Source organism: Lygodium microphyllum, chromosome 29, assembly GCF_053477565.2.
Source record: "Lygodium microphyllum isolate KBCC chromosome 29, Lygodium_microphyllum_v1.1.10, whole genome shotgun sequence".
Taxonomy (NCBI): Eukaryota; Viridiplantae; Streptophyta; class Polypodiopsida; order Schizaeales; family Lygodiaceae; genus Lygodium; species Lygodium microphyllum.
The window spans coordinates 5,075,537-5,363,894 of NC_141163.1; positions in this window are offsets into that span (position 1 = coordinate 5,075,537).

Here is a 288,358-nt window from a genome sequence, read left to right on the forward strand (position 1 = left end):
TTCTTCTTAGAGTGCTTCATGAAAACCATGAAGGGCTTTGTGCAACAATGAGCTCGGCCACCAGAAGGTAGCATGGCCAAAGGTGGCTAGTGTTGGAGGCTAGTGCATATTTCGGAGTGGCTACCGACACTGGATTCAAACAATAGTATGTTATGGTCAGTTTTCTGTTATTTCCCTGTTTTTGGTTTTTGAGAAATGAGTATATGTTTTGTTTTAAGTGATGCAATAGTGTCGCAATGGATGTATTGAGGGAGGAAGATTGTTATTTTTTGTATTCAGTATGGGGGAGAGGTTCAGAACAGATTTATGTTAAAAGTAAGATGGGAGTAAATTAGGGGTTGATGATTGAGCCCTTCACACTGGCGATCCTGCGAATTGTTCCATTGGCAACGAGCAGTTAGGATTGGGAATGGAACAGGTGTTCTTCCTTCTAAATTGAAGAATACAGGCAATCATGGATCCTTGGCTGAAGGAGTTTGAGTAGTGGCACACTGACGAGGAGGAGCATGAAATATTTGCACAAACATTGTGCCAAGAGTTTCAGAATTGGACTACAACAGAAGAGGAGTTTGAAGTTTACAATCATGAATTTTTTACCACACATTTTCCTGATTTACCTCTAGATGTAATTTGAAAGATTAGAGAAGCGGTTTGTATAGAGCAAACAAAATAGGTGGCACCCTTTGGACTGGAGTACACAAGATGTGTCTTCAGAAAAGTCTGGTGTACACAGTATCTCTGGCAGTTTTGTGCACCTTATGGGTGGAGTTATACCCCTAGACTGGTCCGAGCGAGGAGAAGAAATTGGCGTGGAAATCATAGTCATTATTGTGACCATTGGGCACCTACATGACAGTGCTAACATATTCTGATGATAGACTTGATCCCTGTTTTATGTCAGTAGAGAAGTATAGAGGGGAAGGGTTTGGGACATACTATATCAGATTATAGGCTAAATTAGAACAGGAAGAGAAGTTGAAACAGAAGGAGCATCAAATATCAAATAGTGGCAGTCAGGTGGATATTTTGGATATAGGGTATTTGAGTGACCGGGAAGTGCAACAGATGAAGCTAGTCCCAGTCATGAAGTTAAAATAGATGGTTTTGCTAGTTTGCAAGTACTAGTAATAACAGGAGAGAAGGAAAGAAACATGAACATATTTTTGGGGGCATTAGCATGGTCCCAATCATAGCAACAGACTAGAAGGAAGTTGAGGTTTCAACCATTACCTAAACCACCAATTAAAAAACAGGTTGCCACAACTTTATAGCTAGCACAAATGGCACAACCCCCAAATCCAGCAAACGTCAAATTTACCAGTTTCAAGGGTGAGTCCAAAAAGGAAGACCCTGATGCCCATGTAGCTCAATTCAGCACAAAATGGGAGGCAAGTGGACTTGGAGCTTTGTATGGTGATGATGTGAAGAAGCAGCAATTTGATGCCACACTGGAGGATAAAGCCATGAATTGGTTCACACAGTATGGGGCAGCCCATTTCCTTGATACATAGGCATTGCAGACAGCTCTCATGTCCAGGTTTAGACAATGGAAAACACTAACAGATATTCTCAAAAAGTTGAAAACATTGAAACAGAAAAGACTTCTGGTGGAGGACTATGCACAACAATTCCTAGACTTAAATGCTAGGCTGGCACCACCTGAAAGACCAACAAATGAAATGCTAGGAGAGTACTTTTGCAATGGGCTAAGGGAAACTCTCAAAACATCAGTAGCTAGTACAGAGATCCCTAGTGGAGCAAGAGCCTTCAATGAATTAGTAGCAGTTGCCAGAAGGGCAGAGAAGAGACTGGGAACCACAAAACAGAGAAGGAAGAAGAAACATAGCAGAGATTTAGATTCAGATAAAGATACAGATTCAGACTCAGATACACGGTCTGAATCAGATTTAGAATCATAGGATGCTAGCTTTGATTCAAACTCTAAGGACTCAGATGAGGACATGATATCTAGAAGAAAGAGAAAGAGCAGCAGATAAAAATAGAAAAATAACAGTAAGGGAAACAAAGACAGGAAAGGAAAGGGCAAGACCAAAAATAAAGTCCAGGATCTGAACAAACAGATTGTTGCAACTTTAAAGAGCATGGGCATTTCCACTTCTACCAAAAAGGAGAAACCCTATTGTAATACCTGTCAAAAACAGGGGCACATTGATGCTAACTATTGATATAACCCTAACAATAGGGCAAACCCAAATCGGCAAGCACAGAGGGAAAATGCACCATCTGCTAATGTAGTGCAACCTGACAAGAATAGGGCAATGGATGGCCAGCAAAACAGATTTCAAGGAAGAAATAGTTGGGTACCACCCAATCAACAGGGACCTGATGATCCATGCAATTACTGTGCAGAGTTAGGTCACAGGCAAGGACCCAATTGCCCTTTGTGGTGTAAGCATAGAGAGGAGAGGGGTATTCCCATTATCAGATATAATAATCAGAGATCACCTGCACATGCACAGCAGAACACGCCACCACAAGCTAATGTAGTAATTGTGGAGGAAGGCAAACAGGTTCATGCAGCTGTTGTGTAGAGGCAACAGGAAGATGATTTGACTGTCTTGCATGTGCAGTGTGATTGTTCTAACTTTTTGCAACAACAAGAGATTTCTGACAAGTTAGCACCTATGTTGGTCATCACCAGATCTGGAGCACAGTATGTAGCTGATCCTGTTATTTCTCATAAAGAAATGAAAAACCCTCAATTTTGGGATAAGCAAAGACAAGTCAGACATGGATGTGTGAAGGAGATTCAGAGAATTCAGAAAACACACTCTGTTGAGAAACAGGTACATCAACCCTTTCTTGAAATACCACTGACAATAGAGGAGGAAATATATCAACGAGAGACAAAGGAAGCAGCATTGACAGAGGAAGTGCTGAGGAATACTACTGTGACAATGGACCAAATTCTGAATTTAGTTCTTGAATTTAAAAGACAAGTGTTGAAGAGTTTTAGTTATGAAGAAGAACATCAGTATGATCCTGAAGCTTGCCAAGTTGAACCTGAGGATGTGGACTATAAGGTGCCAAAAATTACTGTGTTTTTTCAAGAACAGGAAATCTCTAGAGCATTGCTGGATGGAGGTTCAAGTGTTAACATTTTACCTTACTTTTTATATTCAAAACTGAAGCTACCTGATTTGGAAGAAGCACCCTTTTAGTTGAAAATGGCATACCAGAGAAGGATCCAGCCTTTGGGAATACTCAGGAACCAGCATATCATGGTTTCAGGCTTAACTTTTCCTATTAATTTTGTGGTACTAAAAATGGATGAAGGGGACAGTCCATACCCCATTCTGTTGGGAAGGCCATGGCTAAAGCAGGTTAAAGTCAGGCAAGATTGGAGGGCAGCACAGATAACAATAAGGAAGGGAAAGAAGAAGGTACATATGAGTATGATACCAACTGCAACCTTGCCCAAAGAAGCTAGAGCATTATATGCACATGGTCTGAATATGGTCTAGGAAGTGGATGATGATGAGGAGGATGCTTTCCTCAAAGTGAATGAATCAGTGGTACCTGTTTTTGACATTGATGTTGTTAGAATCTTAGAACAGTTCAAGGAGAAGAAAGTTGCTGATGTTGTACCACAACAAAGTGGGGCTGTCCAGAAAACTCTTGAGGAAGAGGATATTCACATGAAATTAACAGAATAGGAGGAGAAAATGCATATCCAGCAGATTATTCAAGTAGAGAAAGCCTTTGAAGAATAGATGGCTAGGACAACAAGAGTATAGGAAGATGACCTGCAAGATCTAAATTTGGGTACTGATCAGAATCCTCAGATGGTAAAGGTCAGTGTTCATGCAGCATGACAATTTAAAACAGATTTGGGAGAACTTTTACAGGAATTCAGGGATATTTTTGCTTGGAGCTATACTGATATGAAGGGGGTAGATCCTTAGTTCTGTATGCATAGGATCAGTCTTAAGAAGGATGCAGTTCCTGTTATCTCACAAAGGTATAGGATGAACCCAAATTATGCTAAAGCTGTAAAGGAGGAATTGGACAAATGACTAAAAGTTGGCTTCATCTATCCTTTAGAGAAGGTGACATGTCTATCACCCATTGTGGTAGTACCTAAGAAGAATGGTAAACTAAGAATTTGTGTGGACTACAAGAAGTTGAATGCAGCCACTGTTACAGATCCTGTTCCTTCACCTTTTCAAGACACTTTGTTAGATACACTTGCAGGACATCAAATGTGTAGTTTTCTTGATGGGTTCAGCGGATATAATCAGATCCTCGTGATAGAGGAAGACAGGGATAAAATTGCTTTTGTAACAAAATGGGGGGTGTATGCCAGTGATATTATGGTTTTTGGCTTGAAGAATGCTCCCTCTACTTTTTAGAAATGGTACAGAAGGTCTTTGCACCATACCTTACCACATTCACGAGGGTTTTTCTTGATGATTTCAGTGTTTTTGGTAAAACAGATGATCACTTGTCTCAACTCATATTATGTTTTGAGAGATGCAGAATGGCTAGACTGAGTCTGAATCCAACCAAATGTGCCTTTGCAGTTAGAAGGGGGATTTTACTGGGTCACATCATATCAGAAGAAAGAATGCAGGTGAGTCCTAGAAAAGTAATGGCTATCCAAAAGGCTAAGGCACCTACTAACTTGAAGGAATTGAGTAGATTTGTGGGTCAAATTAAATGGCATAGCAGATTTCTGAAATATCTGTCTCATGTCTATATCCCATTAACAAAGCTGACCAAAAAAGATGTGAAGTACACTTGGATTGAAGAACAAGAGAAGGCATTCAAATTACTGAAGAAGATGTTGCAAGTGGCACCCATTATGTAGCCTCCTAACTGGAATTTACATTTTCATGTCTTTGGTGATGCTTTTGATATTGCTATGGGGGCTGTATTATTGCGGGAGAAATAGAAGGGATGGTTCAGGCCAGTGTATTATGCCAGCAAAGTCATGTCAGGAGCTGAGAGAAACCATTCTGTTACAGAAAGGGAATGTCTGGGAGTAATCTTTGGTTTAAAGAAATTCAGGCATTATTTGTTGGGCAATCGTATTATTATTCATGTTGATCATCAGGCTCTGATGTATTTGGTCAATAAACCTCAACCATCAGGGATATTAGCCAGATGGATATTGTTGCTGGAGGAGTTTGATTATTTAATTATTCATAGGCCTGGAAGAGAACACATTATTTCTAATTATTTGAGTAGATTGGATTCAGGATAAATTCTTGATGGAATTTCAGATGACTCACCTGATGCAGATTTATTTTAGATTCAGATAAAAGAAACAGATAATTGATATGATCTGATATGCTGAATTATTTGACTGAAGGAGTTTCTCCTAAGGGAATGACTAAGGATCACAGGAGGAAATTAGCATTGAAGAGTGCAACTTTTTCTGTTATTGGAGGCTGTTTATACAAAAGAGGAGTGGATCAGGTTATAAGAAGATGTGTTCCTGACAGTCAACAGGCAGGTGTTTTGATGCAAGCTCACACAGGAAATGCTAGAGGACATTTTTCAGGGGACATCACTAGCAGAAAGATTTTTCAGAGTGGATTGTGGTGGCCTACTGTAATCAGGGATTCTCACAAGTTTGCTAAATCTTGTGATAGATGTGGGAGAGATGGCTATCCAAGAAATCATAATAGAATGAAACAAAACCCTGTTTTACCTTTAGGACCTTTTGAGAAGTGGGGATTGGATTTTATGGGTCCATTTAAGCCAGCAGCTGAATTTTCAGGAAACAGGTATATTCTGGTTGCTACAAATTATTGTACCAAGTGGGTGGAGGCAGTTGCACTGAAGGACAACAAAGCCAGGAGTGTAGCCTTTTTCCTATATGATAACATCATGACCAGATTTGGTTGTCCTATAGAACTTGTGTCAGATCAAGGAGTTCATTTTTTAAACAAAGTGATAAAGGTTCTTACTGAAACACATATGATTAGCCACAAGATGTCTTCTGTTTATCATCCACGGGCTAATGGGTTGGTTGAAAGTAGTAATAAAATTCTGGTGAAGATGTTGAAAATGACTATTTCAAAAAACAGGAAAGATTGGGATCTGAAGTTGAATTTAGCGTTATGGGCATTTAGGATAGCATTTAAAGCGAGTACATGCCTTACAACATTCCGATTGGTTTATGGTTTAGAGGTTGTGGTACCTATGGAGTTTATAGTACCTTCTTTGAGGGTAGCTATTGAAAACAGATTGACACAGGAAGATTCACTTGATAGGAGACTGGAGCAGTTGATGGCTCTAGATGAGGAGAGATTTCACAATGCCTATGTAGCCACTGCTATTCAGAAGAGAAGGTCTGCATGGCTTAATCAGCATCTAAAAAATAAATTCTTCAAAAAAAGGGATTTGGTTTTGATGTACAACTCCAAGTTAGGGAAGCACCTAGGCAAGCTTAAATTGAGGTTTGCTGGACCCTATAGAGTATTTAAAGATTTAGGCCAAGGGACTTTTCAATTTGCTGATCTCAAGGGCAAAGTGCTGAATAAACCGGTAAACGGCTTCAAGCTTCTTTTTCGAAAAACCACAATCATCATTGTTGGAAAAACAAGGGATTTTGTGGGTTCAAGTCAACTATTTTGGGAAAATAGTAGCCACCAGGTGTGCCAGTGTTAAGGCATGGTAGGAAGTACACATTAGGGTCTTGTTATTAGTAGAGTTAATGTTTTTAAGCCTTTGTAAGGAATTAGATATCAAAGGGTGTGTGTCTTTTGTGAAAGAACACTTGTAAGGGGTTTTTTTGTCGATGTAAAAAATGTATCTGATGATAACTGTAAGCGGGAGAAGTCTGTGTTGTGGTAAGGAAAGCTTTATGGCCATGAATATCAGAACAAATTTTAGTGATTACACAATTTTATGTTATTTCCATGTTTTTGGTTTTTGAGAAATGAGTATCTATTTTGTTTTAAGTGATGCAATAGTGTCGCAATGGATGTATTGAGGGAGGAAGATTGTTATTTTTTGTATTTAGTATGGGGGAGAGGTTCAGAACAGATTTATGTTAAAAATAAGATGGGAGTAAATTAGGGGTTGATGATTGAGCCCTTAACACATCCTCAAACATAAAGCTAATCACAAAGCAAGCCACTAGAGTTGGAGAGAGAGTTTGTCTTTAGGTATTTGGTCACTTCCACATTCCACAAGGCTTATGGAGAATCATTCACCACTTAATCCATTGCATATGGTGTTTAGCAAAGCATAAGAATGTGTAAAAACTACACCTTTAATGAGCATATGTTGGCCTCCACTACTTCATGGTTTGCCTTTGAACAATAGCTATTATGCTTTATCCCAACCATTGCAAATGTCCATGTTACTCAAGAGCATCACCACTTTGCTCAAATAGCTCATCCTAAATTTCGTAGATGTAACACATAGTGACACAACAATAGAGCTTGATCCTGTTAGAAATGAGGGATCTAGAGCATGACATAACCGGAAGCTATGGAGGATGGAAGGAGAAGTGTAGACTCATGATGGAATGGACACTGTTTGTTACACAAGTGAATTAGGTTCCAAGATTGAGACTTGGACTCATAAACACAATCTTGTGTATGTGGACAATGACATTGACACTTTACTGAAATGAAAAGAGTACTATCATTGCTTTAAGAAAGGAAGCAAGTACAATGCTTTATAGGAAAGTAGGAAACTGCAGTAGGCACTATTGTGCATATGGGATAAGTTACCCTGCATATCCTTGACCCTGAGATTCCATACAAAGAGGCTGTTTGAGTGTGATTGCTGATTCTCAACACCCCTCCTCAATCACAACTAGGAAAGGCACAAAGTGTGTAGAGGCTGTAATGAGAACCACCTGCAAAGTGTGGGTATACCACAGACATGGCAAAACACCAGAGGCTGTTGCAGAAAAAGCTAAGTGTGGGTACCATAAACATGGTGGACATCCAGAGGCTGTAACAGGGGCCTCACAAAGTGTACAGGGACTGTAATGCCAAGTTACATAAGGAGTTTACAAAGCTTATGGCAGGAAGCATTAGGGTAAGGAAAATACAAGGCTATTAAAACAATCTATCAGAATTATGAGAGTACAAGGACTGATGAGTCTTGTCCTTCCGATCCTAGTGATCTTCATCTTCTTCTTCCTTTGCTTCATTTTCTTCTTCTTCTTTGACTGCGACTAGATAGGCCTTTTGAGATCTCTTTCTTGCGTGGCAGAACTTCTCGGTGTGTCCGGTCCTTTTGCAGAAGTCACAAAAGAGCTGATCTTTCTTGCCTTTGTACTTGTTGCCAACATATAATGCATGCTCATCTCTAGAGGTACTTGGTTCTTCCTTAGTTTTTAGCTTCTTTTCTTCTTCTAACAGTGATGCCTGGATATCAACAAGTTCAGGATTTGGCATGTTGATTAAAGTTGTTGATACGTTATTATATTCAGGAGGCAAGCTCTTAAGTAGAACACCGATGCAAACATCTTCATCCATTTTAATGTTGATTCCTGCAAGTTGGGTTAGGAGTCCTTCCATGTAATTAAGATGTGTGGCAAGTGATGTGCTGGACTTCATTTCAAGCCTGAAGAATTCAATTAGGAGACCATACTTTGATGATTTAGATTGTGCACCGAACAGGGTGTCAAGTCTTTTCCATGTATCCTGTGAGGTCTCACAGTTATCCACATGATGGATATAACTGTCGTCTAGCTCCAATTTGATAATGGCCTGGGCTCTGTCATCATTCTTTTGCCAAGTAGTTGCAAGGTCCGCGTCCCGCGGTTTCTTCTCTTTGCCATTTGTGATGGCCCAGAGACCCTTCTTCATCAGAATGAGCTTGATGCGGGTTTGCCAAGTGTGGAATCCGACTCCTTTGAATCGAGCATTTGGCGAGTCTTTGCCCATGTTGGATTTACGGGAACAGTAGCAAATCAACTTCAGACTTTATTAGATTTGAGCAACAGAAGAATTGATTGAGAGACACAAGTGCTAAAAAGCACTAACTGAGTGTCAATGAATACCAAATCTGCAAAAGTCTTTTTCTCCAAGTGATCTTCCCCTTCTTGATTTGATGCTGATGTCTTCAGATCTGAGTGACAGTACTTTAACGAACTTCAGAGAGTATTGCTCAGTGATTAAAATCACTGTTGATAACTTCAGTGAGAGAAACAGTGAAAAATGTCAAGATTTTGAAGCTTTTGGCTATGGCTGACTTTTAGGGTTTCTGAGGCAGCCCTGGTTTTTTTTTACAGATTGTGGGAGCTGTGGTTGACCATTTTCAAAACTTTTTCTATGAAAATGTAGCTCTCATGATGCTCTACCAAAGCCCCATAGCAATCGACCAGATCACGTCGCGTGCAGGTGGGCAGAATCGAAAATCAGAGACGGGCGCAGATTTCGGCCAGATCTGTCGATTTCTTCAATGCCGTCGTGTATGGACTCCAATGTCGTCGTGTATGGTGCCACGCTGCAGTGCCTTGAGGTGTAGAGCAATCCCCCAGAAGGAATCGAAAGCTGATTCAGCTTCTATGATGAGATTGGAGTGCTCAAAGGTGGGCAGGTCAAATCTGGCTATGGTGGACCAAAAAACAGAGATTAAGAATTTGAGCAATGCTGAGCTGTGGTTAGGGCAATGTTGAGTTCTGAGTTGACACAGAGGAGCTATGGAAGCATAGGAATACTTTCCCAGAAGGAGTCACAGCAAGATATGACCTGTGGACAGAGATCCAGGAGCTTGAAGCAGGCAGGGTGCAGGGTGGCTATGGCTGCCAAGCAGTCCAAGATGAGAATGAAGTTGAAGATGAAGTCATGTACCCAAGCTGAGCTACCTAGAGTTGAAGAGGGACTGAGAGAGAGCAGAGGAGAGCTTAGCCATGCTCAACCCGCTCTGATACCATGTTAGAAATGAGGGATCTAGAGCATGACATAACCGGAAGCTATGGAGGATGGAAGGAGAAGTGTAGACTCATGATGGAATGGACACTGTTTGTTACACAAGTGAATTAGGTTCCAAGATTGAGACTTGGACTCATAAACACAATCTTGTGTATGTGGACAATGACATTGACACTTTACTGAAATGAAAAGAGTACTATCATTGCTTTAAGAAAGGAAGCAAGTACAATGCTTTATAGGAAAGTAGGAAACTGCAGTAGGCACCATTGTGCATATGGGATAAGTTACCCTGCATATCCTTGACCCTGAGATTCCATACAAAGAGGCTGTTTGAGTGTGATTGCTGATTCTCAACAGATCCTATATCTACCCCCTCTTTACAGGGAGGGTTAATAGTATTTGAGTGCACCATGGTAGTTCTTCTTTCTCATTTAGATGTATATGAGATAGAGCTTCAAGCTTATATCAAACATGTCTCTCTTATATGAATTTTTTGATATGTTCTGGAGTCTATATCAATCATGGATTTATTGAGAGAAGGAGGGTGAGCTTGGCAAGATATTCAAACTGAGGTTGAGCATGCGTTCAAGCCCATATCAACCCTCTTTTTCTAGTTGATTTTGAGATCTCTCTTGGTATACATCAGCCCGCTCTTTTTAGCTAAGGAAGGTGGCATGATTATTTTCCCTCCCTATCTTGTTTAGGAAGGTGCTCAAGCTAGTCTCAAGCCTCTCTTTCTTAGGGAGATGCTTGGCATGATAAATTCATAGTTTCTTCTCTATCTTTGACGTGTTTAGAGATAGATCTTGAGCATGTGCTCAAGCATGTATCAAGTTTGTATAAACTCTTGCTTTATAGAGGGTGACCTTGACAATAAAGCTTCATGGATTCTCCATTGTCATTAAGATGCCTTTGACACAAAGCTTGAGAATATATGCAAGCATGTATCCACTATCTTTTTTTGGCAAGACTTTTGATATAACTTTGGAAAAGAGCTTGAGCATGCGGTCCCATGTCTTTCTTTCACAGGGGGAGGGGGAGGGGGAGGCAATTTTGCAAGATAGAGGGAAAGAGTGTGAGTAGGGGCTCAAGCCTATATAGATCCCCTTCACTTCTATATGTCATTGAGTTATCTTTAGGATAGAGCTTTAGAGAGTTAATATAGTCTAGAGCACATGCTCAAGCTTGCATCAACACTCTCTCCTACTATATGACTTTGAGATCTCTTGGGAAAAAGCTTGAACATGTACCCAAGCTTGTCTCAACTCCTTTTTAGATGAGGAAGGCCACATGATTGTTTTTCCTCTTTCTTCATTGAGACCATGGCAAGGTAGTTTCTTCTCCCCATTGAGACATTTATGAGATAAAGCTTGGGCACATGCTCAAGGTTGCATTAACACTCTCTATTTCATATGACTTTTTCAAATGTCTCTTAAATAGACCTTGACAATGTGGTGAAGCTTATCTCAACCCTCTTTTTCTTGGGGAGGATCTTGGGATAATAGATTTATAGCCTCTTCTCTATCTTTGAGGTGCTTTGAGATAGAACTTGAGCACATGCTCATGAATGTATTAACCCTATCATATTTTGATATGAGTTTATGGTGTCTAAAGGATTGAGCATACTCAAGCTCATATCAACTATCTCTTTTAGGCAAGACTATTGAGATAGCTCTCCAAACAAGATTTCAATCTTTTCTCAAACCTCTCTTTCTAGGGGAGGAAGACAGCGTGGTTGTGTCCCCTCTACATTCATTGAGGCCATGGCAAGGTAGTTTCTCATCCCATTTGATATGTCTATGAGACAAAGCTTGAGCATATGCTCAAGCTTGCATCAATACTCTCTATTTTATATGACTTTTTGAAATTTCTTTTAGATATAGCTTGATAATGTGCTCAAGCTTGGCATGATAGATTCATAGTCTCTTCTATCTTTGAGGTAATTTGGGATAAATCTTGAGCACGTGCTTAGGTGTGTATCAAACTTTTTTCAACTCTTTCTTGATAGGAGATGACCTTGGCAATATAGCTTCATGATTTATCCATTGTCGTTGAGATGCCTTTGAGATAGATCTTGAGCATATAAGCAAGCTTGTATCCACTATCTCTTTTTGGCAAGACTTTTGATATAACTTTGTTAAAAGAGCTTGAGTGTGTGGTCTAGTTTGTATCACCCCTCTCTTTCTTTTGAGGGAATGAAAAGGGGCAAGGCAACTTTGCAAGATAGAGGGACAAAGCATGAGCACGTGCTCAAGTCTATATAGACCCTCTCCACTGTTATGTGCCTTGCTCGGGTAAGTTACTCATGAATATATGTGTGCATCACGTGGGTTCAAAATAAGGACGTATTTTTAAAATACCATTTTTATACATTTTTTACATAAAAAAGGATGTAATATAAAGGGGTTATTTACAAATTGAATAGAAAATGGTTATGTTTTATTTAGAAAAAATTCACATATAAGGATATTTATAAGTAGGCTTCCAACACACGTGATGTAGAGGATATACATATAGTAACTTCCCCGAGGTGCTTTGAATTCTCTTTGGGAGAGAGCTTTAGAGGGTTGATATAAGCCAGAGCACATTCTCAAGTTTGTATCAACCCTCTCTCTCTCTCTCTCTCTCTCTCTCTCTCTCTCTCTCTCTCTTTGTGACTTTGAGATCTCTTGGGATAGAGCTTGAGCATGTATTATTGCCACGCGACCTACCTTATAGAACATGTAAGATACCACATGAGTTCAAAAGAAAGGGTATATCTACCAATGGGATTTTTAATTATAATTTATTTATTTTTGTAAGTTTAGTAAAGTAAAAGGGGCCACTTTAAGCCCTTATAAAATGTAAAGAAAGGGTATTTCTTAATATCCTTTGAATGCACACTATATAGATAATTTCATGTAGGTGGACCGTCTAACATGTACTCAAGCCTATCTTAGCTCTCTCTTTCTAGATCAAGAAGGCACCATGATTGTTTCCCGTCTTCTTTTATTGAGACCATGGCATGGTAGTTTATCCTTCCCCATTGAGATATCTATGAGGTAGAGCTTGAGTGCATACTCAAGCTTGCATTATCAATATCTATCTCATATGACTTTTAGATAGACCTAGACAATGTGGTTAATCTTGTCTCAACCCTCTCTTTCTTGGGGAGGAGCTTGTCATAATATATTTATAGCCTCTCCTCTATCTCTAAGAGGTGTTTTGAGATTGATCTTAAGCACATGCTGAGGTGTGTATCAACTCTCCTATATTTTGATATGGTTTTTAAGTGTCTTAGGGATAGAGCCTACTCAAGCTTGTATCACCTATTTATTTTTCACAAGACTTTGAGATAGCTCTAGAAAATAGCATATGTTCAAGTCCTCTCTTTCTAGGTGAGGATGAAGCCTAATTATTTTCCCTCTCCATTCATTGACACCATGGCAAGGTAGTTTGTAATCCCCCTTTTTGAGATGTCTATGAGATTGAGCTTGAGCACATGCTCAAGCTTGCATCAACCCTCTCTATTTGATATGAGCTTTTGAAATGTCTTTTAGGCATAACTTGGGAATGTGCTCAAGCAAGTCTCAACCCTCTCTTTCTTGGGGAGGAGCTTCACATGGTAGATTCATGCTCTCTTCTCTATCTTTAAGGTGATTTGAGATAGAGGCTAAGCACATGCTTAGGTGTGTATATATGAAGCTTCATGGTTTCTCCATTAACATTGAGATACCTTTGAGATAGAGCTTGAGCATATATGCAAGCTTGTATCTACTATCTCTTTATAGTAAGAATTTTGATATGACTTTAAAAAAGAGCTTGAGAATGTGATCCAATTTGTATCACCCATCTTTTATTTTAAAGGAAGGGCCACAGAGGATGGCAACTTTGCAAGATAGAGGGGCAAAGTATGAGCTAGTGGTCAAGCCTATATAGATGCTCTCCACTTCTATGAGTCTTTGTGTTCTTTTTGAAACATGACTTTTAGATCCCTTGGTCAGAGCTTAAGCATATGCTTAATTCTATCTCATCTCTCTCTCTCTAGAAGAGGAAGATTGCATGATTGTTTTCTCTCTCCCTTCATTGAGACCATGGCAAGGTAGTTTCTCCTTCCCCATTGACACATCTATTAGACAAAGATTGAGCACATGCTTAATCTTGCATTACCACTATCTATGTCATATGAATTTTTGAAATGTCTTTTAGATACACCTTGACTAATTATTTGAGGTGCTTTAAGATAGAGGTTGAGCATGTGCTCATGTATCAAGCTTGTATCAATTCTCACTTACACGGGATAACCTTGACAATATAGCTTTACGGTTTCTCCATTTTCATGGAGATGCCTTTGAGGTAGAGCTTGAGCATATATACATTGGGGGAAATATGAGGTCTTGAAAATGTCCTCTAAGGGGGTTTGACAAAAATATTTCCTCAAAAAATGGGGGTACCATATAAAAATTTCAAACAAACTCCAAACTTGTTGAAGATTGTATTTTTAGAACCTACTCTTTAAGAGCTTTCCTCTGATATATGGGTTGAGAAAGGTTTGGAAGTAAACCAATGAAGTTACATCAAAGAATCTATTTTGCTTAGGAATATTACTATAATAGAATCTTTTAAGAACAAGAGAGAATCTTTAAAGAATCTAACCTCATCCATCCTTGAAATTCCACCATGCTATCATTAGAAAGCTTGTGAAGAGTAGGTTCTAAAAATGCAATCTTTGAAAGTTTGAAGTTTATTTGCAAAAATTTTACTATGCTCCCATTTTTTGAGGGAATATTGTGGTCAAACTCCCTTAGAGGGCATTTTCAAGACCTCAAATTTTTCCTAATGCAAGCTTGTATCCACAATCTCTTTTTGGCAAGACTTTTAATATAACTTTGAAAGAGATCTTGAGCATATAATCTAGTTTGCATCACCTCTCTCTTTCTTTTGGGGGAAGGGGGACCAATGAGGCCAACATTACAAGGTAGATGAATAGAACATGAGCATGTTCTCAAGTCTATATAGACCCTCTCCACTTTTATGTGTCTTTGAGGTATCTATAGGACAAAGATTCAAAGAGTTGATATATGCTTAAGCACATGATCAAGCTTATATCAACCCTCTCTCTCTCTCTCTCTCTCTCTCTCTCTCTTTGCGGCTTTGGTACCCCTTAGAACAAAGCCTACACATGCCCTCAGGCCTATCTCAGCTCTCTCTTTCTAAAAGAGGAAGGCGACATTATTGTTTTTGCTCTCCCTATATTGATACCATGGCAAGGTAGGTTCTCCTCCTCCATTGATATGAGATTGATATGTCTATGAGAAAGAGCTTGAGCACATGCTTGTAACGTGTCCCCCTGTCCACTTGTAGGACACGTCTTGGCAGCCCATCTGGAAGAGAGTCTAGAAAGTGCCACCCGGCACTCACAAGGAATGTCACGGGGTTTGCGATCAAGGTCTTCCTGAGTTTGCCACAAAGCGGAAGCATCTGGCCATTCCCACTTAGGACTGACTTGAATCAGGGTTTTGCTAATAGTCAAGTTCCTAGGAGGTAGCTAGCGTCAAACCACTTTATGTAGAACACTAGGGTCAAAGAAGATTTATACTGCACTTGGTTCAAGGAGAATGGGAAACAAGAGGGATGCGAAGCTCGACCTCTCTGCCCGTAAGGCATAGTCCCATCCCCTTCCCCTAAAACAACATAAATCGGGACTCTAGCTCTATTGATTCTAGGTCATTGTTATCTTGCTGTCAATTCCTCTGAGAAAAGTTCCCGGCCAACCGGGACCACCCTTCCATAGGACGGACCTAGAGTCACGTCCACGGTACTTTCTCGGGTTGCTTTAGTTATCTAATTACCTACCATATTTAGTTTGACAAGCAAAAATAGCTTCCTTAATTAACCAAATTAATCACTGGTTCCTTCACGTAACTTAAGCACTGACACAGAAAAATAATGTCAAGCAAGTTCCTTTTTCAACATTTGATATTTATTTATCAGTATTTGGAATACATCAAATAATCCTGCCCGAAGATATCCCAACAATCCTCAAGGATCACTATTCAAAGTTTTTCACCCATTGACTAGTATGCGGGCCTCGAGATCCCATCTCGAGTCACGTCGGCCTCTTGTGCAGGATCCGGAGGCAAGGAATTTATGGCCAGAGCCTCCCTTGGCACCCAAGTGTCCTCCTACTCTAAGTAGTACCCACGAAGAGACCTCTCGTGACGGGTTCGGTCCACGTACCCGGCGCGGCTAACAACCCCCTTGGATAGGGTCAGGGAGATAGTCGGAGGTAACTGATACTGCCTCTCCCTCCAGGCTTTTAACCTAAAGCATTAGTTGTTTTTCCTGAATTAGCTCATTGAGCAAAGAAGTACAAAAAATGCACCTAAGCATACAATCACGAGCATTCCAGTGGTCGTTTGTACGGCCAATTGCCAAGGTGTGATTCCTTCTCCCCGAGTGACTCTCTCTTCACATCACATTTTTGGAGGGCTATCTTTGAGGCCATTGGGACTTAACTCTGTTTCAGTACAGCTTACCATCCCCAAACTGATGATCAAACAGAGCGAGTCAACCAAGTCATTGAGGATATGCTAAGGGGACACTACTGCTGTGAACCCAAAAAGTGGATTCAATATTTGCCACTGGTTCAGTTTGCCTATAATGCTTCCTACCAACAAAGCATTCAGATGACCCCTTTTCAAGCATTGTATGGGCACGATTGTCGTAGCTCTTTGAGCTTTTCAGATTCAACCTTAAGGGTTGAAGCTTCAAAGCGGATGCTGGAAGATATGGATGACCAAATCAAGTCAATAAGACAGGACATCCAAGCCGCCAAGGACAGACAGAAGGCTTATGCGGACTCGAAACGTCAAGATAGATCCTTCGTTGAAGGAGATATGGTCTTCATTCGAGTACGCCCAAAGAAGAGTTCCCTATCCTTGGGAGAATGCAAAAAGCTAAGTCCAAGGTATTGTGGACCCTACAAGATTGTCAAGTGCCTAGGGCCTAATGCTTACAGAATTCAACTCCCTGACAACCTGAAAGTTCATAATGTATTCCATATCAATCTATTGAAAAAGTATGTACCTAACCCTAGTCACTACTTGATGATCAGCAAATTGTAATGCCTAGCCAAGGAGTCTTTGAGCTACGGCCTAACAGGATCTTAGATGTTAGGGAGAGGCATTTGAGATCCATAACTTTGAGAGAAGACCTCATCCAGTGGAAAGATTATCTCGAAGAGGATGCCACTTGGATGGATGAAAGTATTCTCAACCAATAATACCCCCAGTTCTTCTCGAGATGAGGACATCTCGTTTCCCCCTAAGGGGGAGAGAATGTAATATTTCCGTAATGAAATTTTAAGCAACCCTAAACCCCGCACACCCCACACAAAAATGCGACCCAAAGTAATCTCCCGCATCGTAAAATGTTGCTGGCTAAGTGCTCTCTCCGTGCGAATTAATAAACTCCAGCTTCGTGTTGTGTATGGAAGACCGTGGCTTGAAACCTCAAGCCCACATGGGAACACCCTTCACGGGAAAGGCAAATGCTAATGATTAAATTTTGTGCAATTTTTTTTACTATTAATCCTCTCCCCTCAGCCGATGCATGGTGGGGAGAGGGAGTATGGAGGGGACCTTGAGTTATGTGGAGAGCATGGGGGAGGGAGGAGGCATGTAGAGCCACGTGTGTGGCTATCTCCCCCCCCTTTATCCTATATGACCCACCCCTTAAAGCTTGAGGGGGAGAGGGAGAAGAGGACATGCTATTGGTGCCGTGAAGAGCCGCCTCCTACCTGTTGCCATACTGCTACCGTCGTGCTGCTGCCGTGCCTTGCCATCCTCACCCATCATCATCATCATAATCTCCTTCATCGTCACCAGCACCACCCTCCTCATCATCACCTCCATCCTCATCTTCTCTCTCCACGGTCGTTTTCTGTCACTGAAGCATTAGAAGCTTCTTTGGAAGCTTCTAATTTAAGCCTCCATAAGCCTTGTTCTCTCGTGCCTTCCTTGGGAATTTTAAAACCAAGTCCCAAAGGCCTGTGTCCTACGCGGAAGGAGGAGATATCGGACAGAAGTAGATTCGATATGCGAAGTGACCCAAAGGAGAGTTGCTGGAATGAAATTACTGCGTCAAATGGCCCCCAAATAAAAGATGCGAGGTGCACACACAGGAGCTTCCAACCCGAGTTCACGTGTGGACAATGCTACGAGTCCTCATGCCCAGGTTCCAATTGTATTCTTGCATGAAAGGGATGTGTTAAGCATGATGGTTTTTAGGAAATTTAAATGCATTTATTCATTTGTTTCACAAGGTTTAGTGCATGCCGATTAATTGAAATTGCTCACACTCCCGTCGACAAGGGTAGTTGCAATATTCTTGAACATATAATGCATAACTTAGAAGATGATATCGTGCTAAGAGGGATAGAGCTTATGTCGCATGTTGCACTTATGATTTAGATTCATGGACGTGATTCGTATAGAGGATAATCTTAGACGCCCAGTGAATGTTGTCCAAAGAATTGCAATGCATGGAAAGGAAACTATGAGCTTTGCCAGTTGCATGCGAGGATGCTTGCATTTTAGGTCGGGTTAAGTGCTGAAGGAAGGATTAATTTAATGTTGGACTCATGGTATTCGCTCATGCATGGAGTCAAAATTTGAATGCATCTCCATCAAAAATATTAAAGCTTGAATTCAATGCATTAAATGAAGGGTTTATGGGCATAGTTCTTGATGTAAATCAGGGTTTATATGAGTTAGCCCTAAATTCTCAATCGTTATAGTTTAGGCAAGGAAAAGAAATGGACATTGTACATCTTATACTTGCATAGAAGGAAAAAGTTTATGAATCGCATATTTGCATGGAATGTTGTACCTTGAAATTATTTACATCTTTTTAGGAAAAGTATTTGCATCTCTAAGGAGAGACCACCTCTTGTGGCAAGACAATTAGATCGATTAGGTAAATCGCTTGTAATGGTGTAACCCAAATTATGATCACCTCAATGCGCTAGGTAGAGCTAAGCCACGATAAAATTCTGCCTAGTATTGCACTCGAGAAACCGACTTAATATTTCCAACCTCAAAGGTCCTACCCACATTCACGGAATGTTAGGGTTAGTTAAATGCCCATGCAAGAACGATCTAGGGTCCTCACCCTAAGGATCAATTGGCCAAATAGACATCAACAAGGAAGTTAGGAACCCTAAGGGCCAAGACGTTCTTGGCCTAGCAAGGTTAGGGTTGGGTCGGGTCAAGAGGACTCGCAAACCTTACACCTTGACCAAAGGTATTCTTGACCAAGGAATACCATGCGATGGGAGAAATGATCCCACAAGATAGGTGCGACACTTGTCTCGTGCAACAAGTTGCAACATTGCATGATTTTGTGTTAAATCACAAAATAGTATTGCCACTCCTTAGAACAAGGTTGGTGAGTTCTAAGTACAAGTCTAATTTTTCTAGAGGATGAGTAGACATCCTGCTACATCACCCTTCTGTGAGGCTGAGTTGTCAAGTTAGGGTAATTATGAATTGCCTAGCAAGCAATTGACCAATCACGTTAGGGTGACGAGATTGCCCAGGATTTACTATCTTAGTTTAAGGAACCTAAGGTGTTTGTTAATTTGGGTTAACACACTATAAACCCTAACCCAAGGATAAAAGGGTAAACAAGCAACGAAACCCTTGGGAATCTTGCCAAGTTGCAATTGATCCCGGATCGAATGTTGAATGCATTTGGAGAGAAGGAATTATACCTTAGCAGTTGTCCATACAAGCGACCATCGGAATGATTGTGATTGTATACTTAGGAGCACTGTTAGTTCTTCTTTTCTCAAGGAATTAATGTTGGAAAAATAATCAATGCTTCAGGTTGAAGGCCTGGAAGGAGAGGCAACATTAGTTATCCCCGACTGTCTGCTTGACCCTATCCTAGGGGGTTGTTAGCCGCGCCGGGTACGTGGACCGAACTTGCCACGAGAGATCTCTCCGTGGGTGCTACTTGGAGCAGGAGGACGCTTGGGTGCTAGGGGGGCTCTGGCCGTAAATCCCTTGCCTCCGGGTCCTGCACAATGTTGAAAATCAGCAATCACACTCAAACAGCCTCTTTGTATGGAGTCTCAGGGTCAAGGACATGCATGCTAACTTATCCCATATGCACAATGGTGCCTACTGCAGTTTCCTACTTTCCTATAAAGCATTGTACTTGCTTCCTTTCTTAATGCAATGATAGTACTCTTTTCATTTCAGTAAAGTGTCAATGTCATTGTCCACATACACAAGATTGTGTTTATGAGTCCAAGTCTCAATCTTGGAACCTAATTCACTTGTGTAACAAACAGTGTCCATTCCATCATGAGTCTACACTTCTCCTTCCATCCTCCATAGCTTCTAGTTATGTCATGCTCTAGATCCCGCATTTCTAACATGGTATCAGAGCCCAGTTGGGCATGGCATTGCTTCTCCAGCCTCTCTTGATTCTTTTGAACCTCCATCCAGCTCAGTGTCAGTGTATGACTTCTTTTCTTAACTCTACTCTCACTGAAGCTTCCATGGTAGCCATAGCCAGCAGCACCCTGTCAGATTGAACTGCTTATATCTCACTCCACAGGTCAAATCTCTTGGAGCTTCCTTCTGGAAAAGTATTCCCCAACTCATAAAGCTTCCCTGTATCACATCAATCTAGGACATTGGACCATCTGGAGCTCAGCATTGTGAAAATCCCCAATCTCTGTTCTGTGTCTGCCATAGCCAGACAGGACCTACCTTGCTTGGAGCTTCCATAACTCTTCAACCAGGCCATTTCAGCCCATGATTTCTTCTGGAGAGTTGTTTCTCTGCTCAAGGCGCTTCATCTTGGCACAATAATCAATGACATTGATGCTCCCTGGCTCCAGCATTGCAGAAATTCGACCTCGCTGTCCAGATCTGCGCCGATTCTGTTCGCGGCACCTGCGCTGTCAAAGAGATCGTGCAAGGGCTGTAGAACACGGGGTTCAAGATGCAACAAGAGAAGAGGCTAACAAGAAGATCTCAATTTTAGATGCCAAAGATCACTATATTGTTTGTCAAGTGAATCACAACAATGAAGCTGCTAACTACTCTTAACAAGTAATTGCAGTTATAAGCATAACGCCTTAAAAAAATAACCTAAGATCCCAAGAAGACTGGCAAGCTCAGTTGAAAGGAAGCACTCTGAGTAACAAAGCCACTTATGATTTCAATCACCATCTCGATAACTCCATGTGAGATTCAACTCAAGGAACAATTTGCTTTATAATGAAGAAAAGAAACCATGATCTTCCAAGGTTTCCACAGAAACGTGAGTAGATATCTGGATTTTCACAGGGGAAAACACCAATTGAGGAAAGTAAATCTGCTTCTCTGTCCATCATGAAGGTTTGTTTGTCTGATGACTACAAAACTTGAACATGAAAAGCGTGAACAGGCAATCAAGGTGTCCTTACAAGAAGGCAATATAATGACCAATAGCATAATGGGTAGTTACAAAACTCATGGAATCTCATATGTCTGATGCACAAATCTTATTCCAAATATCGGTCTCCTTCCATTTACAAGGAGGTTTGAATCCCAAAACCTGTCATCTGATGATAGACAGTATTACCGCTATGTAACTAGTTTGCATTCACTTACCGACATTAACCACCAGGCAGGTAATGTCCTGTGTCCCATGAGGAAGAAGCCAGTAGTACTGCACCCACAGGAATAACTCGGCTTAATGGCTATGGTCTAGCTATGGTGAGACCAAAGGTTGACAAAACTTGTGCAGCATTTCATTTCTTCGTCACGCAGCTGCTCGGCTGATGATTCAATCATGTAGCAAATTTAGTTGCTCCAGATAGATCTGCGGTCCTGAGGATCCTGGAATTGAAGACGAGCATCATGATGGGGCTGGAGAGGCAGTATTCATGCTGGGAATCATCAGCGAGGGCTGCCACAAGGACGAAGAGGCAGTAGCGGAGGAGCCACACTTTGTTTGTGAAGATGGCCTCTTGGGTTTGTTGTCTTTGATGTTGATGTTGATGTTGGTGTTGTCGCTCATTGCAGGCTTTCCTCTCTCGTTGTCGCCCATAGCCTCCTCGTCTCTATCTATCTTTCCCCCCCCCTTTCGTATTCAATCCAGCACTCTGTTCCTCCCAGTCATCGGCATAGCCCCTTCGTCTCTCCTCTTTTCCTGATCAGCTCGGCAAGCCGCATAGGCTAGGGGTTTTAAGCATTGTTCAGGACATTGTAACGGTGGATGCGCTTGCCGCGGTTGCTGCTGTGGGTTATCTTTGATGATGTCAAGGAGATGGCGGATTTCCCATTATGAAACTGCGTTGCTAACGCAACAGTAAAAATTATCCGTGCTTCGTTCTAGTCTTCCTCCCTCTGTCTCCACACAAGTCGTTAAACAAAACGTCCAACCTCTTCATAAGGAGATGCTACCTGGCAGCCTAGCTCCACCACTTCCTCTGTTTTTTTAGAAGCAGGGCATGCAGAGCCCGTCTTTTCCCTCCCTTTCGCCATTCGAATCCTCTTTTCCCCCCAATTAGTCTCCTTTTTCCCTTCCTTTTCTCCCTCTGATCCCTGCTTTTCGAAAATCTTCCCTCTATCTTTAGTTTCCTATCTTTCCGTTTGTGACTTCCTCTTTTCCCCAATTAGCATCTTCACACCAGCTCGACTCAAGTCTCCTACGTGCTGAGCCTTTTATGGTTACCCTAGTTTCAGCAGAACCCCATCCATGGGCAGTTGATCCAGAGGTGGGCAGAAATACTCGTACAGCACCACTGTATGCAGAAGCATGATCCACTCGTCACATTGCAGTTGCGGCTCTTGCAATATCTGAAAATACAGCTAAGGCATTCTTGTCAGTCAACCTTACGAGTTCACACTCCCCGCAAAAACGGAGAACAAATATACTAATATCTACGTCTCTCGGAAGGTCAAAGAGACCAACAACTAGCCTCGGATCCATATCCAGCACCGGATTAAAGACAGAAGCCTGTTGTTCCATATCTTTGGCGCCCATGTAAACAACACATTGTAACCCAAAACAAGCACACACTGTAACAGTGATAGCTTCATGCTTCTCATAGCACATTTCAATGCTTAGCCTCCTTTCCAACTACTGGATGTGGAGGGTTATTATCATTAGGTATTTTTGATGTAGCTGGAGAAGGAGAAGACAAAGTCCTAACATGTTCACCAGCATCAGTTGTGCTTTCCACTCAACCTTGCTCAACATAGGCTGAAAGCATCTCATCATATTTGTCACTTTTGTCTCCAACTCCTCCCCACTATACTTATACGCATTAAATAAATGTTATCACAACAACTAAGTATGTACAAAGTACCAAATCCCATGCATAACTTTTGGGTGGTTTAAACACTTCGAATGCGCAGCAATACGACAGCGCGCTGCATACTGACCACGATGTTGACAATCTCCATGGCGCTTTGGTAGCCCATGACATAAGCTTCCTAGATATGTAAAAAGTTTTGAAAATGATGCACTGTAGCTCCTGCAATCAGCAAAAAACCAGGCCCCTGTCTCAGAAACCCTAATTCCACCATAGCCAAAAGCTTCAAAATCTTGACATTTTTCACTGTTTCTCTCACTGAAGTTATCAACAGTGATTTTAATCACTGAGCAATACTCTCTGAAGTTTGTTAAAGTACTGTCACTCAGATCTGAAGGCATCAGCATCAAATCAAGAAGGGGAAGATCACTTGGAGTAAAAGACTTTTGCAGATTTGGTACTCATTAACACTCAGTTAGTGCTTTCTAGCACTTGTGTCTCTCAATCAATTCTTCTGTTGCTCAAATCTAATAAAGTCTGAAGTTGATTTGCTACTGTTCCCGTAAATCTAACATGGGCAAAGACTCGCCAAATGCTCGATTCAAAGGAGTCGGATTCCACACTTGGCAAACCCGCATCAAGCTCATCCTGATGAAGAAGGGTCTCTGGGCCATCACAAATGGCAAAGAGAAGAAACCGCGGGACGCGGACCTTGCAACTACTTGGCAAAAGAATGATGACAGAGCCCAGGCCATTATCAAATTGGAGCTAGATGACAGTTATATCCATCACGTGGATAACTGTGAGACCTCACAGGATACATGGAAAAGACTTGACACCCTGTTCGGTGCACAATCTAAATCATCAAAGTATGGTCTCCTAATTGAATTCTTCAGGCTTGAAATGAAGTCCAGCACATCACTTGCCACACATCTTAATTACATGGAAGGACTCCTAACCCAACTTGCAGGAATCAACATTAAAATGGATGAAGATGTTTGCATCGGTGTTCTACTTAAGAGCTTGCCTCCTGAATATAATAACGTATCAACAACTTTAATCAACATGCCAAATCCTGAACTTGTTGATATCCAGGCATCACTGTTAGAAGAAGAAAAGAAGCTAAAAACTAAAGAAGAACCAAGTACCTCTAGAGATGAGCATGCATTATATGTTGGCAACAGGTACAAAGGCAAGAAAGATCAGCTCTTTTGTGACTTTTGCAAAAGGACCGGACACACCGAGAAGTTCTGCCACACAAGAAAGAGATCCCAAAAGGCCTATCTAGTCGCAGTCAAAGAAGAATAAGAAAATGAAGCAAAGGAAGAAGAAGATGAAGATCACCAGGATCGGAAGGACAAGACTCATCAGTCCTTGTACTCTCATAATTCTGATAGATTGTTTTAATAGCCTTGTATTTTTCCTTGCCCTAATGCTTCCTGCCATAAGCTATGTAAACTCCTTATGTAACTTGGCATTACAGTCCCTGTACACTTTGTGAGGCCCCTGTTACAGCCTCTGGATGTCCACCATGTTTATGGTACCCACACTTAGCTTTTTTTGCGACAGCCTCTGGTGTTTTGCCATGTCTGTGGTATACCCACACTTTGCAGGTGGTTCTCATTACAGCCTCTACACACTTTGTGCCTTTCCTAGTTGTGATTGAGGAGGAGTGTTGAAAATCAGCAATCACACTCAAACAGCCTCTTTGTATGGAGTCTCAGGGTCAAGGACATGCAGGCTAACTTATCCCATATGCACAATGGTGCCTACTGCAGTTTCCTACTTTCCTATAAAGCATTGTACTTGCTTCCTTTCTTAATGCAATGATAGTACTCTTTTCATTTCAGTAAAGTGTCAATGTCATTGTCCACATACACAAGATTGTGTTTATGAGTCCAAGTCTCAATCTTGGAACCTAATTCACTTGTGTAACAAACAGTGTCCATTCCATCATGAGTCTACACTTCTCCTTCCATCCTCCATAGCTTCCGGTTATGTCATGCTCTAGATCCCGCATTTCTAACACACAAGAGGCCAACGTGACTCGAGATTGGATCTTGAGGCCCACATACTAGTCTACGGGCGGAAACTTGGAATAGCGATCACTGAGGATTGTTGGAATTGCCTTTGGGCGGATTATGGAATTGCCTTCGAGCGGATTATGGAATAGCTTTCGGGCTGGATTATATGATGTATTCCAAAGATTGATAAATAAAGATCAAATGTTGAAAAGGAACGTGTTTGACATTGTTTTTCTATGTTAGTGCCTAAGTTACATGAAGGAACCGGTGAATAATTGGCTAATTAAGGAAGCTATTTTTGCTTGTCAAACTAAATGTGGTAGGTAATTAGAAAACTAAAGCGACCCGAGGAAAGTGCAGTGGATTTGACCATGGGTCCATCCTACGGAAGGGTGGTCCCGGTTGGCCGAGAACTTTTCTCAACGGAATTGACAGCAAAGTAACGATGACCTAGAATCTAGAAAGCTAGAGTCCTGATTTATACTATTTTAGGAGAATGGAATGGGACTATGCCTTACGAGCGGAGAGGTCAAGCTTCGCATCCCTCTCATTTTCCATTCTCCTTGAACCAAGTGCAATATAGATCCATTTTGACTCTAATGTTTCTGCGTAAAGTAGTTCGTCTGGGACTCGACGCTAGTTATCTCCGAGGAACTTGACCATTAGGGAAACCCTGATTCAGGTCGATCCTAAGTGGGAATGGCTGGAATGCTTCTGCTTCGTGGCAGACTCGGGAAGACCTAGATCGCAAACCCCGTGACATTCCGTGGGAGTGCCGGGTGGCGCTTTCTAGACTCTCTTCGGGATGGGCTGCTAAGATGTGTCCTATAAGTGGACACGTTACATTAAGAAAGTGAGAAGCTTCTTAGGACTGACTGGATGGTATAGAATTTTCATAAAAAGAGTTTGAAGTTGTAAAACAAATGCAAGTTTTCTTGCACACTAGGTTGTGTGCTTATGCAGCAAGGTCATCCAATAGCCTATTTCTCAAGGAAACTAAAAATCCATGAGAGGAATTATGCCACCCATGATCTCGAGCTGTTAGCTGTGATCCATACTCTCAAATTGTGGCAACACTATCTGCTTGGAAGCAAGTTTACTTTGTTCATTGACCAGAAAAGTCTCAAATGGATCTTTACTTAACCAGACCTGAACATGAAGTAGCGTCAGTGGATTGAAGTCTTGCAAGAATTTGATTTTGAAATCAAGTTCAGACCTAGGAAAGAGAATGTGATTTCTGATGCATTAAGTTGTAAAGTTTTTTTGAAAGCACTTATCATGGAAGATCCATCTGAAGGAGAGACTTTAGCTACCATGATATCGATGCCTAGTAATCTAGTCATTGAGATAGCTAAAGAAGAAGCAGACAAGGATCCTAAGTATTAGTTAATGCTTATAGAAATCCTAGTTAAGGACACTGATCCTAAGCTCAGATTCAAATACCAAAATTTCACTGTGGATGATGGACTTGTCTATTCTAGGACAAGGCTCTGCATTCACCTTAGTCGTGCTGAAAAAGAAGATATTATGGGAAGCCCATGACTCCCCATTCTCAGGACACCCTGGCTATGCAAAAACTTTTAATGCAATTAGGAAGAGTTACTACTGGAAAGGGATGAAGCATGATGTACTTAGATATGTTACTGAATGCCTAAGTTGCCAATGGGTGAAAGCTGAGCGTGTCAAAATGCCAGGTAAGCTCCAGTCACTTGACATTCCACAGATGAAATGGGAGTTCATCAGTATGGATTTCGTAGTTGTCTTACCTTCTATTCAAGGAGGGTATAATTCAATCATGGTGATTGAGGATATGTTGACAAAGGTCACTCATCATTCCAATCAAGACCAACTACAAAGCTTCAGATATTTCACGATTGTTTGTGAAAGAAATCTTTAGGCTTCATGGATTGCCTAAATGGATCATTAGTGACCGCGACTCTCTGTTTACGTCACATTTCTGGAAAAGCCTATTTGAAGAAATTGGAATCCAACTTTGCTTTAGCATAGCTTACCATCTCTAAACTAATGGTCAAACAGAGTGGGTTAATTAGGTCATTGAAGATACACCGAGAGCTTACTGTTTCAGAGAACCGACAACGTGCATACATTATTTGCCCTTAGTAGAATTTTCCTACAATGCATCATATCACCAGAGTATTCAAATGACTCCATTTCAAGCATTGTATGGTCAAGATTGTTTGATGCCATTGAATTTCCTTGATCCAACCCTAAAGATTGAGACTTCTAAGAAAATGCTAGAAGACATGGATGATCAAGTCAAAACTATTAGACAAGACATCCAAGCTGCTAAAGATCACCAGAAAGCTTACGCTAATCGAGGACGGCAAGAGCACATCTTCCAAGAGGGAGATATGGTTTTTATCCATGTACGCCTAAAGAAGAGTTCTCTGTCATTGGGAAAGTTCAAAAAGTTAAGTTCAAGGTATTTTGGACCATACAAGGTTCTCAAATTCCTAGGTGATAATGCCTACAAACTGCAACTTCCTCATCATGTGAAAGTCCACAATGTATTTCACGTTAGTCTTCTGAAAGCTTATGCGGAAAATCAAGATCATATTCTTGATGACCAACAAATTGTAATGCCTGGTCAAGGAGCCCTTGAACTCTAGCCTGATAAGATCCTAGATGTAAAAGAGAAACCTCTTAGAAAGAGAACCATTAGTGAGTATCTTATCCAGTGGAAAGACTATCATGAGGAGGATGCTACTCGAATAGAAGAGGCAACTCTAGAAAAATAGTTTTCCCAGTTCTTTTCGAGATGAGGACATCTTGATTTATCTAAGGAGGAGAGGATGTAATATTCCCGCCATAACACTTCATAAAACAAATTGGGGCTTGAAATGTTATAAAAATTACTCATTGAGTTATCATATAAGTGACCGCATGTAATATCAAATCTTGCATTAAACCAATTCTGCAATCTGACATGAGAAGACGTCTCAATGAACCCAACCAACAAAAAAGCAAATACGCCTCGTAAATAATATTGCGATGGCTTGATCATAATATTTCTCGCATTATATTTTATTTAGCATTCCCGATTCCATTTAATGCATCAAAGATCGCATTGATTTTGCAACGGCAAGACAAATCGCAAAAGCCTTAATCGATAAACAAATAATGCGTAAGAGTGAGCATGATATTGAGTAAGTTAAGTATAAAAAAGTATGGCATGACTTTATAAACTAGATAAGTCATGAGGTAACTTGGCCAAAAACTACTAGATGAAGTCGTTTTGAAGGAAAAAAGACGTTTTTGACAAAATAGATAAAAAATCATGACGTTTTTGATACCTAGAGGGAGAGAAAGCATTTTAAAATCATCCCCATACCACCATCCAACAGGTAGGCAATCAAAAAACATTTTTTATCAAGCTTACTTAGCTCTTGACAAGTAGCCAAAAGAATGAGTGACTGCATACTTCCCCCTCATGGCTATAAATACAACCTCTCTCCTTCACAAAGAAAGCAAGAAGGAAGACCTCCTGATGATGGGAAATTTTCTCTACATCTCTTTTCCATTCTAGCTTGAGCCTTGAAGAAGGAAAATACCCCTATTCTATCTCATTTCCATTTTTTCTACCCCTTGTTATGCATTTCTTCTATACAGCCATATCGCTAAGCAAAACATTGGTGAAATTTTTCTAGATGACCACCAACTCTCCCTCAGTTACCATGTTAATTCCGCATGACATCCATGGTTCCACGAGATCGCAAAAATTCAAGAAGCCCATTTGAAGCAAAAGAAGCAAGAAACACGGTCGATGGAGAAAATGACGCGGCAGGAATTGGTGAAACCCCTATTACTACAAACTTGATAGAGGTAAGATCTTGTTGGTTTGGAAAAAAATAAATTTTTATAAGCTTATCACTATATTTGACTTTAAATTATTATAATTGTATTTTAAAGAAAATGCATATGAGACGTCACTTAGGAAAATGGCCTAAGTAATATAATAATAAACTATTCAATGAAAAGACTCTTTCACTTGAAAAAGAATTGATAAGAAATGAAAAAGGATTATATGCCTATCATGAAGTAAATATCATAATTATGGTTTATTTCGTGATATTTATTATTATTTCGTTAATGACGTGTGTGATTATAATAACAAAAAAAAGTAGAGGGTGTTAGGAAAGGAAATATTTTATAAAATTCCCCTGAAAGTGACTATCTCTATTTCATTTTGCTAACGATAAACAGATGCATATGAGTCTTATAATAATTTATAGAAAATCATTTAGATAATATCATGAAATAATCAATGCATTAAATCAACATAAAATTGTATAGGAAAATATATACTAGACACGCATAAATTAGGTGCGTAGTAATATAATTCGATGTCTAAAAGATGAAAGAAAAATTACACTTATGATTTTTATATTGCTTAGAATAAAGTTTTTAGAAAAAAATTAGCATTGCATTTATGACATAGCTAAATGAAAATTGATCTTCCTAGATAATGTTGAAAGTTCGACAAATGGTCGGACATCATCGATTAAACCATAGAATATGAGCAGAATAAAATAAAAATTATTTTCTTATTAAAAACACACACAATGTTAATATTAATGGTTATATTAGCGAGAGTGTCAATATCATGAGTTGACCCACATATGAATCAGCGAGAAAACCTTACATAAAACATCAAGAATGTTGAAGCAAAATATTGAGAAATTAAATAAATATTGAAAGTGTGTAAGACTTATTGGACATTGATAAGAATTTGTCCATACAAATTCTAATGTCTAAACAGACTTGTGTAAAGCATTTGAAATCTTGCTAAGTGTGGGTTAGGGCAGGGCAGCGCATGAATTGCCTGCCATAGGTATAAACACCCATATTATCTTTTAGGGTGAAAATAACTTGCGGATCCAAAAAAAAAAAGTTGCAAGTAGGAAGTGAAACCCTAAGAATAAGGTGGAACCTTAAAAGAGAAACCCTAGAATTAGGTGGGGCTGCTTTCTATGCTAAAAATACTTAGTGCTATTTATTTTTTTAATTTGTGCATGCATTAATGGTTGCACAAGAATGATTAATTGTGCTGGTAACAGTTAGATCTGATTGTAAATATATAATCAGGATAATAAGAGGAAAGATCACGCTATGTCTCCCCCATTGCTAGACCCCGAACCCTACTCCAAGGGGGATTGTTTTGCACTGCCACGAGGAGCTTTGGATTGGCCCCGATGGCGAGAGGTCGCTTGGTGAGGAATCCATTAGGGAGGAGGAGGTGGGAGTGCAAGGGGGCTCTAGCTGTAAATCTCTCAATCGCTCCTAGGAACTTCCTGACCCTCACGCAAATCAGGATGGGATCCTGGAGTCCCCGATACTAGTGAAGGGACGTAAATCTTAGAGGGTTTGCTTTCTTCTACACAGACAGAAGGGATTTTTCGATGAACGAAGGTTTTATCTTCTACATAGGTAGAAGGGAAAAAACATTGTAAATAACTTTTGCGAAATAATAAATAAATATGTTTTGCTAAAATATTATTTTTCTCTGTCTTTGTGTTTTGTCGTAAAATTACGCAAAGGAACCTATGATAACGGGTTAATTAACGAAGGTTCTTTTATATGTCATAACTTAATGCGATAGGTAATTAGAAAACTTAAGAAAACCATTTGTGAGAAGCAGGTGGGCGAGATCCCTGATGGATCGGTCCTACGGATGGGTGGTACTGGTAAGCTGGGAGCTTCTTTCAAGAGATTGAATGAAACGTTAATTAGGAGAAATTAGGTAGAGCCGAGCATTGACTTACCTAGGGTCGGGTCTTAAAACCTTGATTGATAATTATCTTAGGGGAAAGGTGCAGCAGCTGTGCCACTAGAACTCCGTTAAGGTTCCCTGAATTCTAACTAGTTGCTGGAAAAAAGCGTTGCACTCCATGAACCAAGGGTAACTACCATCACTCCAATCGGACAAGAAGCCCTTGTGGGACACCTATGATGGAGCTAGCTGATGCATCAAGACCTCAGTTGTCAAATTAGGACCCTGAGCTTGTAGGTTGATCCTCGTGGGGACGGCTGGTACCTTCCGTTATGGGGTGGACTCTAGGAAACCTAGATGATAGACCATGTGCATTCTCATGAGTGCTGGGCGAAGCCATCTAGGATAGTTCCCTGATGGACCACTAAAATGTGCTACTAGGGAACTATTAGGTAGGCACATGACACATGGTATCAGAGCATAATGGAAATTAAGAATATCTATGGTTTTTAAGACTAATTGTTCTAAGTAATAATCAGTGTGTTGATTGTTAAGCGATAAAATTTGGTAGAATAATGAAGCTTGGAACTAGTTCCTTGTTTTTCGAGCAATGTACATATCTAAGTTGAACTCCATGGATGATGAGAGGAGAAGAGAAATGGCGAGGATACTCGATCACCTATACGATCCATCCCTCGCGAATCACAAAAGAAGATGGTTCTGGGATGAGCGCTATTGTTACATCGAGTCCGATAGATTCTTCGACATGCAGACTAATCTAAAACGCCTTGAATGGATGGAAAATTTAAAAGTAGTTGGCATTTATCTTTTGTCTGTCTAGAAGGAATCCACTTATGATTACCAGTGATGATCGACAGATACGTCTAGACCGTTATGTTTATGACAAGGTACTGAAGGTAATCCCAGCCGATAGAATTATAATCCAAGGACATCGCATGTATCGAGATTACTGTATCCATGGTTTTTCAGATCTGCCATTTCCATAGTATAGGTTTCTGGACATAGACATCAATTGGCCTACTTTCTTCTACATGAATGTAACTAATATCCATCCCTGAAAAAGAAAGATATAATGATATCCTATTTTGGAAATTATACATAGCTATCCTATCGATGCTGATGTTGTATATCTACTTGTAAACATCTGCCATTTGTAAATATTCCTTATAAAAATCATAACATATAGCTACTGATTATAAAAGATATCATCCAGTAGGTTTTGTAAAAATATTGTTCTCTTTGGCCCATCATTGTTTTACAAAACTAGTAAGATATGTTAATGTGGAAACGAAGATGAAAAATTTAAAGCACTAAAATAATTTGTGAAACTTATGATAACCCAGGGTAATACAACTATCGCTAGTCTGATTGAAATTCAGGAGAAGAAGTATCTCCTTAAGCAGGTTAAGCCACCGGAATTCGATGGTAAGGGAAAAGACGTTGAAGCTGAAGCAAAGATTTGGATTGAGACCATGGAGGACTACTTTAGTGCCACGGGAACTAGCCCTGCTAATAATCAGGCTATGAACGCTAAGTTGAAATTGACCAGTGAGGCACGTTGTGGTGGAAACAGTGCTGTAAAGACCAGGGACTTGTTGAGATAGCTATCACCTAGGAAAAGTTGAAAGAAGTTGTGCGTGGTCAATATTTGCCACTAGCTTATTGCACGCTAAAAATGAATGAGTTCTTTCACTTAAGAAAGTTGGGAATGATCCTGGAGGCATATTACTCAAAGTTCATCTCACTGCTTAAATATGCGCCTTCCATGACTATTGCTCAACAGGTGTTTAAGTTTTGTCATGGATTGAATGCTCCTCTGAACACACACCTTGAATCTATGCAGCCAATTGATCTGTGCAAGATGCTTTGATTCGCGTAGCACCTCTTATGCAGGAAATTCAATCAAAGCCAATGAATAATAAGCTCTAGAATCAAAACAAAGGGACTTCACGGGGCTATGTTAAGCGAGCCCAAGGTCAACGTCCACTTGGTTAAGGAAACAGGGCCAAAACAAATGCAGTCGAGAACTTCATACCTATGGGAAGTAATTCAGGAGTACCTAGGTGTTTCCACTGTAATGAGCTAGGTCACTTTAAAAGATAGTGCCCAAAGCTTGGCCAAATTCCTCCCCAAGACAGTACAAATGTCAGAACCAAGATTTAATTGCAAAAGGAAAAGCATTTGCTATAATTCTTAAAGATCTTGAAGAAGAGGGAAACCCAACTATGGAAGCTAATATGGAGAGGGCATCAGTTTATGCCACCCTCCATAAGAAAGGCCCAAATCGCCAATTTTTGGTGATTCAAACACCAGTAGACTATGAGGGTAAGTCCTTTAAAATTCAGATTGACTGTGGAAGCACACACTCTTTCATGTCACCAAAGTGTGCCAAGAAATTAGGTATAGACACAATACCTACACCTAGGTTACTTATGGAACTTGCTAATGGAAAAGAAATCATGTTTACTCAGCAAACTTGCAAAGTGACATTTAGCCTATGAAGCAATCTCTCTAAAATGGGATTTAGAATCATGAATTTAGGGGCCTACGAATGTCTATTGGGTATGGACTGGTTAATCCCTAATGTCACACATGTTCAGTGCTGAAAAGGCTAGGTGACTTTTTAAAACCTAAAGCGGGAAACAATGATGACCCAAGGTGAGGTAGGAAAACCCAAAGTTCAACTAGCCAAATCATCTCACATAATAAACAGAAGTCGATCACGAGATTAGACTTGAACCAGGAGCCGCTCCAATTGCTAAGAGTCCATATAAAATGTCTATCCCTGAAGCAATCGAGCTGAAAGAGCAACTCAAGAAATTACTAGATTAAGGATTCATCAGACCTAGTAATTCGCCATGGGGAGACCCTAGTAGTGTTTCAAAATAAAAAGGACGGAACTCTCTACCTTTGCATTGATTACCGAGGTCTAAACTAGGTAACAATCAAGAATAAATATCCAATCCCAAGAATAGACGAGCTACTTGATAGGCTGCAAGGGGCAAGAATCTTTTCCAAGATTGATCTTCGATCTGGTTACTACCAAATAAGGATCAAGGAAGGAGATATCCCCAAAACTGCCTTCAATACCAGACATGGTCATTTTGAATTTCTTGTAATGTCTTTTGGTCTAACTAATGCCCTTGCTACATTTAATAGATTAATACAGGACATTTTTCGACCTTATCTTGATGAGTTTGTCCTAGTCTTCTTTGATGACATCCTAACATACTCCAAGAGAGACGAAGACCATGAGCTACAATTGCGCATTGTGTTGGACACCATGAGGATGCACAAGCTCTATACGAATAAAAAGAAGTGTGCCTTTTTCAAAAGACAGATGGAATATCTCGGATTCATAGTATCCGCTGAAGGAATCTCTGTAGATCCAGCCAAAGTTAGAGATGTTCAAGAGTGGCAACCTCCAATGATAGTTAAGGAAGTGAGAAGCTTCTTAGGACTGACTGGATGGTATAGAATTTTTATAAAAAATTATGCCCTAATAGCTGCACCACTCATTGATTTGCTGAAAAAGAAAACTGCTATAGTGTGGATGTCCATTGAGCAAACCAGTTTTGAGCAGCTCAAGAAACATTTGGTAACAACACCCATTTTAAAGCTACCTGACCTAAGTCAAGAGTTTAAAGTCGTAAAACAGATGCAAGTTTTCTTGCACTAGGTTGTGTGCTTATACAGCAACAGGGTCATCCAATAGCCTATTCCTCAAGGAAACTGAAAATCCATGAGAGAAATTACGCCACCCATGATCTCAAGCTGTTAGCTATGATCCATGCTCTCAAATTGTGGCAACACTATCTGCTTGGAAGCAAGTTTACTTTGGTCATTGACCAGAAAAGTCTCAAATGGATATTTACTTAACCAGACCTGGACATGAGGCAGCGTCAGTGGATTGAAGTCTTGCAAGAATTTGATTTTGAAATCAAGTTTAGACCTGGGAAAGAGAATGTGATTGCTGATGCATTAAGTCGTAAAGCTTTTTTGAAAGCACTTATCATGGAAGATCCATCTTAAGGAGAGACTTTAGCTACCATGATATCGATGCCTAGCAATCCAGTCATTGAGCTAGCTAAAGAAGAAGCAGATAAGGATCCTAAGTATTAGTTTAATGCTTATAGAAATCCTAGTTAAGGACACTGATCCTAAGCTCAAAGTCAAATACCAAAATTTCACTGTGGATTATGGACTTGTCTATTCCAGGACAAGGCTCTGCATTCCCCTTAGTCAAGCGCTGAAAAAGAAGATATTATGGGAAGCCCATGACTCCCCATTCTCAGGACACCCTGGCTATGCAAAAACTCTTAATGCAGTTAGGAAGAGTTACTACTGGAAAAGAATGAAGCATGATGTACTCAGATATGTTATTGAATGCCTAAGTTTCTAGCGGGTGAAAGCTGAGCGTGTCAAAATGCCAAGTAAGCTCCAACCACTTGACATTCCACAGATGAAATGGGAGTTCATCAGTACGGATTTCGTAGTTGGCTTACCTTCTGTTCAAGGAGGGTATAATTCAATCATGGTGATTGAGGATATGTTGACAAAGGTCACTCAGCATCCCAATCAAGACCAACTACAAAGCTTTAGATATTACACGATTGTTTGTGAAAGAAATCTTTCGATTTCATGGATTGCCTAAATGGATCATTAGTGACCGCGACTCTCTGTTTACGTCACATTTCTGGAAAAGCCTATTTGAAGAAATTGGAATCCAACTTTGCTTTAGCATAGCTTACCATCTCTAAACTAATGGTCAAACAGAGTGGGTTAATTAGGTCATTGAAGATACACCGAGAGCTTACTGTTTCAGAGAACCGACAACGTGCATACATTATTTGCCCTTAGTAGAATTTTCCTACAATGCATCATATCACCAGAGTATTCAAATGACTCCATTTCAAGCATTGTATGGTCAAGATTGTTTGATGCCATTGAATTTCTTTGATCCAACCCTAAAGTTTGGGGCTTCTAAGAAAATGCTAGAAGATATGGATGATTAAGTCAAAACTATCAGACAAGACATCCAAGCTGCCAAAGATGTAATATTCCCACCCGTGAATATTGACGTCCCGCACACGACGTAAACCTTGTGCAAAGGTTATCTCTTGCATTGAAATTATTGGCAGTGTAATGTGTGACCCGCACGCGTGAAATGGGGTCCTCCGCATTGGTAAACCAAAAACCGGGAGCTCAAAGCCGCAAGTCTCACAAAAACACCCTCTTGGGAGGGGCAATTTTAAATATTCAAGGCAAATTTTTTTAATTATTATCCCTTCCCCCAGCCGATGCATGGCTGGAGGAGAGGGAGTGTGGGGGAGGAATGGCCAAAGAGGAGAAGGTCAGTTTGCATGAGGAAGAGTCCTCCACGTGTGTGGAGGCCCCCTTTCCCCACCCCTCCCAAGACCTATATAAACACCCCCTAGCTAGAGGGTGCTGGGAGGTGCCGGACGTGAAGGGAGGTGCCGGATGTGAAGGGAGGGGCTGTTCGTGCTGGACGTAGGGTCGTCGTGTGAAGGAGGGGTCGCCGTGTGGAGGGCGGGTTGTGAGAAGGAGGAGGTCGCCGTCGTCAAGTGCCACGCTACCGCCCTAGTCCGCCAGTCCGCCAGTCCGCCAGCCGCCTGACTGCCACAGTCCGCCGCCGCCTGGATCACGACCCCCCCCCTCTGCCGACGTGGACACTGCTGCCAGAAGCTTCTTAGAAGCTTCTCTAGGAAGCTTCTAAGGGGGCTTCTCTAAGCCCCCTTCCCGTGGAGTCCCTTTATAGCCCATTTTACCTCGGGACTTTGAAGAGAGCCTTCTCACCAATCACCCAATAAGTCCATCCGAGACTTTGAAGAAGAGGAGGCTACAAAAACCCCTTCCCACCAGTCATCCGTGGGCCGGGATTTTGAAGAATAAGAGAGGAAGCCTATAAAGGCCCTTCCCACTAATCACCTACAAGGCTGGTCCTAGGATTTTTGGGAAGGAGAAGGACTCTAAAGCCTCCATTCTTGCAAGGCCAATTTGCAAGAGCCCTTTCCGCGAACATCCTCGTAAGGCCCCAATTGCTGAAACTCCATTCATAAAATCCCCATTTCCAAGAACCAAGCTCCAACCCCGCGAGGCCTTCCATAAGGCCAAATTCCGCAAGCTGGTATTCTCAAGGATCCACATTTCGAAAGGGATCTCCCGCGTACCAGGGAGAAAAGAGCAAGATCTTGAGGCTGCGTACCAGGGCGAGCAAATTCACCGATTGCGTAAGGGAAAAGGTAACCTGGAAGTCCGTAATTATGTCATAATGGCCCCTAAAAAGTCACAAGACGCGCCTGCGGAAGGATCTTCTCCTAGTATTTACGTGGATATTTCCCGGAGCCCACAAGTCCAGGTTTGATCTATTTGGATTCCACACAGAAGTATTGAATTAATCACGATAACTTCATGGATTAGGAAGCACTCATGCATGTCAAATGCAACTAGTCAAGTTAAATGCAATTGGAAAATGAATTGGCTATTTGAACATTTATTAGAAATAGCTTAAGATATGAAAATTGATCATTGGTACGTTCAATGGAGTTAATGAAAAGAGCATAAGGTGTCTATGCATTTGCAGGACCTTATTAGTAAGTTTCCTTTTGTGCATTCAAAAGTGACGAGCCTAGGACAACTGTTGCCTCATTACAAGGTTGAAATTGTTGAGGTACACCTTTTTACTAGGCATGGAAAGATTAATGGCATGCCACATTTTTAGATAAATCTTCCTTGTAATGATTCATGAGGAAAAGCTAACACCCATAAGATGTTATTCGAAAAGGAATAGAAGGGCACGAAAATGATCTATGGACTTGCAAGTGGCATGACTATTTGATGTAAGTCCTAGTAGGACCTAGGAAAGTTAGTGTCCAGATTATCATGCATTTTTACCTTACCAAGGAAGGATAGGGTTATTGTGAACCATGTGATGCGTAGAAGCAGTGAATCGCATGTTTACCCGTATTGGTGTAGTTGTAACTATTGTTCTCCATTAGATCTAGTTTATTACCTTTAGGAAAGGTTCATCCTTGTCGCAAGACAAGTATATTGAGTTGTCTAAGTCACCTAAACCTCAAGGGATTCATATGGGCATGGTTCAGTCAATATGATAAGTATCCCAAGTACTAACTAGGGTTTAGTGCGATAGGAATTCGACCTAGTTTTACACTTGTTGCCAAGTTAAAACCCACAAACCCAAAGATCTTACACACATTCACGAGATGTCGAATCAATTGGATGCTCATGCATAAAATGATCTAAGGTTTTATCCTAAGGATCACTCGTTTAAATGATGAAACTCCGACTGAGTTGGAAATTCCTAGGACCGTGGCCCAATATAATGGGTTGGGTAAGAAGACACCCTAAACCCTGCTACTCGGCTGGAGGTAATTCCGTGACCAAAAAACGCCATTCAATGGGTGAAATGATCCCGAGGAATAGATGCAACACATGTGCAAAAGGTTGCAACATCGTATAGACTTGAGATTTGTCCACAAGAGAGTTTTGTCATTTCTCGAAATGAGGTTGGCAAGTTATTGAAAGAATTTAACTTACAAGAGGATGAGTAATCATCCTGTTACTTCACCTTTCTTGAGGAATAATTGCCAAGAAAAAGGAGAGTTAGGTATTTGGCTGAAAGCAAATGACCAACCAATAAATTGAGGCGACATGGTCGCCAGGATTTACTATTACCTAAGGTATTTATTAAGTTGGGTTAACAGGGTATGGCCCTAACCCAAGGATAAAAGGGTGAACAAACAAACCCTTGGGGATCTTGCCAAGTCGCAATTTGATCCCAGGTCGAATGCTGGATGCATTCGGAGAGAATGATTCACTTTTTAACAGTTGGCCAAATAAAACGACCACTGGAATTGATTGTGCTTGTAATAGTTTAGAAAGCACTGTTTGCATTGTTTGCTCAAGGAACTAAAGGATGAAAAGATATCTAAAGCTTTAGGTTGAAGCCTGAAGGGAGAGGCAGCTTCAGTTACCCCCGACTGCCTGCCTGACCCTAACCAAGGGGGTTGTTAACCGCGCCGGGAACGTGGACCGAACCCGCCGTGAGAGGTCTCTCCGTTGAGTTCTACTTGGAGCAGGAGGACGCTTGGGTGCCAGGGGGGCTCTGGCCGTAAATCCCTCGCCTTCCGGGCCCTGCACAAGAGGCTAACGTGACTTGGGATTGGATCTCGAGGCCCGCATACTAGTCTACGGGCGGAAACTTGGAATAGTGATCCCTGGTGGATTACTGGATAGCCTTCGGGCGGATTATGAATACGCCTACGGGTGGGAACTCCTTGTATTTCAAAGATAAAAGGATAAAATGATAATAAAGAAGTTGTTTGGCATTGTTTTCTTTATATCCTGTGATAAGATTACGTGAAGGAACCAGTGCATAACAGGGTTAATCAAAGAAGCTGTTTGTTATATGTCAAACTAATGTGGTAGGTAATTACATAACTAAAACAAACTGAGGAAAGTGCGGAGGATGGACCATGGGTCCGTCCTATGGATGGGTGGTCCCGGTTAGCCAGGAACTTTTCTCAAAGTCTTCGATGAACAGAGGATGATCGTCATCACCGAAACAAGTAACGAGAACGATGACTTAGAATTAACTATTACCCGATTCACGCTGTTTTAGGGGAACGGAATGGGACTATGCCTTATGGCAGAGAGGTTGAGCCTTGCATCCCTCTCGTTTCCCATTCTCCTTGAACCAAGTGCAGCGTGAATCCGCTTCGGACCTGGCGTTTCTGCGTAAAGTAGTTCGCTCGGGTCTGACGCTAGTTGTTGCTAGCTAATGACCAAATAGGAAAACCCAAATTCAGGTCGATCCTAAGTGGGAACGGCCAGGATACTTCCGCTACGTGGCAGACGCGGGAAGACCTAGATCGCAAGTCCCGTAACATTCCATGGGAGTGCCGGGCGGAGCTTTCTAGACATCCTTCCCGATGGACTGCTAAGACGTGTCCGGAATGATTCTAGTGGACACGTTACAGTTGGTATCAGAGCAAACCAACAAAGGACTTGTTTTTAGGAAATTTTAATAAGAAGAAGTAAAGCAAATGTTGTGTCCCAAACATTTCCTTACTTTGAATACTGTATTGCAGAATTATGAAGCATGGAACAGGTTCTTAGTGTTCCGAGTCATGTTTATGACCGCGATGCATTCCACGAATTATCGACAAAGGGTTGAGATGATGAACATCCTAGACCGCATTTACAATCCATCACCTGTGTACATGGAACATAGATGGATGGGTGTTTCAGGGATCTATTACATAACTGCCTATCGACCTGCGTACCTTCAAATTAACTTGAAGAGAATCAAGTGGATGGAGGATTTGAAAATCGTGAAGCTGTTCGTCTTTGTTGAGGCTCACGTAAATGCGACCCTACAGATTGGAGGTCGAAGGGTTAACCAGAATAAGTATGTGTACGGAGAAGTGATTCAAAGAATCTCTGCCGACCGAATCAAGGTTTTGGGACGTCATGAGAAGAATGGATATCAAAGGAAAAGATACCCTAATCTTCCAATGAACTATCGATTCGTGAAGATCGATGACCCCAATCCGTACTACTACGCAGTTCCTGTAGCTGAATGCAACAACATCTTATTCTTCTCGAATTAATGTATTAACTTGTTCCATCGGCCCAAGAAATAATTATACCATGAAAGGGCTATGCTGATATGAATGGAATAAAACTTTTTCCCGATTGTCTTGACTATGAATATTGAAGTAAAGTGATTTGGTCACTTGGCTAAAGGAATACGGGGACGTAGTTTCTGAAGAGTTAACAGAACGCCCACTTCAAAGAGAAGTAGATCATGAGATCAAGCTAGTAATAGGAGCTGCGCCAATTGCGAAGAGACCCTATAGAATGTCTATATCGGAAGCAATTGAGTTGAAGGAACAACTCAAGCAGCTACTAGATTAGGGCTACATCCGTCCTAGCAGTTCACCATGGGAAGCACCAATACTGATCCAGAAAAAAGAAGATGGAACACTTCGGCTATGTATTGATTATTGTGGGTTGAATCAATCAACAGTCAAGAACAAGTATCCTATTCCTAGAATAGATGAGCTTCTTGACCGCCTTCAAGGTGCAAAGATCTTCTCCAAAATTGATCTCAGGTCAGGTTACTACCAAATCAGGATCAAGGATGAGGATATTCCAAAAACGGCCTTCAATACAAGATATGGGCACTTTGAATTCTTGGTTATGTCATTCGGGCTTACAAATGCACCTGCCACCTTCAATAGATTAATGCAGGATATTTTTAGACCATATCTTGATGACTTCGTGCTTGTCTTCTTCGATGACATTTTAGTCTATTCTAAACAGGAAGAAGATCATGAACCTCAACTATGGATTGTTTTGGAGACAATGAGGTTCCATAAGCTATATGAAAAAATGAAGAAGTGTGCATTCTTCAAACGTCAGATTGAATATCTAGGATTCATAGTATCATTAGAAGGAATATCAGTAGATCCAGCCAAAGTCAGAGATGTGCTTGAATGGCCAATACCAGTATCTGTCAAAGAGATACGTAGTTTTCTTGGCTTGACAGGATGGTATAGGATCTTTATCAAAAACTATGCTTTGATTGCAGCACCTCTTACCGACTTATTAAAGAAGCAGACTTCTATTACATGGTCAACTCCCGAGCAAAATAGCTTCGACCAATTGAAGCAATGTTTGGTATCAGCACCTATTCTGAAACTTCCTGATCTCAATAAGGAGTTCGAGGTAGTAACTGATGCCAGCATTCTTGCCTTGGGGTGTGTTCTTATGCAGGAAGGTCAACCAGTAGTATACTCTTCAAGGAAATTGAAGAGTCACGAAAAGAATTATGCCACGCATGATCTAGAGTTATTAGCTGTCATCCATGCTCTAAAGCTTTGGAGACACTACCTGTTGGGTAACAAGTTTACTCTAGTAACCGATCATAAGAGCCTCAAATGGATTTTTACCCAGAACGAGCTCAACATGAGGCAACGTCGATGGATTGAAGTATTGGAGGAATATGATTTTAAGATCAAGTACCGACTTGGAAAGGAGAATGTAGTTGTTGATGCACTCAATCGCAAGGCATTCCTTAATTCACTAATCTTGCAAAATCTATCAATAGCTAGATCTCTAGCTACAGAGGTGTCCATGCCAAACGACCTAATACTTGAGCTAGCTAGAGAGGAAGGATGCCATGATCTAGCCTATCAAAGGATGCTAAGGGAAGTCTCTATCAAGGACCAGGAACAAAAGTTAGAGGCTAAGTATCGTGAATTCTCTGTCAGTAGTGGAGCAAACCAGTTATTTAAATAGAAGATATTGTGCGAAGCTCATGATTTCACTTTCTCGGGACATCAAAGCTGTGAAGGATAGACAGAAGGCCTACACGGATTTGAAGTGTCAAGATAGAATATTTGAGGAAGGAGACATGGTCTTCATTCACGTATGCCCAAAGAAAAGTTCTCTATCCTTAGGAGATTGCAGAAAGCTAAGCCCAAGGTATTGTGGACGATACAAGATCCTCAAGTGCTTAAGACCTAATGTTTATAGACTGCAACTCCCTGAAAACCTAAAGGTTCATAATGTATTCCATAACCGTCTATTGAAGAATGAAGTATGTACCTAGCCCTAATCATGTACTTGATGACCAACAAATTGTAATGCCTAGTCAAGGAGTCCTTGAACTAAGGCCGGACAAGATTTTAGATGCTAGGGTGAGACAACTGAGATCCAGAACCTTGAGAGAATGCCTCGTCCAGTGGAAAGATTATCCCGAAGAGGATGCTACCTGGATGGAAGAAAACTCTCTCAAACTTCAATATCCCCAGTTTATCCCGAGATGAGGACATCTCGATTCTTCTAAGGGGGAGAGAATGTAATATTCCCACCCGTGAATATTGACGTCCCGCACACGACGTAAACCTTGTGCAAAGGTTATCTCTTGCATTGAAATTATTGGCAGTGTAATGTGTGACCCGCACGCGTGAAATGGGGTCCTCCGCATTGGTAAACCAAAAACCGGGAGCTCAAAACCGCAAGTCTCACAAAAACACCCTCTTGGGAGGGGCAATTTTAAATATTCAAGGCAAAATTTTTTAATTATTATCCCTTCCCCCAGCCGATGCATGGCTGGAGGAGAGGGAGTGTGGGGGAGGAATGGCCAAAGAGGAGAAGGTCAGTTTGCATGAGGAAGAGTCCTCCACGTGTGTGGAGGCCCCCTTTCCCCACCCCTCCCAAGACCTATATAAACACCCCCTAGCTAGAGGGTGCTGGGAGGTGCCGGACGTGAAGGGAGGTGCCGGACGTGAAGGGAGGGGCTGGTCGTGCTGGACGTAGGGTCGCCGTGTGAAGGAGGGGTCGCCGTGTGGAGGGCGGGCTGTGAGAAGGAGGAGGTCGCCGTCGTCAAGCGCCACGCTGCCGCCCCAGTCCGCCAGTCCGCCAGCCGCTTGACTGCCACAGTCCGCCGCCGCCTGGATCACGACCCCCCCCTTTGCCGATGTGGACACTGCTGCCAGAAGCTTCTTAGAAGCTTCTCTAGGAAGCTTCTAAGGGGGCTTCTCTAAGCCCCCTTCCCGTGGAGTCCCTTTATAGCCCATTTTACCCCGGGACTTTGAAGAGAAGAAAGCTACGAGCCTTCTCACCAATCACCCAATAAGTCCATCCGAGACTTTGAAGAAGAGGAGGCTACAAAAACCCCTTCCCACCAGTCATCCGTGGGCCGGGATTTTGAAGAATAAGAGAGGAAGCCTATAAAGGCCCTTCCCACTAATCACCTACAAGGCCGGTCCTAGGATTTTTGGGAAGGAGAAGAAGGACTCTAAAGCCTCCATTCTTGCAAGGCCAATTTGCAAGAGCCCTTTCCGCGAACATCCTCGTAAGGCCCCAATTGCTGAAACTCCATTCATAAAATCCCCATTTCCAAGAACCAAGCTCCAACCCCGCGAGGCCTTCCATAAGGCCAAATTCCGCAAGCTGGTATTCTCAAGGATCCACATTTCGAAAGGGATCTCCCGCGTACCAGGGAGAAAAGAGCAAGATCTTGAGGCTGCGTACCAGGGCGAGCAAATTCACCGATTGCGTAAGGGAAAAGGTAACCTGGAAGTCCGTAATTATGTCATAATGGCCCCTAAAAAGTCACAAGACGCGCCTGCGGAAGGATCTTCTCCTAGTATTTACGTGGATATTTCCCGGAGCCCACAAGTCCAGGTTTGATCTATTTGGATTCCACACAGAAGTATTGAATTAATCACGATAACTTCATGGATTAGGAAGCACTCATGCATGTCAAATGCAACTAGTCAAGTTAAATGCAATTGGAAAATGAATTGGCTATTTGAACATTTATTAGAAATAGCTTAAGATATGAAAATTGATCATTGGTACGTTCAATGGAGTTAATGAAAAGAGCATAAGGTGTCTATGCATTTGCAGGACCTTATTAGTAAGTTTCCTTTTGTGCATTCAAAAGTGACGAGCCTAGGACAACTGTTGCCTCATTACAAGGTTGAAATTGTTGAGGTACACCTTTTTACTAGGCATGGAAAGATTAATGGCATGCCACATTTTTAGATAAATCTTCCTTGTAATGATTCATGAGGAAAAGCTAACACCCATAAGATGTTATTCGAAAAGGAATAGAAGGGCATGAAAATGATCTATGGACTTGCAAGTGGCATGACTATTTGATGTAAGTCCTAGTAGGACCTAGGAAAGTTAGTGTCCAGATTATCATGCATTTTTACCTTACCAAGGAAGGATAGGGTTATTGTGAACCATGTGATGCGTAGAAGCAGTGAATCGCATGTTTACCCGTATTGGTGTAGTTGTAACTATTGTTCTCCATTAGATCTAGTTTATTACCTTTAGGAAAGGTTCATCCTTGTCGCAAGACAAGTATATTGAGTTGTCTAAGTCACCTAAACCTCAAGGGATTCATATGGGCATGGTTCAGTCGATATGATAAGTATCCCAAGTACTAACTAGGGTTTAGTGCGATAGGAATTCGACCTAGTTTTACACTTGTTGCCAAGTTAAAACCCGCAAACCCAAAGATCTTACACACATTCACGAGATGTCGAATCAATTGGATGCTCATGCATAAAATGATCTAAGGTTTTATCCTAAGGATCACTCGTTTAAATGATGAAACTCCGACTGAGTTGGAAATTCCTAGGACCGTGGCCCAATATAATGGGTTGGGTAAGAAGACACCCTAAACCCTGCTACTCGGCTGGAGGTAATTCCGTGACCAAAAAACGCCATTCAATGGGTGAAATGATCCCGAGGAATAGATGCAACACATGTGCAAAAGGTTGCAACATCGTATAGACTTGAGATTTGTCCACAAGAGAGTTTTGTCATTTCTCGAAATGAGGTTGGCAAGTTATTGAAAGAATTTAACTTACAAGAGGATGAGTAATCATCCTGTTACTTCACCTTTCTTGAGGAATAATTGCCAAGAAAAAGGAGAGTTAGGTATTTGGCTGAAAGCAAATGACCAACCAATAAATTGAGGCGACATGGTCGCCAGGATTTACTATTACCTAAGGTATTGATTAAGTTGGGTTAACAGGGTATGGCCCTAACCCAAGGATAAAAGGGTGAACAAACAAACCCTTGGGGATCTTGCCAAGTCGCAATTTGATCCCAGGTCGAATGCTGGATGCATTCGGAGAGAATGATTCACTTTTTAACAGTTGGCCAAATAAAACGACCACTAGAATTGATTGTGCTTGTAATAGTTTAGAAAGCACTGTTTGCATTGTTTGCTCAAGGAACTAAAGGATGAAAAGATATCTAAAGCTTTAGGTTGAAGCCTGAAGGGAGAGGCAGCTTCAGTTACCCCCGACTGCCTGCCTGACCCTAACCAAGGGGGTTGTTAACCGCGCCGGGAACGTGGACCGAACCCGCCGTGAGAGGTCTCTCCGTTGAGTTCTACTTGGAGCAGGAGGACGCTTGGGTGCCAGGGGGGGCTCTGGCCGTAAATCCCTCGCCTTCCGGGCCCTGCACAAGAGGCTAACGTGACTCGGGATTGGATCTCGAGGCCCGCATACTAGTCTACGGGTGGAAACTTGGAATAGTGATCCCTGGTGGATTACTGGATAGCCTTCGGGCGGATTATGAATACGCCTACGGGTGGGAAATCCTTGTATTTCAAAGATAAAAGGATAAAATGATAATAAAGAAGTTGTTTGGCATTGTTTTCTTTATGTCCTGTGATAAGATTACGTGAAGGAACCAGTGCATAACAGGGTTAATCAAAGAAGCTGTTTGTTATATGTCAAACTAATGTGGTAGGTAATTACATAACTAAAACAAACTGAGGAAAGTGCGGAGGATGGACCATGGGTCCGTCCTATGGATGGGTGGTCCCGGTTAGCCGGGAACTTTTCTCAAAGTCTTCGATGAACAGAGGATGATCGTCATCACCGAAACAAGTAACGAGAACGATGACTTAGAATTAACTATTACCCGATTCACGCTGTTTTAGGGGAACGGAATGGGACTATGCCTTATGGCAGAGAGGTCGAGCCTTGCATCCCTCTCGTTTCCCATTCTCCTTGAACCAAGTGCAGCGTGAATCCGCTTTGGACCTGGCGTTTCTGCGTAAAGTAGTTCGCTCGGGTCTGACGCTAGTTGTTGCTAGCTAATGACCAAATAGGAAAACCCAAATTCAGGTCGATCCTAAGTGGGAACGGCCAGGATACTTCCGCTACGTGGCAGACGCGGGAAGACCTAGATCGCAAGTCCCGTAACATTCCATGGGAGTGCCGGGCGGAGCTTTCTAGACATCCTTCCCGATGGACTGCTAAGACGTGTCCGGAATGATTCTAGTGGACACGTTACAAAAGATCACCAGAAAGCTTACGCTAATCTAGGATAGGAAGAGCGCATCTTCCAAGAGGGAGACATGGTTTTCATCCATGTACGCCTAAATAAGAGTTCTCTGTCATTGGGAAAGTTCAAAAAGTTAAGTCTAAGGTATTTTGGACCATATAAGGTTCTCAAATTCCTAGGAGCTAATGTCTACAAATTGCAACTTCCTGATCATGTGAAAGTCCACAATGTATTTCACGTTAGTCTTTTGAAAGCTTGTGTGGCAAATCAAGATCATATTCTTGATGACCAACAAATTATAATGCCTAGTCAAGGAGCCCTTGAACTCTAGCATGATAAGATCCTAGATGTAAAAGAGAAACCTCTTAGAAAGAGAACCATTAGAGAGTATCTTATCCAGTGGAAAGACCTGAGGAGGATGCTACTTGGATTGAAGAGACAGCTCTAGAAAAACAGTTTTCCCAGTTCTTTTCGAGATGAGGACATCTTGATTTCTCTAAGAAAGAGAGGATGTAATATTCTAGCCATAACACTTCATAAAAAAAATTGGGACTTAAAATATTTTAAAAATTACTCATTGAGTTATCATATAAGTGACCGCATGTAATATCAAATCTTGCATTAAACCAATTCTACAATCTAACACGAGAAGACGCCTCAATGAACCCAACCAACAAAAAAGCAAATACGCCTCATAAATAATATTACGACGGCTTGATTATAATATTTCCTGCATTATATTTGATTTAGCATTCCTGATTCCATTCAATGTATCAAAGATCGCATTGATTTTGCAACAGCAAGTCAAATCGCAAAAGCCTTAATTGGTAAACAAATAATGCACAAGAATGAGCATGATATTGAGTAAGTTAAGTATCAAAGAGTATGGCATGACTTTATAAACTAGATAAGACTACTAGATGAAATCGTTTTGAAGGAAAAAAGACGTTTTTGAAAAAAAAGGCAAAAAATCTTGACGTTTTTTATGCCCATTTGAAGCAAAAGAAGCAAGAAACGCGGTTGATGGAGAAAATGATGCGGTAGGAATTGGCGAAACCCCCATTACTACAAACTTGATAGAGGTAATATCTCCTCGGTTTGAAAAAAAATATTTTTTTATAAGCTTATCGCATTTTGAGAAAATTGTATATGAACTGTTGCTTAGGAAAATGGCCTAAGTAATATAATAATAAACTATTCAATGAAAAGATTCTTTCACTTGAAAAAGAATTATATGCCTATCATGAAGAAAATATCGTAATTATAGTTTATTTCGTGATATTTATTGTTATTTTATTAATGACGCATGTGATTATAATAACTAAAAAAAGGTAGACGGTGTTAGGTAAGGGAATATTTTATAAATTTTTCTTGAAAATTACTATATCTATTTCATTTTGCTAATGATAAATAGATGCATATGAGTCTTATAATAATTTATAGAAAATCATTTAGATAATATCATGAAATAATCAATGCATTATATCAATATAAAATTATATAAAAAAATATATACTAGATACACATAAATTAGGTGCGTAGTAATATAATTTGATGTCTAAAATATGAAAGAAAAATTATAGTTATGATTTTTATTTTACTTAGAATAAAGTTTTGAGAAAAACAATTAGCATTGCATTTATGACATAGCTAAATGAAAATTGATCTTCCTAGATAATATTGAAAGTTCGAAAAATGGTCAGACATAATCGATTAAACCATAGAATATGAGCATAATAAAATAAAATATATTTTCTTATTAAAAACACACACAATAATAATATTAATGGTTATATTAGCGAGAGCGTCAATATCATGAGTCAATCCACATATGAATCAACCAGAAAACCTTACCTAAAATATCGAGAATGTTGAAGCAAAAAAAACTATGAAATACTTGATAATCCTGAAACTATCAGTATCAGGAAATTAAATAAATATCAAAAGTCTGTAAGACTTATTGGACATTGATAAGAATTTGACGATACAAATTCTAATGTCTAAACAGACTTGGAAAAGCATTTGAAATGCTGCTAAGTGTGGGTTAGGGTAGGGCAGTGCATGAATTGCCTGCCATAGGTATAAATGCCCATATTATCTTTTAGGGCGAAAATATCAAGTTTTCATAAGGATAAAATAAACTTTAGATTCGTGAAATAACTTGCGGATCCTGAAAAAAAAAGTTGCAAGTAGGAAGTGAAACCCTAAGAATAAGGTGGGACCTTAAAAGAGAAACCCTAGAATTAGGTGGGGCTGCTTCCTATGCTAAAAACACTTGGTGCTGTTTCTTTTTTTTAAAAATTTGTGTATGAATTGATGTTTGCACAAGAATGATTAGTTGTGCTTATAACAGTTAGATTTGATTGTAAATATATAATTAGGAAAATAAGAGAAAAGATCGCACTATGCCTTCTGCACTGCTAGACGCGGAACCCTACTCCAAAGAGGATTGTTTTGTACCACCATGAGGAGCTTTGGATTGGCCGCGATGCGAGAGGTCGCTTGGTGAGGAATCCATTAGGCAGGAGGAGGTGGGAGTGCCAGGGGCTCTGGCCGTAAATCTCTCGATCGCTCCTAGGAACTGCTTGACCCTCACGCAAATTAGGATGGGATCATGGAGTCCCTGGTACTAGTGAAGGGACGAAAATCTTGGAGGGTTTGCTTTCTTCTATACCGACAGAAGGGATTTTTCGATGAATTGAGGTTTTATCTTTTGCATAGGTAGAAGGGAAAAAGCATTGTAAAAAACTTTTGCGAAATAATAAATAAATATGTTTTGCTAGAAGATTGTTTTTCTCTGTCTTTGTGTTGTGTCGTAAAATTATGCAAAGGAACCTATGATAACGGGCTAATTAACAAAGCTAATTTTATATTTTATAACTTAATGTGATAGGTAATTAGAAAACTAAAGAAAACCATTTGTGGGAAGCGGGTGGGCGAGATCCCTGATGGATCCGTCCTAGGGATGGGTGGTAACAGTAAGCTAGGAGCTTCTTTCAAGAGATTGAATGAATCGTTAATGAGGAGAAATTAGGTAGAGCCGAGCATTGACTTACCTAGGGTCGGGTCTTAAAACATTGATCAATAATTATCTTCAGGAAAAGGTGTAGCGACTGTGCCAGAACTCCGTTAAGGTTCCCTGAATCCTAACTAGTTGCTGGAAAAAAGCGTTGCACTCCATGAACCAAGGGTAACTATGATCACTCCAGTAGGACAAGAAGCCCTTGTGGGACACCTCCGATGGAGCTAGCTGATGCATTAAGACCTCAATTGTCAGATTAGGACCTTGAGCTTGCAGGTTGATCCTCGTGGGGACGGCAGGTACCTTTCGTTATGGGGTGGAATCTAGGAAACCTAGGCGATAGACCTTGTGCAGTCTTGCGAGTGCGGGGCGAAGCCATCTAGGATAGTTCCCCGATGGACCACTAAAACATGCTACTAGGGAATTCTTAGGTAGGCACGTGACATGCTTGCAACCTAAGTGACTACTATGATCTTTGGGAATATATTCTTCACATTGGAATTCCAACTTTGCTATTCTCAAGTCACCATTGTAATCGAATTAAAAAATTATCTCTTCTGCTTGATAGGATATTCCACAATTACATATTTCTCTACTTTGGGATCCAATTCATTACACAACTCATTAGAAGTATGCACATAAGAAATATATCTAAATACTTTTAAGCGAAATAAATTTAGATTTTACTTATATACTTCTCCTTGGGTGTCATACCATGTACAACAACTGTAGGTATCATATTCATAATGTATACAAGAATAGCATTCAAGTATTAATGCTTGAGCCACCTCTACAATATACTATTTTTTCTATTTAGCAACTCCATTTTGCTATAGAGTGTACCTAGATGTAAACTATCTTTGAATACCATTTTTCTACAAAAATAAAAAAACCCATTGGAGAAATACTCTTCCCTTTCATTGGAGCTTAGGCATGTAACATGTAACTCTAGCTCCAAATCTTTAAATTAATTAAAGTGAGTAAATACCTCACATTTCTCACACATAAAATAAACCCATACTTTTAAAATATAATCATCAACAAAAGAAACATAATTCTTGAACCACTCATAGTTGCAATCTTTGTAGGACTCCACATATCAAAATGTATCAACTCAAGTGGCTTCTCGCACACATGCTTTTCATGCAGAAATGCATGCCTTGGTTACTTTCCAAACTGACATGCTATACATACTTTATGCATCTCATCAACTCTAAACATTGATAAGCTATCCATAATCTGTTTTGAATCCATATATTTTAAATATTATATATTTATATGACCAATCTACTTATGCCAAATTTCAATATCAGTCACAATACTTGAACCTTGTGCAAACATAATACCATCCATTTTGAGGTAGATTTACATCAACAGTAACAAATTGCCAATATGCTTATCTTTTGCAATTAGCTTCTTGTAATCATTTTCATGGTCCTCTATGTAACAATCATACGATATACATTGAACCTTCAACCCCTATTCGGCCATCTGACAAAAAAGAATCAATTTCTTAGTTATATTTAGTACATGCAACATATTAACTATGTTATTTTACCGTCATGCATACTCTTTTCCAAAATCAGTGATAGGATGGGTTGTTTCATTTCTTGTCTCCACATAGCCTCCTAGAGAATCTGGTCTATGTATCTCTCCTCTAAACCACTCTCCACATTAAGTCATGTGGTTAGAGATGCCTAAGTCTACATAGCATACATCATTCTTAGCTTAGATGAACCATCAATAGTCATAGTATTCATCAAAACACTGCATAATAAAAAGCTACTCACTTATATTATCATTATTTTTGCAAGAGGAAGCATAATTTACTTGCTGTTTTTTTCCATTTCAAATTTCAGCTTTCTTTTTGAAACAATTACTAAAGATCACTAGAATTTTGATGGTATTTGTTAAAACTTGCACTTGCCTTCATTGCCTCCCTCTTCCTTGAGACTATCCTCTCCCTATTTTTGTTACAACTATATATATCATCTCTCACTTAACTTGGGTCTCACCTATATATACTAACTCTACATCAATATGAATCATTCTTTGGGAGCATGTCTTGTGTATCTCTCTCGTACTCTCTCTCTCTCTCAACATGGTATCAGAGCTATGGATGCGTAGCAACAACAAGGAAGATAAGTTGTTTCATTGTTTATACTTGATTGAATTCTTTGCACAAGTGATGATTTGATACATGAACTTGTTCAAATTAGAAGTATTAGTTAATTTTGTCTTTAAAAACAAAACCAGGTCCAGGTGTGTAGCTCTCGTCGTGCTCTCAAATCTTGTCAAAACCACTTGTCAATCGGAGTTCTGGATCATAATTTATGACAGTTCAGGATTCAAGACAACAATTCTGCTCGAATCTGCGATTCTTTATTTAAAACTGTAATTCTAATTACAGTTCGTTAATCCCCAATTACAGTTTGTTAATTGCTCGTCTTCGTTAATGATGTTGATTATGACAAGCAAACATCTTGCTAATTTTAGCAATGTTCTATTATCGTTCACATTCTTTGCTTGATCGAAATAGTATTTTTCTTATATGCATCATCTCGTCTTGCACGTTACGCCTCTCTATTTCAGGCTTTCTTTTTAGTCACTCAATACTTTTCGTCGTTCTTACGTGCATATCCCTATTTTGATTGTCATGCGTCTCAACTACGCTCATCTTGATCATGGTTTGCAGATTCTACGATCTCATCTTATTTGTTTTCTCTCGACATACAGGCATGGCCAATTGCATAATTGTTAACGGATATCCGTCTGGCCAACGTTCGGTTCCCTTCTTCCAAGGACAAGGCTTTCCTGGGTGGAAAGCAAAGATGATGCTAATTCTTGAAGGTGACGAATTATTTGATATTGTTTTGGGCAACCTGTCTTGCCCAGTTCAACCTATTGATGTGATGAATAACAATTCTGTGATTACTGATGGTCCATTATTTGAACAATGGAAAATTGATCATACTGATTGGATTCGTCGTGACAAAGCGGCTCGTCGTTATATATTGTTTGCACTTCCTGACTCACTTATGTTGGATGTCTTTCATCTGGAAACCTCTCATGCTATTTGGGAGTATCTTATCTCAACGTTTGAGAAGAAATCGGTCACCGAAATTTTATATCTCCAAACTTGTTTGAAGAATCTTCAATATAAGGTTGGTACTTCTATGCACTCTCATATCGAGGCTTTTAAAGACATTATCAATCAGCTTGGTGCTGCCGGCACTCCTGTTGCTAAAAATCAGATTGTTACTCAACTTCTTCATACCATCAAAGATCCTTTCTATGACAATATCATCACTACTTTGTCTAACAAGGATGATATCCACTTTGACAAAGCATGTATATCTCTTATTGAATATTCTCAACGTCATGAGCATCATTTGGAAAAATCTGATGCTGTTTTGGTCACTCGCAAACAAAGGGATTTTGATGCTACTTTTGTTGCTCGCAAGCGTCGTGCTTCACGTTTTCAGCAAGGTGGACACCCTAATCAAGGTAGTAAATCTTCTCGTCTTGCTTATCCTAACAAACATTGTTCTTATTGTGATAAGGAAGGCCATGTGGCTTCTGATTGTTGGGCACGTCAATATGATGAGGAGCATGGAGTTACTACAAAGCAATCTCGCTCGTCCAAAAGTTTTCCTCCTTGTGATTATTGTGCACATACAGATCATCCATCTCATCGTTGTTATAAACGCAGATATGATGAAGAACATTCTCGAGCTTACATTGTTCAACAAACTACAACTGATGATGATCATACTCATCAGGAGCTCAATTTTGTCCATCATGATATCTCTCCAGAAAAGGTACTTCATGTTCATGATGGTTCTCTATTCATCGTTGATTCAGGTGCCATTGGAAACATGACATACCAATCGCAGTGGCTTCACAATTATCATTATCTTCCTATCAAGAAGTTTTTTTATCTTGCGGATGATACGACTTGTCAAGTTAAAGGAGTGGGTGATTTATATCTAGGGACTGTTTCATCCACCAAAATATTAAGAGGAGTTCTTCATGTTCCAGATTTGCAAAGAAATCTTCTTTCTGTTTCTCGTCTAGTTGATCTTGGTTTGTTTGTTGGCTTTGATCATAATCAATGTCGTATAGAGAAAGATGGGCATACTATAGCAGTGGCTCCTCGACATGGTAATCTATTTGAGCTATCATTGAACGATGCAATTGCAAATGTTGTTACTGCCCCTGGAGATGCCGATTGCAAATTATGGCATCAACGATTTGCACACTTCGATTTTGCCAAAATTCTTGATCTTCATCGTCATGGTCTTGTGCAATGTATGGATCTTAAATCTCATCCACGTATGGGAATATGTGAGTACTGTGCACTTGGAAAACACCATCGTTCACCTTTCCACACTTCTATTTCATCACATTCCTGTGCTCTCTTGGATTTGGATCATACTGATATTTACGGTCCTTTTCCTGCCTCAAAGTCTCAATATCGATATTTTATAACTTTCATTGATGATTTCTCACGGTACACACATGTCTATCTTCTTCGACATAAGTCTGAGGCTTTATATATATTTAAACAATACAAGATAAGTGTGGAGCTTCAAACTGGATTTTCTATAAAGATGCTTCGCAGTGACAATGGCGGTGAATATGTATCCAATCTATTTGATGACTTTTGTAAGGATCAAGGTATTCATCATGAGTTTACAGTTCCTTATTCTCCTCAGCAAAATGGTGTTGCTGAGCAAAAAAATCACACTATTCTTAATGCTATATGTTGCATGCTTATACACTCTGGTTTGTCTCGAAAGTTTTGGACTGAAGCACTTCTAACAGTCATTTTTATTCAAAATCATCTTCCAACTACTGCACCTGCTGGTAAAATTCCTATAACAATCTGGATAGGGAAGACACCTTCAGTATCTCACTTTCGCGCATTTGGTTGCATTGCTTATATTCATGTGCCCAAGGACACTCGACATACTTTGGATCCTCCAGGTTTGAAGGTTATTTTTATCGGTTATTCAGATCATTCCAAAGGTTACAAATTTTATGATCCTTCTACTCAAAAGGTTATCATTAGTCGTGATGCTATATTTGATGAGAAGACTATGGGTGGCACATGGTCGTTAGATGTTTTAGATGATACACAGTCTTTGCTTAGTGCATTTCCTTACTTGCTTTGTGATTCTACTAATTCTGATGATCATAAACCTCCTTCACCTCCAAAGAAGATTGATGAAAATTTGGAGATCTATGTCGATCTTCCTATTGAGATAGAGCATGGATTCTATTCTATTAAATATGATGTCTTTGATGATGCTATGTCTGTCCAAGAGAATCCAATATCGTATATGGAAGCTATCAATTCGTCTCAAAGGGATCAATGGCAAGAAGCTATGCAAGCTGATACGATTCTTTAATCTCCAAAGGTACATGGATTCTTACTGAACTCCCCCCAAATCGTGTTCCTATCAAATGTAAATGGGTTTATAAAACCAAGACCAAAGTTGATGTTCAAAGAAAGACTTGTTGCAAAAGGTTACTCACAGATTGCAGGAGTAGATTATCAAGAAACATTTTCTCCCGTTGTGCGCTCGACAACTGTTCATATGATTTTGGCTTTTGCAACACTATTTGATCTAGAAATTCACCAAATGGATGTTAAAACGGCTTTTCTCAATGGAGATCTTGAAGAAGAAATCTATATGGAGCAACTTGAAGGTTTTATGATTGCAGGAAAGGAGCATCTTGTATGCCAGCTTCATCGTGCATTATATGGATTGAAGCAAGCCTCTCGTGCTTGGTATATTAAGATTGATCAGTTCCTCACATCTAAAGGTTTTGTTGCATGTTTTGCTGACCCAAATCTTTACATCAAAAGGGAGGACAAATATTTTATTATTCTTGCTCTATATGTTGATGATACTATTCTTGTGTCAAATAATATTGCTTTCTTGGATGCTATGAAGAAGCTTTTATCGACTGCATTTGAAATGGTGGATCTTGGTGAGATACATTCTTGTTTGGGTATTCAAGTTCAACGACACCGACAACAAGACATTCTTCTTCTTCGCCAGACAAAGTTTATTAATGATATTGTTAAGAAGTTTGGGTTGACAAATGCGCACTCTGCCAACACTCCCATTCTTTCAAGCTCTACCAAGGGTATATCTACAACACGCAATGAAGAATCAACCATTCATCATCCTTTTGCTAATCTTGTTGGTTGTCTTCAATTTATTGGTTTAAACACAAGACCAGATATTTTATTTGCAGCTAATTTTTTGGGACAGTATCTTTCTTCCCCTTCCACTATTCATTGGAGTGCTACAAAACGTATTCTTAAGTACCTCAAGGGTACTAAGGAATTTGGTCTTATTTATCGTCATTGAGAGGATTCTTCTTTATCTTCTTCAACTTCTCTTGACCTTATTGGATATACAGATGCTGATTGGGCAAGTTCACACTTATCCATGAGGTCTACAAGTGGAAATTGTTTCTTTGTAAATGGATGTTTGGTTTCTTGGTCCAGCAAGAAACAACGATGTGTTGCGGTTTCTACAACTGAGGCCGAATATGTTGCTGCATCATTAGCAGCTCGCGAGCTAGTTTGGCTTCGACAACTACTTGCAGATTTGGGACATCCTTCATCATCTAGTACACCTCTTTGATGCGATAACCAAAGTGCTATTAGTCTTACCAAAGACTATATACAACGTAGTAAATCAAAGCACATTGCTATTCATTATCATTATGTTCGACATGAAGTCAAGAAAGGTTCCATTATGGTGGAGCATTGTCCCAATGATCAAATGGTTTGCAGACATCTTCACAAAATCTCTTAGTGAAGCTCGCTTTAGTTCATTAAGACATGCACTTGGTATTGTTCCAAGTTCTTGTCTCACTGATTGAGGCATGTATCATTGTATTCAAGAAAACTTTATAGTAAATCATTTTTGTATCGTAGGTATGTGTAGGGGGTCGGGTTTTTCCCTTGTTCTCCCCAAGGGTTTTTTCACTTGTAGCCAGAGACCTTTGTTTGAGTGGGGATGTTACAAATATATATATCATCTCTCACTTAACTTGGGTCTCACCTATATATACTAACTCTACATCAATATGAATCATTCTTTGGGAGCATGTCTTGTGTATCTCTCTCGTACTCTCTCTCTCTCTCAACAATTTTAATGTATACCATAACCCATGGTCACCATCTTGGCTTTAGCCCCTGGGGAGTACACTTATAAGAATCATCTATATAATGTGTGTTCAAAGGATATTAAGAAATATAATTTCTTTACATGTTATAAGTCTTAAAATAACCCCTTTTACTTTACTAAACTTATAGATATTTTTAAATTGTATTTAGAACATCCCTTTTGTAGAAATCTTGTAAATTTTACTAAATGTAATACCCTTTCTTTTGAACTCACATGGTACTATCTTTTATATTCTATAAGGCGGATCCCTAGGGCTTTAGCCAATGACCTCTACCTGTACTAGTAGAGTAAAATATATGTTCAGACTTTCTCTTATTTTAATAAGAATAGAAATCTAAGCCAATGTTCTTCTTCGCAAGTATTAGCATGGAAATCAAATCTGTAAAGTCAAAGATATCATCCTTAGTATTTATAGATGACCTAAAGCTCTTGTATTCATCTCCATGTCTATCTAAACATGTCACACAATATCATTATCATTTTCTACATTGATATATCCAAGAGTTTCTACAATACTCTTGATCTTTAATGCATAGTCATTGATGGAATACTTTTCTCTTTTAACTATATTTAGCTTTGACTCGACTTGTAGCCTTTTGGTATTTGTGCTTACTCAAATAACCTTGCCAGATTCTTTTTAGCAATAGTGGGGTTTCAAATTCTTGCAAATAGCCTACCATATTATTTGTGACACTTTTAGATAGCCAATACATCACTTTACTCTATGTCTGCTCCCAACTCTTTTTAGCTTTTATCTTTGTAGTAACATTTTGCTGAGGGACTTTAGGTACCACTACCATGTCTCTTCAATGTAGTTCCAAATTCCTTTGCCCTTCAAAAATTTTTCCATCCTCAACTTCCATTCATGATAATTATTATTATAATGCTTCTTACTAAAATTTGGTTGAAATTGTTAGATATTTTGAGAAGTCAAGCAATCTTTAAAAACCTGCAATTTGTAACCAAGCGCATACTAGGTGCACCACAACCAAAACATGTAGCCTTTTTCACTAACTACAGATTCAACGATGTTGACGATTTATAGATAGAGAGGTGATAGATTTCAAATCTATCACCTCTCTATCTATAAATAGTCAACATCGTTGAATCAGTAGTATATCAAAAACTATTTTTAGTGCTCTTCGAGCTCATCAAGGTTTCATTGTAATTAGAGATTGTATCCTCACCAACCTTAGGATCCTCATATGGCTATACTATAACACAAATCAAAGAAGATGGAAAAGCTTCTTACCTATTGCTACTTACTTTTATACTATGTTACCTTCACATTAGTCTTTGATTGAGCTCTGTGTAGCTATGGCACTGCTTTGATATAAGGTAAATAGATAAGAGGAAGAAAGATGAAGCAATCATGAGCGTACACACATAATGGAGACCTGAGCACATAGAAAAGTAGGGCTAAAATATTCTTTTTCTTCTTTATTCTTCTTTCATACAAAAGAAATTAGTATATAACATGATAAAATACTAATATAAAAGTGCTAAAATACATGTTCATGTGGTCACTAATTGTAAGCTTGCTAAAGATAGATGAGATGACACAATGAATGTCCCATAACTAAGAATGGATTATGTAGGTGCAATCTAGCTATAGAATCACTGGCATATCCTCCATGTTAGTCACCTAGCATGCCACTAAGTAAAGTCCTACCATATCATCAAGGTGTGCAGTGGATGCCAATTCATGTGGAGTTGATACTCATTTTTTGTCGACATGGAATACTACATTCCACTCCAAGACCTTGCATACATTGTTAGCTAAATAGTGAGAAGAGTTCCAAACTAGACATGAGAGAATAAAGAGTATTTAAGAAGTTGGATCAAGGTTAAGGAGAAACTTCTTTGTAAAGATGGGTTGGATTACAAAAAGATTCATACTTACATGATCACAAATTCAAATTTATTTGAAAAGCTTCAGTGATATGACAAGCTCATTCATTTATTATTATTTTGGTGATACGTCAAAAACACTCTTAGGAATAAATGATTTTATGAATCATAATTTTCTCTTTTTCAAAGAATTTTATAAAATAAAATTGATATGTATAGAGTTTGCTAAGGTGAAAGGGTAGACTCTCTTTCATACAAGCACATCTAACCCTTAGAATAGACAATTACTACCACTTGGTGGCTAAGAGGTGTATATATGAAAATGACATAGTCTTTTTTTCTCGATGAACTCTACATGTATCTTCAACTCTCTTCTATTAATTTTTTTGAAGAGAGAAAAGATGTCATTCATAAATTTATTTATTCTTGAGAGCTTATTCAATGCATCACTAGAATAATTATAAATAGATGGGCCTAGTAATGTCTCTCAAAATTTCTAAACTACATGTCATGAGTTCATGATTATCTAAGATCTATTTTAATACTATTCTCAATGATACCAACAATTCATAATATCTCAAATATGGAGACAAAGAAGAGGCAATGAAAAATGGGTAAGTACCTCCATAAAGTATTGATAAAAAAATAATTAAACAAAAAAACATATAAGCAATATAGCAATCCATATGTGAATGCTATTACTTGTCAATTCAACATACATTACTCATTTTTTAGAAAATGTAAAAATATTGTAATATTTTTTTCACTTTTAATGAATACATAATGTATGTGATATAAAATAATTATAAAAAAGGTTAGTAAACACATAATAATGATTTGAACATTAATAGCAAGATAAGACTCTATACATTGATAGTTTCTATACTACACAAACATGTATAGACACATATGCATATATTGTGTATCTATACTTATATTCTTAATTCAGATAAGTAATGAATCAATAATTTAGACATATAACTTACAATCAATGACCATAACATTAAATCACATGTTTATACTAATGATAAGAAGATTTTAATGAACTAATTTAACCAAATTAGGGATAATATAGTCCAAGTAGCCTCTAACAATAATTAACATTGCCCAAGCTAGGATGCTAACCCACTAAAAAAAAGTTCACATATGTTTACTTGCTATTGCCTTACCAAAAGCTTTATATCTAGGATACCTATGGCCCTTGAAAAGGCAAAATATCTAAGATATAACTTTGTGATTGCCTCAATGTTTATTTAAAACAAGAGCCAAGGCTAACAAATAATTAAGGATTACATATTGCTCTCACTAGAGTAAGTAACTCGATCTTATTCACCCATATTTAATTATCCCTATATAAAGAATAGAACCTAGCTCATTGAAGGATTCTCAAAACGATCCACTCAATACATGAGACACTCTTGGGGTTATTGTGTAAGAGAGTTCTTTACCCAAGAAGGATGCACTCTCGCAAGAGACTCGCCTCAAAGCTAGAAAAATAAGAAGTGCAGTCAAGGTCCTCTATATATAGTGCATCTTCCAGGGGTTTAAGCCTGCTAGGTTTTCTCCATACCTAGCGAGTCCACTAAGCTACCGATTCACAACCCAGCAAGCCTATGAGATACAAAAACTTTCTTTGGATTAACTAGCATAGCAAAGTTTACTCAGTTAATGTTATTGATATAAAGTCATAGAGTTAATGACATGTTATTATTATGATATCACAAAAATATAATCAGTCGGATCCCTAGTTGGCTATAGTAAAACCTCAATCAAGATCTTTCTAAGAATATGAATTGGTAGATATCTTAGCTTGTTATGAAACATTCCTTGATATACAATAAATTTTATCTGTTGCATGTAACCACCACTTATCGCTTCTAATGAACTGGTTGCCCATCAAGGAGGACATGGCAAATATTTGATAACCTTGATTGAGGTATGTACTATTTTTTTAAAAAAAATTTAAAGACCTTGATCAAGGTGTATAATATTATTTCTTATATATGTTGAGACCTTGATTAAGGTATATTATTATTTATTATATAACTCATGACTTTGATTGATATATATTTATCCTCGATCGAGGGATATAAAACCTCCAGCGAGGTATGTAATATAATTTATAACAGTTATTAAGACCTTGATCAAGATGTATAATATAATTTCAAATCATTGTTATGGCCTCAATCAAGGTCAATATGAGTGATGGTGTTGCATCATGATGATCTTCATTTTCATGCATATATGGTAGTGAATTGACCATGAACATAGTCTTTACCATTTACATGGGAGTACATTTCTATGTTATCTCACTAATGCGGAAGAACTTTTCCACATCTTCTCTTTTACATGATTGCCACATACCTTGATTGAGGTTGCTAGTGTGGCATGTCCATGGGAGCACACTCAAGGTAGTTGTCCAATTCATGAACTAACATGAAATATGCAAATACCATGATTGAGGTGTGGCTCAAGCATGTCCAAAGGAATAGGATTTTGACATATGTAAGCTATGATCTGTCTCTTAGCACCTTGTGTCTTGTCAAGCACCTTGAGGTATGGCTCAGGGATGCCCAAAGGAATAGATTTTCTGACATATGTAAGCCATTCTCTCATTCAATTATAGCTTGTGTCCTAAAAACATAAAGATGGTCCAAAGTCAAGACCTTTTCCTTGCTACCATCCATGCAAGTCTGTATATAGGGTGTAGGGGAGTGTGTATGGGGGTGAAGCATGTTAGGTATATACATTATTTATTTAGGGTGTGTGTATAAATGGTGGGGAGGGTATATGTGGGTGGAAGGGAGGTGCAAGAGTGTGGGAATGAGGGAGTGTGTGTGAATTTGGACCAAGTATATGTTTGTATGCAAAGGGGGTGTGTCTATTTTTGAGAATGAGTAGACATATTTGCAGTGTGGTCTTGTCGCATATGCGAACCTGCCTATGCCCTATATTGTGACTTGTACTCGTGGCTATATGACTAGTTTGCGACCTAATGACTACTATGCTCTTTGTGCCTAAGTACTGATTTTCCGAATTTGGTGACCTTGCATGACTAGTTGCATGGAGGCTTAATGAGGGTTGATATGGTTGATCAACACAAGGCGACAAAGTACACCATGTTCAAAGACAAGACTAGATGACTCAAATAGTGGCATGTGTGGGTAGAAAGCTCGGGAAAGTTGCTATATGTATATCATCTACATCACGTGCATTCAAGGCCTATTTATAAATATCCTTATCTGTGAATTTTTTGTGAATAAAATATAACCCTTTTCTATTCAATCTATAGATAACACCTTTATATTATACCATTTCGTATATAAAAAATGTATAAAAATGGTATTATAAAAATACCTTATTTTGAACCCATGTGATGCACACATATATTTATGAGTAACTTACCAGAGGTAGAAGGGAGGTGTAAGAGGGCAGGAACGAGTGAGTGTAGGTGAGTTTGGACCAAGTATATGTTCATATGTGAAGGCGGGTGTTTGTTTTTGAGAATGAGTGGAGGTGTTTGCAATTTAGCCTTGTCGCATACGTGAACATGCCCTATGCCCTATATTGTGACTTGTACTTGTAGTGGGAGCTCACACTCAACTGCCAAGACCCATGGACCACTTATTGTTCAAGTGTTTCAAGCAAGATCTAATGGCTATCTCTCACCTAGCTAACGCGCTTGCGATCCTACGGGTGTAGTGAGCTTACCTTAATGCCCGAATGAGTGGCCTCCTCCCTCAAGCACTTTGATAGCTCCATGATCTTAGATGCAAACTCAAGCAACCTCAAGCCTCTTCCCTCAAGCTCCATCCTCCATGGCCGCATGTGAGACAAGAGAAAAGAAGAGAAGAGAAGAGAAGAAGAGAGGAGAAGATTGAGAGCTTCTCCTCCCCGGTCCCTTACCCTCACACACTCACTCCCTCACACTCTCACACTCCCTAACTCAACACAAGCAAGAAGGAGAGAAGAAGAGAGGAAGAAGAAGCCACTTTAGTCACACACCAAATAATGAGCTTCTCATTTACTTTTTGAGTTTATATATAAGTCCTAAATCCCTTAGGCACCTATCCCCTTTTTTACATGACTGGGCATATTGTCAAGGTCCTGTTTCCCCATTCCCTTCTAGTTGCCTTATCCCTTCACCTATGCTCATCTAGATTTTACAATTTGTACAAGAGGGAGCACGGTGTTCTTTTACAAAATTTTGGTGATGCCTTTGCCTTTTAAAATGCACCTTTAACTTTGACTTGACTATTTGCGCTTTTAGCCTTTTCTCTCTTATTCATTTGTCGGGCTGCCTTATGCATTATTCTAAAATTTTGAGTTTTATTTTTCTATCTTGCATCAGGGTTGACATTACCCCCTCCTAGTTGAGTGCCAATCCCATGGCACTTACGGGTCCTTGTTGATTAGGGCATGATGATTTGAAGGGTGGTCATGTGATTTGATGATGGCAGGGCCTCCGATGTTGCTAGTTGGTAGCATTCAAATGTATCTACAAAGAGAAGAAAAGTGCATTGCCTAGGGGGTGTGTCTACCTTACTGTGTGGTGCATTGTGCTTCTGCTAGTGGAACTGGGAGTTGGGTCAATGTTGTCCCAAACTTGAGGACCTAGTTCGTACGGGAGGGAGATGCGGTGGGTGCAGCTTAGGGAGACAAGTCTAACCATAGGTGAGGGTGACCTCCCCAGGTATGTCCTACCCTTGATGTGTCCTAAGTGTGAAGTGGGGAATGAAAATGGGCTAAGGGGTTACGACTGATTGAAGCCATTGGATGCACCTAACTTGAGGACCCCTAGTAGGTGCAATGACTGCGGCACTCATAAGTTTCTTAATTTTTCTTGTGATTTTCTTCTTTGTTCTCTTGTTCTTTACTTTTTCTCTTTTCTCTTTCTTTTGCTGTATTTCTTCTTATTTTTTCTCTTTTTCTTTTTTTGATCATAACAACAAGGAGCTAATCTTCATCGTCATGGTCATGAGAGGGAGAAGTGGGGGGTTTAAGAAGAGACTTACTAAGAAAGATTTTCCCTTGCATATATCCTTTTAGGCTCATTCGAACATTGATAGGAGTTGTGGACAAAAATGGGTGGTTGCAGCTAGAGAAGCGATTGTCGTTCATGTCCTCTAAGAGGGCTATGCAAAAAGATGGTAAGAGGGAAGTATGCATCATTAGCATGGCCGTTGCACAGCTATCTATGCCAGCATTGATTTAAAAAAATAGTGGCGACAAGTAGTATTCTTACGGGTGCCTTAATAATACTTTAAGGAGCCTAAGGTAATTACAAGTTGTGACAGGAAAGTGGGGTTCGGGCAAGAGCTGAATTCAATGAGAAAATTTTCAATAGAGGCATATAAGTCATGCTCAGAAAAGGTGAGTGCTTCCTCTGGCTTAGTGGAACTGGCATTATAGATTTTTGGAAAGTCATATCAGCCATGGACATCTGGATTGAATTCCATTCCTATCCTTCTAGGATATGGCATATAAGTGGGGTTATTCCTCTCAAAGGGTAGGGTGTTGCAAAACAACATCCATGCATCCATGTTTCCATCCCAGATTTGCCTTCTCTACCTTGGATGGCACTCATAGCCTTTTATTGTTCTAGGCACCTCAATGACCTTGTTTTCCCAGTAGTCATTAGGAGCCTCTATTCCCTATAAGGTAGGATTCTTCTCTCTTTCGGCAACCCACATGTCTCCCCGCCTTCTTCTTCCTACATTAATCACCTCTTCCACCACCTTGGTTGATAGCACTTTGCTCAATGTAGTGGGGAATCAAAAATTAAAGTCAAAGGGTTCGCGACCATTCTCCTTCTGCTCCCATACTATGAGCTCTACATTCCAGTCTACTGGGAAACAATATTCTCTTGGAGGGATGGGCACTTTTGGGGCCACTACTGGTTGATCTCGTAGACTCCTCTGTGCCTAGTCTAGTTTGTTCATTCTCCTCTTTTGATCTCTGCCTTCCTTTCTGTAGTGGTGTCTACCTCTTGCTGTACTTCTGGCCGTGGAGAGGGAGGTTATGGGACTAACTCCTTGTCTTTTTGCCCCATTTCAAAGCTTGTTCTTGCTTCTTTAGTGAGCCTTTGCATCTCCTCTCCCATGTGTTCTTATGGCCTCCTTCCTTGAGCCCTAGAGAGTCCACTTCTTGGACCGTCAAGCCTGCCTTTAGCAAGTAGTTTCTTTGATCCTATAGGCTCTGGCTAGTTCTTGCTGCTTGTGGTTGGATGTGTAGCATGTGTCTTAGAGCCCTGTGGGTGATCTTTAGCTTTCTCCTTAGTGACTCAATGGCCTCCTCTTTTGATTGTGTGGTGTCCAAGAGAGTATTGAGAAGGCGCGTTGTTAGGCTTCCAAGCTTATTTATGCGACCTCTGCCCTGTTTTCTACTAACACCTTATCACCTTTTGCAAGGGCTAGTCAGCTCGCTAAGTCTCTTACTCTTCTTTCAATCCTACCCACCCATTCATTTGCTCTTATTTTCATCTCTTCTAAGCTTTCATTATGCATTTGAGCTAAGGCCCTTATTCTCTACTCTTGTTCCTCGATTTCTCTTTCTAGTCTCTTTTTCTCTTCTAGTTCTACAACCACCCTCTTCTCCAAATTTTCCATATTTTCTTGATATCTTTGGGCCCTCTCTTTTTCTCTAGCTGTGAACTCCTCCATGGCATTCTAGACTCTTTTCATCTGTCCTTACAACTCTTCTTGTTGTAGGATCAAGAGCTTATACTCCCTTTGAAGTCCCACTAGCTCCCGATTCTCATCTTCAAGCCTCTTTCAGTAGCTTTCCTCTTACTCTTCCTTAGCCCTAAGCTTTGCCTTTAGCTCACTTATTTCTCTTTGATAACCGATCACTTGGTAGGTTCTCTCAAGCTATAAGGCCACTAGTACGATATTCTCCACTTCTAACTTGGCGACAACAATCTTCTTTTCCTCCTTCACTCTTTCTAACTGTGAAAGGAGTTCTTTGAAATAATCATCATAATTCATAGACGACGATAGTGCTATAGGGATAGTCATTGTGGATGCTTCTACCTTCTGTCTCTTGGGATCTTGTCTTGACTCCACATCTACAGAGTTGTCGGTCTCTTTGTTCATGTCACTGGGGTTCCTCCACTTGCATCTTGAGCTATGTCTTTATTGACCACCAAGAACTGGACCCACGCCATAGGGTCATTGGCATCTACTATAGTTGAAGTGCTTTCAGTGGGTGCAGAGAGATTGGGGTGGTAGGCACTAGGACATGTGGAATAGGATCAATCAAACCCTTGCATTTTGCTAATTGGGGGTGGCAAGATTTCTAGCACTTGGGAACTTGTCCTCGAGCCTTCTTCTCTATGTGGGCTCATGGCATCCAACTCCTCCTCTCTAGAGGGATTCTATTGACATGTGGATGGCCCTGGCTATGTCCTCTTCTCCTCTCCTTCTAAGCTCCTTAGCCTCTTCATTTGCCTTTCTCTTTCTCTCTTCTTTTCCCTTCTTGGATTCCCCTTGGGCCTTGAGAGGTAGTCAACTTTTTCTTTCTTCCTTCTCTCTTCTTCCACCTTCCTTTGGGGGGTTTTCTTCTTGGACTTTTTGGCCCCTAGACCATGTTTCATGTTCTCCTTCTTTGTCACTCACACTTCTCTGATTGGACTATTCTTGCTCTTGGTGGGCATGTGACCTATCTCATGTCTCATCAGCTCCTTCATCACCTTCTTGTGCTTCCCCCAATGCCTCCATAATGATGGCAGTCAAGACCCCACCAAATCCAATGGCCTTAGATGACGACTTCTTTCTTGCCTTGGAGGCCGAGGACTCTCCACTTGCGAATCTTCCACATGTAGTTAGTGCCTTTGATGAGGTCTCAATTGTCTTCTACAAAGCCGTTAAAGTTCACTTCATCTATAGATTTGGCTACAATGCTTTCTAGTATCGGCACATTGATCTTGCTCATCAGTGCGTTGTACCTTTGGATGGAAAACAAGGCATGCAGCATCTTGGCTTATAGTAGGACTTATGGGTCGATGATATCAGTTAAGTTGATGCCATCATTAGTGTGGACCAGCACTTTGACTCTTCCCAACATGTTGTATACGTCCCTTTTCGATCGTCTTTCAAGTTTTTCGACCAGGCCCAAGGCTCTCTCCACCAGCTTTGAGGTTAGCTCAACTTCTACTTAGTGGATGGCCTCTCCTTGCCGCACAATCATGGTGCCATGGTTCCTGTTGAAAGTATGGAGAAACTCCGCACACTTTTCATAATCCATAGCTTTCCTGACTTTCTCTAGGTACTTCTACAAATTGCATTGATTCACAATCTACTTTATGGCCTGCTCTTCCATGACTACATCTACCAAATTTAGGATGTGCCTAAACTTGAATTGGTTGTAGGTCCTCGTGTCCATTGAGAGGCCATACTTTTCTTTCTCTTTCTTTAAGAAAGGTTTTCTCATGTCCTGCCATTTTAGCTGCGTGTCATGAAGCCAGGGCTCACCATTGGTGTTCTTTATATAATTTTTTGTAGAAAGACACGTATGAAATGGAAAAAATGCTTATGAAAAATTGAAATGCTTAAATACAGAAAGGAAAATTTCCTTCAAACAGTCCATGCATTCCTCCAAAAATTTATGACACTTTTCGTCAATCATAAGTGGATTTGTATCCATTCTTTTCTAATTTTGGATGTTGATTGAGGTTTAGGGTTTGTTTTTATGTTCCACACCCTCCCTTGGAAAGGAGAATAATCCTTCCTAGGATTAGAGGTTGAAGGGTTAAGGCCATTCAACGCATGCTCATGGTGTTTTATGTTCACATGAGCCAAGCATAGAAGTTCACATTGTACTTCATGTGAGCATAGTGGTCCATGTTGACAAATCGGATGCTTACGTGGGTGAGGTAAGCGAGGACATCTGTCATTAGGAAGTCACCAAAGTCTATTTGACTAGCAATGTGTAACTCTTCCTCCTCAACATGCGTTCCAAATAGGGGTGGGTCATGATGTGCTCTTCGAGGGGCCAGTTACATAAGTTGAGTCATACTTTGAGGTTTTGATGGCATGTCTCATACCATTTTTGCAAGAAAGAGGAGTTGTTGTTGATAGTAAGCTATTTCAACTCTTCAATTTCCTGGTCTATGGTTGCCATGCTCTTGTCATATGAGGTGACCGTGCTCTTGTCATATGAGGTGATGAGTCGGAGTTCGTGCTCTTCAATTTCCTGGTCTGCTCTTGTCATATGAGGTGATGAGTTGGAGTTCGTGTGCTTGCTCACGGGAAATATCAGTGGAAATCAACTCCTCAGCTACCTAGGGAGCCTTAACATATATGAATTTTGATTCTTTCTAAGAGCAAGGCAGTGTACGTACCTTCGTGGCCAAAGTCTCTTCTAAAAGGTCTAGGTCTAGTTAGTCATAGATTTTAGCAAGTGTAGTAAATGTAGCATCCAAGCGTCAAAGGCAAGTAACCAAGTCATCTCTCCATATTGTCAGCTAAGTCCAAGGCTAAGGTAAGAATTGATCGCCACTCATAAGAGGGTTTTGGGCCTATGGGAGGTTGAGGTTTGATTGGGCTAGATAGGTTTGCAGTTGAGGTTGGCGTTTTTGGTTGCTTTTGAGGGAGTGGGGCACTCACTTGTGCATTAGGCACATGGGTTGCAATGTAGATGTTGTGCTGCTAGATGCTTGTGAGGCCTTAGGGACACTAGAAATGCTAGGTTGAGGTGGTTTGGAGACATCAAGCTGCAGTTTTGGTCGATAGACTTGTTGAGGATTCGCAAGAATAATGGGTTTGGGCTCTATGGGCTTCACAACTTGAGTTGTTTGGGATTTTGATTTATGATCTATCTTGCGGGCTTGTGTGGGAAAGCTCAAGGGTTGCACTTGAGTAGTGCGCTTGGCAGTCTTGGATTTGGGCACCCATATCCAACTATTGCCCTCATAATAGCCTTGTGCTTGCAATAAGATCTTGAGGACCTAGCATGGCTTGACCATTCATTGATGCCTATAGTTTCTTTTCTGTCTCCTAGGTTTCAAGAGTGAATTCTTAGCCTTGTGAGGTCATGTTTGGTTGCTTCTTGGTAGCGATCCTTGCTGTTTAGGCACCCAATTGAACTTGGGTTCATGTGATTTGGCTTTTGCCTCCGTGGTTTGCTGATGTTGAGGCTTGGTGGGTTGTAACAAGTCACGACCCCCTCCTTAGACTTGGTGGTGGGTTTCTCTACTGGTGGCTTCGCATGCTTTGATGGAGCCACATTGTACTTGCTGAAAGTTATCAAGATGCATACATTGCCGATGGCAAGGTGAATGCGGTGTGACTCGTAGTGGACATTGAAATAATGGGCCTATTTTTTAAAGGTGCATCCTAGCACTGATTCCTTACTGACATCTTTTGTGTTTAGTACCACAAAAAGATTATGGACATGCTCTCAGACTCGATAGAGGATGCGACTTTGCACTTTCCCAAAAGTGCATGTGCTATGCATCTAGGAGGTATTGTCTGATACCCTTTACCATTTTATGCTTCATGCAAATTGTGAATGTCCATGTGCTCAAACAATTAAAAAAATAAGCATTTGTGCACATGTGGAAAACATCTCTTTCAATGATTTTGACTATCGCTCATATGCGGCGTTGCATGAACCTAGCACCGAGGAGCCCTCGTGCTACTAGGTTCTTAATTTTTAATTATCGACCAACATAAATGGTATGCATAAAAACCAGCAAGCTTTTCATAATTTCATTCAGCATTTAAACACCTTTTATACACTCTACCCCCTCACCCGTTTAGGTTGTGCATTATTGATCGATTTAGGGTTCATTTTCCACTTTTTTTTTTGTATAAAGACAATAAACACTCACTAAAACATAAAGGCAGGGCTGAACTGGGGTTAAACCTCATACTTGAGACCCCCCATACATACACAAACATGAATCTTATTTTCCCTTAATTTTCGGCACTCAAAATCCATTTTTCCCTTATTTTTACCCATTTTTCCTATTTTTCTTATATTTTTCGTAATATTAAATAAATGAAAATACAAAATGAGTTATGGGCTGTGGCCCTTAGGTTCATTTGCAGTAAAAACACAAATTTAGTTGGTGTGTCTTATTATATTTTCCATTTATATATCAAAAACACCCAATTTCTCCATATTTCACGTGTTTTTACAGGTTTTACACCATTAATTTCAATCATAACACTTATGATTTTCTAATTTTCTGAGCATAAACTGATCAAATTCATAGCAAGCAACATCATAATGCATAATTATCCCATGGGAACAAATATTCATGAAGAAAATTACATAAAACATCAATTTCCTTTGTAAAAATGAGATTATCGTTCTTTGCGGGTTGCAGGTTTTTATTTGCCATATCTCGGGACTGATTTCCAGCAGCCATTAATGCTCATGACAGTCCACAATCAGCAATCTTCATTCCTCTTGAACCACGGAGCAATCCGGTCTTCATTCGACAAGCATCTGTCATCCATTCTTCTTCTTCTTCTTCACCACATGAATCTGCCCTTAAAGGAGAGAGAGGGAGGAGAGAGAAAGACTGAAATCAGAGATTTCCATTGAGGCCACCATTTGACGGGCGAAGACAGGTGATAAGACTATCCAAGAGAGGGAAGATCAGCCCCATGATCGATTGTATGGGTTGCTTTCAGCCTACATACTCCATCTCCATCATGAGAGGGCGCAAAAAATGGCCGCCATGTTGCTCCACGTTTTTTCTTCATCCCTCATTCTCTCTCCACGTTTTTTGCTTCATAAGGTGCATAAAATTTAAGGGGGGGGGGGGGTTTCAAACTCAAAAGGCATGTCCAATTTTGGACTCCCAAGTATCCACCTTTTCATATCTTGACCATTTTGTGGCCATTTCCCCGTCCGGACTCCGAATTGAGCTCTGAGAAATCTTGGGCGTCCGGCTCGGCATCCCGCATTGGCTGGTAACTCTTGTCAATCTGCACGCTAGGCTGATAAATTATGAAAAATCAACAAGTGTCGCTCGGGCGCCTTTAAAGCACTTTGACGCTTAAAATTGTTCTAGATCGAGCCGCTGCCTTCGACGTTGAATATTTTTCCCTTGATATTCATAATTTTTAGCTATTTTTAAGCACTTCTTGGCATCAAAATTCCACTCTCAATTAATGTCTCATGAGTAGAAGGATTGTAGCACTTGTATGCTTTCCTATCTTGTGCATACCCAATAAATATGGCATTTTCTGCCTTTGGATCAAGCTTCTTCCTCTTTTATCTGGAACATGTACATATGCTAAGCAAGATGGCTAATGTTTTACTTTATCCCATAAAGCCTCTCATGAGGAGTCACCTCATGTGTCCCTACTGTTGTTGGCTTTATCCCATAAAGCCTCTCATGAGGAGTCACCTCATGTGTCCCTACTGTTGTTGTATGATTCATGACATACACTACAGTCATTACAGCCTCTGCCCAATATGCATTTGGTAGGCTTTTCTCATTCAACATGGCTCTTGCTGACTCCATGATCACCCTGTTTTTCCTTTCTACCACACCATTTTATTGTGGTATGTACCTACATGTCAATTTCCTTTTAATCCCATGGGTTGCTAAGAAGTGATCAAAGTCTTTAGAGACATATTCTCCACCACTACTAGATCTCAAGCATAAGATGTAGCAAGCCAATTATTTCTCCACATGTCTCTTGAAGTCCTAAAAAGCATCATCTATGAATGGCACATAGTAACATGATCCCCCAAGAGAAGCAATTTGTGAGGGTCCCCATACATCAGAATGTACAAGCTGTAATGGTCTAGTAGTAGTGCTTACATGCCTCATAAATGCAAGCCTTGATTGCTTCCCAAATTGACAAGACTGACATACATGTCCCAATTCCACATACTTGAACTTAGGGATTCCAAGTACAACTTGCTTATGCTGCATATTTTTCAGCTTTTGAACATTTACATGACCAATCCTTTTATGCCTTATCTCAATGACCCTTATTGTAGCATTGTCATGTGAGTACATAGTAGCATTAAATGCTAGAATTTTTGTATGCAATGTAAACATCCTGCCATTTCTTTTGTTTTTAGAAATGAGTTTGCATCCTTGACCATACTCTTCAGTGTAGCATCCATCTCTATTGAATCTAACTTGTAGATTCTATTCAGCCATTTGTCCCACAGAAAGCAAGTTTTTGGTTATGAAGGGTACATGTAACACATCATAGAGACTCTTTTTCCTATCACTATGCATCATCAAGGGAACAGTACATGTATGCATAATGTCATGATGCGTATCATCCCTTGTGCAAACATATCCATGAGCACCTTCTACCAATGTTTCAAACCACTCTCAATGAGGAGTCATGTGGTTAGATGCCCCTGAGTCTATATACCATACTTCATCCGCTTTGCCTTGTGTAGGCAACTCTTTCGTCACATGTTACATAGCAAACAACATGCCATCCTCCTACATACCACTAGAAGAAGCATATTTACCATGTTTCTTCCCTCTTGCTCTCTGATTTGTTATGCTTCTTGTAGCAATCCTTAACTACATGCCTGTATTTGCCACAATAATGTCAATCCTTATTTGCGTTTGATTGATGTCCATGACTCATTTGAGGCTACTGCCAAGTGCCTCTTCCTCTAGCTAAATAACCCCCTCTTCCATGAGCATTTGAGACACCTCTATTTGCTTGAGGCTGCCTATTTTGCCATTTAGTAGCTTGTTGTCCACGAGCTCGATATGCATTTCTAGCACCTCTTCCTATAAATTTTGATCTTCCTTTTCCACTTCTACCCCTTTGATTGGAGTAGAAGACATTGTCTCTGCTGTTTTTAGACCCACTGGAACTTGTATTGAGTCCAAGTTTCACTTCTTCATGCAATAGAAGTGCTATAAGTTCATCAAAGTCAGGCTGCTCTTGACGTACTAAAATGGAAGTGTCAAACTGCTTATATTCCTGTCCAAGTCCATGGAGGGTAGTAGCCACCAAATCATCATCCTCAACTTCAGCTCTAATTGAGCCTAGTTGTTCTGCAATGGTTCTAATCTCACTGACATAGTCTTCAATAGACCTTCCATTCGTGGATATGTGGCTGAATTTTTGCTTTAGTTGTGTCTTTCTTGCATGAGTGTGGAACACATAATGACAACCAATGCAAGACCTTGCTGGCCTTTTCCAACCATGTTCTATGTGCCTTTAGTTGATCCAGTGTTGGAGGTCTATCCTCCAGTAGCTTGGGCTCATCTTCAAAACATGTGACTAGGTTCCAATAGCCTCTTCCAATTAAAAAATTAGACATCCTAAATTTCCATAAAACACCAAGTATCTGAGTGATAGTGTCCTTCTCTCCTGTGTTTGCCATTTCAAAGTCTTCAGCTTTGCAAAACCTATCAATTTCTCAAAATGCTAGCAAGCAATATACTTCAATGACCTGTAGTGTGAATATGCACATGTCTATCACTGATCATTTAGTGCCACACTACTAACATTTGTGATGAGTACCCTTGAACTCCATAAAGACATTCAATTTCAAAAAATGCACAGATTTCAACTTATATGATTGCATAAGATCCAATACATGCAGGAAATAGACCCTCAAAAATCCTTCAACTCTTCACTTAGACACAATGATATTCTGTCATCATAGAATTATCAACATGACCATGAGTGCTTTACTCCAAATTGCTGATTTCACCATGCATACACCTGCTGATAAAAAACTGTTGCAGAGATAGTTTTTACAAGCAACAAACACCAAACTCAAATTCAGAGTTCAATTGCCACCCAGAGCTGCCACGAAAACCTACAATTCTTTCTTGCACTACATGGAAGCCCTTCCACATATTGCCTAGGCTGTCTATAGTAGTCATAGAGCACCCATGAGGGTAAGGCAAATTAAGACTGAGCCTTTCCTGGAAATCAAGCTCAGCCTAAATGCGCACACACTTTGCTGGCGTTAAAAACTAGCTAGCCCTTCAGGTCATTGGCAATATGGATTTTTTATTGCCAACAATTCACTCAAGTTACTTTCCAGCATTTCATTCTCTCAGAATTTTCTTTTGATACCCTCTCAGTGGCATAACAAAGAAGACAATCTATCAATATCCCCTATATAAATAAGCAAGGTCTATGTGTTTCTATTGACTGTGAAAGGCAGTGTAAAGTCCCAAATGAGACAAGATCCCTGGGAGGGATTCGTGAATATGATTGGCTCTCCTTTGATCCCTCTTCTAGCCTTGCCCCTTTCCATGCACAAGCCATCTTTGACATCCGATGCCCACACTTCTCAAGGTTCAGCCCCTGGTCCAGGCTCTGATACCATATTATAAAACAAGAGAGAGATGGACAAAGGCACAGGCAAGTTGGGTAGTAGACATGCTCCCTTCTCAATTTATTCCATCAACACACAGTAAAGTCAATTGTCTATACAATACATACACAAAGCAAGTAACCTAGTTCTGACCATGGTTAAGTTAATATGACTTAACCTTATTCAACTAAGGTAGAACACTATCAAAAGACTATGAGCTTGAATCTCAATAGAACTTACTTACCTCCACATGATAGTCACTCCTAGTAGGTGTGTGCTTTATTGTTCTTTGTGTTGGGGGTAAAGGCACCTCTACCTAGCTGCCCATGTATTACTACACTGACAGTACTTGCCACTGCACACTGTAGGTGGTGTGCATCCATCACGGTCACTTTATTCTTTATTCTTTTAGTGACAGTTTAAATAAATGAGGGCCTAGTTACACATTGTGACTGTTGGAGTTCCCATTTGGTCTCTCTCTCTCTTGCTCTTGCTCTCCCGCCATAGCTTTCCCATGCAAGATTCGATCCTTCTCACCTTTCAATTGGTATCAGAGCATGGTTGCTTGAGCATTCTGACTTGTTTCATGACTCCTTCAGCTTCCTATCGATTACCTACACTCATTGTGTCTCCTTCCCAGTAGCCATAGCCAACTCTCTCGAGCTCCCATCACTCCTCAGCTTCCCGAGCACCTACCCAACCCATTTGGGCACCCTCAGGGAATTCCCTTAGAGGTATTAGAGCTCTCTTTTGTTGTTTTACTTCAGTCCATGAGTCTTGTGAAGCAAGGCAGCCATGTCCTCTTGCTTCTTGTGATGCCTACTCTCTACCCGTGACTTTGCCCTTCAAGAGGGAACTCTTGGGGATCCTTAACTACTCATCCAACCTTGCCTTGACCTTTCCAAGCCCTTCCACATGCCCTAGATTAGTTTGGGCCAGCTTGAAGACTTTCAAAAAATTCATTTTTTACTTTGGCCTTCCCTTGGTGTAACGTGTCCATTTGTTATCTTCAAGACACGTCTTAGCAGTCCATCAGAAAGGATGTTCAGAAAGCTCTGCCCGGCACTCCTATGGAATGTTACGGGGTTTGCGATCCAGGACTTCCCGCGTCTGCCACGTAGCGGAAGTATTCTGACCGTTCCCACTTAGGACCAACCTGAATTAGTGTTTTCCCTATTGGTCATTTCCTAATGGCAACTAGCATCGAACCCGAGCGAACTATGCCAAGTCCGAAGCGGATTCCCACTGCACTTGGTTCAAGGAGAATGGAAAACGAGAGGGATGTGAAGCTCAACCTCTCTGCCATAAGGCATAGTCCCATTCCATTCCCCTAAAACAGCGTAAATCGGGATCGGATATAAACTCTAGGTCAACTCTCTTGTTGTTCGTGTTCTTTGAACGATCTTCTTGCTGTCCATCTTAATTGAGAAAAGTTCTTGGCCAACTGGGACCACCCATCCGTAGGATGGACCTATGGTCACATCCACCGCACTTTTCTCAGGTTGTTTTAGTTATTTAATTACCTAATATATTTACTTGGACATGTATCAATCAGCTTCCTTAATTAGCACGTTGTTAGGCACTGGTTCCTTCACATAATCATAGCACTTGACATAGAAAAACAATGTCAAACAAGTTCCTTTTTAACAGCTTATCATATTTATCTTTGAAATACATAAAATCCAGCCCATAGGCTTATCCACAATCTGCTCGAAGGCTATCTAGCAATCCACAGGGATCACTAATCCAAGATTCTGCCCGTAGACTAGTATGCGGGCCTCAAGATCCAATCCCGAGTCACGTTAGCCTTTTGTGTAGGGCCCGGAAAGCAAGGGATTTACGGCCAGAGCCCCCCCTCGCACCCAAGCGTCCTCCTGCTCCAAGTAGCGCTCAATGGAGAGACCTCTTGTGACGGGTTCGGTCCACCTTCCCTGCGCGGTTAACAACCCCCTTGGTTAGGGTCAGGCAGGCAATCCGGGGTAACTGAAGCTGCCTCTCCCTTCACGCCTTCATCCTGAAGCATTAGATGTCCATTTATCCTTTAGTTATTTGATCAAACAAAGCAAAACAGTGCTCTTAAATCTGTAACAAGCACAATCATTTCCATTGGTCGTTATTGTTGGCCAACTGCTAAGGAGTGAATCCTTCTTTCCGAATGCATCCAGCACTCGATCCAGGATTAATTTCGACTTGGCAAGGTTCCCTATATCCTGCGTTAGGGCATACCCTATTAACCCAACTTGATCAATACCTTAAGTTCATATGTTACTCCAATTTATTGGTTGGTCTTTTGCTTCCAAGCAATTATATTTACCCAAGAAAGATACTATATTAGGACGATTATTCATCCTCTTGCAAGATAACTTGCATAAGAAATTGCCAACATCATTTTTGAGGAATTGGCCATTCCCTTGTGATCAAATCACAAGATCATGAGACTCTACCACTTGTTGCACAAGTGTCGCATCAACTATGGGACTATTTACCCATCGAATGGAGTCACAAAATAATCTGTTCCTGATGGCATTAGGCCGACTTGTCAGTCCTAGGGTTTCGAGTTTCATCTTTTTAGCGAGAGATTCTTAGGAAAACCCTAGATCTTTTCTCGCAAGTATGTCCTACATTCAGTGAATATAGGCAAGTATTTAGGGTATAGGAGTTTTAGTTTTGGTAATATGTGCGACTAGGTAAATGTCTTCACCGTGGTAATCCTACTGAGTTCCTTGGGATACGTTGCATTGAATCAACCCTTTTCTAAACGATTACTCTGCGGTTTTAGGTGTTTAGGTTTATGCCAATTTAACCGTTCTATTCTTGAAGGTAATTACTCTATCATTTCCATAACCGCATGACTTATTATCTACGCATAAGTTGATTTTCAAACCCTAGCTTTCCAGTTTAAGATCAAGCATAGGTTAGGTTATAGCCTAACTCCAATTAACCATTCTATATCATGCAAACAAGATTCATGCTAAAATATGCAGCCTTTTACTACTTTCATTTTCGAATGAATTTGTCATGTGCAAAATTTACACACCCTTCCGTTAAATTTAATTTTTAGACCACTTGCCTAGTTAAATCTTCTTCATGTAGTCCTAGCAATTTCCTACGTTTGATAATAACCTTCTTTAAGAATAATTTCAAAAAAAGATATTCAATAATGCAATATGTGGTTTATTCCTTTCATGCTTAATCGGAGTGTACTTTCATAATTCCGTTTTGTAAATATGGACATTAACCTAATTTCAATTCATTGCAATGCACAAAAACTACTTGCTAGAAATGCATATCAATCTTCTGCTCACTTTATTTTGTTCGTTTTATTGAAAATACTAATGACCGAACTCTTCCGTTGTGAGCTAATTCTTTTAAATGAACCAAAGTATTTAAGATGAAAAATGCATCCTATCTCCAAAAGTCATTCATGCCTGATTGAATTATAACAACGTAAAATAAAAATTAGGAAGAAAAACCTGGACTTGTGGTGAGATGTCCACATGGATGTTAGGAGACGATCCTCCTGTAGCTCTGCCTTGTGCTTTCTTAGGAGCCATTGTGAATGCGGCCTTTCCGTCTTGGATGCAGATTTATGACCTTGGTCGTCTCCTTTGCATGCGTAGCTCCCCTTTGTGACAGCTTGCATCGTCCTTCGGAAATGGTTTTTTAGAAGGTTTCCTCCTTGAATTTGAGTGGGAATTTCCTGTGGAAAGGGTCTTTAAACCTCGGCTTAAAGTGGGCAAAAGGGCTTGATTTCAACGGGGTAACTGGGCTTTTAGACCCCACTTGAGAGGGCAATACGAAGGCTCACAAAAAAGGGCTTTGGATCCCGGGGGAGAAAAAAAAAATCTTGGTGGAAAAGAAAGGGGGAAAAAGGGTGTATAAGACCTTCAAGAGGGTTATTTTGTGTGAGAAGGGGAAAGGCCTTAAAGAGCCCCTAGGAGGAAATTTTTGTATGGGGGTGGAAAAAGGGCTTAAGGATGCCACATGAAGGCCCTTCAAGGAAGCCCATAAGGAAGGGGGCTTCCTAAGGGACTTTTAGAAGCTTCTCAGAAGCTTCTGAGAGCTTCTGTCCACTTCCACGTGGAGGGCAAGGCAGGAAAATTCCGACGGCGGTTCCGTGGGCCAGCTGGCAGATGGTTGGTGGCAGGGCGGACTCTCACGACCCTCCTCTTCCTCCTTCACGGCAACAGCTCAGTGTCTCCACTCCTCGCTTCCCCATGGCAGACTGACAGCATCACTCCACGGCAGCCCCTCCTCTCTGGTTATACCCCATACCCTTTATATAGGTGAGGGGAGGGGGTTCCTTCCTCCCCCATGCATCAATATGCATGGCCTCCCCCTTGCGAGCTCCAACAAGGAGCTTAGCGGCTCATGCTATTCCCTTCTCCTCCAGCACGACGACAGTCGGCTGGAGGAGAGAGGGATAATCAATAAAAAAGTTTGCTATTATCCTAACTTTTTAGCCTCCTAAGAGGAGATTCGTATGCAGAATACGTGGTTTAGATTCGTGAATGTTACACTTGGCATTCATTGGCAGCTTGAAAACACTTCATTTGGCAGTTGGGAACACCCCCTCGATGCTCGACACTGGTGGTTATCATTGGCATTGATTTGTGGATTGATTTACCTTAGTCTAGGACTATTTTCCATAGTCTGCATGTAGCCACAAACAATGTTACATCTGCACTTTCTGTTTATGCTTGATTGTTATTGACATTGGTTGCTCGGTTGGTTCCGAATGCGCCCCGAATGCTAGAAGAACGTATGTCTATGATGTGAGATGCTTCTGGGGCTGAATTTACTTAGTCATTGAGTGTTTTACATAGTCCATAGGCAGCCCAAAATAGGTCAGCCCTCTATCATTACACTTTATGCTCATGCTACATAGTCATTTGATGTCCGATTTTGCCTGGTTGGTGCCTATGCATATGGGAAAGTATGCCTATGGTTTGTCTATGGTTTTGAGCTTGAATTGAAGAGCCACTATTTTCTCAATTTTGGAAATTTATTTGCTGTTGGAATATTTAGGGCTAAAGTTTATTTGCTTATGTTTGGATATGCATCTTGGATTCGAGCTATGTCTTGGATGTATACATTGATGTAGTGACTCTCGGGGGGGGATTGACATAGAGATTGGATTTTCTCTCGAATCATTGGTTGAGATTGAGCTCACTTCACATAGCATTGGGATATTCATCTCTGATGTACGTATGGCATGTACTTTGCTTATGTTTGACCGGTCTTGACATGCTTGGCCTATACCACTACTACATGGCTGTTACATTGTTTGGAGTTGGATGCTATCGAGCCTTGCTTTGGCTTGACATTTGATTGCCCAAAGCTTACTTTGGCTATTTCTCAACTTGCTAGAGTTACAGTTTGGATGTACTTGATGTCTATGACTGCTATATATGGATGCTACACAGCCTATATGCTCATGAGGTCTTATTGATGCTTGATCTTGGATCTTCTAGCACTGGTGCTATCATATGTCCTTGTTGAAATTCTTTTGCTTGATATTTAAGGCTTTTGTGCCAGTGGGAGCATCTTGATATGCTTGATAGACATTGATTAGGTGGTTTATGTTACTTGAGCATTCAAATATTTGAGACTAGGATCTTCACTTGGATGTTGCATGGTTGATATGCCATGGTCCTCACAGATGTACTTGGGCTCATTCGAGCTTGCACTCCCTAAGCATACACCTCTTTGTGTCAAGTATTGCTAGTGTTGTGTACACTTTGCCCTATTACATAAGGGGTGTGCCAGCTTATTGGCAGATTCATTTGACATGCTTGGGTGTTTGCTCAATGTCCATATGACTGTCACATGCTGATTTATGCTCCCTTGATGTTGGTTGTGCCTTGACAGTTAGTGGTGGTTGACTTGGTGCATTCATTTTTCCTACAGTTTTCTCTCATTATACATGGCTGTAATTTATTATAGCAAGCAGCTATGCATGGACTGACATGGAATTTTCATGTTAACACAAAATTAATGAATTTGAGAATCTCCCAACTCCCATTTTTTGAATACTAAAAAGGTGGTACCCAGATAACATTCCCATAAGTTTATCAAAACTATATGATGTGACTTATCATTGGAAAGTTCTTGAAAAATAGAATCTCTTGAGCTATAGAGCGCTTGATTTGGAGTTATGTTGTTCAAGTTATGACAAATCCAAAAATTTGACCATGTATCTCAAACTTATGGGAAATTCCCATATTCTCCAATATAGTGTTTGTTGAATCATCATGATTTTATGTACTTTTGATGGTACTTAGGGGTAGCATCGTTAGCTATTAGTTCGTGGTCATTTTGCCTTGGTTTTGGTGGTATTTGGCTATTTACATAAAAAAACAGCAAGTAGTTTTGCAATGCCTGCACCGTTTTGGATTGCAATATAGCATCTTCTTCCATTGATAGTACTATCTTCAACATCACTAAGATTGATGGTATGAATTATGCCTACTAGAAGAGCCAAGTTTGGCAGGTATTGTTGCAGAAATTGCAAATAAAGCCACTAAGGATGCGTAGCGAGCATCCTGAAACTATGACTAATGACAAATGGGATGAGATTAATGAGTTATGCAAGTCCACCCTCATCTTGTCTCTCACTGAATAGGTGCATTACAATGTGGTTGAGGAAGCACAGAGTGCTTGGTAGCTTTGGGATAAAATTAAGAACCTCTATGACAAGAAAAGTCTAGCAAGTCTGTTCTATTGGCTGAAGCAACTTATGGACCTACACATGAAGGAGAATATGACAATGTTTGCTCATTTGAGCCAATTCCATGCTATTATCAACAACTTGACTTTGCAGGGAACTACCTTTAATGATGAGGTTACTCCATTGTTTTTGATTGGGACTCTGAGTGAGTCATGGGATGTATTCCACACTGTTTTATGTGTTCTTACTACTATTTTGAACTTGTCTGATGTAGAGAGTGCTCTTTTATAGGAAGAGATCAACTGTAAGAACTTGGATGCCTCTCATGTGTCGCATGATTTGACTGTTAGAGGCAGAGATGGTAATGGAAAGAATGACCGTGGGTATAGGCGTGGTAGAGACTCACATAAGTCTAGGTCTAAGTCGCGTGGTAAGTCGCGTAGCAAGTCTTGTGGGAGAAATGCTAATGTGATATGTCATCATTGTGGCAAGAAAGGTCATATACGCCCACAGTGTCATGAGTTGCGCAATGAGAAGTGCAAAGAGAAGGGGAAAGAAAAAAACATGAAAAGTCCTTTGATCGCAGCATTATGCTTGCGAAATCCAATGTGAAAATTGAGGAGATAAATGTCATGCAGACTGATGACTCTGATGGGGAGTATATACCTATAGCTAGTTCTTGAGATGCTACACCATTGACTGAGGTTCACTCTATGTATGCGCAGTGCTAGCTTTTGGATTCGGGTGCTTCATTTCATGTTACACCATACTGTGAGTGGTTCCATTCCTACCGCACTATCTCTGGTTCAGTTTGCTTGGGTGATGATAGATCACTTGCTATTGTTAGCATTGGGGATGTAAGGTTGCAGTTCTCTACCGGTAGTACTTTTCTATTATAAGATGTACATCATGTACCTGTGCTTACATGCAGTCTTATGTCTGCAGAGTAGCTTGATGATGCTAGGTTTCATGTTACATTTGGGGATTCTATGTGGAAGATCAGCGGTGGGCAGACTTGTACTTGCTTGAGATGCCAAGGCTAGTAGCCTCTATCCTCTTGTAGTTGATGGGTCCTCTCTTGACCATGTGTTTGGAGTCACTTCCATCCCACATGTATCTCTTTGACATGCTCGTTTGGGCCATATGTCCTTGAAGGGAATGAAAATGCTTTCTGGTCTTTGCAGTACTTACTGCCCCTTGACTATTCATGTTTTGATTCATGTGAGCATTGTCTTCATGGTAGACAGACTAGGAATATGCACAAGAAGTTTGGTCGGACACGCATGGGTGAGCCCTTGACATTGGTATATTCAGATGTTTGTGGGCCCATGCGTTGTCAGTCTATGGGTGGTGCAAAGTATTTTGTGATGTTCATTGATGATTTTTCGCATAAAGTTTGGGCTTATCCCATTAAGCTTAAGTCAGATGTCTTGACTGTGTTTCAGAGATGGCTTGCATTGGTTGAGAACCAGACTAGGCATAGACTGAAATGCCTTAGGATTGAAAATGGGGGAGAATATGTGTCATGTGCCTTTGAGTAGCTATATGACAAGATATTAAGCATTAGTTGACTGCCCCCTATACTCCACCCCAGAATGGTTTGGCTGAGTGGATGAATAGAACCATCCAGGAGCGCGTACATAGTATGCTTAGCCATGTAGGCCTACCATAAAGCTTTTGGGCTGAGGCACTCAGTACAAGTGTGCATATCATAAATATATCACCTTCCAATGGTTTGTATTTCTAGGTTGTAGAGGAGATATTGATTGGGAAACCTTCGTCTTCTGCGTATCTATGTGTCTTTGTATGTGATGCATTCTGTCATGTGCCTAAGAACAAGTGTAGTAAGCTAGATCCTAAGAGTGCTAAATGCATTTTCCTTGGCTATGGAGATGTAGGTGAAATGGGTTACTGTCTCTGAGATCCGCATGTGCCGAAAGTCATTCATAGCCATGATGTAGTCTTCCATGAAGATAAGATGCATAGGAAACTTGAGAAGGTAGTCAAGATATGCAAGGTTATATTCCAGGAGGAGTCCTGTGCTCCAGTACAATGTGCACATCTGGATGGTTAGACAGTAGCAGTTGGTACACATGGCCAGGGTGTTGGACAGGATGCTAGACATGTAGCAGAGCTTGCAGTGAGAGTCTACTACAGCTAGATGTCCACCTGATCGATTTGAAACCTCGATGCATTATCTCTTGGTTACAGATGCAGGAGAGCCTCTCACCTATGATGAGGCTATGCATAGGGGTGACAATCACTTCTGGGAGAGGGCTATGTAGTATGATATGGACTCCCTGCATAAGAATATGACTTGGTATTTGGTTTCCTTGCTAGCTGTCAAGAAGGATCTTCCATGCAAGTGGGTGTACAAGCTGAAAAGTACCCCTGGACACTCCAAGCTAGCATACAAGGCTAGATTGGTAGAAAAGGGTATTAAGCAAGAGCATGGTGTTGACTTTAAGGAGGTCTTCTCTCCTATGGTTAAGATGACCAACCTGTGCTTAGTCTTTGCTTTGGTTGCATAGCTTGACTTGGACTTCTATTAGATGGATGTCAAGACAATATTTTTACATGGGGATTTGCATGATGAGATTTATGTGGAGCAACCTAAGGGCTTTGTGGAGCCTAGTGGGAGGACCTAGTGTGTAGGTTGAAGAAAAGTCTTTATGGCTTGAACCTAGGGAGTGCTATCGTAAGTTTGATGCCTTTATGCAGTCACAAGGCTACAACAGAAGTACTATGGATCCGTATCATTACATGAAGACAGCCCGTGATGGCTCATTGCTTATTTTGGTACTTTATGTGGATGATATGCTGATATCAGGGAAAGCTCATGATGAGATGGATGCTCTTAAATCTCAGATAAAGAAGAGCTTTAAGGAGATGAAGGATTTGGGACATGCCTCTTCCATTCTTGGTATGTGCATTAAGCGCGGCAGGCATTACAGACTACTTTACCTCTCATAAAGGGAGTACATTCATAAAGTCCTTGAATGTTTTCGCATGTAGGATGTTAAGCCTACTGGTTGTCCATTACCTTCTTATGTGAAGGTTACACAGGCTGATTGTCCACAGAAAAATGAGCAAAGGACTGAGATGGCCAAGATCCCTTATGCATCAACTATGGGCAGTTTGATGCATGCCATGATAGCCACTCGTCGAGATATTATCTTTGTAGTTGGTGTTGTGGAACACTATATGGCTACACCTCGTAAGAAACATCGGGATGCCGTGAAGGGTATCATGAGATAACTGAAGGACATAGCAGATATGTATATTTGCTATGGCAGCCAGGATACAAGAGTTGTGGGGTACACAGACTCCGATTATGTAGGACATGTAGATAGTAGGAAGTCCACTTTTGGCTTTGTATTCATCTATATTGGAGGTGTTGTCTGTTGGATGTCCAGGATTCAGAAGTGTACAACTCTCTCTACCACTGAGGCCGAGTATGTTGCAGCCACCACTGAGGCTTGCAAGGAGGCCATATGGTTGGGCCGTTTGGTTCATGACCTTGGGATTGATTCTATACCTACGTTGCATTTGGATTTTATGAGTGCTATTCAGCTAGCCAAGAATCCGGTCTTCCATGCGAGGATGAAACACATTGAGGTGAAGCATCACTTCATACATGGGGTCATGGAGGACAAGTGTGTTGATCTTGTGAAGATCTCCATAACAAAAATCTTATAGATCTGCTCATGAAAAGCCTCACTACTGAGTGCTTTGCCTTCCTCAAGAGATTGATGAGCATTGGATGAGATGACGTTTTTCCTCATCATGTTGTACATGTGTACATTGTATTGTCTTTTCTTTTTCTTTTCACTCCTCACTATGGCAGATTTTCCTTTAAGTGGGAGATTTTTGGGGGTAAAGGTGCCTTTGCCTAGCTGCGCATGTATTACTACACTGACAGTACCCACCACTGCACACTGCAGGTGGTAGGCACTCGTCACCATCACTTTATTCTTTATTCTTTTAGTGACAGTTTGAATAAAGGAAGGCCTAGTCACATATTGTGACTGTTGGAGTTCCCATTTGGTCTCTCACTCTCTTGGTCTTGCTCTCCCATCATAGCTCTCCCATGCAAGCTTCGATCATTCTCACCTTTCACTTTGTACATGCACATTTGCATATTTATGTGTATTATATGTGCACTTGTGAGAACTTTCACTTGCAAGATCAAATCTTCATTAGAGGCGCACATACACCCATACTAAGAAAGAGAAAGGGTCATAATGAACCAAGGCTCCATTGCAAGTCTACATAGAGAGGATATCTTATCTCACTCTTAGTAAGCCACCATTGCCAAACTATGCTACTTTAATGACTTGGACTTGCTCTTTAGCATTGTTTTTCTCTACTCTCCTTACAAGTACTTCATAATCATGGAGGTCACACTTCAATTGAAAATCCTGACATTCTCCTAGGTCAAATATTTCATTTTGCATATTCCCTATGTGTCCATGTGCTTTCCTAATGTTTCCAACACTCTCTCTAGTCATGGTCACACTTGCCATGCCATTTGTACATCACAAATATAATATTTAAAAGATTGGTAATTACCTTGGTCTAGACAAGAATGCAATATGCAAACATCAAAGTAAAGAAGCCAACAATGTACATGTCGATTGCTCCAAAAGATAGCAAGAGATAGGGTCTCGAACATAGATGATGCGGTAGGCTAAGCTGTTAATACAACTGAGTCACTTTGAGAGGGAGGTTGTAGAAAGATCGGATGAGGAGTGTGCCTCATAGAATAGTTGTCCATGAAAGACCTTTGCACTCAAGAATAATTTATCATAGCAGTGATGGGTAGGAAAATAATCACCCAATAGCAATACAGTACTCTCTCTAGGTCACAAGTAGAGAAGGTGAAGAATCATCCTCAAGACTTACCTATTTGTTTCATTTTCCATGTAATGCACATCACATGGCCATTCACCATAGCAAAGGTCCTTTTAATGATATTGACATGATAGAAAAGTAGTTAGATAGCCAGCCTTTCTAAACATCCTTTATGTAGCCCCATTTAGAGCACATGAACAAGAACCTTTTGATTGTCCACTAAGGGATGAAGGCATATCAAGGATAAGCATACACATTTTTCAGTTAGCAGAGCTAAATGCATGCAATTAGTGCTTGATTGAACAAGAAATCAGAACTTTAAGGACTTATTAATATTAGCTCTTGAAAGAAAGAAGAGGAGTACATGGGGGATAAGCAAGTCCCTAATGTTTGAAAGGATCAATGTTGTGATGTGGTAAGCTATGGTCTATTGTATTGGTTTCCAAATTTTCTTTTCTAGTAGTAATTGTAAAATTGTAAATCTTACAATTATTTCCTTAGGATTCAAAACCAAATGTGTTGCTCATTCAAGTGGCACATGTCTATATGTTCCTGATTACCTCAAATACAAGTATGCAACACTCTTTCATGATCTGGAGTAAGATGAAGAAATTCCTTGTCTATTAGAAGTTTAAATTGGAGTATTGTTCGAAAGTTACATTATATATCTTGGAAAGTTTTGTGAAAATCTCAATCATCCATGAAATAGGTTTCTATTGCTATGGATGCTTCGTTTTTTTTTTCTTTTGTGAGATTTCTATTTTCATGCCATATCCTTCTTTCTTCTATGCACATGACTTTTCAGGTTGTTGATGTGCATGGGCTCGCAACTCCACAAACGTTTTTTGTAGCATGGTAATCAACATCTACTCAAGATCCTAGGTTGAGCAAAGGAAGCCCATGATTCTCTACTCAATAAGCACCGCTAGCCTAGGAAAAGCATGCTTGTTTACTTAAATTTTTGATATTTTACTAGAAGCAATAATTGTTAAAGATTGTGTGGGTTATCTCACATTTTGGTATTCAAGTTCTGGATAACTTAGTTGTGTTTATAGGGTAACTTCTTTACCTTATTGAGTAGAGAATCATGGGCTTCCTTTGCTCAACGTAGGATCTTGAGTAGCTATCCCTTTTGAGGAGAGAATCATGGGCTTCCTTTGCTCAACCTAAGATCTTGAGTAGGTATTCCTTTTTGACGCCCATCACATCTACCAATTTCGTCTCCAAGTACATGCATTATGATTTTCCTATTTGATATAGGCACAATAAGTCTCTCTACATGTTGGAAAATAATTTGGATTTTTTCAATTATTTTTTATTTAATGCAGTTTTTCACTTGTGTTGAAACTATCATGTGTTTATAGAGAATTCTTTTGAGAAAGCTAGCGTTGATAACTTGAGAGCTACAACTTTGAATAAGTAATTGGAAAATAACATATTTTTAGCTCCAAAAAATTGGGGTTTTGATGAAATAGAATAGCAAAGAACAAACTTTTGGATTTTAAAGACTAGAATAGCTTAAACCTTTTCAAGTCTATCCACAAACTCTTGCATGGGATGAAAATCTTAAAGTCTTATCCTCATATGAGAATTTCAATTGGTCCAAAGAAAACTATAGCAATTTATAGAGAATGATAGATTTTTGAAGCTTTGTTTTAACTCTAAGGACTTGAGTCTATCTTGATTATCCAAAGTGGACATTTGTTGCTGGATTTTTGAGAAAAAGTATGCAAAGTCTCTTTTACGACTTTTGCATTACTTATTATACTATGGAATTTTATTTATGAAGTAGACATCATTTGAAGATTTAATCAACCTATTTCCAAGATAAGTCAAGCCTTGACTCAATTCTTTCTTTTAAATAGAAAGTTAGAAGGCGCAAGATAGCTAGCTAGGTGAGAGAAAGGATACTACAACTAGGCCCAACCTTCATTAAGCTAGGTAAACTATTATCAAAAAGATCAAATGCTGAATTTATGGAGGAGCTTGCAAAGCTATATGCACATTGTCATCTCATTATGAAGTTTTTTCCATGTCACTATATGTTGTTGTATGCTAGTTTTCAACTTTTTTGAGGAACATATCATTAATTCATTTCACTATCTTTATTTGTAGGATCATGTCTCGACTTTCTCCTCTAAAAAAGCTAAGACATTAGTTGAGAGAATCAGTGGATTCACTTTTTCTGGTCTTTGAGAAGCAACCAATAGCACCACTAGCCTGGGACAAGTATGCTTGTTTCCTTAAATTTTTCATGTTCTACCAGAAGCAATAATTGTTAAAGATTGTATGGTTTATCTCACATTTTCGTATTCAAGTTCTTGATAACTTGCTTGATTTTGTAGCTTAAAGACTTTGAGAATCTTAAGGGATTCTTTGTGATGATCCCATAGGATGCATTATTTTTCCACTCTTGTGGCTTTATTGAATGAGGGGGCATAAAGGACATTACCCAATGCTTCTATGAGGATGTGCACCTCCCTATGTATCTAATCCGATGAAAAGGGAAGGTAATCGACATTGGGAAATCATGTTGGAGTATATCCTATAGGAAAAATTTAGTAGCCCAATGAGTTGCATAGACAAGGTTATCTTTGTGACCCACAATGCTAGCTAGGATCTAGTCATGTTCTTGCTTAGCTAGGAAGAAACCCCTTCCAAAGAGTTTGAAATGCTACAGTAGAGCTTGCCCTTGGTAGCTCTAATCAAACCATAACTCAAACTCATATTCACTTGGTGGTTTTCCCATGAAGTAATTGAAGAGACTACGATGAGCATGATAAACATGTGAAACTTTGAAGCTTGTCAAATGAGTGTTTGAGCACACACTTCTTGCCATTTTCTACCAACCATTACTTGCATCTCTCATTATGAACTTGTAGATGACCTCGCGCATAGCCTTCTCAAGTTCCACATGATTGACAACACTTGCATGCAAGGCTTTGGTGTAGTTAAGGTCCATTTCCTTATTGAAGCTCTTGATCACCTTTTGTTCTCCCTCCCCATCTACAATGCAATGCCATTTTTCGTAGTTGCTTTGCCCATATTTGATTTACCTTAAGAGTATTACATTTCCTTCGAGCATTGAATAGGCACTCATATACCTGACACATGAGCTACCATTCTTTCAAAAGGGCGACCTCAGTGACACTTTTCTAATGTGGCATATCAAGGAGCTACAATTCAAATGAGAGAAAAGCCAAGTGGTAGGATAAATCGCTTTCATATTGGCAAGACACATATGTTTTGATGACACAAAGGAGAGGTTGGCTAGGGTAAGGGGGCTAGTATATGTCACACAACTTGCCCCCCTTTGATCTTAGCCATTAAGTGAGCCCTTCACTTCCTAGAAGCCACTATCTAGAAAAAATTTGAGGTGCTCCATGCCCCTTTTAATGAAGATTGGAGCTCTCCAATCGATTCAAGTTCATAAAAAATTGCCCACAAAAGGAAGACAAACCTGCACCAGTAAAGAGACATGATGTGTGGCAATTCAGGATTGGAAAGTGCTCATCCTCCTCCAATGAATGATTTCCTTTTTGTTCTTTAACTAGGACACAAAAGTGTAAAATGTAGGTGGCTACTTGATATAAGTGGTGAATCTTCTTATGTGTGCCAATGTTTGAAGCCTTAGTGAGATTGCACCATTTCAAAATTGTAGGGATTTTTGGTGTTCACTAGGTTTATATTTGTTGAGTATTATTATGCTTCTCATGCATTAAGTAGTGAAAAATATCATTTCTTTTAGTGAATGGAGCTTCAAATTTGTCTTATTAGTTAAAAAATGCAGATCTAGAGGTATTATGGGTATTATAGTAGGTTTGTTATTCACACTCCTCTCGTCCTTCCTTGTGGTGGACAACAATGGGGGTAGCAATGGTGATGGTCGATCACACACACACACACACACACACACACACACACACACACAGCTTTGAGCTCTCTTCCTCTCTCCATCTCTCTTTTGTTGATTTCATTTTGTTGCACTAAAAATGTCGTGCTCAGGCTTTCACCCCTAATTTTTTTCCAAAAAATTGTTGTTAATAGTGTCACTTTTTGGGACATTATTAGCAACACCACCAATTTACATCGAAAATGACTATCGGTATATCTTTGTGTCCTTGTAGTGTTCCTTAAACTACTTGATTAGCCTCCTAGATGGAGTGTATCGGAAAAAAATTTCAAGGATTCTTTCCTATCCCCTCAATTCCATCCCCATACTTTGCCAAATCGGGCGGACCTTTCATGGCAAGAAGGTGATAGTGTAGTTATTGACTAGCATTGGGTAACAACTTCCATTGTTGCGAATGCTCGAGAAAGTCCTAGAAGACATACTCTAACAAAAAAATGAAGATGGAAACTATACAAACTAAACTTTATCTATTAAGCCTTCCTTATTATAATTTGCCATATCCCACACGCACGATGTTGAAAAGGAATTCCAAGCTATTACACATATCCTCCGCACGCAACAATCTACTCAAAACTATTTTCATAATACTAACCATAGTCCACAAAAACCTTTCATTTGTTCAACCTTCCTCTTTACAAGTTGCCATATCCCATGCACACAATGTTAACAAGGAATTTCAGGCTATTGCACATATCCTTTGCACACAACAATCTACTCAAAACTATTTGCATAATACTAACCATAATCCACAAAAACCTTTCATTTGTTTTCGTTCAAATGTTTGCTCCATCTCCTCATTTACTTGATTCCACACCTAGAGGCCTTATGGATCCACCAGTTGGAGCATCCAAGGCAGATTTTCAAAATACAAATCTCAATGTACAATATATGAAGCTTAAATTGACTTGATATTGTTGTGGTTGTCCAAGCTATCTTCATATAAATTGGCAAGTTAAATTCCCAACAATAATAACCGCAATACCAATAATACGAGTACCAACAACAACATTTCTTAATTACACAACATAGAAGAAGTGCCAAACTATGCTCCTGATTGGGTCACTAAATCTCTTCAACAAGAGGTAAAAATTAAATGTAAGAAAGGTATGCATGTTTCTCCTCATGCTTTACCAAAGATGTGAGGCACTGTTCAAGGTTATGATGTAGTTACCTTGCATTATGACAATGGCTAATGTGATTTTATTTCTTAGAAACTAGTTAGAAGACTATATTTGAAAACCACTCCATCATTGTATAAGGTAAAATTTAAGATATAATGATACCCACGAAGTTAAAGGTCTCAAAATAATTATGGGTTCTTATAAAGAAAAACATAAAATTTTTACGACTCCTTTACAATCTTTTAATATTATTCGAGGCATGCCTTTTTGCCGTTAGTATAACCCAAATATTGACTACTATATCCATTCAATAACCTTTGAGTTTCATGGAGAGTGTATCACTTTGCATGGCAATACTAACTTAGAGTTATTGCCCTTGATTTCACATACCTAGACTAAGCATACCCTAAGGAAGTAAAGAAAATTGTGCATGATTTATGTCATTGAGATTGAAAATCCTGAGACTGCACTTCTGATACCATCACATAATCATTTTTGGGCTACATATAAGAAATGTTTTGTTAATGACTATCCACCTCAAGTGCCACCATCTCCAAGTGAGTTAGACCACAACATAGAACTATTTCTAGGAATTTCACCACCACATAAGGCACCTTATAGATACAACCCACTGCACTAGAAGAAAATTCAATGCAAGTCACTAAACTTCTAGATAAAGGCATCATCTATCCTAGCTTATCACCCTTTGGATCACATGTACTTCTCATAGAAAAGACATATTGCATATACATTGACTATAAAGTACTTAACAAAGTCATTGTCAAAAAACGATATTCTATACTCTATGTTCATGATTTGCTAGATAAGTCAATCTGTAGCAAAATTGATTTAAAATTGTGATACCATCAAATTAAAATGGACATTGTTGACATAGTTAAAATTGCTTTTCAAATACAATTTAGGCATTATGAGTTTGTTGTTATACCTTTCGATTTAATGAACGCATGTGCAACTTTTGCTTGGCCTATGAATAATGTTTTATTAATTATCATTTTGTTATTGAGTATTTCAATGATATTTTCGTTTTTAGTAAATCAAATAGCAAATATAAAGAATATTTAAAAGTGTTTTTCATTTTAATGAAAGCTAATCACTTTTATTCTAACCTTGCAAAAAGCTTATTATTTTAAGGCCAAATTAAATATCTAGGTCATATTCTTTCTACCCAAGGTACCAGTGTACTTGACCCAAAGAAAATGCACATTATAAATGGATGACATATCTCTCAAAATGCCCATAAAGTTCATTTTTTTCTTCGATTAGTTGGTTTTCACAAGAAATTTGTAAGTTTTTTTAAAGATTACTTTGCATATAACACTCTTACTTTATAAAAATATTGTTTTCCATTGGGGTCTAGTCAACAAAAATCTTTCAACTCTTTAAAATATCTCTTGACTCATGCATGTATCTTGCAATTACCTGATTTTAATTAACCTTTTTTTTGTTGTTATTGGTGCCAATGGATCGGGAATAGGTATTGTACTCATGTAGAATGACTATCTCCTTGCCTACGCGAGGGCCACAAACTAAAACCATTTGAGCAAAATTATAGCATCTATGATCAAGAACTATTAGCTATTTTCCATGCTCTAGATATTTGAAAACATTACCTTATGAGTGTTAAATGAACAAACTCCTATGCTATAAGGATTTGAGTTATTGTTGGTAAACTCAGCCAATGAAATCTATGAATTCCATGCATGCTGCACATCATGACAAAAGTGTATTAAGTAGATCTCTAGTCATTTATTCACTCTCTCCATTTGGCCATCTATTTGAGGGTGGTAATCGTGTAAGCCCTAAGAAATTATTGGGCTTCAAGCCAATGGGAGCATCACCAAAGAACAAAGAATAGAAGTACTATTCAACCATGATATATTGATAACAGGAGAAAGAAGAGAATAGATATCATTGTGGCAAATTGTTGGATCCAATAAACATAGGACATCAATACTACAAAGTCTCAAAAAAGGCATTTTCAAGAATCTCTTACATTCCGAATTGAGGGATTTGTAACCTTCTATATTTCAATATGATAAATGATTTATGGACAACATTGGAATGATATTGTTACAAGTGAAAAGACCTAGATTGAAAAATGAACTTTTCTTGAAGAGACTGATTTGTTTGATGTTAGTTAATAGTGGCGAAAATGGTATAGCATGGAAAAGGCTGTAAAATATCTTGATGTTTACAAAAGGAATCTAATTGCTGAAAATTATTGAATACAATTTGAAGGTGATGGAGTATTTCCCTTCAAGACATACCAAATATAGCCACCTGCTTTAAAGACCCACTGAGAAACGATTGAGGAATTTTCATACCCCAAAAAAAGCCAGGTAGTGGGGGACCTCGAGACGGATGCCTAGAATTTTTCAGAAGTCAAATCTAATGCCGGACGCGAAAATGGGGGTGCCTAGGGTCCAAAGCCAAAAAGGAAGTAAGTATAAATGAACTTTAGGGCCAAAAGGGTGTGACCCTTCGTGCCCCCTTAAAAAAATGATTTTGAGAGGGGGGCCGCCATTTTTTCATGAAAAAAAAATGGCGACATCCTGCTCTCTGCAATGATTTTTGGAGAGGGAGGGGGCTATAGTGGTTGAGAACAACCCCCCCTCCCCCCACAGATTACATATCTGATCTTGTGTCTTCCCACGCTCTCCATCCTTGTCGCAATAATTAAATTATAGCCTAAAAAGTACATTTTTAAAGTAAAAATAAAGATTTTGTTGGTTTCGGGTGGAGAAAAGAGATTCATATGGGATAAAATTCTAATAAAAACCATTTTTTAGTTTTCATAATCAATCACTAATCATAAATTAGAAAATAATATGTTTTTATGCACAAATAAATAGAGAAAAATAGCTAAAAATGGAAAAAAAGGGATTTTTACGTTATAAAAATCTAGAAAATTATGATTTATGGTTGTGGATGTATAACAAAGTTGAGGTATGAAGTTTGGCTTTGTTTATGTATCATAGTTCATGGTTTTTTATTTTATACAAAAAATATATACGAAATAAAACCCTACACCTATGCAACGCAGCATAGCCTAAACGTTAGAGGGAAAGAGTGATGTTAAGAGATTAAGAGGGCTGAGAGGGTTTTGAATCTTTGAAATATTTGATTGTGCATTGCATTTAGAATTGCGATATTTTAGTGTAAGAGGCTAGTAGCACGAGGAATCGGTGGGTAGTCTCCATACATTGAAGTATACGTTTAGTGAAGATCATGAAAGGGCTATTTTTTCACATCACAAAATGCTGATTTGATAAATATTGTTTGTGCACTAGGATCATATGCACTATGTATGACACATGACATGGTATCAGTCTTGGATTGCATAGCAATTGTCTTCCTAAGATACGACTTATAGGTGGAGTGGAAAGGAGCCTTTGTTGTAGGTCAGTTGTACACTTTCCTTGGGATAGTTTGGTGAGGATCTATATATTCCTGGATCGTACAAAACAAGAAAAGAGTGGAGTTTGTGCCTCATGTTTTATATGTTGGAGCGACACATCTTGGGGCCAATCTTCGAGGTGTAGGAGAGTCGCAGTTGAGCCGCGGCAATCAGCCGAGAAGTACTTTCTTATGTTTGTGTTATGAGGTATTATGCCTATATGTTATGGGGTTTCCCTCTAAGGAGAAGAGATGGTGGACATTGGACTAAAACTTAAAACAAATGTAGAATCGATAAGTGTAGAGTGAGGCTCAGACGCTCTTGGCCCACGAGGTCATGTGGTGGGGTTGTTTGTTGTGTGCATGAGGTTTGGCTAGTGCCATAGCCAACCTACTACCCATTTTAGGTCCCATCAGTGGTGCATCTACCAAGAGCCACCAATAAGTGGTAGTTTCAAATCTAGGGTTTCTAGGGACCAAATATTTGGTTTATGTCCTCTGATAAGAACCATCAAGCCGAAATAAGAAAAGTAGAACGTGCTAAGTGGGCTAAACAACAGTTGGAGATTCTAAGGCATTATTCTCCTCAAAGGAGCAGCCCGTTACGTATAAGCGGTAGTGGTTCTAATAATCTAAGTGTCATAACCAGCCCTTTGAGTGCAAGTGGAAGTCTTAGTACTTCCCCGCTTCCGGTCAATCAACCCACTTTAAGTGGGGGTGTAGTTTTACCTACATAAACTCCTGTTCTCAATCCGGTTGTAGCCATGGCACAACCCATTGCAATTCCAGCAAGAACACGGGATTTACCAGCATTAGGAGCACCTTTGCCCATCTTCCATGGGTTAGCATAAGAAGATGGAAAACTCCATATTAAGGAGTTTCAAATGCTCATGTTCAACTATCAGATCCAAGAAGAAGGACATCTAATGATGTTTTTCAATATGACATTAAAAGGAAGGGCAGTAGTATGGTATCACAATCTAGAGGCCGGAACCATAACTAGCACTAACTAGTTCTTCACAATCTTCCATAAAGAGTTTGCTCTTGAGAGGGGTGGACAATATTGGTTGCATGTCTTGAATATAACAAGTCAAGAGCCAAATGAGAATGTCCAGGCCTATGCCAAGAAACTGAAGCAAGTTCTTTGCAAAATTAATACTTATATCTCCATTCCACCAATTGCACAGTTGCGATATTTCCTACATGGATTGGATTTCAATATCCAGGTGCAGCTTAGTAGTGTTGCTTTGATCGACATTGACCTTGCTATTACCCAAGCAGAAGGAGTAGAGTCGCCATTGCAAGTGGCTTATGCAGCAAAGATAAATTGGAATGGTAATAATTTGACATTAACCAATGGGAGTTAAGGGGACCCCATGTCAAATCTCAATGGAAGAGGGAGTATCATGTCCAATTTGCCTATGTTACCAGCCCCTCCTAGTACGACTATGCTTGTGGCTAGTCAGGTGGTCTCACTAAATAATGGAGGCCAAACAACGAATCCAAATATTGTCCCAGTAGGTCCGGGATCGATTCCCAATCAAGTGGTGAGGCCGATGGGACGACAAACAGATGATCGCGGCTATAAGTCGAGTGCCTCTAATGTCCTTGGAAAAGTTAGGGACATGATGAAGCACCACACTGATATGATTTCTAAAAAATATAGACAAATAGCTATGGATGTCAATTTTCTTAAGAAGTAGTAGAATTTGATAGGGATTCGACGCCCTAAAGAGGGTGCTCCCTCAAGATTCAATTGTAAATGGTGTGGTGGCCAACATTTCCCTAGAAATTGTCCGAATGTCAAATGTGATATTTGTGAAAAGTCTAGCCATTTAGCTACTACCTGTTGGAGTAAGATCAGTTCCCTCCAACAAGGAAGTAAATTGCCATGTCCAATTAATCATCGCGCACAAGGGAATAATCTTCAGCAAGATGATGGACCAAGATAAATACTGCAACGAGGAAAGACTATTGTAGAGGAGTTGCCTCATGGCAGTGGAGTCAGTCTTATTGAGGCCGTATGTGTCAATGTCGCTGAAACTTCTAATCTACGAGCCGTAACAAGAGGTCAAAAGATTAAAGAGGGTGACAAAATAATTGTAAAACCTGTCGAGGGAAACCCTAAGGAAGATGCTAGGGGAAAGCAAGTTTTGAATCCTGATATGGAAGATAGACCTCTAAGATCTGTTGATAGTGAAGTGGATACCAAGAAGGATAAAGAATTACTAAGAAAGAAGAAAAAAGTTCAAAAAGGGCCACCAAAGCTGGTCCAAAGACCAAAGGAGATAATGGTTTGGCGAGAGAAGAGAACTTTGGCTAACTACCACAACTTTGATCTAGCAAGTTCTCTTTGCGAAGTGAAACCAGATGTGAATCTCTTGCAATTGATTAAACTGTCTCCAGGAGTACGCAAAGAATTCAAGAAAATCTTGCATATTGGATATATTGTAGAACCTTTGGGCATAGCACAAGTGGGAGAAGATTGGTTTGATCATGTTGAAAAGCATTGTCCTAGGGTTCCATCATACGTGGATAGAATATTAGTGGAACACGCTATTGTGGACACTAGATGCTCTGTCAATATCATGAGTTTAGACTTAATGGAGAGGCTAGGACTCGAAATTCAAAAAGACAGCTCCACACTTCTTAGGATGGTGAATGACACTCTAAGACAACTAGAAGGTTGCATTACTAAAGTCCACATTACTGTTGCAAGCATGGAATGCTATCTGGACTTTAGGGTGATAAAATTTGCAGGACGTCCTAGCTATCGAGTTTTTCTAGGCAGGCCATGGATTTTACGAATAGACTGTTAAGTCAATATACCTGTTGGTTGAGTGATTCTAGGTAGAGGTGCCATCGTGTAATAGTGGATGCTTACCTTGAGTCTCCTTAGAGTGAGAGAGCTCCTTTATCCTCTACTGAACTAGAAACAATAGATGATCCATCTGGTAGTGAGACATCATCGAGCGATGGATCTAAAGAAGGGTCCACTACTACAGAGGACATTTATCAGATCACATTGAATGAGCCAATAGAGCCTCAAGATCTAATAAGAGATGCAGACGTTATTGAGTTTGGACCTTGGTATGCCTAATGATTTGCGGCCAATCAAATTAGGTTTCATGCTCAGTTTGGAAGAGAGAGAGGACTATGTGTCCCTTATTTAGGAGTTCCATGGCATCTTCACTTGGAGCTGTGATGAAGTTAGGGGCATTCCCCCTAGTTTCATTGTGCATAATATTCCTGTAAAGGAAGGTACCCGTCCGTACGTCAGAAAGTCAGGTGTATGCCTTTTGAACTAAGGGATAGGATATTTGAGGAGTTTGAGAAGTTGCAAAAAGCGGGTTTGATCTTCCCTGTTCAGTATATTGAATGGTGTTCACCAGTTGTGATCAGAAAGAAGAAGAATAATCAAATATGGCTTTGTGTAGACTTTAGAGAGTTGAATAAGCAGACTATTAAAGACTACTACTAGTTGCCCTTTATTGACCAAATTTTGGATCAATTAGCAGGGAGGAAAATATATTCGTTTATGGATTGCTTTGCAGGGTATAATCAAATGGCAATTGCTGAGCAAGACAAGCTGAAAATTATATTTATTACAATCTTTGGTACCTTTGCGTACCATGTGATGGCATTTGATTTGTGTAATGTACTTGGTTTGTGGAAAAGAACAACTGACAAGACCTTTGGTGACATCTCCCCAGAGGAGTTGAAAGTATTAATTGATGACCTGGGGGCAGCCACCATAAGAGAAAGGCAATTGATTATTTTGCAGAAGTGTTTTGAGCGGTGTAGACAATTTTGCATGGATCTTAACCCATGGAAGTGCGTCTTTGGAGTGCCTTATGGGCTATTTTTAGGCCATGTGGCCAGTTCAATAGGGATTGCAACTGACCTTGAAAAGATCAAGGTCATAGTTGCTATGAGTTCATCGGGTATTCCAAAGGAGGTGCATAGCTTTCTATCTCATCGGTAGGGTATTATTGGAGGTTTATCAATGCCTTGGCAGAAAGAGCATTGCCACTGACAAACCTCCCAAACCCAAAAGCATCCACATCAGACATCAGTCCCATAATGGGTAGCACAGGGCATAAACCTTGTCGAGTGAAATGCCAGCTGTAAAGAAAATGGTAGTGAACCAAGAATTGAGCTGTATTCTTTGCTCAAGAAGCATCTGGGAGCATAAACATCAAAGTGGCATCATCCAAATATATCAACATATCATCTCAAGTAGTCAGGAGCATCCATAGACCATAGGCATAACCAAACTGGAGGTAAAATAACCTATCAACCAAGGTAGCGTAAATCCAACCAACAACAAAGTTTTTGCATCCAAATCAAGGGTAAATAGCTCTCAAATAGCATATTCGGGCATAAACCATGATGACCAAGCATCAATACATCCAACAGGACACCCGAATGTCAACAAAGAGCATTATGCATAAGCCGTCCCTGATAAAACCTTGCTACCTAAACAATGTATAGTAGTAAATACCTGCATAAATTGAGCTATGGAAGCTCAAACCAAGTCCCAAAGCATCTCAAAACATTGGACAAACATCCCTGAAGCATTTGGGCATCAATTACCAAGCCTCGAGAGCATCACATAAGCTAAGAGCATGACATTTTGTTAATGTAAATCAACTCAAATCTATTACATAAAATTTTGTGATCATAATTTGGCAGATTTGACATCACTATTGCGTCTGGAGCATGCCAAAACCCCAAGTTAGACTCTTACCTTGCCTAAATCGTGTTCCGGATGCACGAAATATGAGACAAAATGGGATTTTAAAGCTAGATTTTGAAATAGACGGGAAAAAAACGTGAGTTGCTACTGCGGGGCCTGCTAGTTATGCCTTGGATAAGGGGGCAAATGGGCGCATACAAGGTGCCCAATGAAGCCAAGGAACACTTGAAAAGAGCCTATGAGGGCTGGGGAGAGGCGAGAGATGAAATCTTACCTCGGGGGGAAGAAGCCATGGTTGACATTGAAGCTCCAAGCTCTAGGTTTTCAATTTGGGATGAAGTAATGCTGGGCCAAGCTCCACGATCAAGCTCTGATACTAGTTGAAGGGGATGCAATGGCAGTGGAGAAGGAGAAGAGGAAGATGCAGGAGAGAAGAGCACGCACAATAATGTAGGTGCTATCCAACTGAATTGAGAACCTTATTGCACTATCATATTATATATTAATAAAGAATGGGCGGTCACAGTGTACACGAGAAGGCCCAGAGGCCTTTTACCCCCAAGAATGGAAACATTGTTTAAGATTGATATGGCATCTATTCCCTCTTGGTATGCTGTTATAACGCATTATCTATCTATAAGAGAGACTTGAGCTACTCTATCCAAATCTGAGAAGAAAGTTAAATAACAAGCATTGAATTTTTCCATGATCGCAGGAATACTATATCGGCAGGGTGTTGATGATATCTATTGCCGATGTGTGATGCTTGACGAGGTTCCATTTATCTTGGAGGAGTGCCATGACTCTACTTGTGGAGGGCACTTTGTTGGGCGGTTGATAGCATAGAAGGCTTTAAGAGCAGGATATTGGTGTCTGTCCATCTTCCAGGATTCATTTGAGTATGTTAAGAGATGCGATACATGTCAAAAAGACATGGCATTAGAGAGAATAAAAAGTGCCCACTTACTCCGATTATGGATACCCTTCCATTTGAGAAGTGGGGCATCGACTTTGTGGGTCCTATTATCTCGTCATCTACTACTCAGAAGAGATACATTATAGTAGCAACTAATTACTTTACAAAGTGGTCAGAAGCATGAGTGATAAGACAGGACAATGCAAAAGAGTCTGCCAGTTTCCTACTTGAACAGATCATTTGCCATTTCGATCCGCCAAAGGAAATAGTATCGGACCGTGGAACCCATTTTTTGAACAAGGTGATTAAAAGTTTGACTGAAGCATGGAAAATCGAGCACAATAAGACGATTCCCTATAATCCACAGGAAAATGGACAAGTTGAAAGTACCGATAATCAGCTTGTGGATATCCTGTTCAAGATAGTCTTTGAAGAGAAACAGGACTGGGATACAAAATTATATGTGGTAGTGTGGGTGTATAACACAACGTTTAAATGTGTGACTGGCCACATCCCATTCAAATTAGTTTATGGGAAGGAGTGTGTCTTACCCTTAGAAATTGAGTTACCGACCATCAGATTCACAATTAATCATTTTTTAGGTGATGAAGTTACCCTATTCGAGCATTTTATGACTATAGCCCACTTGGATGAGCTCAAACTGAAGGGTTTGTTGCACCAGGAAGTGGCTAAGCATCCGATGAAGCGGTTGCACGATCTAAAAGTAAAGAAATATACCTTTAAGAAAGGATAGTTAATTCTATACTACGATGCGCATAGGGAGCTATTTCCAGGAAAGTTGGAATCTAGATGGGATGTCCCTTATGGTAGTTAGGATAGGTAAAAATAAGTCTACGGCTTTACTGGTTGATCTACAAGGAGTGGAATTTAAAAATAAGGTTAATCTTAATAAGATTAAACCTTATTATTTTTTAGTATACTAATGCGCTAAATGCATTGCAGGTCCATGTTGGGGCTGATTTGAGACCTGCAAGAGAGTTTATATTGGTTGATGGGGCATTTAATCCCTTATCTGGAGCACCCATATTTAGAGCAAAGATATCATTAGGGGAAGCTTATTTGGTGGAGCAAAGGGTACAAAGTGGTTGAGCAAGAAGATGGTACCTTTGTGTGGGAGTTCAAAGTTTTCTGTCATCACTGCTTATAAATTTTGACAAGCATCCTTGTTGTGTTTAATGAAGAAGGAGGGATGGAGCTGTCAGTTCATCCTCTAAATATGTTGGATTTTTATCATCATAATTATGAATAGGGGAGTCCTTTATGGTTAGCTATGTAAACCCATTGTAGACATACATGTTATACTTTGATGGAGAATCTAGGGGCCCTAATAAAAAGGGGAGTGTTGGAGTAGTTATTTGAGATCCCCAATGTAGAGTTACAATGAAATTAGATGTTAATCTTGGGGTAGGATTTATTAACAACATGGTGGAGTATAAAGCCTTGATTATGGGCTTGAATATTGCTAAGAAAGGTGGTATTCGGCGGTTGTTAGTAAAAGGGGATTCCCAACTGATCTTAAATCACCTAAATGGGACATACACAGTCCGGAATCCCATCCTTCGCATGTATCATCGAATAGGTATGACTCTACTTGATGAATTTGAGAGCATCTCTCTTGAACTGATCCCACGTTCTTGGAATAAGTTTGTGGACTCCCTAGCGAATTTTGCTTATGAAGAGGATCTCTTCTTTAATTGTGGTCCTAGTCCGAATGTTGTTATTGATAATGAGATAGGATCTAGTCATTTGTGGGGAATTTTATTAGACCACGAGTTATATGGTAGGCGATGGTTGATATGGATAATGCAAAGAGTGGCGGAGACCCATCTACCACTATTATCTTGGACCCATAGGTTGATCAGACGACATGTTATGCATACCTCTCTTGCTATATATGCCAAAGGGATGGGTCACAACTTGATGCATTTATTTTAGGGTTGAGAGCCCTATTTTTCCCCTTGGAATGGAGCATATTTTCACATATCTAACTTATTCCAAGGAGGGATGCATAGGTGATGTTTTGTTTGATTTTTTTAGGCCAAGAGGGCTGGTTAGTTTATCGTACAATGTGCTATTTCTTTAGGGCAAGAGGGCCCTACGTCTGTTTGGTGCAGGTACGTTTAATGGATTTTGTTTAGTGATTGCATCATACAAGATGACGAAGTCACTGGAGGGAGCCTTTGCTGCAGAGGAGCTTCTTGTGGCCATTCGAGGTGGTTTCATCCGCTTCCCGAGTCTTTTTCCTTAAACAATTAATGATATATATGTAGGTAAGGGTTACTTTCTTTTGGTTGTTAGGGATCGGTAATCAAGGCATGAAGTCCTAGGTTTAGGTTATGTATGTCTATGGGGGGGTCTGAGTGGTCATTGCCTCCTGCGCAGGCATTGTTAGACAATGAAAGACATGTTTTAGAAGGAAGTTCTAGTGACCCTATTCTGCTGACCTACTAGGCGGTTGTTCGTGGAGTTTCTGTTAGTATGAGACAGTTAGAAAAGCCTGCTAGACCAAATGATGATGCAAAGAAGCAAAATCTTGAATAGCTGAGAATATATGAATATACAGAGGTGTGTAAAAAAGGATTCTAACCCCCATAAAAATAGAAAAGGAAAGCAAGAAAAATCCTTGAGCAGTTGTTCATCACCTTGCAAAGGTCTGGTAGGTTACTAGGGACGAGACAAGACTCGGGGCCAATGCCTAGGGGTGGCATCTGACAGAAACTAAAAAATTAGAGAAGGTTGGAGAAAAAATAAAAGTGAGCGTCAGAAAAGGATTAATTATCGCATTGCAAGGGCTTGATAGGTTCTTGGGTACCGAGACAGGACCTAAGGCCGATGCCATGTTCTCCTTGGGCCACTACGCTCAGCTCCCTCCTTTTTACATGCCCAAGTATGGAAAATAAAGTCCTCAAAGTACAATGTGTTAAAAGAGCATATTTCTTGATAAGGCTATAGGAGTCCTCACCTAGGAGGAGCTCCTGGTTGAGTTGTCCTTAGTTAGGTAGGTAGTTCAGACCACCACCTAGGATGACCTCTTTAATACTTCTTTTTAGTTTGACTGTGTTGGAACAGTTGGTTAGTGACTAACTTTAGTCTTTTCTGCCAAATTGTGCTAGGCCCACTCCTCATGGATTTCATGCCTTGGTTTTGTCAAGGGGTAGGGTGAAAGCTATGATGTGTTTTGTTGAGTATTTTTTGTATTAGCTTGATGCTCTTTGTGGTTGTACTTATGTGTAGATTTATCAGTGGGATTCAACGGGCTAAGTCACCCTATCTCATGGTCTCCAATGAGAGCTGATTTTTGACTCCAAGAAGTGCTTAAAAATAGCAAAAAAATCCAAATTTCAAGGGAAGAATGGACTTTTTTGAAGGAAAAAGCTACAGTTAGTATGATTTTAAGCGGTAAGTCAGAGACAGGTGCCAAAAAGTGCTTTAAAGACCAAGAGAGCAACAGTTGAGGAATTTTCATAATTTTTTCATTTGTCAGAATGGATGTTGGAAAGAGCCAAGCAGTGGGGGACCTCGAGATGGATGCCTATAATTCTTCAGAAGTCAAATCTGACGCCAGACATGAAAATGGGGGTGCCCGAGGTCCAAAGCCCAAAAGGAAGTAAGTATAAATGAACTTTAGGGGCAAAAAGGTGTGACCTTTGGGGGCTCTCCTTGGGGCCCCCTAAAAAAACTGATTTCGTGGGCCGGGGGGGGGCCATTTTTTTATGAAAAAAAAATGGCGATATTGTGCTCTCTGCGACGATTTTTGGAGAGGGAGGGGGTTATGGTGGCTGAGAACAACCCCCCCATTGATTACATCCCTGATCTTGTGTCTTCCCATGCTCTCCATCGCTGCCTCTCGCATGCCCAATGGATGCCCGAACATGAAGAACCGGATCTAGTATTTCTCTCTCCTCCATCTCTCTCTTCCAAATGGTGCTTCACATGGAAAGAATCAAGAAGAGGATGTGATGATGGATGCTTGTCCAACATGAATTGGGTTGCTCCATGATCAAGAGGAGGATGAGGGGAGATGTTCAACATTGAAGAGTTGCTGCTGGTCGATCTGTTGGCAATCCGAAAAAATAATCAAATAGCCTGCAACACGTAAGTAAGCGGTATGCATCATTTTTACAAAGAAAATCTACTTTTTTATGTTTGATAGTTGAAATGGAATTCATATGGAACGAATATTTGTTTGGATCTTGTTTGCATTATGATTGAGGGTTGTGAATAAAAGAAATGCAGATCCGTAATGATAAATAGTCACAATAATTAAATTATAGTTTGAATGGGATAAGATTTTAATAAAAACCATTTTTAGTTTTCATTATTAGTCACTAATCATAAATCAAAAAATGATCTATTTTTATGCAAAAATAAATAGAGAAAAATAGCTAAAAATGGAAAAAAAAAGAGATTTTTGTATTATAAAAATCTAGAAAATTATGATTCATGGTTGTAGTTGTATAACAAAGCTGAGGTATGAATTTTGGATTCATTTTGGCTTTATTTATGTGTCATAGTTCATGGTTTTTTTATTTTATGCAAAAAATACATACGAAATAAAACCTTACACCTATGCAACGTAGCATAACCTAAATGTTAGAGGGAAAGGGTGATGTTAAGAGATTAAGATGGCTGAGAGGATTTTGAATCTTTGAAATATTTGATATTGCATTGCATTTAGAATTTTGATATTTTAGTTTAAGAGGCTAGTAGCACGAGGAATCAGTGCTAGTCTCCATACATTGAAGCATACGTTTAGTAAAGATAATGAAAGGGCTATTTTTTCACATCACAAAATGCTAATTTGATAAATATTGTTTGTGCACTAGGATCATATGCACTATTCATGACTCATGACATGGTATCAATAGTGGATTGCATAGCAATTGTCTTCCTAGGATATGTCTTATAGGTGGAGTGGAAAGGAGCCTTTACTATAGGTCAATCGTACGCTTTCCTTGGGACAGTTTGGTGAGGATCTATGTATTCCTGGACCGTAAAAACAAGAAAAGAGTGGAGTTTGTGCATTCTGTTTTATATATTGGAGTGTCGCTTCTTGGGGCCAATCCCTGAGGTGTAGGAGAGTCGCAGTGGAGCCGCGACAATCAATCGAGATGTGTTTCCTTATGTTTTTGTTATGAGACACTATGCTTATATGTTATGGAGTCTCCCTCTGAGGAGAAGAGATGGTAGACATTGGACTACAACTTAATACAAACACAAAATCAATTAGTGTAGAGTGAGGCTCAGATGCTCCTGGTCCGCGAGGCCTTATGGTGGGGTTGTTTGTTGTGTGCATGAGGTTCGGCTAGTGCCATTGCCAGTGACAGCCCATTTTAGGTCCCATCAACTATCTAGGAACCTAGTGTTCCATGCTAGGACAAAACACATTGAGATGCACTACTGGAGAGAGAATGTACTTGCATGGGATTTAAGTGCAAAAGACCCCAAGACTCATAAAAGCGATATTTTTAGTGCAAAATAAAATGGTTGTGGATTGATGACTTAGAGTTTTCCTAAGTGGATTTCGATGCCAAGAATTCAACACACTACAAGGATACGAAGGCATAGTGACGTTGCTTTCCGATACAAAATAGCGGCATCGCTATTTGCATCGCTCTTAGTGTCACAAATGTGATGCTAATAGCGACACAAATAACGACGGTGCTTTGACAAAAAATGCGGGTCGAAACCCAAGCGCGTTATTTTACGCGAACAAATGAAAGAGAGAGCGAAAGGGAAAGGAACTCCATCTTGCATTTGAGAGGGAGAGGGAGAGAAAGAGAGAAAGAGGGAGAAGGAAAGCTTCTCACCGGCGCCGTCTCCGTTCACGAAGAAGAGGAGGAAGTGTACGGAGGGCGAAGAGGAGTTGCCGTCGTGAAGAGGAGTCGTTGAATCCATCCTCGGGCCTTTACAATGAGTGCATTGTTTCTTCTTGCTTTGTTTTTATTTTTTCTCTTTTCTTTTACTTGTTTTTGTTAAAAATCATGTGTATTGAGAGAGGGAGAGGAAACGAGAGAGGGAGGGGAAGAGATAAAAGGAAAGAAGGAATGAGAGAGAGAGAGAGAAAACATTAAACATAATAGGGAAAGAGAGAAAGAGAGAGAGAGGGAGAGGGAGGGAGAGGTTATTGTTATTGTTATTGTTGTTTTATTTCTTCTTTTCTTCTTTTATTGTTTGTTGTTGTTGTGGTAGTGGTAGTTGTTGTTTAATTTCCTATTTTCTTGTTTGTTGTTTTTGTGGTATTCTTAGTAGTAGTAGTACTAGTAGTAGTAGCGGTAGCGGTAGTGATAGTTGTTGTCTAATTTCTTATTTTCTTGTTTGTTGTTGTTGTGGTAGTCGTAGTAGTAGCAGTGATAGTGGTAGTGATAGTAGTAGTTGCTGTTTAATTTCTTCTCTTTGAGTTTGTTGCTGTTGTGGTAGTCCTAGTCATCGTAGTCGTGATTGTAGTAGTAGAGAGAGAGAGGGAGAGGGAGGGAGAGGTTTTTGTTATTATTGTTGTTGTTTTATTTTTTCTTTTCTTTTTTTATTGTTTGTTGTTGTGGTAGTGGTAGTGCTAGTTGTTGTTTAATTTCCTATTTTCTTGTTTGTTGTTTTTGTGGTATTCTTAGTAGTAGTGGTAGTGGTAGCGGTAGCGGTAGCAGTAGCGGTAGTTGTTTAATTTCTTATTTTCTTGTTTGTTGTTGTTGTGGTAGTCGTAGTAGTAGCAGTGGTAGTGGTAGTAATAGTAGTAGTTGCTGTTTAATTTCTTCTCTTTTAGTTTATTGCTATTGTGATAGTCGTAGTCATGGTCGTAATCATCGTAGTCGTGATTGTAGTAGTAGTACTAGTAGAAGTAATAGTAGTTTTCTTGTTTGTTGTTGTTATAGTAGTAGTTGTTTTTTTTCTTTTCTTGTTTATTGTTGTTTAGTTTTCTTGTTTGTTGTTGTTATTATTGTTGTTGTAGTTTTTTCTTCTTTTCTTGTTTGTTGTTATTGTAGTAGTAGTAGTAGTAGTGATAGTTGTTGTTGTTTTTTCTTCTTTTCTTGTTCATTGTAGTGGTAGTGGTTTGTTGTCGTGGTAGTCGTACTCGTAGTCGTCATAGTTGTGGTTGTAGTAGTAGTAGTGGTTTTCTTGTTTGTTGTTATTGTTGTTATTTTTTTCTTTTTTTGTTTATTGTTGTTTAGTTTTCTTATTTGTTGTTGTTGTAGTAGTGGTATTTTTTTCTTCTTTTCTTTTTTGTTGTTGTTATAGTGGTAGTTATTATTGTTGTTAATTTTTCTTCTATTCTTATTTATTATAGTGGTAGTGGTAGAGAGAGAGAGTTGTTGTGGTAGTCGTAGTCATGGTCATAGTCCTCGTAGTCATGATTGTAGTAGTAGTAATAGTAGTTTTCTTGTTTGTTGTTGTAGTAGTAGTAGTTTTTTTTAAATTTTCTTGTTTATTGTTTTTTAGTTTCATGTTTTTTATTGTTGTTGTTGTTGTATTAGTAGTAGTAGTAGTAGTAGTAGTAGTAGTAGTAGTAGTTTTTTATTCTTTTCTTGTTTATTGTTATTGTAGCAGTAGTAGTAGTAGATGTTGTTGTTGTTGTTTTTTTTTTTCTTCTTTTCTTCTTTATTATAGTGGTAGTGGTAGTGGTAGTGGTTTGTCGTAGTCGCAGTCATAGTCGTAGTCGTAGTCATAGTCGTAGCCGTAGTCGTAGTCGTAGCCGTAGTCATAGTCGTAGTCGTGGTCGTGGTCATGGTCATGGTCGTGGTCGTAGTCGAAGTCGTCGTAGTCGTGGTTGTAGTAGTAGTAATGGTTTTCTTGTTTGTAGTAGTAGTAGTAGTAGTAGTAGTAGTAGTAGTTTTTTTGTTTTTTTTTAAATTGTTGTTTAGTTTTCTTGATTGTTGTTGTTGTTGTAGTTGTGGTAGTAGCAGTAGTTTTTTCTTCTTTTCTTGTTTCTAGTGGTAGTAGTAATTGTTGTTGTTGATGATGTTGTTGTTTTTTATTCTTTTCTTGTATATTGTAGTGGTAGTGGTAGTGGTAGTGGTAGTGTTAGTGGTAGAGAGAGACAGATGTTTTGTTAAAGGAAATTGGTAGTAGAGAGAGAGAGATGTTTTGTTAAAGGAAATGAGAGAGGGAGAGGAAGAGAAAAAGGAAGAAGAAATGAGAGAGAGGGAATAAACATACATCATAATAAAGAAAGAGAAAAAGAGAGAGAGAGATGGAAGGAGAGGAGAGAATGAATGGATCAAAAACAAAGAGAGAGTGGTGGCGAGCTCCGATGCAATACTACGAGACGGGAAGCACTCTGACATACGTTAATTTGTGGGTGGGTGGAGCTTTACATATGTTAATTTTTGCTGAGTTACAAGAGAAGAAATCCCTTCTCAAACAATTTAAAAAAGAAAAAAGAATGATAACAAAAATAATTTTTTTATCGTAATATAGACAAAATGGAAAACGATGAAGGTCACGATGTTCAAGATCGCGAGGCGTATCTTAATCAACGTATCCCATGTCCTTGCTCTCAATGTAAGCTGGCAATTAGACAAAAACGTCGATTGTCTATAGAACACGTACGACAATTCAGCGAGTTTCAATCTGAGATCATTGATCATGCGATCTTAGTTTTTCAACAAACGGTAAGAAAAGTTTATATCAATCATGCATTGTATTCGCAAGCTAATTGAATACCATATACAAAAAGATTGGGTGTGGCTGGCAAATTTTCTATCCAGGGAGGTAATGTCTTGTCCCAAGGAGGAGTGCACCCTTTGTGGCCAGTTAGAAGAGTTCATGGGTGTGCGATGGATAGAGTGCCTGAGCCAATCCACCACTTGGAAGGTACTACCCAATCTATACGTCAATACTAGAGGAGACACCTTCGAGACTTACCTACAATCTTGGAGCTTGAGATGGAGGCAATGATCGATGCATTGATGCCCATGGATATCGAGACTTCTGATCCGCTTAGAGAGGAAGCATCCATACCATTATATAATGGGTGCCGAGTATCTCGCCTGAAGACATTGCTTGCACTCCTAAGTGTGCAAGCAAAATATGGGTAGAGTGATGCGAGTATGACTGAGTTGATCAGGTACCTTGTACCTATGCTTTGTTGATTTCTTTTCGACACTATCATTAAAAACATCTGTGCTTTTTCAAGGTGTTTTATGATTTTTTTTCAAGTTACTGAAGCATCATATATTACCACTTACAAATACCATGCCTGAGTCTCGTGATGATGCACGACATGTTTTATGAAAGCTTGGCATGGACTACAACAGTATCCATGCATGTATCAACGAATGCATACTGTTTTGAGGAGAATACGAGACTATGGAGACATGTCCAAAGTGTGGTGCTCACAGGTATCGACACGACTTGCAAGGGAAAACCATCTCTTCAAAAGTTCTTAGACTCTTTTTGCTTATCCCTCTGCATAAGCCACATATGTTTCTTACGTCTGGCACAGCGAGCTTGACAACGTGGCATGCGTAGAATAGGTCTACAGATGGAGTTCAGCGAATATCAGCGGATTCACGTGCATGGAGCCACATTGACTCTACCTTCCCAGGCTTTGCTCGAGAGCCAAGGAATCTTCGGCTCGGTCTTGCAATGGATGGCAGGAACACATTCAGTCTGCACTTAACTTCTTACAGTGTGTGGCCTATAGTCCTTGTCAACTACAATATCCCTCTATGGCTTTCTACGAAGAAAGGACATCTCATCCTTAGCTTACTCGTTCTCGGCCGCTACAAAGTCAAAAATATGGACGTGTATCTTTGGCCATTAGTCGATGAGCTTAAGATTTTGTGAGAAAAGGGGGTCACTGTGCAAGATATAAGCAACCGCAATGGTCGATGGTCCTCCAATATTCGAGCCATTCTCATGTGGATGATGCATGACTTTTCGGGATGGGGAGAGTGCTCAGGTAAGTAGGTTTCCATTCTCGTTGGTAATATCTATCATAGCTCGTTCAAGTTTTTCATTCACTGGATAGAGGTGTTGGGACAGGTCTGGTTACCTCAAGTTATCATGTATGTACATTGTGCAGGCCACAGTTAGACTCCCGAAGGTCACGAACCATGAAGAAGATGGTATATCAAGGACACGCCACTTTCTTGCCAGAGGGTCGTGAACTCAGGGAAGGTTTTCTTGGATGACCTCCAGCACGTATGAATGCCCAAAGTTGGTACCAGTTGAAAATGGTCCATACGGAGTCACATCCAAACGGAATGCAATGGTTCTTATTTTTCTACGAGTTGCCATATTGGACCCACTTAAAGATCAACCACTTGGTGGATCCCATGCATATTTTTAAGAACGTAGGTAGCTTGCTATGGGACCACATCACAGGAAAGAGAGACACTATAGGGGCATGAATGGATTTGAAGGAGGTAGGCAAAATGGAGGCGCTTTGGCCTCAATCGAGTGCTGATGGTCACTTGCAACTACCTCGTGCTCCTTGGGTTTTGTCCACTAAAGAAGAGCGCATTGAAAGCAAATAGTCAAGTCTATCCGCACTCTGATGGGTATGATGAGTTCTCTCAGGTCTACGTTCTCTAAAGACGACCAATTATCAGGGTTAAAATCCCATGATTGGCATAAGATATGTCAGGTTTGTACTACGAATGGATTATAAGTGGCCTACGTATTTTGCTATTTGGAGTGTAGTCGTTGTCCATAATGCTTTCTCATTTGTGGTAGTTTGTACTACCAATTGCGATCGCAGGATGCCTTTCTCCAAAAATACACATGGCAATTTACAGGTTGTCAACTTTAGTGCAATGGATCTCACTGAAGGAGATTAAGATGTCCTCTATTGAATCCATGAGGTGGGGAGCAGTGGAGATGGTCTATCTCTTTGAGAAATACCTGCCTACCATCATGCTCACAATACAAATCCACTGTCTTGTGTATCTTGTAGATGAAGAGTGGAGATTTTTCGACATGTCCATACATGATGGATGTTCTTCTTGGAGCGCTTCATGAAAATCCTGAAAGGCTTTGTGCGACAACGAGCTCGGCCAGAAGATAGCATGGCTGAAGGTTGGTTGGTGTCTGAGGCGCTAGTGCATATTTCACAATGGCTACCAACGGTGGATTCAGACAACAGTATGCTATGGTTGCTGAAGGACGATGATAGACTGTTCGGAGATGTGGTGGTTGGAAATGGGGTAGAAAAAAGAATGGATGCTGCAATGGAGGAGAAAGTGAATCGCTTTTGTATGTTGCGCCATGCCTCTATGGAGACGTGGCTCGCTAAGTACCAGCAAGCTAGGAAAGATCGAGAGGAAGCACGATCTGAATTTCGACGTAGTACGTGCCATCGACGATTGATTCGATATCCCGAGAGCATGGAGGAGATGCAGTGGTTTATGTCAACACGATGGTTGCATGGAGCTTTGACCACAATGTCTCGCGAAGGGACGGAGGTCTCAACCGAGGAGTGGGAATTCTTGAGGGGATGTAGTCCAAAGGTGATTATGTGTTTAGAGTTTGTCGTATCTATATTTTATACGCAACAACTAATTGAGTGTTTCAATGTACAGTACAAAATGTATAGTGCAGTGTGGTCGCACGGACGACATTTTCGCGTGGAGCGTATTGACAAAATGCGCTCCACAACAGATTGTGGTATCATGACAAGGTTCGAGCAAGAGAGCCGACATCAAGCAACGGATCCAAACATGGTTATAGATGAGATGGAGTATTTTGGGAACTTGCAAAGTATTGTCATGGTGGATTACCGTAGCTTCTCCATGATCATATTCGTTGTGCAGTGGTTCAAAGTGGTACTTGAAGGAGCTGGAGCAACAATTCGACGAGGTCCATCTGGATTTCTCGAAATAGATTCCGAAAAAAATGGACAGATTTGCGAGACACATTTGTGTTCCCGGTCCATTGTGAACATTTGCATGAACTCATGTGTTTTTAAATTGTATTACAACATGGTACATGTCACAATAGTTAAATCTCTCTTGTATATGATTGTGAATAGGTAATTTTCTATCCAAACCCCCGACAACCTCGATGGTGGTATGTTATACCTTCAACTCCCCAAAGTGCGAGAGTATATGATCAAAGTGATATTCCGAGTATAGATGATGACAATATGCAAATAGAGGGGTCGATATTACAAGGGGTGGAGGCCACTGAAAGATTGGAGCATGTAGAGGAGTCAACATCGGGTAACAATGATAGAAATATAGGAGTCTAAGAATTCTTTGAGAATGAGGTGGACTCATCCTTTTGTGGTGACATGTCTATCGACCTTCCAGTGTATGCGAAGTTGTGTCAGGAGATTGACATGGGACCATAGGATACTTCATACTTGGAGCATCCACCTATTCAATTCATTGACGAATCGCTTATAAGGGTACATAAGATATGCATTTTAAGTAAGATCATTTTTTTAAGATTTATATTACCGTGCTTTGTATGATTTATATTGATTATGCTAACATCATTTTTTGTCTGTGTAGGTGACCTTTGTGGATATTTAGATCATCAAGATGAGTCGAGGGATGAGCGATGAGGAGCTGTAGGAGATCTTCATGCATATGTCTCCAGATCAGATGGTGAGATTTAGAGACATGGCAGACCAGGAGCTGTCTTAGACACCGTTAGATTGCTCTATTAGATCTACTTCGGCGCACTCTGATGCTTTAGTTTCTAGCAAACGAGGTCGACGCTCCAGACTTGGGCGAGACAGAGGGAGTGGTTCAGGGGGATGCTGCAGAGATCCAAATGTAGTGAGCCCATGGTCGGCTTGGGATATAGGTGCTACTCCTCGCTCTCATGGTGGTTTGAGAGAGCGTGGCTCAGGTGGTTACTGTGGAGGTACGAATGCGGTGTCTCTGTCTTGTCATTTAGCTGGAGTTGCATCACCTCCAAGATTTGTCAAACATGTGGAGACATCTACTCCACTCACTCTGGCTTTTGCTCAATCGTCCGTAGGTGGCACCCCTATGGGTGCTGCTCCGATAGATACTATCCGAGTAGGTACACAAGATATATAGGGGTCTCCTGGATATGCCCAGGAACGTGGTCGTAGGTGGGAGAGGACCCATCTTAGGCATACCCCAAGAGAGGTATGCCTACCTTGTAGATGATAAGTCAGGAGCCATCATCATGAATTATGAGGGGAGAAGGGTGATGGCTTGCATGAGAGAGTTGTGCCAACAAGTTTTTTGGAACAATGTCTTGGATCATTGGAAGAACATACGGGAGGGGAGCAAGGACTACATAGTAGCTTCCTTGCATGACTTTCTAGTACCAGCTGCAATAGATAGATTTTCTACGGGCTGGATGATGAAGTGCATGCGTGCACTCAAGAGTTGGGCTTCAAAGCCCGAGTGGCTAGATGCAGATGACCTACAGCCCGAGTTGGGTTCGTGACTCCTTCAGCTTCTTATCGATTACCTACACTCATTGTGTCTCCTTCCCAGTAGCCATAGCCAACTCTCTCGAGCTCCTATCACTCCTCAGCTTCCCGAGCACCTACCCAACCCATTTGGGCACCCTCAGGGAATTCCTTTAGAGGTATTGGAGCTCTCTTTTGTTGTTTTACTTTAGTCCATAAGTCTTGTGAAGCAAGGCAGTCATGTCCTCTTGCTTCCTGTGATGCCTACTCTCTACCCGTGACTTTGCCCTTCAAGAGGGAACTCTTGGGGGTCCTTAACTACTCCTCCAACCTTGCCTTGACCTTTCCAAGCCCTTCCACATGCCCTAGATTAGTTTGGGCCAGCTTGAAGACTTTCAAAAAATTCATTTTTTACTTTAGCCCTCCCTTGGTGTAACGTGTCCATTTGTTACTTCAGGACACGACTGAGCAGTCCATCAGAAAGGATGTCTAGAAAGCTCCGCCCAGCACTCCCATGGAATGTTATGGGGTTTGCGATCCAGGACTTCCCGCATCTGCCATGTAGCGGAAGTATTCCGACCGTTCCCACTTAGGACCGACTTGAATTAGTGTTTTCCCTATTAGTCATTTCCTAATGGCAACTAGCGTCGAACCCGAGCGAACTACTTTACGCAGAAACACTAGGTCCAAAGTGGATTCCCACTGCACTTGGTTCAAGGATAATGGGAAACGAGAGGGATGCAAAGCTCAACCTCTCTGCCATAAGGCACAGTCCCATTCCATTCCCCTAAAACAGCGTAAATCGGGATCGGATATAAACTCTAGGTCAATTATCTTGTTGTTCGTGTTCTTTGAACGATCTTCCTACTGTCCATCTTGATTGAGAAAAGTTCCTGGCCAACCGAGACCACCCATCCATAGGACGGACCTATGGCCATATCCACCGCACTTTCCTCAAGTTGTTTTAGTTATTTAATTACCTAACATATTTAGTTGGAAATCTATCAATCAGCTTCCTTAATTAGCAGTTAGGCACTGGTTCCTTCACGTAATCATAACACTTGACATAGAAAAAAAATGTAAAACAAGTTCCTTTTTAACGGGTTATCATAATTATCTTTGAAATACATAAAGTCCAGCCCGTAGGCTTATCCACAATCCGCCCGAAGACTATCTAGCAATCCACAGGGATCACTAATCCAAGATTCCACCTGTAGACTAGTATGCGGGCCTTGAGATCCAATCCTGAGTCACGTTAGCCTCTTGTGTAGGGCTTGGAAGGCAAGGGATTTACGGCCAGAGCCCCCCCTGGCACCCAAGTGTCCTCCTGCTCCAAGTAGCGCTCAACGGAGAGAACTCTCGTGGTGGGTTCAGTCCATCTTCCTTGTGCGGTTAACAACCCCCCTTGGTTAGGGTCAGACAGGCAATTAGGGGTAACTGAAGCTGCCTCTCCCTTCAGGCCTTCATCTTGAAGCATTAGATATCCATTTATCCTTTAGTTCTTTGATCAAACAAAGAAAAACAGTGCTCTTAAATCTGTAACAAGCACAATCATTTCCATTGGTCGTTATTGTTGGCCAACTGCTAAGGAGTGAATCCTTCTTTTCGAATGCATCCAACACTCGATCCAGGATTAATTTTGACTTGGCAAGATTCCCTATATCCTGGGTTAGGGCATACCCTATTAACCCGACTTGATCAATACCTTAAGTTCATATGTTACTCCAATTTATTGATTGGTCTTTTGCTTCCAAGCAATTATATTTACCCAAGAAAGATACTATATTAGGATGATTATTCATCCTCTTGCAAGATAACTTGCATAAGAAATTGCCAACATCATTTTCGAGGAATTGGCCATTCCCTTGTGATCAAATCACAAGATCATGCGACTCTACCACTTGTTGCACAAGTGTCGCATCAACTATGGGACTATTTACCCATCGAATGGAGTCACGAAATAATCTGTTCCTGATGGCATTAGGCTGACTTGTCAGTCCTAGGGCTTCTAGTTTCATCTTTTTAGCGAGAGATTCTTAGGAAAACCCAAGATCTTTTCTCGCGAGTATGTCCTACATTCCGTGAATATAGGTAAGTATTTAGGGTATAGGAGTTTTAGTTTTGGCAATACGTGCGACTAGGTAAATGTCTTCACCATGCTAACCCTAGTCAATTCCTTGGGATACGTTGCATTGAATTAACCCTTTTTTAAATGATTACTCCGTAGTTTTAGGTGTTTAGGTTTATGCCAATTTAACCGGTCTATTCTTGAAGGTAATTACTCTATCATTTCCATAACCACACGACTTATTATCTATACGTCAGTTGATTTTCAAACCCTAACTTTCCAGTTTAAGATCAAGCATAGGTTAGGTTATAGCCTAACTCCAATTAACCATTCTATATCATGCGAACAAGATTCATGCTAAAACATGCAGCCTTTTACTATCATTTTCGAATGAATTTGTCATGTGCAGAATTTACACACCCTTCCATTAAATTAAGTTTTTAGACCACTTGCCTAGTTAAATCTTCTTCATGTAGTCCTAGCAATTTCCTACTTTTGATAATAGCTTTCTTTAAGAATCATTTCAAAAAAAGATATTCAATAATGCAATATGCGGTTTATTCCTTTCATGCTTAATCGGAGTGTACTTTCATAATTCTATTTTGTAAATATGGACATTAACCTAATTTCAATTCATTGCAATGCACAAAAACAACTTGCTAGAAATGCATATCAATCTTCTGCTCACTTTATTTTGTTCGTTTTATTGAAAATACTAATGACCGAACTCTTCCTTTGTGAGCTAATTATTTTAAATGAACCAAAGTATTTAAGACGAAAAATGCATCCTATCTCCAAAAGTCATCCATGCCTAATTGAATTATAACAACGTAAAATAAAAATTAGGAAGAAAAACTTGGACTTGTGGCGAGATGTCCATGTGGATGTTAGGAGACGATCCTCCTTCCTGTGCCTTGTGCTTTCTTAGGAGCCATTGTGAATGCGGCCTTTCCGTCTTGGATGCAGATTTATGACCTTGGTCGTCTCCTTTGCATGCATAGCTCCCCTTTGTGACAGCTTGCACCATCCTTCGAAAACGGTTTTTTAGAAGGTTTCCTCCTTGAATTTGAGTGGGAATTTGAGTGGGCAAAGGGCTTGATTTCATCGGGGTAACTGGGCTTTTAGACCCCACTTGAGATGGCAATACGAAGGCTCACAAAAAAGGGCTTTGGATCCCGGGGGAGAAAAAAAAAACTCTTGGTGGAAAAGAAAGGGGGAAAAAGGGTGTATAAGACCTTCAAGAGGGTTATTTTGTGTGAGAAGGGGAAAGGCCTTAAAGAGCCCCTAGGAGGAAATTTTTGTATGGGGGTGGAAAAAGGGCTTAAGGATGCCACATGAAGGCCCTTCAAGGAAGCCCATAAGGAAGGGGGCTTCCTAAGGGACTTTTAGAAGCTTCTCAGAAGCTTCTGAGAGCTTCTGTCCACTTCCACGTGGAGGGCAAGGGAGGCAAATTTCGATGGCAGTTCCATGGGCCAGTTGGCGGATGGTTGGTGGTAGGGTGGACTCTCACGACCCTCCTCTTCCTCCTTCACAGCAGCAGCTCAGTGTCTCCACTCCTCGCTTCCCCACGGCAGACTGACGGCGTCGCTCCACGGTAGCCCCTCCTCTCTGGCTATACCCCATACCCTTTATATAGGTGAGGGGAGGGGGATCCTTCCTCCCCCATGCATCAATATGCATGGCCTCCCCCCTTGCGAGCTCCAGCAAGGAGCTTAGTGGCTCATGCTATTCCCTTCTCCTCCAGCACGATGACAGTCGGTTGGAGGAGAGAGGGATAATCAATAAAAAAATTTTCTATTATCCTAACTTTTTAGCCTCCTAAGAGGATATTCATATGCAGAATACGTGGTTTAGATTCGTGAATGTTACACTTGGCACTCATTGGCAGCTTGAAAACACTTCATTTGGCAGTTGGAAACACCCCCTCGATGCTGGACACTAGTGGTTATCATTGGCATTGATTTGTGGATTGATTTACCTTAGTCTAGGACTATTTTCCATAGTCCACATGTAGCCACAAACAATATTACATCTGCACTTTATGTTTATGCTTGGTTGTTATTGACATTGGTTGCTCGGTTGGTCCCGAATGCACCCCGAATGCTAGGAGAATGTATGTCTATGATGTGAGATGCTTCTGGGGCTGAATTTACTTAGTCATTGAGTGTTTTACATAGTCCACAGGCAACCCAAAATAGGTCAACCCTCTATCATTACACTTTATGCTCATGCTACATAGTCATTTGATGTCCGATTTTGCCTGGTTGGTGCCTTTGCATATGGGAAAGTATGCCTATGGTTTGTCTATGGTTTTGAGCTTGAATTGAAGAGCCACTATTTTATCAATTTTGGAAATTTATTTGCTATTGGAATATTCAGGGCTAAAGCTTATTTGCTTATGTTTGGATATGCATGTTGGATTCGAGCTATGTCTTGGATGTATACATTGATGTAGTGACTCTCGCGGGGGGGGGGGGGGGGGATCGACATAGAGATTGGATTTTCTCTTGAATCATTGGTTGAGCTTGAGCTCACTTCACATAGCATTGGGATCTTCATCTCTGATGTACGTATGGCATGCACTTTGTTTATGTTTGATCGATCTTGACATGCTTGGCCTATACCACTACTACATGGCTGTTACATTATTCGGAGTTGGATGCTATCGAGCCTTGCTTTGGCTTGACATTTGATTGCCCAAAGCTTACTTTGGCTATTTCTCAACTTGCTAGAGTTACAGTTTGGATGTACTTGATGTCTATGACTGCTATGTATGGATGCTACACAGCCTATATGCTCATGAGGTCTTATTGATGCTTGATCTTGGATCTTCTGGCACTAGTGCTATGATATGTCATTATTGAACTTATTTTGCTTGATATTTAAGGCTTTTATGCCAGTGGGAGCATCTTGATATGCTTGATAGACATTGAGTAGGTGGTTTATGCTACTTGAGCATTCAAATACTTAAGACTGGGATCTTCACTTGGATGTTGCATGGTTGATATGCCATGGTCCTCACAGATGTACTTGGGCTCATTCGAGCTTGCACTCCCTGAGCATACACCTCTTTGTGTCAAGTCTTGCCAGTGTTGTGTACACTTTGCCCTATTACACAAGGGGTGTGCCAGCTTATTGGCAGATTCATTTGACATGCTTGGGTGTTTTCTCAATGTCCATATGACTGTCACATGCTGATTTATGCTCTCTTGATGTTGGTTATGCCTTGACAGTCACTGGTTGACTTGGTGCATTCATTTTTCCTACAGTTTTCTCTCATTATACATGGCTGTAATTTATTATAGCAAGCAGCTATGCATGGACTGACATGGAATTTTCATGTTAACACAAATTAATGAATTTGAGAATTTCCCAACTCCTATTTTTTGAATACTAAAAAGGTGGCACACAGATAACATTCCCATAAGTTTATCAAAACCATATGATGTGACTTATCATTGGAAAGTGCTTGAAAAATGGAATCTATTGAGCTATAGAGCGCTTGATTTGGAGTTATGTTGTTCAAGTTATGACAAATCCAAAGATTTGACCATGTATCTCAAACTTATGGAAAATTTCCATATTCCCCAATATAGTGTTTGTTGAATCATCGTGATTTTATGTACTTTTGATGGTACTTAGGGGTAGCATCATTAGCTATTAGTTCGTGGTCATATTGCCTTGGTTTTGGTGGTATTTGGCTATTTACATCAAAAAACAGCAAGTAGTTTTGCAATGCCTGCACCGTTTTGGATTGCAATATAGCATCTTCTTCCATTGATAGTGCTATCTTCAACATCATTAAGATTGATGGTACGAATTATGCCTACTAGAAGAGCCAAGTTTGGCAGGTATTGTTGCAGAAATCACAAATAAAGCCACTAAGGATGCATAGCGAGCATCCTGAAACTATGACTAATGACAAATGGGATGAGATTAATGAGTTATGCAAGTCCACCCTCATCTTGTCTCTCACTGAATAGGTGCATTACAATGTGGTTGAGGAAGCACAAAGTGCTTGGCAGCTTTGGGATAAAATTAAGAACCTCTATGACAAGAAAAGTCCAGCAAGTCTAATCTATTGGTTGGCTGAAGCAACTTATGGACCTACGCATGAAGGAGAATATGACAATGTTTGCTCATTTGAGCCAGCTCCATGCTATTCTCAACAACTTGACTTTGCAAGGAATTACCTTTAATGATGAGGTTACTCCATTGTTTTTGATTGGGACTCTGAGTGAGTCATGGGATGTATTCCACACTGCTTTATGTGTTCTTGCTACTATTTTGAACTTGTCTGATGTAGAGAGTGCTCTTTTACAAGAAGAGATCAATCGTAAGAACTTGGATGCCTCTCATGTGTCACATGATTTGACCGTTAGAGGCAGAGATGGTAATGGAAAGAATGACCGTGGGTATAGGCGTGGTAGAGACCCACATAAATCTAGGTCTAAGTCGCGTGGTAAGTCGCGCAGCAAGTCTCGTGGGAGAAATGCTAATGTGATATGTCATCATTGTGGCAAGAAGGGTCATATACGCCCACAGTGTCATGAGTTGTGCAATGAGAAGTGCAAAGAGAAAGGGAAAGACAAAAACATGAAAAGTCCTTTGATCGCAGCATTATGCTTGCGAAATCCAATGTGAAAATTGAGGAGATAAATGTCATGCAGACTGATGACTCTGATGGGGAGTATATACTTATAGCTAGTTCTTGAGATGCTACACCGTTGACCAAGGTTCACTCTATGTATGCGGAGTGCTAGCTTTTGGATTCGGGTGCTTCATTTCATGTTACACCATACTGTGAGTGGTTCCATTCCTACCGCACTATCTCTGGTTCAGTTTTCTTGGGTGATGATAGGTCACTTGCTATTGTTAGCATTGGGGATGTAAGGCTGCAATTCTCTACTGGTAGTACTTTTCTATTACAGGATGTACGTCATGTAGCTGTGTTTACATGCAGTCTTATGTCTACAGAGCAGCTTGATGATGCTAGGTTTCATGTTACATTTGGGGATTCTATGTGGAAGATCACCGGTGGGCAAACTTGTACTTGCTTGAGATGCCAAGGCTCGTAGCCTCTACCCTCTTGTAGTTGATGGGTCCTCTGTTGACCATGTGTTTTGAGTCAGTTCCATCCCACATGTATCTCTTTGGCATGCTCGTTTGGGCCATATGTCCTTGAAGGGAATGAAAATTCTTTTTGGTCTTTGCAGTACTTACTGCCCCTTGACTATTCATGTTTTGATTCATGTGAGTATTGTCTTCATGGTAGACAGACTAGGAATATGCACAAGAAGTCTGGTCGAACACGCATGGGTGAGCCCTTGATATTGGTATTTCGGATGTTTGTGGGCCCATGCCTAGTCAGTCTATGGGTGGTGCAAAGTATTTTGTGATGTTCATTGATGATTTTTCACATAAAGTTTGGGCTTATCCCATTAAGCTTAAGTCAGATGTCTTGACTGTGTTTCATAGATAGCTTGCATTGGTTGAGAACCAAACTAGGCATAGATTGAAATGCCTTAGGATTGAAAATGGGGGAGAATATGTGTCACGTGCCTTTGAGTAGCTATGTGACGAGAAGGGTATTAAGCGTCAGTTGACTGCCCCCTATACTCCACCCCAGAATGGTTTGGCTGAGTGGATGAATAGAACCATCCAGGAGTGCGTACGCAGAATGCTTAGCCATGTAGGCCTACCATAAAGCTTTTGGATTGAGGCACTCAGTATAGGTGTGCATATCATAAATAGATCACCTTCCAATGGTTTGGATTTCTAGGTTGTAGAGGAGATATTGATTGGGAAACCTTCGTCTTATGCGTATCTACGTGTCTTTGGATGTGAGGCATTCTGTCATGTGCCTAAGAACAAGCGTAGTAAGCTGTATCCTAAGAGTGCGAAATGTATTTTTCTTGGCTATGGAGATGTAGGTGAAATGGGTTACTGTCTCTGGGATCCGCATGTGCCGAAAGTCATTCGTAGCCATGATGTAGTCTTCCATGAAGATAAGATGCATAGGAAACTTGAGAAGGTAGTCAAGATATGCAAGGTTATATTCTAGGAGGAGTCCTGTGCTCCAGTACAGTGTGCACATCTAGATGGTTTGCCTACAGTAGTAGTTGGTACACATGGCCAGGGTGTTGGACAGGATGCTAGACATGTAGTAGAGCTTGCAGTGAGAGTCTACTACAGCTACATGTCCACTTGATCGATTTGAAACCTCGATGCATTATCTCTTGGTTATAGATGTAGGAGAGCCTCTCACCTATGGTGAGGCTATGCATAGGGGTGACAGTCACTCCTGGGAGAGGGCTATGTATTATGAGATGGACTCCCTGCATAAGAATATGACTTGGTATTTGGTTTCCTTGCCAGCTGTCAAGAAGGATCTACCATGCAAGTGGGTGTACAAGCTCAAAAGTACCCCTGGACACCCCAAGCTAGCATACAAGGCTAGATTGGTAGCAAAGGGTATTAAGCAAGAGCATGGTGTTGACTTTAAGGAGGTCTTCTCTCCTATGGTTAAGATGACCAACCTATGCTTAGTCTTGGCTTTGGTTGCATAGCTTGACTTGGACTTGTATTAGATGGATGTCAAGAGAATATTTTTACATGGGGATTTGCATGATGAGATTTATGTGGAGCAACCTAAGGGCTTTGTGGAGCCTGGCGGGAGGACCTAGTATGCAGGTTGAAGAAAAGTCTTTATGGCTTGAAGTAGGCACCTAGGGAGTGGTATCATAAGTTTGATGCCTTTATGCAGTCACAAGGATACAACATAAGTACTATGGATCCGTATCATTACATGAAGACAGCACGTGATGGCTCATTGCTTATTTTGGTACTTTATGTGGATGATATGCTGATATCAAGGAAAGCTCATGATGAGATGGATGCTCTTAAATCTCAGATAAAGAAGAGCTTTAAGGAGATGAAGGATTTGGGACATGCCTCTTCCATTCTTGGTATGCGCATTAAGCGCGACAGGCATTACGGACTACTCTACCTCTCATAGAGGGAGTACATTCATAAAGTCCTTGAGTGTTTTCGTATGTAGGACGTTAAGCCTACTGGTTTTCCATTACCTTCTTATGTGAAGGTTTCACAGGTTGATTGTCCACAGAAAAATGAGCAAAGGGCTGAGATGGCCAAGATCCCTTATGCATCAACTGTGGGGGCACTTTGATGCATGCCATGATAGCCACTCGTCGATATATTATCTTTGTAGTTAGTGTTGTGGAACACTATATGGCTACACCTCGTAAGAAACATCGGGATGCCATGAAGGGTATCATGAGATACCTGAAGGACATAGCAGATATGTGTACTTGCTATGGCATCTAGGATACAAGAGTTATGGGGTACACAGACTCCGATTATGCAGGACATGTAGGTAGTAGGAAGTTCACTTTTGGCTTTGTATTCATCTATGTTGGAGGTGTTGTCTGTTGGATGTCTAGGATTAAGAAGTGTACAACTCTCTCTACCACTGAGGTCGAGTATGTTGCAACCACTGAGGCTTGCAAGGAGGCCATATGTTGGGCTGTTTGGTTCATGAACTTGGGATTGATTCTATACCTACGCTGCATTCAAATTTTATGAGTGCTATTTTGCTAGCCAAGAATCCGGTCTTCCATGCGAGGATGAAACACATTGAGGTGAAGCATCACTTCATACATGGGGTCATGGAGGACAAGTGTGTTGATATTGTGAAGATCTCCATAACAAAAATCTTGTAGATCTGCTCACGAAAAGCCTCACTACTGAGTGCTTTGCCTTCCTCAAGAGATTGATGAGCATTGGATGAGATGACGTTTTTCCTCATCCTGTTGTACATGTGTACATTGTATTGTCTTTTCTTTTTCTTTTCACTCCTCACTGTGGCAGATTTTCCTTTAAGTGGGAGATTTTTGGGGGTAAAGGTGCCTTTGCCTAGTTGCGCATGTATTACTACACTGACAGTACCCGCCACTGCACACTGTAGGTGGTAGGCACTCGTCACCATCACTTTATTCTTTATTCTTTTAGTGACAATTTGAATAAAGGAAGGCCCAATCACACATTGTGACCGTTGGAGTTTCCATTTGGTCTCTTGCTCTCTTGCTCTTGCTCTCCCATCATAGCTCTCCCATGGAAGCTTCGATCATTCTCACCTTTCACTTTGTACATGCACATTTGCGTATTTATGTGTATTATATGTGCACTTGTGAGAACTTTGACTTGCAAGATCAAATCTATATTAGAGGCACACATACACCCATACTAAGAAAGAGAAAGGGTCATAATGAACCAAGGCTCCATTGCAAGTCTACATAGAGAGAATATCTTATTTCACTCTTAGTAAGCCACCATTGCCAAACTATGCTACTTTAATGACTTGGACTTGCTCTTTTGCATTGTTTTTCTCTAGTCTCCTTACAAGTACTTCATAATCATGGAGGTCACACTTCAATTGAAAATCTTGACATTCTCCTAGGTCCAATATTTCATTTTGCATATTCCCCATGTGTCCATGTGCTTTCCTAATGTTTCCAACACTCTCTCTAGTCATGGTCACACTTGCCATGCCATTTGTACATCACAAATATAATATTTAAAAGATTGGTAATTACCTTGGTCTATACAAGAATGCAATATGCAAATATCAAAGTAAAGAAGCCAACAATGTACATGTCGATTGCTCCAAAAGATAGCAAGAGATAGGGTCTTGAACATAGATGATGCGGTAGGCTAAGCTCTTAATACAACTGAGTCACTTTGAGAGGGAGGTTGTAGAAAGATCGGATGAGGAGTGTGCCTCATAGAATAGTTGTCCATGAAAGACCTTTGCACTCAAGAATAATTTATCATAGTAGTGATGGGTAGGAAAATAATCACCCAATATCAATACAGTACTCTCTCTAGGTCACAAGTAGAGAAGGTGAAGAATCATCCTCAAGACTTACCTATTTGTTTCATTTTCCATGTAATGCACATCACATGGCCATTCACCATAGCAAAGGTCCTTTTAATGATATTGACATGATAGAAAAGCAATTAGATAGCCAGCCTTTCTAAACATCCTTTATGTAGCCCCATTTAGAGCACATGAACAAGAACCTTCTGATTGTCCACTAAGGGATGAAGGCATATCAAGGATAAGCATACACATTTTTCAGTTAGTAGAGCTAAATGCATGCAATTAGTGCTTGATTGAACAGGAAATCAAAACTTTAAGGACTTATTAATATTAGCTCTTGAAAGAAAGAAGAGGAGTACATTGGGGGATAAGCAAGTCCCTAATGTTTGAAAGGATCAATGTTGTGATGTGGTAAGCTATGGTCTATTGTATTGGTTTCCAAATTTTCTTTTCTAGTAGTAGTTGTAAAATTGTAAATCTTACAATTATTTCTTAAGGATTCAAAACCAAATGTGTTGCTCATTCAAGTGGCACATGTCTATATGTTCCTGATTACCTCAAATACAAGTATGCAACACTCTTTCATGATCTGGAGTAAGATGAAGAAATTCCTCGTCTATTGGAAGTTTAAATTGGAGTATTGTTCGAAAGTTACATTATATATCTTGGAAAGTTTTGTGAAAATCTCAATCATCCATGAAATAGGTTTCTATTGCTATGGATGCTTCGTTTTTTTTTTCTTTTGTGAGATTTCTATTTTCATGCCATATCCTTCTTTCTTCTATGCACATGACTTTTCAGGTTGTTGATGTGCATGGGCAAACGTTTTTTGTAGCATGGTAATCAACATCTACTCAAGATCCTAGGTTGAGCAAAGGAAGCCCATGATTCTCTACTCAATAGCACCGCTAGCCTAGGAAAAGCATACTTGTTTACTTATATTTTTGATATTTTACTAGAAGCAATAATTGTTAAAGATTGTGTGGGTTATCTCACATTTTGGTATTCAGGTTCTAGATAACTTACTTGTGTTTATAGGGTAACTTCTTTACCTTATTGAGTAGAGAATCATGGGCTTCCTTTGCTCAACCTAGGATCTTGAGTAGCTATCCCTTTTGAGGAGAGAATCATGGGCTTCCTTTGCTCAACCTAAGATCTTGAGTAGGTATCCCTTTTTGACGCCCATCAAATGCCAATTTTGTCTCCAAGTACATGCATTATGATTTGCCTATTTGATATAGGCACAATAAGTCTCTCTGCATGTTGGAAAATAATTTGAAGTTTTTCAATTATTTTTTATTTAATGCAGTTCTTCACTTGTGTTGAAACTATCATGTGTTTATAGAGAATTCTTTTGAGAAAGTTAGCGTTGATAACTTGAGAGCTACAACTTTGAATAAGTAATTGGAAAATAACATATTTTTAGCTCCAAAAAATTGGGGTTTTGATGAAATAGAATACCAAAGAACAAACTTTTGGATTTTTAAGACTGGAATAGCTTAAACCTTTTCAAGTCTATCCACAAACTCTTGCATGGGATGAAAATCTTAAAGTCTTATCCTCATATGAGAATTTCAATTGGTCCAAAGAAAACTATAGCAATTTATAGAGAATGATAGATTTTTGAAGCTTTGTTTTAACTCTAAGGACTTGAGTCTATCTTGATTATGCAAATTGGACATTTGTTGCTGGATTTTTGAGAAAAAGTAGGCAAAGTCTCTTAAGACTTTTGCATTACTTATTATACTATGGAATTTTATTTATGAAGTAGACATCATTTGAAGATTTAATCAACCTATTTCCAAGATAAGTCAACTCGATTCTTTCTTTTAAATAGAAAGTTAGAAGGCACAAGATAGCTAGCTAGGTGAGAGAATGAGAGCGGAATTTAGGTGACGGGAAGTGCTTAAAAATAGCAAAAAATTATGAATATCAAGGGAAAAATATTCACTGTCAAAGGCGGCGGCTCGATCTAGGACGATTTTAAGCGTCAAGTGCTTGACGGGCGCCCGTACGACACTCCGAGAATTTTCATAATTTCTCTGTGCACCTGTGCCAGTCAGTGGAGCTGCCAGTCAGTGCGGGATGTCGAGACGAGCTCACAAAAATTTTCAGACTGATGATCGGAGTCCGTATGCGGAAACTGGACGGAAACTGGCCGGGGTGCCCACAAAGGGGGCCAAATTTGAAATTTGAAGGGGTGTGATTAGTGGGGGGTGCCCTTTGGCCCCTCCACCCCCCTATTTTTTTCGTGGGGGGGAAGGAAGTGCCGTGCAGGCAACGGCGCGAAAAAAACGCCCCCCCCCCCCCCCAATCATGATCATGCTTGACAAACAAGCTATGGAGTGCATTATGCCAGGCTTCTACATCTATCCTATGCTCCGTATCGCCGGTCTCCGCTCCCGCAATGGTGGACTGTAGAGAGAGAGAGAGAAAATCAGTCTTTCTCTCTCCTCCTTCTCTCTCCTCTTAACCCCCGTTCGTGCGTGGAAGAGTAGAATGGAAATGGATGGCCGGATGGATGCCGATTCTTGACGAGACTGAAGGGCAATGCCAAATCATTGTAGATTGCTGATTCCAAGCAGAATTCATGGCTGGAAATCAGTCGTGGGACGTGCCAAATTTAATGGAAAAAACTGCAAGACACGGTAATAATTGTTTTTACAAAGAAAATGGCCTTTTGATGCAAATTTGGTTGATAAAAATGTGTTCATATGGATTGAGTTTTGAGTATGTCGTGCTTTGAGTTGTTTTCTAGCTGTTCATCATTTAAAAATCAGAAAAACCATGTGCGGGATAGCAGAAAATAGAAAACCGAGACACGAAAAACCATAAAAATGAGGAAAAATAGGGTTTTTGGGCTAAAAATGATGCAATAAATTAATCCACACCTACTAAAATTCTTTTTCTACTAAAATGAACTAAGGGCCATAGCCCATAAACTGAACTTAATTTTCAGCAATTAAAAAATGGGAGAAAATTGGAAAATACAAGAAAATGGTGGAAAAACCCTAAAAAATAGGGGAAAAATACATTTTGGGTTCTAAAAAATAAGGATAAATAAGAGCAATGTTTGTGGATGTTTGTGGGGACTGAAGCATGAGGATTTGCCTCAGTTCAACCCCACTTTCTTGTTCTAGTGCGTCTTTTTCCGCTTTCTACACAAAAAATGATGTCAAAATACCCTATAAATCCATCCGACGATGCAATATTTAAACGGGGAAGGGTAGAGGAGTTGAAATATGTCTAAATGCCATATGAAATGATGGGGAAGTTGCTGATTTCTATGCATAGCATTTAGGACGGATGATAATTAAAATTAAGAGCTTAGTAGCACGAGGATCACCTCGGTGCTAGGCCCATGCAACGAAGCACGATCGGTAGTTGGAAACCATTAAAAGGATGTTTTTGCACTTGTGCACAATACTTTTTTGCTAAATGTTTGAGCACTAGGCATCCACCAAATGCATAGAGCATGAAAAGAATTTAAAAGTATCGGTGATCAGCTCCTGGACATGCATTGCAATTGGTTTATTAGAACATGACCTACGTTGAGAGGCAGTGAGGCACCCATGCTGTAGGTAGACGCGGATCCTAAAGGGGAAATCAAGTGAGGACAATGGTACATTCCTGGACACGCTTATTTGGTACCTTGAGGGACTTTTGTGCGATGTGTCTATTTGTTGAGCGACGCACTAAGGGGCCAATCCCCAAGGTGTAGGAGAGTCGCAGAGGGTTGATGGCATTCAGCCGCAAGAGGAACCCCATGTGTATGTGATTTGAGCCTTTTGGCTACGTGAAAGGGACTCCCTCTGAGGAGTAATATTGGGTTAGGATTAGTTGGACTACAACGTATTACGCAATGTTTAGGAAGGCAGAGATTTTGATAGACGCTCCTGGCCGCGAGGCCGAGGGGTTGTCTTGTGCGTAGTGACGAGGCCCGGCTAGTGCATGAGCCAGTGCCGGCCCGTTTTTAGTTCCATAAGAGAAAGGATACTACAACTAGGCCCAACCTTCATTAAGCTAGGTAAACTATTATCAACAAGATCAAATGTTGAATTTATGGAGGAGCTTGCAAAGCTATATGCACATTGGCATCTCATTATGAAGATTTTTCCATGTCACTATATGTTGTTGTATGCTAGTTTTCAACTTTTCTGAGGAACACATGAGCTATAGCCTCAACTCACCCTTTTTTGTATGTTTTAGTGAGTTTTTATTGCTTTATACATTAAAAATGACAAAAAAAAAAGTAAAGTCTGATCTTTTGGTTATGCACATCATACATGACAATAATAATTTAAGTTTTAAGGGACTAGTAGCACGAGAACTCCATATATTGAAGCATATGTTTAGTGAAGATCATGAAAGGGCTGGTTTTGCACATCACGAGATGTTGATTTGATAGATATTGTTTGTGCACTAGGATAATATGCACTATGCATGACGCATGACATGGTATAATCTCTTGGATCGTTAATTCATTTCATTATCTTTATTTGTAGGATCATGTCTCAACTTTTTCCTCTAAAAAAGCTAAGACATTAGTTGAGAGAATTAGTGGATTCACTTTTTCTGGTCTTTGAGAAGCAACCAATAGCACCACTAGCCTGGGACAAGTATGCTTGTTTCCTTAAAATTTTCATGTTTTACTAGAAGCAATAATTGTTAAAGATTGTATGGTTTATCTCACATTTTGGTATTCAAGTTCTTGATAACTTTCTTGATTTTGTAGCTTAAAGACTTTGAGAATCGTAAGGGATTCTTTGTGATGATCCCATAGGATGCACTATTTTTCCACTCTTGTGGCTTTATTGAATGAGGGGGCATAAAGGAAATTACCCAATGCTTCTATGAGGATGTGCACCTCCCTATGTATCTAATCCGATGAAAAGGGAAGGTAATCCACATTGGGAAATCATGTTGGAGTATATTCTATAGGAAAAATTTAGTAGCCCAATGAGTTGCATAGACAAGGTTATCTTTGTGACCCACAATGCTAGCTAAGATCTAGTCATGTTCTTGCTTAGCTAGGAAGAAACCCCTTCCAAAGAGTTTGAAATGCTACAGTAGAGCTTGCCCTTGGTAGCTCTAATCAAACCATAACTCAAATTCATATTCCCTTGGTGGTTTTCCCATGAAGTAAATGAAGAGACTACAATGAGCATAATAAATATGTGAAACTTTGAAACTTGTCAAATGAGTGTTTGAGCACACACTTCTTGCCATTTTCTACCAACCATTACTTGCATCTCTCATTATGAACTTGTAGATGACCTCGCACATAGCCTTCTCAAGTTCCACATGATTGACAACACTTGCATGCAAGGCTTTGGTGTAGTTAAGGTCCATTTCCTTATTGAAGCTCTTGATCACCTTTTGTTCTCCCTCCCCATCTACATAGCAATGCCATTTTTTGTAGTTGCTTTGCCCATATTTGATTTACCTTAAGAGTAATACATTTCCTTTGAGCATTGAGTAGGCACTCATACACCTGACACATGAGCTACCATTCTTTCAAAAGGGTGACCTCAGTGAACACTTTTCTGATGTGGCATATCAAGGAGCTACAATTCAAATGAGAGAAAAGCCAAGTGGTAGGATAAAGCGCTTTCATATTGGCAAGACACATATGTTTTGACGACACAAAGGAGAGGTTGGCTAGGGTAAGGGGGCTAGTATATGGCACACAACTTGCCCCCCTTTGATCTTAGCCATTAAGTGAGCCCTTCACTTCCTAGAAGCCACTATCTAGAAAAAATTTGAGGTGCTCCATGCCCCTTTTAATGAAGATTGGATCTCTCCAATCGATTCAAGCTCATTAAAATTTGCCCACAAAAGGAAGACAAACCTGCACCAGTAAAGAGACATGATGTGTTGCAATTCAAGATTGGAGAGTGCTCATCCTCCTCCAATGAATGATTTCCTTTTTGTTCTTTTACTAGGACACAAATGTGTAAAATGTAGGTGGCTACTTGATATATTTTAGGGGGTCGACCCCCTTACCCTAGTTTGCTTGAAAATGGGATCTAACCAACAAGCTAGCATCATTTTTTTGGAACTTGAGTCAAATGTAGCCTCCTGTCTTGGCTTGGCCTTGCTTTGGTTCCTTCATGCTCCGGCCATGAAGCAATCACTCTTGACTGCACAAAGATGGCTATTTGAAATTGATGACTTCTAGCTCTATTGACACTTGTGATCTTCTAAGTAACCTTGATCCACTTCACGATGTGGCCTCCTATCCTTCCCTCTTACAAAATTGTGAGGATTAGATGGCCTTATCTAATGGAAAGTACATCCATCATCACATGGTTTAGAATGGTTTTGTAGAGGAGACGTACTTGCTTGGTCTTCTCATATAGATGGATGGCAAATAAGGTGTAAACAAATAGGAGCTCTTTATGGATATGCTCAAATAGACACCTTTCTCATGGAACTTTATTATCAAGGAATGCATGAAACATGGGAAGTACTATGTGTCTCTTCACTCATTTGATCAAAATTTTCAGGGGGGAGCAACACAACATGAAAAATTCATGTATGTCTATGCTCTCTTTGCATGTGTTAGCTTAGGAAATTTATTCAAAGGAGAGCAAATATATACTCAGATTGTCAATAGCAAGTATGAGACTGTCACTCATATATGCACTAGCATAGTCAACATGTATAAAGAATGTGGGAGCCTAAATGATGCAGAGTGGATTTTTGATGAGATGTATGGATGGGATGTGGTTGCTTGGAATGCAATGTTGGGTGCTTACTCCCATCATGGTTAAGGAATTCAAGTAATACAACTTCTTGCTCAAATGTAATAGCAAGGATTACTTCCAAATAAGGTCACACTAATTAGCAGTCTTGATGCATGCTCTAACTTGGCTAATTTACAGGAAGGTAGGTGCATCCACATGCATTCTTTAAGTGCTCGTGATGAGCATGGTAGCTAGATCAAGCTTTCCAACTTTCAGAAAAATGCATGAGGAGGGATTTCTTCCAAGAAAGGTTACTTTCACCACAATTCTATCCACTTATCATAACCATGGACACTTGCTACTAATGGTGAACAAATACGTCTTCGTGTAGAGACTAGAGGTGCCATGGTAGCTAGTGCTTTGGCAAGCATGTACGAGAGGTGTGGAAACCTAGATAGTGCTTGGAATTCTATGATTATAGTTTGTTCTCAACATGAGCTGTGTTAGTCAAGAGGTCATTCAACTTCTGCACGAAATGCATTGGGAAAGCTTAGTTCCAAACTTGGTTATATTTATAGGTGTCCTTGCCCACAATTCTTAGTTAGATAGGAATTGGTGAAGACCAAAAGGTACATGCTTGCATTATTGTTGAGAGCAGACTTGTGGCAAAGGTGATTATGGCTAATGCCCTTATTAGTATGTATGGAAGGTGTAGTAGTCTAGAGGATGCATGGATCATGTTTAGTTGTATGCTTGAGTGAGATGTGGTGATACAATAATGCTTTCTGATGGAGTTGTCCCAGATAGGCCACTTTTATTTCATTGCATGAAGCCTATGCTAAAGTATTTCCTATGGAGGAGTCATCCCATAGTAGAACAATAAATTTTGAGCCTCTACTTGACTTTGAAGAGATTGATATAGACAAACATGGAAAGGTTAAAGTCATTGAGATTGTTGAGAATGTTTTTAATGGATTAAATGAGCTTAATATAGACCTATGGAATGCTATGCTTGCACTACATACTTCTTAATATTTAGTTTTATAAGGACAAATATAGTTATTGTATTTTGTCTAGAAGGTATAGTTCATCTCAGATTCTATCTCAACTATGTATATTATCATGATTTAGATGGTGATATTGGTCCTCTCGATCAGTACTAGTAGTCAAATTCTTATGCTCTTTCTCTAATCTCACTAAAATAAATACATCATTTAGTACTTGCTTATTGGTCTACAATTTTAAAAGTCTCTAGTTACAAGTAGATGTCTCATGTTGAATAGTGATGAACCTTCTTATGTGTGCTATATCATGTTTTAGATAGTGATATTGGTATTATTTTTAGTACTAATAGTCGAATTCTTATGCTCTTTCTTTGAGCTTACTAGAATCAATACATCATTTAGTACTTGCTTGTTGGTCTACAATTTTAAAGGTTTTTGGTTACAAGTAGGTGTCTCATGTTGCAAGTGGTGAATCTTCTTATGTATGCCAATGTTTGAAGCCTTAGTGAGATTGCACCATTTCAAAATTGTAGGGATTTTTGGTGTTCACTAGGTTTATATTTGTTGAGTATTATTATGCTTCTCATGCATTAAGTAGTGAAATATATCATTTCTTTTAGTGAATGGAGCTTCAAATTTGTCTTATTAGTTAAAAATGCATATCTAGAGGTATTATGGGTATTATAGTAGGTTTGTTATTCACACTCCTCTCGTCCTTCCTTGTGGTGGACGACAATGGGGGTAGCAATGGTGATGGTCGGTCACACACACACACACACACACACACACACACACACACACACACACACACACACACACACACACACACACACACACACACACACACACACACACACACACACACACACACACACACACACACACACACACACACACACACACACACACACACACACACACACACACACACACACACACACACACACACACACACACACACACACACAAAGCTTTGAGCTCTCTTCCTCTTTCCTTGTCTCTTTTGTTGATTTCATTTTGTTGCACTAAAAATGTCGTGCTTAGGCTTTCACCCCTATTTTTTCCCCAAAAAATTGTTGTTAATAGTGTCACTTTTTGGGACATTATTAGCAACACCACCAATTTACATCGAAAATGACTATCGGTATATCTTTGTGTCCTTGTAGTGTTCGTTAAACTGCTTGATTAGCCTCCTAGATGGAGTGTATCGCAAAAAAATTTCAAGGATTCTTTCCTATCCCCTCAATTCCATCCCCACACTTTGCCAAATCGGGCAGACCTTTCATGGCAAGAAGGTGATAGTGTAGTTATTGACTAGCATTGGGTAACGACTTCCATTGTTGCGAATGCTCGAGAAAGTCCTAGAAGACATACTCTAACAAAAAAATGAAGATGGAAACTATACAAACTAAACTTTATCTATTAAGCCTTCCTTATTATAAGTTGCCATATCCCACACACACGATGTTGAAAAGGAATTCCAAGCTATTACACATATCCTCCGCACGCAACAATCTACTCAAAACTATTTTCATAATACTAACCATAGTCCACAAAAACCTTTCATTTGTTCAACCTTCCTCTTTACAAGTTGCCATATCCCATGCACACAATGTTAACAAGGAATTTCAAGCTATTGCACATATCCTTTGCACACAACAATCTACTCAAAACTATTTGCATAATACTAACCATAATCCACAAAAACCTTTCATTTGTTTTCGTTCAAATGTTTGCTCCATCTCCTCATTTACTTGATTCCACACCTAGAGGCCTTATGGATCCACCAATTGGAGCATCCAAGGAAGATTTTCAAAATACAAATCTCAATGTACAATATATGAAATTTAAATTGACTTGATATTGTTGTGGTTGTCCAAGCTATCTTCATATAAATTGGCAAGTTAAACTCCCAACAATAATAACCGCAATACCAATAATACGAGTACCAACAACAACATTTCTTAAACACAACATAGAAGAAGTGCCAAACTATGCTCCTGAATGGGTCACTAAATCTCTTCAACAAGAGGTAAAAATTAAATGTAAGAAAGGTATGCATGTTTCTCCTCATGCTTTACTAAAGATGTGAGGCACTGTTCAAGGTTATGATGTAGTCACCTTGCATGATGACAATGGCTAACATGATTTTATTTCTTAGAAACTAGTTAGAAGACTATATTTGAAAACCACTCCATCATTGTATAAGGTAAAATTTAAGATATAATGATACCCACGAAGTTAAACGTCACAAAATAATTATGGGTTCTTATAAAGAAAAACATAAACTTTTTAGGACTCCTTTACAATATTTTAATATTATTCGAGGCATGCCTTTTTGCCATTAGTATAACCCAAATATTGACTACTATATCCATTCAATAACCTTTGAATTTCATGGAAAGTGTATCACTTTGCATGGCAATACTAACTTAGAGTTATTCCCCTTGATTTCACATACCTAGACTAAGCATACCCTTAAGAAGTAAAGGAAATTGTGCATGATTTATGTCATTGACATTGAAAATCCTGAGACTGCACTTCTGATACCATCACATAATCATTTTTGGGCTACATATAAGAAATTTTTTGTCAATGACTATCCACCTCAAGTGCCACCATCTCCAAGTGAGTTAGACCACAACATAGAACCATTTCTCGGAATTTCACCACCACATAAGGCACCTTATAGATACAACCCACTGCACTAGAAGAAAATTCAATGCAAGTCACTAAACTTCTAGATAAAGGCATCATCTATCCTAGCTTATCACCCTTTGGATCACATGTACTTCTCATAGAAAAGACATATTGCATATACATTGACTATAAAGTGCTTAACAAAGTCACTGTCAAAAAACGATATTCTATACTCTATGTTCATGATTTGCTAGACAAGTCAATCTTTAGCAAAATTGATTTAAAATCGTGATACCATCAAATTAAAATGGACATTGTTGACATAGTTAAAATTGCTTTTCAAATACAATTTAGGCATTATGAGTTTGTTGTTATGCCTTTCGATTTAATGAACGCATGTGCAACTTTTGCTTGGCCTATGAATAATGTTTTATTAATTATCAATTTGTTATTGAGTATTTCAATGATATTTTTGTTTTTAGTAAATCAAATAGCAAATATAAATAATATTTAAAAGTGTTTTTCATTTTAATGAAAGCTAATCACTTTTATTCTAACCTTGCAAAAAGCTTATTATTTTAAGGCCAAATTAAATATCTAGGTCATATTCTTTCTACCCAAGGTTATAGTGTACTTGATCCAAAGAAAATGCACAGTATAAATGGATGATATATCTCTCAAAATGTCCATAAATTTCTTTTTTTTCTTCGATTAGTTGGTTTTCACAAGAAATTTGTAAGTTTTTTTTAAAATTACTTTGCATATAACACTCTTACTTTATAAAAATATTGTTTTCCATTGGGATCTAGTCAACAAAAATCTTTCAACTCTTTAAAATATCTCGACTCATGCATGTATCTTGCAATTACCTGATTTTAATTAACCTTTTTTTTGTTGTTATTGGTGCCAATGGATCGAGAATAGGTATTGTACTCATGTAGAATGATTATCTCCTTGCCTACATGAGGGCCACAAACTAAAACCATTTGAGCAAAATTATAGCATCTATGATCAAGAACTATTAGCTATTGTCCATGCTCTAGATATTTGAAAACATTACCTTATGAGTTCAAAAGTTTTAAGTAAAACAGATCAGTAAGCAATCAAGCATCTTCTATCTCAATCATTAATTTTTGGTAGGTATATTAAATGGGATTCCTTTATTAAAATTATCATCCTATGATTCAATATCAACTAGGACATGCTAATATTGTAGCAAGTGCTCTTACTCCTTGTCCTCATGATCATGTTTCCACTCATCATATTCTTGGTTCTGACAAGATAAAAAATATTTACTTAAATCATGTGTCTTTAATAGCAATTCTATAATTTGATTCCATGATTTCTACTTACTCTTCTAATCTTGATTTTTGTGACGTATGACATCATATACATGACTCTAACCTTTATGTTTTCAATAATGATATTTTGGCAAATAGATATAGGCCATCAAGGTATTCAATCTACTTTAAATGCTTGTAAAGAATTTTTCTATTGGACTAATTCAAAACATGATGTGACTCAATTTGTATTTGAATTACTTATCTATCAAAGAGTTAACACTACAAGATATAGACCTTATACCGACATTTAAAGCGATGAAAATACAAACAACAAAATTTGCCCCCGTCGTCGCAAAAAGCATCGGTATTGACGACACCATAGAAACATCGCTATTGGCATCGCTATATGCGTCGCAAATGCGATGCATATAGCGACGCAAATAGCGACGCAACCAGTAAATTTGCGATGCTCATAGCGAGGCCAATAGCAACGCGAGCAGTAAATTTTCGACGCAAATAGCGACGGTAACAGGGGAAAAAAATTTTTGTGGTACAATCATGAAAGGATATCACTAATATATAGAAAATGTCTACATAGATCAGGCGACTAAAAACTAAAGGTGTGTGAGCTCCAAGGATCCAAGGGCAAGCTAGAAATCCTCATCCCCTGAAAGCTCGTCCCGCCGCAAAGGAGCATCAAACGGATTCTGCAGAAAAAGAAACAACATATCAATCCACCATACAATAATGCATTCAAATATCTCATGGTAACTACGGACAAGAAAGATGAGTGACTTACAGGGCCGCCACGTCTATACAATCGGTCGATCAATGCATTGAGACCGTGCCTCTCTGCATATCGAGTCTCAAGGCCTTGCGAATCGCGATTTGTAATGGAGTGCTGCAAAGAAAACAAAATGCTAACTGTTAGAAACATGATTGTCAGTACAAAGAATATTTCAAAAAAACAAATAAGCAAAACAAAAGAGAAACTTACAAAGTCCTCCAAATATTTCCTGTGGCCGCCACTCCCAAGATGATGCACCACTCCGGCCTCGAGTCGTGCCCTCACCGCCTCCCGCTACTGACTCCAACGTCCTGGCGAATCTGTAGCCTCCTCCCTCAGTCGGCGCCAGTCATCTGCATCTAACCACTCGGGCTTTGCAGCCCCACTCTTGATTGCCTTGCGTGCGTCGAATCGTCTATGTGACATGTATGCACGCATGCAATCCATCATCCAGCCCGTAGAGAATCTATCTACTGTGGCTAGCACCGAAAACTCCTCGTGCAAGGATGCTACTATGTAGTCCTTGCTCCCCTCCGGTATGTTCTTCCAATGATCCAGGACATTGTGCCGAAAAACTTGTTGGCACAATTCCCTCATGCGAGCCATCACCCTCCTCCCCTCATCATTCATGATGATTGCTCCTGACCTACTATCAACTAGGTATCCATAACCCCTAGGAGTTTGCCTAAGATGGGTCCTCTCCCATCTCCGTCCACGCTCCTGGGCATATCCAGGAGACCCCTGTACATCCGGTGTACCGACGAGGGTACCCTCTCTCAGAGTGCCACTCAAAGGGGTGCCACCAAAAGGGGTGCCACCTGCTGACGGCTACGCAAAAGCCGGAGTAACTATAGTAGACGTCCCCACAGGTGTGACAAATCCTAGAGGTGACATAGCTCCAGCTGAACGAGAATGATTTATATTACTGTGCTTTGTATAGTTTAAATTGATTATTCTAACACCATTTTTTATCTGTGCAGGTGACATTTTCAGGATGAGTCGAGGGATGAGCGATGAGGAGTTTCAGGACATGATGGCACGCATGTCTCCAGATCAGCTCCCGAGATTCAGAGAGATGGCAGACCAGGAGCTATCTCGTTCTTCATCAAGGCGCTCTGCTAGATCTGCTTCAGCGCGATCAGATGCTTCAGCTTCGAGCAGACGATCTCGACGCTCACAACTTGGGCCAGAGGGAGGGACTGCATCGGGATCAGGGGGTACTGGAAAACTTTTGGAGTTTTCCCCGCTCAGTACAAGTGCATCCTAGCTTCCAACCATTTCTGCAACAAGAAGACAGCTCACTTGTTGATACCAAGGCAACCTATGAGGGGAACCTTGGTGGCCAAAATCTCAAAGCAAAAAATGGCCATCATATGGGTAGTAATGATATACCCTTCAATGAAAAGGTTCCAATCCATGTAAGTCCCATTAGGGCTTGCAACACTTCCACGAGAGGTGGTTGTGATGGAAACATGGATAGAACCAATGGGCCTATGAGTGTTGATAAGCATTCTGTGTGTGGTTCTAATTTTGTTGCTAGTAAGGCTCCTGAGAGGCCTTTGGTGTCGGAATCATGCTTCCGAGTGGATGTTGTTCCCTTTAGTGAAAGCATGGTTCTTATGGGAAAAAATAAGACATCTTTTGTAAAGGGGATGCAAAATGCTAAAAGTCCACTTGTGCTTCACAAAGCTCATAAGGATGTGAGGCCATTTGGCCATAGGGATAAGTTTGCATTGAGTTCGTTAGACCAGTGCAGCAAATTGAGGGAATGCAAGAATATTAAGGGAAATGTGAGATGGGTTTGGAGACCCAAAATCTCCAAAAGTATGGCAAAAGTGTCGGATGCAAGGCCAAGGATTCCATCTGGATATATTTTGTCGAACCCCCAAGAGAATAAGACTAGATATACATCTGACAATATACACTACCTTGAGATACACCTAGGTGATGTGCCTAGGCATGAAGCTCTACCTAGTTTAGGTCGCAGCACTGATTTATGTGAAAACCCAAATAGGGGAGGTTCAAGTGAGTATAAAGCTATGATGCTTTCTCTCAAAGGAGCCACTCAGTCACTTGAACGATCAGTTTATTAGGATTACAATAAATGTAGGACATGCGAGCCCACTGAGGTCGTTCATTCAGCTCATAGTGCCCAAGAAGGGATCGGTCTTATTGATGAGTTATTTGTGGAAAGGCTTGGACTTGTAGCTCTACAAAAACCTAAGATCAAAAAAGGAAAAAAAAAATACAAGATCAAGCTTTTAGCTAATTTGCATGAGTAGCATGGGGCTAGTCGACCTATGGTATGCTATCCTTGGCACCCTGGGTAGTTTGGTAGGGTGTGATGTATATGCTAAGGACATCAGTATTACGTGGACTAAAATGACCTATCTAGTTTTAAGATAGGAAGGATAGCTGCTTTGGATATTACGTCCAGATTTCATTAGGCCAAGAGGGCCAGTTGTCTATTTAGTACAGGTGCGGTTAATGGTTTCTTGTTTTAGTTCTGTGCTAGACAAGTTCAAAGAAGAGCTTGGAAGGCGCCTTTTCATGCGAAAGCTTCTCGTGGCCCTATCCAGGTGATATCTCTCCTTTATAAGTATTGTGTTTTTATGCTATATGTGTCTCTGTACTTGCAGGGGATTTTCTTTTCTTGTTGGGGACCGATGTCCAAGGCATGAAGTCCTAGGTTTAGGTTGGTTATGTCTGAGGGAGGTCTGAGTAGTTGTTGCCTCCTGTAAAGACATTGTCAAACATCAAAAGACCTCTTTTAGAAGGTAGTCCTAGTGACCCTGTTCTGCTAACCTGCTTGGTAGCCCTTCTCGGAGTTCTTGTTAGTTTTGAGGCAGTTAGAGAAGCCTAGCGAAGAAAAATGATGATGATAGAGAAAAGAAACCCTGAATATCTCAATGACAATAAGTAGATACAAAGTTGTGTAAAAAGGGGTTCTAACCCCCTATAAAAATTTAAAAGAAAAGAAAGGAAAATTTATAAGCAGTTGATCATTGCCTTGCGAAGGCCTAGTAGGTTCTTGGGGACGAGTCAGACCCGGGGGCCGATGCCTTGCGTTCCTAGGGGTGGCGTCTTACTGGAAAAGAAGAAATTAAGGACGGTTGGAGAGAAAATAAAAGTGAGCGTCAAAAAAGGATTAAGTGTCGCCTTGCGAGGGCTTGGTAGGTTCTTGGGTACCGAGACAAGACCTGAGACTGATGCCCTATTCTCCTTGGGTCACTACGCTCAGCTCCCTCCTTTTTACATGCCCGAGTATGGGAAAATAAAAACCCTATAAAAAGAAATGTACTAAAGAAAAATACTTCTTGATCAGGCTATAGGAGTCCTCGCCTAGTAGGAGCACCTGGCTGTGGTGTCCTTAGTTAGGTAGGTAGTTCAGACCACCACTTAGGGCAACCTTTTTGATAGTTCTTTTTAGTTTGGTCGTGTTGGAGCAGTTGGTTAGTGACTAGCTTCGGACCTTCTATCCGATTATGCTAGGCCTACTCCTTGTGGATGTCATGCCTTGGTTTTGTCAGGGGGTAGGGTGAGCATTGTGCTGTGTTTTAATATGTATCGGCTTGATGCTTCCTTTAGTTGTTTTGTACAGATTTGTTGTGGGATACGACGGGCCGAGTCACCCTATCCCATGGTCACCAATGAGAGTGGAGTTTTGAGCTTGGGATGTGCCTAAAATTTGCCCAAAAATCCGGAATTTATGGAAAAATATTTAACATCGAAGGCGGCAGCTCCAGCTAGGATGATTTTAAGCACCAAGTGAAAGACGACTTTTAAAAGGCGCCCGAGCGACACTTGTTGATTTTTGATAATTTTTCAAATTGTCATGCGGGTTGTCAGGAGTTGCCAATTAGTGTGGGATGTAAAGCGAGATGCCCAGAAATTTACAGCACTCGAATCGGATGCCGGATGAGGAAGGAGCCAACAAACGATCAAGATATGAAAAGGTGGACCAAAGTTTTACCAAAGTTTGGCCAAAATGGGATGTGTCTTTTGGAGTTTGATCCCCCCCCCCTCCCCACAAATTTCATGCATTTCTTGATCAAAAACGTGGAGAGAGAAGGAAGACATGGAGTGATAAAAAAATGTGTATTTTTCGCTCTCTCTCCTCTCTCATCTTGATTGTGGGCTGTGAGTACCCCATGGAACAAACATTGGGGCTGATCTCCTTCTTGGCCGATCTTATCGCCGCCCTTCACCCGTAAAATGGTGGACTGAATGAAGAGAACCAAATTTAGTCTTTCTCTCTCCTCCCTCTCTCTCCCCTAAGGGGCTGTTCTTGTGTGCAAGAGGAAAATGAAGAATGGTGAAGGAAAGCTTGTCCGGTTGGGACCGGATTGCTTACGGATCGATGTAGACATGAAGATTGCTGATTGTGAAGATGCTGGACATTGAATGTGGGCTGACCCACAGTCCCGCACCAAAACCGAGATCCCGAGACATGAAGCCTAAGCGGTAATTCAATTTTTATGAAGGAAAAATGAGTTTTGATGCTATTTGATTGATGAAACATTGTTCCCATGGGGTGATTATGCATTATGATGTTGTTTTCTATGAGTTTCAATAGTTTATAATTGGAAAATAAAAAAATCATAAGTGATATGACTGAGATTAATATCATAAAACCCGAAAAGCATGCGTTTAAGGGGTAAAATGGGGGTTTTTTTGCAAAATAAATGGGAAATATGAGATATAATGCCTACAAAACTTGAAATTTTACTATCAAGAAACCTAAGGGCCATAGGCCACAATCAATCTTAATTTTTAGTCATTTTTATTGAAGAAAATAGAGGAAAAATACCATAAAATGGTGAAAATAGGGTTTTAAATGGGAGAAAATTAGGAAACGGTAAAAGGAAAATTCCAAAAAATTACATGTGTGTTTGTGCAACGTATAATGAAGGTAAAGTACGAGGAAGGCCTTGGTTTACCCTCGTTTCTATGTTCCCGTTCATGTTTATCGTTTTCTTTGTAAAGAAATACACATAAAATGACTCTTTCACCTATCAACGAATGCAAAACATTAAACGGTAGGGTGAGAGGGGCGGTGGAGCGTCGAAATATAAATTAAAACCTGGTTTATGTGTTGCATCATGCCTATAGGACGTTGTTTTAAAATAAAGGGAAAGGCAGTATGAGTGTAAGGCTCGGTGTCTTTTCTCTTTGCATTACATAAACACTAGCATGGAAATCATAAAAAGAATTGTTTCGCACGATGCACAGAGCTGACTTTCTTCTGTTTGTGCACTAAAAGGTTCACATTATGCACTATGATGGTTCATGGTATCAACAAAAAAGCCCCTGGACTGCATAGCAATTGTTTTCTTAGGATATTTGACCCACGATTGAGAGTGTAAGGTTATCCCTTGCTGTAGGGTAGAGGGTCGGTTTCCTAAGGGGCTGTTAAGTGAGGGCACATGGTATATCTCCTGGAAATACGAGAAATATAAAAGAGAGGAGTTTGTGTTCGTTTGTGTTATATGTTTAGCAGCGCATCAAGGGGCCAATCCCTGCGATGTAGGAGAGCTGCAGTGGGGCCGCGGTGTTTCTACTGAGAGGTTGCCTTGATGTGTGTGATCATGGCATTGTCAATGTGTATGTGTTCTCCCTCTGTGGAGTTTTTTAGGAAGGGAAATGTTGGACTATAAACTATAAACGCATAGATTAGGCTTTAGGGCAGTTTTTCCTTTAGCATTAGATTGACGCTCCTGGTCCGCGAGGCCGTGAGGGTGTGTTTGTTTGTCATGAGCATGAGGTCCGACTAGTGCTATAGTTAGTGCCGGCCCATTTCAGGTCCCATCAAGAGTATTTCGAGCAAGTTTGGGAAGCCAACGGTCTCATGGACCTCGCTCAATGCTCACAAGCTTTTGCGCTTTTCTTGGGTGATAAGGAAAGGACATGGTACACCAATCTAGACGCAGCAAAGCATACAGATTTCAATCACCTGAAGGATCTCTTCATCAAGAGATTTTTAGAGACAAGGTACTCAAACAACCTCATTGTCCGACTCATGAATGTTAGTTAGAAGGACAAAGAGGACATTAGAGACTATGTCACTCATGTACTTAGTCTGTTTAAGAGAATGCCTACCAACGAATGACCAAACGAGAGAGATGTCTCTACCGTCTTTATAAATGGAATCTATAGCAAGGAACTATATAAGGCACTGGCAAGAAACTCGAGCTTTCAGAGAGATGTGCTCGCTAGGTTTTTTTATTAGGCAATAAGTCTAGACAGCTAGTTTAGGGAGAGAAGCGTTAGAATCTCAAATCGAGATGGCTCTAGCCAAAGAACCATAGAAAGAGCCACAACCTATAGCAAGAGATCAACCCTTGACATGCAGGATAAGGGAAAGGACACGGGACAAGACCAAGAGCTAGATGAAGTCAGGATGGAGCTAGCACAGTTGCAGGAGCTGGTAAAGAGACCCACTAGATCGCATGTCCAGTGTGTGCACTGTGGAGACAACCACATCCCTACCAAGTGCCGGGATCCAAGATCCAGGCCTTATGCAAATTGTGGAAGGTTTGGCCATGACACAATGCATTGTCGATTTCCAAGAAGGCTTCCTTACACACAACAATACAACTCACTGTAATATGGTAATAGGCCACCTAACTTCTTCGGAAGAGGAGCCCCACTGGCTCTTCCAGTACCTGATGATGCAAAGCCGGCCATCCCTAGATTAGAGATCAATCCCAATGACGAGGATTCTTTTATTGAACCCTTACATCTCATATGATGAAGAGGGTAATCCTGTCCTCATGGACTATCGACTAGTGCCGGTGATGGCATTAGGAAGGGGAAGAGGTAGAGGTTTTCCAGGGCCAACCCAAGATCTAGTCACATGTTAGACTTGTTGTTACCCTCGTCACATATCAACACGCTGCCTAGAAAAAGAGCAGGCTAATAGGGAGAGGGATGACCTTAGGTTTGCCAAGTGTAGCATCACCCATCTCTTCAAGGAATGCCCTAGACAAAAGCCATCCTCAAGCTCAGACAATGTACCATGAGTACCCTTGGGGCTCTTTGTCATTGAGACATTTGACAGTGAGGATAAACCCATCCCGCTGCATGTCATGACACGTGCATAAACATGGCAGGCCAGCATATCACTGCCTGGGCCTAGCAACTTAGATGTTTCCTCGATAGGGAAGAAGATCGTAGGCAGAGAAAGAAGAAAACCAATGCTAAGATCACTCTCAAGGCTGATGGAGAGACGACTCTAGTGAGTGGCAGGAAGGTAACTGATGCTAAGGCTGAGACCACCGCTCCAAAAATAGTAGAGAAAGGGAGTGCCAAGGTACAGGAGTACCCCCACCCAAAGCGTTAATTAGAAGTGAATGAAAAGATCAAGGAGTGGGTAAAGGAAGCCCAAGAGAACTTGAAGGATGCTGAGGCCATCATAGAAGACAGAACTGAGGATTTCTCTAGTGTGAGCACCCCAGTCTCACCCTCTTGGCCAAGGTCAAGAGATGCACCTATGCCACAAGAAGCACCACCCAGGAGAAGCTTGGGAGCCACGGTCTAGGAAAACACCCCAAGACAATGGCCTAGAGGTGTGGGAATGGAGGAGAGGCAAATGACGAGTAACCTCCTCATGACATTAGTAACCACCCTAGTAACCCTGAGCCTAGGAGACCTGCTTAGTCAGCATCCGACTCTTTGACTAGAACTAAAGCACTGGGTGGAGGAGCCAACAGAGCAGATTGCTACTAACCTGCATGAGCACGATGCAGTCACACAGATATCGATCTTGACGTTGCACTCGGTACCTAAATCTTTAAATGTAAATGCTTTTTGGGAGGGCATCGAGATGCACACAGTGCTACCTATCCTCGCCCTAGGAGACATGATGCGAAAAGGAATTATAGACACAAGCACAGGGGTTAGTGTCTTGAGCCACACAGTCTTGTAGGCCTGGGGAAACCGTCCCATCAAGACTGCTAGGTTCAATGTCACACTAGCAAATGGAATGAAGGTAAGACCATTTGGAGTTTTAAAGAATTGGCCAATGAAAATTGTAAGTGTCCAGTTCTCTGTACACTTCATTGTTATGAAGGGAGTGGACTATGACATCCTACTAGGCCGACCCTAGATGAGGAATGCACGAGTCATCGAGGATTGGGGCAACACACTAATCTTCTTAGGGAATGGGAAGGAAGCAGTAAGGGTGGAGATAGATACCTCGAAGACAACACCTGTTGATTTGAATGCCATCTTAGCCACATTGAGGGGTGACACGCAACAAACCACATCGTATGGGCCATGGACTAAGTATATCCCCTGCCCTGAGGATGAGCGAGATTGGATGTAAGTCCTTACAACCATCGATCTCCCATTCTTAGATGATGAGAAGAAGTATAAGAAAGCCTCACAAACCATATGCATGCCAAGTGAGGAACACTCAGTACCATGTGCATGCCAAGTGAGAAGGAGTATAAGCAAGCCTCACAAACCATGTGCATGCCAAGTGAGGAATACTTAGTACCATTCTGCATGATGACAGGGAGTGCTTGTGGTCAGCCCAAACCTGTCACTTTTCATGTCTCAAATAATAAACTAGAACTCTAGGAAACCCTAGAGTATCTGACAGGCAGACTAGAGGGTAATCCTTCCGCTAATCTCGTGCCCCTCAGAGACCTCTTGGATGAGCACAAGTGGAACTGGACCAATATTCATGACCTAAACTTGATGTACAATTGGGCTCTAGTCACCGACAAGAAAGAGGCTAGAAAGCAGGACCTAGGAGACAATGAGAAGCCAGGGAGTGATAGTTCTGATAATAAATATGAGGATTGCTCCTCCATTAGTGAGGAGAACAAGGAGGAAATGGGTACCATGGAGTACGATATTGATGAAAGGGTGATAGAGCACATAAGAGTAAACTTCACGCCCCAAGAAAGAAATGCATATGAGATCAAGAGAGGAGCTATGAGATTGGATTACGATTGCTCTTGGTTGGAACACATAGGGGCATTGGATTATGAGTAGGCTAGAATTGCCCACCGGTACCTGTGTTTAGGACAGACGCATCTACTGAACTATGACCACCTGGGGAGACTCCTTCCTCTAGTGAGGGCTGTGAGTTCAACTTGGATTCTGAAGCCAGTATAGAGAGCGACCAGGGTACCCACTTCATCAATGAGGTGATTGCCCTGTCAACCATCTTGATTATCCATAGGAAATCATCACTATAATATCCCCAAGAGAATGGCCAAGCAGAGTCAACGAATAAGATTCTGGTCAACGTGCTCACAAAGGTGGTATCCACAACCTATAAAACAACTATGGGACAAACGCCCTTCAGGCTAACATACAGAACCGAGGCTATCCTGCCTTTAGAATTTTTTATCCCTAGCTTGAGGGAAGCGGTGCAGGAGCGTTGGGAAGGGAAAGAGGCTTGGACTAACCATCTTATCGAGTTGGAACACCTCAGTGAAACTAGACTCATTGTCACCCATGCTCTAATCTCGGGGGATTCACTATATATATATATCCTCTATATAATGTGTGTTCATGGCCTATTTATAAATATCCTAATCTGTGAATTTTTCTTGAATAAAACACAACACTTTTCTATTCAATCTGTAAGTAACCCCTTTATATGACACCCTTCTATATGTAAAAAATGTGTAAAAATGGTGTTTTAAAAACCCCTTATTTTAAACTTATGTTATATATATATATATATTCATGAGTGACCCCATCGAGGCTTTAATTTGTGAAAAGGCACAAAGAAAGATGTGGTTTCATAAGTGTGGGAGCTTTCGCTTAACTGGCAAGACCCATGGACCACTTATTGTTTCAAGCATTCCAAGCTGAGCACTAATGGCTACCTCTTACATAGTCAACGTGCCATCCATATCTACGAGTGTAGTGAGCTTACCTCCATGCCGATTGAGTTACCTCCTCTCCCGCGGACTCCACAATCCAAGTGCAAGCTTCAAGCAAGCTCCATCCTCAAGTTCCACGCTCCAAGCTCCATTGTTGCGAGCAAGAGAATAGAAGAGAAGAGAAGAGAAGAAGTTTGGAGAAGATGGAGAGCTTCTCCTCCCCGGTCCCTCACCCTCACACTCTCACACTCCCTCTCTCAAGCACAAGCTCAAGCAAGCAAGAAGAAGAAGAAGAAGAGGAGAGCCACTTTTGGCCACACATAAGAATGAGCTTCTCATTCACTTTTCAACTTTACATACAAAACCCTAAATCCCTTTTGGGCAGTCATCCCCTTATCCCATTTTTTACATGGTCGAGGCCCTTTTTCCCATTGTCCTCCTATCTTCCTAGCTTCCTCCCTACCGCTCATCTACCTTTACAATTTGCACAGGTGAGAGCCTGGCGCTCTTTAAAATAAATCCTGGTGCACCTTGCGCTCTTTTACACGAGCATTTACTTGCTCTTCTCTTGTGCACATTTCTCCTTGATTTAGGACTTTTTTGCACTTCTTGTGTTTCCAGATTCTTCTTGGCATGCCTTCGTCTTCTGTTTCGCTTTTGCCTTGGACTTGTCTTCTGCTTTAGATTTTTTAGCTTTTCCACCTTTGTTGGTTTGAGGGTTAACATTACCCCCCTCCTAGACGAGTGCCAGTCCCATGGCACTCACAGTTGTAAGTAGCAAGCTTTGGCATGCACCGAAGACGTGGGTGGTAAGGACGTCTGTGGTTGCCTTGGAGGATTTTTGGTGGTGGGCAGATGAAGGTTGTTGGGGCCACATTGTTGGCATGGGGAGCTGGTGGTAGGGTGGTTGGAGTTGGGGGTAGGTCTGTTGTTCGTTGTTGGGAATTTCATTGCACTAGCACAAATATTGGTTTTTGGGGATTCTACACATGACAATTCTTGGCGGGCTTGCAGGATGATAAAGGATAAGAATTCACAGTTGAGTGTCGATGAAGAGTGAAGGACACTTTTGTTGGATTTTTCAATACCTACAATTGAAAATCTCTCATATGTAGTCTCTCCCTCGGGGTAGTGCTAGTCTTCTTTATCATGCACAAGATGTAGCTCAATTAGTTTGGGAGACAGGTCAAACTCTAAGCAAGTTGAGAGTATTGTTCTACACTTGAGGACCCAAATTGTGTATATATTTTGGTGCAAATATTATGTGAGTGCTCATGCATACTTAGATATTACGTAGTTAGAAGACCGCAGGCTGGTTCCTCGTAACAACGTGTGGATGAAGCAAAGTTGTCCATGTTGAGAAGAAGTACACGTGAAGGTGTATGAGACATCCTTTGCATCGTGATAGCACGATGTAGCATAATCAAACACATTGACACCGTAATTTTGGTAGTTGGTAGCTACTGGGCTTGCTCGACGAGTATGGTGTACTTTTCATGGCCATTCGTACGGTGCTTACCACGATCGATTGCAATAATACTAAGGCAAAGTGAAAAAGGAATCATGCAAATGGGTGAGGGTGACAAGTCTAACTATAGGTGAGACAAGGTCCCTAGGTATGTCCTACCCTTGATGTGTCCTAAACAATTGTGGGTGATGCTAAAGGGCTAGGGGACTAGGGACAAAGCCAGCCGACCAAGGTCACTGGACGTACCCCTTTTTTCTCTTTTGGACTTGCATGAGTACAACCATTGCAATATGTTGAGGCTATCAGCCTTAATATGGAAGGTTTGTACATTTAGGAAACATGTCCCCATTTAACCATCTAGAGACAAAAAGTCATGGCCAGGTAGCACTTGGCAAGCAGCTTATAAAATCATAGGGCTTATTCCATTCGTATGAGGTGGGGTGAATTTGGGTGATCAAACAACTAGGGATGTGCCGATGGTGGGATCCTATTAGACTAGGCAAGGAAAATATCGGCTGGGACCCAAATGGTGTAGTCCCTGGCTGCTGGACGTTTCAAGAATGCATTTAAATATCTCATCAAATTCCTTCTTGTTTTTAGCTTCCCTATCTTCTTTTGAGCACCTGGTGCCCGAGTGTTTGGGGAGGGCCTGCAGGGCCAGGGTTGCCACCCCTCGGGCATTCCCTTGAGCCTTTGTTTTCCTGGCTTGGAAAGTTTTTGGCCTGCGTCTGGGGCGACGTTGCTTAGGGCCTCTTTTTGGTGCGTACATCTTAAGGGTATGCACATATGCTCTGGTGGAGGCGCTTGTGCCTTATGCTCCCTTCTACGGAGGAGACTTCCTTGCATGCCAGCTGCATTGACAGCTACTATGGAAAAATATGCAAAATGTGAATCAAGGTTAGACTTTGAGACAGGATAGAATTATTTGCATGAAAGGGATTAAACAGTTGATTATCACGTGCATATGAGGAGAAGGGCGGTGAGGTGAGGCATGTAGTGTTTGTTGTAGAGGGACGGCCCCCATGATGATATTCATCTTGTTTCAACTGCGGGGCGTATTCTAGCTATAGCAGATCTTGGCTTATGCTAAGTTGCATGTATTGGTTGTCATGGAGTGGAGCAAGGCTCATCCCTAGAAGGATAGACCAAAAAGGGGAAAGGCATATAGAAGGGGACAATGTCCCGTCTATGCCCTCACAAGTGTTGGTCAGGGATTCCTATGGTGGTAATGAGGGTTGCATGCCCTCCACCTAGAGGTGGGAATGGTCGCATGACTTGTGGATGTGTGGTGAGAGGACCTGAGGAGCTCGGCCTGTCAAACCCAACTCTTCTCCTTGCGCTTGACTACCATTGCTTGTGTGTGTTAATATTATTTGTACAAGGTCACAAAACTCATTGTTTATTTATGTACATATTTACAAATCCATGTAACTTCATGAGGATAAAAACCAATTGTAGAACTCAGGATTGTACTGGAGTGTGGCACATGCATCTAGTACTCATGGTAGCCTTCTTAATAACATTAGGTATTTTTCAACGTCAAGTATCATGGTACCTTGTTCGAGTCTACTTGCAACATGTAGCTCCTCCTCAGTGAGAACCTTATCACAGAGTTCTCTTGGCTAGTTCCGGCAAAGTCCATACCCCGAATGGTAGTCAGTACTCGAAAGGAAGTCGGTGCCACATAGATTGGGTCTCTTTGAGACCGCCATTTGGCCAATCACTCCTCTGAGTCTTCCATAATCTGGGCTCCTAGTTTGGCCATTGCAACACGGTTTTCAAACCAACATTTTTCAAATTGACTTCGAATCTCAGATTGTCACTTTAGTTGCTTTATCTCTAAGAGATTTGGTTGGTAGAGCACATCATTGAATGTCACAGTTAAGCGTAGTTCGTCGGCTTCCTCATCAGAGATGAGTCGCATGCATTCATGCAGGAGCCTGCCATAGTGCTCATCAAGATGTTCTTGCTCTTCCCAGGATAGGGGAAATGGCAAGTATTCTTCAAGATGCTCCCTAGGGAATGCATCCATGTTTGCAATGATGTAGACATGTGCAAACACTTTGAGCTTAGCATCCAACCCAGTTAAGCATTTTGCGATACTTCTATGTTCAATGAGGGCTTGCTCGGTTGCTATCTCATGCAAGGTTCTAGGATTTTCCCTAGGCTTTAGCATAGCTGGGGGCTTAGGCCTAGATCAGCAAGATTGGTCAATGCTAGGATTACTTATGCTCTTGGGGTTTCCATGTCTCTCCTAAGGCCTTGTTGCTATTGTGTCATGGTTCTCCTTGGATGTGACCGATATAGTCTTGTCACCCTGTTGTGATAGTGTTGTATCCACTCTTGATTGGTCAATGCAAGTTCTGTTGTTGGTGGATTGAGTGTTGCAAGCAACCGTTGATGGTAATGGTTGCTTTTATTGTTTTAGAGCACATGAATGTGTCTGAGGTTTCACTGCTATTAGGAGATATGGCTGTGGGTTCATTCGTGGGTGGACTTGATGTTTTATTCCTTAGCTCTTCGGCACTCTTAATCTCAATCTTCTTGGGGTCTACAACCACTTGCAACTGCCCTTGTTGTTTTCATTGTTTTCTCTTCTCTTTCTTAGGCAATCGAGGTGTATCCCTGGAAGACTCGAGACCTTGAACTAGGTCAGTCGTTGATGTGCTTGGTTGGGTCTCATCATTCTCTTTCTTTAGTGTGTCCTCATGGGACATAGCTGTGGCCTGCTAAACAGCCCTACTAGGTTGTGAGGGTACAATTGCCTCTCTTTTTGGAGAGTCTAGCTCCTCAACTAATTCCCCTCTGTTTAGCTCCTCAAGCCTAGGCTTTAGGTGCTTTTGAATTACTAGAGTTGTCACCTCCTCCACAGGTGAATGGCTAAGGTCACGTTCCGCAAGGGGGATTGTCACGGCCAAGGGCTGTGACTGCTGTGATCCTTGATTGGAAATAGTAGCCGCTAGTTCAGTGGACTGGCTACTATTGGTGGATTGTGATGTCAAGTCCTTAGGTCGATTGGAAGTGGTCATGTCTTTTGTTGCCCTTTGAGCATTCACTTGTGTATATTGAGCATCAATTGATCTAGTCACATTAGGTTGCATAAGCATATTGGGCCAAGAGCTATGGGTGGTGTCATGTCCTACCTCTTGGACATCTAGAAGCTTAGATGATGGAGATAGAGGTTGGGGTTGAGTAGCTTCACTTGACAGCTGTTGTTGTGCTTCCTGTGTCCGTTTAGGAAAAGAGGGTGTAGGAGATCTGAGACTCTTAGGTGGACTTGGCACTGCCTGAAAGATTTGCTCGTGGCTGTTAGGTGATTGTGCCATTTGCTTTGTCAAGCAATCAGCCTTCTTATGAGAAGCGTTGTGCTTGTGGTGCTCATTATCCTCTTGGGAAGTCAAAAGCTCCTTGAGTACTAGTGTTCTTTGTGCACGCTCAATGGTTACATCTGACATCTGCTTATTAAGCATGCTAGATTGAGGCTCTTCCTTTAGAATACTCATGTTTTGGTTTCTTGCCCCGAGACCTAGAGTTTCTCTTAGATTTCCTCTTGTGCTTCTTTTCTTTTGATGCAAGCTGGCCTTCAGCTGATAGAGGTGGTTTAGTAGGGGGTTTTGGTACCCAAATCCATCGGTTACCTGCATAATACCCTTGAGCACATATCAACGCTTTGGATATCCATCGGGGCGTTGTGCTGGCTCTCCATCGATACCTTCATCTATAAGGATTGGGCTTATTTTGTGGTCTTCTATGATATTTGTAAGTCCAAATCCTATCCTTGGCATTGCCTCCTGACCTTCTTGTTTCAAGAATGGCCTCCCTCACTGGTTCTCTTTATTCAACATGTGCTTCTATCAACTCTTTCAACAGGTTCTTGCTCTCGTTACTCGGCTTGCCTGTCATGTCAGCACCTTCCTTGCCTTTTCCTCGAGGTTTGATGAGGTTACCCTTGCTAAAGGTTGTGATTATCCTCACACCGGGTAGTGTCAGGTGTATCCTCTATGCTACATAGTCAGCCTCACACTTGGTCGCCCTTTTGAAGGGTCTTCCTAGGAGGGTTTCCTTTCCGCAATTAGCACTATTTGAAGGAACATGAAATAGGATAGGAAAGCTTTCAGTTTCAATTGTCGCGAGGATTTTGCACTTCCCTATAAGTGCTTGTGGGTGTCCCCTACAAGGACTAAGAGTTACATTAGTCGGTGTGAGCTCTAGTTGGCCTAGTAGGGTCCATGCTTCATAGGTCAATATATTAAAATCTGATCCTTCATCAATCAAAGCATCAATAGTGTGCTCTCTTTTTGTGTTGAGTTTGACCCTAAGGTAAGCAGACGGTACTATGTCTTCATCTTCCGGGTCTTGGCTTATAAATTCAAGCCTTTTGACAAATGCCCTTGAGTCCCCAATTCCACAACTGGATGTGGATTCTCCACTGATATCTTGGATCGCCTGTGTAGTGCTATCCAAGGTACATCTATCGTTAGGACTGTCATATCTAGTCATCCTTGCTGTTGTAGCTTGATGTTGTTGCTTTCTGCTTTGACTAGCTGCAGTCCGAATGCAACACTTACGTGTTTTGGCGGTGTGGCCTTTTTGCCCTTGTTGGCTAGATTAGCCCATTGAGGTTCTAGGGTCTCTATTTATCTTTGTTCAGGTATGGGCTTTTGGTTGCTCTTTTGCAAGTGAGAATCCATGCTTGTGTAGAGCCATTACTACACTAGGGTCTAATTTGGAGGACCTGTCATGGCGCACATTTTCTCTCCAACCTACTTGGGGGAGGTGCGGAGGGGGCAGAGCCCCCTCTCTGGGGGTCCCGAGGGGGGAGGGTAGTCCCCCTCGGCCCGCAGTGCCGTTACGGTAAACACCATGTATGATTTGAAAGATTGTTCGTAGCCAAGTTTTGAACTACTTGCTCTAGATTTCAGCCAGTGATAGATCTATGATGTGCTTTTGGCTCCATACGGTCTCTCGTTGGTTTCAAGGGTCCCGAGGGGGGGAGGGTAGTTCCCCTCGGCCCGCAGGGCCGTTATGGTAAACACCATGCACGATTTGAAAGATTGTTCATAGCCAAGTTTTGAACTACTTGCTCTAGATTTCAGCCAGTGATAGATCTATGATGTGCTTTTGGCTCCATACGGTCTCTCATCAGTTTCAGGGGTTACATACTAAAAATTTAAAAAAATCCCAAATTTGGCCCAGTAGGTCCGATTTGCAGGGGCCGAATGCCTGATTCGGCCTGTCCAAATGCCCGAGGGCCAAATGAGAAAGAGCCAAATGTAACTAGGCCAAATGTTAACTTCGGCTAGTCTGAGTGCGATTGTTCAAGGGCCGAGGGCTGAGTCAGTTGCAACTATCCGAGTGGGGTTGAGCCGAGTCGGCATGGTCGAGGGCCGAATATCAAGTTGGTCCAAATGGTCAGAGGGCCAAATGATCGAGTGGTTCAAGGGCCGATTCTAGGACTCAGCCCAGGATCACCCTCACTCGGACGGGCCAAGCGAAGGGCGTCCGAGTACAATGGGCCAAATGGTTGATTCGGCCGAGGGCCGATTGGTTGATTCGGTTGCCGAGGGCCGATTTTTGGGACTCAGCTCAAAATCACTGTCACTTAGATGGCATGCCGAATGTGGCACGATTTTGGTCGGTGCAATAATAAATCACTCGAATTACATGATTTAGGTCACGGTTATCACCTGCACCTCCAGATCAAAGGAGGGGAAGAGTTGTATATACTTGGAATAGCAAATAAACTCCAAAATGCAAATCGGCAAGCAAATCAAACCCTCTTCCCTTGTTATGACAGCAGAAACCCCAATGCTTGTTTTTCTTCTTTTTCTTTCTTTTTTCCTATCCTAATGCATCCAAATCACAAAGAGAATACCTTCCCTACTCCAACATACTTTTCCAAATCTAAAACAACAAAAATCTACTTTCTAAGGAGATCGAATACCTCTTCAAACTCCCTCCCTTGCTACCTATCTACCTCAAGCACCGGTTTGGGGAAAACCCTACTTCAATGCTCGATTCGAAGCACGCAAGTGCTCAAGGCTTGAATCCATTGGTCCCCGCAATGGAACCAAAATGTGGGAGCTTTCACTCAACCGCCAAGTCCCACGGACCGCTTATTGTTTCAAGCATTCCAAGCTGAGCACTAATGGCTATCTCTCACATAGCTGACGCACCATCCATCTCTATGGGTGTCGTGAGCTTACCTCCATGCCGATCGAGTTATCTCCTCTCCCGTGCACTCCGGTAGCTCCACGATCTAAGTGCAAGCTTCAAGCAAGCTCCATCCTTAAGCTCCACACTCCAAGCTCTATTGTTGCGAGCAAGAGAATAGAAGAGAAGAGAAGAGAAGAAGAGAGGAGAAGATGGAGAGCTTCTCCTCCCCGGTCCCTCACCCTCACACACTCACTCCCTCACACTCTCACACTCCCTCTCTCAACCACAAGCTCAAGCAAGCAAGAACAAGAAGAAGAAGAAGAAGAAGAAGAAGAGAGCCACTTTTGGCCACACACAAGAATGAGGTTCTCATTCACTTTTCAACTTTATATACAAAACCCTAAATCCCTTTTGGGCGGTCATCCCCTTATCCCCTTTTTTACATGGCCGACCATAGCCTAGGCCCTTTTTCCCATTGTCCTTCTATCTTCCTAGCTTCCTCCCTACTGCTCATCTATCTTTACAATTTGCATGGGTGAGAGCCCAACGCTCTTTAAAATAAATCCTGGTGCGCCTTGCGCTCTTTTACACAAGTATTAACTTGTGCTTCTCTTGTGTGCCTTTCTCCTTGATTTAGGACTTTTCTACACTTGCATTTTCAGATTCTTCTTGGCGTGCCTTCATCTTCTGTTTCTTTTGCCTTAGCCTTGTCTTTTGCTTTAGATTTTCTAGCTTTTTCACATTTTTTCATTTGAGGGTTAACAATAAGCATGTCAAACAATGTGATTTTGACCAGGGTAACTTTGTGTTGTTGTACTCTGTGAAGGGCCATAAGTAGAAAATGAAGTTCTGAGGGTTAGGACCTTTTAGAATGTGTGTCATCAGTAGGACAGGCAACGTCGAACTTGAAACACTGGAAGGCAAGGGCATAGGCTTTTTCAATGGCAGTCGCATGAAGAAGTACTACCCTCCCACACATCATTTACATGAGCCCCCTCTCCATGTTTGCGTCGCAACCACCACCGAGTTAGAGGATGATGAGGAAGTTGTTGCTCCAGCTTATTTATGAATCACGGCCACAGCCCAAAATACACATTCTTTTGATGCTTTGATCGATGAGGGAGCTGATGTCAATATCCTTACCCATGCTCATTAGACCCTCATTGGTCAATCCTAGTTGCAACCAATTAACACTAACCTTAGCCCATTCGGGGGCGCATCCTATGCACTCCTTGGGAAGTGCAAAGTTGTTGTCTCTATTGAGTTTGAAAGTTTGCCAATCATCTTCTATGTGTTACCCAACATGAAGGAGGTAGGCAAGGCGTCGCTACTAGGGCACACATTCAAAAAACAAGCCTATTGTTACATCAATTACAACTTGCAGCGTATCCACCTTGCCATAGGAAGTGTGCGCATCGTGACAACTTTCAGCAAGGGCAGTGCGGGTCCCTCCAAGACCGCCACTCCACCAATAGAGAAGACCACGCCTAAGGCTAAGGAGAGGGGTCGTGATGTGTCAGACCCCACTCAGCTCACAAAACACCACCCCACCAAATCCACTCCTAAGGTTAAGCAACCTACATTTCAATGGGTACCTAAACATCAAGGCAAGCCTTCCCACAATAAGAAAACACGACCCCGCAAACCTAGGAACTCTCATGCAAAGCCTAGAAAGCAGCCCTAGATGCCACTGCTATAAAAACACCCTTAAGTCGTGATGGGTCCCCATAACCCTATTACGTGCTTAAGGATACTATGAGGGCAACAGCTAGATCTGGGTGTCCAAGACATTTGTCCTTAAGAACAAATCCCTTATAGAGCTTGATGCCACACCTGCTTCAAGCAGCATGTTCACTAATCAACCAGCCACACCTAAGACCCAAGCTGTCAAATCTATGACAACCACAGAGGACAAAACCCCAAAACCTAAGACCATCCATCGGCCAAAGCCACAACCCACTGGATCTAAACCATCCACTACTAATGCCAGAGCAAAGTCTCTAGAGACTCTACCAATCAGTCCCATGCAGCTTGAACACACTATGTCTGTCGAGATCTCACATCAACTTACGCAGTAGCTAGATATCCCGCAATCATCAAACGTAACCGACTCTTGCATGCCCAAAGTAGCTCATGATGAAGGTTGCATGTCTGCCGAGCCACAGGACACACAACTAGCCTTCCAGGCGGATGCTCCTCCCAAGGTGTAGTCTAGCAGAACATCATTGCTAATGCATCCATCTAATTCTCTTCCACTGTAGCCACTAGCAAGTCTTAGGCCTTCATATGAGCGATGCTCATTCCTCACTATGGCCAAGGACCTTGCTACCAATTCAGGTGATGACATGGTCACTTGCATTAAAATGTTGGATAGCACATTCATGACCGCTCGAAGTTATGAGCAGCCAGACCTTGGCCTTCTTGATGAGCCACTTGCTCTTCTGAAGTCCGTACCTTACCATGCACCTAGGAAGAGTAGGATCTCATGACCATCAAATTCCCTCAGGTTGTAGCTGAGCTTATCGCTAGCGGTGAAGTCTCAAAAAAGCAAGCAATCATTAGTAGGATGCTGACCTCCTACCGAAAGCTTGCTGGCTTTGCACCAATCCGAGAGCTGGAAGAGCTCTTGAGTCTAGCAAACTCTACCTCCTCATTCTTGCAGCGATGGTACACCTTACTTCTCCAATGGAAGCAAAAAGGTTACCAAATTATGACGAATGCTTAGCAGAGACATGCAATCAAGGCTACGGAATATGACCCCATGTAGGTAGCTCCTACTTCTTTTAGGGTTATGGCCATTCTGCGTAACAAACTGCTTGAGGAACATTTATTGGCCCATCCTTACTTTGACCAAGTCCTTACAAACAAAGAGCTACACGTTTCTAGCTGCCTCGAATCTGGCAATGTGCTCCACGTTGTCCTAACGTACATCATGCAAGCATCCATTAGACCGCATGAACTTGATTGTCATGCCCAATTGGAATAAAATCCAAATTTCTACCAGTGGCTATTGTCAAATTAAACACACCACACTCTTCTTTAACGTCTTGCCTCATCCTATTCAATCCTAGGAAGAATCTTCATCTTCCCACGAGGGGAGGGGGTAAGGTGATCGAGAAAACATAACACAAAGGAAAAACATAATGAAGAGTGAAGTATGCATAAAAACTTGAGAGCAAAGTGCACTTGGGAAATTCATGTCTTCTCTTCCAGTGTGTTATTTCTCAAATTTCACATTCTCGTGCAGCTTTTCTAATTCTTCAAATCTTTCATAATGCCATAATTCAGTCTTGCCTACCCCATCAACACTAATTATGACTATTGTCACATGGCAAGTACGCACAATGGTAGGATGGGAAAAAGGCGGTAAGCTTCCGTTCACTAAAGAAGAACAATCCAAGTACAGGATAAGCGTGGAGACACGAGGATTTAATCAGTTCATCGTCAAGCACACTCTAAACTTGGACGAGGCCATCCTAGAGGAGCCAGTAGTAAAGAAATTGGTGGACAAGTATGCTCTCTAGAAGTATGTGGAGAAAGTGGGACAAGTAGTCGATTACAACACTTGCATAGAGTTCCTAAGGAGTTTTGATGCTCGTAGGACTTTCCGCATAGTGAAAATAAGAAGACGGGATGTTGTCCACCAGAGGTGGAGGTACCACTTAATGCAGAAGTGGTGGAGAAGGCCCTTGGCTTGGCTCCCAAGGCAATAAAGCATCATAGGAGAGATGTATATGCCATGCTGGGGATGAACAAGAGTGAGGTGCGCACAGTGGATGGAGTAAGCTTGGCAGACATCCCAAACCCAGAAGTGAAGATGGTCCACGCCCTCTTCTCAAGACAGAGGTACAATGCTTTGATGAATAGAACCAGTGTCCCGATGTTGGAAAGCATAGCGACAGGGCCCCCTGAAGAAGTGGATTGGAACAGGTTTTCCATAAAGACCAATGAGATAGCAGCAAAGGCCCTTGCTACGGGCGCAACAACAGCTGGAGGAGAGTCCCCAGCCTCTATAGCGAGTTCAGCTGGCAAGAAGTCCTCTACCAAGGCTTCTACCATCACATATGGTGGTGTACTGATGACCATTATTCACGAGGCTACCAAGGAAGCAAGGGGAATTGAAGAGATAGCTGCACCCTCCTAGCCACTGCCCCATGAGGAAGACAGATTGAGTGAACAAACCATGAGTCATAGAAAAGTGCCAGAAGCACCATCTACACAAGCCGAAGCTAGGGCACAAGGAAAGGGGAAAACTGCCAAAATCCAAAAACAGAGTAAGAAAAAGATAAGTAAATAAGAGAAATTTGAGTTGAAAAGAGCACACAAGGATTCCAAGAATGGAGGAGGAATGAAGGAGAAAGGAAGAGGAAGAATTTGAAAGAATCAGAGAAGAGTCAAGAAGAGCCGAGGAGGAGAGGAAGAGGCGAGAAAAAGATGAAGCTGAAGAAATGAGGAGGAAGGAATGTGCGGACTTGGTAGAGGCAACTCACAGGTCCGTAGAAGAGACCCATGGAGGGGGAGAGATGAGCCCATTGAGCTTGCCTCATGAAGCTGGAGTTAGTGGCAGCGTAGAAACATCCCTAGTGGTTGTAGGAAAGGGCAAGGCCCCATTACACCCCCTCCCCTCTTCCCTTGTGCCACTCCCAGATGAAACCACATCCACCACAACACAGGATTTGGTGCCAGCTATGGACACATCTCAAGAAAATAGTTAAAAAATGTTATTTCAGTAGTATAATGAGCTAATGGAAAGGACCACTTTCTTGGAGGTGCACTGGCAGGAAGAAGGCTAGGAGTTGGAAGAGCAACGACAAGAGCAAGAGGACGCCTTGGTGTTTCAACTATGGTATGAAATAGAGGAGAAAGGAAGACTAGAAAGAGAGATCCAAGCCCTAAAGCAACAAAGGCAGGATGCCACATGAAGAAGCACACATGAGCTAAAAGATGACTTGGAAAACACAAAAAGTGATGTGGAAGCCCTCATGGCTATGGCGATAACAGAAAGAAGATTACACTTTGCACAGTTAGAAAGTCCCGAGCAGATTCGGGAAGAGCTATGGGAGAGGTTTGCAGAGACAGAACTACAATTTACCATTGTGGAACAAGGAAGGAAAATGGCCGAAGAGCAGCCATTGCAATAGGGAGAAGACGCAGATGCTAGACTTAGTGAATGAGCAGCAACACATGGTAATGATGTTGTCTTGAGAAATGGAGGAGGGGAGAAAAAAGATGAAAGAAAGGGCACAACAATGGGAGTAGCACAACTTCAAAAGAGTGTGTGGACTAACAGAACACCTGGTGGCAAGCGAATGAGAAAGAATGTTTGTGGAATCAAGAGTAGAGGCTACTAAAGTGTGCTCAGACACTCAGAGACAAGCCTTCTTGAGCACGGTGTTGAATGTCGTCCAAGTTGAAGGTGAGGACTCAATGGAAAGGATGAAGAGGAAGTTGGATTTGATATCCCGTGCCTTAAGATACGGCCTTCAAGAACGCACCCTTCCAATTAGCACAAGTATTACTGCGGCACAACAACACAGTTACCTGCGGCAAGCCAACCTTTCTGTTGATGAGCTCAAGGAACTAGGGTTTGAAAAACAAGTGCAACAGCCACCACTTGCAGATATATTGTAGGTTTAGTACAATGATTTCCTTGGAGACTAATTTGGTGAGGAATATACTATCTCCTAGAATGAATATTATGAATAGTGGACTTTGTGTACATGTGTTATTTTGAGATGGTGTATCCTAGGGCCAATCCTTGGGATGTAGGAGAGCTGTAGTGGAGTCACAACAATAAGTTGGGAGATGCTCCCTTTGTTTGTGTTACAAGGTACTAGCCATCTATATGTTTGGGTACTCCCTTTTCTTAGAGTTGTAGTGGGAGAGCTCAAGCTCATCCGCCAAGACCCACCGACTACTTATTATTCAAGCATTTCAAGCGAGCAATAATGAAAACCTCTTACATAGCCGATGCACTCGTCTCTAGAATTTACAATTTTCATAGGAGGGAGCCTGGCACTCTTTTGCAAAAATTTCATGGGCACCTTGCATTTGAAAATGCAACTTTTTCCTTTTGCACTTGCCTTGGATTTATGGGGGCTGTCCTTACACTTCTTCACCATTTCTTCCATTGTGTCAGCATTTTTAGATTTTTCTTATATTTTAATGTGCCTTATTTTTCTTTGCATTGTAATGGGGTTAACATTACCCCCTCCTAGACAAGTGCCAGTCCCATAACACTTGTGGGGTACTGATGTGGGCTTGGGGGTTGGATGGGTGGTCATGGAAATTGCGAATCAAACTCTTGTAGTAGCAAGCCCTAGGACTCTTTCTTGTGGACAGTAGAAGCTACCTGTTATGGTTAGGGTTACCTAAGAAAACGGTTGGAACGTGGATGTTTCTATGGGTCACATGGGGAATTAGAGGAAGAGCTATTATAAGCACCATTGGCAGGACTGTAGTGAGGTTTGGTAGCTTACATTCATTATAATTATGATGGCATGTCAATGATATGTTGATATTTTGCTCTTGCTACTCTACTTAAAGAAGAAAGGTTGTCTATCATTATGGGATCTGTCAAATCTCTATTGATATTCCATATGACTACACTCGAATTGAAGGCCTTGACCCTATCCCACCAATCTCTGAAAAGCTTGGCATTCCTGAGTTGAAGAGCTTGGTGACCAATTATTGGAGTGGATGATGGGCTTCAAAAGTTGAGGGTTCATTGCCTTCACTGTACCTAAAAAAGGACAGATTGTGCACCTTCTTGGGGTTGTGCCTACCTTACTGTGCTACGTTCATGTACTCATGATGTGTAGTTGGAAGTTGGGTTGAGCCATGGGTAAATATCGGCATTGTCTCACACTTAAGGACCCAGTTTGTGCAGGGGGATGTGCTATGGATGTGACTTAGGGAGACAAGTTTAGCATGATCTTCCCTTGGTGTTTCCTACCCTTGATGTGCCCTAAGTATGCAATGGGGGAAAAGAACTAGGGTACACCTAGGTGTAGTGATGAGGACTCTCAGTGGAGAAAGATGGCCCTTTTTTTCTTTTGACTCTTTCTTTTCTTTTCTTGATTATGACCTTTGAGGGGCGGTACAAATTTGAGAATCTCTTCCTCGGGCTCTTGAGTGTGAGATGGGGAGGTAGGGGGCTTCAATGATTTACTAAGGAAGTTCCTACTTAGCATATACCCTTTTTGGCCTACCCTGACATGGAGAGGAGTGGTGGAAAAAAAATGGATGGGTATAGTTACTGAAATGGTTGTCGTTCATGTCCTCAAGGAGGTCCATGCAAAATGATGGGAGTAGAGTAGCACGCACTATCGGCTGAGTCATGGCACAGCTATCGATTCCTGCATTAATATAAAAAAATAGCAACGGAATGTTGTATTGTGTAGGTGCGGGGTGTTTCTTGAGAAGTTTCCTAAGTAATCTAATATAGTTACATGTTGTTACAAAGGTGGGGTCTTAGCAAGAAGAGAATTCACCTAAGAAGTGGCCATGGAGTCCCCTAAATCTTTTTCTGAGAAAGTGAGTGCTTCCTAAGGCTTTGTGGCGTTGATGTTGTAGATCTTAGGGAAGTCATGTAGGTCATGAATGTTAGGATCAAAATCTACTTCTACCCTCCTAGGATATAGTTAGATATGGTTAGGATATGGTTAGGTAGATCTTAGGGAAGTCGTATGGTCAAGGAGCCACAAAATGACAGCTAGGCAACTACATTACCATTTCAGACTCTTCTCCTCCATTTAGGTTAGGATTCATAGCCTTTCATCGTGTGGAGTACCTCCTCAACCTTATTTTCCCAATAGTATGAAGATTCCATCCCCCATGTGGTTGGATTCTTCTCTCTTTTGGTGAGCCATCGGTCAGCAAGCCTTCTTCCCGTGGCGATCACTTCCTTTACCACTTCGGTTTATAGCACTTTGCTGAGGGTCATTGGGTATCAAAAACTGAAATCAAAGGGTTGGCGGTAGCTTTCCCATTGCTCCAACACTGATAGCTCCTTGTTCCAGTTCATGGATAAGCAGTCTTTCTTTGGTGGGATAGGAGGCTCCGAGACTAAAGACCGTTGCACTTTTGCTCTTTTGCGTGCCTATTCAAGCATTGTAGCTCTTTTCTTTTTAGCCTAGCTTTCCTTTATGTTGTGGTATCTTGTTCTTGAGGGGGTTCTAATTGTGGCAAGGGAGGTGGTGGGACCAAATCCTCATCTCATTGCGCCCCCTTGTCATGGCTTGATCCTGCTTCTGCTTCGTGTGGTTGTTCCTCTTGGAGTCCTAATGCATTCACTTCATGTGGCATCAAGGCCACTTCTTAATAGATTTTCTTATTAGTCTTGCCAAGTCAGAGACTGACTCTTTTTGCTTGGACTTGGGAGCACAGCCCTTGCCTTATCACCTTGGGAGATACTTCTAGCTTCCTTTTAAGCGTATCAATTTCCTCATGTAATGTCTCCATTACTTAGTTTATTTTAATAAACAATGTGCGTATACATTTCAAAAATTGATTTATGTTGAAAACAAAATAATAAAGTTTGCACATTTTTAAAACTAGCTCTAACTATGAAGATAATTGAAGGAAGGCTTGGGAAACCATCCCAAAATAAGCTTATTAAAACTATGTTTGTAGTATGGAACAATAAAAAGAACTAGCCTAGTGGATAGTCACTTGGCAGTTGAGTGTACTTGGGTGACGACACTGCCGAGATGGGTGACCTCCTAGGAAGCTTTTCCTACAAGCTAGTGGGAGCTTCTCGCACATATCCAATGGTAGCAACAACGAAGCCTTCATAGCCATTTCCAAGTATGTCAATATCTATGCATCGCCACCTTAGTTGTGAGCCTTGGAGTGATGCCCCCTCGACACACGGTGCTCGTCGTATAGTCATAAATTCTTATCTTTATCTCCACACTATGTTCCATAAATGGAGTCTCTCTTTGACATCCTCGATGATGTCGTCCAAAATGCTAAAAGAAAAATTTCTCTCTTTACCCTTTTCCCCCACCTGATTACTATATAAAAATAGATAGAACATCACATCAAAACAACAACGACCTTTGCAAAAGTCTCTCTATTGTTGATGCAACGAAGCTCTACTGCAATCAGCCGAGCCTCTCTCTCTCTACACCTATGTGGAAGCACTGCTCAAATCCATCAAGCTTCTTCCATGGCTCCCAAGAGACGTGGAGATGCTAAGCGAGGTGAGGCTTATAGAGCTCCCCAACACGAGAAAGTAGTCGTCTTTGGTGTTGCTGAAGCGCAAGTGAAAGTTACCCCTAAATCCATTCAACCCGAGGGACCGGCTATTCCACAACAAACTGAGGTTGTGGTCATAACCCGTAATCATGATGGATGGCTGAACGGAGATAATCACGTTTGGTACATAAGAAAATGATTACTTTTAAGCTATTAACTCTATAACTTCCTAATTTTCTATTTTATGTTTTTTTGCATCTTATGATAAAACGAGGGATAAGTTAGTAATGTTAGAAAAGGCCATAGGATAAGTATATTACATAGATTACGATTAGTTATAACATACTTAAACTTACAAAAATATGTTACTATTATCAATTTCTTTTTAGGAAAGAACATGAAACTTGATGAGGGGGATAGATTCTATGCATCGCATACATTGTCAAGTGCGTTAAAAATGTTTTATGGTTATGTATACTTTTAGATTTGTAAATGATGAATTATGTCTCTTATGATTTCGTGCTTGTAACACCCAGACGAGTTGTGGATTGTGGTGGTTCAGGACATTGGGGTCCCCAACCCAATGCTCCCTAAACACTCTATGGAGTAGTGTGGAAAAACTCACTTGTGGGTGGGGGTCCTATGCTCCCAAGGGAGGTAGGTATTTTTAGTTTTTGATCACTCGAGCACTTGAGAGGGCAAAGGGCCGAGTGATAAGTGCCCTTGCTACGTAGGATGGCTCTTGAGGCTCATGGAAGCTTAGAGGGGCTCTGAGCCAGTAAATCCCCTGTTGATTGTAGATGGAGTGCGATCACATACAACCCAATCCTATGAGATAGGAAGGTCCCACTAGACAATGTCTTTTTGTGGAAATATGTTTTTGTAACACTTTGCGGAGTGATGGTTCTACTTGTTATTATGAAATAAAGTATTTGATTTTCAAATTGTTTGTTATGTGCTAAGGATTGAGTTTAATGAGTCAAGTTTAACTTAATATTAAAAGGAAGTTGTTTTTTTAAATATATCCAAACAACATGATAGTATGCTTTGCTAATTAGAAAACTAAAGCAAACTCAATCCACTTGTATCCCAATAAAAGCCTTGAGCTAGCTCACATAAAAGACATTTTGAATCTTCATGGAGAAAGAGAGTTCTAGATGATGAGCCAAATCAACTACATGCTTTACAATCCTATATGGCCGATAATATTTGTGTATCAACTTGCTACTACAACCATATTTGATAATGAAATACTATGAGATAGGAACTTCAAAAGTACCAACTCTCCTTCTTCAAACCCCATATGGGTCACCTCTTCTCATAAGCATAAAGCTTCATTTGCTCTTGTGCTTTCTTGAGATTCATCTTCTTGCATGTTGAAGTAGCACTTGCATGCGATCCAATTCTTCTTTTCCTTGAGGATTTAACTTTCAAACACTATATTGGGGAATATGGGAATTTCCCATAAGTTTGGGACACGTGATCAAATATTTGGATTTGTCATAACTTGAACACAATAACTCCAAATCAAGCGTTCTATAGCTTAATAGATTCTATTTTTCAAGCGTTGTCCAATTATAGGTGACATCATATGGTTTTGAGAAACTTATGGGCATGTTACCCAGGTGCCACCTTGTTGCCATTCAAAAAATGGGAATTGGGAGAATTCCCAAACTCACTAATATTGTGTTTTTAACTAAACATGACTAGAGGAAAGGGTACTTTGTATCCATACAAAGCCTTAAAGAAACAAAATCTTATGATATAAGGATTTGAGTTGTTGTAGGTAAACTCAGCCAATGAAATCTATGAATTCCATGCTGCACATCATGACAAAAGTGTATTTAGATCTCTAATCATTTATTCACTCTCTTCATTTGGCCATCCGTTTGAGGGTGGTAATGGTGTAAGCCATAAGAAATTATTGGGCTTCAAGACAATGGGAGCATTATCTAAGAACAAAGAATAGGATTATTCAACCATGATATATTGATTATAGGAGAAATAAGAGAATAGGTATCATTGTGGCAAATTGTTGGATCCAATAAGCATAGGACATCAATACTACAAAGTCTCAAAAAAAGCATTTTCAAGAATCTATCACATTCTAAATTGAAGGATTTGTAACCTCCTATATTTCAATATGATAAATGATTTATGGACAACATTGGAATGATATTGTTACAAGTGAAAAGACCTAGATTGAAAAATTAACTTTTCTTGAAGAGATTGATTTGTTTGATGTTAGTTAATAGTGACGAGAATGGTATAGCATGGCCAAGGCTGAAAAATATCTTAATGTTTACAAAAGGAATCTAATTGTTGAAAATTATTGAATACAACTTGAAGGTGATGGAGTATTTCCCTTCAAGACATACCAAATATAGCCACCTCTAAATCAACACATCACAAATGATGTCAAAGTCCTTTTTTTTTTCTTTTTGGACAATAGAGAGACATGTATCCCCAAACAAAAATGGTATTTGTTATAAGGAGATTGGGAAGCATGTGGTTGTCACACATCTAATCCACTTTCTCAATGAGCCTTATGTAATTATCATTTTTATTATTTCTCTTCTTTAGATTTATCATTCTTTGCTCTCAAGTTCAAATTTAGATCATATGTAGTGAATCTCTCTTTTTTAGTCAAAAAATCATTTTCATATTCAAAGTAGTTGTCTTGTACAACGAATACTTTCTCTTCTTTACATTGTAGTTTTGTTGTTTTCAAAAGTCATTTTTTGTGTTTAACTCATGTAACATTTAACTCATTTATATTACTAGAACAATGATTTCTCTCCCTTGATTCTTATTATGGTTCAAAGTACTTTTATAGTGTGTATAAGCACATTGTTTTCTACAAATAGCACTCTCTTCTTCATAAGATACTTTCTTGTGTCTAGTTATTTGCTTCGCAATGCATCATTAGTAACTCTAAATCAATTGCTTTTGTCGACATTAACTCTTTCCTGATCTTGTATGCTTTGAATTAATAGAAAGTGGGTAGTAAGCCATTATAAAAAGGGTAAGTAGTGGCTAGTGAGTCATTTGATTGCCAAGGTAAGCCCTACTCAAGCTATTGTTTCATCCTTGCATCTCATGAAAGTATCCAATGCTTCCTTTCCAATGCATCTAATGCTGATTGCTTAAGTAAAAATGTTTACCATGTATACTGTGGCTGAGGAAAAAGGCTGATGCTAGGAGAGGTGGTAAGCCAAAAGAGAGGTGACCCCTCCCTTACCACTTAAGACCTTGAAGGGGTGCACAATCTGGTGTATGAGGGAGAATTTTTCCACCTCCTGATGATCCGGATCCCGAAACTTGTATGCAAGTGTAGGTACACCCCATGATGACCCCACTTCCAATGAAAGACCCCCTTTTGGATATCATTTTAGTGCTCATGGCACCCATGTATGACACTTGATATGTATGCAATCAAAGGAGATGTATGACATTAAGATCCACTTATGCAATGATGATAGAGAAAATGGCCATGTAAATGTACTTGGGATTATGCTCAGTATATAGGATGAGGTTTATGATTATGCTTAGGCCATTGAGCCTATGAGCCTTCCATACAATGCATTTAGAAATAGAACAGACAATGTTTTACTCACACAGTCACTTAGGGCAACACTTGTGGGTATGACAAATACAATTGTGAGTGATAGATACAATCTGCACGAGAGTGAGCCTAGCTCTCACAAAGTAATACATCCATGATAATATGATGATGTCCATGAGTACAATAATAACACAAGTGCCCAAAAGTAATACAATGAAGTTTCAAAAATACTAATCCATCAAAAAAGAGTATTTGTACTTGCACTTCTAGTTTCCCTTCTCAAAATACCATTAACAAAACTTGGTGCCTTTGCAAGTCTTCCAAGATCAAGCTCAAACTTGTAGAGGGTACCGAAATTGTTGGATGGAAAAAGATCTTCCTTATCTTGAGCATCCATATTTAGAGCATCTTTACCACCAAGGCAAAGTTGTTTGGTAGAGTAAGGGTTATCACATTACACTCACATTATTGATTGGCATGATTGATCTTTCATGTTGGATTTTGAGTCTATTGTCACTATTATCATCAAGTTCTACTCAACATTCCCATTGACTTTAGTATGAAAAGAGGGATTGTATCTATTTTACAACCCCTCTCCAAGTTAGAATTTGATTATCATAAGTACACGGGAAAGTTACTATATGTATGCCCTCTACATCACGTGCGTTCAAGGCCTATTTATAGATATCCTTATCTATGAATTTTTGTTGAATAAAACATAACCCTTTTCTATTCACTCTGTAAATAACCCCTTTATATTACACCCTTCTATATGTAAAAAATGTATAAAAATGGTATTTTAAAAATACCTTATTTTGAACCCACGTGATGCACACATATATTCATAACTTACCCGAGCATAAGTACGAGTAGGTTGATCATTATGGGAGGTGACATTAATGGAGCCTTGGTTTATACATTATATTTTGATAAAGTTTCTTGAGGACTAGCTAAGTATGTGAGTGTATGGATAGTCATTAAAGATCCCCTCATTGAGTAGTTTTGAAAATGGGAGTGTATTTAGGTACCACTTTTACTAATAATGTGACAGAATACAAGGCCTTGTTTATGGGATTAAATCTAGCCAGACATTAGAGTATTCTTCGGTTATTATAGTGAAAAGTGACTCATAGTTGTTTGGTGATCAACTAGTTGAGTGGGACCTATAGTATAAGGGATCCCATTCTGTGGATATATCATTGTGCAACCTTGGATATACTTGAGATCTTTAAGGCAGTGACTTATCAGTTGATTCTCCCTCAATGAAATTTCTTTGCAGAGTCCCTTGCTAATTATGACTTTGTTGAAGATGTCTTTCTCAACTTTGGTCTAGAGGTATCTCTATCACCTTATCCCTTGTTGGTTATTAATTTTTGTTTTGTGAGGTAGGGATTGGGATCAATTGTGTATGTTTTTTTATGGATCTAAGGCCAAGACTTGGGCTATGGTTTGAGTATCCTTGCTAACTAGGATGTCTTGCTTCCTAGGTTCTTGCTCAATGATACTCATAAGATAACTTTGGGTATAGTCAATAGGGAGCTGCCTATCTTTCAGTGGAGTAGCCAGCCTAGTTGGAGTGCTATGGAGCCCCAAGAGAGACACCAAGGAAAAGGGGTTTCTACTGCAATAAAATATATCTTGTAACATCAACAAGCTTTTATTTCATTCATTTGATGACCAAAACAAGGAAAACATCAAATCTTCACGCAGCAACATAGTAGATATCTCCCACCGATTTGATAGAATCAATCATAATCTTCAATATCTTCATAGAATCCATGTTTTCTCTTTCAATCTCTCATAGTAATTACATTGTTTTGATAGAATTGGCTATCTCTGACTCTCTCTCTCTCTCTCTGTCTCTCAATAGTACATTATCTCCTCACTAAAATACTTAAGAATGACACTAAATAATCCTTCTTAGGTCATGGATGCAGCTCCCAAAGAGGTATGGGAGGTATGAAAGGGCACTAGAGCCACTACAATGTCTCTTCATAGCTCACTACTGTCACTGTCACTTCAGTCTTCTCTTCAGTCTTCAACAGCTGCTTCTTCCATTTGTTTTAGATATTTTTAAATTAGATTTATCCTTTTCAAAAGTTAGAAGACATTCCCAAAGTTACACATACATTCTACAGAACACTTACAGAAGATCTACTGAACAGAACAAGAATAGGAACGGAGTAGAGACAGAGCAGAGACAGAGGCTCTATAGAAGGTCTACAGAGGGTCACAAAAGGTAATCAGAGAATAAAAAATCCTCATAACTCATAATAAAACCATTCCAAACTACCAAAAACTACTCAATAATATTTCAAAAGATCTCAACCTTCATCAATCATCAATCCATGCCTCATACAAAAGAAAATCAGAACAAAACAGAAGCTAAACATAAGATATTAGAACCAATTAGAGCCTCTACAAAACCTATCAGAACATCACAGAGCTTCATATTTTCACTAAGAATCATCATGAGCTTCAAAAACATAATCAATATCATCCAAAACACTCTCAAACACTTCCAAAACAACCAATCATCACTCAAAATCCATAAAAAATCAACCATTCAAACCTAAAAAAATACAAAAATCAATAAAAATTTCAATCTTTTTCCACTCTCAACATATCCCCACACTTAGAAAGGAAGTTTTCTTGCGACCTAAGGAAAAGAAGAATGTAAGTTTAGCAAAGAGCTCAATTCAATCTTCTTTAGTATCTTCAATAATCACCCAAGCATGAACCCAACTTATCACCTGTATCTAAGAAAGAATACTACTAAAGGAAAACATCGTTATTTAGTAATACATCTTATAAATAATAGAAAGTCATGACAAATTTATAAAGGATAAAATAAGTTCCTCAGCTTTGCATCATAGGCTTGCCATCCACCATCACCATCAGTGTCAATAGTCGAAAAGAGAATTCTCAAATAAATTATTCAACCAGCACGAACTCATCAAATAAAAATTAATACATCACAAACACAAAACAACCATCTGAATGACACCTCCAAAGAATATATATCATTAAGAAGCATAGAAGATACATTCATGGGTATCAATGAAGATGATCCCTCTTGAAAGCTTGATGATTACAAAAGTGATCCATGGATAAAGACTCATCTACAAAAGATTTTGGAGGATTCTGAAGAAAGAATTGAAGGCATCACATCCTTTCTAGCAAAACAAGTATTTGCTAGGTAAATAAATGGCATGAAAATATAGGACATCCAACTATTGAGAATCAATGTTCACATTGACATTCATAAAAGCTTGGGAATGGCCTTTTGATCGTTATGGGAATAACGATGCATATATGCTAGGTACCAAGCAAAATGGACTGTCAATCTTACTGAAGGATCTAGAGATTGTGAATATTGTTGGAAAAAATGGAGATAATTTTGGTACGCTTGACTAGCAGTTGTCTAGTCCTGTGGAATTAATGGCCAATTAATTTGTGGTCCCGTAAGAGAATCAATTGAGCTCCATCCTCTTCTTCCTAGAATCTGCTGATCAAATCCTTCATACCCACTAACCAACTGAGGGGGTTGAGAAATAGAAGTGGTAGGAGATGGAAGAGGAATGAGTAAAAAATGATGAAGAGATGGGTAGGAAAAATCATAAAATGAGAAATAAGATAAAGAAGGATTAGCTAAAAATTTAGGCGAATTAGGAAAGGTGTTAATTGATAAGCAGAAAAAGTAGAAGATATATGGATAGATGGGGAAGGACAAGGCGGAGAAGGGAAAAAGACTCAATCTTCAATGAAAGAACAATAGGTAAAGATTGGAATTTGAGGAAAACCATGAGGTTGGAAAAGGAGAGGTAAGATAGCTATTGAGTTGGATTGATAAAGGGAAAAATAAGCATCATAGAGATGGGCCATTTGTTGATAGTACAATAAGCTAGGAACAGAGGGACCTAAAATGGAACATCAATGGTAGGCATCAAAGAAGGATGAATCAAATGGATGGTTCTTGGAAGGATAAGCTAAAAGATCCACTCTCAGTTGGTTAGTATTTTGCACATGAGTAGGGGCTATATTCTATCGTTGGTTTAGGACTACAGAATCAATCATTGAATGCCATAAAGTGACAGGGATAGGGAAAGTAGCCACTTTAGAAGAATAGCACTGGAGCATTTCATCTATCGTCAACTCCAAATGGTTGACATATAAGGCAGCTTGTAAGACCACATCCCCTGCATACAAAGCCAAATCTACATCATTTGAAATTAACAGATCATCTCATAGATACATATAAGATAGCAACATGGTATCCGTCATCAGAGAATCTTCAAAGACCATACAGATGACTTCTATCAACAAATCAGAAGACCAAGCTCCACTCCAACCATCCTCTGGAAGAGGGAGATTCATCGTTGAGAGCTTAATATAGAAGGCCAACTTGTGCAGCTGATAGTGGACAAAAAAGGAATGGTCGGGAGGAACATACTCCTAAAATTGCTCAAATGTAGACTATAATAAATCCATCCTGGATTGCAATCTTTCCACTTTAGCTTGAAACTACAGACATGATGTGGCCTATCTCTGGAGAACTGCCAAGTCCTGTTGAGATATAGAAGGAATCATGGGGACACTAGGACTTAGAGGGATGGACTGTGACTGCGCTAGTTGGTCCTTCAACTGTTTAATCTATGAAGCTTGGGATTCCACTGTATTGTGAGCAGTTTGCAAAGCTGACAGTTTCATATCCAGAAGAGTCTTAAACTCTTGAGCTTCTTTGGACATTTTCTCTTTCTCTTCCAAAACTCTAGTTCCTCCTGACTGAGCCTCTGCTAACTCAGATTTCAAAGAAGATATTTCTTATCTCTAGGTCTCAATCATTTGTGTTTGCTACTTCATCTACTTAAACAGATTGGAAAGAGTGTCTTTAGTAGAGGCTAGCTCTGTGGTTGCCTTATGCATCTGGTCTTTGGATTGCATCATTTCTTCATAGAAAGAAGTATATAAGTGGTGAACACAAGTTGTCACTGAGAGTTCAATAGAACTCTGGATGTCATTACAGAGGAAAGGAATGGCATTCCCTGACACTAAGTTGTTCAACAAAGGAAGTGATATATCCAAATAACCCTCTCGATGTGCCCTGAATAAGTTGTTGCATGTGAGGTAGGCAGGGAGGTGACTTCTAGAGGTAGCATGAACTGACAGTGAAGGAATGATTGGTGGAATTGTCTCTACTACATGCTTCAAGTGCTTCCATTGAATGACCAAGGGAGGAGGGGAGTCAGTATTCTTTATGTCAATGGGTTTTGAATCTTCTAAAGATGGAGGGGGAGGGACTGGATCAGATGGAGGAGGAGGTAAAACACCCTTCTTAAGGCCTGAATATGTCAAGAAAGCATATAAATATGAACCATAGGTTACATTGGTACATTCCCTCTAGTCACCTTGACAAAATGCTGGTCCATCTTCATAAAAAGTTAAGTACTCCAGTCAATGGCAACCCCTTTTAAAAGCATCCTAGAGGCTGTGAAGAGCTCCTTGGACAAATAGTGAGATGGTGTCTTGGCAGGTATGAACTGTTGAGAATCTGCCAATCACACCCTATGTATGCCCCTTTGTATGGAACAACTAGGCTAGGAAGATTCAGTTCATTCTAGGAAGAGAGACAGATCCCATAGGCACAGTGATGAAATGTGCTACCAAGCAATCCTATATAATGATGTACTTGACTATCACTTTCATATGATGATAATGCAATAGTACTTGTCTCTTTGTGTCAAGTCCCTGTGTCATTGTCAGTCCTACACAAGATTGTGTTTATGAGTTCAAGTCTCAATCTTGAAACCTAATTCACTTGTGTAACAGTTGTCTTCTTTGTCAATGTCAACATGAGTAGTATCTTCATCTTCCATCCTCCATAGCTTCTGCCTTTGCCATGCTCTAGATCCCGCATTTCTCACATGGTATCAGAGCCCAGTTGGGCATGGCATTGCTTCTCCAGCCTCTCTTGATTCCTCTCAACCTCTATCCAGCTCACATCCAACTCAGTGTGAGTGTATGACTCCAATCTCTCACTTGAACCCCATAGCCACTGTTTGGCAGCCATAGCCAAACAGGACATACAGCACTTGGAGCTTCTATATCTCACTCTACAGGCCATCTTAGCCCACAATTCGTTTTGGAGAAACATTCGTCTACTCGTGGCGAAGCTCCCTGATACATCACAATCCAACATTGCTCATCATCGAGCCCAGCATTGCAGAAATTCGAGCTCGCTGTTCAAATCTGTGTTGTTTCCTGTCGTACTGCTGGATCTCCATGCACAAGCCGTGATTCATCTTGCAACCATAGGGCATTTAAAGGTTGACCCATGAACCTACTCCTCCCTGAATATCGCGCGTGATCATTGCGTCTATGAGCTGCGTCAGGTCGAAAACCAGTCAGGCTGAAAACCCTAACTGTGGAACTCCATAGCTATTTTGTTTCAAGCTTTCATTTCACTTGATTTTCCTCATTGGCTTGAGTCAAGCTAAACCCTGCCACTTTGATTCACTGATTTGATTAGTCTCCAACAACGTTTGTCCATCAAATCAAGGAGGGGAGATCTCTGAAGCACTTAAAGACCCATTGAAGATTTGAAGACCTCTCATAGACTTGAGCTCCAAAGCATTCAAACAACCACATCAAGAATCACCATCTTCAACTCTAGTATCCCTTGATACTTAAGAGTGTTGATTTAACACTATTTTCACTTGTGTTTTTTGACACATTGAAGATCAATTTGGTTGCCACTTACTCACAGATTTGAAGCAGATTCTTGGTCATATCTATGATAACCAAGAAGATTTATATGTGGATACACTTTATGAAAAGTAACATGACTTATCTACACTACATAGAAGATTTTTGTGATCTACTTGCAGAGAGACATGGAGTTGCTCATACTAAAGTGCAATCAATGATTCCATCTAAAGTTTTTGAAGACACTCCAGTTACCTTGGCCATCATGAAGAATGAGATATCTTTGCTTGAGGGGGACAAAGACATGGACATGAAGACTAAAGCTGCAAGCAAAGTCCATGGGGAACTAGACCAAGAAGACCATAAGATCAAAGAGCAAAGGAAGAAGGACAATAAGAAGATCAGCCCCCATGAAGACCAAAAGACCACATCATTCAAAGCTGAAGAACCAAAGATGAAAGACAAGAAGATTTTCCATGCTGACAAAGAGAAATCATATGCTGAAAAAGACCACAAGGGCCTATCGGTCCTTGTCTCTCATTTTCTGTTTTAAAAGCATTGTACCTGCCTTAATGTTCCTTTCATAAGCTTGAAAAAAAAAACTCCTCATGTAGCCTTGTACTACAGCCTCTGTACACTTTGTGAGGCCCCTGTTACAGCCTCTGGATGTCCACCATGTTTATGGTACCCACACTTAGCCTTTTCTGCAGTAGTTGTTTTTTTTCTTTTCTTGTTTATTGTTGTTTAGTTTTCTTGTTTGTTGTTGTTGTTGTTGTTGTTTATTCTTCTTTTCTTGTTTGTTGTTATTGTAGTAGTAGTAGTAGTTCATGGGTCAACCTTTAAATGCCCTATCTTAAATCATGGGTCAACCTTTAAATGCCCTATATTCAGGGAGGATTAGGTTCATGGGTCAACCTTTAAATGCCCTATCTTAAATCACCTAAATGGGACATACACAGTCCAGAATCCCATCCTTCGCATGTATCATTAAATTGCTATGACCCTACCTGATGAATTTGAGAGCGTCTCTCTTAAACTGATCCCACGTTCTTGGAATAAGTTTGTGGACTCCCTAGCAAATTTTTCTTATGAAGAGGAGCTCTTCTTTAACTGTGATCCTAGTCCGAATGTTGTTATTGATAATGAGACAGGATCTGGTCATTTGCGGGGAATTTTATCAGACCATGAGTTATATGGTAGGCGATGGTTGATATGGATAATGCAAAGAGTGGCCGAGACCCATCTACCACTATTATCTTGGACCCATAGGTTGATCAGACAACATGTTATGCATACCTCTCTTGCTATATATGCCAAAGGGATGGGTCACAACTTGATGCATTTAGTTTAGGGTTGAGAGCCCTATTTTCCCCCTTGGAATGGAGCATATTTTCACATATCTAACTTATTCCAAGGAGGGATGCGTAGGTGATGTTCTGTTTGATTTTTTTAGGCCAAGAGGGCCAGTTAGTTTATCGTACAATGTGCTATTTCTTTAGGCCAAGAGGGCCCTACGTCTGTTTGGTGTAGGTACGTTTAATGGATTTTGTTTAGTGATTGCATCATACAAGATGACGAAGTCACTAGAGGGAACCTTTGCTACGGAGGAGCTTCTTGTGGCCATTCCACATGGTTTCATCCGCTTTCCGAGTCTTTTTTCTTAAGCAATTAATGATATATATGTAGGTAAGGGTTACTTTCTTTTGGTTGTTAGGGATCGGCAATCAAGTCCTAGGTTTAGCTTATGTATGTCTGTGGGGGGGTCTGAGTGGACATTGCCTCCTGCATAGGCATTGTTAGACAATGAAAGACATGTTTTAGAAGGAAGTTCTAGTGACCCTATTCTGTTGACCTACTAGGTGGTTGTTCGTGGAGTCTCTCTTAGTATGAGGCAGTTAGAAAAACCTGCTAGACCAAATGATGATGCAAAGAAGCAAAATCTTGAATAGCTGAGAATATAGGAATATACAGAGGTGTAAAAAAGGATTCTAACCCCCATAAAAATAGAAAAGGAAAGCAAGAAAAATCCTTGAGCAATTGTTCATCACCTTGCAAAGGCCTGGTAGGTTACTAGGGACTAGACAAGACTCGAGGTTAATGCCTTATCTTCCTAGGGGTGGCATCTGACTGAAACTAAAAAATTAGAGAAGGTTGGAGCAAAAATAAAAGTGAGTGTCAGAAAAGGATTAATTATCGCATTGCAAGGGCTTGATAGGTTCTTGGGTACCTAGATAGGACCTAAGGCCGATGCCCTGTTCTCCTTGGGCCACTACGCTCAGCTCCCTCCTTTTTACATGCCCAAGTATGGAAAATAAAGTCCTCAAAGTACAATGTGTTAAAAGAGCATATTTCTTGATAAGGCTATAGAAGTCCTCACCTAGGAGGAGCTCCTGGTTGAGTTATCCTTAGTTAGGTAGGTAGTTCAGACCACCACCTAGGATGACCTCTTTAATACTTCTTTTTAGTTTGACTGTGTTGGAACAGTTGGTTAGTGACTAGCTTTGGGCTTTTCTGCCAGATTATGCTAGGCCCACTCCTCATGGATTTTATGCCTTGGTTTTGTCAAGGGGTAGGGTGAAAGCTATGATGTGTTTTGTTGAGTATTTTTTGTATCAGATTGATGCTCTTTGTGGTTGTATTTATGTGCAGATTTATCCGTGGGATTCGACGGGCTGAGTTGCCCTATCTCATGGTCGCCAATGAGAGCTGATTTTTGACTCCGAGAAGTGCTTAAAAATAGCCAAAAAATCCAAATTTCAAGGGAAGAATGGAAATTTTTGAAGGAAAAAGCTACAATCAGTATGATTTTAAGCAGTAAGTTAGAGATGGGTGCCAAAAATTGCTTTAAAGACCCATCGAGCAACAGTTGAGGAATTTTCGTAATTTTTTCATTTGTCAGAATGGACCCTGGAAAGAGCCAAGCAGTGGGGGACCTCGAGATGGATGCCGATAATTTTTCAGAAGTCGAATCTGACGCCAGACATGAGAATGGGGGTGCCCGAGGTCCAAAGCCCAAAAGGAAGTAAGCATAAATGAACTTTAGGGGCGAAAAGGTGTGACCCTTGGGGGCTCCCCTTGGGGCCCCCTAAAAAATTTGATTTTGTGGGCCGAGGGGGGGAGGAGGGGGCACCATTTTTTTATGAAAAAAAAATGGCGACGATTTTTGGAGAGGGAGGGGGCTATGGTGGCTGAGAACAACCCCCCCACTAATTACATCCCTAATCTTGTGTCATCCCATGCTCTCCATCGCCGCCTCTCGCGTGTCCAATGGCTGCCCGAACATGAAGAACCAGATCTAGTATTTCTCTCTCCTCTATCTCTCTCTTCCAAATGGTGCTTCACATGGAAAGAATCAAGAAGAGGATGTGATGATGGATGCTTGTCCAACATGAATTGGATTGCTCCATGATCAAGAGGAGGCTAAGGGGAGATGTTCAACATTGAAGAGTTGCTGCTGGTCGCGATCTGTTGGCAACCTGAAAAAATAATCAAATAGCCCGCAACACATAAGTAAGCGGTATGCGTCATTTTTACAAAGGAAATCTACTTTTTTATTTTTGATAGTTGAAATGGAATTCATATGGAACAAAAATTTGTTTGGATCTTGTTTGCATTATGATTGAGAGTTGTGAATAAAAGAAATGCAGATCCGTAATGATAAATAGTCGCAATAATTAAATTATAGTCCGAATGGGATAAGATTTTGATAAAAACCATTTTTAGTTGTCATTATTAGTCACTAATCATAAATCAAAAAATGATCTATTTTTTTGCACAAATAAATAGAGAAAAATAGCTAATTATGGAAAAAAAAGTTTTTTGTATTATAAAAATCTAGAAAATTATGATTCATGGTTGTAGCTGTATAACAAAGCTGAGGTATGAAATTTGGATTCATTTTGGCTTTGTTTATGTGTCATAGTTCATGGTTTTTTTATTTTATGCAAAAAAATACATACAAAATAAAACCTTACACCTATGCAACGCAGCATAACCTAAACATTAGAGGGAAAGGGTGATGTTAAGAGATTAAGATGGCTGAGAGGATTTTGAATCTTTGAAATATTTGATAGTGCATTGCATTTAGAATTGTGATATTTTAGTTTAAGAGGCCAGTAGCACGAGGAATCAGTGCTAGTCTCCATACATTGAAGCATACGTTTAGTGAAGATAATGAAAGGGCTATTTTTTCACATCATAAAATGCTAATTTGATAAACTTTGTTTGTGCACTAGGATCATATGCACTATTCATGACGCATGACATGGTATCAATCGTGGATTGCATAGCAATTGTCTTCCTAGGATATGTCTTATAGGTGGAGTGGAAAGGAGCCTTTACTATAGGTCAGTCGTACGCTTTCCTTGGGACAGTTTGGTGAGGATCTATGTATTCCTGGATTGTAAAAACCAAGAAAAGAGTGGAGTTAGTGCGTTATGTTTTATATGTTGGAGTGTCGCTTCTTGGGGCCAATCCCTGAGATGTAGGAGAGTCGCAGTGGAGCTAGGACAATCAGTTGAGAGGTGTTTCCTTATGTTTTTGTTACGAGGCACTATGCTTATATGTTATGGTGTCTCCCTCTGAGGAGAAGAGATGGTAGACGTTGGACTACAACTTAATACAAACACAGAATCAATTAGTGTAGAGTGAGGCTCAGATGCTCCTGGTCCACGAGGCCTTATGGTGGGGTTGTCTGTTGTGTGCATGAGGTTCGGCTAGTGCCATTGCCAGTGACGGCCCATTTTAGGTTCCATCAACTATCTAGGAACCTAGTGTTCCATGCTAGGACAAAACACATTGAGATGCACTACTGGAGAGAGAATGTACTTGCATGGGATTTAAGTGCAAAAAGACCCTGAGACTCATAAAAGTGATATTTTTAGTGCAAAATAAAATGGTTGTGGATTGATGACTTAGAGTTTTCCTAAGTGGATTTCGACTTCAATAATTCAACACACTACAAGGATACGAAGGCATAGTGATGGTGCTTTCCGATGCAAAATAGTGGCATCGCTATTTGCATCGCTCTTAGCATCACAAATGCGACGCTAATAGCGATACAAATAGCAACGGTGCTCGGACAAAAAATGTGGATCGAAACCCGAGTGCGTTATTTTACGCGAACAAATGAAAGAGAGCGAAAGGGAGAGGAACTCCATCTTGCATTTGAGAGGGAGAGGGAGAGAAAGAGAGAAAGAGGGAGAAGGAAAGCTTCTCACCGGCGCCGTCGCCATTCACGAAGAAGAAGAGGAAGTGTACGGAGGGCGAAGAGGAGCTGCCATCGTGAAGAGGAGTCACCGAATCCATCCTCGGGCCTTTACAATGAGTGCATTATTCTTTCTTACTTTGTTTTTATTTTTTCTCTTTTTCTTTTACTTGTTTTTGTTAAAAATCATGTGTATTGAGAGAGGGAGAGGAAACGAGAGAGGGAGAGGAAGAGATAAAATGAAAGAAGGAACGAGAGAGAGAGAGAGAGAGAGATAAAACATTAAACATAATAGGGAAAGAGAGAAAGAGAGAGAGAGGGAGAGGTAGGGAGAGAGAGAGTGTAAGAAGTTGGGAATAACAAATTAGTGTAATAACATTGATATTATGCCATGTCACAGTGACATTGATATAAAAGGAGAGGAGATGTAATTTTTCACATCTTTTGACACAATAATACAATTACAGACTTTCTCTCCCTTCTTGCTCACAGCTTCTACGGCTTCCCCTTCTTTCCTGTCTTTCTCTCTCTAAATCTAGTCTTTCTCTCTCCTCGTCACTCTTCTTCTCTCTCTTCTTGCAGTCTTTCTCTCTCTTCTGCAATCTTCTCTCTCTTCTTTCTCTCTCCCTAGTTCTCTCTCTGACAAGTGGTATCAGAGCTTGAGTCTTTGATCCATTCTTTTCTTCCATTTTCAGTCCCATTTTCCTATTTCAAAATCAATTTCAGACAAAAATGGTATAAGACAGTGACTAGTGGAGTGATGCAGATCATCTACAGTTAGTAAGAGACTACATCTGGAGATATCCAAGGTCAAATATGGCGGATAATGGCTTAAATGGCAGGACGTCATCAAACTTCATACAAAAATGGAGGTAACTAGGGTAAAGGATGATTCACTGGGCGTAGTTAGAGACTAAACTACAGTTACTTTTCAAAAGAGGTCTTCCTTTCCTCTTTCTCCAAGCTCTACCCAAGCTTCCATGTAGTTTTCTGGCTAAGATCTCTTCTTTAATCACTAATCCTTGCTCTCCATCAACAATGGCTTGCATAATGGCACTCTAGACATCAAATGCAACAGGTAGAGTATCATTTTATGGCCTGGATGAATAGCCACGTGGACTGGACAGCAGCTCAAAAATTGCACTGATTTTTCCAGCCCTGCTCTCCATCATTTATCAGTCAATCTTCAGCTATGGTGCTTCTAAATGATTCTTGGTAGTGATTTCTTCAGCTTCCTAGTGTGTTTACTCCAAAATAGGGCTATATTTTTCATCTTTTCACTCTCTTGAAACCCTGCATGAATAGTCCATGGGCAGCCATGAAAGCTTCAGCCCAAGCTTTCATTTCTTAACAATTTCTTGAAGATTCTTCATACTTTTAGCGCGTGGGATCATCTCAGCAAGGATTATTCAACAAATTGCAAGGATTAAGCACGAAATGGTTAAAGATTGAAGATCAAGAGCTTCTATTGAGCAGAAATTTGGGGGAAACGGGTCTAATGCTTCAATTTCAAGCATTTTGAGGCTCCGAGATTGTTCCTAAGTCCTGGATAAACAAGTATTGGGGATTATTTTACCAACATTGGACAACCGGAGGTTCTATCAAGCATATGAGATTGATCAAGTCATCATCAGCCATGTCAAAGCTACTTTTCTTCAATTCTTAATCTCTCTCATTAATCCAATTACTGAGCTTAATCCATTTGATTGAAAGATTAAAGAATTGAACAATATTCATCAAATTTTCAGCCAATCTTTGCTTGAATCCATCTATTCATGAATGTAATGCTTGCTTTATGCATACTAGTTCCAATCAATGAATTAGAGGCTTCAATCTGAAATTTCAGCATAACACTTGAATCCCATTGACTGAATTCATTGATTGATGAACTTGTTTACTCTAATCCAATTGATTGGCTGAATTTCTTTTGCCCAAGTTGAAATATTGTAAAAGGGTAAGTACTAGCAATCAGTGAGTCATTGAATTGCATTGGTAAGACCCTTCTCCTATCCCAAATTTTCAAAATCTCATTCAATTGCATCTCATGAAAGGCTGAATGAATATTTCAGAAATGCATATCATACTAATTGATTAGAACACTAGCCTCTGCCATGTTGATATTCCCATCGAGGAAAAAGGTGGATTCTGGGGGAGATAGTGGGACAAAAGAGAGGTGACCCTCCCTCACTATTGAAGATCCTGAAGGGGTGAAACCAACCAACCCGAGGGGAACTTTGCCCACCTCCCTGTGATTTGGAGCCCATGTAGGGAGCCTGTCATGCCGTTTTATCCCTCACACAGGTACAGCGAGTGGAGAATTGAAGACTGAAGACTTTCCAAGGGCTCAAGTACCTACAGGACCAAAACAGGGTAAAACAGGGGATTTACAGGACACTTATAGGGTACTTACAGGTGGTTATAGGTACACCTTTCATTACTGAAGCATAGGTGCAGGTACTACAGGGTACCAACAGGTCCTATATACCCTTTTGCAGGGTTTGATAGCCATTTGGGTTACTACCTTGCACTACAGGGTCAAAACAGGCACTTATAGGTCTAGACATGGTGTAGGACTGGACAGTTCAGACTCTGAAATTCAGCTACAAAATTTTCTTTCCTAAACCTGTTATAGTATGCTATAGCTCATCTCGAAGAAGACATTCTTAGATTTGATTTGCACTAAAAAGTTTTGAAATCGGAGCTCCCTAGCAAAATATATAGTTGTTTTTCTGACAGGGGGTACTGCAGGACTGCACTAATATGGCAGGACATAAAGGCAAAAATAAGGTCCAGGAAGATTATGTTCAGCAAATCAGGGATTCTATGATGGATAGTACACTTCAAGAGAGCCCTGAAGAGCTTCAACAACAAGGAGAAGTCAGTATACTCAATAATACTTTGTGTGCCCATGGACAAAGACATAGGGAACGACATGAGGCCATCTTGTCAAAAATGGAGCCGATGGTTCTATCTACTGATCAAACCAAGGCTTCTATTGATAAGTTGGTGGAATCCAATGGACAACTTATGGCACAAATTTCTAAATTCATGCAGTTGCAAATGACATCAAAAGAAGCTAATGAGAAGGCTTGTTCAAACAGTGGCCCTTCAGCCCCATTTTAGCCATCTAACCAAAATGGTCATGGAAATGGGATTATTGGAAGAAGAGGAATTCCAAATAGTGAGTATGAAATAGGAGAGGCTTCACAGAGGCATGATGACTATTTGGGTAGTTTGAATGGGGCCAATACTCAAACTTTTGGATTACATACTCAAAATTCTAGGGGTGCTCTACCAATAGGAAGATTACATAGTAATTCTCAGCCACCTGTTGGAAGATTTCCGTCTCAATTTGGAGGCTCCGTACTTGGTAATCCCGATCAGTCAATTTTGGGACAGTAACCCTTTCATGAAAGGGAGTTTAAGGACAAATTTTTTTTAGCCAAATTTAATGGCCAGTCATCTTCACCATCTGATTTAGAGGAATTGACCTCTAAGATGGAGTCCTACTTTGATATATACCCTAAAACTGATGATATGAAGATTCACTTTGCTTCCTTGCATCTGGAGGGATTTGCCCATACTTGGTGGAGGTATATCAAGAAAGAAAATATACTGTAGAGAATTGGGAAGCTTTCAAGGCACTTATGGCTGAAGTCTTTGTTTTGCCTCTTGAGAAAGAGAAGTTAGCACGGAGATGGTATGGTTTGGAACAAAGGGGCCTAAGTGTAAGAGAGTATACAAACCAATTCCTCAACCTGACCATGTATGTGGAAAGCATCAGTGATGAGGCTAAGCTTCACAAGTTTATGTATGGTTTGGAGCCATCTTTATCAGCTAATTTTATGGCACAAAATCCTACTTCACTTTTTAAGGCTATTGAGCTTGCGGAGCGCTATGGAAGAAAGTATAGAAAAGAATCTTCATTTTAGCCTGGTTTTGGACAGCCAAGGATTGTTTTAAAGTAGGGACAAGTTGGTAACACTTATGGCAGTAATCATGTGCCCAATGGGAGCTCATGAGTACCATCTTATCCTCCATTCAATGCTTCTAGGCCTCAAAGTAATTTCAGGACAGCAAACAATCCAAGAGTTGATTTCAAACAGGGGGACAGCAAGCCTAAGTCCATCTCAGCTAATACAAATCCTAAATCTATTCCCATGGATCTTTACAAAGAAAGGAAGGACAAAGGCTTATGTTTCAAGTGCGAGGAAAAGTATACACCTGATCATGCTTCAAAGTGTGTATACAAGAATGCGAAACCTAAGCTTCAGAGTATGTTGGTTTTTGAGGATTTTGAAGATGACATAGATGAAGCTAATGCAGTGGCATTTAATGCTGAAAATGAAGATCTTGAGGAGAAAGTTGGACATGAGTATTTTTATGATCCAACCGACTCTTTTCCTTTTGATCCAGGTGGAAGTGTTCCATTTGACCCTGGTGGATCTTGTGATGAGTCGCTTGCTGCCACTAATTGTTCTATCTCTATGGATTCTTGGACGGGATCTAAGAGCCCTAATACACTTTGTATGAAGGAAGCATATGTGGAAAACCAGTATTCATTTTGATAGACAGTGGCAGTACTTATAGTTTTGTGAATAAGTCCATCATGGACAAGCTAAATTGTGTTCCCACAGACTTACAACAGCCCATTAGAGTTCAAGTGGGTAATGGTGAAGAATAAATTAGCACACAGATTTGCCCACAGGTTTCTTTACAGTTGGCTGAAAATTTTGAAGCCAAGGTAAACCTGATCACTCTTGAAATGGGGCCTATAGATATTGTACTCGGTTGTGATTGGTTGATGACATTAGGCAAGATCACTATGGATTTCTCACAGTTATATATGGAGTTTATCTCCAATGGACATCTTATCCATTTACAGGGGATTCCTAGTAGATCAAATTTTCAGCTTATCACCATCCAACAACTCAAAAGAGAGTACAAGAAGCGCTCACAAATATTTGTTTTGCATTTGAATAAAGAAACACAGGATCAGCCCAATAATTCAGCAAACCATCCAACTTGACAGCTAGCTCTTCTTTAGGAGTATAGAGATTTGTTTGAAGTACCTACTTCATTGCCTCCTAAGAGAGTAGTGGACCACCCCATTGATTTGGAGCCCATAGTGCGCAGATCGGATGCAGTATGCTCACATAGTGAATCCTAGAAGGTCCCCAAGAACAATGAACTCTACCTTTTTGCACAAAAAACAATGTAAAAACATGCACGACAAGAGGCAAGAGACAAATTGGGTTCAATCTCCCCCATGCCTTGTGTGAGCGCTTTACAAAGCATGTATTTTATGTATATTTCAATCTTCATGCTCAATAATAGCCCAATTTACAAAAATATGACAAGCTTTTAGCTTTTGAGTTTGCTTTCTACAAAAATAGGAAAATAAAGCTAATGGATGGTGCCCATAGAGTCTGGCACGCCCAATCTCATTGTCCAAATAGAAATAACATATCCGAGCGCATAGGCGCATACAAAATAATAATCAATAATCAATGTCTCAATAGACATAACAAAATATAGGCGTGGCGCCTATCAAAATATAGTCCAAAGGTCGAATACTCGCTAGACTCCAATGCTTTCCTCCGTCACTGCTGCTATCTCTACACATCAACTGAAGCATTCACAATCGTTAGTAAAATAATACAATTAAACCGACAAAAGTGAATACCTAGCAGTCTTCAGCTACATAAATAAATCAACTGGTTAGAAATAAATCCTAACCTTAATTTATTACGAGTGCGCACTCTAAACTCATAAACGTTTATTAATTTAATATGCATTTTGCGGAATCACCCGCTATGGAATCACCCATGTACACACTAAATTAATGAAACGCCCGAAAAGGATAGGCGTCCCCATCAACTTCTTGCACAAAGAATCCTCTTTGTGTATGAGCCCCGGTCATCTAAGTTTACGGAATCCACCGTGAAACCTCACGGAATCCACCGTGGAATATGCCTCCTGGCATCATACCCCCGGGGTGGGATAGCAATTGACCTCAATTGCTATTAGCTCAATGTGGAGCTAACAGAGTGGGGAAAGCATTTAAGTCTCTAGCGTGCATCCATTGTGCTTCCTCTACAGGATGGTTCTTAAATTTTACTAGATATCTAGAATACCTTCGTCTAGTTCTAGTGGTCATGTAGTCAGTGTCTATGATGGCTTCTGGTTCAAGTATTTCAGCCTCTTCCTCTAATAAAGATGGGTTTTCATTAACAGGGTGGATAGGTAATTGGCCTCTAAATGGTCTCAATAAACTAATGTGAAATGTATTATGAATTTTCCAATGAGATGGCAATTCTAACTTGAATGCATTATCATTAATCTTGTGAATAATTCTAAATGGTCCATAGAATCTAGGAGCTAATTTGACAACTGGATGTCTATCTACACTTTGCAGTCTACGCTTTTCTATTCTAAGACAAACATAATCATCAACTTTGAAATTCATGGCTTGTCTTTTCTTGTTGGCTTGTTTGGTATATGATTGTTGGGCTTTAGCAATCATATCCTTAACTTCATGAAAAATACTGTTATGCATAGTAGCAATATCATCAGCACTCTGAATTCTATTAGACAAAGATGCAACAGGTGTAGATAATCTATATCCATAAATGATTTCAAAAGGTGCTTTCTTTTTAGATGTGTGCGGTGTATTGTTATATGCAAACTGTAATAAATGCAAATGAGTATCCCATGTTTGAGGTTTAGAGATAGTATATGCTCGTAAAAGATCTAGAATGGTGCTATTTGTGGCTTCTGTTTGTCCATTTGTTTCTAGATGAAATGCAGATGAGAAATCAATCTTTGTGCCTAGATTTGCAAACAATGTAATCCAAAAATTATTACAAAATCTAGAATCTCGATCTAAAATAATCACTTTTGGCAATCCATGGTTAGTAAAAAAAGTTTTCAAAAATAACTGTGCTGCTTGTGATGCTGTTAAAGTTTTCTTACATGCAATGAAATATGATTGCTTACTAAATCTATCTACAATTGTCCAAATCATGTCATGGTTAGATTTAGTATTTGGTAAACCAGTAATGAAATCCATAGAAATATGTTCCCAAGGTTTAGATGGAATAGACAAAGGCATTTATAATCCATACTGTTTACCATGATATCTCTTTATTCTTTGACAAATCAAACATTCGGAAATGAAATTAGATACATCTGCATCCATATGCAACCAATAAAAATCTTCAGTTAACATGCGTAATGTAGATATAATACCTCTATGACCTTGATATGGGGGACAATGAATTTCATTCAAAACAAAAGATCGGAATGGAATAGTAACACACAATCTCTTTTCAAAAAACATAAATCCATCATTATATGACAATGAATCAACAAGAATGAAATTATTTTGAACTAATTTTTGCCAATCAGAATGAAAAGTAATATCCTGGTGATATGTATCTTTCATAGCAATCAAAGAATCAAAAGATATGATAGAAATATTATGAATTGCAGGTCTTCTACTCAATGCATCAGCAACTACATTTTCTTTTCCAGGTTGGTATTAAATGATAGGATGAAAACTTTGAATGAAGGAAGCCCATTTGATATGACGGTCAGAAATTTGGGGTTGGCTAAGTAGATGTCTAATGCTTTGCTGGTCAGTCTTTATCATGAATTCTGAACCCATTAAATAATGCTTCCACTGTTTTAATGCTTGTACAACTGCTAATAGTTCTTTGTCATAAGTGGAATATTTCAGCTCAGAGGGTTTCAGCTTAGAACTAGAATATGCTATTGGATGATTGTCTTGCATTAGTACGGCTCCTATTCCTGATCCGCTAGCATCGGTCACAACTAGAAAGAATGGTCTGTTAAAGTCAGGCAATTGTAAAACAGGGGCATTGGTTAATGCACGTTTCAGTAAATCAAAGGATTTCTGCTAAGTTTCAGTCCATTGATAAACAATTCCTTTCTTGAGAAGTTTTGTTAATGGTAAAGCAAGTAATGAAAAATTACGTACAAACTTCCTATAGAAACTAGCAAGACCAAGGAATGAGCGTAATTCATGCACATTTTTAGGAACAAGCCAATGCAATATTGCATCAATTTTCTTAGGATCAACTTTAATTCCTTCTTTTGATACAATATGACCTAAATATTCTATTTCTGTCTTAAAGAATTCACTCTTGTCAGGATTTGCAAACAATTGATTTTCTTTTAGTAATTGAAAAACTAATGATAAATGCTCATAATGCTCTTTTTCACTTTGACTAAACACCAAAATATCATCAAAGAAAACAATCACACAATACTGATATTTCAGAAAGATACGGTTTATCATTCTACTGAAAGTAGCAGGTGCATTAGTTAATCCGAATGGCATGACTAAGAATTCGTAATGGCCAAACTGTGTTCTGAATGCAGTCTTAAATATGTCGGATCTATCTAGCCTCACCTGATGATATCCAGATTTAAGGTCAATTTTACTAAATATAGAAGATCCTTGTAGTTTGTCCATAAGGTCATCAACTCTAGGTATAGGATACCTATTCTTTACAGTGATCTTATTTAATGCTCGGTAGTCAATACACATACGATAGGTATTATTCTTTTTCTTGACTAAGAGTACAGGTGCACCGAATGGGGAACTGCTAGGTCGAATTAAGCCTCTATTTAGTAATTCTTCAACTTGACTCTGGATTTCTTTTTGCTCTATTTGATTGTGCCTATATGGTGCTTTGCAAGGTGGTTGTGTGCCAGGAATTAAATCAATCTTATGGTCTTCTGGACGTGAAGGAGGTAAACCTGGTGGTAGGTCTTGTGCAAAACAGTCCTTAAAATATGCAAGAAATTCCTTATGCCTAGGGTGCATTTGATTTTCCTTTGCGTGCAATTCATTCACCCAAATGAGATATGATTTAGTATTCTTGCGTAGTGCACGTTTTGCTTGAGTATGCGAAAGTAGTGAAAAAATATGAGATGCATGCATACCATATAATGTAATAGATTTTCCTTGAAAATTAATATTCATTGTGTGCGTGGAATAATCTATATTTGGATTATGCTGGTGTCTCCAAGGCATTCCTAAAATAATGTCGCTTGACTGTAATGGGACAACTAAGAAATTTCGTCTTTCAATGTATGCACCAATTTGAATCTCTAAATTTTGTACTTCTTGTGTGCCATTGTACCTAGTGCCTAAAAATGCAGCTTTTATGCAATAATGCGTAGGTACTGTATGTAATTTTAATTCCTTTACCAATTTTGCTGAAATAAAGTCATGAGTACTATCGTCATCATGCAAAATAGTTCTTTCCTTTCCATGCACCATACATTTCATAGTTAATAATGAATGTGGAGTAGGCATACCTGGTAAAGTGTCGGAAGTAGTAGTAGGATCATCCTCATCTTCAGTGAAATCTGGCATATCCTCATGCTCGTCTTCGTCCATGGCTCCAAGATAGTCGATATGTGCTGGTGGCTTCTTTGAATGACAATTTGCTGCGAGATGCCCTGGCTGGTGACACTTATAGCATACTATTGGCTTGGCTTTGGTTACATTATTTGCAATGGCTGGAAGTCTGGGTACATTTGGATTTGCTTGTGGAATAGGCTTTGGATTTGGATTGACAGTGGATGGTAATGCAGGTGGTTTAGGCCAATTCTTGCGGAAAGATGGTGATGAGAAACGACCTGGATTAAACCTTCTAAAATTGGAATTGAATTGTTTAGATCCATAATTACCATTGGCTTGGAATTGCTGTGGTCGTCTGTCTCTTTCGCGTAACTTATCTTCAGTGTCGTGAGCTAAGGAGATGGCGTCTTCAAGGGTAGCAGGCTTGAACATGTTCACTTCAGCGTAGTAATGTCCAAGAAGTTCAGACATATACTTCCGCTTATGTGTCGTCTCTGGTACGTCTTCAAGCATGCGTAGCTGTAGGAGTGCATTCCAAAAATGCTCTGTATACTGTGGAATAGGCTCACGATCCCGTTGTTGAAGTAAATCCCATTGCTTGATAGCCTTCTCATGAAATTGCGGTGGAAGGAAATTCTGCATGAACTTCTTCTTGAAATCTTCCCAAGTAGCAGGACATTCTATACTCTTGCGAACTACAGTCCACCATAGTGATGCTCTGTCTATCAGATGATTAGTAACACACTTGATTTTATCTTTTTCTGGATAAGTTTCCTCATGGAAATAGTCATCAAACTGGCTAATGAATGATAAAACAGTCTTTCCTTCTCGTATGCCATTGAAAGTGCGAAATTTGAAACTTTGTTTACTTATCTTGGATTCCTTGCGAATGGTTTATGCTTCAAGAGTGGCGTCGATGGTACGTCGAATCAAATCTTCAGCTTGAGGTTCTTCTTTGTCGGTGGATGCTCTTTGTAGTTTTGTCAATTGCGCTTGCAATGCTTGCCTAGCCCTTCGCTCTTCTTCCAGTTGTAGCATGATTAGATCCAACTTTTGTTCCATGGTAGGCTCAGGTAGGTCGTCTTCAGCCATAGGATCATCCATATGTGGGGTAGTCATCCTGTAAAACTCAATAAACCTTTCTCACTCAAAATCAGGTTAGCGGGATGAGCGTAGCTCAAATTTGCGGTTACAAGGCTATGTATTTTTGGGTATTTCTTTGTCTATTTTCAAAAAATCTACAATATTTCTGTCTTCGTTTGCTGAAAGTACTTCAACGAACTTGTAGATAGGTAGAACACCTTGCCACGTACAACTTTCCAGTTCAGAGTTTTTGCATAGGAACAAGTCTTCTAGGAGTTTTAAGCACTAGTCAGTTCTGACTCCAGTTGACTAGTTTGACTTGCAGAGTTGCAGACTTAGCAGACTTACAGAGTTGCTGACTTGCAGAACTTAGGCCGACTTGCAGAACTTGATTACTCTTGACTTGCAGAACTTGACTTCAAAGTTGTTGGACCTGAAGTTTGTGGACTTGTTTGCCTTGTCTGACTTGAGAGTAGCTTGATGACTTAAGCTTGATTTAAGAGATTAAGCTTAATAGCTTAATTACTCAGTTGTCTGATTTTCGTGGGGGGGGGGGCCGTTTTTTTGTCCGCTGTTATTGCAACCATAGGGCATTTAAACGTTGACCCATGAACCTAATCCTCCCTGAATATCGCGCGTGATCATTGCGTCTATGAGCTGCGTCAGGTCGAAAACCAGTCAGGCTGAAAACCCTAACTGTGGGACTCCATAGCTATTTTGTTTCAAGCTTTCATTTCACTTGATTTTCCTCATTGGCTTGAGTCAAGCTAAACCCTGCCACTTTGATTCACTGATTTGATTAGTCTCCAACAACATTTGTCCATCAAATCAAGGAGGGGAGATCTCTGAAGCACTTAAAGACCCATTGAAGATTTGAAGACCTCTCATAGACTTGAGCTCCAAAGCATTCAAACAACCACATCAAGAATCACCATCTTCAACTCTAGTATCCCTTGATACTTAAGAGTGTTGATTTAACACTATTTTCACTTGTGTTTTTTGACACATTGAAGATCAATTTGGTTGCCACTTACTCACAGATTTGAAGCAGATTCTTGGTCATATCTATGATAACCAAGAAGATTTATATGTGGATACACTTTATGAAAAGTAACATGACTTATCTATACTACATAGAAGATTTTTGTGATCTACTTGCAGAGAGACATGGAGTTGCTCATACTAAAGTGCAATCAATGATTCCATCTAAAGTTTTTGAAGACACTCCAGTTACCTTGGCCATCATGAAGAATGAGATATCTTTGCTTGAGGGGGACAAAGACATGGACATGAAGACTAAAGCTGCAAGCAAAGTCCATGGGGAACTAGACCAAGAAGACCATAAGATCAAAGAGCAAAGGAAGAAGGACAATAAGAAGATCAGCCCCCATGAAGACCAAAAGACCACATCATTCAAAGCTGAAGAACCAAAGATGAAAGACAAGAAGATTTTCCATGCTGACAAAGAGAAACATATGCTGAAAAAGACCACAAGGGCCTATCGGTCCTTGTCTCTCATTTTCTGTTTTAAAAGCATTGTACCTGCCTTAATGTTCCTTTCATAAGCTTGAAAAAAAAAACCTCCTCATGTAGCCTTGTACTATAGCCTCTGTACACTTTGTGAGGCCCCTGTTACAGCCTCTAGATGTCCACCATGTTTATGGTACCCACACTTAGCCTTTTCTGCGACAGCCTCTGGTGTTTTGCCATGTTTGTGGTATGCCCACACTTTGCAGGTGCTGCTCTCACTAAAGCCTCTACACACTTTGTACTTTTAGGTTGTGATTGAGGAGGGGTGTTGAGAATCTGCCAATCACACCCTATGTATGCCCCTTTGTATGGAACAACTAGGCTAGGAAGATCCAGTTCATTCTAGGAAGAGAGATAGATCCCATAGGCACAGTGATGAAATGTGCTACCAAGCAATCCTATATAATGATGTACTTGACTATCACTTTCATATGATGATAATGCAATAGTACTTGTCTCTTTTTGTCAAGTCCTTGTGTCATTGTCAGTCCTACACAAGATTGTGTTTATGAGTTCAAGTCTCAATCTTGAAACCTAATTCACTTGTGTAACAGTTGTCTTCTTTGTCAATCTCAACATGAGTAGTATCTTCATCTTCCATCCTCCATAGCTTCCACCTTTGCCATGCTCTAGATCCCGCATTTCTCACATGAACCTGTCTTGGAGAAATTGGCAGACTAGCTTCCAGAGAGGATGAGTGATCATTGAAAAAGACACTCTTGAAGTGTTAATCACCTTCTTGACATCGAGGACCTCTTTAGTCTGCTTCTGTAATAGCATGAGGATCTCTTCATTTGAGAATAATTGTCTAGCTGTGACAAAGGGTTCTCCTTTGTAAGGAAGAGACAAAGCCTTTTCTAACCCTCTAGGTGTCAGGACCGTAGAAGTACCACGAACCGCCCGATTTCTTACTGTATAACGCAAGAAAAGGGTTGGATCCTGTGGAATTAGAAGGAGTGAAGCAACCACAAAAGAAGCAAGGCTACCTTTTGCAATAGGCTCAAAATTCAATAGGGAAGAATAATCCCTACTGATCAATGGGACATACTGAACAGGAGGAGGAGCTTGAGGTGCCATTCAGATGAAATATACACACACACCACACACACATACAATCATAGTGAATGCCTACAGAACAATAGAATATCTATGAAAACAAGAAATCAATCAGAATAAGCACACATAGACGTGACTAACCAACTGACCACCCTAAACAATCCACATCCTAGAAAAAAATTGGCATGACCCCTACACATATGCGACCAAAAGCTTCATGCTATGCAACAAACAAGCACCCAAGATCTCGTATCAGGCAGAAAAGAAACTACAGACCACACCCGTAATCGTATCATACAATCAAACCATAATACCTCAATAACCTTCTCAGGACATAACCAGAACGTTGATAAGCAAAGACATCTTGAAAAACCGCACGTGCCCATCCCACGAAGCGTATTTATTGAAAAGGAAAAAAAGTGCAGTGAGGGAAATGATTTTAGTGAAGGGTTCATTTTAATAAATTATTAACAATGGTTGAAATTTTATTAGGTTGTAAACCTTAATAAGAAAACGACGGTTCATTTTTAAATTATTAGTTAGTATTTATTAATGTGAAACGGTGCTTTTAACGAATCCCGAACTTCGATACCCAGACTCAGGTCTCTAAATGCATATTCATTAATTAAAAATTTGATGTGTCTAAAGCGCTCTTCCTTTTTAGTGCGTGCATTTTTGTGACGACTGGTTCATTTTTATTTAAAATTAAGGTGTCTCTGAAGCACACGTAGCGCGTGCAAAGTGAACGACGGGTTGATTTTGATTTATTAGAAAAATGTGTATTTGGCGAGAGCGCACGTACCATGGTAGTGTTTAGGATTCATTTTAAGAATTAATCGTGAATTTTGGGGTAGCGAAAAATAAAAATAGGAAGGGAAAAAGAAAAGTACCTGGAAGTGGGTATGTGTGTATGTAATGAAATGGAATGTGCACGTCTCAATCCCAAGATGCAAGTTAGCAATCCAAAAAGAAAAAAAAAACCACGAACTAAAAATGATATGACACGTCAAGGCAAGGTTAGTGGAAGTATATTTGTTTGATGTGCACAATTTGGTTTGCTTTTGTTTTTTTAATTCTGTTGTTAGGTTATTTTTTTTTAATATTTTAAAGGTGATATCTGATGTTTGTTTGTTTTTTAAAAAATATGATTCAAATAGGATAAATGAGACACATGAATATGATGTAAATTTTTATGGTGAGGTTTCAGCAGTCCACCATGAGTGAAAACTAGACCATCAAGTCTCAACAATGTTTTTGGATTTATCTAGTATTTTTTAGCTTATTTTCGAAATTGAAAATGATTTTTCCATGAATTTAGATATTGAATTTAGCATTTTTGCCTTAAAATAATAGTTGGACCATTTGGCAAAGCATTTTCAATGTATGGAACATTCTAGAAATATTCATATGAGTTGGTGGAATTTTTTTGAACTTTTTTTAAATGATTTCTTATTTTTATTGATTTTTAATGAATTTTGTTCAATTTTCAATGGATTTTAAAGGAAGTTTAATATTTTTAATTTATCTACAATTTATTTTCCGCATTCAAACAAGAAAATAAACCAATAAATTTTCCAATTTGGTAAATTATTTTTCAGCTATTTTTTGTTTTTAAATTGAATTTTTCATTATTTTTTAAAGGAATTTTTAGGATTTTAGGTGTTTTTTCAGGTTTGTAATCGGGTTTTGAAATTAAAAATAGGTACCGGGGCTGGGTGTGAACAGTTGCATGGAAATGGCCAAGCACACACCACTGCACGAACAAGTGGATACGCGCATCCTTGTGCGTGAATGCTCGCTGGCAACTCACGAACACATGATCATGCCTCAACGTCCGCACCACGTGACTACCCTGTGTTGCGCGTGTAGGTCTCGTGAACGGAGCAAGGGGGAGGAATGGGGGCTATGGGGCTGCTGGGGAAGAAGGGGAGTTGGGGGGGCTTAGGAGGGGCATATGAAGGGGGACTTAGAAGGGGGTAGGAGGGGGGGCTTAGAAGGGCATAGGAACAGGGGTTTAAGAAGGGGGGGATCAAAGATGGGGGAGGGCCCAAATGTAGGGGGGAGGGCAATTTAGAGGTGGGGGCTAAATTTAAGGGTAGGAGGGTCAAAATGGGGTGGGGGGGGGGAGTGGGGTCAAAATGGTGGGCGGTGCCAAATTTAGGGGGGGAGGGTCAACATGGGGGGTGGGGGGCCAAATGTAGGGGGGGAGGTCAAAATTAGGGGGGTGGGGTCAAAATGGTGGGGTCAAAATGGGGGGTGGGGTCAAATTAGGGAGGAGGAGGGTGGTCGCAAGCGAGGAGGGAGAAGGAAGGCGCGACGAGGAGGGAGGCGGACGTAGGGAAAGAAGAATAATAATAAGGCTAACTATTTGTTTTTTTTAGGATTCAGTTCTCACAAAAATAGACTTATCAAATGCTTTATACTCTTTGCCAAGTTCATTCAATGTCATTGTAATCATATCATCCTCAAACACTGAAGATCCAATGGCAGCATGTTGATCTGATATGTTCTTGTTCTCTGTAGTGTAGGCCTGAATGCTTCTGCCATTCCTAGACATGTTATTGAACTATTGCTTTAGTTGAATCTTTTTTGCATGTGTTACATTTCCATAATTCTTCATGAGTATGCCCCATGCATCCTTTGGAGAACTACATCCAATAATCTATATAACCATAGCGTCTGATATATATAAGGAAAACCAATGTAACACCTTGCATACTCTCTCAGTCCATAGCTTATGAGCCCTTTTCTGATCATTTGTCAGATTCCTTTCATGCATTTCAGGTTCAGCCTCATCACCTATACATAAGTCCCAATAACCTCTACCAACCAAAAAATTCTTCATACGGAACTTCCATAAAGCAAAATTTTTGTTGTCCAACTTTTCTTCCACAATTTGAGTGATATTGTCAGTGCCTTGAGCATTTTCCATAGTTGCAGCTTAGGTATTCAATGATGTATACAACCTATAAGTATCTGACTCCTTTTCCTACAGTTCAGGACCAGTTTCCTACTATTCAAGACACTTTCTTGCAATTCAGGACAGTTTTCCTAACAATTTGCTTGTTGTAAACTGTATTCCAACAATGAAAAAACATAGTCAACTGAGCATAAACCAAGCTCAAATCAATTCAATACATTCTATGATAGTGGCAAAACATCCCAGCAACAAACTATGTCCATACAAGTATTAATGTTTGTATTGTATGCAAGGAGAACTACCAAATACAACTAGCCCATTGCTATAACCAATAGCATTTTTTTCTATTAAAACAAGAGTATTCAGACCTCAAAACAGCCCCAAAACATCTCATTCAGTCACCACTCTATGTAGGAGTTGATACATGTCCAACGGGTCAGAATATATTGCAGACAATGATCAGTCAATACCTTGGTATAACCAGCAACAAATCAGTCCAAAATTTGGACTTTCAACACTCACAATATCCCAAAAAGCATCTACCACTCAGGTGATATGATCCAAGCATTTGTCAGCAGCAAATAAGCATAACAGATACTTCAACCTTGTAGGTATATTATTTCCAAATTCAAGACAACAACCAGTTCATTGTTTCTAGCTTGCAAATAAACTCCAAAACTGAGCATTTAACTCTCCAATAACATGCTCAAATGCATGATAATAAGGGCATGTACATTGTTAGGATGAAAGCCATCAATGCCCTAGAATCACTTCTTGTTTACTGTAGTAAACAACCAGTTTGCACAGGTATGTGCAAAATATCTCAAAATCTGTGAGGAATTTGAAAAAACTTTCTGCAAAGTTGTAAACCACATTTAAATGGTCATGACAGAAGGGCTGTTTCTCCAAAAACCATATCTGTAGCAAGATATAGCTTCTGCAAAAAAACGGGCTATAGGCACAGTCTCCTTTGATGACGTTTTCTTCAAATCTAATGTCTTGATGTCAAATGGCCACTGCCAAGCCTTCAGGCTTCAAGCATTCAAGCTCTGATACCATGTTGCAAGAGAGGGAGAGACACAGAGTAGAGCGGAAGATGAGTCTCAGCTCATTGTTGTTCTTCTTCCATTATTCTTCCATCATACTAGTGAAAGAGACTTACACACATAGGTATGACTAACCAAGACTAATTGTGGTTAAGTCACTGACTACACCGACTTATTGAGTGTCACACACATTTAGAGCTGTATCCACCTAATGTCGGTCACATACATAAAGATAGACTGATTGAAGAGTAGCGAGAGCTTAATATTCTAACATTAAGGACATTTAGGGTAGAGTTTTAGGGGTTCACTTCACATTAGCTAGGTGTAGAAGTATGGGTATACCTATGTGTACAATGTAGGTCAAGACATCAATTAGGAAGTAAGTAGAATTGATCCTATTGGAAAAATGTGTAGCTCTTCCTTGGTAAGGACTCGATCTAAAAATAGATAGGCCATGTTATGATCTTCTAAGGGTCCATTGTGAGTAATGGCCAATACTCTAAAGGAGGTAGGAGCCACATAAGTTGGGTCATACTTAGAGGTTTTAATGGCACGTCTCTACTTAGCATTGGTCATGATTAGACAGCCCTCTTATTCCCATTGAAGACAAAGAGCATACCGTTTGCCGCTACTTTACATTTCTCTAATAGAGGATAGGACTGTCCCCCAAATGGGTTGAGTTTAGTATTAGTGGATTGTAGTTGGGACTGACCAATGAGAGCCCAATACTCATGATGAGTAAAGATATTAAAGTCATCTCCCTCATCAATGAGTGCATCAATGGCACATATCATGTGACTAGTGATCGATATGCATAGGTATGCAAGTGCCACTTCTTCCTCATTCTCTCTCTCAATCTTCATGATGTTGGCTACTCTTAAATTTTTCATCATTTAATGCTCGTGTGATAGGTGCATTGGGGTTAGTTTATTACTAGAGCTCCTAGTCATCGTGCATAGTGGTACTGATGGTGGAACCCTACTCTTCAGAGCTGAGATGATATGATTTTTGAGGCTCACCAATTTCCCTGGCAGCCTATTTATAACCCTCCTCTTCATATGAGAATGGATGATCAATGGTGACTAGCACATGCATCCAATCTCGCTCATTCTTTTTTGAGCAAGGGATATACTTTGTTAATGGCCCATAGGATTTGCTGACTGGTGAGTTTCCTTTTAGCATAGGAAAGATGGCATCTAGGTCAACTAGAGTGGTCTTCCAAGTATCCATCTCAACTCTTACAGCCTTCAATCTGTTGCCTAAGAATATGAGACCATTGCCCCAATCTTTTATCACTCATGCATTCCTCATCCATAGTCTAGTTAACAAGATATCGTAATCTATCCCCTTAATGATGAAGTTCACTAAGAATCAATAGACACCTGCTATCTTTAAGGGCCAGTCCTTCAATACTCCGAATGGATTAACTTTCATGCCATTAGTCAACATGACATTAAACTTTGTGGTTTCCATCGATGGGTTACCCCAAACCTACACAACTACATGGCTAAGTATACTAACTCTTGCTCCCGTGTCTATAATCCCCTTTCTCATGACTTCTCCTAGTGTTGCCATTAATAGGACCGCATGCATCTTTGTGTCCTCCCAAAAAGCATTCACATGCAAGGACTTAGGCACTGAGTTCAATGTGAGGCTAGGTATCTCCGTGGCTATGTCATGGTCATGCAAGTTAGGTACACCTAGCTCGTTAGATCCCTCTACCCATTGCTTCAATTATTGCCATAATGAAGGGCTTTCCCTAAGTAGATCCCTCATCGGAAATGTTATAGGAGCCATAGCAATGTCATAAGTAGTCCATTAACCACTTGCCTTTCATCTTATCCTTCACTCTTTGCCATTGGTCTTGGGCAGCTTTCTCACTAGTGGTGGCGTTTAAGCCTTGTCTTCTTGGTTCAGCATGAGGTGTGGGTGCATCTCTTGAGTTTATGCGTGCCAATGAGACATGCATGCTTGCACTAGAGCACTCATTGATCTCATCTTCCAAGATGGGCTCAACATCCTTTAGAGAATCTTCGACTTGTCTCACCCACTCTTTAACCTTCTTGACTATTTCCAATTGGCGCTTTGGATCCAAGTATTCCCCAACAACCTTGGCACTCCCCTTCTCTATTGTCTTAGGTGTTGAAGTCTCAACCTCTACATTGGCCACTTACTTCCCTCTCATTAGTATGGTTGTGCTATCTGTTTTTAGTGTCACTTTGGCATCAGCCCTCTTTTTCTTCCTTCATCGAGTCTTCTCTCATATGGAGGTCACATCTAAGTTGCCAATCCTAGCAATGAAATATCAGAGCCTGCTCATTTGTGCCCTAGTCATGATGTTCAATGAGATGGGAGTGGCCCTACCATCAAGCAACTCAACTCCAAATAGCCCCCAGGCACCAAAGGTACAAATGGTTGAGCTAGTAGATGGTTTTCACCTGAGAAATTCGGCATATAAGTGAGTGATTCCACACTTGGGGCATCCCAAGTCGGCCTTTTCTTAGCTAGCTTTCTCTTGTTTGGGGCAATGAGATGAGATATGCCCTGGATGGTTGCAAGTCCAGCATCAAATTGGATCGTGGTTGCTCTGCCCTCCTAGGCTTCTACACCTTCCTCAACCTAATGCCATCACCAGTGGTCTAAAGTCCATTAAGATGAGATTTCTCTTATCATTGTATGAGACATAAGGGTTTAAATATGTCTCGTCCTCATTTGGCTCCCCTACATAATGTATTGGATCATCACTCTCAGTGGATGGGTCACGAAGGGTCTAGGTGGTCTAGATATGCCTATAGGGTTGATGTCCATTTTGGGACTATTGACTTGGCATCATTAGGTGCTGGGAGAGCTAATGGAGCTCCCCTTTTGAATTGCGGCAATCTATTCCCCAAGTAGTATGGCTAGTTGTAAAGCTGCGGATATGGTAATCACCTCGGTAATCAACAATGCATAGCATCATGACCAAACCTACCATAGTTGGCACAAGGCCTAGATCTAAGATCCGTTCAGTTGGATGGGAGGTGGTTCCCTCCACAATGGAAACATTGCATGTAAGGTCGCGCAAGTCTTCTAATCATTTCTTAGAGCTTGGCTAGCTCTAGCTTCACGTCTGCCAATTCTTGGCTAGGGTCAACACTTTTCACTTTCTCTTGATTACTTTGACCAGATCTCTCACTAGTAGCGGTGGAAGCTCTCTAAGGCTCTAGAGGCTACACTACCTTGACTTGTGGCTCTTGAGCTTCTCTCCTTGAGCAGGTCATCTATACATATGGATTTCTCAAAGACCCTAGCTAGCATATCCCTTTGCATGTTTGAGTTGCCTATCAAGGCTTTGTAGAGCTCTTCACTCTTAATTCCGCTTATGAATACGATGGAGATCACTCACTCACTAAGTTGCTCTGTCACAACTGGGATCCTCTTAAAGAGACATCGCACATGGGTGACGCAATCTCTAATGCCCTCCTTGTCCTTTTGACTAACATTTCTTAGTCAAAAAATAAGGTTATCTGAATACCCCACCTAAGAGAATTTCTTAACAAAGAGACTCTTGAGAGTATTGAAAGTGTTGCATTTAATGTCATCTAGAGTGGTGTATCACATCTATCCTTTATCTTTGAGACAAAGATTGAAAGCTTCTGCATTGAGTAGGGTCTGTTAGACCGTTTGCCTCACACACTTGCTGCTGGAACTACTCTATGAAGCTATACGAGTCATGTACTTGTCAAGCTACTTGACAACACCGAGTATCTTTAGTTGACTCCTCGAATTTTGTGTGATTTTCTAGTCCCAACAAAGTTTCTAGGGCTTCTCTGCTCTACTCTACAGTAGTTGTGTTATCTTCAAGATTGTGGGAGAGAAGGAAGGAGTAATATGTATGTGTTTGTGGAGAATTTGTTTCTTTTGGAGACCAACAAGTCAAGGCATGAAGTCTCAGAGGTATATTTGGGGGAGGTTTGAGGAGTTGTCTACCTCCTATAAAGGTATTGTCAGGCATTTAGAGATCTCTTTCGAGGCAATCCTTCCTTAGTGACCCTGTCTTGCTTGTCTACTAAGCAGTTGTTTGTAGGAGCTTTTGTTGGTTGTGAGGCAACTACTAGGGAAGCCTATCACATAAAAGAAAGAAAGCAAATAATGAGGATATCTGAAAAATCTAAATACAAAATAAAAAGGTGTGAAAAAATGGGTTCTAATCCCTAAAATAAAAAAATAAAAAATTTCCAAAAGTAGATAATCATTGCCTTGCGAAGGCCTAGCATATTCTTAGGGACAAGTCAAATTTGTCTTCTTGGGTTGAGATTTGACAAAAAATAAACAAATAAGGATGGTTAGGAGGATGAAAATAAAAGTGAATAGAAGAAGATTGTCAATGGAACAATATATAGACCGGGCTATAGGAGTCCTCACCTAATAGGAGTTCTTGATGAGCTAGAGTTTTCCTAAGTGGATTTCAATGTTGGGAATCCAATGCAAGTGTCCATTCATCAATCGGAGTCTGTTTAACTCTTAAATTAATGGCCACAAGGTTTGGTATTATGAAGCAACTACTATCGAATCTAGAAGCCAAAAAGCATGTGACGAAGATCAAGCTGAGAGATTTCAACACCAAAAAGATCGCGGCCCAGTCAAATTGCAATTCTGATATCGTTTTTCCCCTCAATTAAGCTGGGAGCCAAGTGTGAACATCAAGATTTGAACTAGATAAGTTGTAGATTAGTGGTTAAGCTTGTTAAAGAAGGAAGAAAAGCAAGAAATGAAACAGCATGGGGGGGGTGGATTTTTTTGTCGCCTCCTCCATCCCTCCCAAAAATGGCATTTTTCAGCCTACAATCATTCTCTTCTCTCTCCTTGGCATTGGATCTACCAATTTTTCACTCTCCATCGCTCCAATTTGTGCAAGAAATGATGTAGTATTTAGCAAGATCAACTTTTAGTCTTTCTCTCTCCTCTTTCTTTCTTGCCATAAAGTGGTTCATATGGGCTGAGAGAATGTGGGGAAATGGGTATTGTGCTAATTCATGATGGAATACAAGGGATAGATCAAGAAAGCACCAAGGAAGTATCAAGAGCTATAAACAAGCATCAACGGCTTCTTGTTCTCAAAATACAATGGAATGTATATGTGGTTTTATGTGTAAGTGGACTTTCTCTAATTTTCCATGTATGATATAATTTTTTCTCAATTAATATTCATTTTTCTCTATTTTTCACAATTATTTGTAATTAAAATTCTAGTTTTTTAAAAATTTTACAAGTAAAATCTCATGCTAATTGCTTAACTAAAAATGTTTTCCATGTATACTCTAGTTGAGGAAAAAGGCCGATTCTAGGAGAGGTGGTAAGCCAAAAGAGACATGACCCCTCCCTTACCACTTAAGACCTTGAAGGGGTGCACAACCCGAGGTATGAGGGAGACTTTGTCCACCTCTTGGTGATCTGAAGCCTGATACTTGTATGCAAGTGTAGGTACACCCCATGATGACCCCACTCCTAATGAAATACCCCCTTTTGGATATCCTTTTAGTGCTCATGGCACCCATTATGACACTTGATATGTATGCAATTAAAGTGTTGGTGGTAAAGGCACCTCTGCCTAGCCGCTCGTGTATTACTACACTAACAGTCAATTTATTCTTTATTCTTTTAGTGACAGTTTGAATAAAGGAAGGTTCGGTATCCTCCTCCACTTCGGTTGCACCTCGTAGCCTTGGACGGTCTTGGAAACCCGGTTCAATTTGTTCTGCCAATAATCTACTGGTTCATGCCTCCATTTGGTAACCGCAATGTTTCTCTCCTCTAGCCATCTGTTGGCGAGGTCATTGGCCATTTTGTTGATCCTTGATACCGTCTCTAAGGTTAGAATAGGATCCAAAGCTCATGGATAGGAAAAGGATAGCTCAAAGGGCCGTGTCTAAAACTCCCACCATTGCCATATAGCTAACACCTGAGACCAGTTGACAGGATGGGGATCCTCACGCATCAGCATAGGATCTTCTGTTGTGACCATACTCTTGATCTCCTCTGGGATTGCTTTGCAAGCTCTTGCCTTCTTCTTTGGGTTGCTATTATGTATTGAGGAATTTATGCCCCTTCTAGCTCTTCCAGTGGCAATTCAGGCAAGGGCAGACTAGGCTCTCTACGATGTTCTTCCTCAAATCCCTACTCAGAGTCTCGCCCCTCTTTCGTGGCTTGGTCTACCGCTGGTAGCAACCGGTACAATCATGGAAAGATACTACTACGACATAGAAAATGTCTACATAGATCACGTGACCAAAAAAGAAGGGTGTGTGAGCTCCAGGGATCCAAGGGCGAGCTATAGATCATTGCCATCTGAAACCTTGTACTGCCGCAAAGGAGTATCGAATGGACTCTGCAAAAAAGAAACAACTACACATCAGTCCACCATACAATAATGCATTCTAATTAAACATGGTAACTACGGACAAGAAAGATGGCTTACAAGGCCGCCATGTCCATACAATCGGTCAATCAATGCAATGAGACCATGCCTCACTGCATATCGAGTCTCAAGGCCGATGGGATCGCGATTTGTAATGGAGTGCTGCAAAGAAAACAAAATACAAGTGTTGGAAACACGATTGTCAGTACAAAGGATATTGCAAAAAAATAAGCAAGAAAAACTTACAAAGTCCTCCAGATATGTCCTATGGCTGCCACTCCCAAGATTATAGATCACTCTAGCCTCTAGTCATATCCTTGTTGCCTCGCACTACTGTCTCCAATGTCTTGGAGAATCTGTAGCCTCCTCCCTGAGTCGGCACCAGTCGTCCGTGTCTAGTCACTTGGGCTTTGAAGCCCAACCCTTGAGTGCACGCATGCACTCCATTCAGTAGCTCGTCAAAAATCTATCTGTTGTAGGCTGGTACTAGAAACTCATGCAAGGAAGCTACTATGTAGTCCTTGCTCCCCTCCCGTATGTTCTTCCAATGATCCAAGACATTGTTCCAAAAAACTTGTTGGCACAACTCTCTCATGCAAGCCATCACCCTTCTCCCCTCATAATTCATGATGATGGCTCCTGACCTATCATCTACAAGGTAGGCATACCCCTCTTGGGGTATGCCTAAGATGGGTCCTCTCCCACCTGCGACCATGTTCCTGGGCATATCCAGGAGACCCCTGTATATTTGGTGTACCTACTAGGGTAGTATCTATCGGAGTAGCACCCATAGGGGTGCCACCTGCAAACGGCTGAGCAAAAGCTGGAGTGAGTGGAGTAGACGTCCCCACATGTGTGACAAATCCTGGAGGTAATGCAACTCCAACTAAGTGACAAGACAGAGACACCGCGTCCGTACCTCCACAGCAACCACCTGAGCCATGCTTTCTCAAACCGCCACGAGAGTGAGGAGTAGCACCTATATCCCAAGACGACCGTGGGCTCACTGCATTTGGATCTCTACAGCATCCCCCTGAACCACTCCCTCTATCTCGCCCAAGTCTGGAGCATCGACCTCATCTGCTAGAAACTAAAGCATCAGAGCGCGCCGAAGTAGATCTAATAGAGCAGTCTGACGGTGTCTAAGACAGCTCCTGGTCTGCCATGTCTCTAAATCTCGCCATCTGATGTGGAGATATACGCGTGAAGATCTCTTGCAGCTCCTCATCGCTCATCCCTCGACTCATCTTGATGATCTAAATATCCACAAAGGTCACCTACACATATAAAAAATGATGTTAGCATAATCAATATAAATCATACAAAGCACGGTAATATAAATCTTAAAAAAATGATCTTACTTAAAATGCATATCTTATGTACCCTTATAAGCGATTCGTCAATGAATTGAATAGGTGGATGCTCCAAGTATGAAGTATCCTATGGTCCCATGTCAATCTCCTGACACAACTCTGCATACACTGGAAGGTCGATAGACATGTCACCACAAAAGGATGAGTCTACCTCGTTCTCAAAGAATTGTTAGACTCTTGTATTTCCATCATTGTTACCCGATGTTGGCTCCTCTACATGATCCAATCTTTGGGTGGCCTCCACCCCTTGTAATATCGACCCCTCTATTTGCATATTGTCCTCATCTATGCTTGGAACATCACTTTGATCATATACTCTCGCACTTCAGGGAGTTGAAGGTATAACATACCACCATCGAGGTTGTCGGGGGTTTGGATAGAAAATTACCTATTCACAATCATATACAAGAGAGATTTAACTATTGTGACATGTACCATGTTGTAATACAATTTAAAAACACATGAGTTCATACACCTGTTCACAATGGGCTGGCAACACAAACATGTCTTGCAAATCCATCTATTTTTTTCAGAATCTATTTCGAGAAATCCAGATGGACCTCGTCGAACTGTTGCTCCCGCTCCTTCAAGTACCACTTTGAACCACTGCACAACGAATATGATCATGGAGAAGCTATAGTAATCCACCATGACAATACTTTGCAAGTTTCCAAAATACTCCATCTCATCTATAACCATGTTTGGATCCATTGCTTGATGTCAGCTCTCTTGCTCGAACCTTGTCATGATACCACAATCTGTTATGGAGCGCATTTTGTCAATACGCTCCGCGCAAAAATGTCGTCCGTGCGACTACGTTGCACTATATATTTTGTACTGTACATTGAAACACTCACTTAGTTGTTGCATATAAAATATAGATACGACAAACTCTAAACACATCATCACCTTTGGACTACATCCCCTCAAAAATTCCCACTCCTCGGTTGAGACCTCTATCCCTTCGCGAGACATTGTAGTCAAAGCTCCATGCAACCATCGTGTTGACATAAACCACGGCATCTCCTCCATGCCCTCGGGATATTGAATCACTCGATGGCGCATACTACGTCGAAATTTAGATCGTGCTTCCTCTCGATCTTTCCTAGTAGCTTACTGGTACTTAGCGAGCCACGTCTCCATAGAGGCATGGTGCAACATAAAAAAGTGATTCACTTTCTCCTCCATGGCAGCATCCATTCTTTTTTCTACCCCATTTCCAACCACCACATCTCTGGTCAGTCTATCATTGTCCTTCAGCGACCATAGTATACTATTGTCTGAATTCGCCGTTGGTAGCCATTGTGAAATATGCACTAGTGCCTCAGACACCAATCAACCTTCAGCCATGCAATCTTCTGGCTGTGCTCGTTGTCACACAAAGCCTTTCAGGATTTTCATGAAGTGCTCCAAGAAGAACATCCATCACGTATGGACATGTCCTGCAATCTCCACTCTTCATCTACAAGATACACAAGAAGGTGGATTTGTATCGTGAGCATGCTGGTAGGCAGGTATTTCTCAAAGAGACAGACCGTCTCCACTGCTCTTTGCCTCACGGATTCAATAGAGGACATCTTAATCTCCTTCAGTGAGATCCATTGCACTAAAGTTGACAACCTGTAAATTGCCTTGTGTATTTCTGGAGTAAGGCATCCTGTGATTGCGATCGGTAGTACAAACTACCACAAACGAGAAAGCATTATGGACAACGACTACAATCCAAATAGAAAAATACGTAGGCCACTTACAATCCATTCGTAGTACAAACTTGACACATCTTATGCCAATCATGGGATTTTAGCCCTGATAATTGGTTGTCTTTAGAGAACGTAGACCTGAGAGAACTCATCATACCCATCGGAGTGCAGATAGACTTGACTATTTGCTTCCAATGTGCTCTTCTTTAGTGGACAAAACCCAAGGAGCACGAGGTAGCTGCAAGTGACAATCAGCACTCAATTGAGGCCAAAGCACTTCCATCTTGCCTACCTCCTTCAAATCCATTCATGCCCTATAGTGTCTCTCTTTCCTGTGATGTGGTCCCATAGCAAGCTGCCTACGTTCTTCAAAATATGCATGGGATCCAACAAGTGGTTGATCTTTAAGTGGGTCCAATATGGCAACTCATGGAAAACTAAGAACCATTGCATTCCGTTTGGATGTGACTCCTTATGGACCATTTTCAAATAGTACCAGCTTTGGGCATTCATACGTGCTGGAGGTCATCCAAGAAAACCTTCCTTGAGTTCATGACCCTCTGGCAAGAAAGTGGCATGTCCTTCATATACCATCTTCTTCATGGTTCGTGACCTTCGGGAGTCTAACTGTGGCCCGCACAATGGACATGCATGATAACCTGAGGTAACCAAACTTGTCCCAACACCTCTATCCAGTGAATGAAAAACTTGAACAAGCTATGATAGATATTACCAATGAGAACGGAAGCCTACTTACCTGAGCACTCTCCGAATCCCGAAAAGTCATGCATCATCCACATGAGAATGGCTCGAATATTGGCGGACCGTCGACCATCGCACTTGCTCATATCTTGCACAGTGACCCCCTCCTCCCACAAAATCTTAAGCTCATTGACTAATGGACAAAGATACATGTCCATATTTTTGACTTTGTAGCGGTCAGGAACGAGTAAGCTAAGGATGAGATGTCCTTTCTTCGTAGAAAGCCATAGAGGGATATTGTAGTTGACAAGGACTATAGGCCACACACTGTAAGAAGTTAAGTGCAGACTGAATGGGTTCCCGCCATCCATTGCAAGACCGAGCCGAAGATTCCTTGGCTCTCGAGCAAAGCCTGGGAAGGTAGAGTCAATGTGGCTCCATGCGCGTGAATCTGCTGATATTCGTTGAACTCCATCTGTGGACCTATTCTGTGCATGCCACATTGTCAAGCTCGCCATGCCAGACATACGAAACATATGTGGCTTATGCAGGGGATAAGCGAAAAGCGTCTAAGAACTTTTTGAGGGATGGTTTGCCCTTGCAAGTCCTGTCGATACCTATGAGCACCACACTTTGGACATGTCTCCATAGTCTTGTATTCTCCTCAAAACAGTATGCACTCATTGATACATGTATGGATGCTGTTGTAGTCCATGCCAAGCTTTTGTAAAACATGTCGTGCATCATCACAAGACTCACGCATAGTATTTGCAAGTGGTAATATATGATGCTTCAGTAACCTGAAAAAAAATCATAAAACATCTTGAAAAAGCACAGATGTTTTTAATGATAGTGTCGAAAAGAAATCAACAAAGCATACGTACAAGGTACCTGATCAACTCAGTCACACCCACATCACTCTACCCGTATTTTTCTTGCACACTTAGGAATGCAAGCAGTGTCTTCAGGTGAGATACTCGGCACCCATCATATAATGGTATGGATGCTTTTTCTCTAAGTGGATCAGAAGTCTCGACATCCATGGGCATCAATGCATCGATCATTGCCTCCATCTCAAGCTCCAAGATTGTAGGTAAGTGTCGAAGGCTGCATGTCTCCTCCAGTATTGAGGGTATAGATTGGGTAGTACCTTCCAAGTGGTGGATTGGCTCAGGCACTCCATCCATCGCACGCCCACGAACTCTTCTAACTGGCCACAAAGGGTGCACTCCTCCTTGGGACGAGACATTACCTTCCTGGATAGAAAATTTGCCAGCCACACCCAATCTTTTTGTATATGGTATTCAATTAGCTTACGAATACAATGCATGATTGATATAAACTTTTCTTACCGTTTGCTCAAAATCTAAGATCACCTGATCAATGATCTTAGATTGAAACTTGCCGAATCGTCGTACGTGTTCTATAGACAGTCGACATTTTTGTCTAATTGCCAGCTTACATTGAGAGCAAGGACATGGGATACGCTGATTAAGATACGCCTCGCGATCTTGAACATCATGACCTTCATCGTTTTCCATTTTGTCTACATTAGGATAAAAAATTTATTTTTGTTATCATTCTTTTTTTCTTTCTTAAATTGTTTGAGAAGGGATTTCTTCTCTTGTAACTCAGCAAAAATTAACGTATGTAAAGTCTCCACCCACCCAAAAATTGACGTATGTCAGAGTGTTTCTTGTCTCGTGGTATTGCATCGGAGCTCACCACCACTCTCTCTTTGTTTTTTATCCATCCATTCTCTCCTCTCCTTCCATCTCTCTCTCTTTTTCTCTTTCTTTATTATGATGTATATTTATTCTCTCTCTCTCATTCCTTCTTCCTTTTTCTCTTCCTCTCCCTCTCTCATTTCCTTTAACAAAACATCTCTCTCTCTCTACCACTACCACTACCACTACCACTACCACTACAATATACAAGAAAAGAAGAAAAAACAACAACAGCAACAACAACAACTACTACTACAAACAAGAAAAGAAGAAAAAACTACTGCTACTACCACTACTACTACAACAACAACAAACAAGAAAACTAAACAACAATAAACAAGAAAAAAAAAAACTATTACTACTACTATTACAACAAACAAGAAAACCACTACTACTACTACAACCATGACTACGACAACTTCGACTACGACCATGACCATGACCACAACCACGACTACGACTATGACTACGACTATGACTACGACTGCGACTGCGACTGTGACTGCCACAAACCACTACCACTACCACTACCACTATAATAAAGAAGAAAAGAAGAAAAAGCAACAACAACAACTACTACTACAATAACAATAAACAAGAAAACAAGGAAAAACTACTACTACTACTACTACTACTACTACTACTACTACTACTACTACTACTACTACTACTACTACTACTACTACTACTACTACAAACAAGAAAAATACTATTACTACTACTAGTACTACTACTACAATCATGACTACGAGGACTACAACCATGACTACGACTACCACAACAACTCTCTCTCTCTCTACCACTACCACTACAATAAATAAGAATAGAAAAAAATTAACAACAATAACAACAACTACTACTACCACTATAACAACAACAAACAAGAAAAGAAGAAAAAAATACCACTACTACAACAACAATAATAAATAAGAAAACTAAAAAATAATAAACGAGAAAAGAAAAAACTAACAACAACAACAACAAACAAGAAAACCACTACTACTACTACAACCACAACTATGACGACTATGACTACGATTAGGACTACGACTACCACGACAACAAACCACTACCACTACAATAAACAAGAAAAGAAGAAAAAACAACAACAACTACCACCACTACTACTACTACTACAATAACAACAAACAAGAAAAGAAGAATAAACAACAACAACAACAACAACAAACAAGAAAACTAAACAACAATAAACAAGAAAAGAAAAAAAACAACTACTACTATAACAACAACAAATAAGAAAACTACTATTACTTCTACTAGTACTACTACTACAATCACGACTACGATGACTATGACCATGACTACGGCTACCACAATAGCAACAAACTAAAAGAGAAGAAATTAAATAGCAACTACTACTATCACTATCACTACCATGCTACTACTATGACTACCACAACAACAACAAACAAAAAAATAAGAAATTAAACAACAACTACCGCTACCGCTACCACTACCAAGAAAATAGGAAATTAAACAACAACTACCACTACCACTACCACTACCACAACAACAAACAATAAAAAAAGAAAAGAAGAAATAAAACAACAACAACAATAACAACAACCTCTCCCTCCCTCGCCCTCTCTCTCTCTACTACTACAATCACGACTACAATGACTACGACCACGACTACGACTGCCACAACAGCAACAAACTCAAAGAGAAAAAATTAAACAATAACTACTACTATCACTACCACTACCACTGCTACTACTACGACTACCACAACAACAATAAGCAAGAAAATAAGAAATTAGACAAGTATCGCTACTACTACCACTACTACTACTACTATTACTACTAAGAATACCATAAAAACAATAAACAAGAAAATAGAAAATTAAACAACAACTACCACTACCACTACCACTACCACAACAATAACAAACAATAAAAAAAGAAAGGAAGAAATAAAACAACAACAATAACAACCACCTCTCCCTCCCTCTCTGTCAGAGAGAGAACTAGGGAGAGAGAAGACTGCAGAAGAGAGAGAAAGACTACAGGAAGAGAGAGAAGAAGAGTGACGAGGAGAGAGAAAGACTAGATTTAGAGAGAGAAAGGCAGGAAAGAAGGGGAAGCCATAGAAGCTGTGAGCAAGAAGGGAGAGAAAGTCTGTGATTGTATTATTGTGTCAAAAGATGTGAAAAATTACATCTCCTCTCCTTTTATACCAATGTCAGTGTGACATGGCATAATATCAATGTTATTATACTAATTTGTTATTCCCAACTTCTTACAATCCATCCCTTCCCAAAAGTTTTTGTCCTAAAAAACAAACCTGATAACGTCTAGAAAAATATGGATAGAACAGAGTACTACTCTGTTTTTACAGCTTTACAAATGGGAATTGAATGAAGTATGATCACTACATGAGCTAAAATTGAAGAACAAAAGTAAGTCCCAGCTATATACATGATTGGGAATACTTCAAAAGCAAATGGAGCCATAAAGTCTTCAACAAATAATCCCGAAACAAAGTAGACAACTTGCTGAGTAAACAGATCCTGTTGGACCAAATCTGCCATAACTTTTGATAGAAGTGTCTAAATGGGACGTACCATATATCAAAACGAAGCTCTTGAAGAGTACTTTAAGCCCATATAGATAGCTTAACTCTGAAAATTAGGCACGATAAAAACTGTTCTAAAATAGCGTGTTGTCCTAAACCAGTCTGCATCATTACTAGCTCCATAAGCAATAGGCTTGAGCCACCAATGTCTCCCTCAAGTATGGATAGTCATCCAATATAGAATCAGGTTTCCAAGAAGCCTCTTCAGGAGGTAAACCTCTCCATTTGATCAAATATTCCACAATAGAACATGATCGAAGCTTCTTTTCACGCTGACCTATAACAACCTCTAGGATGTACTGAATATGACCATCTTCATCAATGGGTCGCAACTCATCAACTATATCTGACTAATAGGGAAGACGTTATGAATCTTTGTAGAAGAGAGAAGCTCTAGTTTTTATGCCAAATCTCCAATTCGCTTGAGGATTTGGTAAGGGCCATAAAACCTATGGGCAAGCTTATTACTAGATCCATCTTTTAACGTAGAGTACTTGGATTTGGGCACCTTCAACAAAACCAGCTCTCCTTCTTGGAACTCTAAAGGCCTTCTCTTCTCATCAGCATACATCTTCATTTGATCTTGAGCCTTCCTTAGATTCACCTTGCATTGCTGAAGAAGGGTCTGAATTCTTTCCAACTCCTCCTTCCCATGAGGATTGATCTTTTCATTAAAGATGACTGTGGCTAAGGGCACCTTGTAACCATACAAAGCCTCAAAGGGTGAAACTCCTATGCTCACATGAGTAGAATTGTTATAAGAAAACTCAGCCAAGTGTAACCAAGAATCCCATGAGGTTTGGACATCATAGCAAAAATGGCGAAGATAAGTCTCCAACCATTTATTAACTCTCTCTGTCTATCCATTAGTTTGAGGATGATAAGCCGTAGATGGAGCCAATTGAGTGCCCATAGATGTAAATACCGCCTGCCAAAAGTTACTCATAAATTTTGAGTCTCTATCATGGACAATCACCTGCGGTAATCCATGTAGTCTAAAAATATGCTCCATAAACTGGTTGGCCACTTGAGAAGCAGTAAACTGAATCTTGGTTGGGATAAAATGAGTTGCCTTGGTGAGTCTGTCTACCACCACATAAATACTATTCCATCCGTAGGTAAGCCAGTAATGAAATCCATAGTAATATGAGTCCATTTACCCGTAGAAATAGGCAATGGCTGTAACAAACCTCCTGGCTTATGGGTGCTATCCTTATTTTGCTGACAAGGCATACACTTCATAACAAAATCTTTGACATCTTTTCACAGTCCTTTCCAATAAAAGCTTTTGTTGATCTTGTCATAGGTCTTGAAAACTCCTAAGTGTCCAGCTAGAGGCGAAGAATGTAACTCCATAATTTTTTGCTTAAAAGAAGAAGTAGAGGTAATAATAATCTTGCCTTTCCACCAAATAAGACCATTTTTAAGCTGGTAATGCGAGTTTTCTTCCGTAAGACCTTGCTGTAATTTTTGAAAGATTTGGCTGAATTTCTCATCTAAAAGATAGGCCTCCTATAGTTCTTCAATCCAGTCATTATTTAATTCTGTCATAGCTGAAACTTTGCAGGCCCACATACGAGAAAGAGAATCAGCCACTATGTTATCTTTGCCCCTTGTATAAGTGATGTCAAAATCATAATTCTGTAATGTAGCTACCCAACAACGTCGCTTTGGAGTGAGATTTGACTGAGTAAGGAAATACTTGAGTACCCTATGATCACTATGTACTCTGAATCGGCTGCCATATAAGTAATGGTGCCACTTCTTGATCGCATGCAAGATAGCCAACATCTCCTGGTAATAAACATTCATGGCCATTTCCTTATCTGTAAGCTTATGGCTCTCAAATGCAATTACTCCATCCTCCTGAAGCAAAACAACCCCAATGCCACAGCCAGTAGCATCACACTGTATAGTAAACTCTTTGGAGAAATCTGGGCATACTAAGATAGGAGCAGAGGTAAGGAGTTCCTTTAACTAGTTGAAGCTGCTATCTGCAAGAGCATCCCAAAAGAAAGCCTCCTTCTTCAACCTATCAGTCAAAGGAGCTGCAATTGCCGCATAATGCTTAATAAACAGGCGATAAAATGAAGATAAACCAAGGAATCCTCTAAGAGAGGTAGTAGTAGTAGGCGTTGGCCAATCTCTTATGCATTGCACATTTTTGGGATCAGCATGTATTCCTTTTTCACTAACAATATGTCCCAAGTATTCCACTTCAGTCTGCATGATAGAGCACTTCTTCTCCTTAGCAAAAAGGAAGCCCAAATGGCATCACCAAGAAATGATAGAGCCCACGATCAGTCCTGAAAGAAGTCTTGACTTCATCACCCTCTCGCATGCGAATCTGATGATACCCTGATCTCAAATCAATCTTCGTAAAGAATTGAGCCCCCTTAAGCTCAACAAGCAAATCATCAATCCTGGGTATAGTATACCTGTACTTCACTGTTATCTTATTGAGATCCCTGTAGTCAATGCACATTCTAAAAGATCCATCTTTCTTTTTGACTAACAGGACTGGAGATGCATAAAGTGAAGAACTTGGTTCATTGAATCCCATTTCAAAAAGTTCTTTGATTTGCTTGCCTACTTCCTCTCGTTCACACTTTGATAATCTGTAAGGTGGCTTATTGATTGTCTTTGAGTTGGGCTGATGCCAGGAGGCATATTCCACGGTGGATTCCGTGAGGTTTTACGGTGGATTCCGTAAACTTAGATGACCGGGGCTCATACACAAAGAGGATTCTTTGTGCGAGAAGTTGATGGGGACGCGTGTCCTTTTCGGGCGTTTCATTAATTTAGTGTGTACATGGGTGATTCCATAGCGGGTGATTCCGCAAAATGCATATTAAATTAATAAACGTTTATGAGTTTAGAGTGCGCACTCGTAATAAATTAAGGTTAGGATTTATTTCTAACCAGTTGATTTATTTATGTAGCTGAAGACTGCTAGGTATTCACTTTTGTTGGTTTAATTGTATTATTTTACTAACGATTGTGAATGCTTCAATTGATGTGTAGAGATAGCAGCAGTGGCGGAGGAAAGCATTGGAGTCTAGCGAGTATTCGACCTTTGGACTATATTTTGATAGGCGCCACGCCTATATTTTGTTATGTCTATTGAGACATTGATTATTGATTATTATTTTGTATGCGCCTATGCGGCCGGATATGTTATTTCTATTTGGACATTGAGATTGGGCGTGCCAGACTCTATGGGTACCGTCCATTAGCTTTATTTTCCTATTTTTGTAGAAAGCAAACTCAAAAGCTAAAAGCTTGTCATATTTTTGTAAATTGGGCTATTATTGAGCATGAAGATTGAAATATACATAAAATACATGCTTTATGAAGCGCTCACACAAGGCATGGGGGAGATTGAACCTAATTTGTCTCTTGCCTCTTGTCGTGCATGTTTTTACATTGTTTTTTGTGCAAAAAGGTAGAGTTCATTGTTCTTGGGGACCTTCCGGGATTCACTACGTGAGCATACTGCGTCCGATCTGCGCACTAGTGGTATCACAGCGGAGCAGAGATCAAGAGCTTCCAATCGCTACCAATCTCGAGCGAAGGCGGAGCTCCACGAACGATCGGGCTCTATAGTCAATCTCATCGCGAACCGTTGATACATGCAAACTTCTAGCGATCAAGAACCCCTGTTTCTACTGTCAGATTGCGAAGGACCAGGCTCTGTAGGTGGAGGACCACGCATCCACCTCCTTCATCAAGTCGTTGAAAACCAGAGATAAGCTTCATTGTTTTTATCATTATTTCTTGCAATAAGCTTAAGAGAAAGCTTAAGAAGCTTACTAAGCTTCAAAATTTCACGTCGAGCTGCAAGAGGAGCTTCCGAAAATTCCGCGCGGACAAAAAAACGCCCCCCCCCACGAAAATCAGACAACTGAGTAATTAAGCTATTAAGCTTAATCTCTTAAATCAAGCTTAAGTCATCAAGCTACTCTCAAGTCAGACAAGGCAAACAAGTCCACAAACTTCAGGTCCAACACCTTTGAAGTCAAGTTCTGCAAGTCAAGAGTAATCAAGTTCTGCAAGTCGGCCTAAGTTCTGCAAGTCAGCAACTCTGTAAGTCTGCTAAGTCTGCAACTCTGCAAGTCAAACTAGTCAACTGGAGTTAGAACTGACTAGTGCTTAAAACTCCTAGAAGACTTGTTCCTATGCAAAAACTCTGAACTGGAAAGTTGTTCGTGGCAAGGTGTTCTACCTATCTACAAGTTCGTTGAAGTACTTTCAGCAAACGAAGAAAGAAATATTGCAGATTTTTTGAAAATAGACAAAGAAATACCAAAAAATACATAGCCTTGTAACCGCAAATTTGAGCTACGCTCATCCCGCTAACCTGATTTTGAGTGAGAAATGTTTATTGAGTTTTAGAGGATGACTACCCCACATATGGATGATCCTATGGCTGAAGACGACCTACCTGAGCCTACCATGGAACAAAAGCTGGATCTAATCATGCTACAACTTGAAGAAGAGCGAAGGGCTAGGCAAGCATTGCAAGCGCAATTGACAAAACTACAAAGAGCATCCACCGACAAAGAAGAACCTCAAGCTGAAGATTTGATTCGACGTACCATCGACGCCACTCTTGAAGCACAAACCATTCGCAAGGAATCCAAGATAAGTAAACAAAGTTTCAAATTTCGCACTTTCAATGGCATACGAGAAGGAAAGACTGTTTTATCATTCATTAGCCAGTTTGATGACTATTTCCATGAGGAAACTTATCCAGAAAAAGATAAAATCAAGTGTGTTACTAATCATCTGATAGACAGAGCATCACTATGGTGGACTGTAGTTCGCAAGAGTATAGAATGTCCTGCTACTTGGGAAGATTTCAAGAAGAAGTTCATGCAGAATTTCCTTCCACCGCAATTTTATGAGAAGGCTATCAAGCAATGGGATTTACTTCAACAACGGGATCGTGAGCCTATTCCACAGTATACAGAGCGTTTTTGGAATGCACTCCTACAGCTACGCATGCTTGAAGACGTACCAGAGACGACACATAAGCGGAAGTATATGTCTGAACTTCTTGGACATTACTACGCTGAAGTGAACATGTTCAAGCCTGCTACCCTTGAAGACGCCATCTCCTTAGCTCACGACACTGAAGATAAGTTACGCGGAAGAGACAGACGACCACAGCAATTCCAAGCCAATGGTAATTATGGATCTAAACAATTCAATTCCAATTTTAGAAGGTTTAATCCAGGTCGTTTCTCATCACCATCTTTCCGCAAGAATTGGCCTAAACCACCTGCATTACCATCCACTGTCAATCCAAATCCAAAGCCTATTCCACAAGCAAATCCAAATGTACCCAGACTTCCAGTCATTGCAAATAATGTAACCAAAGCCAAGCCAATAGTATGCTATAAGTGTCACCAGCTAGAGCATCTCGCAGCAAATTGTCATTCAAAGAATCCACCAGCACATATCAACTATCTTGGAGCCATGGACAAAGACGAGCATGAGGATATGCCAGATTTCACTGAAGATGAGGATGATATTACTACTACTTCCGACACTTTACCAGGTATGCCTACTCCACATTCATTATTAACTATGAAATGTATGGTGCATGGAAAGGAAAGAACTATTTTGCATGATGACGATAGTACTCATGACTTTATTTCAGCAAAATTGGTAAAGGAATTAAAATTACATACAGTACCTACGCATTATCGCATAAAAGCTGCATTTTTAGGCACTAGGTACAATGGCACACAAGAAGTACAAAATTTAGAGATTCAAATTGGTGCATACATTGAAAGACGAAATTTCTTAGTTGTCCCATTACAGTCAAGCGACATTATTTTAGGAATGCCTTGGAGACACCAGCATAATCCAAATATAGATTATTCCACGCACACAATGAATATTAATTTTCAAGGAAAATCTATTACATTATATGGTATGCATGCATCTCATATTTTTCCACTACTTTCGCATACTCAAGCAAAACGTGCACTACGCAAGAATACTAAATCATATCTCATTTGGGTGAATGAATTGCACGCAAAGGAAAATCAAATGCACCCTAGGCATAAGGAATTTCTTGCATATTTTAAGGACTGTTTTGCACAAGACCTACCACCAGGTTTACCTCCTTCACGTCCAGAAGACCATAAGATTGATTTAATTCCTGGCACACAACCACCTTGCAAAGCACCATATAGGCACAATCAAATAGAGCAAAAAGAAATCCAGAGTCAAGTTGAAGAATTACTAAATAGAGGCTTAATTCGACCTAGCAGTTCCCCATTCGGTGCACCTGTACTCTTAGTCAAGAAAAAGAATAATATCTATCGTATGTGTATTGACTACCGAGCATTAAATAAGATCACTGTAAAGAATAGGTATCCTATACCTAGAGTTGATGACCTTATGGACAAACTACAAGGATCTTCTATATTTAGTAAAATTGACCTTAAATCTGGATATCATCAGGTGAGGCTAGATAGATCCGACATATTTAAGACTGCATTCAGAACACAGTTTGGCCATTACGAATTCTTAGTCATGCCATTCGGATTAACTAATGCACCTGCTACTTTCAGTAGAATGATAAACCGTATCTTTCTGAAATATCAGTATTGTGTGATTGTTTTCTTTGATGATATTTTGGTGTTTAGTCAAAGTGAAAAAGAGCATTATGCCAACCCCAAATTTCTGACCGTCATATCAAATGGGCTTCCTTCATTCAAAGTTTTCATCCTATCATTTAATACCAACCTGGAAAAGAAAATGTAGTTGCTGATGCATTGAGTAGAAGACCTGCAATTCATAATATTTCTATCATATCTTTTGATTCTTTGATTGCTATGAAAGATACATATCACCAGGATATTACTTTTCATTCTGTTTGGCAAAAATTAGTTCAAAATAATTTCATTCTTGTTGATTCATTGTCATATAATGATGGATTTATGTTTTTTGAAAAGAGATTGTGTGTTACTATTCCATTCCGATCTTTTGTTTTGAATGAAATTCATTGTCCCCCATATCAAGGTCATAGAGGTATTATATCTACATTACGCATGTTAACTGAAGATTTTTATTGGTCGCATATGGATGCAGATGTATCTAATTTCGTTTCCGAATGTTTGATTTGTCAAAGAATAAAGAGATATCATGGTAAACAGTATGGATTATAAATGCCTTTGTCTATTCCATCTAAACCTTGGGAACATATTTCTATGGATTTCATTACTGGTTTACCAAATACTAAATCTAACCATGACATGATTTGGACAATTGTAGATAGATTTAGTAAGCAAGCATATTTCATTGCATGTAAGAAAACTTTAACAGCATCACAAGCAGCACAGTTATTTTTGAAAACTTTTTTTACTAACCATGGATTGCCAAAAGTGATTATTTCAGATCGAGATTCTAGATTTTGTAATAATTTTTGGATTACATTGTTTGCAAATCTAGGCACAAAGATTGATTTCTCATCTGCATTTCATCTAGAAACAAATGGACAAACAAAAGCCACAAATAGCACCATTCTAGATCTTTTACGTGCATATACTATCTCTAAACCTCAAACATGGGATACTCATTTGCATTTATTACAGTTTGCATATAACAATACACCGCACACATCTACAAAGAAAGCACCTTTTGAAATCATTTATGGATATAGATTATCTACACCTGTTGCATCTTTGTCTAATAGAATTCAGAGTGCTGATAATATTGCTACTATGCATAACAGTATTTTTGATGAAGTTAAGGATATGATTGCTAAAGCCCAACAATCATATACCAAACAAGCCAACAAGAAAAGACAAGCCATGAATTTCAAAGTTGATGATTATGTTTGGCTTAGAATAGAAAAGCGTAGACTGCAAAGTGTAGATAGACATCCAGTTGTCAAATTAGCTCCTAGATTCTATGGACCATTTATTAGAATTGCCATCTCATTGGAAAATTCATAATACATTTCACATTAGTTTATTGAGACCATTTAGAGGCCAATTACCTATCCACCCTGTTAATGAAAACCCATCTTTATTAGAGGAAGAGGCTGAAATACTTGAACCAGAAGCCATCATAGACACTGACTACATGACCACTAGAACTAGACGAAGGTATTCTAGATATCTAGTAAAATTTAAGAACCATCCTGTAGAGGAAGCACAATGGATGCACGCTAGAGACTTAAATGCTTTCCCCACTCTGTTAGCTCCACATTGAGCTAATAGCAATTGAGGTCAATTGCTATCCCACCCCGGGGGTATGATGCCAGGAGGCATATTCCACGGTGGATTCCGTGAGGTTTCACGGTGGATTCCGTAAACTTAGATGACCGGGGCTCATACACAAAGAGGATTCTTTGTGCAAGAAGTTGATGGGGACGCCTGTCCTTTTCGGGCGTTTCATTAATTTAGTGTGTACATGGGTGATTCCATAGCGGGTGATTCCGCAAAATGCATATTAAATTAATAAACGTTTATGAGTTTAGAGTGCGCACTCGTAATAAATTAAGGTTAGGATTTATTTCTAACCAGTTGATTTATTTATGTAGCTGAAGACTACTAGGTATTCACTTTTGTCGGTTTAATTGTATTATTTTACTAACGATTGTGAATGCTTCAGTTGATGTGTAGAGATAGCAGCAGTGACGGAGGAAAGCATCGGAGTCTAGCGAGTATTCGACCTTTGGACTATATTTTGATAGGCGCCACGCCTATATTTTGTTATGTCTATTGAGACATTGATTATTGATTATTATTTTGTATGTGCCTATGCGCCCGGATATGTTATTTCTATTTGGACAATGAGATTGGGCGTGCCAGACTCTATGGGCACCGTCCATTAGCTTTATTTTCCTATTTTTGTAGAAAGCAAACTCAAAAGCTAAAAGCTTGTCATATTTTTGTAAATTGGGCTATTATTGAGCATGAAGATTGAAATATACATAAAATACATGCTTTGTAAAGCGCTCACACAAGGCATGGGGGAGATTGAACCCAATTTGTCTCTTGCCTCTTGTCGTGCATGTTTTTACATTGTTTTTTGTGCAAAAAGGTAGAGTTCATTGTTCTTGGGGACCTTCCGGGATTCACTATGTGAGCATACTGCGTCCGATCTGCGCACTATGGGCTCCAAATCAATGGGGTGGTCCACTACTCTCTTAGGAGGCAATGAAGTAGGTACTTCAAACAAATCTCTATACTCTTAAAGAAGAGCTAGCTGTCAAGTTGGATGGTTTGCTGAATTATTGGGCTGATCCTGTGTTTCTTTATTCAAATGCAAAACAAATATTTGTGAGCGCTTCTTGTACTCTCTTTTGAGTTGTTGGATGGTGATAAGCTGAAAATTTGATCTACTAGGAATCCCTTGTAAATGGATAAGATGTCCATTGGAGATAAACTCCATATATAACTGTGAGAAATCCATAGTGATCCTGCCTAATGTCATCAACCAATCACAACCGAGTACAATATCTATAGGCCCCATTTTCAGAGTGATCAGGTTTACCTTGGCTTCAAAATTTTCAGCCAACTGTAAAGAAACCTGTGGGCAAATCTGTGTGCTAATTTCTTCTTCACCATTACCCACTTGAACTCTAATGGGCTGCTGTAAGTCTGTGGGAACACAATTTAGCTTGTCCATGATGGACTTATTCACAAAACTATAAGTACTGCCACTGTCTATCAAAATGAATACTGGCTTTCCACATATGCTTCCTTCATACAAAGTGTATTAGGGCTCTTAGATCCCGTCCAAGAATCCATAGAGATAGAACAATTAGTGGCAGCAAGCGACTCATCACAAGATCCACCAGGATCAAACGGAACACTTCCACCTGGATCAAAAGGAAAAGAGTCGGTTGGATCATAAAAATACTCATGTCCAACTTTCTCCTCAAGATCTTCATTTTCAGCATTAAATGCCACTGCATTAGCTTCATCTATGTCATCTTCAAAATCCTCAAAAACCAACATACTCTGAAGCTTAGGTTTCGCATTCTTGTATACACACTTTGAAGCATGATCAGGTGTATACTTTTCCTCGCACTTGAAACATAAGCCTTTGTCCTTCCTTTCTTTGTAAAGATCCATGGGAATAGATTTAGGATTTGTATTAGCTGAGATGGACTTAGGCTTCTGTCCCCCTGTTTGAAATCAACTCTTGGATTGTTTGGTGCGCAGATCGGACGCAGGTAGCTCACGTAGTGAATTCCCAAAGGTCCCCAAGAACAAAGCACTCTACTTTTTAGCACAAAAACCAATGTAAAAACAAGCACGACATGAGACAAGAGACAAATTGGGTTGAATCTCCCCCATGCCTTGTGTGAGCGCTTCACAAAGCATGTATTTAATATATATTTCCAATCTTTTTGCTCAAAAATAGCCCAATTACAAAAATATGACAAGCTTTTAGCTTTTGAGTTTGCTTTCTACCAAAAATAGGAAAATAAAGCTAATGGACGGTGCCCAAAGAGTCTGGCACGCCCAATCTCAATGTCCAAATAAAAATAACATATCCAGGCGCATAAGCGCATACAAAATAATAATAAATAATCGATGTCTCTATAGACATAATCAAAATATAGGCGTGGCGCCTATCAAAATATAGTCCAAAGGTCGAAAACCCGCTAGACTCCAATGCTTTCCTCCGCCACTGCTGCTATCTCTACACATCAACTGAAGCATTCACAATCGTTAGTAAAATAACACAATTAAACCGACAAAAGTGAATACCTAGCAGTCTTCAGCTACATAAATAAATCAACTGGTTAGAAATAAATCCTAACCTTAATTTATTACGAGTGCGCACTCTAAACTCATAAACGTTTATTAATTTAATATGCATTTTGCGGAATCACCCGCTATGGAATCACCCATGTACACACTAAATTAATGAAACGCCCGAAAAGGACAGGCGTCCCCATCAACTTCTCGCACAAAGAATCCTCTTTGCGTATGAGCCCCGGTCATCTAAGTTTACGGAATCCACCGTAAAACCTCACGAAATCCACCGTGGAATATGCCTCCTGGCATCATACCCCCGGGGTGGGATAGCAATTGACCTCAATTGCTATTAGCTCAATGTGGAGCTAACAGAGTGGGGAAAGCATTTAAGTCTCTAGCGTGCATCCATTGTGCTTCTTCTACAGGATGGCTCTTAAATTTCACTAGATATCTAGAATACCTTCGGCCAGTTCTAGTGGTCATGTAGTCAGTGTCTATGATGGCTTCTGGTTCAAGTATTTCAGTCTCTTCTTCTAGTAAAGGTGGGTTTTCATAGACAGGGTGGATAGGTAATTGTCCTCTAAATGGTCTCAATAAACTAATATGAAATGTATTATGAATTTTCCAATGAGATGGCAATTCTAACTTGAATGCATTGTCATTAATCTTATGAATGATTCTAAATGGTCCGTAGAATCTAGGGGCTAATTTAACAACTGGATGTCTATCTACACTTTGGAGTCTACGCTTTTCTATTCTAAGCCAAACATAATCATCTACTTTGAAATTCATGGCTTGTCTTTTCTTGTTGGCTTGTTTGGTATATGATTGTTGGGCTTTAGCAATCATATCCTTTACTTCATCAAAAATAGTGTTATGCATAACAGCAATATCATCGGCACTTTGTATTCTATTAGACAAAGATGCAACAGGTGTAGATAATCTATATCCATAAATAACTTCAAAAGGTGCTTTCTTTGTAGATGTGTGCGGTGTATTGTTATATGCAAATTGTAATAAATGTAAATGAGTATCCCATGTCTGAGGTTTAGAGATAGTGTATGCACGTAAAAGATCTAAAATAGTGCTATTTGTGGCTTCTGTTTGTCCATTTGTTTCTGGATGAAATGCAGATGAAAAATCAATCTTTGTGCCTAGATTTGCAAACAGTGTAATCCAGAAATTATTACAAAATCTAGAATCTCTATCTGAAATAATCACTTTCGGCAATCCATGGTTAGTAAAAACAGTTTTCAAAAATAACTGTGCTGCTTGTGATGCTGTTAAAGTTTTCTTACATGCAATGAAATATGCTTGCTTACTAAATCTATCTACAATTGTCCAAATCATGTCATGGTTAGATTTAGTATTTGGTAAGCCAGTAATGAAATCCATAGATATATGTTCCCAAGGTTTAGATGGAATAGATAAAGGCATTAATAATCCATACTGTTTACCATGATGTCTTTTTATTCTTTGACAAATCAAACATTCAGAAACAAAATTAGACACATCTGCATCCATATGCGGCCAATAAAAATCTTCAGTTAACATGCGTAATGTAGAAATGATACCTCTATGACCTTGATATGGGGGACAATGAATTTCATTCAAAACAAAAGATCGGAATGGAATAGTAACACACAGTCTCTTTTCAAAGAACATAAATCCATCATTATATGACAATGAATCAACAGGAATGAATTTATTTTGAACTAATTTTTGCCAATCAGAATGAAAAGTAATATCCTGGTGATATGTGTCTTTCATAGCAATGAAAGAATCAAAAGATATGATAGATATATTATGAATTGCAGGTCTTCTACTCAATGCATCAGCAACTACATTTTCTTTTCCAGGTTGGTATTGAATGATAGGATGGAAACTTTGAATGAATGAAGCCCATTTGATATGGCGGTCAGAAATTTGGGGTTGGCTAAGTAGATGTCTAATGCTTTGCTAGTCGGTCTTTATCATGAATTCTGAACCCATTAAATAATGCTTCCATTGTTTTAATGCTTGTACAACTGCTAAGAGTTCCTTGTCATAGGTGGAATATTTGAGCTCAGAGGGTTTCAGCTTAGAACTAGAATATGCTATTGGATGGTTGTCTTACATTAGCACGGCTCCTATTCCTGATCCGCTAGCATCAGTCACAACTAAAAAGAATGGTCTATTAAAGTCAGGCAATTGTAGGACAGGGGCATTGGTCAATGCACATTTGAGTAAATCAAAAGATTTCTGCTGGTTTTCAGTCCATTGGTAAACAATACCTTTCTTAAGAAGTTTGGTCAATGGTAAAGCAAGTAATGAGAAATTACGTACAAACTTCCTATAGAAACTAGCAAGACCAAGGAATGAGCGTAATTCATGTACATTTTTAGGAATAGGCCAATGCAATATTGCATCAATTTTCTTAGGATCAACTTTTATTCCTTCTTCTGATACAATATGACCTAGATATTCTATTTCTGTCTTAAAGAATTCACTCTTGTCAGGATTTGCAAACAATTGATTTTCTTTCAGTAATTGAAAAACTAATGATAAATGCTCATAATGCTCTTTTTCACTTTGACTGAACACTAAAATATCATCAAAGAAAACAATCACACAATATTGATATTTTAGAAAAATACGATTCATCATTCTACTGAAAGTAGTAGGTGCATTAGTTAATCCGAATGGCATAACTAAGAATTCGTAATGGCCAAACTGTGTCCTGAATGCAGTCTTAAATATGTCGGATCTATCTAACCTCACCTGATGATATCCAGATTTAAGGTCAATTTTACTAAATATAGAAGATCCTTGCAGTTTGTCCATAAGGTCGTCAACTCTAGGTATAGGATACCTATTCTTTACAGTGATCTTGTTTAATGCTCGGTAGTCAATACACATCCGATAAGTATTATTCTTTTTCTTGACTAAGAGCACAGGTGCACCGAATGGAGAACTGCTAGGTCGAATTAAACCTCTATTGAGTAATTCTTCAACTTGAGTCTGGATTTCTTTTTTCTCTATTTGATTGTGCCTATATGGGGCTTTGCAAGGTGGTTGTGTGCCAGGTATTAGGTCAATCTTATGGTCTTCTGGACGTGATGGAGGTAAACCTGGTGGTAGGTCTTCTGCAAAACAGTCCTTAAAATATGCAAGAAATTCCTTATGCCTAGGGTGCATATGATTTTCCTTTGCGTGCAATTCATTTACCCAAATGAGATATAATTTAGTATTCTTGCGTAGTGCACGTTTTGCTTGAGTATGCGAAAGCAGTGGAAACATATGAGATGCATGCATACCAAATAATGTAATAGATTTTCCTTGAAAATTTATATTCATTGTGTGTGTGGAATAATCTATATTGGGATTATGTTGGTGTCTCCATGGCATTCCTAGAATAATGTCGCTAGACTGTAATGGGACAACTAAGAAATTTCTTCTTTCAATATATGGACCAATTTGAATTTCTAAATTTTGAACTTCTTGTGTGCCATTGTACCTAGTACCTAAAAATGCAGCTTTTATGCGATAATGCGTAGGTACTGTATGCAATTTCAATTCCTTTACCAATTTTGCTGAAATAAAATCATGCGTACTACCGTCATCATGTAATATAATTCTTTCTTTTCCATGCACCATACATTTCATAGTCAACAATGAATGTAAAGTAGGCATACCTGGTAAAGTGTCGGAAGTAGTAGTAGGATCATCTTCTTCTTCAGTGAAATCCGGCATATCCTCATGCTCGTCTTCGTCCATAGCTCCAAGGTAATTGATATGTGCTGATGGCTTCTTTGAATGACAATTTGCTGCGAGATGGCCTGGCTGGTGACACTTGTAGCATACGATGGGCTTGGCTTTGGTCACATTATTTGTAATGGCTGGGAGTCTGGGTATATTTGGATTTGCTTGTTGGATAGGCTTAGGGTTTGGATTGACAGTGGATGGTAATGCAGGTGGTTTAGGCCAATTCTTGCGAAAAAATGGTGATGAAAAACGACCTGGATTAAATCTTCTGAAATTGGAATTGAATTGTTTAGATCCATAATTACCGTTTGCTTGGAATGGCTGTGGTCGTCGATCTCTTCCGCGTAACTTATCTTCAGTGTCGTGAGCTAAGGAGATGGCGTCTTCAAGGGTAGCAGGCTTGAACATATTCACCTCAGCGTAGTAATGTCCAAGAAGTCCAGACATGTACTTCCGCTTATGGGTCGTCTCTGGTACGTCTTCAAGCATGCGTAGCTGTAAGAGTGCATTCCAAAAACGCTCGGTATACTGTGGAATAGGCTCACGGTCACGTTGTTGAAGTAAATCCCATTGCTTGATTGCCTTCTCATGAAATTGCGGTGGTAGGAAATTTTGCATGAACTTCTTCTTGAAATCTTCCCATGTAGCAGGACATTCTATACTCTTGCGGACTACAGTCCACCAAAGTGATGCTCTATCTATCAGATGACTAGTAACACACTTGATTTTATCTTTCTCAGGATAAGTTTCCTCATGGAAATAGTCATCAAACTGGCTAATGAATGATAAAACAGTCTTTCCTTCTCTTATGCCATTGAAAGTGCGAAACTTGAAACTTCGTTTACTTATCTTGGATTCCTTGCGAATGGTTTGTGCTTCAAGAGTGGCGTCGATGGTACGGCGAATCAAATCTGCAGCTTGAGGTTCTTCTTTGTCAGTGGACGCTCCTTGTAGCTTTGTCAATTACGCTTGCAAGGCTTGCCTAGCTCTTCGCTCTTCGTCCAATTGTAACATGATAAGATCCAGCTTTTGTTCCATGGTAGGCTCGGGTAGATCGTCTTCAGCCATAGGATCATCCATATGTGGGGTAGTCATCCTGTAAAACTCAACAAACCTTTCTCACTCAAAATCAGTTAGCGGGATGAGCGTAGCTCAAATTTGGGGTTACAAGGCTATGTATTTTTTGGGTATTTTCTTCTTCAATTTTCAGAAATTCTGAAATATTTCTGTCTCCGTTTGCTGAAAGTACTTCAACGAACTTGTAGATAGATAAAACAGCTTGCTGCGAACAACTTTCCAGTTCTGAGTTTTTGCAAACGAACAAGTCTTCTATGAGTTTCGAGCGTTAGTCAGTTCTGATTTAGTCTGACTTGCAGAGTTGCAGACTTAACAGACTTGCAGGGTTGTTGACTTGCTGAACTTAGCCGATTTGCAGAACTTGCAGGACTTGATTAGTGTCGACTTGCGAAACTTGACTTCTGGAGTGCGTGACCGAGAGTTTGCAGACTTGTCTGCCCAGTAGAACTTGCAGAGTATGGAAGGACTTAAGCTTAATTAGTTAAGCTTAAGCTTATTAAGCTTAAGTAAGAAGCTACAGTCCGCCGTTTTTTTCGTGAAGAGGGGGGAGGGCCGTTTTTTTTTTCCGCGTGATTTTCGGGCGTCTCCCTTGCTGATCGATTTGTCGTTTTGAAGCTTATCAAGCTTCTCTTAAGTTCTTAAGCTTTGTAATTAAGCTTTTTAATGAAGAAGATTAGAGCTTTCTCACTGTTTTATCATGACTTGATGAAGAGAATTGATGAGTGGTCCTCCGCCAACAGAGAGTGGTCCTTCGCGATCTGAGAGTGGAAATAGGGGTTCTTGATCGCCAGAAGTCTGCCTGTATCGACGGTTCGCGACGAGATTGACTGTAGAGGCCGTTTGTTCCTGGAGCTCCGCCTTCGCCCGAGATTGGTAGCGATTGGAAGCCCTTGATCTCTGCTCCGCTCTGATACCACTAGTGCGCAGATCGGACGCAGGTAGCTCACGTAGTGAATTCCCAAAGGTCCCCAAGAACAAAGCACTCTACTTTTTAGCACAAAAACCAATGTAAAAACAAGCACGACATGAGACAAGAGACAAATTGGGTTGAATCTCCCCCATGCCTTGTGTGAGCGCTTCACAAAGCATGTATTTAATATATATTTCCAATCTTTTTGCTCAAAAATAGCCCAATTACAAAAATATGACAAGCTTTTAGCTTTTGAGTTTGCTTTCTACCAAAAATAGGAAAATAAAGCTAATGGACGGTGCCCAAAGAGTCTGGCACGCCCAATCTCAATGTCCAAATAAAAATAACATATCCAGGCGCATAAGCGCATACAAAATAATAATAAATAATCGATGTCTCTATAGACATAATCAAAATATAGGCGTGGCGCCTATCAAAATATAGTCCAAAGGTCGAAAACCCGCTAGACTCCAATGCTTTCCTCCGCCACTGCTGCTATCTCTACACATCAACTGAAGCATTCACAATCGTTAGTAAAATAACACAATTAAACCGACAAAAGTGAATACCTAGCAGTCTTCAGCTACATAAATAAATCAACTGGTTAGAAATAAATCCTAACCTTAATTTATTACGAGTGCGCACTCTAAACTCATAAACGTTTATTAATTTAATATGCATTTTGCGGAATCACCCGCTATGGAATCACCCATGTACACACTAAATTAATGAAACGCCCGAAAAGGACAGGCGTCCCCATCAACTTCTCGCACAAAGAATCCTCTTTGCGTATGAGCCCCGGTCATCTAAGTTTACGGAATCCACCGTAAAACCTCACGGAATCCACCGTGGAATATGCCTCCTGGCATCATTGTTTGCTGTCCTGAAATTACTTTGAGGCCTAGAAGCATTGAATGGAGGATAAGATGGTACTCATGAGCTCCCATTGGGCACATGATTACTGCCATAAGTGTTACCAACTTGTCCCTACTTTAAAACAATCCTTGGCTGTCCAAAACCAGGCTAAAATGAAGATTCTTTTCTATACTTTCTTCCATAGTGCTCCGCAAGCTCAATAGCCTTAAAAAGTGAAGTAGGATTTTGTGCCATAAAATTAGCTGATAAAGATGGCTCCAAACCATACATAAACTTGTGAAGCTTAGCCTCATCACTGATGCTTTCCACATACATGGTCAGGTTGAGGAATTGGTTTGTATACTCTCTTACACTTAGGCCCCTTTGTTCCAAACCATACCATCTTCGTGCTAACTTCTCTTTCTCAAGAGGCAAAACAAAGACTTCAGCCATAAGTGCCTTGAAAGCTTCCCAATTCTCTACAAGTATATTTTCTTTCTTGATATACCTCCACCAAGTATGGGCAAATCCCTCCAGATGCAAGGAAGCAAAGTGAATCTTCATATCATCAGTTTTAGGGTATATATCAAAGTAGGACTCCATCTTAGAGGTCAATTCCTCTAAATCAGATGGTGAAGATGACTGGCCATTAAATTTGGCTTAAAAAAATTTGTCCTTAAACTCCATTTCATGAAAGGGTTACTGTCCCAAAATTGACTGATCGGGATTACCAAGTACGGAGCCTCCAAATTGAGACGGAAATCTTCTAACAGGTGGCTGAGAATTACTATGTAATCTTCCTGTTGGTAGAGCACCCCTAGAATTTGGAGTATGTAATCCAAAAGTTTGAGTATTGGCCCCATTCAAACTACCCGAATAGTCATCATGCCTCTGTGAAGCCTCTCCTATTTCATACTCACTATTTGGAATTCCTCTTCTTCCAATAATCCCATTTCCATGACCATTTTGGTTAGATGGCTAAAATGGGGCTGAAGGGCCACTGTTTGAACAAGCCTTCTCATTAGCTTCTTTTGATGTCATTTGCAACTGCATGAATTTAGAAATTTGTGCCATAAGTTGTCCATTGGATTCCACCAACTTATCAATAGAAGCTTTGGTTTGATCAGTAGATAGAACCATCGGCTCCATTTTTGACAAGATGGCCTCATGTCGTTCCCTATGTCTTTGTCCATGGGCACACAAAGTATTATTGAGTATACTGACTTCTCCTTGTTGTTGAAGCTCTTCAGGGCTCTCTTGAAGTGTACTATCCATCATAGAATCCCTGATTTGCTAAACATAATCTTCATGGACCTTATTTTTGCCTTTATGTCCTGCCATATTAGTGCAGTCCTGCAGTACCCCCTGTCAGAAAAACAACTATATATTTTGCTAGGGAGCTCCGATTTCAAAATTTTTTAGTGCAAATCAAATCTAAGAATGTCTTCTTCGAGATGAGCTATAGCATACTATAACAGGTTTAGGAAAGAAAATTTTGTAGCTGAATTTTAGAGTCTGAACTGTCTAGTCCTACACCATGTCTAGACCTATAAGTGCCTGTTTTGACCCTGTAGTGCAAGGTAGTAACCCAAATGGCTATCAAACCCTGCAAAAGGGTATATAGGACCTGTTGGTACCCTGTAGTACCTGCACCTATGCTTCAGTAATGAAAGGTGTACCTGTAACCACCTATAAGTACCCTATAAGTGTCCTGTAAATCCCCTGTTTTACCCTGTTTTGGTCCTGTAGGTACTTGAGACCTTGGAAAGTCTTCAGTCTTCAATTCTCCACTCGATGTACCTGTGTGAGGGATAAAACGGCATGACATGCTCCCTACATGGGCTCCAAATCACAGGGAGGTGGGCAAAGTTCCCCTAGGGTTGGTTGGTTTCACCCCTTCAGGATCTTCAATAGTGAGGGAGGGTCACCTCTCTTTTGTCCCACTATCTCCCCCAGAATCCACCTTTTTCCTCGATGGGAATATCAACATGGCAGAGGCTAGTGTTCTAATCAATCAGCATGATATGCATTTCTGAAATATTCATTCAGCCTTTCATGAGATGCAATTGAATGAGATTTTGAAAATTTGGGATAGGAGAAGGGTCTTACCAATGCAATTCAGTGACTCACTGATTGCTAGTACTTACCCTTTTACAATATTTCAACTTGGGCAAAAGAAATTCAGCCAATCAATTGGATTAGAGTAAACAAGTTCATCAATCAATGAATTCAGTCAATGGGATTCAAGTGTTATGCTAAAATTTCAGATTGAAGCCTCTAATTCATTGATTGGAACTAGTATGCATAAAGCAAGCATTACATTCATGAATAGATGGATTCAAGCAAAGATTGGCTGAAAATTTGATGAATATTGTTCAATTCTTTAATCTTTCAATCAAATGGATTAAGCTCAGTAATTGGATTAATGAGAGAGATTAAGAATTGAAGAAAAGTAGCTTTGACATGGTTGATGATGACTTGATCAATCACATATGCTTGATAGAACCTCCGGTTGTCCAATGTTGGTAAAATAATCCCCAATACTTGTTTATCCAGGACTTAGGAACAATCTCGGAGCCTCAAAATGCTTGAAATTGAAGCATTAGACCCGTTTCCCCCAAATTTCTGCTCAATAGAAGCTCTTGATCTTCAATCTTTAACCATTTCGTGCTTAATCCTTGCAATTTGTTGAATAATCCTTGCTGAGATGATCCCACGCGCTAAAAGTATGAAGAATCTTCAAGAAATTGTTAAGAAATGAAAGCTTGGGCTGAAGCTTTCATGGCTGCCCATGGACTATTCATGCAGGGTTTCAAGAGAGTGAAAAGATGAAAAATATAGCCCTATTTTGGAGTAAACACACTAGGAAGCTGAAGAAATCACTACCAGGAATCATTTAGAAGCACCATAGCTGAAGATTGACTGATAAATGATGGAGAGCAGGGCTGGAAAAATCAGTGCAATTTTCGAGCTGCTGTCCAGTCCACGTGGCTATTCATCCAGGCCATAAAATGATACTCTACCTGTTGCATTTGATGTCTAGAGTGCCATTATGCAAGCCATTGTTGATGGAGAGCAAGGATTAGTGATTAAAGAAGAGATCTTAGCCAGAAAACTCCATGGAAGCTTGGGTAGAGCTTGGAGAAAGAGGAAAGGAAGACCTCTTTTGAAAAGTAACTGTAGTTTAGTCTCTAACTACGCCCAGTGAATCATCCTTTACCCTAGTTACCTCCATTTTTGTATGAAGTTTGATGACGTCCTGCCATTTAAGCCATTATCCGCCATATTTGACCTTGGATATCTCCAAATGTAGTCTCTTACTAACTGTAGATGATCTGCATCACTCCACTAGTCACTGTCTTATACCATTTTTGTCTGAAATTGATTTTGAAATAGGAAAATGGGACTGAAAATGGAAGAAAAGAATGGATCAAAGACTCAAGCTCTGATACCACTTGTCAGAGAGAGAACTAGGGAGAGAGAAAGAAGAGAGAGAAGATTGCAGAAGAGAGAGAAAGACTGCAAGAAGAGAGAGAAGAAGAGTGACGAGGAGAGAGAAAGACTAGATTTAGAGAGAGAAAGACAGGAAAGAAGGGGAAGCCATAGAAGCTGTGAGCAAGAAGGGAGAAAAAGTCTGTAATTGTATTATTGTGTCAAAAGATGTGAAAAATTACATCTCCTCTCCTTTTATATCAATGTCACTGTGACATGGCATAATATCAATGTTATTACACTACTTTGTTATTCCCAACTTCTTACACTCTCTCTCTCCCTACCTCTCCCTCTCTCTCTCTTTCTCTCTTTCCCTATTATGTTTAATGTTTTATCTCTCTCTCTCTCTCTCTCTCTCTCTCTCTCTCTCTCTCTCGTTCCTTCTTTCATTTTATCTCTTCCTCTCCCTCTCTCGTTTCCTCTCCCTCTCTCAATACACATGATTTTTAACAAAAACAAGTAAAAGAAAAAGAGAAAAAATAAAAACAAAGTAAGAAAGAATAATGCACTCATTGTAAAGGCCCGAGGATGGATTCGGTGACTCCTCTTCACGATGGCAGCTCCTCTTCGCCCTCCGTACACTTCCTCTTCTTCTTCGTGAATGGCGACGGCGCCGGTGAGAAGCTTTCCTTCTCTCTCTTTCTCTCTTTCTCTCCCTCTCCCTCTCAAATGCAAGATGGAGTTCCTCTCCCTTTCGCTCTCTCTTTCATTTGTTCGTGTAAAATAACGCACTCGGGTTTCGATCCACATTTTTTGTCCGAGCACCGTTGCTATTTGTATCGCTATTAGTGTCGCATTTGTGATGCTAAGAGCGATGCAAATAGCGATGCCGCTATTTTGCATCGGAAAGCACCATCACTATGCCTTCGTATCCTTGTAGTGTGTTGAATTATTGAAGTCGAAATCCACTTAGGAAAACTCTAAGTCATCAATCCACAACCATTTTATTTTGCACTAAAAATATCACTTTTATGAGTCTCAGGGTCTTTTTGCACTTAAATCCCATGCAAGTACATTCTCTCTCCAGTAGTGCATCTCAATGTGTTTTGTCCTAGCATGGAACACTAGGTTCCTAGATAGTTGATGGAACCTAAAATGGGCCGTCACTGGCAATGGCACTAGCCGAACCTCATGCACACAACAGACAACCCCACCATAAGGCCTCGTGGACCAGGAGCATCTGAGCCTCACTCTACACTAATTGATTCTGTGTTTGTATTAAGTTGTAGTCCAACGTCTACCATCTCTTCTCCTCAGAGGGAGACACCATAACATATAAGCATAGTGCCTCGTAACAAAAACATAAGGAAACACCTCTCAACTGATTGTCCTAGCTCCACTGCGACTCTCCTACATCTCAGGGATTGGCCCCAAGAAGTGACACTCCAACATATAAAACATAACGCACTAACTCCACTCTTTTCTTGGTTTTTACAATCCAGGAATACATAGATCCTCACCAAACTGTCCCAAGGAAAGTGTACGACTGACCTATAGTAAAGGCTCCTTTCCACTCCACCTATAAGACATATCCTAGGAAGACAATTGCTATGCAATCCACGATTGATACCATGTCATGCGTCATGAATAGTGCATATGATCCTAGTTCACAAACAAAGTTTATCAAATTAGCATTTTATGATGTGAAAAAATAGCCCTTTCATTATCTTCACTAAACGTATGCTTCAATGTATGGAGACTAGCACTGATTCCTCGTGCTACTGGCCTCTTAAACTAAAATATCACAATTCTAAATGCAATGCACTATCAAATATTTCAAAGATTCAAAATCCTCTCAGCCATCTTAATCTCTTAACATCACCCTTTCCCTCTAATGTTTAGGTTATGCTGCGTTGCATAGGTGTAAGGTTTTATTTTGTATGTATTTTTTGCATAAAATAAAAAAACCATGAACTATGACACATAAACAAAGCCAAAATGAATCCAAATTTCATACCTCAGCTTTGTTATACAGCTACAACCATGAATCATAATTTTCTAGATTTTTATAATACAAAAAACTTTGTTTTCTATAATTAGCTATTTTTCTCTATTTATTTGTGCAAAAAAATAGATCATTTTTTTATTTATGATTAGTGACTAATAATGACAACTAAAAATGGTTTTTATCAAAATCTTATCCCATTCGGACTATAATTTAATTATTGCGACTATTTATCATTACGGATCTGCATTTCTTTTATTCACAACTCTCAATCATAATGCAAACAAGATCCAAACAAATTTTTGTTCCATATGAATTCCATTTCAACTATCAAAAATAAAAAAGTAGATTTCCTTTGTAAAAATGACGCATACCGCTTACTTACGTGTTGCGGGCTATTTGATTATTTTTTCAGGTTGCCAACAGATCGCGACCAGCAGCAACTCTTCAATGTTGAACATCTCCCCTTAGCCTCCTCTTGATCATGGAGCAATCCAATTCATGTTGGACAAGCATCCATCATCACATCCTCTTCTTGATTCTTTCCATGTGAAGCACCATTTGGAAGAGAGAGATAGAGGAGAGAGAAATACTAGATCTGGTTCTTCATGTTCGGGCAGCCATTGGACACGCGAGAGGCGGCAATGGAGAGCATGGGATGACACAAGATTAGGGATGTAATCAGTGGGGGGGTTGTTATCAGCCACCATAGCCCCCTCCCTCTCCAAAAATCGTCGCCATTTTTTTTTCATAAAAAAATGGTGCCCCCTCCTCCCCCCCTCGGCCCACAAAATCAATTTTTTTAGGGGGCCCCAAGGGGAGCCCCCAAGGGTCACACCTTTTCGCCCCTAAAGTTCATTTATGCTTACTTCCTTTTGGGCTTTGGACCTCGGGCACCCCCATTCTCATGTCTGGCGTCAGATTCGACTTCTGAAAAATTATCGGCATCCATCTCGAGGTCCCCCACTGCTTGGCTCTTTCCAGGGTCCATTCTGACAAATGAAAAAATTACGAAAATTCCTCAACTGTTGCTCGATGGGTCTTTAAAGCAATTTTTGGCACCCGTCTCTAACTTACTGCTTAAAATCATACTGATTGTAGCTTTTTCCTTCAAAAATTTCCATTCTTCCCTTGAAATTTGGATTTTTTGGCTATTTTTAAGCACTTCTCGGAGTAAAAAATCAGCTCTCATTGGCGACCATGAGATAGGGCAACTCAGCCCGTCGAATCCCACGGATAAATCTGCACATAAATACAACCACAAAGAGCATCAAACTGATACAAAAAATACTCAACAAAACACATCATAGCTTTCACCCTACCCCTTGACAAAACCAAGGCATAAAATCCATGAGGAGTGGGCCTAGCATAATCTGGTAGAAAAGCCCAAAGCTAGTCACTAACCAACTGTTCCAACACAGTCAAACTAAAAAGAAGTATTAAAGAGGTCATCCTAGGTGGTGGTCTGAACTACCTACCTAACTAAGGATAACTCAACCAGGAGCTCCTCCTAGGTGAGGACTTCTATAGCCTTATCAAGAAATATGCTCTTTTAACACATTGTACTTTGAGGACTTTATTTTCCATACTTGGGCATGTAAAGAGGAGGGAGCTGAGCGTAGTGGCCCAAGGAGAACAGGGCATCGGCCTTAGGTCCTGTCTAGGTACCCAAGAACCTATCAAGCCCTTGCAATGCGATAATTAATCCTTTTCTGACACTCACTTTTATTTTTGCTCCAACCTTCTCTAATTTTTTAGTTTCAGTCAGATGCCACCCCTAGGAAGATAAGGCATTAGCCTCGAGTCTTGTCTAGTCCCCAGTAACCTACCAGGCCTTTGCAAGGTGATGAACAATTGCTCAAGGATTTTTCTTGCTTTCCTTTTCTATTTTTATGGGGTTTAGAATCCTTTTTTACACCTCTGTATATTCCTATATTCTCAGCTATTCAAGATTTTGCTTCTTTGCATCATCATTTGGTCTAGCAGGTTTTTCTAACTGCCTCATACTAAGAGAGACTCCACGAACAACCGCCTAGTAGGTCAATAGAATAGGGTCACTAGAACTTCCTTCTAAAACATGTCTTTCATTGTCTAACAATGCCTATGCAGGAGGCAATGACCACTCAGACCCCCCCACAGACATACATAAGCTAAACCTAGGACTTGATTGCCGATCCCTAACAACCAAAAGAAAGTAACCCTTACCTACATATATATCATTAATTGCTTAAGGAAAAAGACTCGGAAAGCGGATGAAACCATGTGGAATGGCCACAAGAAGCTCCTCCGTAGCAAAGGTTCCCTCTAGTGACTTCGTCATCTTGTATGATGCAATCACTAAACAAAATCCATTAAACGTACCTACACCAAACAGACGTAGGGCCCTCTTGGCCTAAAGAAATAGCACATTGTACGATAAACTAACTGGCCCTCTTGGCCTAAAAAAATCAAACAGAACATCACCTACGCATCCCTCCTTGGAATAAGTTAGATATGTGAAAATATGCTCCATTCCAAGGGGGAAAATAGGGCTCTCAACCCTAAACTAAATGCATCAAGTTGTGACCCATCCCTTTGGCATATATAGCAAGAGAGGTATGCATAACATGTCGTCTGATCAACCTATGGGTCCAAGATAATAGTGGTAGATGGGTCTCGGCCACTCTTTGCATTATCCATATCAACCATCGCCTACCATATAACTCATGGTCTGATAAAATTCCCCGCAAATGACCAGATCCTGTCTCATTATCAATAACAACATTCGGACTAGGATCATAGTTAAAGAAGAGATCCTCTTCATAAGAAAAATTTGCTAGGGAGTCCACAAACTTATTCCAAGAACGTGGGATCAGTTTAAGAGAGACGCTCTCAAATTCATCAGGTAGGGTCATAGCAATTTGATGATGCATGCGAAGGATGGGATTCTGGACTGTGTATGTCCCATTTAGGTGATTTAAGATCAGCTGGGAATCCCCTTTTACTAACAACCGCGGAATACCACCTTTCTTAGCAATATTCAAGCCCATAATCAAGGCTTTATACTCCGCCATGTTGTTAGTAAATCCTACCCCAAGATTAACAGCTAATTTCATTGTAACTCTACATTGGGGATCTCAAATAACTACTCCAACACTCCCATTTTTATTACGGCCCCTGGATTCTCCATCAAAGTATAACGTGTATGTCCACAATGGGTTTACACAGCCAACCATAAAGGACTCCCCTATTCATAATTATGATGATAAAAATCCAACATATTTAGAAGATGAACTGACAGCTCCATCCCTCCTTCTTCATTAAACACAACAAGGATGCTTGTCAAAATTTGTAAGCAGTGATGGCAGAAAACTTTGATCTCCCACACAAAGGTACCATCTTCTTGCTCAACCACTTTGTACCCTTTGCTCCACCAAATAAGCTTCCCCTAATGATATCTTTGCTCTAAATATGGGTGCTCCCGATAAGGGATTAAATGCCCCATCAACCAATATAAACTCTCTTGCAGGTCTCAAATCAGCCCCAACATGGACCTGCAATGCATTTAGCGCATTAGTATACTAAAAAATAATAAGGTTTAATCTTATTAAGATTACCCTTATTTTTAAATTCCACTCCTTGTAGATCAATCAGTAAAGCCGTGGACTTATTTTTACCTATCCTAACTACCGTAAGGGCCATCCCATCTAGATTCCAACTTTCTTGGAAATAGCTCCCTATGCACATCGTAGTATAGAATTAATTAGCCTTTTTTAAAGGTACATTTCTTTGCTTTTAGTTCATGCAGCCGCTTCATCCAATGCTTATCCACTTCCTGGTGCAACAAACTCTTCAGTTTGAGCTCATCCAAGTGGGCTATAGTCGTAAAATGCTCAAATAGGGCATCTTCATCACCTAAAGAATGATTAATTGTGAATTTGATGGTCGGTAACTCAATTTCTAAGGGTAAGACACACTCCTTCCCATAAACTAATTTGAATGGGATGTGGCCAATCACATGTTTAAACGTTGTGTTATACGCCCACACTACCACATATAATTTTGTATCCCAGTCCTATTTCTTTTCAGAGACTATCTTGAACAGGATATCCACAAGCTGATTATTGGTACTTTCAACTTGTCCATTTTCCTGTGGATTATAGGGAGTTATCTTATTGTACTTGATTTTCCATGCTTCAGTCAAACTTTTAATCACCTTGTTCAAAAAATGGGATCCACGGTCCGATACTATTTCCTTTGGCGGATCGAAATGGCAAATGATCTGTTCAAGTAGGTAATTGACAGACTCTTTTCATTGTCCTGCCTTATCACTCATACTTCTGACCACTTTGTAAAGTAATTAGTTGCTACTATAATGTATCTCTTTTGAGTAGTAGATGACGAGATAATAGGACCCACAAAGTCGATGCCCCACTTCTCAAATGGAAGGGTATCCATAATCAGAGTAAATGGGCGCTTCCTATTCTCTCTAATGCCATGTCTTTTTGACATGTATTGCATCTCTTAACATACTCAAATGAATCCTGGAAGATGGACAGACACCAATATCCTGCTCTTAAAGCATTCTATGCTATCAACCGCCCAACAAAGTGCCTCCACAAGCAGAGTCATGGCACTCCTCCAAGATAAATGGAACCTCGTCAGGTATCACACATCAGCAACAGATATCATCAACGCCCTACCGATATAGTATTCCTGCGATTAAGGAAAAATTCAATGCTTGTTATTTAATTTTCTTCTCAGATTTGGATAGAGTAGCTTAAGTCTCTCCTATAGATAGATAATGTGTTATAGCAGCATACCAAGAGGGAATATATGCCATATCAATCTTAAACAATGTTTCCATTCTTGGGGTAAAAGGCCTCTGGGCCTTCTCGTGTACACTGTGACCACCCATTCTTTATTAATATATAATATGATAGTGCAATAAGGCTGTCAGTTTAGTTGGACATCACCTACATTATTGTGCGTGTTCTTCTCTCCCGCATCTTCCTCTTCTCCTTCTCCACTGCCATTGCATCCCATTCAACTAGTATCAGAGTTTGATCGTGGAGCTTGGCCCATCATTACTTTAGCCCAAATTGAAGACCTAGAGCTTGGAGCTTCAATGTCAGTCATGGCTTCTTCCCCTCGAGGTAAGATTTCATCTCTCACCTCTCCCTGGCTCTCATAGGCTCTTTTCAAGTGTTCCTTGGCTTCATTGGGCACCTTGTATGCCCCCATTTGCCCCCTTATCCAAGGCATAACCAGCAGGCCCTGCAGTAGCAACTCACTTTTTTTCCCGCCTATTTCAAAATCTGGCTTAAAAATCCCATTTTTTCTCATATCTCGTGCATTTAGAACCCGATTTAGACAAGGTAAGAGTCTAACTTGGGGTTTTGGCATGCTCCAGACGCAATAGTGATGTCAAATCTGCCAAATTCTGATAACAAAATTTTATGTAATAGATTTGAGTTGATTTACATTAAGAAAATGTCATGCTCTTAGCTTATTTGATGCTCTCGAGGCTTGGTAATTGATGCCCAAATGCTTCAAGGATGTTTGTTCAATGTTTTGAGATGCTTTGGGACTTGGTTTGAGCTTCCATAGCTCAATTTATGCAGGTATTTACTACTATACATTGTTTAGGCAGCAAGATTTTATCAAGGACGGCTTATGCATAATGCTCTTTGTTGACATTCAGGTGTCCTGTTGGATGTATTGATGCTTGGTCATCATGGTTTATGCCCAAACATGCTATTTGAGAGCTATTGACCCTTGATTTGGATGCAAAAACTTTGTTGTTGTTTGGGATTTACGCTACCTTGGTTGATAGGTTATTTTACCTCCAGTTTGGTTATGCCTATGGTCTATGGATGCTCCTGACTACTCGAGATGATATGTTGATATATTTGGATGATGCCACTTTGATGTTTATGCTCCCAGATGCTTCTTGAGCAAAGAATAGAGCTCAATTCTTAGTTCACTGCCATTTTCTTTGCAGCTAGCATTTCACTCGACAAGGTTTATGCCCTGTGCTACCCATTATGGGATTGATGTCTGATGTGGATGCTTTTGGGTTTGGCAAGTTTGTCAGTGGCAACGCTCTTTCTGCCAAGGCATTGAAAAACCTCCAATAATACCCTACAGATGATAGAAAGCTATGCACCTCCTTTGGAGTACGCGATGAACTCATAGCAACTATAACCTTGATATTTTCAAGGTTAGTTGCAATCCCTATTGAACTGGCCACATGGCCTAAAAATAGCCCATAAGGCACTCCAAAGACGCACTTCTGTGGGTTAAGAGCCATGCAAATTTGTCTACACCGCTCAAAACACTTCTGCAAAATAATCAATTGCCTTTCTCTTGTGGTGGATGCCCCTAGGTCATCAATTAATACTTTCAACTCCTCTGGGGAGATGTCACCAAAGGTCTTGTCAGTTGTTCTCTGCCACAAACCAAGTGTATTACACAAACCAAATGCCATCACATGGTATGCAAAGGTACCAAAGACAGTAATAAATATCATTTTCAACTTGTCTTGCTCAGCAATTGCCATTTGATTATACCCTGCAAAGTAATCCATAAACAAATATATTTTCCTCCCTGCTAATTGATCCAAAATTTGGTCAATAAAGGGCAACTAGTAGTAGTCTTTAACAGTCTGCTTATTCAACTCTCTAAAGTCTACACAAAGCCTGATTTGATTATTCTTCTTCTTTTTTATCACAACTGGTGAACACCATTCAATATACTGAACAGGGAAGATCAAACCCGCTTTTTGCAACTTCTTAAACTCCTTAAATATCCTATCCCTTAGTTCAAAAGGCATACACCTGACTTTCTGACGTACAGACGGGTACCTTCCTTTACAGGAATATTATGCACAACGAAACTGGGGGGAATGCCCCTGACTTCATCACAGCTCCAAGTGAAGATGCCATGGAACTCCTGAATAAGGGACACATAGTCCTCTCTCTCTTCGAAACTAAGCATGGAACCTAATTTGATTGGCCGCGAATCATTAGGCATACCAAGGTCCAAACTCAATAACGTCCGCGTCTCTTATTAGATCTTGAGGCTCTATTGGCTCATTCAATGTGATCTGATAAATGTCCTCTGTAGTAGTGTACCCTTCTTTAGATCCATTGCTCGATGATGTCTCACTACCAGATGGATCATCTATTGTTTCTAGTTCAATAGAGGATAAAGGAGCTCTCTCACTCTGAGGAGACTCAAGGTAAGCATCCACTATTACACGATGGCACCTCTACCTAAAATCACTCAACCAGCAGGTATATTGACTTGACAGTCTATTCGTAAAATCCATGGCATGCCTAGCAAAACTCGTTAGCTAGGACGTCCTACAAACCTTATCACCCTAAAGTCCAGATAGTATTCCATGCTTGCAATAGTAACGTGGACTTTAGTAATGCAACCTTCTAGTTGTCTTAGAGTGTCATTCACCATCCTAAGAAGTGTGGAGCTGTCTTTTTGAATTTTGAGTCCTAGCCTCTCCATTAAGTCTAAACTCATGATATTGACAGAGCATCCAGTGTCCACAATAGCGTGTTCCACTAATATTCTATCCACGTATGCTAGAACCCTAGGACAATGCTTTTCAACACGATCAAACCAATCTTCTCCCACTTGTGCTATGCCTAAAGGTTCTACAATATACCCAATATGAAAGATTTTCTTGAATTCTTTGCATACTCCTGGAGACAGTTTAATCAATTGCAAGAGATTCATATTTGGTTTCACTTCGCAAAGAGAACTTGCTAGATCAAAGTTGTGGTAGTTAGCCAAAGTTCTCTTCTCTCGCCAAACCATTATCTCCTTTGGTCTTTGGACTAGCTTTGGTGCCCCTTTTTGAACTTTTTCCTTCTTTCTTAGTAATTCTTTATCCTTCTTGGGATCCACTTTACTATCAACAGGTCTTAGAGGTCCACCTTCCATATCAGGATTCAAAACTTGTTTTCCCTTAGCATCTTGCTTAGGATTTCCCTCGACAGGTTTTACAATTATTTTTTCACCCTCTTTAATCTTTTGACCTCTTGTTACGGCTTGTAGATTAGAATTTTCAGCATCATTGACACATACAGCCTCAATAAGACTGACTCCACTGCCATGAGGCAACTCCTCTACAATGGCCTTTCCTCGTTGCAATATTTGTCTTGGTCCATCATCTTGCTGAAGATTATTCCCTTGTGCACGATGATTAATTGGACATGGAAATTTACTTCCTTGTTGGAGGGAACTGATCTTACTCCAATAGGTAGCAACTAAATGGCTAGATTTTCACAAATATCGCATTTGACATTCGGACAATTTCTAGGGAAATTTTGGCCACCACACCATTTACAATTGAATCTTGAGGGAGCACCCTCTTTAGGGCGTCGACTCCCTATCAAATTCTACTACTTCTTAAGAAAATTGACATCCACAGCTATTTGTCTATATTTTTTAGAAATCATATCGGTGTGGTGCTTCATCATGTCCCTAACTTTTCCAAGGACATTAGAGGCACTCAACTTATAGCCGCGATCATCTGTTTATCGTCCCATCGGCCTCACCACTTGATTGGTAATCGATCTCGGACCTACTGGGACAATATTTGGATTCGTTGTTTGGCCTCCATTATTTAGTGAGACCACCTGACTAGCCATAGGCATAGTCATACTGGGAGGGGCTGGTAACATAGGCAAATTGGACATGATACTCCCTCTTCCATTGACATTTGACATGGGGTCCCATTAACTCCCGTTGGTCAATGTCAAATTATTACCATTCCAATTTATCCTTGCTGCATAAGCCGCTTGCAATGGCGACTCTACTCCTTTTGCTTGGGTAATAGCAAGGTCAATGTCGGTCAAAGCAACACTACTAAGCTACACCTGGATATTGAAATCCAATCCATGTAGGAAATATTGCAACTATGCAGTTGGTGGAATGGAGATATAAGTATTAAGTTTGCAAAGAACTTGCTTCAGTTTCTTGGCATAGGCCTGGACATTCTCATTTGGCTCTTGACGTGTTATATTCAAGACATGCAACCAATATTGTCCACCCCTCTCAAGAGAAAACTCTTTACGGAAGACTGTGAAGAACTAGTCAGTGCTAGTTATGGTTCCGGCCTCTAGACTATGATACCATACTACTGCCCTTCCTTTTAATGCCATATTGAAGAACATCATTAGGTGTCCTTCGTCTTGGATCTGATAGTTGAACATGAGCATTTGAAACTCCTTAATATGGAGTTTTCCATCTTCTTATGCTAACCCATGGAAGATGGGAAAAGGTGCTCCTAATGCTGGTAAATCCCGTGTTCTTGTTGGAATTGAGATGGGTTGTGCCATGGCTACAACTGGATTGAGAACAGGAGTTTATGTAGGTAAAACTACACCCCCACTTGAAGTGGGTTGATTGACTGGAAGCGGGGAAGTACTAAGAGTTCCACTTGCACTCAAAGGGCTGCTTATGACACTTAGATTATTAGAATCACTACCGCTTATACGTAACGGGCTGCTTCTTTGAGGAGAATAATGCCTTAGAATCTCCAATTGTTGTCTAGCCCACTTAGCACGTTCTACTTTTCTTATTTCGGCTTGACGGTTCTTGTCAAAGGACATAAACCAAATATTTGGTCCCTAAAAACCCTAGATTCGAAACTACCACTTATTGGTGGCTCTCGGTAGATGCACCACTGATGGGACCTAAAATGGGCAGTAGGCTAGCTATGGCACTAGCCAGCGGACCTCATATACACAACAGACAACCCCACCACATGACCTCGTGGGCCAGGAGCGTCTCAGCCTCACTCTACACATCAATTCTGCATTTGTTTTAAGTTGTAGTCAAATGTTCACCATCTCTTCTCCTTCGAGGGAAACCCCATAACATATAGGCATAATACCTGGTAACACAAACATAAGAAAGTACTTCTCGGCTGATTGCCGCGGCTCCACTGCGACTCTCCTACACCTCGAAGATTGGCCCCAAGATGTGTCGCTCCAACATATAAAACATGACGCACAAACTCCACTCTTTTCTTGTTTTGTACGATCCAGGAATATATAGATCCTCACCAAACTATCCCAAGGAAAGTGTACAACTGACCTACAACAAAGTCTCCTTTCCACTCCACCTATAAGTCGTATCTTAGGAAGACAATTGCTATGCAATCCAAGACTGATACCATGTCATGTGTCATACATAGTGCATATGATCCTAGTGCACAAACAATATTTATCAAATCAGCATTTTGTGATGTGAAAAAATAGCCCTTTCATGATCTTCACTAAACATATACTTCAATGTATGGAGACTACCCACCGATTCCTCGTGCTACTAGCCTCTTAAACTAAAATATCGCAATTCTAAATGCAATACACAATCAAATATTTCAAAGATTCAAAATCCTCTCAGCCCTCTTAATCTCTTAACATCACCCTTTCCCTCTAACGTTTAGGCTACGCTGCGTTGCATAGGTGTAGGGTTTTATTTCGTATATATATTTTGTATAAAATAAAAAACCATGAACTATGACACATAAAAAAATCCAAACTTCATACCTCAACTTTGTTATACATCCACAACCATAAATCACAATTTTCTAGATTTTTATAACGTAAAAATTCTTTTTTTCCATTTTTAGCTATTTTTCTCTATTTATTTGTGCATAAAAACAGATTATTTTCTAATTTATGATTAGCGATTGATTATGAAAACTGAAAAATGGTTTTTATTAGAATTTTATCCCATATGAATCTCTTTTCTCCACCCGAAACCAACGAAATCTTTATTTTTACTTTAAAAATGCACTTTTCAGGCTATAATCTAATTATTGCGACTATTTATCATTACGGATCTGCATTTCTTTTATTCATAGTCCACAATCATAATGCAAACAAGATACAAAAAAAAATTGTTCCATATGAATTCCATTTCAACCATCAAATATAAAAAAGAAGCATATTTCATTTGTAAAAATGATGCATACCACTTACTTGCGTGTTGCAAGTTTTTTGATTATTTTTTCGGGTTGCCAACGAACCAACCAACAACAACTCTTCAATGCTGAACATCTCCCCTCAACCTCCTCTTGATCGTGGAGCAATCTGATTCATGCTAGACAAACATCCGTCATCGCATCCTCTTCTTGATTCTTGCCATGTGAAGCACCATTTGGAGGAGAGAGATGGAGAAGAGAGAAAGACTAGATCTGGTTCTTCATGTCCGGGCAGCCATTGGATGTGCGAGAGGTGATGATGGAGAGCATGGGAAGACACAAGATCAGATATGTAATTGGGGGGGGTTGTTCTCAACCACTATAGCCCTCTCCCTCTCCAAAAATAGTTGGAGAGAGCAGGATGTCGCCATTTTCTTTTTCATGAAAAAATGGCGCCCCCCCTCTCAAAATCATTTTTTTAAGGGGGCGCGAAGGGTCACACCCTTTTGCCCCTAAAGTTCATTTATACTTACTTCCTTTTGGGCTTTGGACCCTAGGCACCCCCATTTTCGCATCCGGCATCAGATTTGACTTCTAAAATTTTTGGGCATCCGTCTCGAGGTCCCCCACTATCTTGCTTTTTTTGGGGTCCATTCCAACAGACAAAAAATTTATGAAAATTCCTCAATCGTTTCTCGGTGGGTCTTTAAAGCACTTTTTGGCACCCATCTCTGACTTGCTGCTTAAAATCGTACTAACTATAGCTGCTGCCTTTGACAAAGTCCATTTTTCCCTTGAAATTTGGATTTTTTGGCTATTTTTAAGACCTTCTCAAAGTCAAAAATCAGCTCTCAATAGTTGTATGCTGCTCATGTTGTCACACTAAATGACAATTAGACCATCTCCCTATACATCCAAATCACTCAATAACTTTTGCAACCATACCACCTCACATGCTTTCATAGCAGTACCTCTATACTCAAACTCTCTACTTGATAAAGTAATTATAAGTTGCTTTTTGCTATTCCATGTAACTCCTACACTACCAAGAGAAAACATGAATCTGCTGGTAGATCTTCTATCATCTGACATGCTACCAGCCCAATCTACATTTTTGTATCCATTCCTTGCCAACCTCATAAAAAAGTCCATAATCTAAAGTGAGCTTCACATATCTGAGTAAGTGCCATCTGATTGCATCCAAATGAGGCGTTCTAGGCATCTGCATAAACTAATTGACAAGGCCAATAGTATAGTTTGATCTTGTGATAGTCATGTAAATCAGACTCCCTACTATCCTCTTGAATATAATAGGTTCTTCTATCTCATCCCCAACATCAATACTTAACTTCAGATTTTGCTCCAATGATATGGAAAGAGGCTTAATGATGTCATACCATACTAGGATAACATATCCAAGCCATACTGGCTTTAGGATAGCCATATACCATTATCACATATGATCACCTCAATACCAAGAAATTATCTTAGCTCACCTAATTCCTTCATCTCAAACTTTTTCCAAAAGTCCTTAACTTCAACAATCCCACTGTCACTGTCACCTGTTAATAATCAAGTCATCCACATAGATGACTATGATGACCAAGCTTGCTCTCTCTTTCTCACATAAAGTGACTAGTTAGCATCAAAAACATAAAATCCAATGTTGACAAGATACTCTTGATCTTATTAGACTATGCCCTAGGTGATTGCTTCAACCCATAGAGCACTTTCTTTAATATGTACACATACTCGTGTAAGTTACTCATGAATATATGTGTGCATAACATGGGTTCAAAATGATATATTTTTAAAATACCATTTTTATACTTTTTTAACATACAAAGGGGTGTAATATAAAGGGATTATTTACAGATTGAATAGAAAAGGGTTATGTTTTCTTAAGAAAAAATTCACAGATAAGGATATTTATAAATAGGCCTTGAACACACATGATGTAGAGGATATACAAATAGTAACTTCCCCGAGTACACATATAGGGGATGCTCTAAGTCCTCATAACCTATTGACTACTCCATTTACATCTCTTCTTACAAATTACCATGCAATAAGGCATTCTTGACATCCATTTGCTACATATTCTAACATTTTGCTACATATTCTAACCTTTTGATGCTACCAAAGCAATCACACATCTATCAGTTTGCCATCCTAGCAATTAGGCTGAATAACTTTTCATATTCTATACCATATGGTTGAGCATAGCCTTTTGCAACTAGCCTAGCCTTATACTTGTAATGGAACCATCTACATTATGCTTGATTTTGTAAACCCACTTACATCCACCAATAGTTTTCTTGCCCATAGGCAAGGGTATCAAACCCAAGTCTTATTGGCTTTCCCGAATAATTCATTGTATACCATCTATATCACATGCATTCACGGTCTATTTATAAATATCATTAATTATAAATTTTTTCTTAGTAGAATATAATCCTTTTTTATTCAATATGTAAGTAATCCCTTTATATGGGACCATTATATATGTAAAAAGTGTGTAAAAATGTATTTTAAAAATCCCTTATGTTAAAACCCATGTGATACATACATATATTTATGATGGCTAATCTCCCTGGGTTGGCTTCTAATGTAGCCATGTCCTCATCCATTGTTGCATCCCAATGAGCATGACTAACAACATCCTCAAAACAAGTGGGCTCAACATCCTTAACTACCTTTACCAAATAAGTATAATGGTGAGCTGCATAACCTTCAAGACCAAATCTTATAATAGGGTATCTAACCCTACTAGACATGTGTACCACTAGATCAATTAATGGAGCCTTTACATTACCATGCGCTCTCTGTACATTAGGTGTCTTGACTAAAGGAATACCAAGCTCATAGTGGCAATAGACTCAAAATCCAACGTGAAAGATCAGTCTTGCCACTCAATAATGTGAATGTAATGTGATAACCCTTACTCTACCAAATAAATTTTCCTTGGTGGTAAAGATGCTCTAAATATGGATGCTCAAGATAAGGAATAACTTTTTCCATCCAATAGTTTTGGTACCCTCTACAAGTTTGAGCTCGATCTTGGAAGACTTGCAATGGCACCAAGTTTTGTTAACAATATTTTAAGAAGGGAAACTAGAAGTGGAAGTACAAATACTCTTTTTTTATGGATTAGTATTTTTGAAACTCCATTGTATTACTTTTGGGCACTTGTATTATTATTGTACTCATGGACATCATCATATTATCATGGATGTATTACTTTGTGAGAGCTGGGCTCATGTAGATTGTATCTATCACTCACAATTGTATTTGTCATACCCCCAAGTGATGCTGTGAGTGACCATGTGACTAAAACATTGTCTATTCTTTTTCTAAAATCATTGTATGGAAGACTCATAGGCTCAGTGGGCTGATCATGATCATAAACCTCGTCCTATATATTGAGCATAATCCCAAGTACATTTACATGGCCATTTTCTCTATCATCATTGCATAAGTGGATCTTAATGCCATACATCTCCTTTGATTGCACACATATCAAGTGTCATACATTGTTGCCATGAGCAATAAAATGATATCCAAAAGGGGGTCTTTCATTGGGAGTGGGGTCATCATGGGGTGTACGTACACTTGCATACAAGTATCAGGCTCCAAATAATTGGAAGGTGGAAAATTTCTCCCTTGTACACTGGGTTGTGTATCCCTCCAAGGTCTTAAGTGGTAAGGGAGGGGTCACCTCTCTTTTGGCTTACCACCTCTCCTAGCACTACCTTTTTCCTCAGCCACAGTATACATGGCAAACATTTTTACTTAAGCAATTAACATTAGATGCATTGGAAAGGAAGCATTGGATATTTTCATGAGATGCAAGGATGAAACAATAGCTTGAGTAGAGCTTACCTTGGCAATCCAATGACTCACTGGCCGCTACTTATCCTTTTTATAATGGCTTACTACCCACTTGCTATTAATTCAAAGCATACAAGATCATGGAAGAGTTAATGTCGACAAAAGCAATTAATTTAGAGTTAATAATGATGCATTGCGAAGCAAATATCTAGACACAAGAAAGTCTTATGAAGAAGGGAGTGCTATTTGTAGAAAACAAAGTGCTTGTACACACAATAAAAGTACTTTGAACCATAATAAGGATCAAGGGAGAGAAAGCATCGTACTAGTAATATAAATGAGTTAAATGTTACATGAGTTAAACACAAAAATTGACATCATTTGTGATATGATGATTCAGAGGTGGCTATATTTGGTATGTCTTGAAGGGAATTACTCCATCACCTTCAAATTGTATTCAATAATTTTCAGCAATTAGATTCCTTTTGTAAACATCAAGATATTTTGCAGCCTTTTCCATGCTATACCATTTTCGTCACTATTAACTAACATCAAACAAATCAGTCTCTTCAAGAAAAGTTCATTTTTCAATCTAGTCTTTTCACTTGTAATAATATCATTCCAATGTTGTCCATAAATCATTTATCATATTGAAATATAGAAGGTTACAAATCCCTCAATTCGGAATGTAAGAGATTCTTGAAAATGCCTTTTTTGAGACTTTGTAGTATTGATGTCCTATGTTTATTGGATCCAACAATTTGCCACAATGATATCTATTCTCTTCTTTCTCCTGTTATCAATATATCATGGTTGAATAGTACTCCTATTCTTTGTTCTTTGGTGATGTTTCTTAGAGGATAGCATCTATCTTGGAGGAGTTACCTTATCTTTGATATGTGAGTTTTACTAAATATTAGTTAAATTTGGTCCTTGTTTTATTATTGACAACCCATAGATAATACTCCATTTTAAAATAGTTTTTACCTTCAATTAATGATAACAAAGTGAAATGTATATAGACTAAAAGTAGATGAAATAATCTTTATTTTGGCATACGGCACACTTTATTTGGTGGAACCCATAGAAAGGTATTCCAAATTTATTACAACAAATTTTGTAGTAGATAACATATTGTATACCATTTGGAAGAGTACATTCATGAAGATTTTGAAACTAAGATTTCAACTTACGATTTTGAGATGATGTACACATGAGATACTTTCCCTTAATCTTTTAAGAAAATTAACTTCTTTTAGATTTTCTAAGGATTGTTAATACCCTTCTAATACTGAGATAGGAATAGAATGAAAAGAGATGGAAAGACATTAATAATTTTGGGAAAAAAGGAGGAAAATACCAAATATGCTGGCATTGTATAAAATATGTAGTGAGACTCGTTATTTCATCATTGTGTAATAATCAAAAGTCTCTTTCATCTTCAGTTTCTTGAATGCTCTCACCTTGTCTCTCTTCTTCTTGTATTTTTCTCTCTTGTTCTATTATTTATCTCTCCTCTTTCTTTCACTTATGTAGTCTTTCCTCTCTTCTATTTCTTCTCGCATACCCTTCCTAACATGTCACAAATCATGAATCACGTTGAAGAGCTGCATTAGTTCAAATGGTTGATTAGAGTTCTCCCTAAAAGGTTGCTAGGATTATGGTTATGTTGTACATGTGTTATAAATCATTAATTTATGATTTTTACTTAGTATTTTTACATTATTATTTTACTTTACATTTATAAGATCTTTTTTTTCTTGATTTACATTATCATTTTAAAGTAGGTTGGGATTATTTGAATTTTTTCTTGCAAATGTAGCTAGAATTTTTAAATCATGGATAAAATCAAAATTATGAGTTTATGTTTATTATGGGTAAAATAAAAGTTATAAATTTATCATAGTATTTTACTAGAATTTATTGTGGATTTTTTTTATTTGCCACATGATCTATGGCTTATAGCACAAGTAGACACATGTGATACTAGTCATATTAATATGCCTAGTAGATAGATAAAAGGATACTAATGTTAGTTGTGTAGTGATGAGCACATAATTAGATGGAATAAGAAAAATTATTATTTTTAGAGCGCATAATTTTGTGCATAGAGTTTATGTACTCTTTAGCATGGAAAAATATTACCAAAAACATTATATTTTGTATGTGCCTATAAATGCAAGGACTTTGCATATGCAAATGCACAATAGATTTATTTTTGATATATTTATTTGAGAGAAAATATAATATCTTTGCAAACCTTTTAGAATAGATTGTGTTTTGATATATTTATACCAAAAGCAAAGTTGTGCAAAGTGAGAAAAATAAAGGAGTATAAAAAACATGCTTTTAATGTATTTTGGATACATACATGGCGGAGATGCTCACCTATTCATGGGGGGAGATTGTACCCAATCTCTTGTCGTGCAAGTTCTTGGTGTTCTCTTCTCTCATGAAATTTGTTCTCTCTTTATTTTATTCTTAATTATGTTTTACTCTATGGTGAAGGTAAGCTTTTGTACCCAAAATGTAAGTACATTGAAAGTAAGCTTTTGTACCCAAAATACATTGAAATCATGCCTTTTGTGTTCCTTGGTTTTCCTCACTTTACATGACTTGTTTTTTGTGCAAATAAATACTCTTGATTTTCCTACAATTTCTAATTGGTTGATTTTTGTTATTATTTATAAAGTACATGTGTTCTAATATTATTCTTGCAAATGTAGAGATCTGTTGTAATTTTGGCTTGCAAATGTGGATTTCTTAATCGTTCATGATTCAATTGCAATATGAAGGATTATTTAGAATTCTTTATCGAAACTAAAATAATTTATACCTAATTTTGTTGCAAATGTATCACTTTTGTATGGTTGATTATCATTTAGCCTAAAATTGTCATGGTAGTAAAATTTGATTATTAAATTTTTAGTTGCAAATGAGCTTAACTAGTTTTCATTATATGGAGCTCATTTTAAATAAATTAGAATTCACATATGTGAATGTTTAATTTATTTTCCAATGTGAAGAATTTTGAGTTCGATTTCAATATCATTTCTCAAATGAGCAGATTTAAATATTGTGTAAATTAAAACATGTGAGTTCAGTTTAGAGAGTGGTGCTCAAATGAGCTATTGTAAATATTTCATACAGAGAAAGATATACCTAAATGATATAATTTAAAGATTGCATACATAAAAATATATAGTATCATATGTTCCCTATGTCATTCATCCATCACAAGTATAATTATGCTATATGTGTGTGGTATGTATTATTGTGCATACATTCAATTTTTTTTGTAGGTGCACTTGCCTCGTAGAAATCTTGTCACAAATTCTTGCTTGTTACTTCAATATTTTCTAATATCACTTTGTTTCCCTCTTAGAAATTAACAAGGGGTGAATTACTCAGGTCCTTTAAAAACTCATCACTAAGGGTTTTGTGTCATGAGCTTTTCTATTTGTGAAGAGCCATGACACAAATCATGAATCAAGGTGAGGAGCTCTATTAATTCAAATTGTTAATTAGGGTTTTACCTCAATGAAAAATGTTACATTACCATGTAGTCTTCAAATCTCTTAATGTTATGAATGCTTTATGATTAAAGGGCTAGTTTTAAATGTGAAGAATTATGTTACAAATCAGCAATTACGGTGTAAAAAAGAGTTTGTTATTAAATCATTAATTCAAGGTTTTGCCTTTGTGGATCTACGTTATTAGTTACTCTAACATGATAGGGTTTTTCTTTCATTGATTTACTTTTACAAATTTAAAGTAACTTTGGCATGACTTTAACTTTTACTTGCAAATTTACTTTTGGTGTTTGCCTTAATCCTTGGTTGATTTACTTTAATTTTTCAATCTAAACTTGGTAGGGCTTTAACTTTGTTTATTTTCATTATGATTTATGAGGTACATGCAATCTAATGTTTAGTGCTTATGAATGTGGAGATCTATTGTAATTTTAACTTAAAATTGTGGATTGTTTAACAGTTCATGATTCAATTTTGTTTGTAGGTGTGCTTGCCTCATAGAAAGCTTGTCACATATTCTTGATTATCTAATTGTCACTTTGGTTTCCACTTAGAAATTAACAAGGGGTGAAACACTCCTCGTGTCATTTAAAAACTCATCATTAAGGGCTTTGTGTCATGGGCTTTTCTATTTGTGAAGAGCCATGATACAAATCATGAATCAAGGTGAGGAGCTCTATTGATTTAAATGGTTAATTAGGGTTTTATCTCAATGAAAAATATATTATCATGTAGTCTAAAAGTCTCTTACTATTATGAATTATTTATGACTAAAGGGCTAGTTTTAAATGTGAAGAACTATGTTGCAAATAATCAATTACGATGTGAGAAAGAGTTTATTACTAAATCGTTATTTTAGGGTTTTGCCTTTGTGGATCTACATTAATACTTACTCTAACATGGTAGGGTTTTTCTTTTAATTGATGCACTTTTACCATTTTAAAGTAACTTTGGCATGATTTTAAGTTTTACTTGTGAATGTAATTTAGGCTTCTGCCTTGGCCCTTGGTCGATTTACTTTAATTTTTTGATCTAAACTTGGTAGGGTTTTAACTTTATTTATTTTCATTATCATTTATGAAGTACATGTGATCTAATGTTTAGTACTTACAAAAGTGGAGATCTATTGTAATTTCAACTTAAAAATGTGGATTGTTTAACTATTCATGATTTAATTCAATTGCAACATCATTTAATGTTAAGATTGTTTGATGGTGCATTCAGATTTGCAAATGTGAGAATTTAATTTTTGTTTACAAATGTAGAGTTTTTAATTTATCTTCAAATGTGAAGCTTTAATTTTTTTTTCTGAATGCAAGTTCTACACTAGCTGTAATATAGCTGAGGCTAATTTTAAATAAATTAATATTTTTAAATTTTTAGGTTTTATTTATTTTTAAATATGAAGATAGATTCTAACTAGTTATAATGTGTAAAGGCTCAGTTTAAAGATCAATGTTGAAATGAGTCGATGTAAAGATTGCATGCATGATTATTTAGTTTAAATGATTTTGTGAACAAAATCTACTTCAAAACATTAGTTGTAATATGCAAGGCTTATTTAATATAAAGATTGTTTAATGGTTGTAGGGCTTCACTTGGAAATATTAGCTATAATATGTCAATATTATTTAACATGAAGGTCGTTTAATGGTTCAGTTAGATCACTATGATGTGATTGTCTATGGTTCATTTAGAGAAAATGACAAGCATGATATAAGTTTATTTGCAAATGTGAAGATTTAATCTTTGTTTGCAAATGTAAAGTTTTCAATTTATACAAAAGGTGGAGATTTCATTTTGTAATTCATGAATGCTAGATTTAAACTAGCTATAATGTGTGAGGCTCATTCTAAATAAAGTAAAATTTGTAGATGTGAATAAATTTTGTATATTCAAATGTGAAGACAAATTTTTACTTTAAAGATTGGTATAGATGAGTATTTAGATGACTCCGTTCCATGAAAGATCAAACTTCACTTTGAAATGTTAGTTGTAATATGTGATGATCACTTAATGTGATGATTTCATATTGTTCATTTAGAGTACAAGGACTCAATTGTGTAATGCTTCATTTAGGCCAAATTTAAAGTTAAAGGACTCTCATTGTGTGTGAGATTATATTGTCCCGGGAAATATTAGTTATATAACACTATGTGAGGAGCATTTAAATTGAGGATTGTTAAATTTTCATGTAAAAATAATACATATGTGGAATCAAATTAGTTAAATTAGATCCTCATGTATGATGTAATTGAAAGTCCAAATCATGCACAATCTAATGAAAGTTGCAAGTTTTATTATGTGGGCATTTTTGAAAGTCCAAATCATGTATGATCTAATTGAGAGTCACAAATGTAAGGGTGGAACTATACAAATGCTAGCTATAATGTGTGAGCCCCGTTATATGTGAAGATTGTTTTTTTTCGTAATGCTATTTTTTTGTATTAAAATAAAGTAGTAGTACTAACATTATAGTCTCCATCAAATATTAGAACTAGCTAGCTTTGAGAAAATGACTTTGACAACGTTCTCTTTTCCAACATAAGCCAAGATCCTCAATCACCTATTAGACACCTTATTAAATCTGTCAGCAAGGTTGACTACAACCCATGCCATGCCCTTAAAATTTTTCTTGTTTTTTGTAGCTTTCTAGGTAGCTAATAGGATCACTTTGAAGCAAGGAGTATATATGGATAATGTCAAGACTTACAAGGGGTGTACTAAAGGGCCCACATTCTGAGCATTTTAAGATACATGGTTATTAAGAAACAATAGTTGAAAGAACTTGGTGCATGAGGAGATAAGGAGAGGTTACTTGTGTTACCTAAAAAATGGGCCAAGTAGATGATTTGTGAGGACTAATGTAAGCTATATTGTGTTACAAGTATCAAAGCAAATAAAATTGGTTGCTATCTCTTTCGACATATCTAGTGAGACACCAAATAAATACCTTATCTTGTATTGATGGTTAAGCTATCACCAAAACGTAGTTGTGAGAATAAGGCATCACCTTGAGTTGAGAATGATTGGGAGAACAAGAGTCTTAATGCCCGCTCCTAGGTTTAAGAACATCCGTTAAACTAGTAGAGGAAGGAGACTCATATGAGAATTACAATTGTGCGGAATGAACCATACCATTTCAAGTCCCGAGAGGTTCACTACTAGGTGAACGTGCTATATCATGTGCATTTCAAGGCCTACTTAAAATTAGCTATATTTGTAAAATTTTATTAAAGAAAATATGCCCCTTTTCTATTCAATCTATGAATCATCCCTTTACGCGGTACCCTTTCGTATGTAAAGAAATGTTTAAATGAGGTATTTAGAAAATCCCATATTTTAAGTTGACATAACATACTCACATATTTATGAGTGATCTCCCAAAGTATATTAAATGAGGTATTTAGAAAATCCCTTATTTTAAGTTGGCATAACATACTCACATATTTATGAGTGATCTCCCAAAGTATCAAGCAGAGGCCTTGAGCCATAACAGTATGGATGGAGTGGAGGACTTCCTAGCATAAAGTAGTGGTTTAAGTTTCAATCTTGGTGATATAAATGAGGATAAGCTCCTCAAAATCATAGCAAAAACTATAGCTGTATAACTATAGTAGGTATCAATAGAGCAACTTAGTGTGGGGTGTTCATGAGGCGATTTAAAACTCACTACTACAATAACAAGGACCATTCCTTTCCAAATAGGAGTGTCCATCCATAATTGTAAGGTTTGAATATATGGGCCGATAAGTGCAAAAGTATCAAAGTAAGTTGCTTATGACTTAGCAAAATCATGAGAAGTCATAATCATAGGGCTAGAATAGTAGGCTTAGAGACCTAAAGGGTCAAGACAAGCTACTTATGAAGTAGCAAAAGCCCCATAATGCATGTGGTGCTTGAGGCTCTTCAAAGTTGTGAGTGGCAACAAACTTACAATTAGTATAATTAATTGTAGTACAATGAGTTGGCCTTTGTTCTTACAATAGAATCTACAATTTGCCGGGGATGTTTGAAATGCTTGGGCGTGGATGGAAGAACATAATGGATGGTGTCAATGGAAATAGGTATGCATCGTTTTCTAAGAAAAGGAAAATGAATAATGCCGATGAAAAGAATAATCAATGTCAATGAAACAGGTCGACGTAGTAACGTACTCATAAGGAAGCCATAACTTCTTCCATATCCTCATCGTGATCGAAGAAGAAGAACGACTCTGTAAGATCTTGATCGTGGTAGTCTTGCTCGTTCATTATAAATTGCGAGTGGTGATGGGGAGAATCGGTTTCGCTGCCTTGGAGGTAAGCCACGAGGAGCTGGACCAGACGGAGCTGCTCATGGTTAATATCTCTGCTGTATTTGCGCTTATCATGGGCGAACAAATCCATATGCATGGCGGTGCAGGCGTTGTACGCGGGTGGATCAGACTGTAGCACTTCAGTACCATCAACATGGCAACAGCGTAGGCAGGGTTGCAGGATGGAGCAATCTGTACTCCCTAGACGAGCCATGAGACCACTGATGGAATGCTTGGCTCTGAGAGAGAGAGAGAGAGAGAGGGAGGGAGCGACGGAGCGAGAGAGCGAGATCAGAGAATGTGTGTGTGATCACTATCGGCAAGTGAAGGCAGCTGAAATCATATGTAAAGGTCTAAGGCTTGCACTGGCCTAGCTGTCCGGCTAGCCGTGCGGGTACGAGCAAACAGCCGGCGCGCGTGCGCAGACAGCTAGACGGGGAGAGAGAGAGAGAGAGAGAGAGCGCGCGTTCAGCCAGTTTTCCTGGCTTCTTTGGTGCGGCGGCAAAGTATTGCTCCTCAGTAGTACACATGGCCTCATGAAAGAGTGGGAGAAAGCAACGCAACGCCACTTGGGATCTTTACACTTACAGGGGCTTCCTACGGCGAGTTTTTCAAGGGAAAGACTACCACTCTTGGCCTGCCTCGTAAAATACAAGAATTATTTTAGTTCCCCCCTTCAAAATCCATGATTTGAACCATTTTGATTTCTTAATTTCAAAGTGCAACTCCTCATTCATCTAACAATATTGATGCAATGGTTGGGAAGTGCAAGACAGGCAAGGCAAGCATAGGTACTCGCTTGTTTGTTATCCCTGTATGCGGTTGTTGCGTAAATGTGTGTTGATCACTTCATGCACCTCGGCATGCTGATGGCCACTGTTGCAATCACAATGCATAGGAGGGGCCACTGTGTGCCTCACATGAGCCAATTAGCACGTATGCACCACCTCAACACTGATCGAATTAGGAGCAGTAATACTACTCGGATCAACTTACATCATAAACAAGTTACCCCACCATTAGCTTACCGATTACAACCATGGTAGTCAAGCATAGGCCTGAATTAATCTCATACTCCTCGCTTTGTCATGTTGCCAAGAAGAGTGAGGTAACTTTTCATTTGTGGGACCTAGTGTTGGGGTCCACTTTCCCTTCTCAATGGTCGAGATCTACTACTAACATTATTCCATTTTCATTAGTACTATTATAGATATACTTTTTTGTCTTGAGTTACCTTTTCAAACACTATATGAACATCACATAAGACTACATAATGGTTCATTAAAAAAACTCAAATTTGAATAATATTTTATGTCATTTTCATAATACTTTTTAAGATAGTGTAATGGTTCAAACTCCAAAGACTTTAAATTGAACAATTTGTTATTACAAAGTTAAAGAAGATCAGGCATAAGTGCGAGGTTTATTTTTTGGAAGGATATTATTTTTCAAGCCTCATTGCACCCATGCACATTATACAACCTTCCATAGTTGTATTTCTCATATCATATCCACAATTATTGTGTGGATTGCACATTTAAATTTGTTATTGCAACAACAACATAAGCTAGGTCTAATTAGATTAAGGTACAAGGATGCTTGGATTGGTCCAAATCCTACAAAGTGGGAAGGATGCCCAAAATGGCATGCAAACCTTAATGCATAGTTGTGGAAATCCTGAAACACAAAAGGGGTGCAACACTAAAATGAGGTGCCACCCTAGAGAAGGGACCTACTCTTAGCCTTGATTTTGGTCTAAATAAGGGTGGGAAGTATCAGTTCTATTTACCATTTTGGTGCATCCATGTACTTGCGAAAGCTCTGTTTATTGGAAGAAATCACCATATCTTTGCCAAATATGAAAGAAAAATCATGTGAACAACCAATTGACAAAGAGTAGAGTGGAGAGAGAAGAATGCATGAGAAACCAATTGGATACAATCATCCTCCCATGTATGGGTGAGCATATCCCCTATGCATGTATTTGTTTGATTTTATTCTCTTGGTGTTCAAAATACAAAAGACATCCCAAAAATAGGCCACATATTTCTCTTCCTTGCACGGCTCATCTTTCCTGATTCTTTTCTCCAAAGTGAGTTGTATTCCCTAAAGGTAAGATCTAAAATATTAATCCCAATCTAATCAATATCTACATCCATAAAATAATAAGTCTATGTTTTTATAAATTACCTTGCAAATAATCATCACTAGCGCTTGTGCACATACAATCATCATGCTGAGGTGGGTGTATCGATAAAATCATCCCTTGCCACTCAAGTGCCAATAAGTATTCCTCCTTGCTAAAGCACAAATCACATTAGCCCTCCCTGCCATTTAACTACCACTACAAGGGAATGGGGATATAGCGATGATGGTTTGCAATGCAAAATAGCAGTGTTGCAATTTACGTTGCTATTTGTGTCCCAAATGGCATCACTACACTTGTTAGTGATACTCAGTGATGCTATAACTATCACCTAATAATGATACTAACTGTGATGCAAATAGCAATTCAAATTGCAATGTTGATCTGAGAAAAAAAAGGGGTAAAAACCTGAGCATGGCATTTGCCGCCGCAACAAATTTCGAGAGAGAGCAAAAGAGAGAGCGACAAAGTTTGTCACCTTGAGAGGGAGAGGGAGAGGGAGAGGAAGAGGGAAAGAGAGAGAAGGAAAGCTCCTCACCGCCATTGCCACCGCTATCATATACGAAGAAGAGGGAGAAGTGTGCAAGGGACAAAGAAAGAATGTCATGAAGATGAGGTTGAAAAGAACTCATCCTCGAGCCTTTGTGCTAGGCACATTGCACATTGCCTCTTCTTGCTTTGTTTTTGTGTTTTCTTCCTTTTCTTTTTTTGTTTTTCTTTGTAATGAGATGCATTGAAAGAGAGAGAGGAATAGAGGAAAGAAGAGAGGGAGAAGAATGAAGAAAGAGGAAGAGAGAACGAGACTGAGAAAAAAAGGAAAGGTAACAAAGAAGGAGAGGAAGAGAGAAATGAGACATGAAAAAAGGGAGAAGAAGAGAGAAAGAGAGAGAGAAAGAAGAGAACGATAACAAAGATGTCGATCAAAAGAGAAATGAGATATGAAGGGAGGGAGAGAGGAGAATGAGTAAGAGAAACAACGGGGGGAGAGAAACAAAGAGAGAGGCAACAAAGAAAGAGAGAGAGAAAGAAATAGAGGGGGGAGAGAAAGAGAAACAAAGAGTAAAGGAAGAGGTGAAAGAAAAGGGTGAGGTAAAGAGAAGAAGGAGAGTGAAAAGAAAAGAGAGTGAGGGAGGGGGAGAAAAAGGGACGGAACTAGGGAGAAAAAAAGAGATAGAGAGGGAGAGAGAGAAATGGAAACAATGAGAGAATTAGAGAGAATGGAAGGATAGTGAAATAAAAGGAGACACAAAGAGAGGTGGGGAGAGAGGGTCTTTTAATGTCCTTGTTTTATAAGTTTTTGATTTTCTATATTTGATTTTGATTGTAACAAGATGTGTTGGAGAGGAAAACTAGAGAGAAAGAAATAAAGAGAATAAGGGAGGGAAAGAAAAAGAGAGAAGAAGTAAGAATGGAAGGGAGAATAAGAGAGAGAAGGGGGTGTCAAGATTGTGGGAGAGAAGGAAGGAGTCTCGCTTGAAGCTTTCTTGCTTGCACAATGGGGGAAGACACACAAGGGTGGAGGCTGAAAACAGTTTTCCTCTTCTTAGTTGTGTAAGCCAAAAGAACTCAAGTACAAAGAAATAGAAGAACCCTATATATGGGTCTCAAACCAAACTCAACTAACTAAGGTGGCATACTAACTGAGCCACGAACTAGAGTAGATAAGGATAGCTATCATGTAGCTATTATTCATGGGCGGTGTACCAACCGCGTCTGCAACTGACAAGTCGGTGACATAAATATACAACGGTCACCCTGGCGTATCACGAGTGGAGCTCGATATCTCAACACTCCCCCTCGAGCTCAATCCCAATTCCTGCACACCAAGCAGGTCTCTGAACTTGCGCAGCTTCTCTGCGCCCAATGCCTTCGTGAATATGTCAGCTACCTGATCCTCTGTGCTGACATAAACTAGATCAATAAGACCTAGTAAAACCCTCTCTCGCACATAGTGATAATGCACCTCAATGTGCTTTGTTCTAGCATGATAGACTGGGTTATTTGCCAAGTGTATACTACTCATGTTGTCACAATAAATGACAACTGGCCCATCTGTAGACTGATGCATATCATAAAGTAGCTTATGCAACCAAGCTACCTCACATGCAGCCATTGCTGCACCCCTGTACTCAGCCTCTGTGCTCGACAAGGCAACTGTAGGCTGTTTCTTGCTGCTCCAAGTGACTGCAGCACTCCCAAAAGAGAATACATATCCACTGGTAGATCGTCTATCAGAAATACTACCAGCCCAATCAGCATCAGTGTATCCATGCAACTGTATCTGAACCCCAGTCTCATAAAATAGTCCATACTGCAATGTGGACTTCACATACCTAAGTATGCGTCTAGCCGCATCCAAATGTGGTTTCCTTGGAGCCTGCATAAACTGACTTACCAATCCAACAGCATAGCTCAAATCTGGCCTGGTAATAGTCATATAAATCAAACTTCCTACTATGCGTCTGTACATAGTAGGGTCTTCTAGAAGCTCACCTGCATCTGTGCTCAGCTTCACATTTTGCTCCAAAGGAACTGAAATAGGCTTACAGCCTGTCATCCCATATTTGGACAGCATGTCCAATCCATACTGCCTCTGCAAGAGCTGTATCCCACTTGGTGATCTAATCACCTCAATGCCCAAGAAATAACGCAGCTCTCCCAAATCCTTCATCTCAAACTTCTGCTTCAATAGCATTTTCACATGAAGGATATCTTCATCACTGTCACCTGTCATAATCAAATCATCAACATAAATGACAAGCAGCATAATACCTTTCTCTGTTTTTCTCACATAAAGTGAGAAATCTGCCTTGGAAATCTGAAAGCCAATAGTGACAAGATACTGTCCTATCTTGTCAGACCATGCTCTAGGTGCTTGCTTCAAGCCATACAAGGCTTTCTTCAACCTGCAAACAAACTCAGGATGAACAGCATGCACATAACCTGGTGGCTGCTCCATATAGACCTCTTCTTGCAAATCACCATGCAAGAAGGCATTCTTTACATCCATCTGATGTAAAGACCATCCCTTTGATGCAGCCATAGCAATGACTGCTCTTACGGTTGCCATCCTTGCAACCGGACTAAATGTTTCTTCATAGTCAATGCCATATGTTTGTGCATACCCCTTGACTACTAATCTTGCCTTGTATCTGTTCACAGAACCATCAGCATTGTGCTTCACCTTATAAACCCACTTACAGCCAATTGCATTCTTACCTTTAGGCAAAGGTACTAACTCCCATGTAGCATTTGCTTCCAAGGCATCCATTTCTTCATCCATGGCTTTCTCCCATTTTTCTTTTCCCATGGCTTGCTCAAAAGATGTGGGTTCTGGTTCCTGTATCACTTTGACCATATATGCATAGTGAATGGCTGTAAATCCATCATATTTCAGCCTATCCACAGGATACCTAGCTCTTGTAGACCTGCGCAAAGTAGGTTCACTCCCAGGTGCTCTCAAAACATCCCTGGTCTTCCTTACTCCAGGTGTAACAATAGAAGGAATACCCAACTCATCATCAATGCTCTGTTCTGAGCCACTGGATTCACCATCCACATAAGAGTGACCTGCATTCACATCAAACATGGGCTGATCAACCTTCTCTTTTCCTTTTCGTGATACCTGCATACCACTATCTGCATTGCTTTGAGAAGATTCTCCTGATCTCAATCTGCCTGTCCATGGCGAAGAATGTGAACCACTGCTAGAGGACGCTCCAGGTCCACTAATATTTTGTGACTGCTGCTGTGAATTCTGTGTAGCATTACCATTTTGTGCATCTTCATCATCAATCACATTTACTGGTTTATACCAGCTACTCATCTCATCAAAAACAACATCTCTGCTCACTGTAAACTTACGAGTAGAAGGGTTATAGCATCTATACCCTTTTTGCTGCAGAGAGTAACCAATAAAGATGCACTTCTCAGCTTTTGGATCCAACTTGGATCTCAGCTCATCTGGCACATGTACATAGGCAATGCAACCAAAAATTTTCAAATGAGAAATATCTGGTTTCCTACCAGTATACCTCTCCTCTGGAGTCATTCCATGTATTGCTGCAGTGGGAGTCCTGTTCATTATGTAGACTGCTGTAGCAACTGCTTCAGCCCAATAAAAATCTGGCAAGTCTTTTTCATTGAGCATGGCACGAGATACCTCTCCAATATGCCTGTTTTTCCTTTCTGCAATTCCATTTTGTTGTGGGGTATAACTGCATGAATATTGCTGCTTTATGCCATGCTCCTGCAAGAACTTTGCAAACTCATTTGAGAGGTACTCTCCCCCTCCATCTGACCTTAGGCATTTTATCTGCAAGCCTGTTTCTTTTTCAACCATAGCTTTAAGAGTTTTGAAATGCCCAAAAACTTCACTTTTCTTTTTCATAAAATACACCCAAACTTTTCTGCTATAGTCATCAATAAAACTGACAAAATAATGACAGCCTCCAAGAGATGCAGCTTTAGTTGTCCACACATCAGAGTGAATTAATTCCAATGGCTTCTCACTCTCTTGAACATGTCTAGGAAATGGTTTCCTTGCCTGTTTTCCAAACTGACAGGCTTCACATACCTTATGCATTTCTGCAACCTTGAATTTGGGCAATCCTGCAACAATATTTTGGGCCTGCATTGATTTAAGTCGCTGTACATTAACATGACCAATGCGTTTATGCCAGATATCAATATCTGCAACTACACCGGTCCCATGTGCAAACATTGCTGCACTCAATTCAGACATGTCTGCATCCAATGTAAACATTCTGCCCTTCTTCTTTCCTTTTGCTATCAAGCGACCTTTATTTTTCATATCCTCAACAAAGCATCCATGAGGATTAAATCTGACCTGCAAGCCCTGTTCAACCATTTGACCAACTGAAACCAGATTCTTGGTAATATTCGGGACATGAAATACATCGGACAGGTATTTCTTTTTCCCACCCTGCATAGACAAGGGAATTTTTCCAATCTGCACAATAGGATGTGCAGTATCATCACCAGTCTCCACAAATCCTGGTTTTTCCATTTTCCTTGCATCCTCCATCCATTCTGCATGACCTGTCATGTGGTTTGATGCACCTGAGTCAACATACCATACATCATTGCTTTCTTCTGCACTTGTCATAGAATTGTTCATGTGCTGCACCATGAACAAATGCTCATTTCTGTCATCACCCTGTCTACTAGAAGATGCATAATTCCCTTGTTGCAGTTTTCCATTCATGATGTCATTCTGCTTTTTATAGCAGTCTTTAGCCATATGACCCATTTTACCACAGTAGTAGCATTCAACATTACTGTTTGCATTTTGGCCTCTTTGCCATCCACCACGACCTCTTTGGCTCCCCCTGCCTCTAGAGTTACCACGTCCTCCTCCATAGGACTGGTTTTCTTGAGTTTGCTGCATATTCTGATTTCTGCCACGGCCTCCAAATCGGCCTCCTCTACCTCTGCCTCTACCTCTTCCAGCATTTGAGTAGAAGACAGCTTCTTTTGAAGTTCCTCCTGAAGAAGATGCACCACCATTTCTCTGTTCCTCAGAAATTAGAAGAGCAATCAACTCCTCAAAATCAGGAAATCTTTCACGAACTGAAATGGATGTCCGAAACTGTGCATAATCCTTTCCTAGACCATTCAAGGTCACGGAAACTAAATCATCATCTTCCACTGGCGACCCAATGGAAGCAAGTGCATCTGCAATCTTCTTCACCTTCATGTGGTAGTCGTTGATGCTCATACTTTCTCTTTGCACATTATGCAACTCTTGCTTGAGCTGCATTTTCCTGGCTTGCGTATTTGTGCTATACATTTTTGACAAAGTATCCCATGCCTCCTTTGGCGTACTTGCATCCTGAATATGCACAATCATAGAGTCTGAAATACTGATAGACAGCCAATACATAACTTTCCTGGCTCTCTCATGCCATGTTTTAAATGCCTGCATTTGTTGTTGATTGGGAACATCAGGAAGAACTGGTTCTTCTTCATTTCCTGCAACAAATTCCCAATATCCTTTTCCCATAAGGAAATTCGTCATTCTAAACTTCCATGCCTGGAAGTTGTTCTTGTCAAGCTTTTCAGTGACAATCTGTGAAAGAGAATCAGACGCCATTACAGAATACTGCAAGAAATTCTGTCACTGCAAAAAACACAGCTTCACCCTCACAAGGGCAAATCTGCAAAACTGGCGAAAGTGGTATTTGACCACACAGTCACTTCCTAGTGACGATTTTGCATAAACAGGAACCAAGGATGATTCTGAAACTCCCAATGTCTCTGCGCACAAGCATACGATGCAATTTCTACAGTAACTTTTCACCGACCTGTAGAACAGTGGTCGCACAGCATAAAACTGAGCCTTTTCTTGAGTGCGTGCAGAAAACTTCCGTCTGCAAAACAGGCCCCGAAATGGCCTCAAATCAAAAAAACAAGGTCGCCAAGGGCTAAAGCCCTTTCCCGCAGCATATACTGCCCTCTTGCTTCACCGCGAAGGGCGTCTCAACCAGACCACCGCGAGCTTGGCTTGCTTTCTTGAGCTCCTTACCACGAACAAGGCTCTGATACCATGTCAAGATTGTGGGAGAGAAGGAAGGAGTCTCGCTTGAAGCTTTCTTGCTTGCACAATGGGGGAAGACACACAAGGGTGGAGGCTGAAAACAGTTTTCCTCTTCTTAGTTGTGTAAGCCAAAAGAACTCAAGTACAAAGAAATAGAAGAACCCTATATATGGGTCTCAAACCAAACTCAACTAACTAAGGTGGCATACTAACTGAGCCACGAACTAGAGTAGATAAGGATAGCTATCATGTAGCTATTATTCATGGGCGGTGTACCAACCGCGTCTGCAACTGACAAGTCGGTGACATAAATATACAACGGTCACCCTGGCGTATCACGAGTGGAGCTCGATATCTCAACAGGGGGGAGAGAGAGAAACAAAGAAGGATGAAGGGAGACAAAATTTTAAAAAAATAGAGAGAGAAAGAGGGGTGGGGAGAGAAACAAAGAAGGATGAAGGGAGCCAAATGGACAAAGAGAGATGGAGGGATGCAAACAAATAAAGGAAAAGGAAGAGAAAGAGGAGTAGAAATTAAAATGGAAGAAGATCACAAATAAGGGGAACAAAAACCTATTGTTTGTTGTAACATAGACTAAATAGAAAATGATGATGGTTATGATATCCAAGATCATGAGGCATATCTTAATCAGCATGTCCTATGCCCTTGCACTCAATGCAAGTTGACAATTAGATGAAAGCGTCACTTGTCCATAGAATACGTACAGCGCTTTCGCGAGTTTCAATTAGAGATCATTGACTAGGCGATCTTAGACTTTGAGCGAATAGTAAGAAAAGTGTGTATAAGTCATGCTTTACATTCGCAAAGAAATTGAATATCATATACAAAAATATTAGACCTACCCATGAAATTTGTACAAGGAGGTGATGTCTCATTCCAAGGAATTTCACTTATTACAACCTGTTAGAAGAGTTCATGCACATGCGATGGATGGAGTGCGCAAGTCAATACACCAATTGGAAGGCACTACACTCTCAATACTAGAGAGAACAATAGGCCTTTCAAACTGTCCTCCAATCTTGAACTTGAGATGAACACAATGATCAATGAATTAATGCCCATGGGAATCGAGTCGTTTGATCTAGTGAGAGAAGAAGCATCTATACCATTATATGATGGGTGTCGAGTATCTCGCCTAAAGATGCTACTTGTGGTCTTAAGTATGCAAGCAAAGTATAGGTGGAGCGATGTGAGTGTGACCAAGTTGTTTAGGTACATTCTATGCTCCATTGATTTTTTTGACTCTATTATAAAATAAAAAAACACTTCTTGTGCTCTTCAAGGCATCTTCTGATTTTTTTTTTCAAGTTGCTAAAGTATCATATATTACCACCTAGAAACATGATGTATGAATCCCATGATGATGCACGATTGGTGTTATGAAAGCTTGGTATGGACTACAATAGCATCCATGCATGTGTCAACAATTGTGTGATGTTTCATTTGAGGAGACTACAGGACTATGAAGACATGTCTGAAGTGTGGTGCTCATAGGTATCGATAGGACTTGCAATGGCAAACCATCCCTTAGAAGATTCTCAGACACTTTCCACTTATACCACGTATAAGTCACATATTTCATACATCAGACATAGCGAGCTTGGCAACATTGGTAGGTGAATTGGATAGTCGGCCTCTAACAACCCCCAAGGCAACATCACAGGATAAAGACCGAAGATCTTCCCTTAACACAACCCATGAAACAACACTATTGAACACATGATCTAAAATTCCTAAGCACTTACTCCTCACTAAGACTTCAACTCAACACTTACACAGAAGATCTGATGTTGAAACAACCATGGCATAGACTCTGACAACACGAGCTTTTAGATTCACACAACTTCCATTTTTTAGGGATGGCAACCCCCCCAAGCAACAAACTGCCCCACAAAGCATGGTTGCATCAATTAGTGTAAAATGAGTTGTAGATCCTTTCTATTCTTCTTTTCTAAGAGCACACATAAATACAATCCAAATACACAGGTAGCCTAAGCTTTATATTGTAAATTTTCATGCCAATTCAACGGCTACAAGCATTTCACTATTGTAGACATTCCATTACTACATCAAAAGAGAGCTTGCACTGATATAGCAATGAAAAATCATGATGACTTTCATGGAAAACCGAGTTGGTGATGTAGATGCTACTAAATTCACATGTTTCCTCATAGAGCACAGAAATTGCCTCATAGAGCATTACACACAACAGCTCATAACTTTCTAACCAAAACTTGGATTAACAAGCTTCAAAAAGGAAAGTTGTAGCGTTATTTCCAATCTATAACTCTTTAAAACAACTCAGAGCCAAATTCCTTGATCTGCTAGCCTGAAATAGCTTTGTATAGTCTATAGTTCTAAATTCCTACATGCTCTATGCAACAAACACAACTTCTATGTTCCAAAAGCACAATCTTGCATTGATGAAGAGTCACATGAGCCTCAAACTTTACAAACTACGATCTCTTATTTTCTTGCCTACAAATCCTTTCAAATTTTCAATAACTAGAGCCGGTGTATTCAACACCCGACCATAATACATATTCCCTGCTATATACCCAGTTTAAGATGTAGAGACCCTTCACTTCCATTCTTCTCTGGTGACGAGAAGCCTCACTCAACAACTAACAAACACCATTCTCAACATGATGAAGAACATTCATCTACTGTCTTTCACTCAAATCCATATACCACAACTAATCTGTAAACTCTCTGCCCCACAAAGCAGTAGAAGAAAACAATACAAAAGGAAGACTCTTATAACCATCATTTGAAAACTGAGAACTCACATCAGTCCATTGACTCCAGTAGCCCTGCTATCATGCTCCATGGCTCCAATTACTTTAGCTTCATAGTCTCTTTCTTCTGATAATTTTTTCTTCTGAGCTTCAAATTTCTCCCTTCTTCAACCTGCAAGATTCTCTCTCTCTCTCTCTCTCTCTCCAGGCCTTGCCGATTATGTATGGACATTGATACCTCAGGTGATCATGATATCTAGATTGATTCGCAGCAAGGCCTCAGTCCCACATGACATTGTGCAAGTAGAGCTTGCCACACCGCCCATGCTAGTCGAGGCATTATTTCAGACAGTCTGCTTCCTACACAGATTTCAGGATATGGACAGAGATCGCATTGCATACAGAGCATATATGGCATCTCAGGAGATGGCTCGAGCGGGGGATACCACATCATGGTATGCACAGACTAGAGCTTGGTTTGACAGACATGGGCTGGACATTGATAGACTCCCACCTCTTCTATATGATACTCAGGCTCCCACTTATACCCTCTTTCTCTCTGAGAGGAACAGAGTCATCAGATAGGAGATATGGCATATTTATATACAGAGGACTTGGGTCAGCCCTGCACAGCCACTGCCATCGAAGATGGCACATTATTATACACAATTCTTGAGCATATCAAAGCAGGGATTCATAGAGATTCCGAGATATATGCAGATCTATATGCCACATCGATTGAGAGTTCTTATTGGACAGCTCAGGGTATCATCACATCAGCTTATGATTGAGAGTGGCAGAGCCAGTGGCATCCCACGAGAGGAGAGGATATGTCCCCTTTGCAGATCAGAGGTGGAGAGTGAGGAGCATTTTGTTCTCAGATGCCCGGCATACTCAGAGTTGAGATCTAGATACGCATTGAGCAACTCACTTCAGGGATGTATGACTGATATGGATCAGAGATCATTTGGCCGTTTTCTGGGAGAGGCATGGCACATCAGAGAGCAGAGCACACAGCGGGTCCCAGTCAGAGAGGGGCCCACCCAGACGACTATTACACAGTTCTTTCAGACAGACAGAGTGAGAGCTATTGTACCAGCCTCCAACCAGACCTCCGGGCTCACACTACAGCAGGCTGAGGACCAGCGTACCCGACACCGCACGAGGATCCGTGGGTTTCGGACCCCACAGCCACACCGACAGGAGATCCGAAGGATTCTTGATCTACATTGACAGCAGACTGAGATCCGACGACACTCGACACATTGGATCTCAGATCTCCAGTTTTCTCTTTCTCCACTGCCGATGTACCACATCCTGCATCCAGGAGGGATCACCTGCTATTAGCGACTTCGACGACTGCTACTACATCCCAGGATAGTATATCTCCCTGCATCTGTTATATATACACATCGCACCACTTTATCACAGCCGACAGCTGTTCTCCTATCACAACCGACATTTGTTTCCCTTTTGTAGCCATTATCTAGAGTACCAGAGCTACATACGCACATACACATACATGACACTTATCACACTCACAGCACCGTATTTTTAGTTTCGAGTTTTTAGCTTTTCATTCAGCACTTTTATTTTGGATAGCTGGACCTCATCAGTTGTATCACAGTTTGTCTCATAGGCCAGTTTTGGTCTTTAAAAGGCGTTAATATAACTTTCTTTCTTTCTTTCTTTCTCTCTCTCTAACGTTGATTGTCTTGAGTCGAATACTTCTCTTCTCTTTAAAAAAAAACTACTCACGCTTTTGCTTTTTCCCTTAATTTTTCAAGTTTCCCTTGATTCCACTTATATATGCTAGATGGAAAACATGCCCCTTTCCACGTAAAATTCCACTCGGGGCCTCAAAATCAGAAATGAGAACACCTTTTTATCCTCCTACATGAAGTCATGTCTCAAAACTGAAATGTCACAACCACGTGTCGAACATGCATGGTACCACTTGGGGATTTCCATTTATCAATCCGACTCTCGCTACTAGCAAGTGTTAGAAACTCAAAAAAATGATATTTGCATGTGTTATCCCATTTGACTTCACGCGGCATCATGTCCCTGGTCGCTCATTTTCACTCATGGTGATTAGCCACCCTCATGCTTTGGAACACAAAGTGTGAACAAACCTTTATTAAAACCCTAAAAAACATCTGACAAAGACAAACACATTTTTATGAAAATCTACTTCATAGAGTACAGCACAGAGTAGTCATAACTTTCTAATCAGGTCTCGGATTGCCAAGTTTTGAAAAGAAAAGTTGTAGATATCTTTCCAATCTACAATTCTTTAGAACAACTCAGAGTCAAATTCCTTGATTTGCTTCCCTGAAATAGCTCTGCATAGTCTGTAGTCCTATATTCTTGCATGCAGTCTACTTCAGACATCGACCTTCCAGAGACCATAACTCTCACATTCTTGCTCCAATTAACACCAAAATTGACAGAGACCTTTATAGGTGTCAAAGCACACTTTGAGTATGCTTTCCATGATTTACAACCATATGATCAACACCAGATTTCAGAAAATTGAATCGGTCCCAAACAGTAAACTGAAAGCAACTTACTTTATGTATAGTATGTACATTACCTACATCCTGTTTATTTACATGATTCTGCATATATATTTCTTTAGATGGAACCCATTGATCCTACTATTGTGAATAGTCCCATCCAAATCTTGTAGCAAGTGCCATTTTCAAACTTGCGCTTGATGAGGAAAGGTCCTTCCCATCTAACTCAAAACTTAGTTTGAAAAGTAGAGTCCAAGCTATTGTCATATCTCATAACCAACATTCCCTCTGCAAGATTCTTCTTCTTCAACTATGTATTAAACCATTCCCTTCTCTTCACAATCTGGCTTTCATAACAATCCATTGCTTGTTGTCTATCCAATTGTAGGGTATGCAAGTTCAGTCCTCTGTCAATTCCCAATTCTGTTTGATATAAATGGTGCTTTCTTATAGAGCTTTCTTACAGACTCCATCGTAGGGAACATGACATTCATAGGTAATAAAGCATCTTGACCATATACTAACTGAAAAGGGGTGAATCTTATACTTGTCTTATGCATTGTTCTACAAGCCCACAAAGCTTGATGTAGATAATTGTCCCAATCTTTAGGATGATCTTCTACTAGCTTAAAGAGAATCTTCTGTAACGTTCCATTGAATGCTTCCACTAGTCCATTACACTGAGGGTAATAAGGAGTATCAAATCTGTGTTTCAAGTCTAGTTTCCCTATTAATTCTCTCAATAGCTTATTTTTGAAGCCAAGACCTTGATCTGTCACTATTTCTAGTGGTATTTCAAATCTGCAGCATATGTCCTCCATGAGGAATTGAGTTACATCCTCTTTCTTACAATTCCTTGTAGCCTTTCATATAATCAACTACAGTAATGATGTAATACTTTCATGTTTTTGTACCAGGAAAAGGTCCAATAAAATCCAAACCCCACTTCTCAAATGGTCCATAGGCAACAATGGCTTTAGCAGGTTCTGAAATTAGTACCCTTTTTGCAAATGACTAGCAAGCATGACAACTTTCACTCTAATGAGCAAGATCAGCACACTCAGACTAGGCCAAGTAAGACCTGCTAAAAGAATTTTCCTTTTGGTAAGTTCAAAACCAAAATGACCACCACATGCTTCCTCATGACAAGAAGATAAACAAGAAGGAATCTCAAAACTATCCAGCACCATTCTTAGTACATTATCAATCCCTTTCATGTACAATTGATCATTTATGAGAACATATGCCCTGGCCTTTCTGATAATGGCATACCTTTTGTATTTATCAGCCAATGACCTTAACCCCCTAGTTTTTAGAGACTCTTCAATCAGGTGAAGTCCCTACCCTCATATCTAGGATTATCCACCGTCATTGCAGCAACATACTAGGAAAGAGCATTTTCAGCCAATTCATGAGCTCTATGATTATTCTCCCTACATGCCAAATTTCAAATTTTTGCAGCTGCCTCATGATGGCTTTTATCTTAAATAGCTAGTCCTTCCAAAATATCTTTATTGGCTTTCCAAACATTTTGAACTTGTCTAACCACCAACATAGCATCTCCTTTTGCAACTATCTTCATGTATCCTAGTTGAATACACTGTTTTAGGCCAACATGTAGACTAGCATATTCAGCTTTGTTGTTACTTTGTATCTCTTTACTTTCTTGACTTCCAGAAAAGACTTCTCGATTTTCAACATCCATAATGACAAAACCCATTCCTCCCTTTTTCAGCACTCTTCCGTAACTGCCATTAAAAAACAAGCTAGCATCTTTATCCTTCATCTCCTCATGAATTTGCGGATGAGGAATCAATTTCCGTCTTATAATGGCTACACTTTCAACAGGTTCTTTATAAGTCAAGATATCAGCTAAGCTAGCTCTTACAGTATCCTCCTTCAAACATGTAAATTCAAATTCTTGCAAAGCCAGCATCCACTTAGTAACTCTTGAAGTATTTTCAGTAGATCTCAAAACCTGTGGAAGCAATTGAGAATCAGTAAGTACTACAAATGGTTTTTGAAGCAAGTATTATTTCCATCTTTTAACTACATATACCAACCTCCATACCAACAATTATTCTTCTATCCAAGCTTTTTCAATCGCTCCAATGGATCGTCTTATATAAAACATCAGCCTCATATAAGACATCCCCTTTCCCTTCTACATTAAAATGGCTCCCACTGCATTTTTCCCAACACTGACTCTAACGAAGAAAGGTTCATCCCAGTTTGGAGACATAAGAACTATCAAAGTGCTTAGCTTTTCTTTAATTTGCAAGAATGCATCCTCTTCAACTTGCATCCAAACTAAAGGATCCCTTTGAGTTGCTTTTTGTAAAGGATATACATATTTAGCCAACATATGGAATGACCTTGATAGATACCTCAACTTTTGAAGAAATCTCATAAGTTATTTTACAGTTTTTGGAGAATCCGTTAGAAGTAAAGCCTCCATTTTACTAGGCTCAGGTGAAATACCATTAGCAAACACTTCATGACCCATGAGTATTACTCTAGTTCTTGCTATTTTACATTTATCAGGGTTCAACTGACCACCATCCTCATCAAGTCTGCAAAAAACTTCATCAAGTTTTTTAGAGTGTAATGCCCTTGAGCTGTACACACAAAAGTCATCCATAAACACCCACAAAGATTTCCCAATGTAAGGGGCCAATACCCAACTAACCCATCTTGAAAAACTGGCATATGCATTCATCAGACCAAAAGGCATTACTCTATAGCACAAGCATCCCCATGGGGTAATGAACGTTGTTTTCTTCTAATCTTCTTCCGCTATTCCGATTAGGAAATATCCAGAGTATCCATCGCACACACTATAAAATTCATGACCAGCCACTTGATCCAAGATCTCATCCTGAAACAGAAGAGGATAGTAGTCCCTCTTAGTAGCTGCATTAACAAGCTTGAAATCAACACATACTCTCCACTTTCCATTCTTCTTTGGTCTGATTACAAGAGGAGACACCCACTCTGCATCATCAACAGGATAGATAAATTCAGCATCAAGCAACTTCTAAATTTTAGCTTTAAGTACATTGTCCTGAATTGTACCAAGTCTTCTAAGTTTTTGAGCCACTAGTTTACACCCTTCTTTCAATTTGATATGGTGCATAATACTATTAGTACCCCTCAGTTTGGTGATATTCTATAGCAAAAACTTTTAGGTATTTTTGAAAAATGGTTGAATATTCATCTCTTTCATCATAGGTCAAGGCATATTCATAAGCTTAGGCAGTCCAACATTCATTTGAGGTTGTTGATCATATGTTTCTTGCATGAAGTCTATACTTCCTGTAGCAATATTTATAACTTTTTCCTCTCTTTTTGAACCCTGGATTGACAACCTAAAGAGGTCAACATCCCTAGAGAGTAGGCTAGCTTCCCATTCTCTATCTTCCTCATCAAGGTTGGAATTTTCTGAATCACTACTTTCATCACCTCCCACATCACTTTTATGTCCATTTTGAATGACGGACCCTATTTTCATGTCAAAGATCACCCTTTTATGAACTGGCTTCTCTAGATAGAGTTCCAGTTGACCTCTATAGCAATCTTGTCTGGATCTCATACCAATCAACCACAGTCGTCCAAAGATGAGAGGATATGCCCCAAGTTTTACAAGCATAACATGGAAATCCAAACACGCTCTTTGGCCTCCAATGTTGATCTCCAAGTTTTCAATGACTCCCAAACATTTCATTTTGAGCTATTTGCCATTTTAACCTTAAACAGTGACTTCCCTATCATTTTAAGATGCATTTGCAACATTACTTCTTCAGTAATTACACAAACTTGCGCATCACCATCAACATAAACTTGATCAATTTTCCTTCCATGTATCCATGCGTCAATGATAGGTATAATGTATTTCACATCTAATAGGTATACCACTCCAACATGCCTAATTTGGGTTTTTCATTTCCTGATGCTAACCAAACCATGTCATTTCCTCCTTAGAGACGAGTTCATCTACAGTAGCTGACCATATGTAACATCAGCCTTTTTACTTCTTAAGTTTTCAAGCAGCAATGAAACAAACTTGTCCTTTTTCAAAAACATCATGGGAGGTTGCTCCATATTCTGTGCAATTTCTATTCATTTTTCTTCAAATCTCGCAGCAAGTTTAGACACTTCCTCATTTTCTCCTTGAAATATCGTTTCCAAATATTTCCATAAACTCTCAGGAGTTTGCTTAGTTGCAAGCCTTGTAAGGAACTCATTTTTTACTTCATTCCAATTTTCCCTTGCCTCTTCATTCAGTGAGTTCCACCATAATCTTATAGAACCTTCAAGCAACATGCTGATCATTTGAATCTTATCTACATCAGTCTCTCTTCAATCTTGGATGGCTCATATCCAAAAGCCATGATGCTTGAGTTTGTGTACATGTTGGTTTCCAAACCTTACACTTCCCAACTAATAAGATCAGCAAGAGATCTTCAATATAGGAGATCCTCAGCTGAAGCACCAATCTATGGTAGGTGATGTAACATCCCCCGTGTGCCCCCGTGCCTTTCCCATGCGAACCACCCCCTTTAATTTTTATTTTTATTTTTTTTTTAAAAATTTACTCTCCCTCTCTCTCAGCCGTCTGCATGGCGGGGAGAGAGAGAGTGTGTGTGTGAGTAAAGGGGAGAAGGGGGCATGCAGCCCCCAGCTGTGAGGGGTGGCGGTTGTTAGACGGCCATCTCTCCCCCCCCCCCCCCCCCCAATACCACCGCCTCCCTTCCCCCCTCTATAAAGCCCCTCGTGGGGTTGAGGCTCAGCGCCCCCTCCTACGTGTCAAGAATCGCGTGGTGGAGGGGGTTGCTCAAGATGCTGCGCCGAACACACACAGAATGCACAAGGAGAAGCTCACTCAAGAGACAAGAAGAGAGATGGAGGCCAAAACGTTTTCTTGCTGGTTTCTTCTTTTTCTTCCACACACTTTACAATGTACACAAAGTATAGATAAGATACAACATAAAAGGAAATGGCCTAATAAGTCAAACAATGCATAACCGACTACACTAGTCGACTGGCGCTATAACTATGCCAGCTGTAAATAGGTGTAACAACCTGAATATAATAAGTAATGAGTCAGTGGCCATGTGAGAGTCATAATGACCACCGACGTGCTAAGTGTAGACGTGTGGACCCATCTAACCAGGCGGTCCATCATCCATGTCCACATGTGTTGAGCTTGCCATCTCAACACTCCCCCTCAAGCTCAACTGTATCTCTGCAACTCCAAGTAAGCTTCGAAACTTTTGAAGCTTCTCTGTACCCAATGCCTTCGTGAAGATATCAGCTATCTGATCCTGTGTGCTGACATACACCAAGTCAATCTCACCTGCTAGTACCTTCTCTCTCACAAAGTGGTAGTGTACCTCAATATGTTTTGTCCTGGCATGGAACACAGGGTTCCTAGCCAACTGTATACTGCTCATGTTGTCACAATAAATGACAACTGGACCTTCCACCTGCACATCCAAATCAGCCAGTAACTTTTGTAGCCATACTACCTCACATGCTGCAACAGCAGCACCTCTATACTCAGCCTCTGTACTCGACAAAGCAACTGTAGATTGCTTTTTGCTGCTCCAAGCAACTGCTGCACTACCAAGAGAGAACATGTATCCGCTGGTAGATCGTCTATCAGACATACTACCAGCCCAATCTGCATCTGTGTATCCAAACACCTGTACATCTGTACCTGCCTCATAGAAAAGTCCATAATGTAATGTGGACTTCACATATCTCAATATGCGTCTGACTGCATCCAAATGTGGCTTTCTAGGTACTTGCATAAACTGACTCACAAGACCAACAGCGTAGCTCAAGTCTGGCCTTGTAATGGTCATGTAGATCAAACTCCCCACTATCCTCCTGAACATAGTAGGGTCTTCTATCTCATCCCCAACATCAGCACTCAGCTTCACATTCTGCTCCAACGGGACTGAAAGTGGTTTGCATGCAGTCATACCATACTTGGACAACATATCCAAGCCATACTGTCTTTGGAACAGCCATATACCATCATCACATCTGATCACCTCAATGCCAAGGAAGTACCTTAGCTCACCTAAATCCTTCATCTCAAACTTCATCTTCAAACAGCCCTTGACTTCAGCAATTCCACTATCACTATCACCTGTAATAATCAAGTCATCCACATAGATGACTATGATGACCAAACCTGCATCTCCCTTTCTCACATAAAGTGAGTGATCAGCATCAGAAACATAAAAGCCAATATTGACAAGATACTCTCTGATCTTGTCAGACCATGCTCTTGGTGCTTGCTTGAGCCCATAGAGTGCCTTCTTCAACCTGCACACATACGTGGGATGCTCTAAATCTTCATAACCTGCTGGCTGATCCATATACACTTCTTCCTGCAAATCACCATGCAAGAAGGCATTCTTTACATCCATTTGCTGCAACCTCCAACCTTTGGCTGCTGCCAAAGCAATCACACATCTGACAGTTGCCATCCTAGCAACTGGACTGAAGGTTTCATCATAATCTATGCCATATGTTTGGGCATAGCCTTTTGCAACCAGCCTAGCTTTGTACCTGCTAATAGAACCATCTGCATTGTGCTTAATCTTATAAACCCACTTACATCCAATAGCTTTCTTTCCCTTTGGCAATGATACTAGATCCCAAGTCTTATTGGCCTCTAATGCAGCCATCTCCTCATCCATTGCTGCATCCCAATGAGCATGACCAACAGCCTCCTCAAAACATGTGGGCTCAACATCCTCAACTAGTTTCACCATATAAGCATAATGGTGAGCTGCATAACCCTCAAAACCAAATCTTTTAACAGGGTATCTCACCCTGCTAGACGTGCGTACCACTGGATCACTCAATGGAGTCTTTGCATTAACACGTGCTCTCTGCACACCTGGAGTCCTCACTGAAGGAATGCCAAGCTCATCATCCAAGCTCTCTGAGCCACTGGAGTCTCCATCAAGAACTGCATCAATGCCTTCTGACACTTTATTCTTTCCTTTGTCTTTACCTATAGTGCTACTAGATGCACTCGAAGATGTAGAGGTACTCCTTAGTCTCCCAGACCAAGGACTACCAGATGATGTCTCTGGTCCACTAAGAGTCCGTGATTCTTGCCTTTCAGCCTGCACATGAGTGTCATGATCATCATCAACATCCAATGCATCACCACTAGATGCATATCAACTGCTCATTTCATCAAAGATGACATCCCTGCTCACTCTGAACTTACATGTGACAGGGTTGTAACAGCGATACCCTTTTTGCTCTAAAGAGTATCCAATAAAGATACACTTTTCAGCCTTTGGATCCAGTTTCTTCCGCAACTCATCTGGTACATGAACATACGCAATGCAGCCAAACACTTTCAAGTGTGAAACATCAGGCTTCTTACCTGTAAAACATTCTTCGGGGGTCATACCATGAACTGCAGCTGTGGGAGTTCTGTTCATAATATAAACAGCAGTATGAACAGCCTCAGACCAAAAATGCTTAGGCATATTCTTTTCAGCCATCAAGGCGCGTGCAACTTCTGAAATATGCCTGTTTTTCCTTTCTGCAACCCCATTTTGCTGTGGGGTATACCTGCATGTGAACTGTCTCTTTATCCCATGAGACCTCAGAAAATCACTGAACTCATTTGAGAGGTACTCTCCCCCTCCATCTGACCTCAGGCACTTTACTTTCAAGCCTGTTTCTCTTTCAACTGCAGCCTTGAAAGTTCTAAAATGCTCAAAAGCTTCACTCTTTTCCTTCATAAAATATACCCACAGCTTTCTAGAACAATCATCAATGAATGTGACAAAGTATGAACTGCCTCCAAGAGATACATTTTGTGTAGGCCCCCAAATGTCTGTATGTACAACATCAAGAATATTTCTGCTTACATCTCTATCATGTGAAAAAGGTTGCCTTGCCTGCTTACCAAACTGACATGCTTCACATACCTTCTGAAATTCTGCAACTCTAAATGTAGGCAAACCTGTAACCAACCCTTTGGACTGCATTAGTTTCAGCCTTTGTACATTTGCATGTCCAATGCATTTGTGCCAAATTTCAATGTCTGCAACAACACCTTTTCCTTTAGCATACATAGCAGCATTCATAGTAGGGATTCCGGCATCTAGAGTGAACATACGTCCAACTCTACTTCCCTTTGCTACCAACCTGCACTTGTCATTGAAGTCTTCTACAAAGCAGCCCTTTGCATTAAATCTGACTTGCAGCCCTTGCTCTACCATTTGACCGACTGACACCAAGTTCTTTGTAATAGATGGTACATGTAATACATCTGAAAGACTCTTTGTCTTACCATCATGCAAGGACAAGGGAACTTTTCCAATGTGTGAAATTGGGTGGCATGAGTCATCACCCGTCTGCACATAACCTGCATTCTGCAAATTCTGCATCTCTCCAAACCATTCTGCATGGCTGGTCATATGATTGGATGCACCTGAATCAACATACCAAACATCTTCATGTGTTTCCTTTCCTGTAACAGCATTCAGCATATGCTGCATAACGAACAAACGTTCATTTTTGTCTTCATTCTGTCGTGAAGACGATGCATAGTTTCCTTGCTGCAACTTACCACTGCGGATATCATCTCTCTTAGCATAACATTGGGCTGCAATATGACCTGTTTTACCACAGTAGTGGCACACAATACCAGAGTTGTTAGAACCTCTGTTCTGCCATCCACCTCTTCCTCTAAAGCTCCCCCTGCCTCTAAAGTTACCACGACCTCCTAAAACCTGCATATCGCCAAATTGCTGATTCAATCTGTTTTGCTGGTTGTCACTACCACGTCCTGTACCACGGCCTCTTGAAGAGAACCTGCCACGTCCCCTTCCAGAACTGGAGTAGAAAGCTTGGACCTGTTCACCACTTCTTTCAGATGTCTCACTCTGCATGTTGATCTCTTCAGTGATCATAAGGGAGACCAATTCATCGAAATCTGGAAATGGCTTTCTGACATATACGGAAGTTACAAAAGACTTCCAAGCCTTTTCATTGTTAAGTCCACCCAAGGTAGACGACACCAAATCATCATCATCGGGCATTGCATCAATCGCTGCCAATGCATCTGCAATGCTTCTTACTTTCAGTGCATACTCATTGATAGACATCTTCCCTTTCTTCAATGTATTCAACTCTTGCTTGAGTTGAATCTTTCGTGCCTTTGTATTTACAGAAAACATACTTTCAAGTATGGTCCAAGCTGCATATGCATTCTCTGCATTTCTAATGTGTCCCAGCATGTTATTGTCAATTACTGCAGACAACCAATACATGACCTTCTTGTCTTTTGCATTCCATTCCTTTCGTGCCTTTGTCTCTTCTACAGTTGGAGGATCACTCACCTCCGGCTCCTTTTCTTCACCTGAAACGAACTCATAGAGGCCTTTTCCAATAAGGACGTTCGTGACACGAAACTTCCATGATGGGTAGTTGTTCTTGTCGAGCTTCTCAATGATGGGGCTTCCACTGTTCTCTGCCATTATCACAAAACTAATACCAAACAGCAAGCAAATCTTCTGCAACCCTTGACCTGTAGTGCACAGCAATACACCAGACAGCCTTTTTTACTGTCTGCTCAACAATACATGCAATCTGCAACCAGTTTGCAGATAAACCTTGTGTTTACTCACTGATAAACACCTTTGAACTTACAGATCTGAAATCTGTAACCTGCGCACCCACGTTCGGTCAATACAGTCGAAGTCACAGTGTACCCCGAAACTGCTGTCCGCAACCTTGCGGCTCTAAAACGGGCCCTGAAACGGCCTCAAATGCCCAAAATCTCTGTGGGCAAGCCCTAAAGGGCTTATCTGCAGAATACACAGCGCTCTTCGCGCACACCAAATCTCACTGCAATCTGAGATTTTTGCTATGCCCTGCTTCCGGTGCCTCCACAGGCACTATCCAAGAGAAGGAGTGGAAGAATGGGAGAGATTCTTACCCGTAGCTTGCTTGCTCGAACCTTGCTTCTTCTCCTTTGCTTCAACCTTCGAAATCAGCCTCTCTCAATGGCGCGGCTCTGATACCATGTCAAGAATCGCGTGGTGGAGGGGGTTGCTCAAGATGCTGCGCCGAACACACACAGAATGCACAAGGAGAAGCTCACTCAAGAGACAAGAAGAGAGATGGAGGCCAAAACGTTTTCTTGCTGGTTTCTTCTTTTTCTTCCACACACTTTACAATGTACACAAAGTATAGATAAGATACAACATAAAAGGAAATGGCCTAATAAGTCAAACAATGCATAACCGACTACACTAGTCGACTGGCGCTATAACTATGCCAGCTGTAAATAGGTGTAACAACCTGAATATAATAAGTAATGAGTCAGTGGCCATGTGAGAGTCATAATGACCACCGACGTGCTAAGTGTAGACGTGTGGACCCATCTAACCAGGCGGTCCATCATCCATGTCCACATGTGTTGAGCTTGCCATCTCAACACTACGGCAACACGGCCCCCTCCGCTTGGAGATAGCGCCCTTCGCCCCCCCCTCTCGCTGTGGCAACAGGCAGCCCCCCCTCCTTCTTCAACGTCAGTCCGCAGCATCATCACGTCTCCCCCCCTAGTGGTCATTAGCCTGCCGCCGCAGAGGCCCTCCCGTGATCAGCACTAGAGGGAGAGGGAGAGAAGATTGAGAAGGGGGAGAGAAGAGAGAGAAGGAGAAGGAGAAGAAGAGAAGAAAAAGAAGAAGAAGAAGAAGAAGGAGAAGAAGAGGGAGAGAAGAGAGAGAAGGAGAAGAAGAGAAGAAGAAGAAGAAGAGAGAGAGAGAAGGAGATGAAGAGAAGAAGCTTGAGAGTCATGAGAGATGCGGGAGCTACGAGAGCCGACAAAAGCTCAAGGGGAATTAACACCCCAGTCCCATGGCACTAAACCAGGTTCATTTATAAAATTATGATAGAATACTAGTCATTGATAATAATAATTATTATTATTTTTTCTTGGGAAAGGTTATTGTAAGAAGGTAAAAGTATGATTTACACGATAAGCTCTTTGCATTGAAAGGAAAACTAGGACTATGATGAATGACCTTTATACGGTACATGTATGAGAATAGAAAAGATGGGATCTTGCATGCATAAAATGATAGAGTTTTCATGGTTTTTCACACACATAAAATAATAGGTTTTACTCACAAGGACTAATGAACAGAAGTTAGGTTTTGTTACATGAAATAGTAGCTTTCATCTTAGAGGTTTAGTTGGATGATCATTAACAAAGGGTAATAGGTTCCATGTTGAAATTTGCATGCATTGTCATGTATAGAGTTGCATGATGAAACTATATTTAAGCCACATCGCATATATTGAAAAGCAAGAAAAGATAGGGTCGCGTTGGAGGTTGCATTGTAATGCATCCTATTACATAGAGGTTTGCTAAAGGCTTAATTTTTGCCATCAAACTTGGATCTTGTTTGCAATATCATAGAAAAACATAGGAATGATATAGGTAAAATTTCGTTATGTAGATTTATGTCAGGAAGTTTAAAAATATGGCTTTTAGATTTCATACATAGAATAGGGGTCATGATACCCTTAGGACCCTACATGATATGAAAAGGGAGGAATGCATATCTCAAGGAATGTGTTAATGCTTTAAGTGCTCCATGTGGAAGAGTGTTGAGCCTAGCAAGAAAATTCTGCATAGTACCGCACTAAGAGAGATGGAAGGCACGCATGCATCCAGACTATATCCTGAAGGCCTAGGTGAAAAGTCTTGCGTTGCCAAGTGTGTTAACTTTACTTGGTTAGAGAGAGATGAGACAAGAACTAGAAGAATAAAAGGCTCTTGGATGGGTTGCAAATAAGGCTTGTCCGGCCTTGGTTGACCAGTCAATGCTTTGATTTATGACTAAGTTACCACAACGAAACGCCCAAGGGGAAGAGAGCTTCAAAAGAAGTTAAGAGGTCAAGTATAATTGCCTGCGAATTGTTTTATCGATCTTGATGTAGACTATCGCAAATGGATACGTTCCTAGCTTAATAGAAGCTAGTGACCTAACTCTAAATGGATTGTTGACCCAAGTTATGCTTGGTTGTTTGAAAAGGGTATCTCCAAGTGAATATCGATTGGTTGTGTTGGTAAGAGGAGAGAATCTTACTAAGGATAGGTGGATCATAAGCAAGGTGATTGCTTGATGTGGAGGTACTCCTTAGTCTCCCAGACCAAGGACTACCAGATGATGTCTCTGGTCCGTTAAGAGTCTGTGATTCTTGCTTTTCAATCTGCACATGAGTGTCATGATGATCATCATCATCCAATGCATCACCACTAGATGCATACCAACTTCTCATTTCATCAAAGATGACATCCTTGCTCACTCTAAACTTACATGTGACAGGGTTATAACAACGATACCCTTTTTGCTCTAAAGAGTATCCAATAAAAACACATTTTTCTACCTTTGGATCAAGCTTCTTCTATAGCTCATCTGGCACATGAACGTATGCAACACAACCAAATACCTTCAAGTGCGATACATCAGGCTTCTTGCCAGTAAAGCATTCTTCAGGAGTCATACCATGAACTGCAGCTGTGGGAGTTCTGTTCATAATGTAAACAATAGTATGAACAGCCTCTCACCAAAAATGCTTAGGCATATTCTTTTCAGCCATCAAGGCGCGTGCAACTTCTGCAATATGTATGTTTTTTCTTTCTGCAACCCCATTCTGTTGTGGGGTATACATGCATGTGAACTGTCTCTTTATCCCATGAGACCTCAGAAAATCACTGAACTCATTCGAGAGGTACTCTCCCCTCCATCTGACCTCAAGCACTTTACTTTCAAGCCTATTTCTCTTTCAATTGCAGCCTTGAAAGTTCTAAAGTGCTCAAACGCTTCACTCTTTTCCTTCATAAAATATACCCACAGCTTTCTAGAACAATCATCAATAAATGTGACAAAGTATGAACTGCCTCCAAGAGATACATTTTGTGTAGGCCCCCAAATGTCCGTATGCACAACATCAAGGATATTTCTGCTTACATCTCTATCATGTGAAAAGGGTTGTCTTGCCTGCTTACCAAACTGACATGCTTCGCATACCTTATGAAATTCTGCAACTCTAAATATAGGCAAACCTGTAACCAACCCTTTGGACTGTATTAATTTCAGCCTTTGTACATTTGCATGTCCAATGCATTTGTGCCAAATTTCAATATTTGCAACAACACCTTTTCCCTTAGCATACATAGCAGCATTCATAGTAGGAATTCCAGTATCCAAAGTAAACATACGTCCAACTCTACTTCCCTTTGCAACTAACCTGCACTTGTCATTGAAGTCTTCTACAAAGCAGCCCTTTGCATTAAATCTGACTTGCAGCCCTTACTCTACCATCTGACCCACTGACACCAAGTTCTTTGTAATAGATGGCACATGTAATACATCTGAAAGACTCTTTGTCTTACCATCATGCAAGGACAAGGGAACTTTTCCAATGTGTGAAATTGGGTGGCATGAATCATCACCCGTCTGCACATAACCTACATTTTGCAAATCCTGCATCTCTCCAAACCATTCGGCATGGCTGGTCATATGATTGGATGCACCTGAATCAACATACCAAACATCATCATGTGTTCCCTTTCCTATAACAGCATTCAGCATATGCTGCATAACAAACAAATGTTCATTTTTATCTTCATTCTGTCATGAAGACGATGCATAGTTTCCTTGTTGCAACTTACCACTGCGAATATCATCTTTCTTAGCATAACATTGGGCTACAGTATGACCTGTTTTGCCACAGTAGTGACACACAATACTAGAGTTCTTAGAACCTTTGTTCTGCCATCCACCTCTTCCTCTAAATCTCCCCCTGCCTCTAAATTTACCACGACCTCCTAAAACCTGCATATCGCCAAATTGCTGATTCAATCTGTTTTGCTAATTGTCACTACCACCTCCTATACCACGGCCTCTTGAAGAGAACCTGCCACGTCCCCTTCCTGAATTAGAGTAGAAAGCTTGGACATATTCACCACTTCTTTCAGATTTCTCACTCTGCATGTTGATCTCTTCAGTGATCATAAGGGAGACCAACTCATCGAAATCTGGAAATGGATTTCTGACACATACGGAAGTTACAAAAGACTTCCAAGCCTTTTCATTATTAAGTCCACCCAAGGTAGACGACACTAAATCATCATCATCGGGCATTACATCAATCGTTGCCAAGGCATATGCAATGCTCCTTACCTTCAATGCATACTCATTGATAGACATCTTCCCTTTCTTCAATGTATTCAACTCTTGCTTGAGTTGAATCTTTCGTGCCTTTGTATTTACAGAAAACATACTTCCAAGTATGGTCCAAGCTGCATATGAATTCTCTGCATTTCTGATATGTCCCAGCATATTATTGTCAATTACTGCTGACAGCCAATACATGACCTTCTTGTCTTTTGCATTCCATTCCTTTCGTGCCTTTGTCTCTTCTGTAGTTGGAGGATTACTCACATGCGGCTCCTTTTCTTCACTTGAAACAAACTCGTAGAGGCCTTTTCCAATAAGAAAATTCGTGACACGGAACTTCCATGAAGGGTTATTGTTCTTGTCAAGCTTCTCAATGATGGGGCTTCCACTGTTCTTTGCCATTATCACAAAACTAATACCAAACAGCAAGCAAATCTTCTGCAACCCTCGACCTGTAGTGCACACCAATACACCAGACAGCCTTTTTCACTATCTGCTCAACAATACATGCAATCTGCAACCTGTTTGCAGATAAACCTTGTGTTTACTCACTGGTAAACACCTTTGAACTTACAGATCTGAAATCTGTAACCTACGCACCCACTTTCGGTCAATACAGTCGAAGTCATAGTGTACCCTGAAATTGTTGTCCGCAACCTTGAGGCTCTAAAACGGACCCTGAAACGGCCTCAATTGCCCAAAATAACTGCAGGAAAGCCCTAAAGGGCCGATCTGCAGAAATACACAGCGCTCTTCGCGCACACCAAATCTCACTGGAATCTGAGATTTTTGCTCTGCCCTTCTTCCCGTGCCTCCACAAGCACTATCCAAGAGAAAGAGTGGAAGGATAGGAGAGCTTCTTACCCGTGGCTTGCTTGCTCGAATCTTGCTTCTCCTTCACTTCAGCCTTCGAAATCATCCTCTCTCAGTGGTGCCGCTCTGATACCATATCAAGAATCACGTGGTGGGGGGACTTGCTCAAGATGCTACGCCGAACACACACAAAATGCACAAGGAGAAGCTCACTCAAGAGACAAGAAGAGAGATGGAGGCCAAAACGTTTTCTTACCGATTTGTTCTTCTTCTTCCACACACTTTACAATGTACACAAAGTATAGATAAGATACAACATAAAGGAAAGTGGCCTACTAAGTCAAACAATGCATAACCGACTACACTAGTCGAATGGCGTTATAACTATGCCAGCTGTAAAATAGGTGTAACAACTTGAATATAATAAGTAATGAGTCAGTGGCCATGTGAGAGTCATAATGACCACCGATGTGCTAAGTGTAGACGTGTGGACCCATCTAACCAGGCGGTCCATCATCAATGTCCGCATGTGTTGAGCTTGTCATCTCAACAATTGGGGGTGGTTTGGCGCGCCCTCCAAAAGTTCAACCTGATTCACTATACTCATTTATGAGTTTAGGGTTACACAATCTTTTTTTTTCTTTTTTCTTTTTTTTTAAATTTAGAAACAATGTTCCTAAATTTACAAGCACAAACAAAGGTGCAAGTGACTGCTCGAGACATCTGCTAAGGTGGGGTCCCTCTCTTGACCCAAGCGTTTGTCCTTCTTGCCTTAGCGGTAATTTCCAATATCCTCTGAAGGGTAGGGAATTTCTTTGTTCCATCCCCCTATGGAGTAACCACATATTGGCTTAGTTTCTTCAAAACCCTAAATAAGTTTAGTTGAGCCCTATCCTTGCGTGTATAGGGTTCATTTTTATTAAATGGCTCTTGAAATTTTTTTTGTATTTCATAAGTGTGGTTGATAGTTATCTTCAAGATGAATCCCTAGTAGTGCAACTAAATGTCATGATGCCATGCAATTTGGAGGCGTATCTTTCCTAGACAATACAATGCTTCAATGCAGGCCTTTGCTTTTGGGAGTTTATTTCAACATGCTTAGGCAAAAACATGAATAGAGACTTGTATTGTTTTTCCCTTTTGGGTGGAGAGCATGGAGTTATCAGTCCTAAGGCAAAAACGAACACACCCCTCTGAAGGTTTATAGGGGCCTAGTGCCTGTTTTAGTCATGCTAACGTTAGTGCATAATCTAAAGTATTACAACAAAGCACAATTTTCAATATGAAAAAAAATGATGTAAACTAAATGGTGGTTAGTTATGATAGACTTTTGCCGAATAGCTTTCCCTTCCCAAGGAAGTTGGCCTATGTCCTTAAGACTCCCCATTAGGATAGGGTGTATGGAATGCACTTGATTACCAAGTGATGTGGTTCCTTGCCCCACAGCCCCATGAGTTGAGGTGGGATTTATGTTTGGTTGAACCTTACTTTGTTTAGGAGGCATCGTATGATTTGGCTTTTGCTTCGTGGCTACGCACCCAGATTACGGGAGACATGGCTCCTCGCGGAAGGGACTAGTCTGCGAGGATCTTCTCCAAGGGGGGGAAGGAAAGAGAGATGACGAGCTCTAAGTTCTTCAATGAGGGAAGAAAAATAATTTTCTTCTCTCTCTATCTCTCTCTCTCTCATCTCTTACCCTCCCTTTCCTCTCTTTTCTGTCTCTCTCTTGCTATCTTTCTTCTCTTACTCTCCTTCTTCTTCTTCTCTCTTCTTCTTCTCTTCTTCTTCTCCTCTCTCTCCCCCTCTCTTCTTCTTCTTCTCTTATTCTTCTCCTCCTTCTCTTCTACTCTACTTTCTCTCTCCCTCTTCTTCTTATTCTTCTCTTCTTCTCTACTCACTCTCTCCCTCTTCTTTTTATTCTTCTCTACTCTCTCTCTCCCTCTTCTTCTTATTCTTCTCTTTTTCTCCTTACTTGAGCAGCAGCAAGTCGTGGCCTTCCCGGCTTTCTCATCCCCTTGACGATGGGGGTTTATATAGGTATTTGGGGGGTGAAAATAAATTAGTAATCGCAACCCCCCCTACCACCTTTAGGGCACATGGCAACGGCCCCCCCTTCCACCTCCTATCACGTGGTAGCAGCTCCCCCTGCCACCTTCACAACCGTGGCAACCTCCCGTGTGGATATCTTGAAAGTCCCCCCTCCCTGGTTCGTCAACACGATCTCCCCCCCCCCCCCCCCCCATGTCGTCCACAAGTTGGCAGCGTAACCAGGGGATTAATTCTTTTTTTAAAATAAAAATTTCATTTTATTAGGGGGGAGGGGAGTCCTATGGCGGGACTATTACATTCTTCCCCCCTTAAGGGGATAGAGATGTCCTCATCTCGAAAGGAATTGGCGGTATTGTTGGTTGAGAGTATTCTTGTCAATCCATGTGGCATCTTCTTCTTGAAAGTCCTTCCATTGGATGAGGTACTCCTTGAGGATTCTACTCCTCAATCTCTTTTCTCGAATGTCCAGGATTCTAGATGGCCAGAGCTCAAGGACTCCTTGTCTTGTCATTATAACTTGTTGATCATCGAGTATATGGCTAGGATTTGGTACATATTTCTTTAGCAGGCTAACATGAAATACATTGTGAACCCTTACATTCTCAGGGAGTTGGAGTTTGTAGGCGTTGGGCCCTAGGCATTTGAGGATCCTATAGGGTTTGCTATACCTTGGACTCAATTCTTTAAATTCCCCCGATGACAGGGAACTCCTCTTGGGCCGTACACAAATAAAAACCATGCCTCCCTCATTGAAGAGTCGCTCTTGTCTGTTTAGATCTGCATAGGCTTTTTGCCTATCCTTGGCGACTCTAATGTCTTGTCCGATGGTCTTAACCTGCTCATCCATCTCCTTGAGCATTTCCTTAGAAGCTTCTACTCTTAAAGTAGGATTTGAAAAGTTCAATGGGAAATAATATGCTTGAAAAGATGTCATTTGGATGCTTTGTTGGTAGGAAGCATTATAGGAGAACTCTACTAATGGTAGATATTGAATCCATTTCTTGTGTTCGCGACAACAATAATCTCTAAGGATATCTTCAATGACTTGATTGACCCTCTCTATTTGGCTGTGAGTATGAGGATGATAGGCTGTGCTGAAACAAAGTTGAGTCCCAATTGCCCCAAATATCCCTCTCCAAAAGTGAGATGTGAAGAGGGGGTCGTGGTCACTAACGATCCTTCTAGGAAACCCATGGAGCTTGAATATCTCCTTGATGAGTAGTCTAGCAATATCTGAAGCTTTATAATTTGTCTTGAATGGAATGAGGTGTGCAACCTTGGTGAGCATATCTACTACAACCATAATTGAGTTGTAGCCCCCTTGCACTGAGGGTAACCCAACAACAAAATCCATGCTGATAAACTTTCACTTCATTTGGGGGATGTCGAGAGGTTGTAGCTTCCCAAGAATCTTGATATGTTCCGCCTTGATGCGCAGGAAAGACAAACATTCCGTGATATATTTAAGCACGCCTCCCTTAAGCCTTCCCCAATGGTAGCTTTTTCTGACCGTATTGAGGGTTTTGACATATCCCAGATGGCCTGAAAAGGGGGATTCATGTGTTTCCCAAAGTATTCTCTATTTGAGTTTCCTGTTGGAGGGTATGCATAATCTTGTCCTAAAATAGAAAAGTCTCTCATTCACGGAGAATTCTTGATACTTGACCTTAAGTTTCGGGTTTTGGTCCTTTCCCAAAATTTCCTTTATCATCACCAGATATTCCAGATCATGACTAGCTTCTTCCTTAG